The 218625-nt window shown below is 42.5% G+C and overlaps 7 protein-coding genes, 1 long non-coding RNA gene and 1 other non-coding gene across 30 annotated transcripts; 5 read left to right on the top strand and 4 right to left on the bottom strand.

Annotated features, from left to right (window-relative positions):
* The first annotated feature begins 451 nt into the window (after positions 1–451).
* Positions 452–12062, top strand: casd1 (CAS1 domain containing 1). The gene is made up of 18 exons (XM_035182385.2): positions 452–745; positions 1857–1953; positions 2257–2377; positions 3023–3067; positions 3179–3241; positions 3356–3400; positions 3515–3638; positions 4795–5009; positions 5118–5537; positions 5638–5727; positions 5813–5932; positions 6117–6273; positions 6450–6529; positions 6851–6952; positions 7083–7223; positions 7559–7636; positions 8844–8936; positions 9095–12062. The coding sequence occupies exons 1-18, from the start codon at positions 514–516 to the stop codon at positions 9362–9364; spliced, it is 2493 nt and encodes an 830-aa protein (XP_035038276.1). The 5' UTR covers positions 452–513; the 3' UTR covers positions 9365–12062.
* A 102-nt stretch (positions 12063–12164) lies between these two features.
* On the bottom strand, positions 12165–23786 carry sgce (sarcoglycan, epsilon). Of its 4 annotated transcripts, XM_035182386.2 has the most exons (13): positions 23594–23786; positions 22226–22333; positions 18959–19081; positions 18335–18492; positions 17888–17960; positions 16202–16400; positions 15505–15667; positions 14990–15204; positions 14485–14511; positions 13803–13991; positions 13393–13436; positions 12710–12747; positions 12165–12568 (listed from the first exon to the last, which is right to left on the bottom strand). In XM_035182386.2, the coding sequence occupies exons 1-13, from the start codon at positions 23637–23639 to the stop codon at positions 12518–12520; spliced, it is 1434 nt and encodes a 477-aa protein (XP_035038277.1). In that variant the 5' UTR covers positions 23640–23786; the 3' UTR covers positions 12165–12517. The 4 variants fall into 4 exon arrangements, with proteins under 4 accessions (XP_035038277.1, XP_035038280.1, XP_035038278.1 ...); XM_035182389.2 differs by lacking the exon at positions 22226–22333; XM_035182387.2 differs by lacking the exon at positions 14485–14511.
* ppp1r9a (protein phosphatase 1, regulatory subunit 9A) lies at positions 21605–75227 on the top strand. Of its 5 annotated transcripts, none has more exons than XM_035182380.2 (21): positions 21605–21887; positions 29553–31071; positions 43811–43943; positions 44701–44821; positions 49074–49178; positions 53803–53938; positions 57178–57330; positions 59047–59100; positions 60162–60391; positions 61651–61747; positions 63180–63315; positions 65178–65272; positions 66429–66591; positions 66708–66777; positions 66990–67046; positions 67550–67598; positions 69173–69217; positions 70554–70673; positions 71607–71630; positions 71936–72118; positions 72600–75227. In XM_035182380.2, exons 2-21 carry the CDS (start codon positions 29689–29691, stop codon positions 72780–72782), a joined length of 3537 nt encoding a protein of 1178 aa, XP_035038271.2. In that variant the 5' UTR covers positions 21605–21887; positions 29553–29688; the 3' UTR covers positions 72783–75227. The 5 variants fall into 5 exon arrangements, with proteins under 5 accessions (XP_035038271.2, XP_035038272.2, XP_035038270.2 ...); XM_035182379.2 differs by lacking the exon at positions 21605–21887 and adding an exon at positions 27877–28308; XM_035182381.2 differs by lacking the exons at positions 21605–21887; positions 71607–71630 and adding an exon at positions 27876–28308.
* Positions 37896–37977, top strand: trnas-cga. The gene has a single exon. It is a non-coding gene; the product is annotated as a tRNA-Ser (tRNA).
* A 670-nt stretch (positions 75228–75897) lies between the features above and the next one.
* On the top strand, positions 75898–80370 carry asb4 (ankyrin repeat and SOCS box containing 4). Of its 3 annotated transcripts, none has more exons than XR_004698733.2 (7): positions 75898–76273; positions 76966–77265; positions 77376–77618; positions 77719–77966; positions 78130–78243; positions 78332–78698; positions 78912–80370. XR_004698733.2 is itself a non-coding variant. In XM_035182235.2 (6 exons), exons 1-6 carry the CDS (start codon positions 75982–75984, stop codon positions 78518–78520), a joined length of 1386 nt encoding a protein of 461 aa, XP_035038126.2. In that variant the 5' UTR covers positions 75898–75981; the 3' UTR covers positions 78521–80370. The 3 variants fall into 3 exon arrangements, 1 of the variants encoding a protein (XP_035038126.2); XR_004698732.2 differs by having other exon boundaries at positions 78890–80369; XM_035182235.2 differs by having other exon boundaries at positions 78332–80370.
* A 1175-nt stretch (positions 80371–81545) lies between these two features.
* pdk4 (pyruvate dehydrogenase kinase, isozyme 4) lies at positions 81546–91323 on the bottom strand. 2 transcript variants are annotated; one of them, XM_035182237.2, is made up of 11 exons: positions 90972–91323; positions 89886–90027; positions 87984–88055; positions 86843–87027; positions 86332–86421; positions 85955–86032; positions 84840–84916; positions 84650–84748; positions 84325–84438; positions 83814–83927; positions 81546–83522 (listed from the first exon to the last, which is right to left on the bottom strand). In XM_035182237.2, the coding sequence occupies exons 1-11, from the start codon at positions 91087–91089 to the stop codon at positions 83379–83381; spliced, it is 1233 nt and encodes a 410-aa protein (XP_035038128.1). In that variant the 5' UTR covers positions 91090–91323; the 3' UTR covers positions 81546–83378. The 2 variants fall into 2 exon arrangements, with proteins under 2 accessions (XP_035038128.1, XP_035038127.1); XM_035182236.2 differs by having other exon boundaries at positions 90954–91323.
* Positions 91324–92526: 1203 nt separating this feature from the next.
* On the top strand, positions 92527–148931 carry LOC118125305 (cytoplasmic dynein 1 intermediate chain 1). Of its 11 annotated transcripts, none has more exons than XM_035183767.2 (18): positions 92527–92838; positions 94084–94217; positions 94489–94603; positions 96070–96210; positions 97338–97383; positions 98768–98827; positions 99151–99266; positions 116612–116707; positions 118562–118733; positions 119992–120091; positions 120561–120686; positions 132867–133013; positions 135056–135169; positions 135864–135997; positions 136466–136610; positions 141981–142121; positions 145417–145542; positions 148158–148931. In XM_035183767.2, the coding sequence occupies exons 2-18, from the start codon at positions 94098–94100 to the stop codon at positions 148266–148268; spliced, it is 2010 nt and encodes a 669-aa protein (XP_035039658.2). In that variant the 5' UTR covers positions 92527–92838; positions 94084–94097; the 3' UTR covers positions 148269–148931. The 11 variants fall into 11 exon arrangements, with proteins under 11 accessions (XP_035039658.2, XP_035039659.2, XP_035039662.2 ...); XM_035183768.2 differs by having other exon boundaries at positions 96070–96208; positions 97342–97383; XM_035183771.2 differs by having other exon boundaries at positions 94084–94205.
* A 323-nt stretch (positions 148932–149254) lies between these two features.
* LOC118124330 (calcium-binding mitochondrial carrier protein Aralar2) lies at positions 149255–197590 on the bottom strand. Of its 2 annotated transcripts, none has more exons than XM_047344061.1 (18): positions 197502–197590; positions 195927–195980; positions 195655–195797; positions 189330–189445; positions 185213–185352; positions 179743–179889; positions 177654–177792; positions 173583–173676; positions 172270–172354; positions 169717–169801; positions 168209–168367; positions 165722–165774; positions 165212–165292; positions 159767–159907; positions 155588–155726; positions 151863–152021; positions 150970–151060; positions 149255–150077 (listed from the first exon to the last, which is right to left on the bottom strand). In XM_047344061.1, exons 1-18 carry the CDS (start codon positions 197511–197513, stop codon positions 149885–149887), a joined length of 2031 nt encoding a protein of 676 aa, XP_047200017.1. In that variant the 5' UTR covers positions 197514–197590; the 3' UTR covers positions 149255–149884. The 2 variants fall into 2 exon arrangements, 1 of the variants encoding a protein (XP_047200017.1); XR_007034932.1 differs by having other exon boundaries at positions 149938–150077; positions 150970–151107.
* A 13692-nt stretch (positions 197591–211282) lies between these two features.
* LOC118125189 lies at positions 211283–214367 on the bottom strand. The gene is made up of 3 exons (XR_004698804.2): positions 214149–214367; positions 213572–213665; positions 211283–211483 (listed from the first exon to the last, which is right to left on the bottom strand). It is a non-coding gene; the product is annotated as an uncharacterized LOC118125189 (long non-coding RNA).
* Between the last annotated feature and the right edge of the window lie 4258 nt (positions 214368–218625).

Raw genomic sequence — 218625 nt, forward strand, 5'->3', positions numbered from 1 at the left:
TAACAGAAGTCCAACATATATCAACACGATGGTTGTGCATTGTGTAAGAACAGTTAGGAGGTTTAACACAGTGATCTACCTCAGATTTGTAAAATGTTGTAATAGTAATACAACAATATACTTTATTTATTATAATTATTATTAATAGTAGTAGTAGTAGTAGTAGTACAACAATGTTACAAAGTGTTTGTCATTCTCAGTCCACAAAGAAGAGTTTAAAACCAAAACATTCAGTCAGGAGCACAAATCTACTTTTAATTAAAAACAATAATAATATCAGCTGGACATATAACTTCATAAAGTCCAGCCCTGTTTGACTTATGTATTGTTTCTCTTCTGTTGTTTCTTACTTTCCTTTGCTTCTGTAACACTGAGGAAGTACAGATGTCATTTTAATCTTGTTTTTATTAAGATGACCCGATAGACGCACAGGGATCCGTCTGGTGAACGAAACATTAAACCCCGGGACCCTCTGACCCTCACGCCGCTCTGCACCTGCTGTGAGCGGCGGTGATGGAGGAGGCGGTGCCCGGGCAGGTGGAGCCGCTGCGCCGGGAGCAGCCGCCGCCGCCGCTACACTGCACAGCTGCTGGTTGTCATGGAGGAGCAAAGATGGCGGTCCTGGCCTACAGCCTGGGTAAACGCGAAATAAACCAACACTTCACCATCAAAAACGCCAAAGTCATCTCGCTGACGGTCGTGCTGCTGCTGCTGCTGTTCCACGCAGCCTCGCGGTACCATGGAGGTGAGTCTCCCCCCGTTTGTTCAACTTAGTGCGGACGCAGCCGCCGACCGCAGCTAATGCTAACGTTAGCCCCGCTAGCTGCCCTGCGCTCCTCGGTCCGCAGCCTCTGTCCCGTGCCGCTGGTGACACGTACGGACGCTGCGGCTCGTTGTAAAGCAGAGGGGACACCCCGCCGAGTCGATTCAACAGCAGCAGCAGCACTGACTTCTACCGTCGGTGCTGCTGCTGCTAACAGAATCAAGCTAACGCACCGCTTTTTATCTGTGTTTACATGCTCCGATCAGCACACGCCTGGTTACTGCTGGGAGAAGCCATGTGTCCGATGCTGGGACCAACAATAGACACAACAGTGTCATTAGCACCGGGAGGCCAGTGCTTATTTACATCGGCAGCTTTGGCCCGTCTGCTAACAGAAGAAATAAATGCTAAATATGAATGTAGCGTTAACTTTGCAGCAGCCTGGCGTCTGTGTCAGGTCTGTGACAAGTTTGCATTAGCCTGTCTGGTGGAGATTAGTTAGCTGCAGAGGCTTACTGCACTGGAGGCTCGTTTCAGGTGTTCAAAAGGTTGCATCTCCGTTTATGCACATTAAAAATCTGCACCCCCCCACAACACAGCGACGACACAAAGCCCAGATCAGGACTGAATTCTAGGCATGGCACACGTCCACCTCGCAGCTGGGTCGCAGAGTGTGTGCACGTCCATCATGAAAAGGGATCGGAACCAGAGACCTGTGTGCGCGCACTGGGAGCAGCTGCTCTGGCTGCCGATGACACTGAAAATGCCCCTCGTCTCTCGCCAGCCCGCTGATCCTCCATGTTCTCTGGTTTCTATGGGTTGATTCACTTGTGGGTGACTCTATTCATTTTGCACATAAATGAATAGCTGGCGAGATTTATCCTCGAGCTAAATTGCTGATGACTTCATCTCGTGCTACGGCCCCTAGCAGAGCCCCGCATTGTGCCCTGGTCCTTTGACAGCACTGAATGAAAAGCCAGGGCACCATTGAGACAGCAACTTTCAGTCATAGTTGCAGAGGAGCAGAGGCTGAAAGCGAGATGTGTGTCTTTGTCTGGTCTTACTGGTGGCTTCTCTGTGTCTTTGCCTGCAGGCGGAGACTCCTGCGAATGGCTTCTGTCTAGAGGACGCTACTTGGGGGAGAACGTATGGCAGCCTTATGGCTGCATGATGCACAAATACAAAAGCATGTGAGTCACACACACTGTTGCAAGGTTACTGTATAATGTACACAATATATTTGAGACTACGTGTGTAGCATTGATGGGTGAGGTGTGTTTGTGTGTGTGTATCTGTCAGTAAGGATGGATGAGTAACCCTTGAGCTAAATAACCAATTTAGAAGATATATCACATGGACAAACAGCGTGTAATAGGATCCCCTTTTAATGAAGTTACTACTGGAGACGAACCATCAGGCAGATGAGTGATTGCCATCTGCTGTGCAGATAAACAGTTTTCAGATTCCTCACCATACATTTTTTTGTCTTACAGTGAGGCCAAAACCTGCCTTGCTGAAAAGCGGGTGGCCTTTGTTGGAGATTCACGAATCAGGCAGCTATTTTACTCCTTCGTCAAAATTATAGACCCTGAAAGGAGAGAGGATGGAAACAAGGTAAATATGAGAAACGGCAGCATGTGAACCCTTCTTGTCTGTTAATCTTTCAGACGACAGACACAAAAAGGAGTAGGGTATCTATAGATCTACATATTTAAAGCACAGCTACATAAAAGCATTGGTGTACACATAGTCAGACATTGTTCCATTTTCTCCCGGCTTGTTCCAGCCTTGCAACTGCAGTGTGGCTGATCCATTAAATGTTCCAAATAAGAATATGTTAGGTAGAGCAGAGAGAGATGGAGCTGTCTGTATTAATCACAACAGCTTAGGAAACAGGGCTGCCGGTGTCTACAGTTAATACTTATTTTACTTGTACACTTTCCCAGTTCCCTCAAACATTTATTGACCAGGGGGGAAAACAACCCTCTTTCTCATTGGCTTTGCAATACTTTGCTTAAATGACACCATACCAAATGTAGGCCTGACTATTGTAGTGTACCATTTGCACTTCTGTAAATATAATGAGGCCCGTCAGACACAATTTTGATAGTACAATGGTTTGCAGAAAAATCCAGCACGGAGATACATGACAATATGCAGCAGTCACAGCTATTTCTGTCTGATCTTGTGCTGTTAAAGAGAAGAACAGTATCAGCCTAACAGACTTTCTCTGTGTCTGTCCCCATGTAATGTCTGAAGCATGAGGACATTTCCTTTGAAGAAGAGAGTTCTTCTGTGAATGTGGTGAGCTATTTCTGGATGTGTTTTTTTTTTTTCTCTCCTGTTCTCAGTCTGTAAAAACACAATCGCTATAAATCTTTTAAAAAAACATCCCCGTTCTTTTTTTGTGTTTAGGACTTCCTGTGGTATCCAGAAGCAAATAATTCAATGAAGGAGCGTTTGATATCATGGACACACGTGAGTTCTGTTATTTAAAAAGTGGGGAGGGGAGAGAGTTTCACAGACCTGAAATTGTCAGGGTGGGTTGGATATGGATTTGCTGGTAACTGCAGATTTACTCCTGTGTTGCAGGAAGCGTCAGTAAAGCCAGATGTTGTCATCCTTGGAGCCGCCACTGTAAGCTGTATAAATAAGTGCTTAGCAGAGCTTGCACATTTCTTGATAAACAAAATAAAGATGTTGGCTGAGTTGTGTCAATCTTAATTGTATCTATTTATGTGCCCACTGCAGTGGTCCATCAAGTTGCACAGCGGCAGCAGCGAGGCCCTGCAGCAGTACAAAGTCAACCTGACAGCCATCGCTGTGCATCTCGAGAGGCTGGCTGACCATGGAGAGGTCTACTGGGTGCTGCAAGGTAAGCAGTTCTTCCACACTCCCAAATCTGGTAGAAAACTCAAGATGGCAGCTTTTTATTGCTCTGTTTACACCCGGCATTTACATGCATCCTGGGCGATCTGATCACAAGTGGATCGCTCAAAGTGCAGTTGTGAAAGCAAAGCTGCCACACTTGTGTAGAGATCTGATTGCTCAAGCCAGATTTGGAGTCGGTCTGCACATTGACCACATCCTTTTAGCAATGTGTTTGCGACCTCATATTCAACGGATGTGGTCTGCATAAGAAGAAGTACCCATTCACCTTCTAAAATTGTTAAAGTTCTTTTTGTCCACGACATCTGAAAAGTACCTTTTATTATAATAAGGCCACAGAGATATATTAAGAAACATCTTGGGAAATTTAGCTTGAGACCCAGTCTGTGTTGCTTTGACTTCTTCCTCTTTAAATTCCCATCAGACTAGGAACAGGAAGTGCATTGCTGCCCCAAGGCAGTTAAAAGCAACAACACACTTGGTCTTTAAAACCAGAAGTGATTTACATGTTAATTTGCATACGAGCGGGGAAGTGAGACGTGATCATGCATCGCACGTGTGGAGATGCATTCTAATTCCAGGTGTGAACGAAAATCCTTAGAGCCGATCTGATCACCCCAGATTCTACTTAACACTAGACTGGCACGCAATAGAGCCCACACCTCTGTCAAGGACCAACAGTCATGGTAGATTCAATCAAGCTGCTCCAAATTTCATATCAGAGATATCAGATCCCTGAATATACCATATTTTGTAAAGATCCATTAGTTGTCCTTGCATAAATTAGTGAAAATGTCAAAAAATACCCACATCTCATCCTTCCACCGAGTTTTAATAAAATCAAGTTCTTGTTTAATCCTACTAACAAACAGACAAAGGGCAATGAAAACATAACATCCTTGCTGGATGTAATAAACAGAGCCTGTAATCATTCATCTTAGTCAGGGTGGTAAAACATTACTGCCTCTTCTCTTCACTACAATGATTCATCTCGTATGTGATTGCCGCATCATTTCAGTGTCTGTTCGTATTTTTTGATAATTTCACACATGTGAATCGCAGACCTTTATGAATATCAACTTCTCGTGTATGCACCTACTCATCTGAACCTTTCTTCACACCATCACACCACTGCCCTGTAGACCCAGTTAATGAGGAGGTGCTGAGTGAGAACAGGAAAATGATCACCAACCAACAGCTGGAGCTGTACAACGAGGCGGCGGCGGACGTGCTCAACAGCAGCAAGCGTAGCGGCAGGTCCCGGGTCAAGCTGTTGGCCGCGTCCCGTCAGGCAGCACTGGAAACCATCGGCCAGTCAGACGACGGCCTGCACCTGCCCGAAAGCACCAGGAATGTGGTAGGCAGGATATCATGTCATAATGTCACGCAGCACGGTTGTTTTTATTGTTAACTTTGAAGGCTGCTCACATCCTCCTCACACCATCCCGTGTAATTCTCCTGTCAGGGGGCCATGGTGCTCATAAACTCCATGTGCAACAAGCTACTGAGGCCAATCGACGGCTCCTGCTGCCAAACGTTACCACCCCCCAACTTCCTGCAGAAAATGGCGGCGTGTTTCTTCCTGGGCTCGGCCCTGGTCTTCCTGGTCCTCCACGTCCTTGGCAACAACCGCCACCGCCGACCTGTGCCCCCTGATGTGGAGAGCCTCGAGGAGAAGAAGCCAGCGACTGCAGCTGTCCCCTTCGGTCCAAAGGCGCCCTTCCACGCTCTCTGCAGGATGGGCCTCATTATGGGCTATTTTTACCTTTGTGACAGAGCAGATGTGTTCATGAAGGAGCAGAAGTTCTACACACACTCCAAGTTCTTCATTCCGCTCATCTATATATTTGTGTTGGGAGTGTTTTACAGCGAGAACAGCAAGGAGGTGAGACAGGAAGTGCTCAGTTTAATTAATGTAATGATGCACAAAGTTTATTTTGAGTTTCTGAATTCAAATCCGGTTCAAATATGTTTCTCTCGCACAGACCAAATTACTCAACCGGGAGCAAACAGAGGAGTGGAAGGGCTGGATGCAGCTCGTCATCCTCATCTATCACATATCTGGTGCCAGCGCTGTGAGTTATAAATATGTCTCCTCCACAAATATGTGGGAGAAAGCTGCTTTGAGGAGGTGTTTATTGATATTTGTGTGTGTTCCAGTTCATTCCAGTGTACATGCACGTGCGGGTGCTGGTGGCAGCGTACCTGTTTCAGACCGGCTATGGACACTTCTCCTTTTTCTGGCTGAAAGGAGACTTTGGACTGTATAGAGTGTGCCAGGTGAGGGTACAGTCAGTCACTCAGTTACACTTTAACCAGGAAATTATGACTCAACCCAGCCCATATGTTTGTACTTCAGGATGACGTACCACCATCTTATTGACGACAAAGCAAATGTAGCTGTTTGTTATCATTTTTACCAAGTGTCTTTATGTAATCCTGTAAATCATTTACCCCACGCCAGGTGCTTTTCCGTCTGAACTTCCTGGTCTTGGTGCTGTGTGTCGTAATGGACAGACCCTATCAGTTCTATTACTTCGTCCCATTGGTCACCTTCTGGTTTGTCATCATCTACGCTACGCTGGGCATGTGGCCCCAGATCCTGCAGAAGAAAGCCAACAGTAGGTGTCATGACTGATTCCAAATAAAGAAACTTTCACTGTATTTGTTTCACTCGCTTGCATCATAGTTCTCGAATATGTGAGTCAATACACACAATTATTCTACACAATAAATGTGATGCTTGTCACAAATGTCATCAGCAGGGTCACTAATGTCGGTCTTGTTTTCTGAACAGGCAGCGGGATATGGCACCTCGGGGTGTTGGCGAAGTTACTGGGCCTCCTGTTGTTCATAAGCTTCTTTGCATTTTCACAGGTGAAACAAAAATATCTTAACCTGATCAGTAAAGACTGTAATCTCACTTTAGTTCTGATTTGGTTAAACTTAAAATAATATTATGCTGCAGGTTTTATATTGATTTTATATGAACAATCCCGTGTGAGAGGCGTTTATGGTGACGTGTCAATATAACTTGTTTACAAAGCACAGTTTGAAAACAAGATTTTCAAATACAAGAATGCTGCATTTGATCATTGTTTTTGCCTAAATTATAAAAAAAATGGATGGATATACATACAAAATCGGAATGGGAACTACATTTAACGTCTGAACTATGCTCTCATGTTTTTGGTTCAGGGTTTCTTCGAGAGCATCTTCTCCATGTGGCCCATCTCCAATTTCTTTGAGCTGAACGGAAGTATCCACGAGTGGTGGTTCAGATGGAAGCTGGACCGATTTGTAAGTCAAACGTTTGAGCATCAACCCGTTCTGTCAAATGCAAGATGACATTAGAAGCTTCTTCAAGTGGCACAAAGTTTTTGGAACTTGTAGAACAGCCTTGTTTGAATGTGTTACTGTTCTTTTGCAGGCTGTGATCCACGGCATGTTATTCGCCTTCATCTATCTGGTGCTGCAGAAGCTTCAGGTGCTGTCCGAGGGAAAAGGAGATGCTCTGTTCCCTGGCAGGATCTCCAACCTGCTTCTCTTCCTCTCTGTCGTCTCCTTCATAGTAAGACTTCTCATCTTATTGTGAAAAAATTTGCCGCTTGCAACAGCAGCTTAGGAGAGGATTGTTACAGACTGAGGGGTTGATACTTGGGTAAATACCACACCTGGAAACTCAACCCCAACTGTCTGCTCTTTGCGTTATAAGAATGTTCTTACTTAAGAGTTTGCTCATCTGTTAGCTATGCAGAATGTAACACAAACTCAGTTTAGTGACCTGATCTATTCATCTCACATGGATAACTACGATCCTGTGCCTCATATGTTGCACTTCCTTGTGTTTGTTTAAACCGAAGATAAAGAACCTGTTACCCAACTGCTCCTCTTCCTCGTTTCTAGACTTACTCAATATGGGCCAGCAGCTGCAACACCAAAACCGAGTGCAATGAGATGCATCCTTACATCTCTGTGGTCCAGGTACAATAATTATCTTTTTTATGGCTCTCTGCCTGTAATAACTGTTGATCCTAATACTTTTGATTGTGTGTGTGTGTGTGTGTGTGTGTGTGTGTGTGTGTGTGTGTGTGTGTGTGTGTGTGTGTGTGTGTGTGTGTGTGTGTGTGTGTGTGTGTGTGTGTGTGTGTGTGTGTGTGTGTGTGTGTATATATAGTGTTTTATATTTGTGATTCTAGATGAGCTTCTAGATGAGCTTTTAGATGCCATGATCCAAACTGCATGACTGAATTTAGAATGTAATAACAAGGGAGTTCCCGGTTTTCTTAAGGCTGAAGATAGCACTGGTATATTTATAGTCGATCCCACTGGGGAACTGGGCTGAATATAAGGTCACCGACTGCATAGTTTAACTTTCTTTCACCCAAACCATGAGATTTGTTTGGGCCCTCTTTTGGGTTGGTCCTGTTTATACGTGACATCAGCATGCATCCTGGATCGTCCAGATAAACTGCCCAAGATGTTTCATTGTCAGAATACATTTCTGTGAACTGGAGGAATTAGATTTTCCCGGGACACATTCACATACAACCCACTGCTGAATATTGCCTGAGTGATTGGATCTCAATGCAGGTTGGGTGCATTTACGCATGTACTTTGAGCTGTTCACCTACAGGGTGGCCGCAGGTCCTTAAACATGATTAAATTGTCTAAAATCAGATTGGGTTGGATTGGATCACAGCCAAAGGTCACTACCAATATTCCTCTCAGCTGCCAGACGATTGGTTTATGCTTTCTAGTAGCCAGCATGCTAGTTTGTTTATGAACATGGGGAAATCCAAGGTTAATGATAAATTGCTTGAGAATGAAGAGCACTTGTGGTGGTTAAAGCCAGTGCGTGGACCTGCTATTGAAGCAAACTGTTCCTTTTAAACTTGGGACAATGGGGATAAAGGCAGTGGAGTCACTTGTGGTGTGTTTTCCATTGCCAGTTTGGTCTTAGATTTCATTTCAAGTGGTCATACAAAGTCTTAAATTGAGCTTGTTAGTCGCTGTAGACACCCTGCATGTTCAGACAGGTACAAAGAGGGCCTCTGTGACTGTATATCACACTAACTTGAGTGTGAATGACTCCTTTTACTTCAGCCCACAACAAATGATAAGAATCAGAACAGAACAGTCTGTCACAATACTTTGACTCTGAATGGTCTCTGTCTTCTGTTGTCCACAGATTCTGGCCTTCATTCTTATCAGGAACATTCCTGGCTACGCCCGATCTATATATAGCTCCTTCTTCGCATGGTTCGGAAAGATCTCCTTGGAGGTAAGATGGACGTTACAATACTTCAGAAACAACTCAGAGTCCTCACCGGCTCTGTGTGTGAGGTTGTGTGGCTCCCTGGAAGTAAACGATTTTAAAAGGAGGAAATGAGCACAAATTTCATGACCCACTATTCATCATGCATTGTTTGTCTCCCCCAGCTGTTCATATGCCAGTATCACATCTGGCTGGCGGCAGACACCAAGGGGATCTTAGTCCTGATTCCGGGGAACCCTTCACTCAACATCATGGTCAGCACCTTCATCTTTGTCTGTGTGGCTCATGAGATTTCCCTCATCACCAACGACCTGGCCCAGGTGGTCATCCCCAAAGACAGCGTGGCCCTGCTGAAGAGGCTGGGGGCCGTGGGGCTCCTCAGTCTGGTTGTGCTGCTGCTTGCCAGGGGCAGCCAGTCCACTCCTAGCCCCTGATGGGACTCCTTTGATGGAGAGGGCTTGGTAACCCGCTAAGCCCTCTGCTGAGACTGAGGTGAGGTACGGATGCAAGCCAGGAGCTGGCCCGGGGCTTGAGGCTACTGGTGGCCGCAGGAGACGGCGTCAGCAGCGGTAGCTCAAAGAACACGTGGGAGATCAGATTCTCACTGCTTGCCGTGTTTGAGCAGAATCTGTACTTTTTTTTTTACTGCTGTGAAAGTCGCACACTGAAGAAAAGAAAAAATGCCCAGAAAAAGGAGGGGACTGCTTCTTTTGAAGGGCAAAATCGCAAGAGAGAAAAAAAGAACAAAAAAAAAAAACGCTCCAAAAGTTTACATTCTCTGCATTCAACAGAAGAGCGGAGGAGGAATTTTTATTTGGAACAAAAACAGGTCCTCTCATTTCAAGACCCTTGTGCTTGCTGTGTGAATTTTTTGCAGCGTCGCTTCTATTCAGCCAAACAAAAAAAACAGGCTTCTTCTGTCACTTAACAGTACTTCCTGTCATTACTTCGATCTGGAAGGGGTCACCAGACACACACTCCGTCCACGTGGCAGTTGCAGCTGAAAGTGTTTTTTTTTTGTTTTTTTTGCTCAGGTGGATCCATAATCCACATATTCAGATATCTACACTTGTAGGATTCAAATGTTCCGTTGGGCTGCATTCACTGATCAGCAGTGCTTTGTACAGTATTTTCCAGTGACTTTTTAAAAAATAGTGTGAGATATCTAAATATGCAATATATGGACCAACAATATGGTTTGCGTGATCAAAAAAACAGTTGAGTAAAAAACAAAAATTGGAGTGAAATTGTGGATTTGTTGGAACCTCCCTCAACATATTTTTGCGATTGTTTTTGTGAGTTACTTTAAAAAAACGTTTGCCTTGTTCTGAAAGGTACTGTGGTCACCTGCTATAGCCCTGAAATTCTATGTGATATGTACAGTATTTAATGATTTAAATTAAGCTTATATTTTATACAATGGTTTTTTTTTTTGGGGCTTTGTTTTATTCTCACGCCCATGACTGCTTGTTTGTGCAGGAAGTATTACATTGATAATTTTCTACTGCCTCAGATACACACCACAGAGATTGAGCCTTTACAGTCCACTCCCCCATCGGTCCTATAAGCAGCTGACTTCAGAGTCTGTGTATATTTGTATGATAGAGTGAGATATTTATTTTCTACAGTCAGGCTTCATCAGTGTTTTTAGTCCTTCATTAAAAACATGCCTCATAGCTCTGTTGTAAAATGCTGGGTTGCACATATTGTACAATAGGGCTAAAAGCTGACTATTCACGCTCCCCTCTGCTGCCACAGCCGGTAAACTCTTTGGTCAGCGAACAAGCGATGTGTTGAGACGGAATGCCTTTCGAACATGCAGCTTTTGCTCAGTGGCTTATACACGCGGAACATCTCCAGATGTACGTGGTCACGTCTGCGATGTAGCCTGGGATCACAATCTTCCGTCACTTCGCACTTTGCATCGGGGCCACATCAACATTTTAAAAAATACAGAACTACTTTGTAATGCACTGACTGAGCTGAGGAGACGTATTACTGTAGGTCAAAGAGAAATCTTGTATATTTCGTCATCTGACAAATGGTCTATGTCGCTGCTTATTTATCTTCACAGACGTTTAGGAGATCGGCCCTTTCATTATAAGGCCTGCGTTCTTCTTCTCATCTCTGAGGGGGAAACGTTTAACAAGGTACCAGTGCAGATACGTCATGTACCCAAACCCATTTTTACTGGAGGAATCTGATGCTTAGCTAAGATGATTTGGCAGAAAAGAAAAGAGAATATTGTAAGACCCAAACTGTCTTGCATACGATTTTAGAGTTGCGTATTATAAAGCCCGACTGATACGGATTTTGGGGTAAAAAAGTTATGATATCGATGCATCGGCTGATACATATATTTAAAATAAACAATATACATTGCCAACGATTTAAAAAGTATCAAATATAAAAATATTTGTATTTTAGCCCTTGTTTTCATATATTTTAAAAATGCAATTCTGCACTGACAGTAACTATAAATACAAAAAAACAGAAATAGAATCAATTATAAAACACTAAACTAAATTGTATACATAAATGCACTTTTCTGCATTGTTTATTCTGTCAAATAAAAAATTCAAATTGCCACATACTGCCAAAAAAACCCAATACGTGTGTGTGAAGGGCTCATATCTGCTAATACGATCGGACAAGTGTTTTTATCGTCGGGCTCTAGATATTTTCATCTACCGTGTTGTAGTTAATGATCCCAGTGTCAAGTCGTTTTCTACACATTTATGTAGCTTCCCTTTATAAAGAAAAAATTGTCTCACAAACTGCAACTTTCAAGGCCGCTCCCACCATCCATCTGATTGTGTACAGGTTGTGTAGTTAGCCAAGCGCCAAGTCAATTTGTAATTTGTTTCACGTCCTTGTATAGATGAGACTGGCATTTCCATGCTGCAATTTCCTTTTTATGTGTAAAGTTTACTGACCTGTTCTCCCGTCTATAACCGATGAACAGCTATATATTTGGTAACTTTTTTCAGGCCTTCATGGATCTCTTTGGTCGTGTAAAAGCAACAACTATTTATACCCCAGTGCAGGGCCTGTTACATGTACATTCTTTTGTGATGTCTTTAAAAAAATGTGAAATATATCCACATTATTTATAAATGCCTTTATTCTGTTGTACATTGTTAATAATTATTTCATATAATGTGCTTTTTTGGCCTCCATGTCATTCAGACGTTACTGTTGTCCTGTTTATTAATGGTTTTTACATCCAGTAAAAACAATTTTGAAATATTTTATTGTCCTCATGTGACACATTACATATAACACATGACATGACCACATGTAAAACGCCCTCTCTTTCCTTTAAGAGGTCCATTGTGCAAAGCAAGTAAAAATACAAACACCGTGGTTTCAACATTTACACATATATCCCAAAATATTTTATAATCTTCATCATTAGCTAAGCTTTTATATTCTCTGTCACACTCTCACTCTTTAAGGTGTAAGTGCATGTGGATGATAAAACTTTGTAAAGACACTTCTGAGGCATGCAGATTGGCACAAGTGTTAGAAAAACACAAATATATAGATATGGAAACTACTGTAGCTCCGACACCGGTGTTTTCTGGTCACAAATTAAGGGCTTCGGCCACCTTTCTCTCCTCAGGAATACCATTTACCTAGAATAGACACAAAGAACCACACATGAAAAATATGATGAGATGTTAGACGTGTTTAGCAGAAGATCTGAAATAACCTCATGGATAAAAATAACTCACAAATCAGCAACATTAAGTGATAAACAGAGCAGCGGTACCCACCTCTAACCTTCGAAACGTTGACATGACATAACTATCTCCTTCGTTAGCAGTGAACAGAGAGAGCAGTGTGGTTAGTTGAGCATGCAGGCCACTACCATGCACACAGGAGGGCGCTAACACACCAACACCAGGGAAAAACGATTAGCTCTCAGTAAGCTGTGTCTAAATGAGTGAAGTCTGGGAATTTGTGTTGATTTTTTATTGTACCTTCGCCAAGGAGGTTATGTTCATAGTCGTGTGTCTGTCTAGATTACAAGACTTAAAGAAATGATTTCCATGAAATTTTGTAGAGGCGGGCTGGGCATAACCCGACCTCAGATTCAGGTGAACATTTAAGTTGTATTTTTTTACATTTTCACCAAATTCCCATGAAAAAAATAATTAGATCTTGATGAAAAGAATCAGGCATATTTAGGGAACTGTCATCTCTGAGTGTGTGTAATTTAACCGAATTTAAAGCGACTGTTGGGCCTTGGCGGAGGTACTGTATGCGCTCTACTCTAGATTTTACAGTGAATGATCTGTACATTGTGCTGACACCTACTTGTGCATACACCTCAACCATGTATCAGCATCTTAATTTATACAATTTTTTAACATCTAAATTGAGCAGTTTCACCACATATCACACATACAGGAACAGTGAGGCAGGCCGTTATATAAAGGCTGGAGGTAGAACTAACCTGATGGCCGCTGCTGTGGTATCGTAATCTGATTCTGCAGGTTCCTGGAATCACAAACAGTGATATTATGGCAAACACACATGAGCCTTTCATATCATGTGAAAACACTTTGTACTTAAACATTTTTCCAGTATCAAGCCCATTAGTAAAAATCATGGGACGGCTTGAAGCTCTTAAGCTGTGGTTGTATTTTTCTAAAGGCCTGACTCGCTCGCTGCAGCTTTAGCACTAAACATGGAACAGTTAGAGACCTGAAAACAAGATTAAACCATAAGGCTGTTGTTTCGACTCATATTTCCCCCTGTTGACGCCTGTAAGCCATACATCTGTGGGCCTGCTAATGAGCCCGAGTGGTCATTATGAGCGTGTGAATTTGTTTTTTCGCGTTTATGTGTAATCCCTGTACTCACGTCTGTGTCTGCATGAGGGGCATGCTGGTGGTCTCGTAGTTGTCGGGGTGGAGGGGCGGCACCACCTCGCCGCTGACCGGGTTGAAGACGGGCAGAGTGGAGAGCGGCCAGGAGATCTCGCGGTTCTTAGACATGCTCCGCAGCTCCTTGGTGGACTTCTGGATGGAGCTGTGGTGAACCAGCTGGATGCTGGGGAGGGCAGAGGCAGTGGAGCTCAGTCAGTGTGAGCGTGTGATGTTGTCGTGTGCGCGCTGGTGTTAATTTGTGTTGTCCCTTTTGCAATGCTTTATCTACAGAGCGATATTAAGACATTTTGTATGAGCCAGCGATTTGTGTCTGCCGCGGTGAGATATGCATGCTCCACAGAAATCACCCGCTGTCACCTATCTCTGTGTCTGACTCATGGTGCGAGATACTTTATGTTCTCAATCTTCAAGGCTCGGGACATTTGAAAAGCAATCACTGCTAACGGCGAGAACTCCTGTCGTCTGTTCATTAGATTTTTGAGCAGCCCACTGGATGAATGGATGTCAACACACAGATGAGCTGATGAATGGTTATGAGGAAGCAGTCAGTGACAACATAGACAACAAAACTGCGAAACCAAAAAGAGAGGAGGAGGAGGAGGGGGGGGCGGAAACAGCCAAAATAAAGAGAAACACATGAGAGGTAAAACACTTACTCTGGTGTTTGCATGTTTCTTTTTTCCCTAGAAACAAAACAAAATGGATGAATTAAATACTAATATTAATAGTTAAAGAGACAGCTACACACACGTGAATGGTATGATGAGTAAAGACTGTGTGGAAATGCTGATGGGGCGTGGAACATTGAGGCAATGAGGGGGCACGTCTCTCCCAGCCTGTAGATGATGGAGAATGATGAAAGGATTTTTAACGGATGGATGAGCATCGATGTCATGCCTTTCGCTTCGAAACATCAAGATGTGCATGACAACATTAACAAAAACCAATGACAGAAATGTATGGGCAACTTAATAATTGTGGCGGGCACAACTGGATGGTGATGACAAGCTGCAGTTCCAATCCAGATTGTTTTTTACTAACTGCCCTGCACTAACCTTTCTGTCTCACTGTCTTTCATGTCACTGCCACTGCTCTCCTCACATGTTTGTCTGGGTGTCTGGTGCAGTAGTTGCATAGAAATGTAAGACCAAGCACACTTACACCCCTTCACGCCGGCAGCACATAGTGTAGCCGAGGATGAAGAAGAGGACTACAGCCACGGCAAAGGGAACGGCCAGCGTGATGAGGAAGTCGTAGAAGTAGTCCCGGTTCTTCAAAGACTCAGAGGGGGGGTTGTACTCCCCAAATTCAGGCAGGATCCCTGTGCCTGGATCAGGACGGGTTATGTATACCGGGACTACTTTGTGGATGTCAACCTGGAGAAATAAGTATGAGCAAGCAAGTGATGTGATTAACCCAAGTACAATTTATTATATTTATCATTAAAGCTGGAATTGGTAATCCTGGAACTCATTTGATCCGAATGAAAAGATCGGCTGCGAGGGCCACAGACATTTCTTTAGAGATGACTTTATTTATTCACTGCTATCAGAACATGAAGATGATTTTATCAATTAAGCTAAAAAAGTGTTTCAGAAACAACTTACCAACGCTACATTTAATGTTACTTAAAAAAACAGAGTTTTTAAACCGTGTTGGTGCGAGAGAATCCTCACCAGAGAAATCTTACACCAGTCGATTTGAAACTGAGCTCTGAACTTCTTGTCGCAGCTGATGACCGGCTCCATCTCCTGACTGCAGCGCAGCTGGTTGTGTGGGCTCTCCACCTCCCGCAGGCACGACGAGAAGGGAACATCAGCTCCAACCATCACGTACACTCTAGGGAGAGGAAGAGGGGAGAGAAGACGGAGCATTCATCTACATGTTTGTGCCGAGGATAGTGATCGTCGGAGCGTTTCCTCTCCACCGAGTGTTCTCCTCGACGCTTTCATCTTCCAAATCGTCAGCATGAATCTTTGATGCATAACTTATGGCAGTTCATGTGGGCTATTCCCCTCTGAACTGAACCAACTGACAGTGTCTATCAGGGCTGACAGCCTCGTGTGTTCATCTAACTCAAAGCGATCTGAGCGTCCCCAAGGCGCCAATTAAATAAAATGTCAAGAGTGGTATGAGTGGGCTGGAAATGTTGGCAAATTGTTTGATTGAGGAAGGTGAAGAGGTCATTGATGAGGGGAATCTTAATGTGAGTTAGGCCTCATGATTTTTGCATTAAATCCCACACATTTTTTTATTTTTATATGAGCAAATGTGGAGGCAAGTAGATCCAAAACTTATATTGGAAAATAAAAACCATTATTTAAAAAAACATCCATCTACAACTACTTGAAATCAAGTCCAGTTCAACCTCACCCCTCTTTGAGGTTATTGATGGGCAGAGGCACGCGGCCGCCACGGTCCAGTGCCGAGGTGATGTTGATGGCGTTGAGTCGCTCGGGCTGCCATATGTTCTTCACAGCTCCGAGGAAGTCCCCCAGCACCTCACTGGCCAGCATTTCCTCCACATTCATGTTTTTGATGTAAAACTCGGCCTGGTAGGGCAGAGGGAACTCTGTGCACAGGAGATGAAAAGGAGGAACTTAGATTAAGGGCTGAAAACATTGAGAAGGAAATGAGGTGGGAGGGAAGAAGCTAAAATGATAGATTAGAGGATTACCGCACTGTAAAGACCAGAACGTGAAATCGCTCGGCTCGTTATGATTGTTCAATTATTTGAGCTAAGAATATTTAATGGCTTTGTAAACTTCACTCAATACTTAGTTTATGGAGGCCAGACAAGTTAAAAACAGGGTCTACAGAGGAAGTCTGCAGGGGTTTTCACAGAGACTGGGGTCTACTGATAATTTCTGTGGGGGTTTGTGTCCACATGCTAGACCTCCGCTCATCTCTCTTCAAGGGAGACATGATGTCTCAGAGGTAAAATGTAACATATTGTATAATGATGAAAGATAAAATGACCAGAACAAAATTTTGCTATTGAATTGGCCCAAACATTTTAAAATGCAGTGCCGTGATTTGCCCTAAAATTCTACGTTTTCTTAACCTTTTAATTTTTGTAGTGTGTCCATAAACCTGAAAAACGTGCGCTGATGCTGTGATGTTCTGCTGACGAAGACATCATTATTTCTTCATTACTGCTGCTTAGTTGACGCTGACTTCACCGGTCTGTCTAGCAGACGCTGGTGTGTCGGCTGGTGTGACTTGGCCTACTTCAGGGGCCAGATGGCACGTGACATCACAGCACAGGGAAAGTGATGTCACATTAGTGCCACAAACATCTGCTGTGCATTCATCCGACTCAGTTCATATTGTGCTGCGTGTACCGTGACTGGTCGACAAGCCAACGCGCAAAACACAGAGATGCACAGATGTGAGGTGAGGTCGCAAAGATGAACAGGAGCGGCTGTGTCCAAATAAATACGAAAAAACCATTACGCTTCAACACAGGACGTTGTTATTGACAGAAGCCACAACATAGACTGATTTATGATGGCTGACCTGAGGTGATACTTCACAAAAGGTCAGTATATTAATTAATGGAGATGTTTTATTTTAGAGGAATAATAAATATATTTGACTGTTGACAAAATATCACCCGAATGCAGTTTTCTTATTTGTAATTGCAGATGTTCAAATTTCTAAACACCATCTGCTTATGTAGATCATGTCACATGATAAAAACTTCTAGTGCAGCAACTAAATGCGCCTAAATATGCTGTTTACAAGGTCAAGAATTGACGTTTAAGCTCAACAAGTTTTCAGATCTAAACAAAAATACGAACACAGTTATACTGTGGCAAATCTCAAGAACCCATTGGTTAATCGACAAATAGACAAATGTATCAATAGATAAATGAACACATGCTACATTATAGCTCTTTTTTGATTACTGCTTGTTGACAGAAGTAATTAAAGACAACATTTTCTCTTCAGTGAAGTTCATTACTTCGAGGGCTGAACGTGCGCCCAGGATTTAATCAGTGAAGTTGCACAGTCTGATCTCTGTTTGCTCTAAGCTCTCCTACTGGCGCCTCTTACCTTCTGTACCCATGATGTTTATGACCAAGTTGTGCCGTGCTGTCTCGAAAGTGCGTCGGTTATAGGCGGTAATCTGCAACACACAAGGATGAAAGTTTAAGCCCAGATCAGTGCAGCTTATATGGCAGCAGCCCCCTGGACAAGTCTGAGCTTGATGCAGGACGCGGGCCCTGTACCCAGCTGAGACACCGTATAGAGGCACACGTGCACCTCTGGGAACGTTAAGCCTTTTGTGAAAATAATTTTTACAGTAGCTTATAGGCAGACAGAGAAAGCACAACACTGTCTTCCGTTTCGCTCACTGATCATTTCACACCCTGCCTTCATTTTCTTCAAACATTTTAGCACAGAAAGCATCCTTAGCACTTAGCATTCCTTATCCTGTCTTGACGTAATCAGCAGAAGCACAATTCACTGCCCTTTGAAAGCGGTCCAGCAGCCACCCACCTCTATGACAGTGGGCCTGCCAACATTGTTTGCAGTGGGCGATCCGTAGAGCACTCCGTCGCTGTGCGGCGTCCTCTGAATGTAACGCAGCCAGCCAGGCCTGTCTGGGTAACCCATCAAGTTGGTGTTGAAAGTGATCGGGTCATTGATGGCATCGCCTGCAGGGAAACAGACTCCATTTATAAAGTCATAATGACCCCTAAAGTTCACATTAACACATATATATTCTAACACTCACACACCGATAGAACATCATTTGGGGTTTACTATCTTGTCCAAGGGCACTTTGATATCGAGGAGCTGGGGATTGAACCATCGTCCTTATCATTAGGGGGCCTGCCTTGCCTCCTGAGTCACAGCAGGGGCAGTATTTTGGGGGGCACCCAGATGTTCCATTCTGGGTCACAACCAATTCAGTAACTTACATTTAGACCCATTAGCTGGATTGTGGAATTTCTGGCATGGGCAGCTCTGCATTTTCTACTGGTGAAATATGACTCACAATGTATTATGGTAATTATAAGAGTAAAATGTCTCAATGACATTTAGCTAATCAAATAGTTAGACAGAAATTTGTATCAATTACTACGACAAAGTCAAACTGGGGCTGTAATGAGGTTGTACCTGATTTGGGATAGGGAGGGAACTCTCCTTTAAAGTACTCTCTTTCCAGAACATGGACGAACAGGACTCCAGCGGATGGGTAGACGTTACGGTCTGCGTGAGCCCTCGACAAGATGGTGACCACTGAAATACAGAATTCAAATAAACAGAGAGAATTAGCTTCTGAGAGAAGAACAATTTCTACTGTGTGTTATTTGTCATTAATGGCCGGCAACCAGCACTAACTATAAAAGAACAGACAGTGGTATTAGAGGTGAAAAGGTTTGAGTCGCAGGTACTCGCTGAACTACTTCACACTTTGAGAATCACGATGATTGATCCGTCTACTTTTGAATTCTTGAGGTAAATAAAAGAGTTTTCATACACAGTCCAGTCACGGTCAGGCAAAGAAGGCAAACACTCATATTATTAGCGAGTGGAAACACTCAAATCTTGTCCACAGGATTACAAGCTGTTAAAACAATGAATCTCATTGGTGTGTGGCTGACATGCTGTGAGTTAGAACAGCAGTAATGAGCGTCATTTAGCCTGTGCTGAGTTGTTTTCACGCCCTCATCTCACTTTGTCTACATTATGCTCTCTTGCTAAGCCCCACTCCGTTTGAAACACAAACACTTAATCTTCATTTGCGAAGGGAGTCGCTTGGAAATCGGCAGCCCCTTGACAAAAGTGGATATACTGTAGAAGAGGGGCTCTCCCTCTTTTTTTTCTGCATCTCTCTCTTTTGCTAATTCACCCTTTTTTGCTCACTTGTGGTTTTTCCGCCTTGGAGCATTTTTGCGCAGCATTTCTCTCTTTTCACTGTTTTTTGACCCTTTTTCCCTCTCTCTACCTCAGTGGGTGGGCACTCCATTTTTATTAACCATGGGAGACTGTGTACAAGGAAGAAGAGGAGGAAGGAGGGAGGGAGACAAACACAATTTGAACTGTTCTCTCCCGCAGAAACACAACTCCAGGCGAAGCTTTAGGAAGAGGAAAGCTTTAAGCCTCTATGTGCATTCCCCTTTCCTTATTTAGACATTTATTTATCTCCCGATTCATCCTCAACCAAACATTTCTACATTATTATAATCAGATCCCTGCATCTGCACTGTAAGCCCTCTCTTTGAACAGAAGCTGATTTCTAAGGAGAATCTCTGCTGAAGAGAGTAATAGAGCAGGATTTACATTTTAATCCAGGACCATGAAAAGAGGAAGTCAGCATGTGATCTATTAGCAGAGTGCACAAAGGAGGTTAAGATTAGGTGACACAGTAAGCTCCAGATTAATAAGTGAGTCCAAATCTACAATGCCAAATTGCCTAACTGCAGTCTAAGTGACACTGAGGAGCTGTTGGAAGTTAAAAACTGTCCCATATGTGTGATAAACTGAGCCACATCTGTGGCCACTAAGAAGAGAGACGCTGGACAAGCCATATGTCCCATGTCCCCAAGGGCCGGCTCACAGCTAGATACAATCAATAGCATTTAACGGCCACTAAATACTCATAGAAATCCGAGATCCACTGCATCTCTCTCCAATGGCAGATTGAGAAGGTTCCACCTGACTAATCCACATGATAGCTTTTCTTGACGCCACCCGTGACATTAGGATCTAGGTTATTCAGAGATCGAGAATAAAACCTCATTCACTTTCTGCACCCCGCTTGGCGCCCTCTGTGATGACTCCAGTCGATCCGTGAATCCCGCTCTGAATGCAGACTCTCAGCTTCTATTAAGCGACCCGTTGGGCCTCATCAATTCTTCACCATGCACTCCCACAGTCCCAGTTCAAGGTCAAGCACCGGCTATTCTTTTCTTCTCAGAGGCCGACTGGATGCGGTGTAAACATTTGTGACACGTCCTCGGAGGAGACAGGCAGGACATACAAGCGAGCCCAGATGGCCTGGTCTTGCCTAATAGGCTGCGGAATAAGAAATGACCTGTGGGATTTGAGATGTGTTTTAGCCTATCAACATTAACGCTTTGATGACAGCAAACAATTAGGCCTGACACACACTTCTGGCCCTCTTCTGTTAGCCAGCCTAGCTAGCAGGTTACTACTAGACTGTGCCCCCCCCCACCCACCATTGATTCCTATAGAGCAGCCAGCATGAGTACAGATCACTGACTAAGCTACGTTGAGGCTCTGCTAATAGCATCAGATCTGATTATATGTGGCGAGCTGATGCCCTGCCAGGCCTTCTCGAGATGATGACCTGCAGCACTCTTAGTGTGCATAATACATCACCAATTAAAGGTTAATACAAAACTATCCGCTGTAAATTCATCTGTCGGCTCCAGCTGTAGGGCAAAAGCTGAGTCAGAGGTGCATTGTGCTGAACACAGTATGAGACTGTTGCGTAATAACTGTGCTCACAAACGTATAAGAGTATAAGTATTATCTATTAAATAGCTGTTGTAAGAGATTTAATTTCTGAAACCAACACAAACATCCATAAATATCACGCTATTTGACTAACAGAGCTTGAAGTGGGGCTGAAATTGCTAACTAGATTTATTGCTTTCCTGCGCCGACCTTGGACTGAGGTCTCAGGAGTGATGTTTTAGAAAAAACACCTTTGGCATCGTGGAGAGAATAAACCACCCTTGTCCCTTTAATGGCTCTAGGTAACTGAGGCCTGTAGCTAGTTGAGGCAGAGTCAGTCGGGGAGGGTTGTTCTTTAGATCTGTTTAACCAGTCTCATATATGCATGTTGTCAGGGTCAGGAGGAATGCATGTGCTTCTTTGGTGTTTGGTGGGGAAACACAGACAACAAGGATTGCTCTTGTTTGGGCCAAAGCTTTGGTTTGCTGCCAGTTGATGGGTCTGAGCCTCGCTCTTGTGAGCACAGACCTGGAAGTGAAAGTAGTTGGTGTCACAACAAGCAGAAGTCGATGACTAAGGAAAAGAGCTGGACACGAAGCAGCCGGGTAAATCTTCTATAAAGGTAATAAAATCACACATTTGTCAATTGAAGAGGTTATGTGTCACCACAATGTTGAATCGCTGCTGTAAAGTGTCAGTAAGTTATGTTAAACAGACTTTTGTTTCATAGTTAATGATTTAGGATAATTTCAAAATCTAGCAAGCGCAAGGTTTAGCCCAGATTTCAGCAAACTGCTATTACAACAAACATAAGTGGGCCAAGTCTGTGAAGCCGCCGACTATTGAAAACAATAATGCCAGTATTAATGGGGAACCAGTTGAGCGTGTCACTGTGTTATGACAGGCGGGAGGGGACAGCAGGTCAACAAATGAAGCGCACCACTGCACACACCCACTCACCGTCTCTGTACAAGGCTGTTCTCTGCTTCAAGCCCATGGATCGCTCCATGCTGGCATTTCTCTCAAGTAACGTGTCGTGTTTCGTGTCATTGGCACATGCAAAGTAAACTATTGGATCAATAAATCAAAAGCATGAGTGGAACAAGTGTGTCTGTCATAGGCATTCTGAACTATACATGAGTGTGTCAGCTTGTTTATCACAGCTAGCTAAAACCGGTGCTGTCTGATAACAGAGCTGACTTAAATCCTACCAGCACAAACTTTAAGAGGAGTGAAATAGAAAGTAGAAACTGACAAAAATGAAATAAAACCTTAAAATCTGAGAAAAATAAAAAATAGATAGGTATGACATAATAGGCAATGGAAATCATAAATGTTTTAATCCTCAATAAAAAATTTTTTGTATGGAATGGAAACACTGCTTCTCCATGTTTTGTTTTGTGGGTGGCATAAGAAACCTGTTACAGGCGTCCTGAGAGGCCTGAATGGTACGTTTACACTTAAAGATGAGATAAGATGAAAATGTATTGATCCTCACACTGGGGAAATTGAATGAATGACGTAGGCAAGAGAATAAAAACGATTTAAAGTATGTAAATTATATACACCTTTCACTGTGGTGGTTTGTATAGAAATGTTATGAAGTAAAGTGCAGTGGCACAGGGTGACGAAACCACCATTATCTTGGTGCTGGGAAAAAAAACAGGATTTATAGTCTGTAAAACTGTGGATTCAAGGACATGTAATAACCAAACTCTTCATGATCATATGATTAATTTCAGGGGCCCTGTGATAAACTGCTTTATTATTATTAGATAACTAATAAAGTTGTTATTTAAAATAGTTTTTGTTCACAAACAATGCACAAGTGTATAAGCTGCTATAACAATTAATATAATAATATAACTCTGATATTGTGTGTTATTGTTGTGTAAATCTATTCCCCAAGTGTAACTAAGCACAAAGTGAGCTGCTAATCTACTAATAAGCCCTTTATAGTATAAATTCTATGTGTCTATATATGTAAACAAAGGCCTGCTCCAGGGGAAATATGCTTTTTCCCCAAAAGGACATTAAAGCTAAAATGAACGACTAGCAAGGCAACATTAACCATTAGCATTCTGTTCTTCTCCATAGATTTAATACACAGCAGAGAGCACCGCGTTTAGCTTGAATGCTAACACACACTCCACCATAATAACGGTGCTGCTGTCAGTGGTTAGCCTTGTTTTCCATGTCTCCTCCTCCTCCTCGGAAAAAATGAGCTAACTGCGGGCTAACGGGCTAGCTAACTAGCATCAGGAAAAACCCAGAGCTAACGAGGGAACGAAAAAAGCCCGTGATTTCCCCCCACGAATCGATACGTACCCGCGGACAGCCACACCGCGACAGCTGCAGCCGACATGGTGCTCATCCCCCTCGTGGATCTCTCATGGAAGTGTGTTGTTTTATATGGTATTTATCTGAATCGCCACCGGGCTCTGACAGACATAGTAATAAGCATCCTGCAGCAGTCCTCCCCTCCGCCTCCCTCCTCCGCTGGACACAGAGACGCCTCTCATTGGCTGAACATCTGGATGGAAAAACATGGCTGTCTCGTAAAACTGAGGCAAAAAAATAAAAAAAATAATAATTATGTGAGATCACGTTCATGAGAGAAAATAGATTTGACTGGGATTTGATTCAGATCAAACTGAAGTAGTGAGCTCATGACCTTGTCTTCAACATGCAGATTTTATTGTCTCTCACATTTAGTCCACTTCACAACAAGATGCTTTTGACACAGGGTGGGTTTTTAATGGCATGTTAATCTAGTCTTTTTTCGAATTTGAATATTAATAATAATATGAATAACTTTACATATTGTATGTTATAGTTTTACTGCACCTTTTAAAACAGCCCTTGACAAAAAGGACAAAGAAAAGCAAGAATACAAGACATCTAAGATAAGACGCAAATGAATACAATGTCATTTCAAATCAAAGACAGGAAATTATACATAGCACAAATCGAAGATGGCCGATAATATGATTTAATAATAATGCCAAGAGAAAGAAACATAAGAGTAAGTAATACCCCACATATTGACTCGTGATGACAGAAAACACACACTCACACACAGGTTTACACAACTATCCTGATTAGGATTTACATTCAATGTGGACCAAACCAAAACTTTTTACCTATAACCTTAACAATGACCAGTTCATACCTCACACTAACCTTAACCTAACCACAATTCACACATGACCCCTAACCTTAACCATCACTGCTTAATACCGTCAACTGAACCTAATTCATCAGGCCATTGAAAGTGCGGAGCAGCTAATATGTCCTTTCTTTCCCAAAATGTCCTCATTCCGTAAGGTCTTGGCTCACAAGGATATAAGTACACACAGAAACAGACTTACAAACACACAATCACACACACACACACTGGGACATGACCTCCTGAGCCCAGCTGTAAGAGGACACAGACGTGTTTAAGAAGTGTGCTCCAATCTGCTCACACCCCCTGCAGAGACAGTGGCAGCAGACAGATGGTCGTGTTTTTTGGCCCCTTGGCTCCCACTCAGGCCTGCTAAAGGGCAGCTGGACTTTTAATGATTCACCCCTCACACTGATGTCACCCACCGCTAAGAGAGCACTCCTGCTCCTGCAGAAAAAGCATCCTAACTCTCACTATGATGAGCCGACAGTGGTCGCCAATTGGCTCTGGTTTGAGTGAATTTGTGTTTGATTCATTTCCTCCTCCGTGGTGATAAACACGATGCCATTCATCCTCTGCGCTCTACAGTGCGTGGCTGTTCTGTTCTCACACCCTCCCTCCTTCCCCTCAAGATTATTTTTAGGGTTGCTTAGCAACATCTTCACAGAGTCAGTATTTGGACCAGGTATCAATGCATCACAACAGTCACTAAAAGACCTATGCATGCACTAAGATGCAGGAAAATACAACATTTCTCTCTTGACAGGTGGGTAAGGTTAAAGCCAAATCAGTCAGTTTCATATTGATTTGAATTGATTTCACTCCAGTTCTGTTTCAGCGTTGTCGACACTAAGTTTTTGTTTACACTGTGCTGAATTTGCTTGTTTTTAATAGTGAATTGAGATGATGAAAGTCTCCTGTCTCCTACTTATTTCCTGCATCCACTCCCGGTTCTCTTAAGGGCTGTTAATGCATGTGAGGGTAAAACTTGTCACTGCTTATTTCAGTGCACCTGCAGTCCAGCACTGAAAAATCTAATTGACTTTGAGTACTGAATATGGCAACACGGCAAACCAAACCAACTGTGTGGAGCAAATAGTCAAACCATTGCTTTAAGTGGGTTCAGCATGAAATTAAATTATTACATAATCGTGTAAATTGCACAAATGCACAAATTCATAAATAACATTAATATAAGAGAAGCGCACAAATACAATTCAAGCGTAAAGAGGATTTTATATGCTCGATCTGATGAATCACATCTACTCTTTAAATGAATTATGATAAAACTTCCAACTTGATTCACACTTGCAACCTCTGCTTACGAAATAAATACGCAAGCAACGCTGCCGTGTATTATAACACGCCAGAACCAATTATACAACTCAGTCATCTTTGTTTAAATAATCACACATTCAGATGCTGACAAAGCTTCCTTTCTAGTGCTTCATCACATGGATTAAGTCCCGTGTTTTAGACGGTGTGTCTGTTGACTCCTGCGTGACCCAGGCAGCTTGAGTTTTTACGCTGTGATCTGCTTCATCATAACACGTTTGAAATATTAATGCACGGAGATTCATTTGGGAAAGAGACGGCAAATTTCAGAGTTTGTTTCATACTACTCTCATAATATGTATTTAATCAAGCAAGGCAAAAAAAAAAGGAGCTGTGTAAAAGTAAACATCCCAGAAGATGCTTTTGGGCACAGGAAAGATGACAAAAATATGAGAATAGACCAAGACACTCTCGCAGTGGAGAAATGAAAAGGCCTCTATTAGTGTGACTAATGCTTGGCCAGTATAAAGGCAATGCACTTACATGTTGCAGCAGTCTGGTCTTCATCAGGGCGACTAACCTGAAGTACAGGAAGAATATAGGCCTGTGAGATATCAGGGAGTGACGTCATAGGCTTATTATCACAATAGACAGACGTCCACAGAGGGACAGGGTGTCATAATGCCATCAGGACTTTTAATGACAAATACCCGATGACTAATCATTTCAGGCTGGTCATGTGAGCACCAATTCTTTGAAGGTTATGGCTTGCGAGGTAGTCCCTTGTTCTTGGGACACAACATGAGAAACTTTTGGGATTTTCTGCCTTCAGGCCATGGTATATCCAGGTCTAAATAAAGAAATCAATTATTCCCCCTACTATAACTAGGTTTGTTTTATAACTTGAATCATGAAGTGAAGTGTTCATGTGTTCTAGTCTTTGATGTTTATATTTTCTGTGCAGGCTCATTTGTTGTTGTTTTTTTCTACTGTCTAATTGTGGCTATTTTCGTCCGGCTCGAGTCACCTGCTCTGTCTATGGTGATGATGAACCTATGGGCCACTTCCTGATATCTCAGGTCTATCCTTGGTGGATGTATGCTATTCTAATTCATCTTTGCTATACAGTAGCCACACTTTAATTTTTCCACAGCAAGAGTGCCTTGGTTTATTTTCTTTTTTTATGTATTTAATCGTGTTGGGTTTGTAAGCCAACTTTATTAGCTATCATATTATTGCACTCTCCTTAAACAACTAAGTTAATGTGCAGCTGCTGCTACATATAGACTTATGTGATGGAGTAAGATAAGATAAGATAAGATAAGACTTTATTAATCACAAAGGAAATTCTTGTGCCAGCTTGCTATAGATTACTGTACAGTACAATACATAGTAGAAAATAATACAGTGAATAAAAACAATAAGGAATTAAATGTAAAATTTGTAACTCTAACCAGTGCATGAAAGTAAAAAAACAATTTTAAACTCTCTTAATTATGCAATATTCACTGTGCTATATTCACTCTGTCTGTGCAATACAATGGTTCATGTACAATCCATTCACTGTACATATTCTCACACTGCACATATTTTTCATGTTTTTACACTATATAATATATTCCATTCATATTTTTCTATATGTTTTTATATTCCTTACATTATTATTATCCTTACACTCAGGTATTGCATGTTACTTAATACTTACTGATGCCTATTTGTGACTCTTGCTGCTGTAATATTGCAAATTCCCCCCATTGTGGGACTTATAAAAGATTATCTTATCTTATCTTAAATGAGAGTAAGCTAAGCATACAATAAGTATGTTACATTAGACAGAGAAGCTAATACTAAACTAAGTAGAAATGAAATGATAAAGGTTAAAGATGTATTGATTTAATCTAGTCTGCTCTCAATATAAACTCCTCAAGCCCACCTGGTGGTCCTCACACCTCAGTTTGGCTGAACACCTAACCTGCTGAACATCCATCCACACAGCCAGGGTGACCTTTGACCCTCCAGCACCACACCCAGACCCGGGTGATGGACAGTGAGGTTGTGTACAGTGTGTGTGTGTGTGTGTGTGTGTGTGTGTGTGCTGGTATGCGTGCCCACACTGCAGCTCGCTGACGCCCCCCCCTCCGCTCGGCTCCGCGCAGCAGCTTATCGGACCAAACCATTGCCGCAGTCCAGGTCCTAACACCTGTCACATGAGCCTTTACATTTAGAGAAACCGGCGGCCACCGCAGCGTCCGAGCGCGTTTACCCCCCCGCACCGCACTCGCACACCGGACGCCGCCGGGTTTGCAGCCTCTGCCGGGGCGCAGCTTCCACCGAGGCGATCCGCTGAACTGCACCGACACCCCCATTGTGCGGCTGGCAGCATCACCCGCTGCCTTGCAATGGCGCTGTAGCGGCTCCGGTTGTGTCCAAGCGCTCCCGAAGCGGCGACTCCGTCCCCGGACTGTTTACCCGCGTGGGAGAGGGATGTTATCGTTCGGTAGAGGGGCCGTTGTTGTTTGTGCAGAGAGCATCCTCGCTCCCCTCCCGCTCGACACCGTGGATTACTGTTTATTTACATCGCGGAGCCGGAGCCATGGATGTAAGTCTGACTCTTTTGTTTTTTTTGCAACATTGAGGCAACATCGCTGTGTGTGTGTGTGTGGGGTTAACTCCGCCTTTTTCGCCAATCACCGATAAATCAATCAATCAATCAATCAATCATTTCCATTGATACTTTTGGTGGAAATGTGCACAAGGGGGACACATGTGGATGAATACGAGTTAGACAGCGTCGCGGGGGCTGGAGCCGAGCTGTCATGTTGTGTGCGGTGAGGCTGACGGCTCTGTCTGATCCCACTGACACAATGTTCAAACCCCCGAATTCATCTTTCACCTCTAACTTTACTCTGCACTCAGCGATATCCTCTGAGGCTGCACCAGTCCAAACAGATGATGTGGGTTTTTTTTTTTGTTGCACTAAGGCCATCGAGAGTCCAGCGTGGTGAATAATGAATTCTGAGCCAGGACATTTCAGGTTTCAGCCTCTGCTGCTGCTGCTGCTGCTGTATCCACACCACCCATGCGGAGGGTTTCAGCACAACTTGATGAATTCTCAGTGTCCCAGATGAATGTTTTATCCTTTTTTTCCTTCGCTTTATTGTGTCACATTTCATTTCCCTCTTTGTGAAGTGCATTTCCAAACAGTATTAAACATTAATGTCAGAAGGTATGGAATATTTAACTCCTACACCAGCCTGCAGCCCCGCTCTCTCCCTGTATTGTTGCAATGGTGGTCAGAGGGCAGAGGCACATAGTCTCATCATTTAATCCTCAAGTCTTTCAGTTAATGAAATGCTGCATCTTTTGGTGCATTTAACCACAGTATGTATGTGCAGTGAAGGTTGAAACCAGCATGCATTGCTTTGTCTCAGCACTGACATTTAAAAGTGACCACCATAATGTCAGTAGATGGTTTATAAGGCTGCGGGATGTGGCGCCGTTCACTATAGAAAAAGGAGAGATGGGGGTGAAGTGGGGAAAGGGAAGAAAACATCTACAGTACAACACAGTGAACACAGAGATCACATCTTTACACTAATGTGTACAGCGAGCATTGATGTGAGAAGGTAAACAGCGCAGCCCTGCTGAATAGACAACATCCCCAGAGAGCTTTTAGAGTCCAATAAGCTTTCATAACTTGTTCTCCTGCTCTTATGTCACTGAGCAGCATCTGTTATCAATTTGACCCCCATGTTTTTTTTGAATAGTTCTTTTGAACTCACATAACCATGCCGTGTTACAAAATGCTTCTATCTTAACAACATCTTTTCTTTATCGTTGCAGGTGTGAATTGGCCTAAAGGAAGTCGGATCTTGTCAGATTAAGCAGCGCTGCAGTAGGTCAAACTAAACCCCTCACTCCTATGTTCTAATGAGGCCACGGCAATGCTGACATCTCCTCGGAATCCAAAGACCTCATCATGCTGAAGACGGAGGCCTCGGGGGAGAGGACCTCCCTCCGGAGTGCCTCCCCCCACCGTAATGCCTACCGAACAGAGTTTCAGGCACTCAAGAAGGCCTTTGACCAGCCACGGATTGATGGAGCCTCAAGGCCCAAAGACCTCGAAAGGGTGAAACAACCAAGGGGTCGCCAATATGGCTCCCATGTCAGCCGCATCAAGGACATGTTCATGCAGATGGGCACAGAAAATATAGAAGTGAAGACAAGGGGTCGAGAGGATTCTTCACCACAAAAGATGGTCAAGCCCACCAACTTCATCAACAAGGCTGACGGATCTGTGATAAAACTCCAGCATTCCCAATCGACTGAACGGGTTGGAAGTGTTGGAGCAAGGTTCTCAGAAACCAGGAAGCTGTTTGAGCAGCAGTCCCGTGACCAGTCTCAATCACCAGTCTTTCCCTACGGACGTGATAAAAGAGGGTCCCATGAGAATCTTGATGATTGGCGAGGGCCAAGGTCCAACCGAGGCAGTACAGACTCTTTGGACTCACTTTGCTCCAGAGCAGAGGCATCGTCACCGACTGTCAGTCAACTCAGTGCTGTTTTTGAACATGCTGACCACCACAATCAGGGTGTGGCCTACAAAGGAGTCAGCAGACGAGCCCTCTACTCACCAGATGGATTCCAACGCCATGGAGGAGATCTCAGTGAGGATGATTCACGACAGTCTCCTGTTCGAGGAAACTATCGGAGCAGGACAGGGGGAAAGTTTCCCACATCGTTGTCCTCTGAGGACCTCCTCAGTCCCAGTCCTGAAGTGGAGACAGCGGAGCTGAAACCTGTTCCCAAAGAGGAGGAGTCTCAAGACAAAGCAGACAAGGTTGCAAGTACAGGTGGAGATAAACAGCGCCTTTCTGGGGCCACCACCAATGGAAGTCAAGTCAATGGTTCCTGTGAGGAAGAAGAGAAACCATCAGAAACAAGAAAACATACCGAGGATGTAGGGGTGTCCAAGGCTTCAAAACACGATGATCTTCAAAAAGATGATGCTGTGATTACTAACCAACCAGCCACTCCAGAGCCCCTGCCAAGAGCTGAAAGACAGGAGGATGGAGATGGGTCAATAGAAGACAAGCCCCCTGAATCTCCCAATGATCAAGTGGAAGAAACAGATGAGGAATACACTGGGACCGAGCGGGTGGTTTTTAATGCAGACGGGGACGCTTGTTACCAGGGATGGGGTGAAAGCTGTACGGATCCTGAGGATGACCTCTATGGAGACGACGAGGATATTGTCTACGACCCGGGCTCTGACCTGACAGAGATTGCTGGTCTGCCAGAGGAGAACAAAGAGGACATCCCTCCAAAGAGAAAGATTTGCTTCAGCACTGCTTCCATCATAGTAAGTCGAGTGATGCACAAAACTGTTGTGGAAGCCTAAACTGTGTAGACACACGGAACACAATCCAACATAAAAGCCTTTGTGCAGCTCTTATCAGAAGTAGGTTAAAACAACAGAGAGCTAATATTGTATTCAGACCTTCCTTTTTATTGGCTCATATTTATAGTTACCATGGAACAACTTGTGGTTAGCTTCCACATGTGTTTATGAGGTTATATGATTATGATAAAAGGATCTTACATCAGTAATCTTTATTGTCTTAAGACCTTTGTTCTGTGCTTATTTAACTGGTCCGTCCTTTTAATGTGTTCTGCCATACGGTAGATAAACGATCATACATTGTAGCTCTTGCTCTCTGATGCTCTGAAGTGGTTGTAGCTATTTTCTGTGATGCAGAGCCCGAGGGTCAAAGCTTTGCCCTCTGGGAAACTGACATGTTCACGGGCAGAACATCTGTGCATGTGTTAGTCATGCTGGTGCTGCACCCACACAGTTTTCACACAAGATACTGTGTTTGTTTTTCTCAAGCAGTCGCCTCACCGTATCTCTTAGATCAGGAAGCCATTTATTGAACTGTTTGATGAGGATGAGCTGTACGTTGCAGTGGCAGAGTCTATATGAATCTGAATGTACTGTATAAACAGTGTTTGTGTTTCGTAACCTTGCTATGGCCCCTATGCTCATGATAACTGCAGATGTTTAGCTACAGTTTACGTGTATTTTACCATTCGTCGTACGGGGGTTTTCACAAAGGTCACTGTTTCTGGTTATAATACCTAGTTCCCTTAAGTTCATTTCCCTGATAGCAAGTCAATCTTCTTTATTTTTTCAACCAGAAATAGCTCTAACCCTTATTCCTCAAATGCCTCGGAGTAGTTTCATACTGTTTTCAGTGCAGAGTTGGACACAAAGCAGCCAGTGTTGTTTGTGGATTGGGAAGATGGATTTGGGAAATATTTTTCAGCCATTATCCTTAAGCATGTGGAATCAGTAAGCCTAATGTTTGTAGTAGTAAGCAACATGATCTAGTTTGCTGTATTCCTTTTTTAAATCCTTTTTGTTTAATTTGACAGTGGAATCAATATTCTATTTCTGCGATTATAGCCTGTTGACGCACAATCTGTCGGAGTATATGTACACATAAGATCAGAGTACAGTTGGGATTTGGAGATTAAGTTGTATGTATGCAGGATTTGGAAGCAACACAAACATTCCTCAGGTTGAGGATCAATCCTCTTAACATGCTTTAACAAACCAGAACAATTAGCCCAGTTATTCTGAGGAGAAAACGCGATGTCGGCTTCACTAATTACCCTGCACTGTCTCAGCAGTGTGTGTCCTTCTGCTTCTTTCTCTTTTCCTCCCTCACTGGGACTCACCTCACATGCTCTCAAACGCAAGAACACACCTACGTGCAAGGATTTGTGAATTTCAAAATAAAATGTTAAAACTTTGATCAGCATGTTCTAGCATAAGTTAAATATAACAATCAATTGTAATACATTTAAAACATATTTACGAATCATAGTTTTGGTCACATTGTGAAAAATATCAAATTCAACTTTTTCTAAACTCTGAATCTGAGTGCTTGTTCGAACTTGTTGTCCCATTTAGGGTTGAATAGGCAACGAGTATGCTGCTCTGTTGTCTGTCGTTTCAAGGCTTCTGTTTTCTATGAAAAGGGCCGACGCTCGTTCATCATATGGAGAATTCTAAATGAGCACTGCCCCCGTCCCTTTACCCAGACGCACACGCACAATTAGACATGCACCCCTCCCACTTCATCACACGCCCCCCTCCTCTCAGTGCATGAGGAACAAACAGGGTTCTGTCTTTTGTTCGTCTATATTGTGAAAGAGACAAAGCTATTTTCTCAGCCCTCGGCCCCGCACGGGTCCAGCTTGACCCCTGTGGGAGGAGACTGCAGAGATGGCCTTGATAACCAAAAAAAAACGGCCATTTTCTAATCTAATACTTAATGTTCACTCCTCTTCATGCAATATTTCTTAGTCCTGCCCCATAAAGCGGATAAACCAATTCAACATCCCAGCTTTGAAGGCTTATTTCATTTAGAAATCATCATGGCACAGGGAGAAAATGATACACAACCAGCTTTGGGCAACATTTTGTAAACATGCACGCTGATGTAAGCTTTGAAAGAGTTACAGTTCCAAAGAAACATATATTTGTTTTGATGTTGCGGCGGTGTTGAGTTTAGAAATAGCCTTTTTACCAACGCTTGCAGTTGATGGAACTTTCAGTTTGTCTGGTGGTCCAATTCTTTGGTCCAGAATGAAATATCTCAACATATATTTGCTGGACTTGCATGAAATTGTTACAGGCATTCAGTGTCCCCAGAGGATTGATCTTGCAGACTTGTGATCACCTGGCTTTTCATAGTGCCACCATTGGGTTGGCAGTTTTGGCTTTAAGGGAATTATCTTCATAGCTATATAGATTCCTAGGGGATGGATGTAAATCTGTCACTATAGGTCAGAGTTCTAATACTATACTATATACTATACTGTGAAATATCTCAAAATGTAATAAAATGGACTGGCACAAATTCTTTTACCAACATCCAAAGTTCCCAGTTGATGAGTTTAGCGATTCTCCATCTTTCCTTTAGCGCTATACCACGAGGTTCACTCTCAGCAATTATTGAATATATTTCTAATAAATTATGGCTTATATATTTATGTTTTCCTGTCAAATTGTGTCATTTGTCAACCTAATGTTAAACTGATGACAATTTCATCAGCCTTAGCTGTACGTTCCGGTTAGTGCTAGCAAATATTAGCATGCTAACACACTAAACTAAGATCCTGCCATAGCAACAACAAACCAGCTAAACATCAACATATCAGCATTGTCATTGCAAGCATATTATAACATGGTGGCATTAGCATTTGGGTCAACGCTTTTCTGTGTCGTAGTACAGAGCCACAAGCTTAGTTTTACAACACACAGCAAGTTTCTTTTTGTTTTTTATTATTCATTACTTCCGCATCCTTTCACTCAACTGCACCATCCAAACTGACCCAGTGAGAATATGTGACGGCTGCGAGCGTCCATAGGCAAAGACAGCCTCCCTGCCCGAAGGCACTGACCTACAGAACAGAATCAGATCTACTGTAAGTTCATTCAAGCAACTGGTTTTATCCCTGATGTTACTACCCCTAGTCTGGTTGTCCAGTTTGTGACGTACAGTAGCGTGCAGTGGCAGCATGGAAGTAGATTCAGTCCTCTATCGTACTTTTGATGCATGTTCTGTGCAGCTGATATAACTTTTAGAATGCAATGTTTAATCTGAAGGCATCACAGGCATCACATCTCAGTTCGCTCAGGTTTTTGAAAATGTCTACCTTGATCGCACACTGATCCCAAATCCTTTGCACCATCTCTCACTTGTTGCCGATTTCTCTCCACGGGATGTGTTTTCTCTTTCTCTTTGCCGAGCCGCACCCCAGGAGTTTGACAGCAAGAGTCTTTTCCCTCTGCATGCAGTCTGCTGTGTCAGTCTCCCCTTGTTTTCCTCTGCGGCTCCCTCTACGTGGATGGCATTTACATCGTCCGTTTTATGATACGTTTTTGTGCCTGCGGAGCAAGTGTGTTTTCATCAGTCAGGCCACTGCGATATCTTAATGGAATTAAGCAGATGTGATGAGTGGAGTGCCGGTTAAACGGCCACCGAAGTGGCTGTGTAATCAGCCCCTCCACTCTGCATGCTGTCTGTTATTCTGGATCAAAGTGACTGGCGTTTTGTCCATTAGATTTAGCCGCTGCACTGTTAGTGGAACGCTGAATAGCATGGATCTGAGCTCCCAGCCATAATCAATATGATAGATGTGTGTTGCTTCCCTTTTCTGTGGCAATGGTTTTATAGCTGCAAGATTCTGGTCAGAAAAATGTATTGGCTGTTTTTTGCCTATTCTGCATCATACAAAGAAATAGTTGTGTTCATTCTTTTTACACAAATGTGGTATAAACATTTCTTGATGAATGTAGATTCAGATTGAACTCCCTGTATTTCAAAACAGAACACGGTGATATGAGGTCACTGACTTATTTTTCCTCTGAGTGATACTTTCATGCTTGCAGACATTTTGGCTGCAAAAAACAATCTTCTCGCATTTTCCATCTCTCTATGCCGGTTTGCATCTCACGCTGCACTACATCAAACCAATTCAGAGACTCATCTTGTACTTTGCTGGAGCATGAACTAACATAAAGACTAAAACCCTGATGCTTGCAAACAGAGACACTTCCAATTTACACTATCCTGGCGCCAGTCCTCAGACTCGCCAGGCATTAAGAGACGGTTATTTCTCTTAAGATTTGGGAGTTCATTTGCCTGCCCTTAATACAGTGCATGAAAGCAGAGGCGCTCTCTGGTCTCTCCTGATTACTGTGCACGACAGTCAACATCTGTGTGATTCCATCGTCCTTATCTGGGGTATCACCTAATACACTATTTTGCCTCACAAGCTGAAATTAGATGGCCTCAAGCCAGGAACCGTCTGACCATATTTTCCGATGGAACGGATTAGTCTACTTTAGGGCAGTCTGTCTTTTTCACTGATGATACATGTGCTATAGCGTTTCTGGAATTCTGGAACCAACACTGACATGGATTTGGTCAATGTCATTTGTAAGTAGTATTTAGGTCTGTAGCACCATTGCTAGAGCTTATGAACAGATATATCCTCTTCTATATGAAAAGAAAATCTCCCTCCACATGATCTTTGTTTTGCAAAATATATCCGTCCTGACGAGAACACAGAAACGAAAACAGTGTTGCAGTTGGTTTCCAATCATTCTCAATGGATGATCCCGTTCATAAATGACATTCAGCCATATTACCTGTGCTGCATAACTCTCTGTTTGTGTACATATTCCATTTGCTACATTGTCATTAATAATCCTTCTTCTTTGTGCCCTACATTCCTGTGTTTTCCCTCTGTGAGCAGAGTGAAGGTGGCTGTCAACCTCTTAGCTATGAAATCTCTCTATCTGGACATAATGGGGGGAACAGGATTTTGTGGGAGAGAGTTGCAACATCCTGCAACAGCAGCTCTGTGCATAACCGCTGAGAGTAAGACCAGCAGAAGCAGCGGCTGAGCGCAGTCAGAATGATTCGTGGGGTATTTCGGTTAAGCTTCTTTTTGGGGAGGCTAAACCGAAAATACTGTAGATTCCTTACAAATCATCTAGTGCTGTAGAAAAATGTGTTATGACTCAACATATTATTATGTAGATATTTGAGTGAAAAGCATAAACCGTTCAGCACTATTCTTTAGTATCATAAGAAAAATTAAACCAAATCTATCCAATAAAATTTCACGTTTTTGTGTGTCCAGCTATGAAATGAAATAAATGTAAATGTTCCTCACCCTAAGGATTTTTCCATCCTCTGGTACCTCTGACAGGCACAACTACTTCAAACTGGGCATGTGCGTATTTGTATTAGTCACTCCATTACTAATGCAGTGGTGTTTTTGTTTGCTTGTTTCGGTGCCACCTGATCCTCCCTGGGGAGATGCATTTTTAATGATCCAGGAAAGGCGAGACGTTCCTTGTGGTTTTTGAGGCTGCTCAGTTAGCACACAGGACTGGGCCGTGTCATGAATCATCAAGTTTTGGTTCCCTGCTAATGATATCATCTGTGCGCTGGCATTTTTTTATTGTAGTAGAATAAAAAAAACGGGACAGAACAAAGTCCCTGTGACACAATGTCCTCAGTGTTTGCTCAGCCAGTGCTGAAGAAAGCTCGGAGCGCTGCACTGTCACCATGTCCTGGTTTACTGTGAGTCAGGAACATGATTAAGATGAACTGTCTGAATATAAACGTAATCAGATCCAAAAAAAACAAACCTTCTGCTTTTTGTCGTGTGTATAGGAATCTGTGTCCGACTCACTGCATAATAACCACTGTGTGTGATCTGGAGACACACAGTGGTTATTATGCTGTGCAGAAATATGGTCCCACACTCTGCCTCGTCATTGTCGCAGCCTAATGAATTACGTAGCAGAGCAAGTGGGCATTAGAGCATCAGCACGGTAACAGGCAACATGTTGTTGTGTTGCTCGGGAGCCCGGCCTCCCACTCGCTGTATATGACAGAGGCATAACATAAAGCAGGCCATTGTCTGCAGTCATTCAGTTGCAGTTGTTTACTACTCTCCGCCGCTCCGTTTAAAGCTCCCGCTACACACACACACACACACACACACACACACACACACACACACACACACACACACACACTACACACACACACACACACACACCCACACACACACACACACACACACACACACACACACACACTCACATTCTCCATTCTCTTTCTGTGTATTTGGCCAATGATTTGGTTTGGTGGTGGGAGCCATGGCATCCAGTGCCACAAACGGTGGACTGAAATGCATTTTTGATTGGGAGAAAAAAAACCTGCCAGATATAAAATGCTGAATTCAGTTTCTTTACTTGTAATAACAACAGACAACACCTCCCTTGTTTGGTCCATACCTTCTGTCTTTGGGTTTAGTTTGAACCAACAAAGCAGGTGCGAAAGGATCCTTGGACCAACAGACCGAAACGTAGTCCTGACCAAAAGAGGTGGTCTTGGTCCGGATCAAACAAACCATTCGTTTGCATTGTGACATTTTTTTTCTGGAATTGGAAATTACAGAAAGAGACAATATTAAACAACAGAAGAAGAAATGCATGTGGTAGTAGCTCACAAAGACTACTTATTTCAAATGCACTTTATAACATGCTGACATCTACTAGCCAATTAATGTCAAATAGGTAGATCCAGCACTGTCACGGTGGCCGAGAGGTTAAGGCGTTGGACTCGAAATCCAATGGGGTTTCCCCGCACAGGTTCGAAACCTGTTCGTTATGTCATTTTACACTATTTCCCCCTGGGATCAATAAAGTATTTCTAATATAAGCTGTGAAAGCTTTGTCTCAGGGCTCGATTTCCTCATGGTTGAACTTATTTGTAAGTCGTTTGGATAAAAGCGTCAGCTAAATGAAATGAAATGTAATGTAATGTAATGTAGAACCAAAACTGACTGGATCAAATGTAAACTAACCAAGACACGAACCTTGTTTTGGACGATGGTCCGATCAGATTTACATTTCAAAGAAAATATCTTGGCAGAGTTTATCTTTCAAGGACGTCATCGTGTATGAACAGAGTGTGTGTCCGCTCTGTTTTCAGAAGCTCCATCTGGAGTTTGAAACGAAAATGCTGACTTGTAAGACCGTCATGTCAAAAGTCAGTGTCACTTCCTCAGACGAGGGGCGATGGTGCTGTACGTCAAGACGACAGAATGACGAACTGACTGACTGTTTAAATCCTGTACGTTCTCACTCCTCCTTATTTAGAGCCACGTACTGAATGTTACTGTCTGTGTCTCTCTTTTCTCACTCCGTCCTCTCTCCATCTCCTTCGTCACCTTCTTATCCGTCAATCTCGCTATGTTCTTGCCAGACATTAATTCATGTCCATCATCAGCAAGTGTCTCATCCCCTTCAGCGTCCAGACACTTTCCTCAGCACCTGTCAGCTCTCCGGCGTGTGTGGGTGGGTGACTACAGGTACAGCTAATGGAGCGGAAATGTGCTGAGCTATCACAGCAGAGCAAACTATGTTTCTCTGGGTCTGTGTGTGTGTGTGTGTGTGTGTGGGTTTGTGTACCAGGCTGTAGCTTATCCACTGCAGGGTTGGCTGGGCTCGTGCCACAGCAGCAGGAACATTTCTTCTGGGTCTCTCCTCTTGCCCTGGGCAGCATCAACTGTCTGGAATAACGTAAGCCAGGCGACGGCACTAGCACCGGCACGCCAAAGGCCCAGTTTAATACCATCAGAGGCGTTTGGCCAGGCATGGGCGCCGTGTTGCGACATCTCAGGCAAGAGCTCAAACAAGCCTGGAGCAAATTACTCCTGGCCTCGCCCGCTCCTTAGATTTGCTGCAGCTTTGTCTTTCTCAGCTTTTTTTTTTATCTCATTTTATTTTCTTTATTTCTCTCTTATTGCCTGTTTCACTCTTCAATGGCCTCAGTGTCTGCTGCTGCTCGAACCCATGAATCATATGAGTCATTCTGTTTCTCTCTCTCTCGCTCAGTTAATATTGCCTCCCAGCCTCTGGTAACTGGATTTTTAGTTACTTCCCTTCAGTTTTCCCATCATCTCAAAGGCCACATCTCTCCTCCTGTCCCCCCCGTCTGTCCTCCTCGTTGTCTCAGTCCACATTTTCCCTCACTCCATTCAATGGGCCCTCCTCAAGTACATTTTTTCCACTTTCACCTTTTTTCTTCCTCTGCATAATCCCTGTGTTCTGTTATCTTCCCCTTCCTTTCTCCTCCCCTGTAGCTTAGCAGGCCCTCGCCTAATCCTTGCTTGCCTGTTCCAAAGGGGGACCATCAGGCTGAGCCAACAGGTTTCCAGACAGAAAGACGAACATGATGCCGCTGAAGGGGTGTCATACGGGAGCAGAGCCAGTGGGGTGACTCTTGATTCAGCACAGCAGTTTGCCATGCAGGCATGCTTAAATCTGCAGGGTGGAACCTGCGGTGAACTTTCGATTGCCTTGGCAGTGGCACTCATACAAAGACTACTTTCATGCAAACTCCCATTGCCAACACTTAAATACCTGTTGTGTGTTTTCAGTATACACACTCACACACCTGGGTACAAACACGGAAAGAGAGAAAGGCACTTTAATCCACTCTGAGCTCTGATGAAGGCAGGCGAGGCATCTAATGTGGACAACCAAGCAGAACTGCTGTCTGCACTTAAGTGTGTGTGTGTGTGTGTGTGTGTGTGTGTGTGTGTGTGTGTGTGTGTGTGTGTGTGTGTGTGTGTGTGTGTGTGTGTGTGTGTGTGTGTCAGTGATTTGGTGTGGAGGTGGCGAGAAGAGATATTGGTTGATTCAGTGAGAAAAAGAAAGAGAAGATCTTGTCTTTATGAGACAACTTAGAGGCAGATGTGTGCCTGCATGTGTCCTCTATGTGTGTGTGTGATTGTGTTTGTTGGTATATCAGAAGTGACATTTCACTAACAGCAGCTGCAGTACAAGGAAGAGTGCATTTAAAGTTTGTTGTGATTCCCACATGCATTATTATTTTTATGTTAACCACTTGCAGAAGTTAGAAGCTGCTTTCAAACATGCACTGAAGACGTTTTCCTCAAATTATCCAGGGGCTGCATGTGAGAACTCAAATGTCCGTGTCAGTTGTTACCGACATCTCCCGAGTGAAATGTCCAGAAAATATCAAAGTGAGAATATAGCAGGAAAATGTGTGGAAAATTCACTGAGAGTGAGTGGGTGTGTATATGACATTTCTAACATGCGACCGACACAAAACTGAAAAGAGAAAACAAAGACATTAGGATGAAAAAGAGGTGCCATAGATTCGAGAGATTTTTGCGACGAGGGCCAACGCTGGTGTCGAACTGAATTCCGCAGTGGATTTGATACATGATGTCCTGTCTACTGCAACGCTCTACCCAGAAGCCACCCCTCGTCCCCCCCACCACCCCCTGGACCCAATTTCACAAACAATTTCCATAGTTCATGTCTGAAAACAGCTTTAGACTCGGATATGTGGATTATTTGTATGTTTATGCGATAAGACGTCGATTTCACACCATGAGTAAAGCAATTAAGGTTTGAATGGTCTGACATTGGTGTTTGCAGGGGATCAGTTTATTGGATTATGTGGGTCAGCACATTGATGCGTGTCATATTACACTTGGTGAGGCTGTCAGGTTTTGGTTTGTCTCTCGGGTGCGTCCCTACATGCAGGCAGCGTTGGGTGTTGGGTCAGCCCTGCAAAGATTTACGCCACGTTATCGTCTCCACATTGTGTGAAAAGCAAAGAACGACTATTTCTAAATAGCTGTTATTGGCTACATGTGTGATCAACAGCAGCACTAACTCGGCTCCAGCTGTCGGGCTTGTGTTTGCCAGCTTCATGCCTGGTCGTGCCGGGTTTCTGTTCCATCTCCCTGTGGGACGACAGGCAGCAGTATCCTGCCGTACTGCCAAGGTTAACCACAGTCAGACACACATTACTGTGCTGTCTCTCTCATTCTCTCTAGGTGTCTCTACCCTCTCTTAAGGTCAAAAAGTGCTTTTTTCTATAGTCGGAGAACAAGAGGATTTTGTACATCCTATCGCGGAAGAGAAAGATGAATGTTTCCTTCAGCTTAAAGTCAACCTGAATCAGTCTGCTCAGGTTGACCTTTACATTTCAGTATATGCTTTTCTACTGCTTAGTGCCAGGGACACCTTTGCGCTGGGATTTTGCTCTGGGAGAATTAATATCTGCCGAATAAATGCTTTCTGTTTGACAGTGCAATCTGTCCCCACGTGTCTCTTTCAATCTACTTCTGTCTATTTATTCTTTCATTCGTCACCTCCCTCCCACTTTAAGTCACCATTACTCCCTTGTTTATCCTTTGCCCTTTGCTGTTGTTCTCTCCCTCCGTCTTGATTTTGTTCCCCCTCCTGCCCTTTTCCAATCTTTCTCCTTCACTGCGCCTCCTCCAGTTTCCTCTTCGCCTGCCTTTGCTCACAGATCCACATTCATCTGTCCTCATCCCCCTTCCTGACCTCCCCTCTCCCTCTCTTTCTCTTTCACTCCCTCAAGTGACTGGCCACATGCTAATGTGTTTGTAGATAGGACACAGTGACTGAGAGAGGCCATTAGAGAGTGAACTGACTGCCAATGGCATCCAGGAAGTGCAGGGCAGTGCGAGTGCTGCCGTTAGCATTTGCCAACAGTATGTGAATGAGTGTGTATATTGTGCCGGTAACTGTGCGTGTGTGTGTGCGTGTGTGTGTGTATGTGTGTGTGTCTACTGATTGCTGAATGTCTTTAAACATTTCTTTTAATATTCATATGCACAACAATACATATTGTGTGTGTGTGTGTGTGTATGTATATGTGTTTTACTGATTGCTGAATGTCCGCGAGGCTTATATTTAATTCATGTTTCTATATTGCCATGCACAACTTTATATATTTTGTGTGTGTGCGTGTGTGTGTACGTCCAATCATTCATAATGCAGGGCTGTTGATCACACTGAATGATTGATGACAGCAAGGTCATGGATGGATCTCACGCAGGCTCGAACGGACCAAAGAATGAAAACTAACCCTGGCAGCATCACGCTACGTCAATGTGCCAAAGCTGTTTATGTACAACCAGCACACTGTTCATTCAGCAGAGCAGCAGTTACTGATTTACTCCAGTTCTCTGTATCTTTCTCATCTTCTGGTGAGGTATTAGTCAAACCCATGGCCCCCGTCATGGGCTTTAGCTCAACATGAAAATGCGTTGCTAACGGCATCGCCAGGCATTTTTCATGCATTTTTTAATGTTCTGAACTTGTTTGCCCTCATCATTGTTATCGTTCACAGTTCCAACATGATATAAGAATATGTGATAACAGATGCAGTGTTGATTTTCATATTTGTCGTGACCTGGCACAGCTAAGATCTCGCTACTCACATGCATACCAAGTGGCTTACATAAATCTGGCTCTGGGCAATAATCAATACATGTGATGTGACATGAAGCCTCATTGATCTCTGGTGAGAATATATTTCCTCTTTCAGTCAAATCAAAGAGGTCAGGGCACCGAGGAGCCGGTCGACAGCTGCTGACGCGCTCGGTGACACTGCATTAGGGCGGACAGGTCAAGATGTCATCCGCATCCTCGGCGCAACGTGCAACGGTTTATTTTTCTCATCTAGTGTCGTCGTGATGCATGTGATCAGAAACGAGTAGCATGCAAATAACTTTGATAATGATGGACGTCATCGAGTGTGATGTTCTCACCTTGAAATCCTTGTTTGTAGGAGACACGACCATGTGGCAAATGTCACTAGCTTTTCAGATTTTAATGCAGCTGCCATCAGTGTGGGTGTGCAGGGGTCTGTCTGAATCGGAGACATTCAGACAGCCGGGATGACTCTCTGAACATTCATGCATGTCTTTGGTATCCACGTAAAACACTCTGCACACCTTTACTCAGCACCAGCAGCTAGCGTTCCTGCAGCAGACCGCACTGCAATGTGACAGCAGCATGCACATTGGAGCCAGCTCATGCACAACACTCTCCTCCGCCCTCCTCGCTGCAGGGAGCAGTTTGAGCGCTCAGCTGGGGCGAGATGTGAAGTGACAGCTGACTCTTGCAGAGGAGCAGAGGTTCCTGTGAGGTCCTCGCAGCTTAGAGGGAGAGAAATGCATCTCTCTGTATCCTCCATCACCTCATTAGATTGGGCGGCATTGAAGTGTGTTGTGTTTTAACACTCTGATTAGCTTTGGCTTTGTTATAATGGCTTTTGGTTTTCCACAGGGTTGATAGATTGTTGTGCAGAGATCGGCTGGAAAATGATGCTTAGGTTCAAAACGTCAAAGCTCCGATTTAATCCAAATTTGGAGAGAAGCGGCATTACTCCGTCACCCACACAAAAATAACTGTTATTATCAAAACTATTTTGTGTTGTCACTTTGTATGAGTTGTAATTGTTGATCAGTGTAACTTGATTCATGCTAAATGAAAACATGTTCTTCTATTTAAGCCCTTAAGTTCCTCTGAAAAAGCTTAAGTAAAGACCCGCAGCCATCATGCTGTGGCTGTAACGGGTCCAATTTTTCTATATTTGGTTGTGTGCGCCCACTTCTGTGCCGTTAACCCCTTGTATTTGTTGTCCCAGGTGTTCAACACTTACTCCAATGAGGACTACGACCGGCGTAATGAGGAGGTGGATCCCGTGGCGTCCTCCGCTGAGTACGAGCTGGAGAAGAGGGTGGAGAAACTGGAACTCTTCCCTGTGGAGCTGGAGAAAGGTGGGGAAGACAAGCTAAGAATATTGTATCATGTCCATCATAGGCAGGAGAATGAATCACTTTACAAAAGGAATTACACACATTTTTTCATTTGATTCATTTGTGTATTTCTTAATAAATTCCTCCCGATTATGACTTTAATTTCAGGCTCTGCCTTTCACGATAAGACCGTATTTCTTTAAGAACCCCAAAACATGTATTTTACTGCTGTTTGCCATCATGTTGCAAAACAGCACTTCACTGCAAATCCCCTAATATCCCACTGAAAGACCCTGTAGTGCACAGTTTGTCCTACTTCTCTGAGCATGAGCTCCAATGAGGAGATGTGCTACTGCATCCCCTGCACTCGTCTTGTCCTGTTGAGCTTTTCCTGTGTTGAAATCCAACGCTGCCAGGGGCCTTAAAATAGAATAGAATGACTTTACGTTGCAAGATTTCACCATCCACTCCCTGTTATGTAATTCTAACAGGGAGTGAATAATTACTGCAGGACGGAGATGGAGAAATGCTACAATGAAAGGGAACTTCCCATCCAGCTCATTTCCTATTCATGTGAAGGCCACATGTGATAGTAAATGTATCTGCCTCTTCTCCATTAATAAATCAGTTGTTCTTCTTTGTGAGTTTCTTTTTTACTCATATCCACCTGACATCACTTCACTTGGAGCTGTTTTTTGGTTTCATCAAGTGGATCCAACCAAACCTTTTTAGGAATGTTGCAGCCTAAAATGCTTTGATTTCTTCTGTATGTGTCCAGATGACGACGGCCTGGGCATCAGTATCATCGGGATGGGCGTCGGTGCTGATGCCGGCCTGGAGAAACTGGGCATCTTCGTCAAGACCGTCATCGAGGGCGGAGCTGCTGAGAGGGACGGCAGGTGAGAGCCGCCGTCTGATTGGCTCTTACGTGCATTTGTGAGAGACGAGTCTGGAAACACCTGAAAGCTCAGTTTGTCCACATCTCAAGATCCACATATTACTTAAAGATATATTATCAATTAAAATCTCTAAAAACAACTAGACCTGTTATATATTTGTGTTCTGACATTATCATTCCCACAACTCCCATGATCCCACGCTGCTTGACACATCAAACTAGGTTGTTTGTTGTAGTTTAGATTGAGACCCCTGGTGGCCGGAGTTGCATGCTCTTCGTTAAATGCAGAAAAATAAACTATTAATCAGTTATTTAGTTTCTTCCAACCACATTAGCACACGTACGCACACCCAGTCACACTCTGTACCTGATTTAGTGGCAGGGGTTTGGATTAGAGCCATTGGGAGCAGAACAGTCTGGTACACAAGTCTGGTACACAAGTCTCACACAGGACCGTACGTGTGTGCGTGTGTGTGTGTGTGTGTGTGTGTGTGTGTGTGTGTGTGTGTGTGTGTGTGTGTGTGTGTGTGTGTGTGTGTGTGTGTGTGTGTGTGTGTGTGTGTCACGTTGCTTTAGATTGTGTTACGTCTCTTGTGTCAAATGCTGTGTCATTTATTTTGCAAGAATTAGTCTGCACAAAACGAGAGACATTAAAAGGCTTCTATTTAGACAGTGAGTCTCTCCCTGTCCCTGGGTGGTGTGTCTGTCTGTTGTGAGGGAGAAACTGTGTGTGTGTGTGTTGTGTGTCTTTATGCATTATAAAACGTTAACAGTGCAAAGTAAGCACTGAGCAGAGGTAGTGGAGGAAATGACAGCAGGTGAGCAGTGCTTCTCTGCCTCTAAACCCCCAGCATCTACCTATTAGTGTGTCTGTGTGGTTCATGTTCCCTCTAAACAGATTTTAAAAAATGATAGGCTCGTCCATTCAAAGCAGCATGAGAGCAGTAAGTGCCGTAAGCTCCCGGTACTCTATTGCACCGGGGTTGTTTGCAGTAGTAGGTGTGTTTTCTTTAAGGATTAATTTTCCTGTTATGCAGAAGCCAGGGCTGCCATTTTCACCATGAGAGTGAGAGATTAGTTTAAAATGCAGTGAGAGTGCAGGGACATGGGGAGTGGGGGGGGAAAAAAAGTAATGGCTTAAATTCAAAAGTGAGAAAATTTGATCCTGTTCTAAGATGACAGTTCCAAAAAGTCTCATTTCTCTCAGTGAGTGGGAGAAAGTATGAGAAGTTGAAAAGATCAGAGGGAAGGCTGGGCTAAAGCTCTAGTTGAATATGTGTCTACTAGTCGGTTCCAGGCTCATTTGTTAGAGCTGAACAAAGAGTTTAACTGTGTGTCGGTTCTCCACATGTAGCTAATAGCTCCTATGTTAATGATTAATGGATGAATGACTCAAAAGACAGAGGCCATATTAATATTATCATTATTATAACTTGAATTTATATAGCACCTTTTAAGGGACCCAAGGTCGTTTCACAAAACAAGATAAATATAAAACAAACAAACAAAATAAATAAATAACCTATAGTGTATCTGCAAGAGCAACTTTGAGCATGTTAGCATGCTAATGATCTCTGTTCTGCAGTACTGCCTCACAGTGATGCTAACTTAGCTGCAGATGCAGAGAAGTGTTGTTTGCTTTAAGCCTCCATACTATCTTTATAAACTGTGCATGTGTGCAATAACAAGACTGAAGAATATGCAATGAATATTCATAACTTTCATTCATTCTATAGTTTCATAACTATAGTTTCACAGTAATATTGCATAGATCCCTGTAGTAATCACATTTCCTTTAAGTGAGATCCTTTCTTCTCCATGTTTATCTTTTAGTAAATTATTGATCATTTATTTAAGCTATTCCTAAATTCTAGATAGTTCCAGTGTTTATACAATACAGGCAGTAATGCATAAAATATATTTACATTTCTGTTAAATAACCATAAAGTATGAATTGTTTTATTTGCATAAAAATATATTTGTGGTTTTAATCATCACCCCAGATGATTGTAGAAATCTGTCAAATGAAACAGTTATAGACTTTAGTGTATACATGATATTAACAACTTCTCTTCACAAGTCTGTGCAAGAATTATGGCACCCAAATATAACACAGCAAAATCCCTCTGAAATAGACAATGGTGCGTTTGTCCTAGTGTCGTCCTCAGTCTCATGCACTACGTGTTTTCAGGCTACTGTGAAAACCCCTCACATCGCATGTGATTTCAACAAATACTTCCCTCTCACAGCCTTTATAAAGTTTCTTCGTGTATTTGAGCTTCATATTGTGTCGAATATTGCAATACTCCCTCTACTATGAACAGAGTCATCATCCATTGTGAATCAGCAGCTGCAGTGTCTCTGTGTGTACTCTGTTGAGATGAGTTCGAGGTGTGGATGTGTGCTTGTGTGTTTTGATTTCTTGCTTTATCTTCCTCTGTTGTCACTGGTTTTTATTGTTGGCTTTGCTCGGCAGCTGTTAACCGGACTCGGCCGCACTAAACCAGATTAAGACGTTGGAAGGTCAGAAAGGCGTCTGAGCCGCTGACTGACAGACAACCAGCCCGCTCTCCGTCTACGTGTCAGACTGATGTGTCTCTATGACAGCTCTGGTTGACGTGTTGAGTGTCACAGTCCTATTAAACCAGTGACGGGCTGAGGAAGAACACTGGTTAGTGGAGGTGTGGATGCTGACATCAGAGAACATTGCTTGGTTTTGATTTGGACTTTGCAGGATCAGTCTTTTAAAAAAGAAAAAAGCTGTTTTTTGGGAATTGTGGATGTCTATTCGTTTTAGGAGCTTAACCCAGTCTAGGTACTGAGAGCAAGGATATCTCTGCCTCTGATGCACTGGCCACTCTTTAAATTAAATCTGTCTCTAGTGAGTAACTCAAGTTTATGGAAGTGTTATTCTGTATCAGTTGACTGCTTTAAGATTCCATAGAATAGGTTAAAATTCCACTGTAGTCCCATCATGTAATTGGGCTAGGTTAGGTTTTCATAGATTATTTCAATATTTATTGAATTGACATATTCAGAAACTGTAGAAAGCAGAAATTGTCTAAGATGAATGAAAGCAATAATGTCAAAGCAAGGGTTGGTAATCCTGGAAGGCTCCACTTTGAAAATATGTAACCAATTCCTCCCAGCCCCTCCCCATCGGCCCCACGTCAAAGCTACGCCCCCGAAACACACGAACGAGCTCTGCCTGACAACTGATAGAAGCCGACTTATCTGTGACTCGCCTGCTAACTTCTGACTATTGTCTCTCTCTTCCTGGCTGAAGATCCCAGTCTGAGGCATTAAGAGTTGGCAGGGTGCCCGCAGGCCGGCAGGTTGTTAAGTGACAGACAGATACGCCAGTCGTGTTTATTCCAGTCCTGCGAAGGCCACAGGCTTTTTTCTCTGTCTCCTTCAGACAACTTTATTTATTAAATAGTTCTCTGGACCCAGAGGATTTCAACAGATACAAAGACAAAAAGTGTTTCGGAAACATCTTACCGACCCTACTTTTCTATGCTTGTGAAGACGTTACTCATTATTATCAGTGTCATGAATCCTTATTCTCCAAAGCAGTTGTACTGGTTTGATTATGCCATGTATATATAATAGAATAAATATGTGATAATAAGAGAAGATGTTGAAAAAACTAGAGACCATATTTGTTTTAATCATGTGAAAAAAAAGTCATTCAAACCTCAAATTCAGAACCTTTTTTAATCTGGTTATTAAGCAGATTTAGAAAGAACATTTATTAAGAGCATCTATTTTAATTTTATTTGTTCACAATTCCTGTGTTATGAACAGAGGATCATGGGGAGTTTAATTTCAGGTCAAGAACTTATCCGCCCTCTCGTCATGTCATGGAGCAGAAATGCAGGCCGCGTCGAGGCTCAGGGCAAAAGGCGAGCTGTCCTCCGTGTCCTCGTTAGAACCTCCTCGTCCCTTTTGAGCCTCATCTCTTCTGTCTCTCGTTCAGGCAATAGTCTGGAGCCGTCGCACTGGAAATTCAGGACCAAAAGAGAGTCTGGCACTGTTGTTGTTTTTAAAATAATGTGAATATGCATGATAGGCCAGTTTGTTTGTCTCTTTGCCTCTTGTAGTAGTTTTCCTGCATCAGCCTCAGTGTGTTTAGATTGTCATTGATGTGGACTCGTCATTTTCAGATAAAAACAATGTGTGCCCATATATCACGATATCCTCTCAGCTCACATGTACTCACAGAATGATATTTTAATACGTCTCTGCTTCAGGATAAAGGTGAACGACCAGATCGTGGAGGTGGACGGGACCAGTCTGGTGGGCGTCACCCAGAGCTTCGCCGCCTCCGTACTCAGGAACACTTCAGGAGTGGTTCGGTAAGACACGCACACGCACACGCACACGCACACGCACACGCACACGCACACACACACACACAAACAATCTCATAAACCACATAAAAAGTGGAATTATTTAAACATAGACTTTTAAGAAATAGGACTAGAGTGATGCCAAACACCATTATGAAATATAATCTAATTAAATTATCAGAACTCAATGTACATAAAAAATATTAAAGCCCCCAAAAACAAACCATCATCGGAGTGTCACATATGATTCATATTAAAACGCAGTGTCTGAAAATGTCCTTTTAACCTCGATCTCGCCTTTCAGTTGTCACTGTTCAGTAGCGCTGCTTGTTGAAATCCTGAATGCTCCTCGTCCTGCTGTCATGGTGCTGAAGTCGCAAAAGCAGAGCCACTTAAGCAGCCGCGCTCAGTGCCGTTCTGTTTTGGCAAGAAGCTCCACTTCATTATCGTATCTGAGGAGATATGGGAACACAATATGTGACAAAAGTCTGCTACGTTTGACAGCCGAGCAGTTTCTGGCAGGGGTCCACACAGGGAGGTGGGGGTGCAGGGAACACACACACACACACACACACACACAGAAACACAGAAACACAAAGACACAGAAACACACACACACACAGAAGAAGGCTATGATTTGGAGAGCCCGTGCTGTCTTTGGCAGCTCTGTGAATCGTATGAGTCGTATCTTGGTTCAGTGTTGTCTGCTGTTGTCTGCTGCGTCCTCTGCTGAGTATCAGGGCTGCTTAAAGGGGGAAATATGGTCATATTATTTTGAGAATAAAGTTGTAACATTTCAAGAATAAAGTTAGAATACTATGAGAAATAAAAGTTGGAATATTACGAGAAAAGAAGTCATAATTTTCCGAGAATAAGTTGTAATTTTAGGCTATGTGTCATTTTAAGTGGAGGAAATTCAGTAGATCTGCATGTTGCCTGCATTAGAATGAGGAATGCGTTATGTATCAGCATGAGCCTCACGACAGCAAATTCATTATTTTTCTCAGAATTCCTCCTTTTTTGCACCTTCACATTCCCGTGAAGCCTCTTATTCCTTGTCATGTTTCTGCTGGAGTTAACCGTACACTGCTGTTAAATAATCGATAGGCCTTATATTTCCGTGGTTTACAGCCTCAGTCCTGTTCTGGTCACCACGTTCTCTGTGCAAAGACGTGTTCAACTGTATTAGAACAGACACATGCTGATTACTGAGCTAATATTGACAGTGGGGGTTCTCTACATACCAGGATGTGGCACTGTAGGTGAGGCAGCCTTGACACGGTTCAATCTGTCACCTGTCTACCTCTCTAGCATGTATACATGGATTCACATGAGCAGTGGGGAAATTTATCTTCATTTTAATATTTGAAATTTAACATATGAAAATACAACAATGGTTGTGATGATAATTGTTGCTTCCGCAGAATCCGCCGATCCATTTCTCTCTTCTCTCGTACTACTTCAATCTTCCTCCATCGTGGCTCACCCACTCACTCCTCCACCTCCTCCTCTTCCTCCTCTTCATCCTCCTCCTCCTTGGTAAATCCTTCCCTCTCTCTGTCTGATCACCAGAGATTTCATGCCCAACTGTCCTAGATTTGCCATTTTAGCTATATTTAACCCCGAATTCCAGCAGCAAATCATCCAGGAGCTCCGACTATAAAAAAACGAGGCGCTGCCACACAGATCACCTAAAGGGAAACACAAGAGAAATACTGTATGCGCTCTGGGTAATATAAGATGACATCATTTCACTTACCGAAGATAGTTCCTGGATTTTGGCCAACACGGCTTGATGCACCTTTATTGGCTATAAATGCACTCAAGCTAATATTCTAAAAAGGCCAAAGCTGACATGAATTTATAGCAGTTTTCACTTTATAAAATATTATTTTTCCCACAATACACCTGCTGCTAATTTTACTGTGACACACATAATCATTTGTTCTGATTATTTGCACCTAAATCCACAGCTTGTCTGTAGATAAGGCTGCTACTGTCTACTAGGATTTTCTTTTGCTCTCTTTAACAGGAAGTGTTAAAAACAGGGGAAATACAGAATAACACCATCCTTATCCTTTATTTAAAATTTCACAACCTAGAGAAAAAATGGTTATTACTCCAACCATGTCATATCTTTGAATAGCCTGTGCTGACATCCTCAAATACCTGTTGACCTGGTGAAGAGAACATGTGTCCCGTAGCTTTCCCTCCTTCCTTTATTTTTATTTTTATTTGCCAATCAGTAGCAAAAACCCCGCTCCTGCATCAAACTATAACTGTAACGCGAGCCCTTGTCTTTATTAGCGCTACTAAGTGAGATCAGCAGTGAAGGTTTCTACCGTTAGAGTCGAGGCAGCGCTGTGTGTGGCTGGGAGCCCCACTGGGACGCGGGGAGGAACTGAGACAGGCTCCCCATGCGTGCGGAGGAAGGCTGTTTCCAGGTCAGCTGCTCCTCAGACCTCCATGCTGTCCAAAGGCTTGTTCCACTACAGCACTTAACTTAGACAGGCCTCCTCTCTATCTCCTTCCCTTTTCCTTTCTTTTTACTCTCTCTCTCTCTCCGTCCTGCCCTTCAGTTGTTCCTTCACATGTAGATCAAACACGCCTCTCTGCTGGACCGTAAGGCCTCCTCTTCTTCCCCCTTCAGAAATATAAGAGAAAGAACGAGCTCTCGGGAGCTGAGTTCACTTGATTAGGTGCCGTCTCGAATCCACTCCCTCTCTCTTTCTGTCTGTCTCTGTCTCTCACTCTGACACACACATGCAGCTGATAGGAGCAGGCTCATACATAGACAGTCACAGGGCCCCCGCTGGGTTACATTTCCTGGACTAGGTCGGAGAAATTCTTTGCTTTAAATCAGAATTACGAGGAGAGAACTAGAATGGCGCTCAGTCGAGAGCATACACCCGCCAACAATCCTCCATATGATTGTCTACTTCTTATTAAATATTAAAGGGAAAGTGTCAGACTTTTTCCCTCAAGCTTTATTCATTATTTCACGAGAAAATGAAACTGAAAAATCCTTCATATTCATTTGGAAATACTGCAATTCTAAAAGAGTAAAAGATATGTCCAAATAATTGATACCTTCCTGCATTGACATTACCTCAGCTACTTATTGGTGGTAGTTATTAGTTCCTATTAGTTACCATAAAACAGCTGAAAAAACACTAACCCCTATGAAAATATTCTATTTGAATTATCCTCGGAATAGCAGTACCACTGTTGGTAGGGAAATTTCTGCAGTGGGAGGAGCACACAATTCTTTCAGATATATGATCATGACTCTATTTACAGAAAGATAGATAGATGAATAGATGGATGGATGGATAGATAGTTAGACAGACAGACAGACAGACAGACAGACAGACAGACAGACAGACAGACAGATAGATAGATATATTTCTCATTTCTATGTGAAATGTACTGTAGCAGTATCCCATGCATAACTACAGTAGTGAGGAGTCAGTAGCTCGCAGTCACAGTCTGTAGCTTTCTCCATTCAGTCCAATGCCTGGCTAATAACAGGCTGCCTGGCCGAGCCCGCTGTCTTCTCACATTATTATGTGTGTCCCGTCCCACAGCCCTGCCCTGATACGTCAGCAGTTATCGCTGCCGTTGCTATGTGGCTGTGGGCCACGGCTGCTGTCACACTGCTGTGGTCATTTCTCTGCACACGCACACACACACACACACACACACACACACACACACACACACACACACACACACACACACACACACACACACACACACACACACACACACACACACACACACACACACACACACACACACACACACACCACTACCACTAAGAGGGTCACAAGAAACTGGGGCAAAAATGTAGGAAATAACACGTCATGTTTTCATACAGTTCTATCAGATATGTAACTGAATGTCTAAAATCTATCCAAGCCTTAATGACTCATTATAAAAATATATCGTTTTTATTCATTTGAAGCTACTGTTCCATTTTTAAACATCTTCAGTGAATGACATTATCTGTTACTATAATAAAATAAGGTTTAGATAAATGTTTATTCTTAAACTAGGATTCATTAGAGACTACATTTCCCATAAGTCATTCAGTTTCCTCCAGCAGCACATACTGTGGGTTCCATTTCCCGAGTTGTGACGTCATTATTCCGACTGTGGTGTGTTCATGGACGATGTAAACAAGATATGTTGCATTTATGTGTTTAGATTATGTGTTTAGAGAATCTGTTTTTATATTTGAATATAAAATAAAGAGCGAAGAAAAAGGATCAGGCGTCACAGACATATAAATCATTTAAAATGTGCATTTTAGTCATCAAAATGTCTGTGTTCGCTAAAAAGTGGTGTTTGGCACTTGAGAGAGATGGATTTACCTTTTGCAAGTGACATAAGTTCAACATTTGACAAGTTCACATAGAAGCTACTATTTTGTATATATCAAAAAAATATCAAAAAAACCCTCCAAACTTGAGTCTAGACTTGAGTTTTGAGACGTATAGAGACATATAATGATAAACTTACAACATAATTGTTTAATCATGGAATCAGATCTCATGTAATTGTGTGTGTAAGTGTGTGTGTGCGCTAGAGTTGCCAAGTCTGTCTAAAACCGTGTATCTGGTTGCAGGTTTGTGATTGGCCGCGAGCTTCCAGGCCAGCAGAGTGAGGTGGCCAGTCTGATCCAGCAGACCCTGGAGCAGGAGAGGAGACAGAGAGAGCAGCTGGAGCAACAGTACGCCCAGTATGACGCTGACGATGACGAGGTAACGACCACACACGGCACTGACCTCGGTACAGGATGCTTCGCTGTGACAGAACCGTTCAAAAGATATGAGATTATTAACCTCATACACTAGAGAGGATGAAAGTATATAGGTAAGACGCCTGTCACCTAATCTGAAAGAACAGATTCTGTGAACTAAAGCTCATAATATCTGCTTTTATTTGAAGTTCTTATAGATGTCATGCCACTGAGAAAATGAGGCTTCTAGTTGTCACTTAATGTAAATCAAGTCCCTTTTCGTGACAGCTGAACTGAAGTTTTAGCTTATTAACTCCATAAAACTGACTGACAGGAGGCTCTGATGCTGGCGCACACACACACACACACACACACACACACACACACACACACACACACACACACACACACATATTAAGAGGATGGCATGTCAGTCCTGGAAACCATGATACTGCTGCTTACTCACAGCAAGTTTAATCCACCAGACACTGAGCTCATGGCCCTGCAACCCTTACTACGTGTGTGCGTGTGTGTGTGTGTGAGACATGCATGAACACACGCAATATATAATATACAGTAGTCATGTAAGGACGCACCACAGTAAAGTCAATCAGAGCCTCCTCACTCACACACACAGAGGACGAGCTGCACTCATGCGTAGCTCGACACTCACTCAGGCATCTCTTCCTCCTCTATCTCCATCAGCCATGTTGGAAGTCTTTCATTTCCTGGTGGATGGTGGATTGAGAGCTCTCATGCATAAGGAACTCTTCTCCCGGTCCCTGGAAGCTGATCCCACCACCACTCCCATAATCACGGCCACATACACATGTATCACTGACAGCTCTCATTACCGCTGCTACAGTGAGTCAAGGCTGGAATTGAACCATGGAGACACGCAGGATACCTCCATCATCTTCCTGTTGTCATCAAGTTCAAGTGCAAGTTGAGATTATGATCACCGCGCATCCCTGATCCCCACAAGGGCACATAAACAGAAGAGTGGTGGTTCGGTTGAAATTGTTTATCCATATATATGGATTATAAACGCCTGTAAAAACAAACTTCAACTCTTCCGCTGCGGAGCACCAAGGCGTCCATAACGGCATAACCGCCGAATGGGTAAATAGTTACAAAACCATTACAAAGATCTATGGAGCAATAAAAGAGTTCATCAATATTAATATCTCTATAAATATTATATCAAGTTCTCACCGGGTGGACGTGGAGGCAGGTTATTTCTCACTCTGCCTGGTTAGATGTGACAGACTGGGCCTCGAGTCCCGAGAGGAAAAGATCCTCCTTCAGTTAGCGTTACACATCGCACATGCGCCCACGCGTCCGCCCATGTGTGCGTTTGATCAGACACTTGCCCATCTGTCGGCAGTTAAATGTGAACGCACATATGAGAAGAGCATGGATACACAGTGTTTTATATAAGTTTTTCCTGACAGCCCCCCGAACAAAACAACCTGAAAATGTCTGAGTGAGCCCATGTGAGAATACAGCGGGAAAATGTCAGAAAAATTCACAGCGAGCGAGTGGACGTGTTGATGACGTTTCTAACACGAGACGGACGTGAAACTGGACGAATGCAAATAAAGAGGTGTCATAAACGTAGGAGACGCACACGAAGATGTCAAAGTGGAAAGGAAACAAGATTCGAGAGCTTTCGGTGATGAGAGCTGACGCCGGTGTTGATGTGCTGTAAACAAACACTCGTGCGTAATGTAATTCATACGTCGAGTGTTGCCTCCTGAACGGGTCTGACCCAGAAAATCTCCCGCTGCATTCTTCATAATGTGAAAGCCAAACTCTGGAAAATGTCCAGACCCTATTTCCCAGATAGTGTCTTCAAACAGCTTGTGTCAAAGAATCTCACAGCGGCTCCTTTGCTGTCTTCCTCCAGTGAAAGGAGCAGGAACAGCCTCTCAAACCAGCACTGGCTGTAAGTCATTATGCCAACATCACACTGGGATTAGACCTTTATTCATGGAGCAGCTCGTCACACACTGAACCCTCGAAACAACAGGACTTCTCCTCAGATCGTCCCCTTTCTCTCCTGATTCTTCATGCGTGTGGTGGGAGGTGATGCATTTATCTTATGCAAATTGGTGTTTGACTGCCCCGCGTGTTCCACAGTTAACTCCACCTTCCGTAAATGGGACCTCAATGCTTGATGCCGACGCCATGGCAACAAACAAGCCTATTATGTAAATGGCGCTCCACTGACGAATCAGGCCAGAGAGCTTTAATCTGGGCGGAAGATAGATGGAGGGACGTGCAGGGGAATGAGATGTGGAGAGGATGTAGGCCAAGATGATGAGAGAGATGAGACTCTGTGTGTGTGTGTGTGTGTGTGTGTGTGTGTGTGTGTGTGTGTGGGTGTGGGTGTGTGGGTGTGTACTACATATATGTCACAGATGAAGGCAGAGAGACAGATAACTACAGGAAGATACATTGTGGATGGATCAAGGCAGAGAGAAAGATCCAGAGACAAGTGCATAATAAATACTGCATACATTATAGTTTTATTTCCTTTTATATTTTATATATATATATATATATATATATTTATATGTAGATGATAAAATAAAGTGATAAAATATGATACATAATAAGATAATGAATCAAGCCATCATCTCGGAGTGGTCGGTCGTAATGATGAAAGTAAAATAAGATAACATCGCCTGATGCTCAGACGGAGACTGAGATGTTTTCATGTGGCTCCACTGGAAACATCAGACTCTGTTGGTCGTCAGCCAGAGAGTTAATCAACCATCAATTTAGAGCCGACGCCTAATGGCTGGTGCCAACATTCATTATGCAGTGTTTTCAGAGCCAGGGAACAGAAAGGCTGGCTTGAATACAGGCAGCCTAATGTCGTACATTAACGTCAAAGCCTGAAAAAATGTGGTGATTTTTATATCCGTCCGAAATCATTTCTATGGATCCTAAATTTAAAAGTTATTAGTTCTATTAGAGACACTTACACTAACCTTAATACTTTTGACCTGTTACCTCCTTGACTAATTTGCAATAATAATAAAAAGTGACACTGAGATTTTGCCAGTATAACTTATCTTGTGTTTAATTTTTATTGATGTGACACTTGCGGCTCACCAGGCTGTCAGACCAATTCATTTTTTTTGAAGTTTTAGGAAGTGGGGTAACTACTTGTTATATAAGCAGGAGCATTAAAATGGCATCACTCGCGTAAAAAAAAAGTAAGTGTATCTGACTTTGCGTTTCCTCTCACAGCAGACGGGAGAGTACGCCACGGACGATGAGGACACGGGAACAACGGTGGCAGACGGAGAGAAGAGCATCGAGGTGTTTGACTTGCCAGAGACAGAGGAAGTCTTGTCTCCGTCGGAGTTGGACGCCACTAAACTCTACCAGAAGTTCAGAGAGGTAAACTCAGATACTTCCTTGTCTGGGGTTTAATCCTGCCTCCTAATTATCCCCATGTAAAAAAAAAGGCTACGGCATTTTTCTGTTTGATCACTGCTTGCTTTGTGGAATAACTTGTAAATATATGCATGCACCCTCTAGAACAACGAAAGGCACATACTCAGCTCCCTCTGCTTTACTCAGCAGATTTATATTCTAAGATCCACTTGCCCTCCCTAATTCCTAATCTGGATGATTAGAGGTGTGAATACAAAAGCAAATTGTCTCCAGACCTTGGCAGCTCTTCACACAGCCCGCCTCTGAGAATAGAAACTTGTTGAACTTCTGCTGCCGCGGCGAACAAAGAACTCACCTCAAAATCAGGGCTTTAAAACCAAATAGGAATTCACTGGCTGTTCATTCGTTTATGCTTTTTAGTCCCCTGCAAAGCTGCTGGTATTGATTGAACAATCTGACACCGTTGGCACCATAACGCTTCAGCCTTTCTGACTGCCATACACACATTAAACAAATGGCTTCGGCTGCACTGCAGGCACCGCGGGGGAGATCGAGTGAGAGTAAATAATGCCAGGTCTCAGGATGAAGGCAGTAGTTCCATTTTCTCTGTACCTGCACCTCCTTCTCTCCATAATGTAGCTTTTACCTTTCTTGTTTAAAGGTCTCTCGTCTTGGCTGTTTCAGACACACTTAAAGAAAGACGGGCAGGCAGCAGGGGAATGAGCCTCAGAGTATAAATAGTTTTGTATTGCAAATATTTGACCAAATGTCGAATTCAGACTTTGACACTTTGACTCGTTGCTTAAGCTCCATAGCAGATTCAACAAAACCCAGATGAATGGCTCAACACTGATTCCAATTCAAGATGAGCAAAAATAGCAGATATGTTCCGCTTAGCTGTGAGGCAACAGTGAATATATAGTAGAATCATTCATTTTGATGTAGTTGTACAGATACAGGCTGTGTTGTGGGAGTAAGCAATAAAACAATATTGCTAATTATCACAGTATTATTTTCATCAATAGTGACATAAAAAAAAGTCCCCTATATATCGATATATTGCTTATATATAAGTATAACACAATTGATCGATTTGATCTCAGATTTGTAAAATGTTTTGCTGTTTATTTGTCATTCTCTGCTCATATAGAAGACTTTAAAACCACAACTCGACAGCTTGAACTTTTATTTGGTCACTTTTTGTGTCTCTTGTTCGGTATCCACTATCTACTTCAGTTCTATCTCTTCTTTTTTTATTTCTTTTCTTTCATTATTTCTCCTCATCTCTGTGACTGCTTAGCTTAACGTCCATCCATAACTCATCCGCTGCTCTCTCTCTTTCTCTACAGAAGATATGCAAAGACTTTTTGTCTTAATATTTTATGAAGACGTTTTAGACACTGCATTGGAAAAAAATGTGATTTTTTTGAAAAGATTTTCCTTTCTCGTTAATGTGGATGAATTTTTAGATTTATTTCTGCATTAAAATACTTTTTAAAAATGATTTAACAATTCATCCATCCACCATCACTCGCCCGTCTTCCTCTCTCCTCTGAGAGTTCGTGTCAGTGCTGGAGCTGGGAGGCTGTCAGGGGAGGACAGGGTCGGCCGCCTCCGTCCGTCACACTATATCGACAGCAGAGAGAGCCTGCGCGGCCGTGCATTAGATTATCTAACCGCCCTCTCTTTTCTCTCCCATCCTCTCTTTTCTCCCAACAGCTCCAGATCAAACACACAGTGACCGAGGCCGAGATCCAGAAGCTGAAAAACAAGGTAAGAGATTAAAAGTGTCAGGGCGTGGGCTGGTCGTGGGTGAGAATTACAGACGTTTGTCGGAGTTTAAGTGATTTGTAAAATGGATGTGAGACGAGTGTCGGGACGGCAGGGGAGCTGGGTTTCAAGCTTTAGGAGAAGAGGTTGTTCTTTAGGAGGAGGAAGCAGATTATTTTACAAAAACACTGCTATTTAGGAACGTTTCTGCTCAAGTAGTTGTCTGGGATATCTTTTAAAAAAAACATTCCAGCTTCCTGTGATTGGCAGCAATATTTTCCTTAGCAGTCGCATGAAAACAAAAGGCCTGGAAGTGTTTTTATATTTCGGTATTGTGTATTTAGATTTCTGGAAGATGTTCTTTTTTGAAACCTAATGTTACAAGAGTGTCTTAAGTTTTGTTTTTGTGTGTGTAGTCTGATATCTGTATGCACATGTGTGTATTTGTGTCTATATACACATCATCAGTGTGTAGTTTTCATGCTCTGTCAGATTTGATTAATATACAAATCAATGCAAAATGTGTGATGAGTCGATACGAGCTAACTAATGGGGGCCTAAAAACCTTTTTAGTGGTGGGTCCATTTTGAAAGCAAAATAAAGTATTGAATGTGAAAGAATTTGTGCTGAATACAAACCTTTCCTCACCTTTAACAGCACTGTCAATTAAAAAAATGTGGATTTATGGCTAAATAAAGTATTATGGCTACTCAAAGGATTTTGGGCTACGTGTTATTTTACAGGGAGAGTATCAGAGGATTAGCATGTAGCCTGCGTTAAAAGTTATTAGGTATACTTAAGTGTATTTAGTGGTTTTACAAATAACAAAATGCTTAATGTTTTGGCTCATCAGCACCACTTTATCATGACTTCAAAAATTTGCAGATATAAATATTTCTACTATTTTCTTGGTCTGAAGGACAAGTTATATGATTCAGTCAATTGGGAAAATTTCCTTTTTGAAAATCAAAGATAAAATCTAGTCCTTATATGACGTTAGTAAAACTTACAATCAAATGAAAAATTCCCTTATTGTAAGTAAAGTTGTTTTCGTCTGCCTCCAGTTGGCGTCAGTGGAGAGGGAAAAGCAGCGCTGGGAGAAGGAGAAGAGTCAGCTGAAGGCCAGCATCGACGAGAACAAGGAGAGGATGCTGAAACTGGAGAGCTACTGGATCGAGGCGCAGACCCTCTGCCACACCGTCAACGAGCACCTGAAGGAGGCGCAGGCCCAGTACCAGACTCTGGAGAAGAAGTACAACAAAGCCAAGAAACTCATCAAAGACTTCCAGCAGAAGTAAGTGAACCTGTGTTAGAGCTGTTCTTCCCCAGGCTGTGATCAGGGTGTGAAGGAGGAATACATTGTGACTATGACCTCCTGTAGATTGTAGAACATTTTTCTTTTTCATTTTAATCCAGTTTTAAAAATATACTACAGCTGGGTCTTCTGGGAAAGTGGCGTTTTGGACCCAACTGTACTTTCTGCACATATAAGGAACCCAGAGCGATGACATCATAAGACGCTCACTCTCTCGCTGTGAATTTTCCAGAAAAATGTTCTGCTGTTTTCTCACATGCTCACAACTTCTGGACATTTTATTAGGGGGCTGGAGAAAAAAAACATATTCAGTGCATTTCTGAAAGCAGCGTTATTAGATTATATATTGTCAGCTCCAACACCCTGTTGCCATAGTTTCCGGTGGCCTAATGCAGAAAGTCATAGCTTACCTACATCCTTCTTGTGGGAGGCACTATGTCTATTGTAACACTGACACTCACACCGTTTTCCAAAAATAGATGTTGCTTGAATACTGCCATCAAACATTCACATAAATATAAACATAATTTGAGATAAATTCCTGCATTCCTTCCACAGCCGCCCTCATTCTCCTCCGTGAACAGAAATAAATAATATTTCCTGTATTTCCATCTTATGAGGCAGATCATCTCTTTTTATAGCAGCAGTCTTCTCCCACTCCGGCAGTAAGAGCTGAGTTTCCACTCTGATGCTGTGCAGCTCCTCTGCTTTTCAGTGCGTTGATCTCTTTGGTCAGTCCCATCACAAACTCTCCCGCTCAGCTCCAGTCTGACTGCCTCTAATTGGCTGTGGTCCTGAGGGCCAGACGGATGCCAACTAATGAAACAAACTCTGCTCGCTGATCTTCAGTAGAGAACAGAGCGGTAGAGGAGAGACAGCAAACTCCCAGACCAAGGGTAAAGCAGGCATGAGGGAACAGCAGCGTTTATTATTCTCAGGAGATGTGTGTGTGTGTGTGTGTGTGTGTGTGTGTGTGTGTGTGTGTGTGTGTGTGTGTGTGTGTGTGTGTGTGTGTGTGTGTGTGTGTGTGTGTGTGTGTGTGTGTGTGTGTGTGTGTGTGAGAGTGTCTTCACTAGACATCCTATAACAGCCTCAGCTCCCTTGTCACCACATCTGTGCAAAGGGGCAGGCTCAGTCACACATGGCGACAGATGCACACACACACTTAAATGTGTCCTGTGTGTTTCCTATCTTAACAAACAGCCACTCAGCACAGTACAATCTCTTTTTCCCTCCAGGGAGGTGGAGCTTATCCAGAAGGAGGATACAGAGAGGAGGCGGCTGGAGGAGGCGGAGAAAGCTCATCTGGCTGAGATCCAGGGGCTGCAAGTGAGGGTAAATCATCTCTTGTTCTTAATCTTATTCTGTCCATCTCTCATCATCTCTGCTCTAATTGTGTATCTCTCTGTGCTCTGTTGTTCTGTCTGTGCATGAAAGATTCAGCACATTGTCCTCAGAAATCCCTCAAGTGAAAATAAACCAATAAATAGAGGCCCACTGGTATGGATTCTGGGGAGGCCGATGTTCATACTGATAAGGGGGAAAAACGTTCCAATACACATATATCCAATCAAATTTGCACTGATTTCTAAGATGACATTATCAAATAACAAAGAAATGTAATTTAGGCTTGATGTCTAACCGATTTTTATCAGTCAACCGATAAACTCTATGAATACATAGAATCTGTAGGCATGGGACAAGAAGCCCTCTGGTTTCTAGTTTGACCAATCACGTTTGAACAGGCTTTGGTTGCCCAGCAGGTAAACAGACCAGGTGGAGAGCGAAAGAGGCGGAACACGTTGACCAAAATGCATCGGCTATACGATTTTTAATTCATCAGCATTTATTTGCAGATAGCTGTTAATAGAGATTAGCCAAAATGTCATCTGGACCACTTCCACCTACAAGTATCCCTGTTTGTGTGAAGCAACATGTGACTCTTGTGATAAAAGAAACTACAACAGTGTACAGCAAACGGAAGATGGAGTCTTGGCCCAGATATCCGCTCTCTACCCAGGGAGCCCCTAAATATTGACCGTTTCCCCCTGAGGCGAATTCATTGTCAAGCGATAGCCGATGAGCTCTGAGATTTGTCGACCAATGACTAAGTTGGGTTTTTACTAATGAACAATGCAGTTTTCTCTGAGCTTGATTAAAGACTGTAACAAGATTGTTGGGTTTAGCAGATCCCACTGGTGAAATGTAAGAAATTCAATAACGATCAGCAGCAGCACGCCATTAGCTGTCTGTGCTTTTTCTGCCACCTTTATATAAAGAAGTGTTCTCCTCCCTGGACAGTGACAGCAGAGGGACTCGGAGTCTAGGAGCCTGTGGTCAGTTTGGTTATTGTAAATTGATTTTTTGCTCTCGTGCTCTTAAAACGTGACAGTTTTGTGCTCTGGTCTCAGGTCGAGCTTCCACAGTTGAATTTGCCGTCAACTTGACTGTCCCCCTTTTATTATCCTGCCCACTGAGCACTCACTCTCCTATCTGCACTGTCATGCAGGGGGAGTGACACAGGCCGGAGAGGTGGAAAAAAACAGCAAGACAGAGGAGTTGTGCTTTAACTAAACTGACAAACTTTTAAAATGTGCAGTTGATGTTTTAAAATGATTTTGCCAACTCCTGTTAGAATGTTGGGAATTCAATGAAAACATGCACTCCTCATCATGTAGGCCATTCTCCTCAGCGCTTTAAAGCAGCCGTTTTGACAGGTAAACGCCCCGCGGCTGATTAACATCGACCGCTTCCTCTCCCGCTGCAGATTGCAACATTAGAGTCGGAGCTGATGCAGCTGATGAAGCAGAACGGCATCCAGGTCAACAACAACAACAGCAACAGCGCTGAGAGGCTCAACGCGCAGCAACACAGCCCCGTGCGAGCTGCAGCACAACTCAGAGGTGTGTCCGTGAGGATCAGTGTTGGGATGTCTTTGATATAAAGGAACGGTGTGGCATTGTTGGAAATAATGTTTATTCAGTGTCTTGCTGAGAGACAGATGAGAGGATCGGTACCACTTTACTATTTGTTCATTCAATACAATAACTTAGCTTAGCACAATGACTAGAAATGGGTGCAAACAGCTAGCTCGTTGTGAGTGGGTTTTTTTTGTATTCTCTATTCCGCGATGGCTGCTGTTTGCACTGTTTTAAATGTATTTAAGTTTTCTGGGGAATAAACAATCAACCATAACCATAGACTGTATTGAAAGATGGACGTTGCATCTTTACTTCCTCCAATTGTACAAAAATGAAGCCAAAATATCCTAGGTACAGGTGCGGCCATCTTGAGTCTGCACAGTAGCAGGGATTGAGCTGTGGTATCGAGGTCCCGCCTATACACAGGCTCGGCCAATCGTGAGTCAGTCTCAGCTGTCAATCATGATGTTTCACTCCATTTATAGAGCATCAAATCACAAATTTAAACCAAACCTCCTGGAAGAATGAACACTCGAACAAACATCGGTGCGATAAGAACTGACTAAACTGACAGAAACCATCTTTGAAAAAAAATGTCATGTGTACTTTGACTTTTGAGTTTGGTCCATGTCCCATCTGCTAACATAGAGGAGGCAGGGTTTATGACCTATACTGCAGCCAGGCAACAGCTTATAGCTCCCTGGCTTCAGCTTCATATTAAAGGGACAGATATGAAAAAGTTATCGATCTTTTAATCAAACTTTTGGCAAGAAAGCGAATGAACGTGACCCTGAACACTTCAAACCATTAATTTAATGAATAGAGTGACTTCTCAAATAGGAGAGTAAACATGACTTCTTGCCTGTCCTCCAGTTTATGTCTGAGAATGTGCTCATGCACAAACGTTTGGTTTCCCAAAAGCCCTGATTGCTTAAATAAACTATTAACTTAAACAACTTCTCCCGAGAGAAGTTGTTTGTCCTCAACAACTCTGCCATAACCTTTATTTAGCCTCCACAGTTTATTGACGCATTTTGCCCTATGAAGGACACTGCAAAGATAGGATGTCTTGTTCGGCTATAAACAAACACACACACACACACACACACACACACACACACACACACACACACACACACACACACACACACACACACACACACACACACAAACTATAATTCAGACATCGAGTTCAATCCCCTCTTTTTTTATGTACTGTACATCCTCTCACCTCTGACCCTAGTCAGACTCTGCACCTCTGCATTTACAAAATAAACAAGTAATCCCCTGTTCGAGCACATCTGCCCGACTCTGTTGTTTGTGTGTGGCACGTCTGATACTGTACAGTGCAGGCGGGGTAACAACACAGTGATTGGATCTGCACTGATCCGGATGACGCAGCCCATTATGCAATATTAAAAAAGATGGGGGCGCGCGTGACTGGTGGATGATATAAAGGAGACAGTGTATGTGGGAGGTGAGCCCCCATATCTGCTGAGGTTATCGTTTTAAAAAGATTCAGTCTGTCTCATCTGACAGCGTTTCCCCGAACAGTCAAGACTGAGCAGACACTTGATAACTGCCAGCTCACTTAAAAAAGATGATAGTTTAATTGAGTCTATGTATTTTTAATGGAGTTATTTAATGGGGGGTGTCGACACTGGGACCAGGCCAAATAAAGTGCCTCAAAGACTGAAACAAAATCATGCACAGGGTAGGATTTTTAAAAATGATTTTTTTCAATCACAGTTGTTTTTTCTCTCTCTGTGTGTTGTGTTGTGTTGTGTTGTGTGTGTGTGTGTGTGTGTGTGTGTGTGTGTGTGTGTGTGTGTGTGTGAATCTAGACCTGAGGGAGGGCTCTCCTCACTGCTCACCCAGCAAAAAGAAGAACTACAGAGTGACAGCTACCCGTGACAGCATAAGCTCTACAGAGGGAGAGGTTTGCATTCAAATACGCACACACGCACAAACTCACACAAACACACACACACACACACACACCCACACACACCCACTGGAGCTTTACTCTAATCGTAACCATAGTTACATCTAGCCTTACCTTAACCTTAACCGAAACCTAACATTCATCTTAATTCATTCAACCCATTAATGGGTGAATTTAGATTTTTTGGGTGAATTATACTTTAACCTAAAAACATGTCTTCACCATAAAATCGAATAATTTACATACATACTTGCTTTTTGTCCCCATAAGGGAGACAGTCCCCCATAATGTGACTGTATAAACAGATCCCCACAACATAAGTATACCTGGACCACACACACACACACACACACACACACACACACACACACACACACACACACACACACACACACACACACACACACACACACACACACACACACACACACACACACACACACACACTTGCACAAATGACCCTTGCTCAGTGAAGCTTAAATTTACATATTTGAAACAACAGCTTCAACAACGACATCCAGATGTGATGTGGATCGATGTGATGTTTAATCAAAACGAGCTCCATTACTCTCATTAGACTACACTTACATTTAACATTCCTTTGATTTCACCACAGGATGTCTAATTGGTGTGTGTGTATGTCTCTCAGCGTGTTTGTGTGTCTTCAACCCCTGTCCATTCCACTTTAGTCTTTTAATGGGTTAATTGGTGAGTGCTGCTCAGCCGCACTAATTGCGTCTGCGGTGCTGTCACTACTTGTTGTCTCTCCCTGTGTTATAATAAGGGCCACTGTCGTTTTTTTTCCCGGATGAAAGGATACTGCCGTCCCTTAACTCGGCCAGAGCAGGAGTGAGTCCAGATTGGTTTGAGAACAGGATCAGAATTGGCAGGAACACGAGAAGCTTCCAGGGAGAGAGAAAAAGGAGGACAAGGAATTAGAGAATTAGAAACAGTGAAAGTATGTCAAGTGACTTCTCCCAGATTAGTCTGCGGTGCCGGCTGTTCAGATCAAATTTACTTTAATTGGACTTCATTCTTCTTTTTCGCGGGACTTCTTTGAAACCTCTCTTATGCATTTCATTCATTTTCATCCTTCACGATTCTCTTTCTCTGCCTTTCCTCATCTTCTGCCGTTTGCATCTGTCCCCAGGTATCAGAGGGACGTGGCAGTCCAGCACACAGTCGCTCTGGTTCGATTCGTAGTGGGACGTCTTGTGATGGAGGAGCGGTGGTCCTCAGGGGTCCCGGCAGTGCAGAAAGCTCCCCCAGGCGAACACTGCACTCCTCCTCCACCACAGGAATAATCCAGGATGGTGAGTACATAGATGCACTTGCTGTCTATTTATGTAAACTGCATTTCTGTCATTATCATATATCTATAATAGCTATAATTGTGTAAGCCCATTGATCTCAGTGTTTGTGATCCCAGGTTCTCGGTCTCCTGCGTTGTCGAGCCCATCTCACAGTCTGGAGGAGCACAGACAGGCTCTGGACCCTGGGTAAGACCACACACACTGGAACGCCATGTTATCCTTCTGCATTAATCATTTTAAATGTATTCAGCAATGAGTAAGATTTGATAAATGTGAGACACAACCGGGCAGGTCTCCAAGCAAACGTTATCAAAAGTCCGTGGGTGACCAAGCACTTAAAAGATTGAATGTTGTTTAACATTTTATAACATTCAAAGTCAAACTATCTTTTCACTCAGGTCCCTCAGGAAAACCAAAGTGAAGGACAGAGACCCCAGAGCCTCACCTGGAAACAGGTAAATGAGTTACTGTGACCTTTTTATAAGACAGTGTTCTGGAGCAGTTCTCGATGTTTGGATGTACCTGGTGTCATTGACCACATTTACAATAGTCTGAATAAGACACTGCCATGGAAACAGTATTTTCGGAATACCTTAACGCGAATGAGCTCATATTTGGAATAAGTTATAATCAAATTAAGACATGTGGAGTATTCCGACCTTTTTAATCGCGTTGTAATGTCCTATCTGAGTTTTCACAGCATTTTGCGACATAGACATATGACAGTAACCAGCTGCTTGAGGACACGTGTCCTCGGTTTGAGTGTAAAAAAGTCAGAATAAGCTCAATAGTTGGAATAAATAATCAATTATTGCTGTTTCAGGAGCTGTTTAATAAAGTGTGGTACAGTAATCATCAACCACTGACCTCTACTTCCCCCTCTCTCCCTCTCCCTCCCTCTCCCTCCCTCCCTCTCTCTCTCTCTCCCTCTCTCTCCCCCCCTCTCCCTCCCTCTCAGCTCCACAGAGCCATCAGTCGAGGACAGTCCAGAGAAACTCAAGGCCAAGGTACAAGAAGTTTGGCAGCTGGTACTTTTAGCAAATAATGATTGACTTGACAGATTCTTGACAGTGAGGACATTAAAGGGGACATAGCATGCAAATTCCACTTTGTTAGTGCTTCTACAGGTTAATGTGGGTATCTGGCATGTCTACCAACCCAAAATCCTGGGGAAAAACACTGCGCGTTTTGTTATAGTTCCTCTAAGTCAGAAACGTCATGCTTGAGCGACTCGATTGCGCTTCCTGGGTATTGTGTCGTAACAAGGAACTGGAAGTCTCCCTACATGGTCTTGGCCCCCCCGTCCCCACACTCGTTACTTCCGGTTTACACCGGAGGCTGCGAGGCAGCGCAGCGCCGCTCCCAAGCACGCAGCCGGGCTGTTCACACGGGACGAGCATTTCTCCGCTGGTCAGCCCGCGATTCACTCACATGTGGCATTTGTCTGGATCGCTGGGACTGGGAGGCTGCAGCAGCTGCTCGGGAGCGACCGCCTCCGCGTGCGTGAGCTGGAATTTGTGTCAGCGCCACACAGCCCTGCTGTGTGGAGGACTTCCGCAGTGTTCAGCGCTACTGTAACCCCGAACCCCGACATTCAACGGGTACAACAACAAGCGGAGAAAGCAGAATCGCGGGCTGACTATATATACAGTCTATGGGGCTGACCAGCGGAGAAATGCTCGTTCCGCGTGAACAGCCAGGCGGTTGCGCGCTGAGAACGGCGCTGCGCTGCTCGCAGCGGTCTTCCACACTGCCAGCTGTGTGGAAGACTTCCGCAGTGTTCAGCTCTACTGTATGCCGGGTTACAGTAGTTCCGCCGGGTTACAGTAGTTACGCCGGGGTACACCGGACGCGGAAGCGCCGCTGCGAGGCAGCGCAGCGCCGTTCTCCAGCACGCAGCCGCCTGGCTGTTCACACGGGACGAGCATTTCTCCGCTGGTCAGCCCCATAGACTGTATATATAAGGTCAGCCCGCGATTCTGCTTTCTCCGCTTGTTGTTGTACCCGTTGAATGTCGGGGTTCGGGGTAAATGATGGTCTTCATAGCCCCCCACCTCTCTTTCTCTCTGTCTGTCTGCTTGTGTGCTTGTAGTGGATGGGCAGAGGGGACATTTAATTATGTGATTGGGAAAATTAAAACTCCAGGACAACAAGGGAATACAAAGTATGGGATGCATATTTGATAATTTATATCATATAAAATATGTAATTTATATCGTTTAAAATCATGGGGGAGAGGGGGAGGGGGAGCTGGCTCATTAGCATTTAAAGGAACAGGCACTCAAAACAGGTCGCTCTGTGGAGGGCTGTTTTAGACAGGGTAAAAGGGTGCTGTTTTATATGATCCTTGTGGTATTTTGACCAAAGTATGTTACAGACATTTCATTAAGACCCCAAGGAACCATATCAACTTGTGGTAAAATGGGCATGCTATGTCCCCTTTAAAAGACACTTTTCTCAGCTCTATGTGATGTAAAGTCACAGCAGGCATATTATCAGACTCATATATTCATACTTAAATATACTGTAAGTTCTACTTTGCCGTTCCACTTTGACGCATTGTGTTATTTCTGTTGAACAGAACTCCCTTACATGGCCCCACTTCTTCTCCTATTCATATTACTTGGTATTGTATTCTTTTGTGTTTTGTTCAATTATACTTCATTCTACTGAAATGGGTGTTGTTACTCTCAGAGGGAAACAGGGTTTAGTAGAAAATGAAATGCATAATTGCATGATTAATTGTAACAAAGATGATTAGTCTGACATGATCCTAAACATCATTTCTAATCTCCGTAATGCCCATTTTCAAAATCGCATGTTTTTTGGATGAAGTATTAAAAGATTAAAATCTTCCCTAGTGCTCCCAGTGCAAATCAGTTTCATTATGCCTCTCAAATAAGTTATATTTCGTACTAATTCAATAAGATTACAGTTATTAATGGAGGGCATCTGTTGCAGTGTATGAACTTGCATGAAACCTTTTTCTAACCCTGTGAAATATCAAATGTCGTCGCCTCAGGATTGAAATGGAGATTATTTTTGATCCAGTCCCTTCTTTTCCTCCCAAAGGAACTCTGAGCACAAGATGAACACACATCAGAAGATAAATCAATGCACAATTTATGCACATTAATAATAACATGGAAGGTTTTAAGCAAGGAATCAGCCCAGAAAGCTTAAAGTCTGAACATGTAAGATTAGTCTTTTACCTCAGATGGTACAGAGGCTCAAAGAACCCCCACAAACTACAGTGTAAAACTAAATGGGATGATTGCTTTAAACTCAAAATCTTGTGTAAATACAATTTTATGTTGCTTCCTGGACTGAGGGGACACTGTATATTCCACGTGGAGAAAACGAGGAACAAAACAAGTCACAGGAAAATATCGCCCTATTTATAAGTCAGAAAGAGATGTTTTGACCTTTATCTCACAAAGAGACATTTTTGTGTGTCTCACTCTTTCCTCCTCCTGATATCAGCAGCTTGTCTCCTGCTGTTTAAGCACGGATCTTAATGTAATCCCTGTATGTCCACACTGTCCCACACTCATTAGGACAAAGAGACCGATTTTGGGAGTTGGATATCATCCAGCTACATCATCTCTTACCACCAGTTTGAGCTGTGATGGAGCAGCTTAGGTGCACAGCCCCTGTCTTCTTGCACTCTGTCTATTTTTCATTCCGGTTCATGCACAGAGGAAAAGCCCTTAATTTTCTTGTTTAATTCACTCCACATTCAGCCTCTCTGTGTAGGAAATAGATTTAATAACACCCACTTTGATTTAAATTTACAGCATCATCACACTAATGCAACATCGTGTCATTTTTTAATCAATAGCACTTAACAGAAACATCAATAAGAGAGAAGCACTCTGAACTAAATTCAGGCCCAGAGATGGCTGCGTCTCACGATGAGGCTTGTAAGTGTGTTGTTGATTTTATTTTTTTTCATTTTTCAGGGACCCACTTTGAATGATGATCAGAGCGTCAGCAGCAGCAGCTCGGTGGAGATCAGCGGTCTGCTGGGTGAAGCCAAGATGTCAGGACGCTCGCACACACTGGCGCTGTCCTCAGACGAGGTACACGCACAATCTTACGATATTTTTGATAAGGTGCATTAACAACTTGCAGATGCAGAATCAACGTACGAATGAAAAGTACAAACCCTAAATAAAATCTTTCTGTCGGTACTGAAAGTCCCATTCCAGGAGCTCATTACAAAAGTAGCAGTGGTGAACCTTTGCCTCCCGTTCTTAATTGGCCAAGTATGTGTTCACATACACATTTTGACCCCGGTTTAACATTGCTCTCAGTGTACTTACACATAGATAGACACACATCTAAAAAAAGAGGACAACAAAAACTCAACAAACAAGTTAAAGAATGGTACAGGAGTAAAGAGTAGAGGCAGTGCAAAGATGCATTAAAGTTATAATAATAACTTACGTTGTAGCACTAACGGGCCATGATGTCATCAGGCCGGGACTTTTGTCTTACATGTCTAGTTTGGACTCGATTTTACCAAATATGTCCGAGATACAGAACCTCGTGTTTTGATGGCGTGTAATCAAACTTTGACGCCACGCCACGGTCACACCGTGTGACGAAAAATCGATCTTTGAGGTAGTTTTCATCTCCTAATAATTCACCTTTTGACTCAAAGCACCTAGCTTTGTAAAAATGTAGTCATGTACATGCAAATAAAAACATAGAATTTGCTTCCACCATGTGTTTGTATTCATATGAGGTAGAAGAAATCTGGAAAGTCGTTTTTTAATTATGTCAGTTCCCTAATTTATCATTTTTATAGATACTTCTGACAGAAAAAAAACCATCATCAGCTGCTTTTCTCACATTCTTCTTACAGATGACAAGATGCTGAATGATGAATGCAGCAGTTTATGCTCATTGTATTCAAATGTTATTGGCTGCTGCGGTGGAAGACATTTTCTTGCTGCTCTGTTAACAACACAATCATTTTTTTCTGTTGTTTTCTATGCTGCCACGTTCAGAGTCTGGATATGATAGATGATGAGGTGAGACTGAGGCTGCCGGCCTACAGAGGACGTTTGACTTGTATTTGTGTTTCGAGTAGATGCCATTTGTCTGTGTTTCATTTCCGCATAATAGCATTTTTTGTGTCCCACAGAATTAGTATGTCATTCTTTTTAATATACAGAATACATTTCCCACTGTATTTCCGCTTTTTCATGGTAATATTTAATTTCATCTCAACTCATCATTCATCTAGTTTTCTGTTAAAGATACTTTTAGTGCCTGGACATATAATCTGTATTGAATAGTAACAGTTTTTTTCCCGTCTTTCTTTATCTGTGTTCAGATCCTGGACGAGGGACAGTTGTCAAAGCAGCATCAGTGGCAGAGCCACAGTTTTACAGAGTGGACTTCCCAGCAAGTGGCCCGCTGGCTCTTGGGCCTCAACTTAGAACACCATATCCCAGAATTCACTGCCAAAAACATAGACGGAGAACAGCTGCTACAGCTAGATAGCACTGAGCTAAAGGTCGGTTAAAACTTTGTGTAGTTATACATATATTGTAGTCACATACAGATACAGTAGAGCCTGTAGATATAGTGTAGTATTGTAGTAATGTATTGTATACATGTAATTGCAGTGTGCAGAAATCACAAATTTAGAAACAGAGAATGTAGAAATAGAGCTGCCATTATATATTTGTTTTTGAGGGCAAATGAGTATTGACAAATCTATTTTTAAACTGAAATATTCTAATTAGAACACATATCTACCACGATTCTTAAAAAGATGTACGATCATTATGTTATGTGTTTATTTTAACTGAATATTAACTTTAACTTTGAATTAACGTTATTACTGAATATTGCAGATATATTGTGTATTGTTTTTGACTCTCAAATGTCAATATTGGTATCAGCTTAAAAAATCTAGTATCCCTCAGGTTATTTTGTGACGTAAACAGACGAACCAAAGACACAGGATGCTTAAGCATGCTCTTTTGTTTCAGGCCCTTGGAGTCACTTCTTCGCAGGACCGTTCCCTGATCAAGAAAAAGATCAAAGACCTTAAAATTTTGATGGAGAAGGCCAAGAGGAACCACGAGAAGCTGGAGAAACAACGCGAGAAGCTACGCAAGAGAGAGCTGGAGCAGCAGCAGAAAGATGCGTTCGAAGAAAGCCCGGCAGAGTGAATCAAGCTCACCTTTACCACAGCGCTGCAACTAGTAGCATCGAGGAACAGAAAGTCAGTGGGCCCCACATATGAACCCTGAGGGACGCCTGCTTAGTAGTTCAATAGTTGTCAGTGCTGGATCTCCACCACAAAAATGTCAGATTGTTGAGTGACTTCTTCACCGAGCAATTTAAACCAAAATGAACAGTTGGACAATAGGATGCTGCCCCTCCTTTCCTTCGCTTTACACCCACCCTGTGTGTTTAGCCATTTAAGAACTCACTCAGTTCTATTTATTTTGCTGTTTATGGCTTGTAAATTGGAATTATTTATCGCATCCAGAGTGAATCTGTGTTAAGTCTGTTTCATCCTCATCCCTTATCGTTCTCAGAGCCATCATAAAACCTTTAGACACAGCGACCATGTACATATACAATGACGTATACAGATAAAAATCTGTCTGATGTGCCATTTTGATAGACTTGTGTATATACTGTTCATATACATTGAATCTATTGCTTTGAAGCACACACAGGTCAGTGTGTGTGCATGGAATATACAAGGCAGTTCACATCTCCCACCACCAGGTGTCCACATGCTGCTTACTGTCACTTCTGACAAAGATGACACTAAAACTTTCCAACAGGAACTGAACTGGAAACTGGAAAAACTCTCTCGGTATCTACGAGAACACTGGAAGTGCAAACACTGTAAATGCAAACCACTGCACTAGCTTGTACAGTGCTCCTTACAGTATACATGTACCATAACAATAGCAGTTCTCTATGTAAAAATGGCAACAACATGCTGTACTCATTGGACTGGTTCTAATGGAGACTTCAGGTACAAAGTAATGGTGAAACTCGTAACCTACCAATCCGAACCGTAAAAACAAAAGACAAAACAAGAGAAGAAAAGACGAGAAAAAGAATCATACTGCTTATACGCGTAATGTTGCTTTGACTCTGCTTATAACCTGCTTCTGACCACTTTTTATATCCTCTCAATAACAAACATAATACCCCGTCGCTGCCTTTAGAAATTCTAGTGACGTAGAATTGTCAGAATTCTGACCGCTTCTGTGTGAGTGTTGAGACACATACAGTAGATTACATCCATCTCTGATTGTTATTTTATTCTTTCAGAAGAATCACAGGTCACGTTTACCATGCAAATGACTCTGGAATATTCTTAATAATATTTAAGAATGCTGCCATACACGTGGTTTATCTCTGTGACCACTGACGAATGCAGGACGTGCAGAAATTGTCTTAAAGTTAACCTGATAGTTCTGATGTTACACTGGAAATTGCAGCTGACAGATGCAATATAGTTTGAATTTTCTTATGAAACCGCTTCGGTAAGACTTATAACACTTTTTGATTTTACTAGTTAGATGAAAAATATACCTTTTTGAAATTGATTTTGACCTGTGTACTTTATGCAGCTCTTGTTTTTAGGATTATCACCGAGAGACGTGTCCCTGTGTTACTTCTTTATCATTCCCAGGAATCATTAGGTTTACAGTAATTATAGAGACGCCAGTGTCACCGTGATGAGACACGAAGGCAGCTTTGAGTTTTGCTCCCTTCTGTCTGTAAGGGCCCTGCCTGGTGAACTGTTAACAGGTTAAGAACATGAGGAAGATTTGGGGTTACAGATCTGTTAATTTATTTATTTCTGTATTTAACGAAGCAACTGACTATTGTTTATGATAACTTATACAAAATAAGAGTATTATTAACACCTAATAATGATTTATCCAGAATTGTATGATTACTTCCTTTTTTGCCAAAACCTAATTAAAGCTGTTCATTAGAAATGTTTTAGATTTAAATGGTTGTTATGGAACGACCGCAAGAAGCAAGAAGAAACAGTGATTCTCTCCCATTGTGCTTGTGGTTTTTCCTCTAATACAACCATAGTGCTGCTCCAGTACTACTCCCAATTAAACTGCTCACGGTGTATTCTTATGAAATATTTTGTAACACTTGAACCTCTCTGTGAATACCCCCCTCACTCCTTTTTGACTCTTTTGTATGTATAGTAAAAACACAGAGCAATATGCTGTAAGAATCCTAAAGACGCCTTGTTTTCTATCGTGTGCGGACGCCGTTTGTCCGAGGGCTGAGGAGGCATGAAAGCTCTGACCTGAGCCCACGTGTGTTCCATATCTTTTACTTTATGCGCTTGAACCGAACTCAACGTGATGAAACCCAACGTGTGGACGAGACCCTGGTGCTCCTCGCAGTGTTTTCAGCCATGATGCCTGGAAGGGTTTTTGTCTTCACGTGCGTAGAGAGCAAGCGATAATCAGACTGCTACAGCCATGCTGACTCTCCTCCTCCTCCTCCTCCTCCTCCTCTTTTATTTTTCATTACCTTGATCTCTCTTTTTTTTCTCGTTCTGAAAAGTTTGAAAGGGCAGCTACCTGTCACACTGAATAAAATGTGCAGTCACTGTCCATAGCCTCCTCTTGTTTCTTTTGTTTTCTGTTATCTTTCCTGAGGCTGTGTCTACATAGTTTTAACTGGTCACTTGCCAGCCAGGGACAAACTCCCACACAGCCCCACAGGGTGTAAAATATCCATCCATCTATCCATTTATCTATCTATCCATCAATTCATCTATCCATCCATACAGTCATCCATCCATCTGTCTGTCTATCCATTCATCTATCCATCCATCAATTCATCTATCCATCCATCCATCTATCATTCATCTATCTGTCTATCTATCCCATCTTTCTTTGCTTTTCTTTTCTTTCCTTGGCTTATCTTTTCTTTTCTTTTCTTTCTTTCTTTCTTTTATTGGCTTATCTTTTCTTTTGTTGTTTGTTTATTTCTTTCTTTCTCAAATAGCCAAACATAAAGTATAGATCCAGTTCAGTCATATTAAAATGGTTTAATAGAATAAAAGAGAAGTTTTCCTCTCTGAAACTTTTTTTCATGTCCCTTCCGTGTTCACATGACCTGTTATATTAACCATGCGATCATGATCCACCATGCATGAGGCCTTTCTCTCAGCAGAGTGACTGACCTGCAGCCAGCCACAGTCAGCTGTAGCTCTCCCGTCTCTCCCTCCCTTCCTCCTTTCTATTTATATTCTGCTACATTTCGCTCTAGGACTATTTTCTCCCTCTGACGCCCACCCCCCCGACTTCATTTTTGTCCTCCTTCCTCATACGCCTCCAATAGCTGGGCCTTCCCAGTGTGGGTATGCTTAATTCTTTCATTATCACCATTTGTACATTCATTTTTGATTTACTACATGCCGTGTGGAGAACAGTAGTGTGTGAGCCGGCTGGTGTGGCAGTGCGAGGCCCTCAGCTCATGGAGGAGTTCAGTCCCAGGCAACTTGCTGTCAAGCAGCTAAAGCTAAAGTTCCTGGAGGCTCTGCAGACCAATAATGCCCAGGAGGTCCTGCAGATCCTGCACACTGGGAAGATAGACATTGACACGGTGCTGGAGGTGGAGGACCCCAGCATGGTCCTGGCCTCATACAAACAAGGTAAGCAGGAAGTAGGATGAGGGACAACCCCTAACCCTGGTTTAAGGTTGTAACCAGTTTGTGTGCTTGTCATTCTTTACTGAATGCATGGGCCCAGAGGGATAAACATGACAACTTAGATTAGATGGATATCTGCAATAAAGTACATGTTCATATTTGATAACACATTTTCAACAAGAGTGACACTGAGTAGAGCACGCACCTCCTTGTGTGAATGTTTAGTTCTAATAATAGAAATATAAAAGACAGAAGAAAATCCTTCTGACAAACAAACAAATAAACAGTCTCAGTGAACATGTAACCTCCTTTGTGGAGGATGAAAGCTAAAGTTGATTAAATTAAATTCATTTCAATTTCATTTGTATGGTGCCAAGTCACAGCATGCACTATCTCAAGGCATTTTACATAAAATCGACATAACAAAAACACAGGAGGTTGTCAACACTTTCTGACTACTTCTGCACTGCATCCACTAGGTGGTGCTAAACCCACAGAGATCCTAAGGCTGGGTATGACCACAGTCTAAGAAGTACTGTTTACACTATTTAATTTTAAAAGTCTTTACATTTAAAAGAAAGATATGAAGTAACATAAAGACTAAGATATAAATCTGTGTAAGTCAGAAATAATCATCAGCACCTTTAGCCTTTACTGTCACTATGAATCCCTGCTGCTTGTCCACTTCACTGCAGGTTATTGGCTCCCAGGCTACAAACTGGAGACCTCCTGGGCGATGGGTATTCATGTGTGTGTGATGTACAACGCTGTGGAAACTGCACTAGTGCTCCTTCAGGAGGGTGCGGCCATTAACCGGATGCCCAATGGGAAGACGCCGCTGCATGTGGCCTGCGAGGTCTCCAACGCCGAGTGTACGGATTTACTTTTGGCTCACAGGGCAAAGGTCAACAGCCTGTCGCTGAGTGGGCACACCCCACTGCACTACTGCATCACCAGTGAGTCTGTGGACTGTGCCAAGCAGCTCATCTTCAAAGGTCAGGAGGGGAGGATGCATAGGTAGATGGATGTGTGACTTGAATTGCAAATACAGGATATATAAAGGACAAATCAACAAAATAATCCTAATTTATTTTCCCCCATGGAGGTGCAAAAGTCAACATGCCCAGCTACAACAACGATGAGGTCACACCGTTACACACAGCAGCCAGGTTCGGTGTTCCAGAGCTGGTGGCTCTTTATTTGGCCCACGGAGCATCTGTGGATGCAGTCAACTCTTTGCAGGAGACTGCTTTGATTACTGCGGCCTTCTGGACTTTTGATACCAAAGAACAAACCTACAGCGAAGATCACCATTTAGTCTGTCGTCTCCTGCTGGACCACCAAGCAGGTGCGAGGTTCTGGATCCAGAACTGTGCATGATGTTTGACTCATGTTTTTGTGTGCGTCGTAAATCTTTGTTTCCCCGAAACGTTTATTTTCTGCTGCAGATCCCAACCTCCAAGAAGAAGACCATAAAACAGCTCTTCACAAAGCAGCCTGGAACTGTGATCACGTCCTGATGCAGATGCTGCTGGAGGCCGGAGCAGACACAAGAGTCATGGACATCAACGGCTGCGCCCCCATTCAGTATCTCCTCAAAGTGACCGACGTCAGGCCGATGGCCATACATGAGCTCTGCTATCAGCTGCTGCTCAACCATAACGCAGCCAGGATCTACCCACAACAGTTCCACAAGGTATGGACCGAGGTTCCTAAATGATATCAAACAAGAATGGCCCTCAAAGTCCCAACAGTGGCTTTGATTTCAATTAGAGACACAGCATCTAAGATATTTTATATGCTGATAGCAGACGCTCGTCATTTGTGCACAATGTCTTGTTGTGTATTGTTTTGTGCAGGTGCTGCAGTCCTGTTACGATTACCCTGGAGTATTAGAAATTATGGTCAACTCTTACGAACATTTAAAACCCACAAAGAAGTGGAGAGCTGCCATTCCTGATGACTGCTACCAGGTAACACAGGGTGGTATTATGGATAGTATATTTGTATAAGTGCAGAGCAGTGAAAAAGCTTACAATCATCTTAATTCCTCTGCCTTAGCGACATAAAGACTTCTACGACTCTCTGTTTGCCGTTTGCACCAACACGCCACGCAGCCTGCGCCACCTCACCAGATGTGCCATCAGAGCCAGCCTGGGCGGCCTCTGCCACAGGGGTGTCGCACAGCTTCCTCTGCCACGTCCCATGAAGAAATACTTATTATTAGACCCCGAGGGGATACTGTACTGATGGAGAGACTTGTATTTCCATATTGGCTGCTTTAATATGTCGCTTGAATCCCATGGGCTTTTTGACTGGAACGCGAGAAACCCCCTGTTCCATGAAATTGAAAAAGGAACTCAAACTTTCAACAAATCACAAATCAACTGACTGTTTAACCTCATACACAGAGGAGTTTGAGCTACAGGTGAGAAAATGGCAATTTATTGATGATTATAATAATAATGTGATTGACAAGTAAGGATATCTGCCTGCCTGGCCACATGGAACTGCCACACTTTTCATGACTTGTGTCTTTCTTGAACTATTTCTATATTTAAACCTCTGTATAGACCTTATTTGTGTCATTGTTTTTCTTCTAATTATCCACATGTGCAGTGTTGTCAACTCTCTACTACAGCACAGCTTCATACTTCAGAGGATCCAGATCTGCCTGGCAACCGGCCCTGATGCTCATTCTCACCTTCATGCTCTCGTGATTCTCCAGAACAGAACAAACACTCGACAACAGCGCTCCACGAGTGCTTGTTTTTCCGGTGGACTGCACATGTAGCTGCAAATACGGACCGATACCAATTTTCCATCTCCAGTCAATAATGTAATGTAAATCTTACAGCTTTCCAGAAGTACCATACATAACTAGAAGGGCCCTTGCGGAGTGAATACCTCTGCCAAGGCTGATTGGCCACATTATCACCATATTACCTACTATATTACACCAAAGGAATATTTGTTACTGTACAAGAACAATTATGTCATGAGGAATTCATGATCAAATCTGCTCCAGAGGTTAATGGGTTCTTCTTCCTTGGCTTATACCCAACTGTTCCACAAAGTTTCAAGAAAATTGGTTCAGTAGTTTTTGCTTAATCCTGTTGAAAAAGAGACAAACAGGCATACAGGTGGGTCTGACTTCCAGTTTTTTTCTACTTTAATTCAGTACTTGCTTCTTGTATATTACAGAGCACATTTGCAGTAGGAAGGGACTTGCTGGTAGGAAACTTTCAAATCCCAACATTAAATAACTTAAAGTAAAGTTGCTGTATGGTTCTTCTGTCATATTAATCCAAAGGCAAACACGTCCTTAGTCTTATGTAAACCTACAGTGTTAGTTAGTTAGTTACCATACTGTGGGTGTGTCGACGTATTTGTGTTACTGCACTGACTTGGTATGTTGTGTTACTGTGTCACAGCATGTGCACAGTTGTACATGAATGAATGCTGACAGAGGATCAGGTTCAAGGCTGGTGACCTTAAAGTGAACCGTCTGTAAAGTCAGACAGGTGCTGCACGCATTGGCCCATGAGCTCAGGCAGCGAAACTGTGGTTCCAACATCTACTCTTAACTGTAAATTAGCAAAAGAGTAAATACTCAGAGCGGTTAATGAATGCTCGTTAAATTGTTTGCTGTGTCTTAAAATATTTTTTTCACATTTTAATAAAAGCCTGGAGCAAAATAAAATGATCCAAATGAAGTCTCTATTGTTGCTGTGCTGGCTTTTGTGTGTGTGTGTGTTCGTGTGTGTGTGTGTGTGTGTGTGAGCAGACATACTCCAGCGCAGAAACATTGTCTGGATGACTAAAGGGTCAGAACTGACTCTCTGGAATCTTAAAATAAACCACTAAGTGTCAGAGAGTTGTCAGGACTAGAATGACACTCAGTGGATCCAACATGGCCCAACAGTCACTTTAAATTCAATCAAGCTGCAGCAAATTTCCAACACTCAATATCTGTTCCCTAAATGTGCCAAATAAAAAAAAATAATAATCTAACCCTGTCAATTATTTTCGGAGAAATTGGTGAAATTGTCTAGAAGTACTGCCCAGCGGTTGTACGGTTCCGGACATATTATTTTCCCATTGATATGAAGTCATTGTGACCTTTGCCTCAGATCACTGAAATCGAATCAGCTTCTAAGAACTTCCCTAAAGACTTGAGATAAAATGTTGAAGAGTCCAAAAACAGGTGTTGTGACCACCCAAATCTAATCAGTTAATTTGTAAACAGGAAAAGTGAACATTTGTACTCTCAAGATAACGTGTTTACAAGGCAATAAAGGGTTTAGTGAGATCACTGAGACCTTGACCTTTGACCAATAAAATCCAATCACTTCATCCTTGAGTTGTACTGGATATTTAGTTTATAGAAATTCCCTCAAGGCATTCTTGACATATTGCGTTAACAAGACCAAAGACGTGCCAAATTTGAAAGGATTCTCTCAAGACGTTCCTCAGATAATGCATTCACAAGGCAAACTAGGGATTTGTAAGGTTACAATGGCCTTGGCCTTTGACCACTAAATTCCTATCACTTAATCAGCGAGTCCACCTGAATATTTGTACCAAATTTGAAGAAATTCAATCAAGGTATTCTTTAGATATTGTGTTCACAAGCTTGGTATAGACGGCCAGACAACCTAAAAACATAATGCCTCTGTCCACTGGCTGCCACTGACACTGGGGCATAAAAAAAAAAAACCTTTCTCACAACGTTAAAGTAAGAAAGAAAGTGAAAGAAAAATCTCTTTGTCCAGATCTGTGCCACAATTTAATGAGTTCTTTCTTGGCCAATGTCCCTTCCTTCCAACAAGTTTCGGGAAAATCCGTTCAGTGGTTTTTGTGTAATCCTGCTGACAAATGAACATTTGGACAGAGGTGAAAACATAACCTCCTTGGCAGGGGAAGAGGAGGGGGTTCCTTCTTTATTCGACACTGACACGGCAGTGTTACTTTTTATACTTTTTATTCTGCTGCCTTTCAGACTGAGCCTAAATAATGCTGTCCTTGTGTTGCTGTCATGCCGATACAACCTCAGTGAGCTGGAAAAGAAAGAGACAGAAGCAGAATAGAGCACAACATGTGGCCACACTAATGAAGGGGCAAAACAGAGCAGGACGGCCTGTTCTCATCCCCCAATGGCAGCCGGCCACGAAAAGCCAACGGCCTGTGTCAGCGACGGTGGCAGACAAACAGAGCAAAGTTTCCTAAAACAATCTGGGGAGGGAGAAGAGTGAGCGGAGGACACGCCACACGGTGCCGTTTACGTAACCCACTGGAAACTCTTTAATTTCTACAGCTCGCACTTCTGTGACACTCATGAATCCTGACATCTTTCATGTTGCATAAATCAAACAGAGAAGAAAATACAGTCAACACACAGACAATTAACTCTAAATGCTGAAAAACAACAAAGTACACGTCTGAAATAAAACAGGAGCAACCACAATGGACAAACTGCCGATTTTTATTTTCTACATTCACTGGTCCTTTTAGTGATGAAACCTTAAATTCCATCACCGTAAGTGAGAGTTAAAAATACTTAAATTTGAAAACATTACATTCTCAAAGAAACGATTAAAATTAACTATGCAAAGGCTAAACTGAGAAATGCTTATGACTGGTACGTATTAGAGAAACAAACTGTGACATTCTTCAATCTACTCATGCATCAACTGCTCATCCTCTGAGAGTTGAGTGAAATACTTGTTACAGATAACTCAATACAGCTTCAATTTAACCTGGTCTGAGAATCAGTCCGTGTTCCTATAGGTCTCTGCTACACTGAATTCATTTAAATACAGATAACATGCCGCACTAATCTGAGCACGACAGCGTACAGTGCGTCCTATGACAGTTTTCTGTAGTGCAACATTTAGCATTGAAACCCTCTGACGTGCAGCAAATCACTTAAATATACAAAATGAGCGTCATTAAAAAAAACACTTGGGCCAATATCATCAAATTACCAAGATTCCCTGTGTTATTCTAGAAAGTTACTCTTGGAGACATTGAAGATTTTCCTGTGTTTTGGTTCCGACAGTGATTAACACATCAGTTTCCACGCAGGAAACTCATGTGAAAATTCAACTATTCCCATTTCACCTACTCATATCAACTTTAAATATGCTGCTATTCTTTGTTTTGACAAGTCTCCTTTTCTCTGTGTGACTCAACCATCCATGCGTTTTTTTCAATATTTACAATAATTTAACTTTTTAAAATGGCCTTGCATGGGTCCAAGGCTAAGGCACCTGTGTTTATGTTTCTATCGAACAAGCTAATACTTTGACTTTGAGTTTAAGGTCAAAGTGATCAAAGCAAAAATAATGTCAAGCCTCATCACATCACAGCACACGTAACAGATTCTATGTATTTCTCTTATTGTGTTTCTGGACTGCTCCTCTTGTGTAAGAGCTGAAGATGAAATGCAGAAGTTGTTGTTGTGAGAAAAGGACTGACACGGCCACAGGAGGAGCAGACTTCGCTCTCTTTGTCTGTACGCTGGACTTTCATTAACGCGATTAACTGGGCTTTGTCAAGGCACTGATGCACATTTAACCTACAGCGAAAACACAACTTAACCCAGTAATCTACATTGACCCAAGAACTGTACCAGTCTAAAGAGTGTGAACATGAACAAAAGGACATCAACACCAACAGCTAACCTGCTTTTTTCAACACAGTGAATACTTGTTATTATGGCTAAAAACAAAACAAAACAAAGTGTAGTAAGTGAAGCAAAAGCAGATTAATACTTGACTTGTTCCTTCAGCATTAGAGTTGCCTGTAATTGTCATATAATGGGGTTTAATGTGGCGAGCTTTAGCTGGGTTAAATTGTCTGGGGGCTGAGAGAAATAGCTCAGCTCAGGTATTTCACTGCATTTATCTGATTCTTGGGAAATGTTCTCCTTGTAGGGTTCGGAAAGGAATCCAGATTTCATGTGCACAGGTCCACGTCCAGCAGCTCGCTCACAGCCCTCGATGCTTTCTTTCACCTAAAGTACAAGTTTATCCACTTCTTCATTTAACTATTCATACGTCCATACTTTTCTTTACTGTCTTTACTTTCGTCCCGCAGTCCGCCATCACCAAGTCCTCTCGTGCTTGCCCAGTTTCCTTGGCTCCTTGCTGGGCATGCACCAGTCATCGGCCTCTATGCTGGTCTGGTAGTGCCGTAAGGCCGACTTGTTAAAAACAGGAAGTCTCTCCACCGACTCTGAGGACAAGGCCTGGTGATGCAGAACAGAAGTGATGATTATCATTCAATCTGGATAATTATCACACCCGTTTGCATGAATGAGAGTCTCATCTTAGATTTTTTTTTGATGGGACTTTCTCCAAAGTTCTGTGCTTGATTAAATCTGCTTTTCTTTTCTTGATTAAATTATTTTTCACTTAGTTACTCTCCATCAGCCACCACTCAATCAATCCAGTTTGTGTAGTTAACAATACGTTCTTATGTGAACTTTGGCTTTAAGTAATTCTTGACATTGTGTGTGTGGAGGCTACGATGTTCTCACCTTTAAGTATATGACAGCTGATGTGCCGTAGCCCTCCATAGAGTACAGCTGCAGGTCTCCCTGGAAATACTTGGCATACAGGCGGGAGATGGGCAGACCATAACCAAAACCAGCCTGGAGGAAAAATAACAGGGTTGCAGTATTTTTAGGGATTAGCATATAAAAGACCAGCTGCTAGAGACTAATTCACACTTTCCCCTTTCACAATACTGATCCCCATACCTGTACTTTACACTTTGGTCAATACAGAATGCAGATCTGATACTAATGCATAAAACAAATTCATAGAAAGTACTGTAAACTCATCTGTAATATCTCTCAGTTGTGTAAAGTTGTTAAAATTACATTTTATCATTCGAACTCTGATTTGGCTCAGATTTGTGGCTTTTGTCGGCGAGTTCCGACATTTGTCAGCAAGTGGAAAATCAGGCAAAAACCATGTAGTGTGAAACTAGGCTTAGATAATCATCAACGCTGACGACTGAACAATGTGCAACAGGCTCAGTCTCACCAGAGGTGCGTTACGAGAGTTGTCTTCATGGACGGGACTGGGAGCCGTGGAGTACATGTAGCTGAAGAGATGTTCAATCTTCCTCAGCGGAACTCCGCCTCCTCTGTCTGACATCTAAAAATAAAGAGGACAACGATCCGCTTTGTGTGTCAAGTCATCACAACTGGTTTTATTTACAGTACATAATGGGCCTGCATACGGGGGAGGTGAAGGCAGAAGAATTTGTGTAGAGAATGGAACTACAACATGAAGTACTTTAATCAGAGGAATGTTTTGTACAGTACAGAAATCCAGCTCTGTTCTAACTCCCTGTGTCCTCACCGACCTTGATAGTGAGGTCCTCAGCACCCAGTGAAACCCGTACTTTGATCCGTGGCAACGTGGGACTCATCTCGTGGGTCTCGACTGTGGCTCTCATGGCGTTCTGGTAGAAAACATGGATTACAAAATAAGTCAGCAGACACGCGGTGGAAAAGTAGCGCAGGTCTAGTTTTCAGGTTTGTTTGTCACTTTACCTTGAAGAGCTCAAACAGCATGTGGTAGAGATGGGACGGCACGTAGACAATGTGCAGAGGCTGGCCAGGGTTTTCAGCTGTGAACCATTTCATTATTATAATTACTATTATCATAAGAATACAATGACACTTTTATCGGTTAATGTGCTAAAACTAAACCTTTAGAAAACTAGCAAATAGATGTTTTACATAAGTACATATTGGCTCGGCTTATCAGCTGAAAAACAAAGAACAAAGTGTAATGAAAAGCATCAGAGTGGCAATGCACAACCACTCTGCTCACTGTATAAACTCCAAAAAGACAACGCTAACTCTTTCATATTCTGATTTCATTATGTCATCTTTAATACCATAAGATAAAAAATGACATAGTCTATATAAATAAGCTGTACATCATGTCTCTAGTTTTACTTTGAGTAAAACTTTTAGAGTAAAACTAGAGACAACCCTAAAGTTAATGCATTACTACACTAAAGAACATCATTTATAAAAAATGTAGCTTCAAAATGATGTCATTATCCTACATATAATTATAAATCATTATCCAATTATTATAAGTATTTAGTCCAATAGGAAGCAGAGATACCTCGAAAAATGCATTTAGCCCGATTTTGCAAGATCCACTGAAATCTCTCTTGCTCAAGTATTTGCAGAGATAACTTGGAAAAAGTGTTTTTTCCAGACCATATATTTGTTGACCTTGACCTTTATATTCAGTGAAAATCCGTCCACAGGCTTTTAAGTTATTAGGAGAACACCCTGCTTCTGGCTATGCTGGCACACAGGGTACATATATGTAAACATGTTTAAATATATAGTGTGCAATTACAGCTGCAGGGTAAGCATGACCAAATCCTTCAATCTCTTTCTGTTTTGGTCGCTTTCTCTGCGCTATAACCTGTGAGGGTCGAGGAATGTCTAATGCTGATGCTGGCTCTTGGCAGGAACGACTGACGGAAAACAGACCCAGCAGGCCTCAGTTTAAACAACACTCATTCATCTCAGAGAGTTCAGTTGAATTCTAGCAGAGCACCAGTGAATATTTCCTCTCACACGGATCCTTAGAGCAGAGAACCGAGAAGGATTCAACAAACACACGGATAAAAAAAACATACCGTTGATTTCTTTGACCTCCATATCAGGCGAGGTCAAGTAATACTGCTCGCACAGCATCTTTGAAGTCTCATAGGCATCTGCAGAGGGACACAGAGCAAACTGTGGTCACATTACAGCCTGGAAAATTCTATAACTCGTGGTGAACGGGAAATAAATCAAGGAGACGTTCAGTTTTCTGCCTTTTAGTGAAGCAGTTAACACATTTACAGACACAAGACTATAACAGCCACATACATCATAATAACCACTTACTCTAAAGACATTAGATAATACTGGAAAAGGGTCAAAGAGTCATGAATCTGCACGAACAGTTAGGGATGGAAAGGAGATAAGAAATACAGTGTGTGTGTGTGTGTGTGTGAGAAAGATGACTCACCTTTTACTACCTCCACGACATCACAGGTGGGGTCGATGCTGCCGATATGTTTGGGATGGGCCGGGTTCACACTGCCGTTGAAGATTAATGCTAAACAGCAGAACAAAAGACACACATTCAAAAAAACAACCAACACAACAAATAGACGCAATGCAGAGCCAACTTTTCTACAAGGTGCATACAAAGCAAAGTGGGGACTTTGCATAGGGGAATATTAACAGTAGTTGACATAATTGACTAAATCTCCTCTTCTCTTGGCAGCAATGTCAGATGCATTTGGTGCAAAAGCATTGCTGCAGGCGGAGTGTTGATGTTGATGTCTTTTATACATCAACTCTTAAACTAATTGGTTAAACCTAATTAGTAATACGATTTAAATTAAACGGCGACACAAACTGTAACAGAGTCCCTTCTGTTTTCACCACGCTGTAATTTAATGACGCGATCTGTGAGTGTTGGCAACTGTATTGATTAACTCACAGTCAATCACCAAGTGCTATACAGTACTGACTGTGCTGGTTTATGAGCATGCGTATGGAGATGCGGCTCATGTAGAAGCGGTCCAGGAAGTACTGGACGTTCTGGTTGGTGACGGGGTCCACACCGAACGCCTCCTTGTACTCCACCACACCCTGGGCCATGGTGGGCACCACGTTGTTGTGCCGGTTCCGGATGTGCACCAAGGTCTGTGTGAAGCTGAGGGCAAAGAGGATGATGGTGATGATGGACATGTGATTATCGACGTGCAAGGCATTGAGCACACACGTCTGCTAAACATAGCTCAATGTTGTACATTTACAGACCAAGAACACAGGAGAGGAAACCCTTATTCAGCAATGATTTCTGTCCAGTTAGGGCACAGTCACACAAACAGTACGTGAATGAAGCAGTTCGCTTGAACCCGTTCGCTTCCAAATTGTGGGAGGGGGCTTAGGATAAAACCTTTGCTTCCTGTGGTGAAGCAAATCTGCTGCGTGGCTTTGCGTGAAGTTCAACTTTGATGAACTTTGACCCTCGACATTTGTGTATGTATGTGAGACTTCAGACTACAACTTACTAAGTCCTTTTCATCAAGGATTTTGTATTGCAACAATAGATTTCAACACTAATATCAGCCAACATGCACACACAAGCCCACCAAGAATGTACCAATATCCAGCGTCTTGCATTTGAATCAAAGCTGATCCCAGCAATTTGATAACTGACTCGTGATACTTTGCATGAAACTATTTATCTAATTATTATCTACTGTTTACTCTGATCTTGGACAATCTGGAATGTCAAAGCAGCCAAACAGACACATTTGTACAGGCAAATGTTCCACTTATACCAATACTTGAATCAACTGTTTTCAGATCAAGTTTAAACAAATGGCACCAGATGCAAAAAAGTCTACACCCTGGAAGTAAATATTGACATACAGGCATTAGAATGATGAATTACTCTTAAATCAACCTTAACCATATAATTGGATGCATGGTTCCTCTTTGTGTTGAAACATGTTGGACTTTGCAGAAACTGCGCAGCTTTAATTAATGTGTGGGTGGCCTTCAGCTGCTTTACAACAAGGTGTGTGAACGGGACAGATGTGTGTGAACGGGACAGCTGTTTTCATAACAGACAGTATGATATAGGAAGTGTCCTTAACTTACTTTGTCAGGACGCTCTTATCATCTGGATCTTTCTCCAAAAAGTCGACAAGCTCCAGCAAGCTCTGTGAATACCTGGTGGGCACACAGAAATACACTGAAACACTCTGTGGTTTATGGACTGAAGATCTGAATGAGAAAAAGCTCCAAACAAATATATAGGGATTTCAATGATCAGAAACTTTAATATCACACTGACTTCCTTTGATTTACTAGACTAGAACAACTGTATAATTAGAGCATAAAGCATTTTCACGTGCTTCAAGACCCAGTCCCCCCCTTTGGTTCATCGTAGGTTGTAGCTCACTGAGTCACGCTCTCGCCTGTGAAACTGGGTGAAAGGTGAACAGCAGTGTGGCTTTGCTTTCACGCTGCTGAGTGTGTCCCTCAGCTGACCTTCAGCTCTCAGTTTTGTATCAAGGCCCGGCCATGCAAGGTAACACGTACATCTTGTCACGGACTATTATGAGACTTCTATTCTCGGGAGTTTTCCAGGGAAACATCTCAGTGTCACCACTCTTTCTCCTCTCCTCTCGTGAACAACATCAACAAGAGAGAGATCGAGTCTTTGGCAGGAAATGAAGAAATGTAAATACTTTAGTGGTGGAGGACTAACACAGACACTACTCTGGCTCATGAAAAGAGAATGATCTGGGTTAAAATACCCAGTAACACAGCTCCATTTTTTGGCTTTTGAGAAAAGCTGTTGAGCTCTTCAAACAAATAGACTGCATTACTAAACAACCCTCACTTATACTTTGCTTTTTCAGGGCTTCTGCAGGTTTAAACAAGTTAAATTTAAGACTTTTTTAAAATTAATACATTTTTAGATCTATGTCAAGTACTGAGTCCAACAGAGCTAGCATTCAATGAGCGTCAACACACTTAAGACCTAACTAAGCATTTATAATATTTTAACATATTTAAGACTTTTAAAAAGCCTAAAAATTCCGCTAAACTCCAGACTTTTAAAAACCCTGCAGAAACTCTGTTTTTTAAAAGGGGCAACTTGAAGTAAAAGAAAGGAGAGTACGGTTGAATCCAATACACAGAGAGAAACACACTCCTGTACTTGATCTTTACAGCCTTTAGATAATGTACATTCTGAACCTTGAACTGTATCTGTGTGTGTATATGTGTACTCGGGTTCGTATATGCTGGTTTAGCTCGACCTGTGTGAGGGTTGTGACCACAAACAAATACAGGTGGATCTCGGTGATGCTGGCAGACACCAAGTTGCATACATTCTTCAAAACTCGGAATCTGTGCTGTATATTCCTGTTATAATGTAAGATGTAAAACGTACACATAGTTGTATTATAAGTTACACAGGCCTATTAAATAAAAAAAGTAATGGGAATATCAAATAGGGACCAGTAGAGTGGCCGGTTCATCAGCCTTATCTTACAATAATAACAAAACAAGATCATAAAGCACGTTCAGTGGCATTGAGCTTGTGAGTGCACAGAGGGCAGGTGGGTGAGGGAGGAGGAGAGAGTGACCTCACACAACCCCAGACAACATCAACAGCCACGCGTTCATCCCATCAGATAAGTAGGTGACACGCTGAGGTCACCAAAGCTGAGGGAGACGAATGCATACAGAGCGAATGCACAGTCTGGAACCCAGACACTGGTTTATCAGGACCTTTCCTGTGCTGAAACATGGACCAGTCCCTGTAAGACCTTGTGTAACCTGGTAACTTTGAAAATAAATGACATCAGACGCACAGCGGGACTCCCTCGCTCTACAGTTGGTGCCCTTAAGTTCCTCGCCCTTCATTTGACTCTGCCGCTGTAACAGTTGTCTGTCAACTGAGATTGAGGGATTCCCAGACTTTAGAGAGTCTGACTGTGGCACAACAGATTAAATAGAAAGAGGTGCGGCGCAGGCTTGTGACCCTACCAGCTGGTGAGGAGCTTAAGGGATGGAGTGCCGAGGAGCTTGTCTGGGAGGAAATCAATTTCCTTCATGATGTTGGCCAGTCGGACGGGAAGCTCCTGGCGCAGGAACACGAAGGAGGTCTTCTCGCATGCATTGGCCGAGCCTTTGGTCACATGAGGGACAGAGGCAGGGGGGGGAAACAAAATAGCCTTAGCAAGCATTCAACTCTGACCTCAATGTGTCAACAAGGACACTAAAATAAACACAGCAAGGTCATGAAAGCATTGACATCAGAAGAATTAAAGGGGTTGGGCTTTGCAGGAATCTGTTGTGCGAAGTGGTGGACATATCTACATTTTTGATATTTTTGCTGATATAGCAGTAACATGAGAGGTTGCTTGTGTAAAATGCATGAATCAGCGTGAGTTTGAGCGGTTGATCAAAAATTCAAGGTTAAATTTCAACTTCCGTATGCGTCTACAAGATCTGAGAAACATCTCCACACTCCATGAACATGTATCTTGTCTGGTTGTCTGTCATTGACCTGTGTAGTGCGCGGTCAGCTGTCACCACACACACAAAGAAAATAAGGTCAGTTGTGCAACAGCCACGTGAGGGTGCGGAGGGGGGGGAAGACAACACTGCTTTCAGACATGCACTGAACTCTGAGTAAACTCCTGACATTCTCCAGAGCCGAGGCTGAAGTTGGACTAGATTATCCCAGAGAGGCTAAATATTCATTAAAACACTGTTTCGGATTTGTGAAACCTTTATTCTATTTGTGAAAATGGTATAAAGGGAGATTTCACTGTTGTTGTTTTTTTCGCAAATAGACCACATTGGACCAGGTCTCTGTTTAAAAAGCACTTCACTTATACTTATACTAATCTGAATAAGATCATCCCAGAGACCTCCGGAAGATATCCGCAAAATTGGGTCCGGACTGGATGCATTTACCACATACACAATCTAACAAGCGTTTACATCAACTCAGAAATGTACAGAGAGATCTAACAACTCCGGATAATGTCCAACTGAGCCCATGGGAGAACACAGCAGGAGATCGTCCGGAGGGCGATATTCACTTACCCTGATAAGTTTGCTTACCGAAGTCCAGGAACTGCTTCATGGACAGGGGCGAAGGGGAGAACTTGGAGAACTTCTCCACTTGCTTCGGAATTCCAGCCACGGAGGCGTTTTTCAGCAGAAACTGAGCAAACTTCATTTTGTCCTCCGCTTCCTCTGCTTGTGACTGTGACTCAGTTCTTTGTGCAGCTCCAGTTTCGGCGCAGTTTTAAAGCCAAAGTTCGTCGTCACGCACAGAAACACTTTGAACAAACATCTTGACGTGAAGTTAGTGTCTCTCCTCCTCCTCTCATGCTGCCAACTTGTTGCGTGTCCTCCGATCACAACTTTACATCAAGCCGCTATGTCTCTGTTTGTGTCTCTGGACGAGGGGAAGGAGGAGTAAGGGGAGTCAATTGCAGCCAATGAGCGGGGAGATTGGCCTGGCTGTGGGCGGGTCAGAGTCCTCGCTCACTCTTGTTGGTTCCGGACCACGTTGGAAAACAACTGAATGGTTTGTTACAGCGCCCCCTACAGACAGACTTCCGCAAATGCACATATTTGAATATTGGGTCCTTGAATTTATCTCTTTCACCAAAACCATGAATAAGGAAAATGCAATGGAATTAATCCACTATATAAAATAATATGATTTAGAAAACAAGCCCAAGCCCTTTTATTTATTTATTTGTATTTATGAATCATTTCAATATTTTAGTGTCATGGCTATTTTGTCTCTTGCTTATTTCTCTGTACAGCTTCACATTATTTGTTGGATAGTATCTTCATTTAAGTGTCATATTCTTTGTACATTAGAAAACTGTGCAATAATAATATTAAAGGTCCCATGTCTGGAGTTGTTAAGTCGTAGCAGCGTTCGTGTGCTTTGAAATATGAATGTCGAAAGAACATGGACACTGTAGAAATGTGTTGTATATATACGTGTTTAGATTGTTTAAACTACACATTAATACCTTTGTCCTATATTTAATAGCAAAGTAAATGTGACAGGCTTTTACATAGTTTAAAATATATCAAAAAAACACATCTTTAAGCTAATATTATTGATTTTAGAACTAATATTTAGGACTCAAATTATGTTCATCACTTTATAAATATTACTAACTCCTTTATCTACTTACTGCCATTTTGTGTTAGTATTACTTTCTCTGTCTCATGTAACATGATTATTTTATCTAATTTCTCGTGTCTATTGACATTTACTATTAAGCAATGTTTTTAATTACTCGGTATACACTTTATATTTGTATTCAATTTACAATATATGTATACTTTTATATTTTAAGAGTGAATTTGGATTTTTATTCACTGTATTCTATTCGATTCTATATTGTTCTGTCACTGTGATCTTGGAACAAGCTAGAACAATAATTTTCTTCGGGATTTATAAAGTGTCATCTTATCTTATTTTATATTACCTTAACTTATTTCGTATCATCTCATCTTATCTTATCTTATCTTATCTTATCTTATCTTATCTTAGTTATGGGGACTCCAGCTGCACTTCCTCTAACGCCCAGAAGATGGCAGCGTTGCAGCACCTATGAGTGGTCCTCAGTATGAGGAAGAGGAGCATGAGGAGGAGGAGGAGGAGGAGGAGGAGGAGACCAAACCCCTCCTCTCCTCCTCATCAGCATCCTCCTGCTCCTCCTCGGGATGTATCGGTGTGCTGCTGCACCTGTCTCCTCCGCTGTCTGGTCGTTAGTCGCTGAGATGCTGTGATTTTTATCCGCCGTCATCATCAGCCACGCGGGGAAGGTAGAGCCGACCTGTGCGGAGGATCCAGTGTGGAGGTCTGTAGCCGGAGGATGTGGTGATTCCTTCTGTTGCATCAGTGAGACAGCATCTTTACACGGGTGACACATCATTATCAGCCCGAGTGGACCAGGTAGGAGACGTTCACAGCCCGGTTCACTGTTATTACTGAAATTCAATATCACCTGTCTATTGTCAGGTAACGTTCTTTGTTACAGTGTTTATAACGAGGCCTTGAACGCAACGCTGCATATAGAAACGCTGTCTAATGTTTAGCTAACGTTAGCTTGTTATTTGTAGCTAGCTAACATCACTCACTTAAAGGTTTGTTTGTCTTCCTGTGTGGATATTTATCAACGTAACGTGTGTATGTGTCTGTCCCTTCATTACTTTAATATTAGAGGACACAACATCTTTCAAACCTTTTGTTGTTGTCCTTTATATTTGTTCCAAATAGCTTTTGTAGACGTTTTTTAAACCTCCAGCTTTCAAATGTGCTATTTGTATATATGTGTGATCATGTGACACTGGCCTAATATCCAGCAATTACTCTGCTATTAATAGGTACCCAACCTATTTAGACTTATTTAGACCTCCTGATTCAAGAGACCAATCATAAGGCCATAATCTGTATATTTTCCTACTGGGTATAATGGCACCCAAGTGCTTTTGAAGTGTCACCAGTGTTTTAATGCACAAAACCGGTTCGGGGAGGTCTTTGAGAAGTGGCTTCCTAAATATAGCCCCCATACTCTGGAAAATGAGGAATAAGATGAGACGAGCTAAAATAAGATCAAGTGAGTTAGAGCAGAATTCATCTCGAAGGAAAATGCTTGGACCAGGTCTTGCTTCAAAGTTACAATAACAAAGAAAACCTTCATATAATAGTATCAAAAAATAAGTGATCTATCTAAATATCAGGTGCATTGAGGAGTAAGAGTGGACCCCTGCCTAAATATATAACAATACAGGTAATATAAGTTACAAAAATATAAATATGAAAGATTATACTAAAGCTAGGTTAAAGCCGGAATAGAAAAGGTATTATTGGAAATGACACATGAGAAGTATGTATATCACATTATTACAAAATATAACTAATAATGTAGAAGTGTCACTCTTATATACAAATACATTTCAGTTCAGTAGGACCTAGTATTGACGGCTGTTTCATCAATATCGAGTCGTTATTGGTTGCTGATCCTAGGTTATGGATCTACTCTGTACGGATGTTTAGCGGCCACACCCAGTGGGTTCTCTGAAGAATCCCTTGGGCCCACTGGATGAGCCGATACTCCTCCAATGCCACGTCCTGTTAAAATGAAACCAAAGATTATATTGTGACTGTCCCACTCCTGTTCAATCCTCTCGCTTGAAGCCCCCCAGGACACCATGTCGGACAAAAGTGACCTAAAAGCCGAGCTCGAGCGCAAGAAGCAGCGCCTCGCCCAAATCAGGGAGGAAAAAAAGAGAAAGGAGGAGGAGAGGAAGAAGAAAGAGGTAAGGAAGAAAGTGAGTACATTCCCACGACTGCCACTCATACTGTCTCACCCTCTAGTGTGTGCTGTTTGTGTGTTGGATTGCCGTGACACATACATGGCCGAGGGTGTGTGTGTCCATGCGTGCATACAAACATCCATATGTGTGCATAAGGTTAGTGTTAGAGGTTTTAATTGAAATGTGCATTCGCATGTTTTCACTCACTCTTCAACTCATGATGGCTGAGCTGTGACTGTGTAATTCAAGGTGTATAAACTTACATTGGTCTCTGTGTCCTGTGCAGGCTGAGAGCCAGCAGAAGGCAGAGGTGACCCCAGAGGATTCAGACTTGGATCGTAAGCGCAGGGAGACTGAGGCCCTCCTACAGAGCATCGGTATATCGCCAGAGCCTCCACTAGGTACATGATACTCCTATGCACTGAACAATAAATCAATCCTCCTCTTGTGATTATGATGGGTTTAATAAACAACAACACCTAAGCTGCTTTCAGACATGGACTGAAGTCTGGACAGTTTCCTGAAATCTTCTGGAAGGGTTGTATGTGAGAACGCTAATGTCTAAGTCAATTGCTCTGGACACAACTTTTCCTGCCAGCCCCTGAGTAAAATGCCCTGAAAACAAGTGAGCCCATGTGAGAATACAGCAGGAAAAGATCAGAAAAATCCACACGGAGCAGGTGGGTGTGGTGACGACAATTTTAACACACATCAGACGCAAAACTGGAAGAATTTATGTATCTCAGGACTGAAAAGAGGAGGCATACATGTAGACAGACAGAGATGTCAACTGGGAAAGACAATAAGATTAAAGAGCGTTTGATGATAAGGGCTGACGCCGGTGTTAACAAAAACAATGTAATTCCCTCAGCAGTATTTAAACATCATGTCCTGCCTCCTGCATTCTCCACCTGGGCGCCACCTCTCACCGGAACTATTCTGGACAGTTTCCTGTTGTTGTGAACACATCTGACCCTGCTGCATTCTTCACATGTTAAAGGCAAACTCATGCAATGTCCAGACCCAATAATCGAGTTAATGTCTGAAAACAGCTCTAGAGCAATACCTACGCTGATGGTTCAAAAATTGCACAATTACTTTATTAATTACAACCAAAAAGCTTCTGAAAAACAGTTTAAAGATCAGACTGTAAATACACATAAAATCATATTGCAGACAGGAGGCACACAGCATCTTGCTGTATGCATCATACGGTTAAAATGATCTGTCCCGTTCTGCCTTAATGAAATTATCAGAAAACTAAAGATGTCATCATCTCTGTTTTCACAAATCTCATTTATATAGAAATTCTGCTTTTATTTAATTCATATATTTTTTTTATTTTTACAAAAATATTTACTGTGTTAGTATTAGTTTCTTTTTTATTTTAAGTTGATTTAATTATTTGTTGTAGATAATGTGATTGGACTGCGTTGAACATTTTTCATTACAACTTTGATTTGTCATTTTTTTAGCAACCTCCTCTTTATCGTACTTTTCTGTTCCACTGTATACATTGAGTGTTTTATATGTCGTAATGAGGTATTTGAACATAAATGCTGTTTCAATGTGTGCTGCTCAAAAACGTCTACCCTGCATATTTCAGTTCCTCTAAACATTTGGAAGCACTGTTCTCTAGTGGTGTGACATTGTAACAACACCCTCAACACCTCAGCGTTGACTATTGCAGAATCGACCTGATAGAAGTTATTAATAATTTAACTTTAAACAGAGCTGATAAATAATAAACACAAAACCAACAATGCATTTGATGCCCTTCCCCCCCTCTCCTTTCTTTTAAACATTTATTATATTTGTCCATCATTTCTTTTACTTTGTTGCTTCCCATCCCATTTTGTTTCAACAGTCCATTCTTTGCAGCCTTTAATGTTAGACTCATGTTGCTTTCATTATTTAGTCCCGACCCCTGTGTCCCCCTCAAAATCATTGAGCACGCCCAGCGAGACGGGGAGCCAGGACTCAGCTGATGGAGGCGCGGCCGGCAGGTAGGTCAAAATCTTGGTGCATGAGTTTCATCCATCTCCATTCCGCAAATTAGTAAATAAGATTAATATACAATATAGTAAAATAAGTTGTTTTTTGGGGTCTGGATTAAGATTTTATTTTTATTTACAAAGTCAGGAAAGATATTTGGAAAATCTCCTGCTTTATTTTGTAAAAAAGCAAAACAATCCACACATAGATTTAAATAAAATAAGACATTTTGAAACTGTATTATAGGATTTGCTCTTTCTCTTATACCAGGCTTTGAGAGGTTATCAATAAACAGTATGAAATTGTGGCCTAAATATGATGATGAAACTAAATAGGTTTTTGTCTGTGAATTTTTCACGTATATATTCTGTCTCTTTACTTGTCATGTGCACAACAGGTTTAGGTAAGAACGAGTGTCACTGTTAGTTGTGGTGCATCGTTTGCTTTTGAATGTGGTTTCTGTCATTTGTCGTGACACCCAGTGTTTTGATGACCGCTGTGCAGTTTTCTGCCTCTCATAGCTCGTCCTGAGAAATTCGCAGTGTGTCTCAGCTGTAGATATTCTTGCAAAGTAGATGTTGGAACGAAAATACTGACAAAGGCAAATTACAGTTTCCAGGTACTTCCAAGTAAGCAACACTGTCAGAAAGCAGCCTCTGTGGGCCAGTTATTGGAGTATGTTGAGCTGAAATGTAAGCTTCTTCCTTTCAGTCACTGCACCGTAGGTTTCTTCCACAGTGCTTACAACACACTCATAACACAGCAGACTATTTATCTTCAGGTTCTGTTCATGGCCGCTTTGGCGAATTAAACCTGCCGCAGAGAAGAGAGTGGTCATCAAGCACTTGCCATTTGCTTTTGAATGATTCGCTGACTGTATATGTCAATGTGTGAGGGAGTGGTGCCCTCAGGGGTCATTAGTGATGTGTTGTTCTGGTATGACCATGGGTGGAATTGGGGATGAAGAGAGTTCCCAGCAAAAATAAGATCTGGCACGTGAGAGTTTTTGTTTCTTTTAGCTTTCATCAATTCGATTTTTACAAATTGGACAGATTTTTCCCCCCCAAATCCACCCTGGACGATGGCATGCCCTTTTGAGCTCCTCCATTTGTGGCTGTGTATGTGTGTGTGTGTCCCTTCTTAGGTCAGGGTTCTCTAAAAACAAGTCCCAAGCACTGATCGCAAGGTAAGCCTTTTCATGTCAAACCCAGGAATCCCCCCTCCCCTGCTTTTCCCTGGCTGAGGCCATCCTCGTGTGAACACAACAGCACCCAAGTGTTGGCAGTGGTCACCCCGATGTGCCTCCATCATGATTTACAAGTTTAAATCGGTGCAGGGCATCTCTAACTTCCATTTCTCCTGTCTCCGCTGGTGACTTCCTGTCCTGAAACCTTTGCTGTCTCCCTTAATACCAGCTCCAAATGTCCCTGTTCACATTAATGGAGCCACAGAGGTGATTGCAGCTGCCACAGAGTTGACAATCAGCTGCTTAAAGTGTCATCTCTGTTAGTGTAAAACACTCTTTTCTGTCAGGCTAAAGAAACGCCTTTCCACTCTCACCTGCTATTGTGTGGCGCGAGTGGAAGGCCTAATGGTTGTGTTCACCGGCTCTAAAACACAAAAAGTGAAGTGGGGTTGTGTCATCCTCTGACAAGTGGTAGATTACAACCATCTTGACATAAAATCCAGTGACATAAAATCCAGTTTCAGTTGCTTTTGAAATTCACTGTAAGTAAATAAATCCTACCTCCCCAATATAATGAAATAAGCTGCACTGCTGAACGACCTCGCTCATCAAATGAATGGACTCACACAAAACTCATCGATCACGCATGGCATGCGTATTGTCATCTGTGCCGAGAAGGCTGAACCTTCACATACTGATTTATTTTGATTATCATATGCTGAAGGTTACATGTGTGATATATGTTCAGCTTTGGGAGTGAGATGTAAAATCATGGATTTTCATGTATTACTTGGCACAATTTTGCACATCAAACACCAAGACACTAAATATAATCTAGCATGTGTGAATATGAGTAAAAAATAGATACAATTTCACTCATATTTTTTAGTTCTTAGAATAAATAGATATTCCTGCTTTTAATTAAGTAATTTGATCATCATTCAGCTTTTCCAATGGCACGATTTAAACGATTTTGACATTCTCCCACACAACAACGTATTTTCTTTTGTCCATAAATATGTGGGTATTTCCAAATTATCATAAATTCCTGGCAGAAGATCAAGAAATCTATAACCAGAGGTCAGTAGAGATCTAGAATAAATAGAAAAACATTGATGTATAAGGAAATCTCCCTAATGTACAGCCCTCCCATGCGATATCCACCTAAATAAACATTTTCCATGTACAGTGCCATCTTTGCATGAAGTTCAATGGGAATTCACATTTTTAGATAAGTGGTGTGTGGGTGATCATGTGTGTGTGCATGCTCATGGTAACATATGTTTTGGTAATATGTGCTATTGGTGTGTGTGTGTGTGTTAGACAATGTGTAACGTTTGTAAACATGCATGTCCTCTCTTGCCCCCTCTGTTGGTGACATCAGGACGCTGCAGTGGGACACAGACCCCTCTGTGCTGCAGCTGCAGGCGGATTCTGAGCTCGGGTACATCCTCCTCCTGTCCTCCTACATCCTGGCAAAAATGACACTGCAACACCTATATTCAATAGAACATTGATTTGAATTTATTTGTACATGTAAAGGACAAATGTAAATGTGAATAGATTTAAAACACAAAACCTTACGAACCACGTATGCGACACAATGCTCTGGAAATTGAACACGTTGTTACGACAGACATTAGTCTACACATTGTTTAGAGTTGTAAACCTTGCACAAATGAAAATGCACTGTAGTTTCAAAAGGACAACTTGAGTTTAAGCTCAGTGTGGCCCTGCTAATGATGACATCTTGTTTCTGTTACCCAGACGGAGGATGCAGAAGCTGGGGGCCTCCAAGATCACACAGGTAGACTTCCTTCCCAAAGAGATGGTCTCTTACAGCAAAGAGACGCAGACGCCGCTCGCCGCCCACCTGTCTGAAGGTGAATATTTTGCGTGTGTGCGTATGGGAATGAGTGACTTTCGAAAACATTCTTCTGACGCGAAGGTTATGAGAGGCAACAGAGGGTTTCACGTTGCAGTGATCGTCGTGGTTGTGCGGTTGAATTTGATACCCCGTCGGTTTGCTAGTTCACGGCCCACAAACCTGGAATTATTTAAAGATCTTACAGAGAGAGAAAGTAAGAGGGAGAGCGAGAGCGTAGTCGACAAGTGTCCGCCTGTCAGTTTATGTGTCTTCAATCACAGAACATCTTGCTTTTGACTCCTGCTCACAAGTGGAAACAGGCTGACAGATGAAAGTCCCCCAAAGTGATTTTTGATGGATGCTGCAGAATCACTGTCTGTTTGTGTGTGAAATATCTACACGCAGAAGTATATACTGTATTTATCTCCTCCACAGATGTTGGGTTTTCATCCGTATCTGTTTGTTTGTTAATTGTCAGCAGGTTTTACGTGAAAAGCACTGAACCGACTTGTACCGAATTCAGTGGAGGGATGGAGCATGGGTCAGGAGGGTGGGTGGTGGCCATCAAGGTAAAGGGGACGATCAAGACAAATTTAAGTCAATATCCTCAACATTGAGAGATAAGGTCATATCTAAAGCAAAATGTTGTCACTTTTATAGAAAAATATGTATCGAAAAAAATAAGGAAATATTTACGATTATGTACAATTTGGGGCAAAAAACACGACAGGGCTTCTTATTTCTTTTCTTTATTTTCCCTTTTATTTCCCTATGATAAGAGTGTAACAGATATGTGTAGTACTATAAGGCCGTGGTGAGGTATAGGTACTGAGTGCTATCCTTGTTGTGTAAAAATGCGTATATATTCAAAAGTGGAACTTTAAAAATGTTCAGTTTTGCTTATATATGTTCCTATTATGTATAACCAAAGAATCTTAAAATTGACATATACAGAAGAGCTGTCTAATGAATTTATAAAATGTTCATTCTTTAGTCATGATTTGCTGTGAATATATGGAACACAAGAAGAAAAAGAAAATAAGTGTATGCATGTGCATGTTTGTGGGTAGCTACATGTGTGTTTCGGGCATGTGAGGTTATGTGTGAAAATGTATTTGTGCATATTTGTGCCTCTTCAAGTAGGCGTGCACATATGTACTGAGCAGCAGTTACTAAACACGTGTGGTCAGTGCACTGGATTTGGCACATTGTTGGCGGTTGCATATTCAAGGGCTATAGATTTGAGTATTTTTCTATTGGAAGAGAAAGAAAGTGGAGATTTTGAAAGATGGCCGCTGCAGCTGTTTCATGAAACTCAACCTGCTGTTGTTGCAGATACAGATATTCCATTCAGAAATGTCATTGTCATGTGTAGGATTGCACAAACAAATACTACTCCACCTATACTCTACACTGACTGATATATATATATATATATATATTTATATTGTATAAATACACACTTGCATATATAAACACATGCACTCACATACACACACACTTCTGGTTGCCAAGACAGCTGGGAGCCATGTGACTCCAAAGGGGTTGTACTTCCTGCTTCCTGTCATTATAATAGATGGTCTGGTGTGGATTCCACCGCCCTCATCCACCGGCAACCATCACACACACGCACACGCACACACACGCACACACACACACACACACACACACACACACACACACACACACACACACACACACACACACACACACACACACACACACACACACACACACACACACACACAGTCTCTCCTGATCAGCATCCAAACGGTCCGCCTCAACTCCCCCCATTTCCTTGACAGACTCAGGAATAGATCATTTATTCAACAAGTGCACAGGCACTGACTCACATACATGTGCTGGGAGACATACACACATGTGTCTAACACATATACACAACCAGAATCAGGTCTTTCTGCCAAGTTTAAATGTACACACGAGGACTACTGTTGTCAGATGCTGTCAGTGCACCTACACAGGGAATCAAAACAATAACCACACACACACACACACAAAGAAACAATACACAACTGTTACACACTAAACAAGGCAAATGGGTAACGAGATAAAGACCAGAAATGAAACTGCCAAGCAAATAAACAGACGGCAGTTAATGTATTCAGGTCAAGTAGTCTGTGTAAGTGTACAAACAAGTATACACACTGTGACTGGTGAATGCCTGTAGCAAAGCAAAGTCCATTTATTCGGATTTCAGCCCCCAACAGCATGTTCAGGAGGTCTCTCTCTCTCTCTCTCTTTCTCTCTCTCCGTGTGTGTGTGTGTGTGTGTGTGTGTGTGGGAATGAGAACATCTGGAAGCCAGAGCCGAGCTGCGGTGGTCTACAGGGAGGTGACCCTGGCCTTAGGAGACCCTCCCTGTGCAGAATGCCACAAAGCTTGTGTGTCTGGAGAGAGAAGAAAGGAGGCTGCTGGTGTAGCACCTGCCTGCACTTCTGGTTGTGTGTTTGTTCAGGCCAGTTCCTGTTGCTGATCACTGAACCCTACATGCACACAACAACACAATATCTCATGCTCAGGTTGCATGTGTAATTAGTCAGGCTTTGACTCGAAATCTCAATTGAATCTTGAAGTTTGAACAGCTAAGTGTTACGTTTTTATTTATAACTGTAAGTTAATGTGAAACGCCAAACCTAAAGTGGAGTCATGATGAGTTGTGAAATGATTCATGCTCAATAAAATGCTTTTCAGCCCAACAGTAAGGTTGGACACCTGGGTAACCGCAGAAGTAAAATGAAGTGTGTTTGAGCGTTAAAAGCAGGAATGTGTGTGTGTGTGTGTGTGTGTGTGTGCGTGTGTGTGTGCTTATCTTCATCTCTAGCCCCCCAAAAGTGAGATAAAAGCATTTAAATGCTACCAGGTGGCTGGCTAGCTTAAAGGTCACAAACCCTGCCTCCTCCTTGTTACTGGATGGGACATGGACCAATAAACACACCAAAAAAAATATTACTCAAAAAAGGTTTCTGTCATTTTAGGGGATTCCTATGACGCTGATGTTTGATCAAGTGTTCAGTTTTCTGGTTAGTTTGGATTTATTTAGTTATGTAAAGATATGAAAACAGGATGAAACTTCATGATTGACAGCTGAGAGTGTGTTGGCAGGACCATTTCTTTTTTATTGATGATTTCTTTTTGCTTTAAGATATTTTGCTTTTTCATCTTTAACTTCCTTTTTAAAATTCGTTCCTCCTCTGCTTCATCACTCTTTCTCTGTCCTCAGGGTTCGACTCGGACCAAACTGTTCTGCATAGCTCGCAATTAATGCTACCTCTGTGTGATGTAGAAACATATATTCTACAGAGAGAGAGGAAAGAGTGGGATGAAAAGGGGGAGAAACCCAGCTGGCTTCATGGGAGGACTGGACGGAACAGTCAATCTGTTGACTTAATGATGGTGGTGTGTCCCAGGGGTGTGTAAAGCTCTATGGAGAGACCTCTTGTTGTTTGAGTGTGTATATGTTCCTTTGAGTGTGTCTGTGTGTGTGTGTGTGTGTTTTTTTTTAGGGATAACTTCATCAGTGACACTGAATATTTCTCAGACAGCAGATTGATGCTGATGCTGACCTCTGCCCTGTAGACACCCGATCCAAGGGGAAGGGTGTGGACAAAAATTTGGAAATCACTTTTAGGTTCAGGTCGGGTTTGGTCACGTTAGCTAGGCGATCTGCCTGTAATCAGTGAAAACGTCAGGTTCTGGTCGGGCTCGATTACTTTTTTCTCAGGTTTGGTCAGGTTCGGACAGAAAATTGTGGCCCGAGCCCCCCTACTGCCCAGTCAGACTGAAAGTGTGGTCATCATAAAAAGGCCACTGGCCAAATGATGCTTTTCATTTTGCAGATGTTTACTGTGACTTGGATTTTTGTTATCTCCATCAAATGCTATTAAGCCCTAGATTTATGAGATGATCCCTCATGTGAGAGTAATATGATGCAGTGTGGGAGAAATGTGGGAGACTCACATTAAAACTGTCATATTGTCATTGTGAAAGGAAGAGTAAGTGACGTCTCATCACTTTAAATAATTGATGGATGACTCAGCGATTCTCTCATAACTCTTTCTCCTAGTGAACTTCTGACCTCCCCAGTTCTCATGTCTGTCCTTATGCCCAGGGTGGCCGACTGTGTGTGTGTGTGTGTGTGTGTGTGTGTGTGTGTGTGTGTGTGTGTGTGTGTGTGTGTGTGTGTGTGTGTGTGTGTGTGTGTGTGTGTGTGTGTGTGTGTGTGTGTGTGTGTGTGTGTGTGACGTCAGTAAGCTCTAAAAGAGAGCGTGTGTGTCTGTGTGTGTGCATCTTCAATGAATGTAGCTTTATTAAAGTGCATTGATTTTGTGTCTTTGTGAACACGTGTCTGTCCTTGTACACAAGTGTTTGTGTTTTAAAGATCCCATTCAGTGTGTGTATGTGTGTGTGTGTGTGTGTTTGTGTGACTCTCATTTAAACTAGTTAATGATACTGCTTTTCATTTCCGTGACTAATTTGCGTCCCTATAATCGCAATGTGTAGCTTGTCTATGCATGTTCTTCTCCCATTGGCTGTTTACTGATCTGTCTGTCCTGAGTGTCCATTGTGTGAGGCAATCAGATTAAGGCCCAGTCACGGTCGGCTCCAGCTATTTACTGCCATCCTAATGGGTATGAATGGACATGCTTGTCGTGAGGGACGGACGCTGTGTCTGCGGACATAGCAGGGATATAAAGTAAGCTCTAATGTGGTGTGTGATAGTAACCTAACCCACTGAGGTCAAACAAAGTGTGTGTCTAGTGGTCGGTGTTTCATGCGTCTATCTTGTGTTTTACTGGGCTGACATGAACTCGAGAAAGAGAAGTGGCTGTTATTTCAAACTGACTATTTCTTTTTCATCCAAAACAGATTTTAATCCAAATGAAGTCAAATTTTTGTCAGTTGATCGTTTTAGCTTTAATCTGCCAAGTAACGGTCCTTATATTTCTAAAACAAGTATTTGTAAATGCAGCAAAGGTTAAGTTCTGACAGGCATTGTTGCAGTGTGAAGGGTGGATGCTTTTTGTGGCCTCATTTAAGAGAGACACAGTACACTGCACTTTTATGGCTACAGTAATTCTCAAATTAGATTCGTATTACCCTGTGAGCTGACTCAAGCAGAAGCAGGGTGTTGTTTTTAAACCTCAAGGTCAAGGTCGACAAAAATACGGTCCGAAAACACATTTTCCATGTTATAGCCACGAATAATAAAGCTAGAGAGACAATCCAAAGCTTATATTGATCATATAAATTATTCCCCATCATATGTTGTCATATGATGAAGTCCCCTCATGAAGAAGTCACAAAGAATTCTGAACATGACATAATTTTTAGTTGTTTGTGACAAAATTTTTTGTAAAAAACTTTTTTAAGGTGATATTAAGTCAGTGTTGTCTTTATTATCTCAATGTGCTGCTCCTGGACGGCCAAAATCAATTAATTAAAGAAGATGCAAAAAAGAAAACATTTCTTATATTTCTATTATTATAAAACAAAGTACTTATTGTAGAAATATGTTAAAATCATGTTCTTTAAAATGGAAAAAACTAGAACCTATATTTAAACAGTTGGTGTCATTCCACTAAGGCTATTTTAGAATGTTCTAATACCATCATTCATGTCGTAAAGATTTCTGGTAAAGCCCAAAAATTTGGGCCAGACCAAGTTTTTGGCCTTCAACTCTGTAATGACAGTCTTACTTGTGTAACATGCTAAATGAAAAAAATATGCTGTATTTTGTTCTTCATTACTTTTTTCTATTTTAGAAAGTATCACTACTGAACACAGTGAAAAGTGAAGTGTTTCAGACTCAATTCTCGTCAAATACTACAGAAGAACTAGAGCCACGTTTCAGACACTGTTCATGGGGGAGCAGGTGGTGACATGTCACATAGTTTCTTTAAAGTGTGGACAATCTTTCTGTCTCCCTCCCTGTTACTGTTACTGTGGACCAGCCAGTCACACTTGGCCATGTACAGAGTCAGTATCAGTGCTCGAACAAACCCACCCTTACTTTACTGATCTCAATCTGAAGATAACTATCTGTGCGTGTGTGCCTGCGCCTACTTGAGATGTTGGCAAGATCAGGAAAGGTCAAGGGGATTGTAGCCATTTTGTGCGTGTGCTTGTGCACATCCACATGTGTGCAGGTTGGCATGGGTGTAGTAAATTGGTTTTCGCTCAGTGGAGCCTTGAAAGAGCCATAATGGGCCTCAGTGGAAAGGTAGCAAAAGAAATGGAGAGAAGCAAAGGAGAAGGAGAGAAAGTAAAAAGGTGAGGAACATGTGCACCTTAGGAAAAAAACAGAGGAATGGAGGAGAAAGAGGAGAGACGGCCCACCGATGTTGCAGCAGTTCTGATATTGCCGCTGTAATTGTTCACAGTGAACCACAAGTAGGCCTTCACAAATACAACTTTGTGTGTGTTTGTGTATAAATTGATGCTGCAACTTTGGAAAACCCCTTTGTGAGGGTTAAAAGTTCACAGGGTCAAGAGTGTGCGGGTGAATTCTCTCTGCGTCTAAATGCAAAACTATGTGCATAACTCTATCTCTCTCTCCCCCTGTAGTATTTTCCGACTCATTAGTTTTCAAGGTCTGCACACTCTGAGTATATAGTTGGTCAGTAATTCACTTAAGTATATTTACTGCAATAAGAGGCTTTCTTTTTGACTTGTGGTGGACTGGTAATGGCCTCTAATTGCAAGAGAAAACCCATTTCCAAGCACTAATCTGAAAAAGACACACAGTCTTTCAAATGCACACACACATACACACATAAGCAAACAGATTCATAAATGTAAACGCACGAGTGCAGAATAACATACATGGGAGTAAACAAGCATACACGCATCCTCAGAAATATACACATGTGAACCTGCAAACGTGGTTACGCACACATATACACACACGCACGCACGTCACCTGAACTTTACACAATCCCATAATGGAGCAGTTAAGAAACAAAGCTGAAAATTTGTGAAATGATCCTGACCATTGGCAGCACATTGGTCCAATTAGAGTGTTTACTTTGGTGTTTTTTCCCCCTTTAATTATTAAATGTGATTCAGCAGGTCACTTGTACAAAAATGTCCTTTTAGATTTAATCCAATTGAAGTAGATTTAAAATTGGCACCAAAAATATCGCAATCCTTTCATGTCTGAAATTCATCTCTACTTGAGTTTAATGGGTTTAAAGCAGGAGGTTATAGAATGTTTGGTGTCACACATATGAGTTTGTCTGATGTTCTGCGTAACAGACGAACACGTTTCTACCTAATTTTGCATTTGTATCGAGAGTTCATTTATCTGATGTGCTATCAGAAAAATCTGAAAAATCAGATTTGGAAAATTCATGTGAACGCCACCTCAAACCGGAACAGCAACTCAGTAAGTTAGTGAAAATGTTGTTGCTGAGTTGCTGACGTCATCACTTATAAACCAATTAACCCAATTTTACATTCAGCTCTTAATCGTAGCTTTTAACGTTAACTTGTTAAATGTTTTGAATGATTTACGTCTGTCACACCTGATTATTTTTCTGTTGTCATTTTTATTATGCAAACATTGTAAAGAGGTGTCAAGGTGTTGTTTAAATGCTCTGAAATCATATATACAAAACATTTTGTTTACAGCCTCCATGTAAACAAAATGTTTGGGACCTTCCGAGGAGCTTGTTGCACATTGAGATGTTGAGAAAAAGACCCATTGACATGACATTCAACCATATTGTCTGTCCTAGTCAGCACAGTCCCTATAAAACCTGTTACTTATTATATCCTTTGACATTTTGCTAACGCAAAAAAATCCAATCAATTTTTTGCTATTTTCTTTTTTTCTGAATATAATATTATATTAAAATTTCTCAATATATACACACATCAACCATACACCAAACATAAAACACATACACCAAATATACAACACATACATTTACTCCACAAATCAAACAAATAAGCCTAAATGTCAGAATGTTCATAACCCATCAACTTAAATAGAATATGTTGAATATAAATAAACATATATGTACTCTAATCCTAAGCATTTTTTTCAACATTCTCAGAAACACAAAGACACAAACAAACATTCAAAACACTTTTTTCTTATTGTTATTCATGACATAGTTGTGTAATGTGAGGCTTGTTTACAGTTAGACCTGAATGTAGCTGATATGTTTTGTCTGGTTTCTCCTACTCCAGAGCTTGGAGAAGGAAAGAATTACCGTTAACAAGACACTCACAACTCCTGAAGCCGAGGTCCTTTAAGTTCTCTCAGCCAATTTACCCCGTGTCCGTCTGTCTTTGGCATTTTCTACAATCCACTGAAGCAACGAGGCATTCATATAAAACCGTGAATGTAACACACTCCTGGTCTGTATGAAACCGACATGACTGAGGGGTTTTGCGGGCAGAGTCTTCAAGGTCCTGAAGGGAGGAATGTGGTTGCATGAGTGTGTGTTTCTCATGGCGAGGTACTTATACGTTGCTTTATGTGTCTGTGTATGTGCATATATATATACGATGTGTGCGTAGCCACATATGGAAGTGCTTGCCTCGTACATTGTTGTTGTTCCAGCACAGGCGGGTAAAACAGGACCGAAGGTGTGTGTGTGTCTGTGTGTGTGTGTGTGTGTGTGTGCGTTGTTAGAGGCTAAATCCATGTAGAGAATAACTATAGTGAGTGTACCTAGAAGACCTTGAACAAAATGTACTCAGTTGTTTTGCTGTAAATTCCTATGTTGAAAGTAGATATAAGAATTATCTTTTAATGTTTCTGGTGACTTTTGGGTCCATTAATACTGTGCCACACATGCTATACATACATGTTACACACACTTTCTTCTGCTTCATGTCAGATTTAGGCTTTGCCATTAGGTTCTCCCCTCATCTGTTCCCTGCAGATACACATAATCGGCCAGCGCTTATCACTTTCTCGCTTCATAAAACGTCTCAGAGCTCAGTTTCACCGTCATCAAACTCTAAAGGGCGCAGCCCTCTCTCCCGTTTCACTCCCCAAAATTGATGCAGCGTCCCAAGCGGTTTCTGTCAAAAACCGTCCGTGGCAGCCGAAGCCCAGAGAAGTTCTTGATATTAGAGAAAAATAATGTCTTTCGCAGTGTGTAAGGTATTCCAAATGAGTCACAGATGATTGCAATTTTCCCCTATGACCACCGTATAATAAGGTACATGAGCCCTTTCTTCATCTCCCTCTCCCTGGCTTTCTTTCTCTCTTTGGCAAAATGACCATCATCCAGAGTAATATTTGCCATCTGAAGATTGCTTGAGATGAGTAGGAATACAGTTTCACGTGTTGCTTTCTTTCTTTTTAACTCTACCGCCTGTTTTCTTTCTTTTTTTTCCCTCTTCTCACTTGTGTTTTGTTGAACTTGACTTTTTGACATGTGCGCCCCACCCTCTCCCCCCTTGTTGCATTTTTTATGTGTGTGTAAAACAACAGTGGGGCATGAACCTTTCCCTGGGTGGTCTCCCTTGTACTCCGAGATCCTTTCGACTCTCCAGGGGTTTTCATTTGAGAGGGTAGCGGTTCACTGCCACAGTTAGCCTGCAGCTCATAGCCCTGCTTCACTTCAGCCGTTTCGGTCTGATGGCTATTAACCATTTCAATGCTTGCTTGTGTACTTTTACCTGCAGTTTAACAATGACACCCTGAGGAATTGTTTTTTTTAAATACAGACATTTTATTTACAAAATCACTAACTTTATTTGTCAGGTAAAAGTAAATATTTAATCTTCTAACAAGGCAATTTGTTTTTTAGTCATAGTGGAAACTCTCCACGCTTCAAAATCAACTAACTCTATTCAAGTTGCAAATGATTCTGACCTATTTCGACATCATCAAGTTTACAGCTTGACAGTTGATTGAAGGGAAATTTGATCATTATGCTGGTTTTCTGCTTCGCAGCAGTGTTGACTGCTATTCTGCAACTCTCCAGCAGGGAGCACTCTTAGCACATATACTTGATTATATACTTGATGGCTCTCTCAGTCTTACAATGAGGTTGACAGATTTGCTATTAGAAATAAGTATCAAATGAAATTACATTACAGTCATAATTTTTCCAAATAATCAAACTTATGCACAAACATATCTCAGAAGAAATCTTAATTTGATTGACAACATTTTACAGGATTTAAAACAAGTCTTTTCTTTCACTAATTGAGCTCCTTTTCCTGAGAATATGCTGTTGTTTATTTATTGGATGTGCTGCTGAGGTGCTGTGGAAGCAGTTGTATATTTTAGTACAATTCAGAAATATTCAACCCCCAAGCATCAACGTCTAACAGGCCTATAAAAGCTGTTTGTCCCATGTGTCCGTGCGTCCCTCGTTAAAACAAAATGAAACACCATCGTCATCCAAGTGGCAAACACAAACCACCAATCGCCATCCGAGCCACACACACAGATGAGAACATTGTTGTTTCTGAGTGACACAAATTCCTGCTCAGATGATGCGTAGAAAAGCGAATTGATGCTGTATAAGAATTTTAGATTTTATGTAAGACTTTCTTTCTGTCGGTCCGTCTCTCGTTCTCTCCCTCTGACTGGGTATTTGACAGTTTGGAAAGTTTGAAGTCATGGTTTTTAATCAGGGCCTTGCGGCCAGGCTCAGCGCGGCGTGGCATGGCATGATGGCTCACTTTAAAGATGTGGGTCTGGGTCGGGGCCAAGCCTGGGTGGCACGGCTCGAGGAGAGGGGGGTGGGTGAGAGAGAAAGAGACTGAAGGGGAGAAAGATATGGGCAGTGAATCTACTCTCGCTGCACCCACAGCACAGAGCAAGGCTTGCCGCACACCCCCAAAGGCCTGAATGGGCTGCATTAATGACAGCTGATTATGTGTGGGCATGCGTCTGCACAAGGTGTGGACCCGGCTGTGCACAAACACATACACACTGTTTGATCAGTGTGGTGAAGAGATGAATTAATCTAAATCATCCTGCGGTTTTTAACCTCACCGCTTTCACATCAGGTCGCGCTGCTAATGTGTGTGTATACTTTTACCCCTACTGTGGCAATCATGACTTGATGAACCATGCTGAATTTTAAATATTATTTCCTATTAAACCAAATGGAAAAAAAGGAATAAAATTAACAAACTGAAGTTAAAGTAGGGCTTGGTGATGTGGCCAAAATTGTTGATCAGTCGATATTGATACTTATTATGGTAAATTTCAAAAGTTTATTTGTTGCAAGTTATAAGACTGATTTCAGACACTTATTTTTGTGCAGAAAATGACTTTTTTTTAAGTTAAAACATTCAAAACAATGATATGTGTTATACCCCTCACCGTGCTGGTGCAATGCATAATTAATTTGTGTTATTGCTATTGAAGAAAATGATATCGTGTTAATTTTATCTTTTATCATTCAACCTTAAATAACAGGTTTCAGAGGATTATTTGTGCAGGACATTTTAAGCATTTTCACTTTGCTCTCGAAACTAAATAAATTATAAAATATATTATTTTTCAAGCAATTTAAGCTTTCGGATAAAGTCTGTTCAACTTTAGAGCAAAGCTTCGTCTAACCCATCAATTTGCTGTCCAGTCTGACTCACAGATGTAAGTGTTCCTCTGTGTTTAGAAAGATTTTAAGTTTTAACTGAGACATCAATATTAACAGACTATAGAGACCTGTGTAAATTGCTCAGGACAGTTCACTAGGACACTTGTCAGTGGGTAAAAGGCATGCAAAAAGTATGACTGGCTTAACTATCAAAAGAGGGATGAATGAAGTGTTTATTTTAATCTCTGGGTTTTTACTCAAATGACCTGTGAGCTTGTTCCAGATGTGTGAAAACAGGAATTTCCTGCCTTAATGAACAAGGATTGTGAAGAGTTATGCTTTGTATGTGCAGCGATCTTCTGTTTAGAGATGACACCATTTTTTAGATCTACATCCCACATAATGAAATGTTCATGTTTGTGTGCCAAAAATAACGCCCGGTGTGACGAGAAATTTCCTACAGGCCTATCAGATCACATTTTATTTATTTTAAGATTGCGTCATTTTATTTCTGACCGACATCATTTATCAATCATGTAAAATCATTGTGCTTTTATCATTTTCTTTTTTCTTTTTGGTAATTGGATAACAAGGATAACATTACTGGAGGTGGGACGAATAAAAGTGAGAGAATTCCCCTGATGCCTCAGGTCATTTGTAACATATGCAGAGGTGAAGTGAATGTAGTGGGAGTATGTGTGTTGTGTCTCTCTGTGACAAAAAGAGTTGGGTTTGTGTGAGTGTGAGTGTGAGTGTGAGTGTGTGTGTGTGTGTGTGTGTGTGTGTGTCGTGCCAGGCCCACATTAGAGGAGCCTTTCAAGTCTTGTCGATCTCCTCCTACTCCTCTGCATAGTGCTTGTGTTGTGGTCTGCTCAACAGTCATCCTCCCAGAACCCCTGCGAACTCTGTCTAAGTGTGTGTGTGTGTGTGTGTGTTTATGTGTGCCCATATATGATATTGTAGGGTTATTCCCAGTGCGTGGGATCCCCCAATATCCTGCCGGATCTCTCTGTTGTGTCCCACTCACAGATTTTTCGACGCCTCCCCTCTCTCTTATCAATGTCTCTCTGTCTTTATGATTAATATCATAGAAATCTATAGAAAATTATGAGCACTGTCAACTTTGATTGGGTGTGACTCAGTTGAGCAGTCACCTCCACACCGATAAGATAAATCTGCAGCTCCGCTCCTGTGATGCAGACGATGACAAACCTGGTCTCATCCCTCCGTCTACACACACACACCCTCAGCTCTTTGATAACCACGCCAACTTCTCTGCAACACATTTCAGCACACTCGCGCTCACTGTGGGTTGCGTTCAGAATAAAGGGTTCGCAAACTGCTTTGATCTTTAACAAACAGAGCACATGGTAACGCATTATTGTCGTGACACACACACACACACCTCATTGTCCTTTAGGCGAAGGGAAGCAGAAGATAGTGTACGTCTTTTATATGCTGTCAGTGTCTTTAAAACTCTTTCCTCCACATGCTCGATAGTAGCTGCCTACTGTGAATTAATACAAGATAATGAAAGTCTCAGCAGTGCATCAGTCTTCATTAAAACTGTTTTCTTTATTTCAGAAACACATCAGCACATTACTCTCACCTGAACTCTTTCCCTCTACTCGTGGTCCATAAGGGAAACAACGATGCTCCTACTGGCCCAGAAAACATGATTATAAAGTGTTAATAAGCTTCAATACAGTCGACAGTTGCATTTTAATAACAAGCTAACTCCTTGTCTGTGTGAGAAGTTAAGAGTGATGGGTAGGTGCAGATAAAGGTTTCAGAGAATCAGGTCAACGTAAAAGCATGTATAAGAGGACTGATTTTGTTTAATGTTTGAATTCGATAAATATATATATATATAAGTCAATCTACAGAACGATCACACATTTCTTAGTATAACATAGTTTTACTGTTGATATACAGTATACTTTTCATTCCATGACATATGAAGGAATCAACTCTGTATTTGATACAATTAACTATATGATCTGTTATGCATTATAATTCATAAAATTGAAGCAAAATTAATTGACTAGAAAATCAGGCTAATTAAGCAATTATATCACTTAATCATTCATGAACATTTTACACAAAAAAAGACAAAGACTCACTGGCTCCATCTTCAATGATGTAAAAATCCCTTCAAAACTGTAAAAATCCTTAATTACTCATTGTGTTAATTTTCAATTATGAGGTGCTTGGAGTCGTTCATTTTGATATACAACTATAATTTATATAATACAATTCATATCAACAGAAGTTTATATCTATTTAGTATTTACCTGCTCAGATTTGTTTCTCTCCTGATTCCAATTCCTCCATTATGGTTATCTAACAGCCAATCTGACACCGGTTCTCTAGTGAAACCCCTCAGCTTCCTTTGGCCTGGGTTGTGTCGAACACAACATGGCTGCACATGGAAAGGAACTGTCTGAACAAGTGGGAAACCCGATTGTGAGACTTCATTAAGATGAGAGAGGGTGGTCGATTGCTGAACATGAGCTGAAGCACATTTCCAGCGGTGGTTAAGAACCGTTCTGCCAGTGACAGAAGTATGGTCTTAATTGCACTAAAAATGGACTCAAGTGCTTCTGTCTCATTGACTGATCAAGCATTGTGAAGGACATTGCATCAAGTCAAGCTCTACACTCTGTATCCAGGAGGAAAACCATTTTAAAATCACAAAATTACAAGATTTAACTCTTTGCCAGAGAGCATGAAAAGAGGCCTGATGTATATTTGCAGCACTTTCTTTGGAAATGAAACCAGAATAAAAGAGTTTTAATCAGATGGTGTTTGACACGGACCCGATCAGGACCACCACAGTGACTGCACTGTGCCGATTGACTAACATGGAGGTGGGACTTTGCTGCTATGAGTCTGCCTGAGTGAAAAACATGTAGTGGAGGTGACAAAATGACTGAAAGTTTGTAGACTCAAATACTAAATGAAAAGACGACTCCCAGTCTCATGATACAATACATTTTGAATTAACTGGTGACTCATCAATGTAGGAAACGTGGTTGGTTACAACAACAGTGCGTTCATGACAACGGGCGCATTTCAAAGAAAGCTGCGACCAGCATGACCACAAGTCTAACTATAAACAGTGACATTTAGACATGTGGATATGCCTCAGATTGTGTGTGTGCATTTACACACACCTTTACACCTCGGTGCGTGTGTGTGTGTGTACGGTGTGTTTGTACCTCCACACTGTGAGTGTGTGTCTGCATACCTGCCAGGATGTGCTGAATTGACTGGGCCTGGTCAGCGTGAGGTAGCAGCCAGGGGAAGATTGAGGCAGCCAGATGCGGTGGCCCCGGGCTACCAAGGATATCATTACCCCGGGCGTGTAGCCGGCCAAAACAGCAGCCCCCAAGTCGCGTTTCATCAAGGTGGACCCCCCGTCTGTGGCGAGGGGGAGGAGACCGGTTAACCTGTTGTCCTGCAGCGAGAAGCGGTATTAAGCAGCAGGTGGAAAGAGAAAGCTTCCCGTGACTGGAATGAGGTGGAAACAGGATAGTGTGCAGTCAGAAAGTGAACCCGCAGACAAGCAGTGACACACACTCAAACTGTGGAAGATTGTCTCTTTTGAATTCCCTTCCCTGCTTCTTTTGCAGCTCGACAGGAAACCCTGCAGTGCCTCTGTGTGTGTTTGCATGCACGTTTTGCATAAAGTTTTGTTCTCTTACCCATAAGCCCCATTTTCCAGTATCATTTACCGCATTGTACAGTCGTTTGGGCTTTACTTTGAGCACACACTGAAAAGCATCTCTGAAAAGTTCCATTCAAAGCAGATTGCTGGGATATTTTTGGTGCGTGACTGACAGAACAACTTGATGCATGGCCACTGGCAGCAACATCAGCAGTATCTCCGTACGGGAATTGGACCGTCTCCCCTTAGTGAGGTAACCCATAGGCCATGAATCACGCTGCCTTGCTCCATAGTCCTGTGGTCCCGGGGGCTGACAGTTTGACCGCTCCTCAATGTGGTCTCTCTCTCTCCTCTGCTTACGCTCCTCCCATCCTCATCACCACACATTCCAACCACCGGACTGGTCACGTAAGGTCATGAAAGCAGAATAGAGCCGAATAGAATAGAAGTGTCTAATGCACGTTTGTTAGTGGAACTCCATTTGCTTTTTCACATCTTTGCAGATTACCAACCAGCGTTTGTTGAGGGGAGTAATGACTGATAGATGACAAAAACCTCTGTCAAGGAGATTGTAATTGAAATGAACACAGGGGGAGAGACAAAGGGCTCCAAAGAAGGGTTTTCCTGTGTGTTTCTGTCTGCAGCTTGTCTGTTTTGGCAGCTCCGACATGGAGCTCGTCTGGCAGCCTGCCCGTCTGGTCCTCTCCGGTCTCTTGGTGGGTCACTGGTGTTTGGATCACTGCAGTTGGCTGTTAACCACCGACTTGGACTGAGCCCTGCCGCCATGTGTTTGATTTAGCTTAGTCATTTATTATATACACACAGTACGAAAATGAAAGTCGTATATCAAAAAAGGTTTGCTTGGAAGTGAAAAACAAAAGAAAACACAAAGGCAGGATGAGAGAAGGAGGTACTGGGAAGCCTAAAATGATGAAGTCAAATAATGCGACGATATTCATAATAAATTCACTGAAGTGTTCAACCAATTATAATCATATTTGTTGCTTTTAAAGAGCAGCTTAAGCGAGTACAAGTGATAAATGGACAGTTCATCCGGTGCAAGAGAGGCTCTTGAGAGAGTGGTTTTAACAGTGCCCCAGGCCATACTCCAACTGAGTTAAACACACCCTGACGTGTGTGCTTGTGTGTGTGAGAGCGAGACATGACACGTCTGAGGGTGTGATGTAGTCACTTCCTCTCACTGGACTGAGCGACTGTTGTCAGCTTGACCCTGCGCCAGTTAACCCCTCACCACCCCTGGCACTGCGGGTGAGGGCCCCGGGTGTGTGTCTGTGTGTGTGAGAGAAACAGATCGTATGTGTGTGTGTGTACAGCATGTGTGTTGGCAGACCACAGGTGTCTGGTCACGGTGTCAGGGTGTTAAGAGGTCTTCGGAGAGGCCCCTGACTCTCAGCATCTGTTTCGGAGGGAGGGGAGCGGCAGAAAAGAGGAGGAGAGGTTGGCGAGGGTTACCAACACACACCCTGAGGGGTGTTGGGGGCAGTAGCTGACAAGCAGGTGCCTATGTTGACAATAACCCTTCATACTTGAACCCCAAGCGCACAGCGCACACACTTCCAATAAATCCTGGAAAGTGGAGTGTAATTGCAGAGCCTGATTGGAGGAAATCCAAAGGGAATCCCCCTTTTACACACACATCACTGGATCTCTTTGCTTGGGGTCAAAGGTGAGAGAAATAGGAGAACGCATACAACTCCGACTTTTCCCTCGGACTGTGTGTGTCTTTGTGTGCGTCTCGTTTGCGTGCATGATGAGTGCAGTATCCCCACACATGGGGACCATGTGAACACATGCTTCAGCTACAACATGGAAATGGGCCCCGGCTTGTTTCCTGTGATACCTCTTCTCCCAAGTCAACGTATATTTAATGTACATTAGCAACTTTGATGGAAAATCTGCTGCTTTTGTGCTTCATATTGTTTTTGTAAATATGTGTGCGTGTGTGTGGGTGTGTGTGTTGGTAAATGAAACCCATTTGGACTGAATGTTTGTTAGTCAGGTGTACCATGTCTGGCAATGATTATTTTGGTAAGAAGGGGGGGGCGGCACACAGCAGGAGGTTGAGGTAAATTGGAACAGCTGTTGATTAACATGAGTGCTTTCTCTCTGTCGTTTTTTTTCCTACTCTCAGTAGAGGAGGAGGAGGAAGATGAGGAGATGATGGAGGCAAAGCCAGGCCCCGAGTCAGAGCAGCAGGATGAAGACGACAACAGAGAAAACAAAGAAGGTACGAGGACGGACGGATGATGGAAATGTAAAAACTGTGGAGGTCAGACTTCTGTCAACCACTTCAGGAATTATGTCACTAATATTCCCGTCTCATAAACTAACTTGATATATGAGGCAGTTCATGCCTCAGGTACTGCTATCTACTGGATATAAAGATTGCTTCACTTCCTCCTGCTTTCCAGAAATGAAGCTAAAATATATTGAGCCAGGTAGCAAGGTCCTCGACAGAAACAATCTGTGAAAAAGTTATTTTTAACATGTACTTTAACTGTTTAGTTTGATCCATGTCCAATCAACTAACCTGGAGTAGGCTGTATTTATAACCTGTACTGCAGGTAGGCACCACGTGGCAATTGAGACGCTTTGGCTTCACTTTATGGTATCTTTCATGTTCTCCATCTTTATATATAGTCTATGGTCACTACAGGGATCCCCATTCATCATTCTTAAGTCCTCACTCGTTGCTGTCACGAAACACGGGGACTCGTGTGTCACACCCTCTCCCAGTCAGTGGGTGTATCAGACGGAAGGGTGGCGATATGTTGCGCCGGGGGTTAAGACGGGGCCAGCATATCAGCTCCGTGGCATGTGAGGGTCAGCGCTGATTAAAAACCTGTCACTTGACCACTCCCCCCAACTGCACTTCAAAGTGGAGAGGAAAAGAAAGAGCGTGTGTGTGTGTATAAATATGCGTATGTGGAGGGTTCATGTGGTAAATAATAAAGACAGAGTTGAGTGATGATAGATATATTCATATTCAGCCACACAAACACATCCGTGACTCTGTCTGAATCACACACACACGCACACGCACACACACACACAGTGATGTATATACACACATTCACTCATAAACACACAGTCATCCATCTCCTCTCCATCCGGGCCTATTAGAAGGTCTGGCCTTTGATCTCTGCCACTCGATTCACTGGGTCTTTTCTGACAACTCGTAAGAAATACAAAGGGATGGGGGGGATCAAAGTCAAGAGGCAGGGTAAAGGTCAAAATATGTGTGTGTCTGTGCATGTTTGTGTGTGTAAAAAAAGATTCCGTGTGCGCTTGGGGACAGTGACTTCAAAAAGGGGACGGCGTGCTGTGCAGCCATTACGTTCAAAGGGAGGCGGGTCGCTCAGAGGGCTTTGTTTTTCTCTTGTTTATGAAGTTCTTACTGTTGTTTTTTATTAGGAAAGGTGCATTAGGAACTGTTTGTAGTTTATTATGTCCTGGACGTGATTCTGGTTTTGATAGAGATGAAGTGAATGTTAATCTGACATCAGGGACGGAGGAAATACTGTGTGACAGTACTGCATCTGTGGGCTTGTAAATGATCATATAAGGGTAGTTTTCAGTAGGATGTTTGTCCTATTACAGTTAGAAGCAGACGGTAACACAGTCCAGAGTCTGTTTAATTATTAAACTTTATATGTAGTGGTTCATTTTTTGGGAATGCCTAGAAATGATGTGATACCTTGTAACTTCGTGAAATATATGAAATTTAGGAAACAGAAAAGCTAATTATTAAAAAAACAACTCAAAATTGGATATTTAAAAAAAGAAGCAATCACAGGCATTGTTATTTTTGAATTAATATTGTCATGACAGTGCTTTACATAGGCTCTTCCACAAAAGAGGAAACCTGGTGATATACTGAAATAACAATAAGTTGAGCTAAGACAGGTCAATTGTTAAGTTAGTAAAACAAAAAATGTATCTACCAATATTTTGGTGATTTTTTAAACTTTTAGATGTATTGATTTTAAACTAAGGGGAAAGATTTAAGTTTTCTCTCTGTATCTTATTAATATAAATCCCTCACATGCTCATGCGTTCATGTTCATCTTCCCTCCATCAGGCACATTTTCGGTGCTGAGGGAGCTGACAGAGGAAGAGCGGCAGCAGATCCTTCACTCCTCTGAGTTTCAGAGTTTCTTTGACTGCAGCATCCGAGTGATGGAGAGAGCTCTGGCCGAAGACAGCGACATCTTCTTTGACTACAGCGGCCGAGACCCGGAGGACAAAGAGGGGTGAGGAGGCGGGGAGGAGGAGGCGGGAGGGGACAGGAGGAGGGAGGATGTGTTTGGATGTGTAAGCACATGTGAGTGTTTACTCGCATGCTGCGAACTGAGAAAATGCACTGAGACTGACTCATGCCCACTGTTTCACTCCAGGGGCCTCGAGGCTCCTTTGTTCTTCAAAATGAATGTCTTCTTGCTGATGTCACACTCTCCGGGGGTTAAAACCTCCTGTGAACTGACAACCATCACATCCTGAAGAGCATTGTCCTCTTGCCATCCGAAGGGTTGTCTCCATGTTATCCATGTGGCGGTTGAAGTTGTGAGTCATAAGTGCAAAGCTGGTTCAGTATCCACAGAAGAAGGCTTTTTTTACTTACTTACCTCAACCTTGACCGCTGCAGCCACAGAGAAGCATCAAGCCTGTGGTCAAATAGAGATTATGTCTAAAACAGGCCATGACCCAGCGCTTAACTTCAGTGCCCTTCTTTTCTTTTTTTTCTTTCTTCTTTTCTGGTAACTTCTCCCTTTCTGGGGTGCCACACAAAAACTGCGGTGGTAGTGGTACTACTACTACTGTGACCACTGACACAGAACTCTTTACTTTTCAAGTTAACACATATGTTTAGGTTCCACACTAGTGATACAAATCCAGTCAGAAAACTCAGTTCCTCAGAGCAGATTCTACTTTTCTGAAACATGCAATTTGTTGTGCTGAAAGGAAAGACATTTTTAAAGAGGTATTTAAGCAAATTAGTAATCCATGTTTATAAAGTTGGGAGACTCACAAGGGACAGATGAAAAAAGAATGGACAAAATCAGCAGTAGAAGTCAAAAAGCTACTTCAGCAACAACAGTATACAGGCTGAGAAGTTCTTGCTGAGTAAACTGAACTTGATGTGTAAAATGTGTGGAGTGTCCCTTTAAAATAAGTTTCTAGTTCCAGTCTTTTGTAAAAAAAGTAAAATAATGTCATAGTATGATTTGTAATTCCTTAAGGTTTACTGCTGGCTAATCTAAGGGAGCACCGCTAAAGGTTTTGATCCCTGAGATCCCTGAAACTGAAAAAAGTTGATCCTGCTTATTTACCGTGTCACGTAGATTAAAGCCGTGATCACAAAAGACCACCACTGACTGAAGATCTTTTTTCTAGGCAGATAACTATGTACATACTTTGACAAGTGTCTGTTGTGGGACTAGAACAAATCTGTTTTCTCCAGGTCTGCTCAAGAAGTAACCTTTGACCCTTTTCTCTGCTCTCTGCCTCCAGAGACTCTGGCAGTGGCTCCAGTCTCTCTTTCAGTCGACTCTTCTACGATGAACACTGGTCGAAACATCGCGTCGTCACCTGTCTCGACTGGTCCCCTCAGGTAAAGCCTGCAGCCTTTTGTGCGTTACTTTGAATCCTAGACTGTAAATAAAGATGGACGACATGACGGCGCCACTGAGGTGAGGACAAATCATCTCGAACACCCCCTGGTGGCTGGCTGCAGTATAGATCCCAAACCCTGGCTCCTCCATGGTAACAATGTTAGAGTACTTGGTTTTAATCAGTTATTTGATCCTATAAAACATGGTGAGATGTCATGATTGACAGCTGAGACTGACTCGCGATTGCCTGAGCACATGTAACGGTGGGAATCTGATACCACAGCTTCACGCTATGATCACCAGACACACATCGTCCATCTTTGTTTACAGTATAAGTGTAACTCTACCACGATGTAAAAGCAGACAAGCAAGTTTAAAATCTCTGAAACTGAGGAGAATGGGAGCAGCTCTATCATGAACTTGTTTGCATTTATTAACATCCACCTCTTTCTTTTGTCTCTCCCTCAGTATCCAGAGTTGATGGTTGCCTCCTACAACAATAATGAAGATGCTCCTCATGAACCAGACGGTGTTGCCCTGGTGTGGAACATCAAATTTAAGAAATCCACACCTGAGTACATCTTTCACTGTCAGGTACTTATCCAACTTCCCTCACATTTCCAATTTCTGTATAATTTAACGGGAATGGCCTGTTTCTGTGAGCAGGAAGTTTGCCATTTTTGTCCCTTTAGATGTGGTGAATTGTGAGAATGTAACTGCCACAGAGCTTCAGTACATGGAACAAAGCGTCCAGTAATCTACAGCTCTCCTTCTCTTTTCTGCTCTATAATGGCAGAACCTTTGTGAGTGAAAATAATGCACGAAAAAAGCGGAAATCCTCCACATGCATTAATTTGACCCTCCTAGATTGGATTATTTCTGATCACTGCCTCTGGAGACCAGTTGTAATGGAAGAAACTGAGGTTTTGGTGGGAAACAAACTCATTGACAAGTGTGACGCAAATAGTAAGTGACACTTCGAAAACGGCAGAAGGAAGGAGGGAGAGAGGGGGAGAGAGAGGATTGAAGGACTGGGTGTGAGGGCTCCACCGCTCCCAGGAGACAGGCGAGGCCCTATAGAGACGTCTTGGTAGTAAAATGATGTGGCCTACCGCTTCCTAATCCGAGGCTGCCACATGTGTGTGTGTGTGTGTGTGTGTGTGAGCCCACCCACATTGATGCTGCATCTAATGTCAGAAGTGCTGCTTCCCAAAAAAGTGAACTTCATGCAAACCACCATAGATATGAAAATACACCTGTAGTCGTATAAATGTCACAAGCAATTTGATCACCGTAGCGGCGTCAGACATTCACCCACATACTCGCACATTCAAGCTTCGTTCACACAGAGGAAGTAGATTTCTTCTCTTTTTTTCTTAAATGCACAGAGAACCACATATTCCTGCAGACCACACGCTGCGTGCAAATATTTCGATCTAAAGCTCGCCATACAAATACAGCTCCATAATGGATTTTTAAAGGCCTCCATTCTTTCACTGCACCATAATTTATGCTGCTGCTGAAATCCATGTGGTCTCGGGTATATATTACAGCCATGTATCTTGTAGCTGAAGGATTCAGTAGTTTTTCCATGTGGTTGTCTGACAGAATCTGTGCAGTAAAATCTGACTTTATTAACAGTTTCTGAGCATGCTGATATGTGAACTGTCAGTGTTAAAGCAGCTGATAAAATGCTCATCAATAAAGTGGGGCTTCAAATGTATACAAGTGTTAGTGCACATACACTGATGAGAGGATGATGGATGACATTTCATTTTGTAACAGAATGGCGCATTGTCGTTGTAGTTTGTTTTGAAGTCCTGACACACACAAACCACCTCTATACGAACACAGTCGATTTTGTTCCAAGTGAGTGTTTACTGGAAGGTTGTGCGTCGGATGAATTGATATCAGATGGAGAAACGAAAGAAGAAAGACTGAAAGAAAACAGAAACACTCAAGTGCCCCGCTTTCCCACCCAAACATGTTAGTCAGCGAGTTAGTGCGGCCTGGGAATGTGCCACGGTCTTTTCACGAAGGGAGAAAGAGAAGTAAACGACAGAAAAACAGGAACATAAAAAAGAAAAGACGTTGAGAGCCGGCTGCGAAAAGACAAGGGGTAAACAGACGAGGATAAGATGTGGATAAGATAATGAGATGTGAAAAGAGAAAGAGGAGGTTGCATGTCATTGGGCATCAGCCCCGCCTCCTCCTGTCGCTGCTGGACTTGGATGAAAGGAACGTAGGAGTGGTTAGATGAGAGGAGAGAGGACTTTCCTTTGCAAACAGAGTTGCGGCTCTCTAGTTAGCCGCAGATCAAATGGCTCTTAATGTGCGAGCATGTTCTAACTTTTAAAGTTTTGGGGGACGCTGGGGGGCCTCTTCCTCTACTGTCTATTTTTATTTTCACCCACCACCTCCCATCCTTATCTACACTTGCTGTAAATATGCAGTACATGCAAGTTGCATCCGCCACCGTGAAACCCACTGGTTTGTTAACTGACATTTTAAAGCTGAGTTTGGCATTTTTTGTCCAGCACCGTTTTGTTTTTTTGAAACCAGTAGTAACCATATTTGGAGGAGCGGTGGGTGGGCCTGACTGACATTCGACCTACACCTGCGACTTGCACCCATTGGACAGCACTAGCTGTCAATCAGACCACATCCATAGCCCAATGTATATCAAGCTTTATCGTCTTTTTCAGAGGTTCACAAACTTTTCAGCCCATGACCCCAAAAATATCCATGTTAGAGACTTACAACCCCCATTACACAAAAGAATCACTTGTTGCAGTGTTTCCTGACAGATTACGGTTAAAATATGCTATTTTGAATTGCTTATACATTGTGTTTGATTTCTGGAAATCATCATGTGACCCCCTTTCTGTGTCTCGCGACCCCTCAGGTGGTCCCAACCCCTAGTTTGGGAACCACTGGTCTATTTGACTCTAAAGAGGGCAGTAATTTACAAAATGAACATCATGCTGTATTGGAGAAGACTTCAACCTCGCGATTGAGACCATGAACTATATTATAGTTGTATACTATTTCTATAGAAACTGACAGGTTTCATATACAGTCTATGGGTACACGCATACAAACGTTTTCATGGGTTGGGTCGGTAGGCCCCAGGAGACCTTCTTAGTTTATCCAGACTTGCCCACAGAAGCAGCTTTCATCTGGTGGCTAGATAGGTACATGGGTTGACCACTGCATGAGTGTGCGCACGTGTTTGTGTGTGTATTGTGCACATGAGTAAAGACTGTGGTGTGTGTGTTTGAAAGAGAAAGGGAGTACAGATACAGAAGAATGATAGTGCTGGGCCGGTATTGGAGGGTTGGGGTTTGTGGTTGAGGTCTGGTTCAGCGGGGGCTTGATTGTATAAGGCTATGGCTTCTAGGAGGCTTCATGTTACAGACGGGGTTTTGGTGAGGTCAAGCTTCAGTATTTTCTTGACTGGGTGTTGGTGTGTTGTTGGCTGAATGGGCTCAGCAACTGTCATTGTTCCTTAACTTCACCAGGGTTTTAATGGTCTTGGTCAAACAGGAGACATTGTTCTTGTCGGGATGAGACGATCTTAGTTATTTTCAGTGTAGTTTTATTTGTTAGAGCAATTTCTGAATTTGTATTTTGACACAGAATAATGCAGATTAGATACTATGAGAGAATTGTTGTGTGTTTCCACTAGGCACTAGAAAATTATTTCTTAAAGAACAATTAGTAGCTTTTCACTTTCCCGAAGCGTCGTTCTTGACATGGTGGTGGAAAGTAAATCATTTAAAAACTGGCATTGGTTTGATTTTTTGGAGGAATGTCAGAGTCACTTTAGGCAAATGCAGTCTGGGAATTGTGCTCAAATATTTTTGGCATTCTGCCGTTGTGTTGTAACATTGCATTCTAATGCAATAATCAGGGAGACACCGCTTGACAAATCTAATTTCCATATGAAATAAACAGAAAATAAACAGAAAGTTCACAGCTAGGTATTAATTTTTGTCTTTCCTTTCTATTTAGCTCTTATTTATTTTTACTTTACACTTCTCTATCTTCTTTATCCAATTTCTAATTTAACTCCATAATTCTGCATGACACAAAATATTAAGTGTACTTTAAATGGTTATCTAACAGTGGTTTGCATTTATCCAGTTTTACCTACAGTAAAACCTATTTCATCAAGTTATAACATATCTTTTGAGGATGTTTTATTATTTGCTGGTTTATGCCATGAAATGAACCATAGAAATACAATGAGATATAGGGGCCCTAATGAATAAACTGTGTCTGATATTAAACAGTATCCAGTGTATGAAGACAGAATTTACAATCCCCTTAAGGGTTGGAGGCAGTTTCATGACCCTCACTTCAGGAGCCATTGATCTGTAATGTAGTGGAGGAAGTGTGTGATCCATCACTGAGTGGGTTGGGTTTGTACTTCAGTAAAGGGGCTACTGCTGCTGTGCCTTCCCCACATCACGGCCGTCCCGGCAGTTGAACCCATCATCGCCCCGTCCCAGTTGGGTCCAATCTTGTAACTTCACACCAGCCTCTCAAGTGGGCAAAGTCCGACCACATTAAAGGGCCTGTTTGACTTAAAACCTCTGCTGAAACCCCCAAACCACACGCCTCTCTGCAGCAACCCCTGCCGCTACTGTCATATCCCATTGGACTCAGTCATATTTGTATTAATATCTCGCTGCCGAGCGTCGCTCCAAAGGCCTTTGGCACTTTCAGAAAGGTTGAGTAAGAGAAGCGGAGCAGCCAGGGAGGAGAGGGAGTGAGTGGGAGAGAACAGACAGAGAGAGAGAGTATGAACGAGAAGCAGTTGCATTATTTACAAGCTTTATCCGAGATGGAACCCATGTGAAGCAGCATTGTGTCCAAAAGCTTAGCAGAGAAATCCTCCAAGTGCTCACTGAGCAGATGGTTAAGACTGTAAGACTGTATTTGATTTGTGGCATATGACACAGATGTAGCTACTGGTGAGGAACATTCAGGGCTCTATTTCTACAATCCTGTAAGTACATGGTCTCAAAGTCATGGAGCAAGTGCATTTTGCCTACAAGGTTTCATTGTCAGGTGCAATGTTTCAAAAGGTTTGTCATTCTCCTGATTATTCATTGGTGTTTTATCATAAAATGCAATAAACTAGAGTGTCATCCCCCATTCCTTTAAAAGCCAGGTGTGGTTGCACATTGGTGGATTGCTGTTATTGGCAGATTAGCCAGGTAGCAAGAAGCTTCTCTGCAGAGGAAACACTTCTGCTCATGTGCAAAGTGAAAGTGCACAAGCAAACCATCTCAAGCAACCATAGGATTCCAAACACACACGGTTGTGCACATTTTGCACACCAGCAATGTGCAGGCACATATTTCTATCTTGTTAATGTGTCCTTAAAATAACAGTGAAATCCTGCGTCACTGACTTCAGACCAGGTTTATATTTGTCAGTCGTGCTGCAGCTTTCTGCTGCCTCAACATAGCGATGTGCCAACAACATGCGCCTGACCACAACTCTCTCAAGACCCACACGCCCATGGGTACTCAGAGTGCCTTCGTATTTAACCATGTGGCTGCCGGATGGGACAATGACAACTGTGTATTTCAGAGACTAGCAAAGACTCTTGTGTTGAGCGTTGTGCGACTTTGCACCTTGTGTAAGATAGAGGCCGCAGAGTGTTGAATTTTGTCGTGAACTGGATTCATTTGTCCAACTTTTACTTTGCTGATTGACATCACTTTATGTGTAAATTGCCATGTAATGAAATAGAGAAACACAAACTTAATTGGTTATATCATGTATTAATAGGTTGCAGCACAAGCAGACAGTTCCTCCCAGGCTGCCATAGTTACAAGTGTCTGTACATCATGGGGTTGTTAGTGAGAAGAGCTTTGAAAAACTTCCCGAGAGACATAAATTACAAACTAAATTTGCTCTTGAAATATTCACTATGGAGAACTTTAGACTGTTTTCAAAAAAGTTCTTTTGAAAAAAATGGAATGATTAAGTTACTGAAACAGAATTTGTATCAGAGAAGAATTGAACAGAGATCTGGGTGGTTGAGTTGAACAAGCATTATATTTATAAAAATGAATCCAACATTAAAGCCGCAAACCAGCAAAAGTGAAAATATGAGCCGAGCAAACAAACAAGATATGGAAAGTAAAGGGAGAGGAGCTGCAGAAGGGAGAGAGGGAGAGAGCGAGAGAGGGAGAAAGGCCTGTTTGTGCTCCGAGAACCTCCTCCTCCTCGTGCTTTCACTCCGGCAAACCCTCATTCTTTGCTCGGTGAAATGGAGACTGGGCTTGGTATTTCTCTCTCCTTGCCAGAAACCGCAGAGTGACAAAATCTGTGGGGTGTCATAAACGAGCAAAGCCGGGGGGAGAGAGGGAGGAGAAAGGTGGTTGCCGGGGTGGGCCGAGGAGGGAGAAGGGATGCAAGAGAAAGACAGTGGGATCCATCTGGTCCTGATAAGGCGAGAGTGGAAAACACATGTGTGCGGTGAGAGCGAAGTGGGGGGAAGACGGGATGGAGCATGGATCTACTTTGGGACGATATACTGTCAGTTGTGCCCTATCAGCCCCCCCACCTCCCTCGCCTCCCCCCCTTTTTCTTCTCACCACAGCACTCCTCCTCCGTCTCTACCTTCCCGAGTCGACTCGAGCAACAGTTTGGTGCCCGAGGAAAAGAACGAGAGACAGAGAGGAGGAGGCAACAAAGGAGGGAGTGTTCCCCTCTCTCTTCGACTCTGTCATTCCTTCAAATCTCCCTAATCCCTCGCTGGGTGCCATCTTTCATCACTGCCTACCATGTGTGTATTATCCTCTACAGAACACTTCCCATTAATATAATAAGGGCTGCCAGAAGCACTTAGCCTTGTGAGCCTGTGTGAGATATGGTAGATGATACCTTGTGTGGGTGAGTTTCTCCCACACACACACACACAGCAGCAGCAGCAGACCTTGCCCGAGGAAAGAAATGAAACCCACTGTTCTGACTGCGAAAGTGTCTCCCCTGAAAACTTTCACAATTCATCTCGGGCCACATATACCAAAGTGACTGTCGCCGCCGCGTTTTCTTCCGGGAGCCGTCAACCCCCCCATCACCTCCACATCCTCTTCGTCTGGGCTGGCAGGAGATGACTTGGCAGGTGTCTGACCCGCGCTGCATGTGAGATGAGAACCATGCACAGAACCACTCTGCGTTTTTGGAAATGAAAAGTCGGGCTCAGTGGTGTGTCAGCCCCGATATGGAGATGCAATCATAGCGGGAGTAGCGCAGACAGGAGAGTTGTTGAGGTGTTATTTAGACAGATGTGGTGCGTGTATGACTGGTATGTCCAGGCTTATGAATGTGAAATGAAGAGGAGCTGCAGGGGAGAGGGAGGTGCGTATGTGGCTGCATCTGATTTGAGGGAAAAGTTCCACATCATGGGAAGTAGACTATTGTAAGATGCTCATATATACAGAGTTACATGAGAAGACCTGTGCCACTCCTGTGTCTGCTGCTCTACAGCTAACAACCAGCTACGTAGCTCTGTCCAAAACATTTGTGTTGTACCAGCTCCATGAACCAGTGGAGTGTCCACTGGCCTGTCAGCTGTTCAGGCTGTTACACATTTACTATACAGTCACGTAACTCTTGGCTAGGAAGTCCATCCATCCATCCATCCATCCATCCATCCATCCATCCATCCATCTTTCCATCCATCCATCCTTCCATCCTTCTGCCCATCTGTCCATCCATCCATCCATCCATCCTTCTGTCCTTCTGTCAATCCATCAATCCATCAGTCCTTCATTCATTCATTTAACACTCTTATTTCTTCTTTATTTTGGCAGTCTGTACGCTGCACTTTTTCTACACCATGTTGCGTTTTGTGTACGTCCTTATTGATTTTTGTTTTTTCTTTGAATCATTCAAAATGCAACACAGGCAAAGCGAGATGAAGAGCTTCTTCGTTTCTGGCACGTTCATGAGGTCCAACATGGCGCACTGGGAAACAAAACAAAGGCCGACTCTTCTACTGACAATGGGAAAGGAGTCAATCGTCTTTATTTAGAGGGTTTACCCAGGAGTAAAAAAACTGCATATACCTGCTAATTTCCATTGTAAAAGAGCTGTTAGTGTATTCAAACTATTCACTCAATTCTGATTGATATCCCTTACAAACACAATGGTTTATACCATTGTGTTTGCTCTCTGAAATTGCCTGTATTTGGGGCAATGATGGCTGGTGCCTCATGCATGAATGAATAAAAAGTCGAGGGAAAGACATGAACATAACCCGGCTTCCTATAATTCAGCTCTAAATTCAGTCCATAATTTCCTACATGACATCTAAACTGAGAACCCGTCAAACAGTTCCCCCAGAGCTTAACTCATAAACTTCCTCATAGTGCGGGACAAATTGATTATATTTCAGCGCCTAATGACATACAGTGGATTTAAGAGGTCTAACTCCAAAGCATATGTGCAGATTTGACATGTGATTAGAAGCATTTAGAGAGAATGGCTTTTATTCTGAGTCCAAGTCGTGGCTGGCAGGCGCCTCCAACTGCACGGTCGGGACAAAGTTGGGCTAATTTTCAGTAGCTCTCTCACTAAGCCTGACAGTACATGAGGGAATGATGGCGTAAACTGTGGTTTCTTAAAAAACGCGACTCAGAGTTTAGTCAGGATTTAAAGATGCACAGTGATAAGATCAGGGGTTAAACTAACATATGGAGCAAATAGAGGGGTCTCTTGATTCAGCTTATTTCTCATGTGACATGTTTAGGGTGAGAACCGGTGGAAATAATCGAGACGGTCCGGATGTTTTCTGTTTTTGTGTTTATATGCTTGTGGATTTGTATGTTTCCTATAAATCTTTGATGGTGTTAATGGTAAAAGTAGAGCCATGATAGATACAGGTTTCTGTTGTGAGTTTAAAGATAACAGTCTGTGATATTTAAAACTCAAAAAAAGAAATAGTCTCATGGTTACTATCACTTCAGGCAAACAGATCAGCCTTTACTGATCAGCATTGGTGATAAAATGCTCTTTCGAAAATAACTTTTCACGTGCCGGCTCCTGGCTACATCTATTTTGTCTGTTTGGAACAATCTGATTCACAGACTTAACTTAACCCAACAGAGAAACACAAACTGCCTGTCATAAGTGTGTAAGTGTGTGTGTGTGACGGGATGTTTAATTTATTATTCTTTGTCTGCTTTCCTGAGTCCAGTGTCCTCCAGGTTTAGTGTCTGCTTTCTGATGACTGATAAATGGTTTCAGCGGTGAGCTGTACCTAGTTAGTACTTCTGTTCATGTGGGTTTTTGTGAACTTGGATGACAGGGAGGGCAGGACTTGGGTTTTATTAGCCCACTGATGGAGTCTGGGGGAGCCGACCTCAGACAGGAGCCTGTCAGACGACCACAGAGGGCAAAGATCGTCCCAAAATTCGGAGATTTTCAAAGTCATCAGGTTCACTGCAGAGTCGACCACATGGATTTGAGTGTGTGAAGTTTTATTGTCTTTCAGTACTTCTTGGACTAGTCCCAAAATCAATAGGTCAGGATAGTTTATATTTATGTCCTTTTACACAGTTACAGTTGTGTGAGGTTCATAGATTATTTTAATACACTTAAAAGTGACTTTAATATACATATTCCATATAGAATACCCCGGAAAAGGCGACTATAGATCCAACAATTGTAGAAATTCCTGGTGAGACCATCAGATCTTGTGCACTAACACATGCTAATAAGCCCAAAAGGCTTGATCCCTTTTTATCTGACAGTGTAAATAAACATTTCGGAGAGTGCCTCCCCTGTGGCTGACGAGCGACTTTATTTTTACCCCCAGAGTTCAGTTTATTTTGAGTCTTGACATTTGAAGCGACTCCGTTCGTCTGGAAGCCGTGACTCCTCAGGAGAAACACAAAAAAGGAAAAAAGAAAGAGAGAGAGAGAGAGAGTGCAGTGTTTTCTTTCCCTCTGGTTTGTTTTCCAGTCTCCTTTCAAAATTAACTGGGGTTTGGAGTTGGCTGCTTCCCACATGGTGTGGTGGTGGGGATGGAGTGAGAGAGAGAGAGGGAGGGAGGGAGAGAAGTGAAAAAAGAAATGAAAAATAAGACAAATGTTTTACTGTGGTAGATTTTTAGATTCTCTCAGTCTCCATCAGAGCTTCATATCTAACCACTGAGAGCCATGACAAATGTTGAGTGTTACAGTTATTTTGAAATGATGATGCCTCCTTTCCACAGTTCGTTTGTCTCTTGATTTCTTGATTTACTTTTAGAAGTTTGTAATATATATCTGAACAACTTTGACATTATGAGACGCTGGACTGAAAACGTTATCAAGGGACGTTGTTAATGACGTTAAATTCAACACAAGAGTTGGTTTGACCTTTAAGTGAACAACTTCTGAAATAAGAAACAACTCTGTTCCTCTCACAAGTAAATCATTTGTATCATTTCAGTCTATTAGAGGTGAACCTTTCCACTGTCTTTCCTCGGCCTCTTTGCTTGACAACGTAGGTAAATCAATAGAAATCTGCCCGGACCTCAGAAAATACATTGAATTGTGAACCTCCACAACTCTGTTTCATCCATGGGAGAAATTTGTGTTGTGGACGAGCTTTGCTGCAGGAAGGACTGGTGCACGCTAGGAGTACTCAGTAGTTGTTACTACTTTATTACTCATGAGTCAGGCTACACTCATCTTCAAAACTTGGCCTTCATTCACTTTGACAACATCTGTCCACAGACAGACGTACAAACACCTGGCAAAAACACCTCAGTGGCAGTTCATGCTAACCATCACATTTACCTTGATGACACACAAACGGGGTCTCATACACACACACACACACACACACACACACTCACACACTCACACACACACCAACTAGGTGAAAACAACACCATCCTCACTGTCACAGCTGGCAACAAATTGTATGGAAACTTCTGACCCACTGTGAATATGATGAAAGAAATAAAAGCTGAAATCAAGTATTCCATCCGCTGTTACTGTGACATTTCACATTCTCAAAATAAAGTAGTGATCCTAACTGAACTGAGACGGAGAATGTTGATGAGGATTAAGTCGAAATATGAAGTTAGAGCAAGGTTAATGCTAAAATCTGAGATGTTGATCTACATTTGGTCACCATTATTGATTTTTTTACTCCTGAGTCATAATTGAAAATGGTTATTAAAGTGGTCATTAAGTTTATGAAAGATCAATCTCGGAGCCCATCAGGCATCATCTCAAGAAGAATGAGCCTCTGGGGGCAACGGACAATATTTGGGGCTGCCAGTGTAGACAGGAGACTCCATCTTCTGTTCGCTGTACACTGTCAACAGTCTGACTAGTTTCTAGTTATCACATCAGACGAATACGTCTCAATACTTTTTCTAGTTGTTTTAGGTCCACAACACATTTGGGCTAATCTCTATTAACAGTTATCTGCATATAAGCTGCTCCCCGATGCATTTCGATCATTGTGTTCCAGCTCTTTTGCTCCCCACACCGGTTGATCGGTCCAACTAGAAGGTTCCTGGGCCCAAATCTTGTCCCTCACCTTCAGATTCTGTATGTTCACATGTAGAATCTGTTCATAGAGATTAATCAAATATAAATGTGTTACCAGTTCTAATTGAATTCTGAAATTCGTGTTCACTGTAGCGTGACTGTCTATTTAACAGCCTATTACAACTGTTAGCGTCATTAAGCTTTATAACATTTGAAATAAATCTCACGTCGTCATCGCCTTGTTAATGCACTGATTTATTGGGAGGATTCAGATAATAAATGACAAGATTGTCTCCAGACGCAGTCTCAGAGCTGTTGTCATAACAACACAATGTGTGACATATCGTTTTCAGGAACATTAAACCTGTCAACGAAATCTACGAGCGCATCAGGCAACCATCCTTTTTGCGAAATCCTCCCTGCATGTTGTTCTAGTTTTACTGTCTTTAATTGTGATTTGTGTCTCGGAGCTTCTTGTTGACTGCTCTCTTGGCCCCGTCGAGCCTGTAAATTAACTCAATATGCTGCTTTACCAGATGGATGGATGGAGGGAGGGGTAAATTTGTCAATGCACAACTCCACTCGCCCTCCTGTCGCCGCACGTAGCTGAAACTTTTTCTCATAACTCCTCAGCACTGATGCTCCGGTGGCTCTGGGTCAGGAGAGGCGAGCCGATGCACACAGGAGCCCATATGGGACAAGCAGCGAAGAGGAACCAAAACTCAATAAACACGGTCACTGGGGAGGGAGGGAGTTCAAGGGTGCGCTTGTCATGATGGAGGCTACAGTGAGCGCTCCAGTGGCTGCTGGGGTTTTGATGCTGTAATGTGAAACGGCTGCGGTAAAGAAGACTACAATTCCCCTCTTTGTCTGGTCTCCGCCCCAGCATCAGCCCTCTCCCCTCTCCTCGGCGGACCCTCTCCGTAGCCAACCTCATCATCTCCTTCTCTCCGTCTATCTCCCCCCATGTCTGCCACCCATCACGACGCCTTGATCACCCGTTCTCGCTCACGCTCCGTCTAGCATTACCGTCCTCGCTTCATATACTGTAGTTCTTTGCTCTTTTCTCACCGTCTCCTGTTTTATCTTGACGTCTTATCTGAGCAAACTATTCCTCTACTCACCATCTTCCTCCTTCTGTCAGTTCCTGATAAAAGGTTTTTTTTCCTTAAACTTTCCAATAAAATAACCTCACACCACAGTAAGATTCAGTGGATCGCTCATCCTCTCCCCCTCTCTCTTCCTCTCTCTTCCTCAGTCTCCAGTGGTGTCTGTGGGCTTCGCCAGGTTTCATCCCAACCTGGTGGTGGGGGGGACGTACTCGGGGCAGATTGTGCTGTGGGACAACCGCAGTCACCGCCGGACGCCTGTGCAGAGGACTCCCCTGTCTGCTGCTGCACATACAGTAAGGCTGGATCCCTGTATGACTTTTCATCAAGACCCATGAATAACTGGCTCGACAATTGGTGAATATTGGTGAAAATGTCAAGAATAAACTTGCAATGCAAAAGAAAGTGAAAAAAAAAATGACCCTTCGAACGAATCCGCAGTTTCGTGGAAAACAGTTCATTAGTTTTTGCGTAATCCAAACAAACAAACTAAAAAAAGTACGGGGGGCAAAACACAACCTCCTTGGTGGAAGTAACAACGTAAAGCATTATGATATAACACAGATATTATATTTAGATATAGAATATTGGTATTGTTGACTAATACTACACATTAATAGACCTGTGTGTAAAAGTTATTTATTATTAAGTCTATGTCTACAGCCTGCATGTTGCTTTTTCTTCTGAAACAAATAGAAGTTAATCTTCAGAAAATCAATCAATCAACAAGTTTGAATATCTATTGAGAGTTTGTTTGTGAAGCAGAAATGTCAAACTTTTTCCTCTTTTAGCTCCCAACTGGAAGATGATCTGCTTGTCCCTGTTTTTATCAGTGTTTCTCAGACAAAACGAGCAGTTTAAAAACATGAACATGTGGAAATTGTATTTCCGGTAGTGGAAAATATTTTCTGGCATTTTATTGGCTAATTAATTAATTTACAACAATTAAAATTAATTGTAAGTTGCAGCTCAAGCTGCAGCTGATTTGAAATGCTAAGCTCTGACCTTTATGAAAAATAACTCCCTGGTGTGCTCTAATTATTTGCATTAAAAGTGATTTTGTAGCAACACGACTAAGGAGAGTTAAAGCTCCTGACACCTTGGTTACGGATTGATTTTAACAATGTGATTAGATATTCATGACTCTGGGAAAAGATGTCCCACGGTATGGTGGGTAGGTGGTAGGTATTAAAAGATTTATATTCAAAAAAGATTGTTAATCTTTATCAGAATTGCGTGTGGGTGTGTGTGTGTAAGCTCATGTAAAGGTGTCTCTTTTGAAATAACCACAACTTTGCCAAAAAAACAATTACATATAGTGTTTATATTTGACCCCAGCTTTGCTCTTTAAAAGAAGCTGATAAAGAAAATGTTTTTTAGGGGATTTAAATATATGAAGGCTTTACAGAAATGAATCCTGAATAATGAATGCAAAACTTTTAATGTATTCAATAAATCAGAATTAGAGTAAGCAACAAGTTTTCAGGATAAAATATTATCATGAATGAACTCTGAAGCTTTGAGACTCAATATTATTACAATGGACTCAACCCCCCCACACACACACACACACACACAAGGATCATGGGAGCAGTCATACTTCAGATGAACAGCTCAGTCCAGACCCTTGACAAATTACTGACCAACAAACTATCAATATCCTAAAATCTCTAGCTGTTTGTAATTACAGATCACACACACACACACACACACACACACACACACACACACACACACACACACACACACACACACACACACACTCCGGATGACACACAGTGTCTGTGGACAGTAATGAGGCTGCCGGGCTCGTCCTCTCCTCTCTCAGTGAGTCCAGACAGCTAACATGGTCCTGATTGCTGAATGGATTCTTTGTTCAGCCCAGTACACAAATCAATTACTACCCAGTAATGACATAATGGTTTCACACACTCCTGTGGATGTGGACAACGGTGCGTGTCCCAGACGTGCAGTCATTTGAAAGGACGACTGCACAGTGGCATGTGAGGTGTCTGTTTACTAATGACGTCATGTGCTTAAAGGTAAAATAATTTTATTAATATTAGCAGATGAAATTATTAATTAATTTTCTTTTCCTGACAGCCTGGAATCATCAAAATATTTATTTCGCAAGACACCGAATGTGCGGAGAAATGTTTATGCCTCTAATCAAACTGATAATTATGATTGTGATCAGAGTATGGAAGCGTTTCAGGAGGAATTGTTGTAATCATATGTGAGTCAGATGACGTTTAAATTACAGGAGCAATGCCACAAGTTCCCATTCATATCATCAATGTGTGTATCTGTTTGTGTGTGTTCGCGTGTGTTTGTGTAGCACCCGGTGTACTGCATAAACGTGGTCGGCACCCAGAATGCCAACAACCTGATCACAGTGTCCACGGACGGCAGGATGTGCTCCTGGAGTCTGGACATGTTGTCGCAGCCACAGGTACACACAACACAACACAACACAACACAACACAACACACAGTCCACTCACACAGTATCTACTCACCCCTATGCAGATGGAGGGCTGGGTGAAGTGTTTGAGTCCGCACAACACTTTAGGAGTTTCAGGGGTAGACAGCGTTGCAGCCAAATCCAATTCAATTGAAGTCAATGGTGACCGATTCTTCAAACGTAACAGGAATAAAACATAAAAGGCCTCCATACTGCTCCTGTGGTGTCATCCAAGTGTCCGCAAGCCCCGACATTCAAACTTGACTCGAAACTGTGTCATTTACACCATGTTTTTAGCCTAAATGTCCTCTGATATCCTCCTCTGAAGTCGTGTTCACGTGTGGATCATCAACAATTTATCTTTTTTTTTTAACGTTTGAAGACGTTGTTGCCAATTACTTCAATTGTATTGGATTTGGCTGCAACGCTGTTTACCGGTGAAACTCAGAAAAAGTGTTGTGTGGACTCAAACACTTCACCCGCCCCTCCATCCGCATAGTGGTGAGTAGATAATGTGTGAATTTTCATTTTTGGGTGAACTATCCCTGTAATTATCATAAATGTCTGAAAGACTCAAAAACTGATAAATCATACCTGCAATTCCACATGTACACTATTTGCTCTAATTGTTGATGTATTGTGTGTGTGTGTGTGTGTGTGTGTGTGTGTGTGTGTGTGTGTAGGAGACCATGGAACTGGTGTACAATAAATCCAAACCGGTGGCGGTGACAGGCATGGCCTTCCCCACGGGAGACGTTAACAACTATGTGGTGGGGAGTGAGGAGGGCACAGTTTACACTGCATCCAGACACGGCAGGTTGGTGCACACGTGCACGCGCGCACACACATGCACGCACACGCACACACACACACAGGAACACGTGCACTCAAACAGAGTCACACATATATTTGTATAGTGAGTGTTTACTGGTGCTTTAAGTCTTTATTTCATTTTGTTAATTTTCATGATCTAGAGTTACAGTATTACATAAAAATAAACATTAAGGGAGCCGAGGCATGTTGAGGTTTTTCTAAAGCAATTATATAACTGTGTGGATTTTGCTTTGCACTGAAACATTTGGACTCAGATTAAATGGTTTCACTTGACAGAATGTTTTCCTTGTTTCAAGGAAAATATATTTAATTCAAAGAGTCAATCATTTTAACTCAATCAAACTAAATGTATGTGCTGTAGATGTGTTTTTCCAGTGGCACACAAACCCTTTCATTGTGATAAAGATAATGATTAAGTCGTGAGTTTTACACTCGTGTCGTCCCTCTATAGTAAGGCAGGTATCTGTGAGATGTTCGAGGGCCACCAGGGGCCCGTGACGGGCGTCAGCTGTCACAGCGCAGTGGGCACGGTTGACTTCTCCCACCTCTTCATCACATCGTCATTCGACTGGACTGTCAAACTCTGGAGCACCAAGGTATTATATATGTGTGTGTGTGTGTGTGTGTGTGTGTGTGTGTGTGTGTGTGTGTGTGTGTGTGTGTGTGTGTGTGTGTGTGTGTGTGTGTGTGTGTGTGTGTTTGTGAAAGAGAGGATGTGTGGGGGGTTGATTGTGGACTTAGGGGGATGAAGCTGAGTACAGCAGGTGAGCAACTTTTTAAAAATCAGTCTCTAACTACGTGTGTGACTGTGTGTGGAAATTTTGTTGGTGAGTTCTATTACTGGGTATATGGATATTGTGTGTGTGTGTGTGTGTGTGTGTGTGTGTGTGTGTGTGTGTGTGTGTGTGTGCGTGCAATGAAGTGATCCAATAGCAAACTAGAAGGCACACAGTAGAGTACATAACTCCACAAAGGACCAACAGTCCCCTTATGAAAGCACATTTCATTTCTTTAGATCCAGATTTTTATTTGGATCTGCACCAAATTGCACAGGCTCATAATTATCAGTCCCCTAAACATGCCGGATTTTTTTCATCAAGATCCTTGAATTATCCTTAAAAAGTCTTATTCCTGAATTTAAAAGAAAGTGAAACTAAATTCCTGGGGTCACCCTCTGATCCAGATCCACACCGAAACTGAATGGGGGTCTTCCCTGACACTTACATCACCTTTCTAGGTTCGTCCAGTAGTTTTTGCGTAATCATGCTAAATAACAGACAACCAAATAAAGAGGTAACAACACATTGTGTGTCTGTTGTGTTGAAATCTTGTAAATCCCCTGAATCAGAGCATCAGACTAAACAGTTCTGACACGGAGTCAGTGACAAGCTGAACTCTTTGCTGCAGACCACATCGCTGTGGATCACTGGTTCATTTGACCTGAGTTTAACCTGTCAGGCAGTTTGGTCTCAGGCTCTTCCATCAGAAAGACACACTAATAAATGCTGTAGTTTTATAGATGGTAGGAAAACAGGTTTACTGTCAATACGTAGACTGGATGTCTTTGTGACACTGGAGGAAGGTTTGCCTGTGAAGTCGACCTCAGGATAAAAATGACCAACATAGTTAATTTTGTCTTCACAGTAAAAGTAGGAATAACTGTCATTGCCACTTCGAAAGAATAAATCTGACATGAGCGAGATTTTATTAAAAAAATAATTTGTTCTGTTATAACATTACATTTATTTACTAATTGGTATTTGTGTGTGTGTGTGTGTGTGTTCACACACTACGTGCATAGTTGGGTCGGTGCTGGCAGCTTCCTGCAGGTACACTCAGTGGGTTTGACTCTGACAGGGGGTCTTCCTCCTCTCGCTGGTTTGGTTTGACCTCGTCCACTCAGGACATTTGTTCTTTTAAACAGATGCAATGAATTTCAATGTGGCTGCATTATAGTGGCAAACAGTCACTGTTCCAGTCAGTGAGTGATAGAGAAGAGAAAAATTAGGATTAGGATCATGTGAGACACTGTGTTGTTCCATTCAAGTTATGAACAGAGTTAAAAACATGATTTTGTTAATAAAGCAGAGAACTAGAGATTGATGAAAGAAGGAGGAAGGATGGAAAGAAATCAGTAGAATTGTTGTTTAAATTGTCATTTACTTACTTGTCGAGTGCCTGGAAGGGTGCGTTTGATTTATTGTTCCCATCTCTGCCAAATTTGTGGACAGCCACACTATTCAAGAAGGACAGAAATCAACAACAACAACAATATAAATAGTTTGATGATGTAAAAATGTAACTAACTAATTTCTTTTTAACCCTCAGTGTTGAAATTCAGGCTTGTTATGATTATTAAATGATGAAATTATGGGAAAATAAAGAGTAATTTTCATTTTCTGGCTGCCGGACTCGTGGAAATAAACAAGGTGCCAGTAATGCTCTGATCTAGTGGCCAAGTGGGCCAGTGGTGAGAAAGAAGCTGCCACTGGACACTGTACAGTTTTCATACTTGGCTGTGACAGGCAGCAAAGATGAATTTTCTGCCTTTGCTTTGCATGCAGTTGCTCCATAAGTCATGTGCGAAGGGTCCCGTGACACATATTAAAACATTTCTGTGGATTTTCATTAGAGGAGCGTGTTATTATTCAGGATCTGGGAATTCCCTTTCCTTTGAGGGGCACCGCAGGAATGCGTCTGTCTCTTATCCCACATAACCCATGTTTGTATGTGGCCAGGCGGAATACCTGCGTGTATGTACAGTATGTGCGTGTGTATGTGTAAACACAGACACACCGCACACGCCTCACGTACACCTTGAGCAAGCTGCCGTTGCTTACCTAAGATTCCCTCGAGGTTTGCCTTCAACCCACCAATCACAGCGATCCCCAACTGCTGTAACACACACACACACACACACGCTCGCTGTGGATTCACACACAAGCGTTTGCCCCCGCAGTTCAAAAAGGCCGTCGCACAGAAGTCTGCTGATGTTTTTACACTCAGCGGTGCAAATACTGTGGTTAGTAAAAACATTTGGAGTCAGCCAGAGTGTGAAGACGTCGTGACAGCCGGGAGTGGGGGCTCATAATTGTGCAGAACTTGAACCGTCTTGCTCTCTTGACCCTCAAACCAGCGTCTGCGAAGTGATTGGACGGAGCATAATCATTCCACACTCGAGTTAATTGAATGGCTGCGTCACTGTCGGTTCAGGTGATTGTTTATGAGCGTGGATAATCGTTTCAGACGAGCGTGTGTAGATCCTTTGGGAAAAGAGGTGTGTTTGTAAGTCACAGCTTCAGAAACGTTTTATCACAATTTCTAATTCTAGGACAACGTCTCAGTCCTCACAGTGTGTGGTTATTAAATCTGCTACGAAGCTAACGCGGTGCCTGTGACGCACATGCAGCTGAGACGGTTCCACTCCTGCTGCTCCTGCAGGCGAGAGATGGTTTGGAACCTTCTGGAAAAACGAGTGATGAGAGATTTTCTGTCACACTCACAACCTCTGTAACGTTTGGAATTTAGAGAGAGCAAAAACGTATGTGTTAAAGATTGTTGCACTGGATTCCAAACCTTTTAATTAAGTAAAAGTACAAATAAACATTTCTACTTGAGTAAAAGTATTTGCTTTTAAATTTACTTACGGTATTAAAAGTAAAAGTATTTACCAAGTATTGCCTATTTCCTAATTCACAACATTATTAACTGTGCTTACTGTTTGATTTAATATAAAAATAGCACAGACTGTTATATATGCCTAATGTTTCCTGCCCGCTCTGATTGGATCAGTGGATCAATTTCCTTCTTGTTATTGATTACATTTGTAAAAATGTAGTGGAGTAGAAAGTTCATATATTTGCTGATATACGTGTAAAGTACCTGAAAATAAATCTAATTAAGTACAGATACATGAAGAATGTACCCAAGTACAGTATTGAAGTAAATGTGCCTCACCCTAGTGCTGGATTGTAATTTATTTATTTATAGTTTGTAATTGAAACATTTTTTGCATCAATATCCTGAGAATGAACACTTCACCGACCTAGAGACGTGGCGGACCAATCAAACGTCATGTCAACAAATCGCCATCCTACTTTGATGGTGACGACCAGTTTCCTGTGCATCAGCGATGGTTTTCCAGTTCAAACGAGCCAGAAAATCGCCGGCTTCACAGCTCAGGGAAGATAATTACAAGCAGTTACTTCACACGCGGCGCCACAAGGATTAAACTCCTTCATTTTGAGATTAACTTTAAGACTTGTTGCTGCAGATTATTTACCTAAATCACGTCATTTAAGAACGGTAGATTATGGACAGATGACAGTAAAACAGTAGTTTACATTTTGAGCAGTCGGTGGAAAGGAAGAGGACGTTATTCACCTTATGTAAACTCCTACGTTATCTATTATTTTGACTTAAAACCGAGCACTGACGCATTTCACATCTTTAGCTCGAAATGACACACAGAAGGAAGGTAGACTATCAAAATAAACGGCTGTTTAACGGATAACAAGTTGACGTGAAACACTGTGGAGTCAGAGGGGCGAAGTCAAACTGAAATGGGACTAAAACAAGGGGAGAGTGAAGTGTGTGTGTGTGTGTGTGGGGGGGGGTTGACATAAACAGAGATCACTCAGCTGATCGAATGTAGAGACATTAGGGTGGAGAAAAATGACCTCTGGTGTCACCTCGTCAGCTGGAAAACAGGTTCAATCGAGGCTTGAAATTGGCATGGCTCTGTTTGTGTGTGTGTGTGTGTGTGTGTGTGTGTGTGTGTGTGTGTGCGTGCGTGCGTGTGCGTGCAGCACTACCTATCTGCAGGTCTCTCAGACCTTCGGAACAACCGCGGAGCGAGAGAGCAAAGGTGAAGGAGGAAAAAAAAGAAAGAGAGAGACAACATTCCTTCATTTGCTTTTCCAGCCAACCTGTCTCCTGTCCTCCACCCCTCCCTCTCTACCTGTCAGGAATGCAGTTAGTGAGCCTGTGGAATCCTAACTGGGTCTGAGGGATGGGGATGCACACGCACACAGACACACACACGACACACACACACACATATGCATATTGGGCTGTTTTCCCATTATAAATAATAATGTGAACATCATTTTAAAACACTTACTCTAATTTGTTCCTAATAACCTCGGATCATGAGATAAATTGACCAAATAATTAATATTAATGAAATATTTAAATTTCCTTTGAGTTTATATATATATATATATATTTATTTTTTATCATCCTCCTGTTTTTGGTCTCCATAACTTCAGACTGATAAATTGTCTAGATTAATATAATCGGCCGACATCATATTATCACACATCACTATTAGTGTTTCTTTTTGCCAATGAGTAATAAAAAGTTAGAGTTAGTCCAGAGATCACTGACAAGTGTATTTTCTAATTCTTTTAAAAATTGATATTGGTTTAGACCTAAAAAAATGCAGTGTTGGTCGGGCCATACACGCACACACGCACACGCACACGCACACACACACACACACACACACATCCTTTTCGCAGAGCCCCTTCCTCCGTGTCCATTGTCCACCCCTCCTTTTCCTCCCGTTTCCCATCTCTTCTCATCCTCTCTCTCTCTCTCTCTCTCTCTCTCTCTCTCCCTCCCTCCCTCTCTCTCTCAGACAGCTGTTGTGTTGAGGTTACAGTACACCTTGTGGAGGGGCCCTCCCTTTCATCTCTCCCAGCGGTTTTATGGCGCTGTGTGAATGTGCGAGGCTTTTTAATTAGGCTCTGCACCCAGACAGGCCCCAAGGCTGAGGCAGCGCCACTCTGTCTGAAGCTCGCTCACTCCCTCGCTCCATTCCTTCCTTCTCTCTCCTTCTCTCTCTCGCTCTGTCTTTCTTTTCTTTCTAGTGTGCCACCTACTGTAATCCTCAATTCTCTCTATTTTTCTCTCCACTGCTTGTTATCTTACACAGATTATAACTTCTTTTTTCTCTGTTTCAGCAAAACAAGCCTCTGTACTCGTTTGAGGACAACGCAGACTACGTGTATGATGTCATGTGGTCACCTGTGCACCCCGCCATCTTCGCCGCCGTGGATGGCATGGGTCGCTTGGACCTGTGGAACCTCAACAATGACACTGAGGTAGGTGTAGGTGTGTGTGTGAGTGTACCTGTGGTTGGCTATTGGTCATTATGAGTGTTTTGTTTTTGTGAGTTGATGTGTGTGTGTGTGTGTGTGTGTGTGTTTGGTGTCCTCAGGGCCTGTTACTGGGCCTCAGCCTCAGCCCCGAACCGCACAACCAAACACCCTCCCATTAGCCCCACCCCCCGCCGCCAACCCTTCCACATCCCTTCCTCACACACACACACACACACACACACGATATTCAAGATTCCCCTGTGGGCGTTTCCCACAGACCTCGCTTTAAATCACGCTCTGTGACAGCTCCTCATCCCGGCTCCCAGCCAATCCTGCGAACATTCCTGCAACCTCTGTCCAACGTTCAGGCAACCTCAGGACCCTACCTCCCCCGTCCCGTCGTCCCTCCCTCACTGCGTCCCATCAGTGAAGCGCACAGATGTGCAGGAGACCACGAGCCCCAGCCCTCAGTCCGCAGTCCCAGGCTAGAGATGGAAATAATCAAAGGAGAAAGTTCAGGACAGAGGTTGAGAACCTCAGAGCTGTGGGGCAACATTTATTTTAAGATGAGAGCCTTTATGGCCAGTAAATAACAGATCATCGTATTCTTCAGTTTGTGTGGAGGATGTTAAATAGTAAATAAAAACATAAATAAAACATATCAACACTCTATCTGAGATCAGATACATATACCATGTAAAAAAATCCTGACCCATACTGCATTCCTCCACTAGGTTTTGTAGATCCGCCCTGTAGTGTTTGCATAAACTGCGTGAAACATACAAACCAACAAGCAAAAAGGACAGGGTGAAGGTGAGGGGCAAAATAAAGGTGTCTGATTTTATTCAAAATAAATAAAACCTTTTTTGTGAGGACTGATTTATTCAAGTAAACACAGATTCACTCTGTCCACTATTAGACAGGATTAAGTCTTTGATTTAACTTCTAGAAATCATGTCTCCTTCTGTAGTGTATTGATTTGAAGCATGAGCTTCATATTTAGGGAAAACACTTTATTGGCCAAGGACAGATGAGTAGATCAAAAACTCGAATTGAGTCTTGAAACATATTTCTCTGATCTAAATGCAGTGAAAGGAAAAGTTTCTGTCTTGTATTTTATTTTTTATTTTAACAAACAGGAACATGATTGTGTTGATTAAAGAAAATAAGACAGATCTTGCTAGTTTTCCCCCTTATTTTCAGTCTTTATGCTAAGCTAAGCTAAGCAGCTTCACATGTAACCACACGAACATGAATGTGGACTCAGTCGTCTCTCGACTCTCAGCAGGAGAGCAGATATAATGAACATCTCAAAATGTCGAACTGTTCCTTTAAGAGGAAAAGTTGCATTACAGTGAAGATTCAGCCGTGAGTCTGTGAATGACACTTTACTCCAACTCTCGTGGAGGAGGAGGAGGTACCAGACCTTTGATCACTCAGGTGAAAGTAGGGATAAAAGCATCCTCCATCCCCCTCCGCTCTTGGTTTCCATGGAGACAACACCCAAGGTGCCTTCAGCCCTAATACATGTCTGCATCTCTACACATGTTCTCCTCCCTCTCTCACAGATGCTCTTTTGCTCTCGCTCGCCTCATGCTCCCGCAGCCCCCTTCGCACTGTACACAAATTGATCAGCGGAGATTTTGAGGGTGAAATCACTTCCATTGTCTCGTCTAATCTCTTTTCTTCTTGTTTTAACCCCATCGCGCTCAGTCGCTGATCCCATCACCAGCGCTGTGTCGTCCCTCTGTGCCACAGATGGCAATTTTCCCATGCTTCCCTCAACAGCGGCCTTTTCACTGACAGAGGAAGAGTTCATTATCCACGGCCTAACTCGGCTAACAATGCGCTTTATGAGAAACATTTGCTCAGACACACACACACACACACACACACACACACAAACGGATGTACCAAACACACACGCACACACATAAACATAAACACACATCCAGTCACACACAGGCAGTCTAATAGCAACAGACTTCCATTGTTGACATCATATTAAAAACACACAGTCATAATGACATTAACGGAGCAGTGCAGCGCGCCTGGTTCTCATTTCCACCAACACACACTCACGATAACACACACACACACACACGCACGCACAGGCAATACACATACAGTAGGGATCCATTGGAGCGGAGCAGTGGAAGCTAGCAGACTAATGGCAGCCAGTCTGTGGTTAGCGCTGCTTTAAATACGCAGGAGCTCGGCGTGTGAGGCGAGCTGATGCCAGGGCCTCTGTCTCCACTGGTGACATGTGTCAGACTCGCCTGCCACATGTCAGGAACAGTTTATGGAAACGCTGCAGATGGCTTTAGGTTTTTCAAGGTGCAACACGAGCGCCGCTGTTTACTGAAAAGAGCTCCGGGCTCGGCCACAACAGCAAACACGAAGCCAGTTATTATGTTCCATACAGTAAATATAGTCGCGCGTTGAAGGAGAAGTTGTGAATTTGACGGCCATGTTTGTTTGACTTCTGCCCTTTTTTAGGTCGTAAATTTGTTCTGTCAGTTACACTGTAATAGAATCATTTCCCAACAAACTTAAAGGAGAATAGTTTAAACAACATTTAGGTCATTAAATAAAAAGTCACTGGGACTGAGACATGTAAGTGTAGATGGGTTTTTTTTCCCCAGTGCATTTTGCTTGGGGGAGGTGGTTGTTTTTAGATGCAACTGTTTTGAAACTAACCCACAAATTCACTCATTCACTCTTGGCAAACTGCAGAGATCATAAATAAAATCTAAAATACCAAACATACTGGACGAGCAGCTGTAAACAAGAAGAGAAAACTACAGCCGGGACAGCGGCTGCCTGCAGGGGGCAGACTGGAGCTGACATCGCTTTGAGTTGTTGGGAAATTTCATAACGGTTTATGCGCCTTCAGAAAGATTCACACAGTGTTTATACTTATTTACTTAAGTGACGTTACACAGTGTGATGCAGCTTATGAAAGTGAAGAAAGAATATACTTAACTTATACTTGTAATAACCACTCAATACTTGTAATAACCACAACCCTAACTTAATGTTGATATCTAAATACCACAGTATTTAAGGCCCCCACCAAATTGAGATGATTCAAGCATATACTATATAAAAAAATCGATGTACATTTCTCACGATCACTTGCTCCATGTTGATCATCTGTGAATCAATCTGAAGCAGGAGTAAAATTGATGAGATTTTCTAATCTTACAACCTCCCCAGTTTTCAACACGTTCATGTATATTGTGCAGTTTTGTCCATGACATGTTTTGATTGAGATATTTTCTGTTTGTTGAACCAGGTACCGACAGCTAGCGTGACCATTGAAGGCGCGTCGGCCCTCAACAGGGTCCGCTGGGCCTCAGGAGGGAGGGAGGTGGCTGTGGGCGACTCAGAGGGACGAGTGTGGATCTACGATACTGGAGAGGTACAGATGATGATGATGATGATGATGATGATGATGATGATGATGATGATGATGATAACCATGAACACTTATTAAATTCACAGTAAAGCAGAAACATACCTATGTCTCTGAGCAGAATCTTTTTATGGTATCCAAAAAAAGAGCAGAGTGAGCGCTCCTTGCTTTAAAGGTACAGATTAATCATTTCAGAATAATAAGTGTGACATTTGAAATAGTGCTGAACTCACAATTAAACATTTTAAATCCTGGGTGCATGAGTGAAGTACAGAGATCACAATTTATTGTAGTTTCAGTAGAATGACAGATTTTAGTCGCTGAAATTGGAATTCGTGTTCTCGCTAAACATCAGTTACATCTCCTCCCCTTCTCCTGATTTTACCAAAATAAAGTTGTATGAGAAACATGCAGCGAATAGAGAAATCATGTACGTTACAGTGACTGAATCAGGTTTTTATATATTCCTGCACTTGCTGAGTTTACATAACACGAACTGTACTTAAGTGTTTTCATGTATATGTGGTCGACTGCGTTTGTTGAACCACGTGAACTGAAAGAGTAGAAATAAGTGCATTTTTAACTGCAAAACCTCCACATGCACCACAACCAACCATTTTAGGTCTTGTCGGCCTGTATGTTTACCCAACTGACAGCATTGCCATGGACGTATGGGATTTTTTTTTCCTCTCTCTGTAAAACGGCCTCCACATGACTTTGCCATCACCACAAAGGCGGCCAACCTCCCTGCCGGAGCCCGTTACGCTCTCTCATGGTCGGAGGGCTCTGGTTAGGATCCCCATGTGAGGGGAACGTCGGCCTAGCCGCTCGGCTAATTTTAGTTTCTTGGAGAGAGGCTCAGCTGAGCCGGTGGCCTCCACGCTGGGTGGATGGTAGCGGAGAGTCAGAAGTGAAGCGGGGTTGAAAGGTTTTATGGCTCCAAAAGAGGGCGTGTGTTTGTGGCGGTGGCGATGGGGGTATTTTCTTCACTGCTAACCCCCGCTACGGAGCTAAAACTAGGAACAGCGTGTGCGAGGAAAAAAAAAAAGAGATGCCTGCAATTCCATCCAGGAAAATTTAAAATACATACTTTTATTTCAGTATTATTTACTCAGTACACATTAGATTTAGGTCATTTATGAGGTGGGAGCAGGAGTGTTTTGATTAGACCTTGGGCTTCAGATCAGATCAGGGTCGTCTGATGACATGAAAATGTTCCGGACCTGCAGCGTTTCTTTCACATTGGAGCCTCTGGTCTGTTAAAACGCTGCTGGTGCTGACGTCGCTCAGGCACCGTGCAGACCATGTTCTGGCAGAGCCCCCTGCTGCGGTCGGCCCAGCTCTGTGGGGGGTTGGAGGGGAGTGGGAGGGAGTGTGGGGGGGGTTCCAAAATGGCTGCCTCCTCCCTCCTCCTGGTTCCTGTTTAATTACAGCCTGGCCATGCAGAGCGGTTGCAGACAGCCTGGGTGGCGGCCGCGGCTTCTGTCCCACTCCCTCTGACTCCCATAGCGCTCGGCTCCAACGAGAGACACTTAGAGCAACGACGCTCAGTCTGACAAGTCCTTCATTAGCGCTTTGGTCTCTGCAGCTCAGACTGTTCAGCCATGCTAGCAGCTCGGCTCCAGGGATGGTGGTGTCGCTCTGTGGAGCCTCACCACCGATGCCAAACTCTGCACAGCAGTTAATGACACTAAGCAGTAAGATTTTACAAGTCTGGGAAATGATCATAGCGTCAACTAGTTTCTCTGTTGTTAAAGTTACAAAATCATCAACCAGGAATGTGCATTTGCATGAGTTTGACTGGACACATTGCATTGTGGGAGGAGTGGAGTCTGGTACAGCCCTCCCATTATTGTTGATATCCATTTATTGTCTCCTGTGACATTAATAACTAGAATGTGACTCAGTAGCATTTCTCCACCAAGACCCACCAGTCCTCTTGTGAAATTTAAATTCACTAGATCCAGATGTTTATTTGGATCTGCACCAAAAATTATATTCTGGAAAATCTGAAAATGTCAGAAACTAAATGTTAAAGAAAATTATTTAAAAACTATTCCTAGATCCGGCCCTTTGTCCCTATCGATGTCCCATCTTTCTACCAAGTTTCATATAGATATAAAGTCTTTGCGTTATCCTGCTGATAAACAGACTGAATAACTAGAAAGGCACAACATTTACAAGAACATAATCTTTTATTTGGATCTGCCCCCAAATTGAACACACTCAAATACCTTCTTTTTTTTAATCAACATCCATAAATTATTCTCTGGGAAACAAAGAGGATGTTGAATAACATCTTGCATCTTTAAGAGAAAAAATCCTGGATCCTTCCCCTGAGCGAGATCCAAACCAAAATTTGGTGGATTCCTCCCTGATCCGTTCTGCACCCTTCCAGTTTTGTGGGAATCCTTCTTTTAGTTTTTGTTTAATCTTGCTGATAAACAAACAAACATAACCTCCTTGGCATCATGAATACAACCGTCTTCTTAGCATCTTCAGTGGTGATTCTCTGACAACAAGCAGTGACAGTGGTTCTATAACCAAACAATCATCCAGGTGTGATGTTTGCATCCAGTGCTTGATGCCACTTACCTGTGTTCCTGTGCTGCTTCTTCCAGCTGTCCGTGGCCCACCCAGACGACTGGGGCCGCTTCGCCCGCACCCTGATGGAGATCCGGGCCAACCGGGCCGACGGCGAGGAGGAGGGTCCTGTGGAGCTGGCTTCATAGGAGAGCACTCAGACCAAAGCGCAGCCAATCAGAGACCCGGTGTGCTTCTCTTGGTGTCACTGTAGCATGTGCTTCTCACTCCGTTTTATCATGTTTCTCCACCTTTGTGTTCATGTTCCCGTCCGCTGTATTGTTGCATTTGCTCTCCTGTAAATGCAAACTGTCTCTAATGGGTAAACTGTTGATCTCCACACTTATTTATTTGTTTGACCACTCAATGTGACGTGTGGCTTGAGGCCGGTGAGCCTGCAGTATTTACGAAGTGGCCGTCTTATAGCCTTACGGAGATGTGTGTACTGTAACGACGCTTTGCACTAAAATAAAGCAGGGTCCATAGACTAGTCATGTATTGTTTACAAAATGTCACGTTCACGTCCTGTTGTTCTTCTCTCTCTCTCGCTCTCTCTCTGTATCGAGCCTGCATGCGACACATTCCTGAAATATTCCAGATGCGTGAGTACGGAGTTAGCCTGGAGGCGTTTTCACACGTTGTGGCTGCTTTGTGTCAGAAACGGAATCGCGTGTGGTTCGAGCACTTTTTTCTCCTTTGTTCTGATTAAGACGTAAATTCTTTCATGAACTGTGACGGTTGACAAAAGGTGCAGTGTGTTGTAACGCAGAGTGCTCGCTGTGAATGTTCACCATTAAAGCAAAGCTGAGGTACTCATGTCTTTCTTTCTAATCATAAAAGATGAACAACGTATCTCCACCTCCTCCCACTATCCAGAAACGAAGCCAAAATATCCCTGGTGCGAACGCCATCTTGGGGCGATGATGTCATTTGGAGACGGATTCTGCCCATCTTGTCCCATCCACTAACTGGGTTTATGACCTATACTGGAACCAGCCAACAGGGGGCGATCAAGGCACTTTGGCTTCACTTTTTGGAGCCATCATGTCGTCCGTCTTTATAAACGGTCCAGGGCTCAAACAATGTGAATGAAAACACCGGCACATGTTCAGTTTACCAATATAAGTTTGTCTTTACTCACATGTTGCTGCCATACATACAGTAAGGCACGTTTATTATTACTCACCATATGTAACTCTACTTTCTCTGCACAGTTTGAGATACTCCTGACACACTCCAGAGGTGCAGATGGTGCCAGCTCTCTCTCTCTCTCTGATATTTACACATCTGTACACGTTTAGACCTGAAACCAAACATCTCACAACAGTAAACATTGTGTACATTACACTGTCTTTACATTCAAGTACTTTTTGGTAAAATTCTTCAAGATACATCGGATCAAATGTGCAACTCAGGACCAGAAGAGCCGTATAGATATGAAAATATGTCTCTGGATATCTCGTATATACACAAGTGCCACATGTATGACTAAATGTGTTTTTAGCTATGTGATCGTATGAGGAATGTGCTTTTGTGTGGAAAGCAACAACAGGAAGACACTGGAAAGAGCTGCAAGTGTTTGTAGTTATTGATACTGTTGTCCAAAGCAGTTAAGTTATATTTAAACTATATATATATACAGGATATTTAACATCTATCAATTTAAATATATATTTGTGAGAAAACGATAAATAACTTTAAATTAGTAACTTAAAATACTATGAACCCCAAGCCCCCCACTCATTGACTGACAAAGTGAGCAAACTCAAGGGGCATTTGCTGCTGCTGCTTCTGCTGCTGCCGCCGCCGCCACCGTGTAGCGTGGGAGATGGAGTCCAAACTTGCTTTCAATGCCAGCGAACGTGGCCACGGCCAACCTGAAGCCTCCGATGTGGTCAGGGGCTGGCGCCGGCAGGCTGATCCGAGACTTCGGGGTGGGCTCCAGGCCAGCCGGCTTTCTGCTGTGGGGAGTGAGGAGGTGGGGTAGAGGGGTGCGGAGGAAGAAGCCAGGGGAACAGTGAAACAGGCAATGAGTAAAAACTGTTCCAACAACATACGTCCAAGAGGTAATTTGAACCAAACAGGCGAAAGTGAGTCTACAGACGGGAGTTTTATTGTCGTTATTATTAAATCTCAAATTACATTGATCCCATTAAATAAACGTCTTAATAGAAAATCAAAAGTGGAAGATTTGTCCCTTCGAGCTGTAGTGAATTCTCTGAATGTTCTGATCCGCTGCCAACATGTCACGGACACATGAAGTCGCCCCAAACCGCTGCACTGAATATTCACTGGATCTGCAGTTGATTTGGTTTCACTCTGAGGCTTCTGGGAGAAACAGGCAGCTTCATGTAAAAGCAATGAGCCGTCCAGCCCGTACATGCGTGTGCAGCCCAGCTGTCTGTTAATGGGAGCATTTTCTTTGTCATTATTTTGAAAAGTGCACCGCCTCTTGTTCCCCCACCGCTCCTCTTAAACTGGAGAGAACCGGAGGATTATTCCTGAGAGTGACCTATTTCCAGGAGGAGAAGGAGCTTGTTTCAGTCCCAGAAGTGGCAAGAGCACATGCACAAGTCAAATGGGAGCTGTCGGCCCTGATCACGGGGCGGTAAAAACCCAAATTTGAGAAAATTGTCACATCCAGAGTCTCTGAGTGAGGGCTTCGGTCTGTCAGCTCATGTGCTCGGAAATTATTTTTGGTCTCGTGGCATTTCTTTTTCCCCTGGCGAGAGAGAGAGGAGGGGAGGCCGCCACCGACCGCAGAGAAGAACCCTGCTGCTCAAGGAGGTTTAATAACCAGATGAACTGATGAACATGTCGTGTGAGTGAAGCAGAGAGAGAGAGACTCACTGTCCCCCGAAGTCGATGTAGAGCCAGCGCTGCAGGAGCTCATAGGTCACCAGAGTCACTCCGAACTGAGGCGAGGACCGACACACTCGGGCTGCCGGAGCAAGTGAGAGATGACTTGAACCAAGTTCACATCGTAATCTACACAAGTACATGATCGAGGGCTCAGTTTCACAAGTGGCCAAATTAAATCAGAGGCTCTTCAACCAAATTAAATATATATATATATATATATTTAAATATTGAATTATTTTCTTCATTTTCAGTATTTACATTTAAATAAGTTAACCAGATGAATTATGATTCAACTGGTTATTGCACTTACCATAATAATGGTATTATAAAACATTAGATTGTGCTAACGACTCTAACAGGATAAGCAGGATAGACTGTTGGATGGTTGGATGATGGATAGTTCATCCCTCTCACACGGGATGATAAAGCACTACTATTCATTACTGATTTAAAAACTAATGCAACTTAACATTATTATCACTTAAATAAAACCAAACAAAAAACAACATCAGGTACAAGGTTAAATGTTTTTCTATAGACCTTGACTAAATTTCGTGGGAATCAGTTTTCCGTAATCCTGTTAACAAACAAACAAACAAACAAACAAACAAACGCAGATGAAAACATAACCTCGTTGGCGGAGGTAATGATATTTTTGTGAAATAAAATCGCGGCTTTATCTTGGACTGATGTTCAATCCTCGCATCTTTTTAGAAGAATATTACCCATAAATATACAGATAACATCTTTCCTTCTTTCCGAATAAGTTAGAAAAGTGTTTAAAGAAAAAATATTTAAAGAGATTCTAGTGAGAAAATCTGGAACTAAAACTTTAAAAGTCCCATTCACTGCAGCTCTTCTTTTTGACTTCATGACTGTACCTCCAGCTCCTTTCCAGAACGCGTGGGGCCCCTCTTCTCGGAGGATCTTCCAGAAGCAGTCCACCAGGCCGCTGTAGGTGGTCTGACCGGCACGTGCCGCCACCTGTAGCCTGGTCTTGATCACGTCGGCGGGGGTCACCAGAGAGGCCGCGGGCATGCCTGGAAAGAAACAAAAATACAAGAGCTGTTGAGTCGCGTGATTTTTTTTTTCTTTTCTTAACAGTCGCATGTGTTTGATTCTAAATAGTGCACATATTTAAAATCAGCCCCAACCAAATGAGATGATTTGTGTGAAGCAGCCATCAGCGACTGGCTGAGATCTTGCACATCGTCCTAACAGCGTCTGATAGAGTGGTTTCACCGTCCTTTGTTCCCTCTTTTAAAACACCTAATCTTCCAGCTTGACCGTCTTGCTGCAAGTCGGCTGCATACATACACTGTACACAAGTGGGGGCCAATTTCCATCAGTTCACCATCAACCAATCCATATCACCAGCAGGGCCATTATTTAATCTCTTCCTTTTTCCTTCCTCTCCTCCCTCTCCCACCCTTCTTACAGCTGTTTGAAAGGGGCCAGACAATGGACGGTAATGACGGCAATGCACACTGTGCCACACGCACCACCGAAAGTGACTGGCTGACTAAACCCCCACCCCCGACCCCACACCACCACACACACACTAACACACACACACACACACACACACTCCAGCCACTTCAGCCATGAATGTGCTCAATCATTGATGGCTTGGTCATTACCATCAACTGCCCTCTTGACAATTTGCACTGACTTCTTGGTATTTGTAATGGCAAAACGAGCTATTCAGCGAGCCTGATCAACTCAGCGTTAGGTTGCACCCAGAGGAGACTGACCACCTGCCCTGAGCTGAGCAGAGGAGACGAGAGGAGAGGAGAGGAGACGGGAGGAGACAAGAGGAGACGAGAGGAGACGAGAGGAGACGAGAGGAGACGAGGACATGTGGAGCAGAACTATTAATGGAAACAAATGATCGGAAGATGTAGAAACTCTGACCTTATTGAAAATTGCAAATTTGAACTGCAGAATAATGGCCGAGTGGTGAACTTCATTAAAACCCAATAATTCTGTCTTTATAACTGATGTAAGGAAAAGGTGCCTTTAAAGGTCCAGTGTGTAAGATTTAGGTGAAAGGGATCTATTGGCAGAAATTGAATATAAAATAATACTAATGATGTTTTCACTAGTGTATAATCATCTAAATGGTACGTATTGTTCTTTTCTTTACTCTAGAATGGGCTCTTTATATTTAAATACTTTATATTTACATCTGGAGCGGGTCCTCTCTACGGAGGCCGCCATGTTTTTTGCCCAAACTGGACAAACTAAACACGTTTTTAGTTTTTTGACAACTGAAGGCTACCACAGGTTCTCTTTCATGTTTGGAAGGGGAGGGTGAGGTGAGGGGTGTTCAGCTGCAACATTCAACTTCACCACTAGATGCTACTAAATTCTACACACTGAACCTTAAACATTGACAGAAAATTGAGGATCAAAATGTTTGGCAATTTTGCTTGAAAAGTAAAAAAAATATTACTTTAATCTAGTTAAAATAATGGGTTGACCAAAATAGAAGAAATCATTCTCATCTATATTCATTCTTCAGTCTTCCTCAGAACCCACAGATAATACGACCAAAAGCTCCCCCCCCACTACTCACATTCGCCAATAAAGAGCTAATGCCACTCGGAGATGTCCAACACTGTTCTTCACAGAGCAGAGTAATGCCTCGCTAAATAATGCTGTGCAAACTGAGCGTGTAATTCAATTTCCTGCGCTGCCTGTAAAAGACTAATTGCCAGAATGCTGCAACCGCTGATAAATATATACGTGACAGAGGGATGATAAACGTGTCGCAGAAACGAAAAAAATAAAGAAATCATGAGGCTCCTTGCTGCTCGGAGTCTCTGGGCCATGGCTGCCAGTCCTGTGGTGAGAAACCGGAGTAAAAATGGAGGAGGGACGCTGGATTTATGAGTTTTTCCGTGTTGTGCCGTGCGCCTTTGCGTCAAGAGGCGAGTGCTGCTGACACATCTCGGAGGACTCAAAACAAATATTGAGTCTTTCATGCAAATGTTGTAAAGCTTCTTGACTTGGCCAGAGAGCATTGAGCTGTTATAAGTGTTTTCTTAAGGATAAATCCAATATTAAGACTCGGCTTTGGATGGATCATATTTTCATGCAGGGGATAAAGTTGTTAAGTCATTGGATGTTTTGGTCTCCTTGCTCACGGCACCAAACTAAAGCTTACACAGATCGGACTGTACACATGCATGCAGTGTGAACATGTATAAAGTATGCACGAGCATGTTTGTGCAGGGGTGTGTGCTTTCTTTACATGCGTGTGTGTATGTGCATGTACAATATATTAGGGTTGGAAAGCCTCCCTGCCGGCCTGCTTGGCAAGCATGTGAGGCGCTTCCCTGCAGTGGAGCTCCGAAACCCCAGTCCCCAATCACCGAGCAGCGCTCTAATTAGCAGCTACCGCCATGGAGCCTGCGGTCAGAGGCTGCCTGGCTTTCAAACTCCGGGCTCCGCTACTGTTACTGCAGGCGTGTGGAGGTCTGAGGAGAAAGCACAGGGGGACCTGCTTTGCAGACTTTGCACACAACTTGTCAGCGCCAGAGATTTTATTTAATTAAGTCCGAGGCTCTGCACATTGTGTCAGCGACTGGAGCTGACTTTTGTGGCTCAATGTGGATTTTCAGATATATATAAAAATAATGTCATGGGGACACTGTACAAGGCAAAGTTATTAAAATGAAACATGGGTTTATATAGACTCTAAACCAGCTACAGAGAATAGCATTGTCAAACAACTGCACTTGGCATCATGAGATATTTTAAAACAACCAGCAATATTTTCTCTCCTCATTCTAATACTGTTTGATTATCGATGCTCTTTTTTCCACAGATTTTAAATCTATTTTCCACACTACAGAGAGTCCAGGGAGTGCTGTGCCACTTCAACTGAAACGGTGACTCTCAGTGAGAAAATGAAAGTTACTCATCGTAGAAACATCACATTTTATAATAACATAGATTGTATTTCATTTAGGCAAAACATGATGCATCTCATAGAGTCAGTAACAGCCCAAGTGCATCTATTTTCCTCATGGACAAAGAGAAGTCATCCTACAATTTGATATTATTGTCTTAATCTGACAAAGCCATAAATATTTTCAAACTGTTTCAGGTTCGATGCTACCTGCAAGAATCAAATTATAATTAGTATATGCTCCTATAGCCTCCTTGCATAGAACAGCCTGTAGTACAGAAATGTATTATGTTTACTTGTCGTTCCGGGTCTAAAGATTACCAGAATAAAAAACAAGGAATATTTACTTTTAATATTTTAAAAGAAAAAACACAGTGAGTAATTTTCCTGCTTTCATTTCTTCTTATTATTGTGTGTACTCACAATTATGTGTTCATACATAAACTGTGTGTACATACATATGCGAAAACTACTGAACTGATTTCCATAATGTTTTGTGGAGGAGGAAAAAGCCTATGAAGTTTGTAAGTGGATCTTGTAAACAGGCGAATCCAGGAAATCTTTTAACATGGTGAGTTGGGGTGGTAGCCTGGGAGGAGCTCTCTGACCACTTCTTTTTAAGGATAGCATGAATTTGCCCGTCCCTTTGCCAGCTAGCATGGAGCGGCAGTGAAGATGAAAGCTTTTTACCTGCCAGAGCTCCAGCAAACAGCATCTTGGCTGGCCCTATCCTCCCGTCCTCCTCAGTGAGGTAAGCCTTGAGGTGAGCGTAAGAGGGGAAGTAGATGGCCGAGAAGGGGATGTCCCTCAGAAAACAGGCCTTGGAACCCTGGAGACAGAGAAGCAGAGGTATATCAGGCCATTTTATTTGATTTAGAGGTGAAGTCTCAAAAAACAAAGCAGAGAAACAGTCATGGAGCTTCGGGGATTCAAAACCTTGATTCTGGCTCTGGGCTCTGAAGTTGTTTATTTTTCTAATGTGAAACATCGACATCAGAAACCAGATATTCAAGCATTAACTATTTCCAAAAGGCTGCTGGATGGATCTTATATAACAGAGTGAAATATTGACCAGAACATGCAACAGAAATCACGTCTCTCCATAAGCAAACACTGAGTGTCCTCAGCTGCAGGTGAGGAGGGACAGGAGACGGCTCCGAAAGCAGAGCAGACAGGAAAAGAGTGTGAAAAGCAGAGGAAGACAGACTGGCTGACGAAGATGGCTCCTCGTCTGCCACAGTAAACAACACTATATCATCAAGCCTATTGAGTTTCCTGCTGTATTTCAAGCCTGTTGGCGCGCTGCCACCGTCTTGATACAGCGACTACAGTCAACAGAAAGCGTTTAATGAGCTGGACAGGGTCTCGTTTTGGACAGGCTTCATTTAACTCCTAAGGATAATCCTTTGGTTCCTCTGTGTACACACACACACACACACACCCACACACACACAGAGAGAGAGAGAGGATTGGCAGATACCTGGGCTATCTCTTTCTCTTTCTCTCTCTCTCTCTCCACTGGCACTTCTTGTCTGCCTGTCCCTCCTGCTCACTGACTGGGGCCCGAGCAGCTGCTGAAAGCTGGGAGATTCTATCGAGGTGGGACAGACGAGCAAGCATCACAGCGACTGAGACTAGAGGCACTTGCAGAGCAGCTCCATAGAGTATTGGAAAATGAAATTATTTTGTTGAGTAAGAATCTGCAATGTTCTTCTACATGCAAGTGAAGTTCATGTACGCTGACTTTTAAACATCATCTGGATCCATATTCGTACAATGACAGTTTCCACCCTGCAAGGAATGGTGGCGCTAGTGCGTTAGCCACCCTACCATCCGGTAGCTCCACCAGCAGAGGGTGAGCGTCAGGATAATTACCCTGACAAAGGCAGCTCTGTGCCTGGGTGCAGCCCCTCCGGAGCCAGCCCGTCTGGGGCTTGCAGGCTGGAGCTCGTCTCCTCCCCACCTCCCCGCCACCACCAACACCGCTACTGCTTTCTCAATGCACTTTGTCTCCTCTCTGCACATAGACCGGCAGATGAATGCAACGAAGCGTGTGCATGAGCGTGCACGCACTGACACACACACACACACTCCTACATAGTCATAAATAGCTGTGAGTGAGCACACAAACACACCGACACAGGAACAGGTAGGCAGGTAGACGGAGACAAGAGGAGGCTCCACATTCTTTTACAGCCTCGTTAACAGAAGCAGGAGCTTTACATGGAATTTGTCTGTGCCGACCAGTGGACATGTTAACACAACCTACACAGATACACCAGGAAAAAACAATCAATCGATAAGTGTTCAATGTCAAAATCAATAAACAGACTATTCAAATTGAAGTCCTGAGTAAGGACGGCTTCATCGAAAAACTTTTTACTACTTGGAAATTTGACAAAACAAGTGTCATCACCTAACTTAAAGCAAAACGGGTCAAATTAACACAACCGCAGGTACGAGTGTGACATTTTCACAGTTGATTGTGTTTACAATCGGAGCAGAATCTCTCCTGCCAAGTTCCATCAGCACTTATTTTTGTAATTTAATTAGACGTGCTCGGTTTCACCCTGAGGGCTGACGTCTAGCCCGTTAAGCCGCTAATATTAGTGGTAGCCACTGATTCCTACAGCTCTTCGGTCTTAAGTGGTACAAATACTTTTTTTAAACACTGTGGCTGTGCACCGCACTGGTAAAAACAGACCGATGTTAGGAGTCATAATATTTATGAGGGAAATTATTATGAAAATACCGGAAATAGGCTTTAAAAACGAGACAACACAACAATATTGCCATATTAGTTTGACACTGTAATCTTTCACGCTTGCTTTACTATGTGTTGGTGCATAATATCACACAGGCCTAATATGTTCAAACAGTGCACTGTAATTTTTATCCCTGTGCCATTGAAAAATACCAATTATGGCAATTAAGGTTAAATACAGCTTTTAGCATAAATTGTGCCTTTTCTCGTTCTTGAAGAGAAGACCGCGTGGAACTGTTGATTTAAATGATGGCTGATATGGGGTAAGGTAATATGTTTAATTGTGCAATAGTTACAAAATAAATCACATATGATTTAGTCACAACAGCAATGAGAAATAATGGAGTGTTGTAAAGTTGATAAAAATACAATAGAATGGAGACTGGACATCTAGATTTGATATGCTGATTAATGTAACTTGAATTTATTGTTATATCGAATAAATATATAATATTAGATATATAATAACAATCTGTGTTTCTTAGCTTTCATTTAAAGAAAAAAACTGGGGCTCTCCAGAGTACAGGGTAATTTCTTTTATCATTATTTTGGTCAATGTTCAATATCCTCTCACTGACATTTCACGTCTTATATTTTAACTGCTGATACATCATCAAGCAGCGGACCAGGGGCGAGAGAGCCTTCTCCATAGCTGCCCTCTCTCTTAGGAACGCTCTCTCCAAGCTAATAAGAAACTGCACTGATTTCGTCGGTTGTGGCTCAGGAGGTAGAGCTGGTTGTCCACTAACCAGAAAGTCTGTGATTAGATACCAGTCCGTGTTGCAAAGTGCCCTGGGGCAAAACACTGAACCGCAATTTCCTCCTAATGGCTGTTCAGGCAGTGTGTGCGTGATGTAGAGAAAGTACCGCACATAGATGCATGGAATGAATGTGTGTGAATGGGTGAATGGCTATTATAATAATTATTATCATTATTATTATTATTAGTAGTAGTAGTAGTATTTTGTTTTCTGGGACAGGAATAAAATGCTCCCAAATTAGTTGAAATACATGAAGAAGTGTGTTTGTCTGTGTTGAGGCCAACATGCTGCTCATCCATTTAAACCAGTGTATATTTAATAATTTTCAATAACACATCAGAGCTCCTGACATATAGGATCCTAAATGTCCACCTGACACAGCTCAGCCGTGTCAGCTAATCTGTGTAAATTTCATTTAGCAATTTAAATATTTGACCCTAGGAACTACAACAGAACTAAAGAGAGCGTATACAACCCGTCCCGTTAAATTCAACGGTCAATCAACTCCAGGAAAATGGTGACCCAATCTCACACTGTTAAAGAAAGTGAAAACATTTGGTTCCTCCCTGACCCGTATGCTACATCCACTCACCGAGTTTCCTGAAAATCCGTTAAGTTGTTTTCTACGGGCAGCTGTGTGAGCCATGACAGTGCACACACTACAGGGGAATCCTACAACAGTTAGTGGCCAAAGTTGAACCAAAGTGAACACTGAGCTCCAAAACATGTGTGTGTACAGTGGGATTCTGGGATTCTTGACGGGCGGCAACTGTTGTGGCAGTGACAAAACATTTTTCAGGGCACTTTCAGTCTGTGAACGACTGTGACAGCAGAGTGATGACAGAAAATAGGGTATTCCATTTAGGAACATGGAGTCCCTTTCCCTCTGCGACTCAACAGTTATAATTTTACAACAGAGAAAATTGCAGGAATAGTTTATTTTGTGCATCTCTGAATTGCCCCAATTACATAACTCTACTCTCTGATTTCACAAGGACGTAAGCAAAAAATCTCAAGCACAGCAGAAAATATAGTGGACAAAGGTACAACGGTCCAAAATTGTATATAAAATTGTTTGATTTAAAATCCAGCTGAACACACAGCATCATAGACTCTCTCTAACTTCCCCGTTATTGAATAACGGTTTTAAAAAAAAATATATAGATTACATGTAATTTGATGCATCCAGATCACACCAAACTAAATGACACGTTCCAGTCCTGTAGGTATACGTGGATCAGACATAGGGTCAAACAGCCAGCGGATATTACAACACTGTGTAACACTGCCCCAGTTGCTTTGTGTGTGTGATGATCTTTACGTGACCTGAACAATGTTTCCCACCTTGTAAAGTCCGAAAAAGCCGAGGTCCCTGATGACGGACAGGGCCCTGACCCTTGGCCCCGTGGTGATCTCTCCTGCCACCTGCAGACGAATCTTCACTATCTCCAGAGGGTTGGTGAAGATCACCTGAGAGCCTCCGGCCTGAAGGAACACAAAGACAGAAAGAAAGAACTCAACAGAATGAAGGATTGGATAACGATGAACTCTCTGCTGCAAATTACACCCACTTTGAATGTTAATATTGTCTTTTGTATTTCAATGTGACATTTGGTGCTTTCCACTGAAAATTAGTGTTTTTTTCATCCACATTAAAAAAACATTATGACACCATCAGGCGAGAAACAGTTTCTGTTACCGAGCTTGTACACAATGGCAGCGAGTGATCTAATTTAACAATAGTGCTGCCTCAGCAACCAGCTGCAGAACAAACATGTGGAGAGGAGGAGAGTCCAGGAGTGTGCCGGGAAATCCAGCTGATGCAGCCGGGTCTGTCAGCTGTTTGTCTTCCTCACCCGGACCCAGCGGGGACTCTCCCACTTCCCCTTTGCCTCTCTAACCTCTCACTTTGGGCCCTTGTGCAAACCTGTACTTGTGGAGGGAGGGCAACAAGACTGCAGCAAGTTCAGGCCGGTTTGTTCGCCTTGCAGGTCGGCAGAGCTTTTAAGTATAAGAGGGAGCTGCTGTGGTAGAGCTGAGGCGAGACAACTGGTTTAATGACGGCATTTACAGAATGCTTCTATAGATACTGAGAGATGTTTAAGCCGATTGTTGTTTTTTTATTTATTTGCAAAGTTAACTTCTTCCAACTCCTTTACCGTCACTGTTTGTCTCTTTCTGTTCCTCTTGTTGCCGTTTAACCATTGTCCCTCTCTCTCTCTCCCCGTCACTTTCATTCTTTGACCTCTGCTCAAACAATCTCCCTGATCTTTTCTAATATTGTCTCTCTCCCGCTGCGGTTGCTAGTGGTTACTGTAGCTGCACACTGAAGGGCGGAACATCGCAATTAGATAGCAATCGGTTGCCATGGCGCCACTTCTGTCTTAAATAGGCCTAGTCTGTTTGTTGTTGTTTCTCTCCTTTTCTCCCCCCTCCTTTACTCGGCCCTTTATGAATGATGGATTGTGCTTGTTGCCTCTTGCCTTTCGGCGAAGGCATCAGAGAGGAGAAGGAGAAGGGAGAGGCAGAGATCATAATCGTCTCATTGAAGGTGTGTGCAGCCGCTTTTTTTTCTGCAGCTGAGAGTGTAGTGGGCTACAGCTTTCCTTCCAGATCCAGGCACAGGCAGTGAATAGCAGGAGGGCTTCTGCTCTGAAGCTGCTTCATCTCACAGCTAACCCTTTATGACTTGTTTTATGGAAATAACCTAGCTGATTACATGCTGCCTAATAGCGTGAGCATTAAGAGGCTATTGGCTCCAGCCACTAGCAGTGTTGTCTTATTCAATTGGATTGTAATGAGACTGGAGATGGAGATGTTGTTAACTCAAGGACCACAAACAACAACATTGTTCAGACAGATGAGGCGACAATTAGGCGTGACAACAAGAGATAAGAGGGGAGTGACAAAGCAGGGCTTTTCTTTGTGCACGTCACCGTCCTGTGTTACGACTGTGGAAAATAACTTAGAATGTCCAGTGCAGGGGCCGGAGATGATTAGAACAGAGAGAATCAAACGAATAAACAGAAAGAGAGCTAATGAGAGAGGGAAAGATAGTGAGACAGAAACAGAGAGAGGAGTAGTCAAAACAAGAGAAGTGAGGGAAGGTCGAGGTTGAGGCAGAGAGGTTGAGGGTTGTGATTATGGAGCGATAGCGTTGGCGGATTCCCAGGTAATTACAAGGCAAAGTGAACCTTAGAAACCTGGGACGTCAGCACCTTATACATGCATCATAGCTCCTGGCCATTTGTGTGTGCGTGTACTAGTTTTTGTTACCTCTTTAGGACCTTTTCCAATATAATTACTGACCTTGTCCGGACCAGTAGACCTCATGAGGACCGAAGCCTGGTCCTATGAGGCAAAACATCATTTCTGAGGTCCTGGCTAAGGTTAAAGGTATAAGATGTGAATTGTGGTTGGGTTAAGATTAGGGTTTGGCATGAATTGGTAATGATATGGTTAATGTTCGGGATAGGCCGTCCACAATGAATGGAAGAAAATGCAAAGTGCTAATAAGGATACCTGCTTGTGTGTGTGTGTGTGTGTGTGTGTGTGTGTGTGTGTGTGTGTGTGTGTGTGTACTTAAACCAACTGTGAAAACTGTCATACATCTACAATGGAAATGAAAAGTGTTACTGTCTCCTGACTCGAGAGTCTCACTCCCGCTCCACCTCCTCCTCCTCCTCCTCCTCTCGGCAGCGACCCATTAAGTATTTTGTGTAACTCAAGTCGTGAAACGCAGGCCAGTAAACTGCCAGATAAGCATCCAGCCAGCTCAGTCAACGGAGCATGCCATTCTTACCAAATAATCATTAGAAACTGGCAACCCGCGCTGGAGCTTAATGGTGCTGAGCCTCGGGTTTAGAGAGAGGGAAGAGGAGGGAGGAAAGGGAAGGTGAGAAAAGGAGCATATTGAAGAGGGAAGAGAAGAATAGACGGAGGTAAAATGATAAGAGATAAGAAAAGTAAGGACATAAGAGGAGGTGAAAGAGAAATAGAAGAAGTATGACACATGCTTCATTACTAGTCCCTCTCTCTTTCTTTCTTCTGCTTAATGTAGCGTGGATCATCCGAGGCTGACACTGTGGTCCAAACCAACACTTTCACAGCTACCAAACGATATAAACAGATTGCATGTGCTGTGGCTGGAGCCTCGCTATAAAACGGGGTTCAGGAGGGTTCGTCTTCTCTGTGTGCGAGTGTGAATGTGTGTGTGTGTGTGTGTGTGTGTGTGTGTGTGTGTGTGTGTGTGTGTGTGTGTACGTGTGTAAGATAAAGTGGCAGGCAGAGTGCAGTGCCAGCACTAACACCGGGGCCTCAGCCAGGATGAAAGGAGCTGTCACGACGGCTCACGGAGGAAAAGAGGAAAAATCCATCCGTCCGCACTCCTCTCCTCTACGTTTATCCTCTCCCTCCGCCTCTGTTATGGTTCTGCTTCTGAATCCATATGGCTTGTATAAAATATAAAGGCAACCACTACGTTTCACACCCAGTACAGTGGAGAACATCTCCTCAGTATATTTGCTTTCCTGGCGTTTCGTTGCGTTTCTCCTTCACAAAATAAAATCACTCCAAAATTTAAACTGCAGCAAATGTAACATGTTAAAGCGTTTCTTAAACATATTCCCAGAACAAATAAGGTCAATTGAATGTGCCTGAGTGCAGCTAAACCCATAATGACTTGTGTATCCTGAAATACTTTGCTTTAGTGATCGGCATCAAAAGAGGGTTGAGTGAAAGACCTTCTTTCATTTGCTCAGCCTTGGAGGACTCACGGTTTGTGCGTGTGTGTGTGTGTGTGTGTGTGTGTGTGTGTGTGTGTGTGTGTGTGTGTGTGTGTGTGTGTGTGTGTGTGTGTGTGTACGCATGGATTGTGGGTAGAATGTGACAGCCCAGTGATCATAACCTCTGATGGGAGGGGGGTAGGTAACAGACTGGGAGATCTCAGGTAGCAGCTGCTGTCAATCTTCGTCTCCTGCCTGCAAGCGTGTGTGCATGTGCGTGTGTGTGTGTGTGTGTGTGTGTGTGTGTGTGTGTGTGTTGTGTGTGTGTGCATGTGCACCTGTGTGCTCTTCTGTTTGTCATACATGCACACAAGCATGTACAGCATGTACACTTGCTGTTTCATGTGTGATCTCTACACGTTCCATCAACAAGCGGCGACTGCCTGCCTCCGAACAGGTCCGTGTCTGTCCACTCAGCTGTCAGAGGGGCGGCACTCAGAAAACAGGTAAACATAGTTAAGAGATGTGTGCTGCCTTAGTACTGTACACACTGTCAGTGTATTGCACGGCATCGTTTCTGCACGGTGCACTTTGAAGAGCCAGAATGATGGAGCGGGACAGAGACGCTCCATGTTTGGATTTTTGACTGTGGAAAAAAAAAGGGGAACACAGAAATATGTATCGTTGGCTGGATTTGAGTAGAACGCTGCAGACATGATGAACATGTGGGGACACATTCACACTGTCAGAGAACTGAGAGCTGAGTGAATTTGAAGGGGGAAACTGAGAGGAACTTTTATCTCAGTGAAGAGAAGTGATTGTTACTGTCTGATCAAACCAAATCCCAAGGATTGACTAATTCAGAATTCGAGATGAAACCAAAATGATCATGGTTATCATTAGACGCGATATAAAATATGCAACATTAACATTGAGGAAGGAAGGCTTTGGCTCTCTAAAGAAGTCTTTTCAGAATATCATGATGATAGCAAATTAAATAGTTTTCCAATGTTCAGTTTCCCCTGACAGCAAAGTAGATTAACCGGCTCCAGACTGGAGTTCAACGAGAGAGAGAACCTCAGACAAATACAGACAATGATGTCACATAGTTACGCTGGAAAATCCAACAGAAGCAGGAAATAAACTGGTTTATACCGCATAGTTTTCTCTACCAGTTGATCCTGGAGAGTATCAACCAAACCACCACGGCCATTTAGGATTAAAATGGAACAACTAACCATTGGGAAGCTTATCACAATATGCTGTGAAACCAGAAACTGTTTAAACCACACAAAGATGTCATAATGACATAGTCTAAATGTTTTTCATGACATTTCTTCACATTTATTACCTTAATGTTCCTACAAAATCAGCTGTGTCACGTAAAAACAGAAGTGGCTCCCAGTAAGAGGCGTAAAGTCCTTTTCTAAACCAGTCCTCTTACTTTATTGAGCATTAACTTTATCGTAAAACAGCTTCAATGATTAAGCGGAGCAGTTTCTCTGGTTGCTCAGACCTCACATTAGCCGGAGCTGATATAGGCGCCAATTTATGTCCCTGCCAGTGGGTCCTGTAAACAGTTGAATGCCCGACCCCCACGTTCCAAAATAAACCTTACGCAAAAACTGTAGCCTGCATGAAGTGTTGCCATATGGATTTGGAAAAAAGTAGTCAAATGCATTTCAGCACCTTAGGAAATTAACAGTGACGACCATCACGCACCCACACACATGTGTTCGTGCCCATGGCGCTGAGAGTCAGTAAGCTGTGAAGTAACCTTCAGCTTAGTGGACAGCTCCACTCGATCTCACAAGACATGAATAAAACACACGAGTGGAGATCATAGCACACGCAGGTGCTTGGCTTTCTCTGTGGGTGCGAGATCAGCACATATGCCTACATGTACCGTGCATGTATGAACTGTTTCACTGGGCTTTATTTTACATTTCAAAATCAAACCATGTCCTTTCTGCCAAAAGATGCTCCAGTTTTGTGAGTCGTCCGGATAAAAAAAATCTCCTGCATCCAATACTAAACCATCAGAAATGTCCAAAAAAAGACTCACACATCCACCAGCCAGGATCTCAGAAGCCAGAGGGACGGTGCCGTCCTTCTGTCTGGTCTTTCCTCGCACAAAGTCATTCACCTGGAAACACAAAATGATAGTTTCATACAAAGCTGCCATTCCTTAAGCTGGTACAGTGCAGTGAAACCTCACATGAATATAGAGTGAATACACTACAAACTATATTACTTTATATTCTTTGAAACCTGATATGTAGAAAATCCATAGCACAAATATTAACACCAACATCTCATTATTGACCTAATTAACTTTGGACTAAAAGACAAGTGGAGATTATAAATGAATGGCATTAGCAAGCTTTTCAAAACGATGCCTGAGGCACAGGTAACATGCAAAGAAGGGAAGGAAGGTCACTGTCTGGGCGTTAAGTGCACACAACCAACTATACATGTTAGATGCCTAGAATCACATGATATAAAATCTATCTGAAAGATAGAACCTCATGGATCTGTCTGTGTCTATGTGCATGTGTGTAACGCAGCGACTTACTGTTAGCTTTATGGCTTTCTCGGGCGCCACACCCAGTAGCTGTGGTACCAGACCTATCATTAGAGCAGCCGAGATGATTAGAAAAAAGAGTGCTGTGGTACCCTCCCACACCACACACACACACACACACACACACACACACACACACACACACACACACACACACACATACATATACTGTACATACACCACTTCCACACACTCCACATGAAGCGTGGCTTCCTGCTGCATGCGTCTGACCCTGCAGGATCCCCCCAGACACTAATGAAATCTATTGATGTGGAGTGCGGGGACATCAGAGTGGTGGCAAGAAGAGAGAGAGAGAAAGAGAGAGAGAGAGAGAGGAAGAAGGGGTAAAGAGAGGATGAAGAAAGAGAAACTGCTTCCCAGAATAGGAAAAAAGGGCAGAGTATAAAACAAACCAACCAAAAGTTTACACAGACCTCAATTACAACCCAGAGCTGGATAAAAATAAACAAAATAATCACAACAGAGCACAATGAAACTTGGCCCCCTACCCAGACACACGTGCAGACACACATGCGTGCAGACACACACACACACACACACACACACACACACACACACACACACACACACACACACACACACACAAACCATAACCCTTAAACTTAAATAATTTTTTAAACATTAAAAGAATTTATTCAACACATAATAATTAGAATAAGCGCCAACAAAAAAATCATCCCCATTACAAAAACTTGAAACATGATCCTGTTTCTTCTTGTGCTGTTTTGTTTATTCCTGCATCCCACATCAAGCACCAGTAATTGTGCCAATTTCGAGCAGATGATTTAACATTCCTCCCTGAGCAGATATTTTCTAAAAGTTAAGCTACTTTAAACTAATATTACGTAACTTCAGTTTGGCTGTCAGGATACCTGTCTGGCAGACATGTCTGTCTCTGTGTCTGTGAAGCCCTTCCACCATTGATGGCCTTTGTGTTTCCCACAGAAAGTCATGCATTCAAGTTTCCTCTCAGGAGCCCAGTGCTGTCAATCAAAATCATGGGATTTTTTAAAAAGGGCCCTCCGCTGTTCCAGGGAACCATTTTTCAATCCTCCTTCAGTCCTACCCCAACAATACCCACACAGACACACTAACTCCAGTGTCTGAAGACAGGGCAGGTAGTCATTAGTGATGCCGTGCGCTGGTATGTGCATACCTGCATGCCCAAGTTGTCGCCTGTGCATGCCTGTCTTTTTATGTGTTTGTGTGAGTGTGTAGGGTCTAGACGTGCAGCATCACTAAGTCGTGACACAGGCATAAGGTATGTGGCCTTGCGTGTGACATTCATTGTCCCACTCCGAAAAGTGCCCGGCCAGTTCGTAATCACTTCAAAGGAGGCAGGTCAGCAGGTGAAGTCACACCGCCCCCCTGTCCACCCTACGCTTCTCTTCTCATCTCCTCCCGTTTCCCTTCTCTTTCATTGTCCACACTACACGTCTCCTCCTTAGTCTCTTACATCTCAGCTCCTTTAAAAAAAACAAAAAAACCTCTTTCATAGATTTGACTGCCCGTGACTTGATTTCCTGAAAGCTGTGTGTACACAGATCGGATGGTGGCCAATTTATTATCAGTTTGACTCAATAACATGTACTGTATGTTAAACCTACACTTGTAATGATTTCTAGTATAACCATGATCCCAGAGATACTGTATTTGCCGCGTTTTTAACAGTAAATGTATCACAAAGAACGAGTATTGTAGGAGAAGTGCATCAAAGACATTTATCTACAACCATGACTGAAGGTTAGACATACAATATGTAACCTTGGCTGATAGGGGTCTCTCAATCAAAATAATAACAAAGACCGAGACTGATGATGTTGTTAATCAGTGTGGGATCATGGGAGTTGTTGTCTTCACCGCCACTGCCAATGAAAATCTACCTGACGTGACTCAGGCGTAGGTCATCTTCACAGATAGGGTAATGTATTTAAGTTTTATTCACGTTATGCAGAAAATGACCAATACAAACAGTGGGAGGAATAAACAGCCAGCTGGCTAACTGGCTTGTTGTGTGTTGTTACTTCGTTATGTGTTGTTTGCCCTGTAAGTTATAGCAGAGACAGACTAAGCCACGAGTAAGATGACCAAAATTCAATAAATTCAATAAAATATGGGTTAAAACATTGTTGGAAACATTTTAGATGATGTAAGAACACAAGTCAACTATATATTTAACGTATAGTTCTATGGGATAAATATCATACCATATTCTGAAACTGAAAAAAAAAGGCTTTAAAAGCTTGAATTTTAAGAAAAAGGCTTTTGAATGATTGAAACTAAGTGTTGAAGCCTTGCATGGTGTTTTGATGAGAAAAACAAAATCAAAAACTGAGTTTTCCAATTTGTCACTTTTCTCCCAGAGCATTTTTTTTCAGTTTCGGAATATTTTTAGCCCATGATATTTAATATTTTTAAATATACTGTTTTTTAAAAATTGTATTCATGCATACCCACCCCTGTAAAGTCCAAATAAGCCCTCATAGCGCACCACCTTCCGGAAGCAGTCGAAGCTGCTCTTGTACATGAGCTCTCCCACCAGGGAGCCGCTGCTCCGCTGGTTCTGCATGCGCGTCTTCACCAGATCGATGGGGTACACCGCTGTGGCACCCACAGCTACAGAGAACAAAACAAAAGCTTTATTTAGATGCCACATGTTAGCAGGGGGTTATCTTTTTATTTCAACACACACATTTTCACTAAAGTATTTATGACCGTGCCACCATTGCCTTCACCAGCATCCACATCCCGCCATTGTGTTTACATCTTTGTGTTTTACACTCAAAGGCAACAGAAATAGAACAATGAGAAGAGCGGGAGTGAAGAAAAGGTCACATGATATTTGGTGATTATTACTTTAAGCTACATTTTTTTTATTGAAAATATGTTAAACAAACTATTAGGTTAAGTGCAGCTACAGATGTAGATGAAAATAAAATTATTCAGGGTAATGGCGACATTAAGCTTCCTGGTGGCACAAGTGGCACATGTGACTCAAGAGAAGTCACCACAATTGTTTTATAATTGTTCATCTTTTCAAAAGCTCAGACGTAATTCATGAATAATCCAGGCCTATTCTGAGAGCCATTGTCAAGCTTATTGTAAGACTGCAACAGGAGAAAAACACTTGCTTGACATCAGAATCTTAACGTCTTAACATTGTATACATGTATAATGAAAGAAAGTGAGCAAAACAGGTAGATATATAAAACGATTTGGAGTAGGTGAATTCTCACACATGCACACAAAATGTTAAACTGCTGGCATTACTAGATACCACCCGAGATAAGTCTTTTTGTAATTTGGGTGAACTGACCCTTAAAGAGGAAGAAGCGGTAGAGGAGGAGGAAGGGGAAGTCTGTGAGGACAATGTTAAGAATGATGTTTTGAGTTGCAGTGATTTCGGCCTGTGAGACGGACGCAAACAAAAAGAGCCGACCCTGGGCGACAGACTTAATTAGAGAGAGGCCGAGAGAAAAAGAGATGGCGGCCCTGTACCTCCTTATTAAGCTGTCTCCCTTGGGATAGAAGGAGGAGGAGAAGGGAGGAATGAAGGAAGGGAGGAGTAGAAGAAAAACAGCGGGGAGTCTGGAGCCAAACACAAGAACTGGGCACCTCCCTTCACCCCCCCTCCCACCTTCACCTTCCTCCTTGTGATCACTCACACAGGTACAAAAGAATCAACAAAAGAAGGTTTTCCCATGGCACGCAGAGAGGTGGGACAGGACGGAGCGAGATGGAGGGAGAGGGAGCACTTCTCTTTAAGCAGGGGAGCGACCGTTGTTCATGTAAGCAAGGGAAGGGGCAATAGAGGAGCCATTGTCCTCTCCCTTACCCTTTTCTTATGAGGACAGCAGAGTGCGGGGGTAGGCAGGTAGGCAGGTAGGCAGGTAGGTGGATAGATGGATGGGTGGATGGGCGGTGGGTTGAAGGTATGCGGGGAGACAATGGGATATGACTCTTACCCCCTGCAAATGAGCCGAGGGTGAACCTGTAGGCCGACTCTGCCACCTGGACCAGGACAGGGCGGGAGCCATCACTGCCCAACTGCTGCTCACAGTCGAAGAGACGCACAGTTAGACAGAGACACATGCCAGCAGACAGGACACTGGTTCATTTCTCTATAACATTCCACGTATACGTCAAAACCATTCCTCATAAAACAGTGAATGCCACACATCCAATTCCACCATCCTGCAAGATAAATTACAGGTTAGGAAATCATTCGTCAAACGTGCCGCCTCATGTTAAACACATTAAAGTCACAGAATACTGAAAGATCTTTGTACGTAGTCAACAAATCCAGTATTTAAATATGATATACAATATGAAAGATAGTAGATAAAATCCAGACTGCAGTTAATTGATTGATTTTTTTAATAATTCAATTTTTAGACTGTGAAATGTCAGAAAATTGATTATTATTGTCAGTGCATTGCTATAGAAACAGAAACACAGTGAATCTTCTCTTTTAACAATCTGCAACGAAACACATTAAACGATTAACAAATAATGAATTGTCAAAATCATCAAAAGAGTTTTTGTTGATAGATTCGTGTGATAAGTGTTTGGTTAACTCACTGTTGATAGCAATGTAAAGTCCAGCAAAAGTGATCAGGTGATGATTCAGGGTTAGAAATACAGACGATTCCATAGTGTTGGAATAAAACATGAAGAACTATGAACCATGAACTAATATCTGCTGAAGCAGCCTGATCAACTTTTTGTGTAACTTCTTTGCTCTTTTAAAAGTATAATAAACTATTTTTATACATTATTGTCCAAAAGTTAATTTCTAAATCACAAAATAACATAAATTGGTTTTATTGTACTGTATACAATTAACATTACATTACAAGTGAACACACTCCCTCATTACATTTAATTTGGATTTACTACTTCATCTATTCCTTGTTAATACATTGCCCATGTCCACCTGAAGTTGGGACATATAGAGATATGTCTGTATTATCTTTTGACATAATTTTATTTTTGCTGCTTAACTTTGTATTGCTCCCCTGGGTTGACATAAATCTGTGTAACTGCATCTGGACTATATTAGCCTGAAATACCATTTGTCAAATACAATTAGAATCAGAGTAATCTGAGAGCAGAGGATCGCTCATAACCGGCATTAGTCACACGCACCCTCCTCCACCTGAAGTACCTGTTGCCTTGTCTGGTCTGACCAGCCCTGGCCTGTCCACCCTGGGGAGAGAGGGGGCGGTGGAGTGTAGTATGTGTGTGTGTGGGATGGGAGTCTCTAGAACAGGTCCACCTGTCAGAGAACCATACACCCCCACCCCCCATCCCTTCAATTCATCCTCAGATCTTGCTTCCTGCCCAAAACGTCCTCTCTACACAAGCTCCTCCACTTCTCCCATCCTGCTCCGCTCTGTCTGCCTGAGGACTGATGAAACTTGGCAATACTAACTGTCAGGATGTTTGAGGGAGAGAGAGGGAACAAGTTAACAGGATATAAAGAGAGAAAAGGCGAAACCGGCAAACATGTAGAGAGAAGAGAGAGGGAGAGAGAGCAAGAGGGAGATGTAGATCAAAAAGGAAATGGAGAGAACAAGCGAAAGATGAGGAGAAGAGAGCTCCAGCATGCTGACGGCCAGCCCCTGAGGCCAAACCACAAGGGCCTAAAGTGGCTCATTGTGGTAGGACTGGCGTCTGTGTAGTGCTGGGCCCCTTTGCTTGCTCCCCTTTGGCCCCAGCCTGATCCAGCATGGCCTGGCTAAGCCTTCTCTGTAGCACTGGAACCCACTAGGCAACCCAGCTCTGACCAAACAGCCTGAGAAAGAAAACAGTCCTCTGCTCATCTGTCTGGCTCTCCCTACATCCTTCTTCCTCTCCTTGGTTACAAATTACTCTTGTTAGCTGCTCTGAAATCATTTCACGTCTATTATTTGCAACTTGAAGCATGTTTGACTCTCAGTGGGTATCAAGGATGGCGTTGTTTGTCTACATTTTCATGGATTTGTGAATTTTGGGTGAATGTTTTTTGTAAGACAGAAACCACATGTGGGGATTAGGTCTCAAGAGGGTTCAAGGCTGTGATACTTGGATGCAACTTGGTCTGAACCTTGGTATGAACTTTTGAAAATGCGCAGGGCTGATGAGAACTGGTTGACCGGCTACTTTGAGGGAAACTTTCCATTTTATACCTTATAAAATTAGTTTTTCTGTATCTGTGGGCCCTCAACAATACACATACAAGGTGTAGAGACAAAAATATGACAATTTCCAAAGATATGCAAGCCACAAACAGGCAGACAGAGATATGTGGAATAGATTGACTCTAAAACTATGTCTCTGTGAATTATTACAAAAATTAAACTGATGTTTTGATTTTGGGGGGTGAATAACCTGTGAAGGTAATATCACTTTCTTCAATTATTAATCTTAGTGATGTGCTGGGTGACATGTAGACCTAGAGAACGTATCGGGATGGGAAAGAGTTGCCAAGGTGGAAGAGGAAACCAAGCACATCAACAAGTCTTCATATTCCCTACCTGTCTCTGGACCTCTGCCAAGTTGTAGGGCAGGGCGCCTTCCTCCAGCGGAGCGATCTTCTCAATGTCCACTAAACCAACACGTCTGGTGGGGAGAGAGAGAGAGCGAGAGAGAGAATGAGGATCGAGAGAGAGAGGTTTCAAGTAACTTTCCAGTGTTGTAAAAACTCTCAGAGGATTATAATATTTCATCCATGCATCACCAAGTTCATGACCTTTGCGAGAACAATCTGTCAGGGTGAAGTTTCTCAAACTTTAAAGGTACTTACTGCCATCGTTCCATGTGAAAATATTGTGGCATTCAATAATTCAGATCTGTGCTTGGCATGGCCGATATATAGGAACTGAAAACTCCCATTCCTTTATCCCTTCATCCAAGTATAACAAAGACATTCAACCTTTGGATAGAAAACTGTTGCCTTATTGCCTCTTTCCATTGCATCTCTACGACGGTCCCAGTTTTCCCAGGCTGAGGGAACGGGGAACGCCAAATCCCCTTTCCCCTCCACCCCTCTCCTCTGAATATTGGGGCTATTATCTCTCGCATCTCCAATCAAGGGGAGTGGAGAGGGCTATTAAAGTATCCCGTTGCCCAGAAATAATAATCAGGTGGTGTCTCAGGCCGGGGTTAGAAATTATGAGAGCACTGGCCGGGCCGCAAGGCAGACGCAGAGGAAGTGGGGGAATGTGAGACATATACAGTTGTTTTGTGCCATGGATTATAGGGGCTAGAATTGCCCCTTTTTTAAGGTAAATTGGATATTGGATTGGGTTTGGACTGAAAGAGGATTCTCTGCCACTGATGTAGTCATGATCTGGTTCTTTTGATGCATTGCAGAGAAGTTTGAAAACCAAGACAACTCTCTGAGGTACAGACCCTCGGGGTAAAGGTGCGCGTTTGGGGGGCAACCGTTGGTGAGACTGACTAGCTGACGCAAAAAAAGTAAAGTATGAAATCTTTAGATGCTATCCCTCCATTACTGACGAACACAGTTACATTTTTCCGAACTTAAGTATACGTCTCAATTTAACATACATTGAATGTCTCGGATCAACATTACTAATGATTATTTCCTCAGAGATCATATTATCCAACCCATCACTAGATTAAACATAGAAAAGCAGGTTACATCCAAAATACTGTCACATCAAAATTGAGGGAGTGATTCAAAATTGTGTGTATGTGGGATTGATGGAAAGCAGATTAGAAATCGTGTGTGTGTGTGTGTGTGTGTGTGTGTGTGTGTGTGTGTGTGTGTGTGTGTGTGTGTGTGTGTGTGTGTGTGTGTGGTGTTTGTTTGTGTCAGTCTTACCCACGGGGCTCTGACAGGTCTGCCAGCTGGAAGAGGATTTCAACCTCCATAGGTGTCACCTGGCCGAACCTCTGAGCTGCCACGATGAACTCCTCTACGAAAAACCAAAGATTTCATTTGTATTTCAATGATGAGCACAACGCCTGCAGATATAAAGTATTTACAAGTGTTACATATATGCAAAATCAAGTAAAAAACTGGGTAACACAGTGATTTATAACCAGTGCCACACAGTGAAAACATCCTATATCTGTGTCAGTGTTACAGTCGCAGAAAACTAAGCAGATGTATCAGTGGAGACATTTATTCCTCTGCACATCCTAATCAACCCGGAGGATCTGGAGGTTTTCCCAGGCCAGATCTGGCCTTGGTCAAATATACATTAATTCTTCCAGGACTCATGATCAGACCTTAGCCGGCTTGTTTTAATGCAAAGGAGCTGGGATACGCTTCCAACTTTTAAATACTGTAGGTGAGAGTTTCAACATGAACTGAGGGGAACATTGCTGAGAGCCTTATATTGACAGCTCCGAGCTGGCTGCAAACTCACTGATCACAAGCTGGAGGTTGTAACCTGATGAAGCCAACAGAACTACATCATCAGCATACAGCAATCATGATGTCACCAAAATCAATATTCTAAACTCTCAGGATAGAGAACGAGGAACAGCCCTGATGGATCCAAAACACCAGATGCAAACATTCTTGCCTTGATGGCGAGCAACTGCTCAGCTGCCATATTTAATGCCAAAAGGTATAAGGAAAGCGTGCGCATCCAAACTTGATTAACAATAGGTGCTGGACAGAAGTGATGAAAACCAGAAGACGAGATATGTCTGCACACCAGTTGATGCTGCCACAAACTTTTTTTTATTGTACCTCCAAGGTAGGTATCGTAAGGGAGAATCAACGGGTGTGTGGACATTTCTTTTTAATTTCTCGCCATATTTCATGGCAGCAGTGAACAGGGGGTCCACTGTTTCACACCCAGGACAGCATCTACACTGCTCCTCCTGAATTTAAAGAGATAGTTCACCGACAATGAAAATTCACTCGTTATCTACTTACCACTATGCCGATGGAGGGGTGGGTGAAGTGTTCGAGTCCACAATTGTTTTCGGTGAACTATCCCTTTAAGGTCGAGTGGTTGGATAGTTCAATAATGAACCCTGGATTCCTGGGTTGGACTGAATGTTGCATCATGTTGCTCCTTTTAGTCGACTGTGATATAGAAACCATTAACAGCAGCTGTTTTAAGAGTGTTGAAGCTTTAAGGTGGAATTTTTTCCTCAGGTTCTGTCACTCGTCAATACCTCCCTCTGTAACATGGTTGTGACTTACAAGTGAGATGTGTCAAAGCATGTTAAATTCATCATAAGAAAATTTACAGAAAACAGAGTTATGGATTTCATGAGTTCTTTGTGGCAGCTTTAGAATGCCGTAACCTAAAACCTGCTCTATTGTTGGTGGAATAAAGAACAGGTTGACTGTAGGCTGGCTTACAGTGCAGGAGTCAGCATTGTTTGACCTGCTTTATTCAAAGAGCAGCAGGCTGGAGTTGTGACAGTCGCCCTACACTGGAGCCATTCACCCCGCCGAGGCTCAGCTTACCCCTGAGGCATGCTCTCTGTCTCATTCTCTCTCTCACACACTCTCACACACACATATCCATGGGTACATGCAGGTAATGCTCAGAAGCATCTCAGAGAGCATAGTCACACAAGAATACACACACTCGCAGACACACACATACCTACACACTCAGACATAGACAGAGAGTTCTGTCTGGGGAAATCACAGATCACAATGCTGATAACCTGTCTATCTCTAGCCTGTAGTCACCACACAGACACACACACACAGACACACAGACGCACACAGACACACAGACACACACACACACAAACACACTATTTTCACTTTATTCTACTACAGAAAATATACTTATCAAATAACTGAAACAAGCATCGGGTTTCAACTCTATCTCTAACCCTAATGTCTGATATGACATGGCTGGTAGCATGCAGTATAGCTTGTCTATGTTTGGTCCAGGCAGCTTCATGCAGGTGCAAACTGTGCACCATTGAACAAGCTCCATTCTCACCACGTTGTCAGATACCGTGTTCTCAGCACATAACTCCACTCAACACAAAACTGAGTACAGCCGAGGCTGATCGGAACATTATAGGCTTTGCAGGTTTTTGACCAAAAACTAAAGTACAGGACCCTGGACAGCTAGAAATGTTGGAACTTATGTTGGCACGAGATGAACGGTCATGCGATCACCAAAGTGATTCAAATGGATTGTTGGGGTGCCCACTCTACCAGGTGAGCTAGCTTGAGCCCCCCTGCAGCGGCCGAAGGTTCGGTTTCAACACGGCCCTTTGTTGCATGTCTTCCCCACTCTTTGTCCGCACTAATGCTGTCCTATCAATAGAGGCTAAAATGCCCAAAAAGACATCTTAAAAAAAAAAAAAATCAATAAAAGATTTAACAACTGACTTGCACTGCCATCCCTGAAGCTATAAACTACTAGCAAGGGTAAAACTTACTGATACACAAACCACCTGAAAACGGTCAAAGAACCCTACAAGCAAAAACATGATTAATTACATCTACATTTACAGATAAACAGAAGTGAATCGGTCTCACATATCGTGAGTTCTGGCCCCAACTACACATGCTCCATCAGCACAACTGATCTTAACCTGTTACAAAGATGTGCCTTCTGGTCACTGCTCGCTCAATAAAAAGTGTGTACTATAAAGGCCTCCAGTACATGCATGCACACAAACACTTACACACTTGTGCACTCACTTCTGCGTAGGCGTTGAGCACTGTAACGGCATCCCCAAGGCAAAACAGTGGCCTTGTTGCACACATGGAACCCATCAGGATTATTACGCATGTGTGCATGCTTGGCTGTGTTAATGTATTTGGATGCTTGAGTGTATGTGAGAAATGCTGGGGAAGCGTGTGATACAAAATAGGAATACAATTGTTACATACAGGGGTGTGACAGAGTGTATTTGTAGGCCATTAGTAGTACATGGAGCAGAGTCCCAGAGGAGACCTTAATGACTTGGGCAGTGGAGGGTGAATGGGTGGTGGCTGCGGAGGTCTGGCTGGCTACGGGCCACCACTGGTCGAGCCAAGCCCAGCCTTGGTGTGGCCATGGTGGGAACAGCCCGGCAGCGCATGGGCTCTTGGTCTGGGTCAGTTATGGTCCACACCCCTGATAAGGCTTCAGATAGCATCATAAGGCTACACTAGTAGCCCTAGGCCAAGGGGAGAGAGGTCAGAATGGTTTCTTAAAGACGACCAACCTCAGGAGAAAGTGTTAGGGAGAAAGAGACAATGATGGAGAGAGCCAACTAGGATCATTCCTACGTACTGAGGAGAGGAATGAGAGACAACAAGTGGGGCAAGCAAGTGAGCGAGATAAGGATTTAAAGAAACTAACGATGGGAGAAAGAGAAACACTTTAAATCCATCAATGCATAACAAAATAATACATTTTCCCTGCAATAATTCAGATGATGAAGTACTGAAGAAGCACTGAAGCTTCACTTGATCTACAGGATGTAAAACAGCTTCAAAAGTGAGCACATCGTTCTGACCAATCAGATGTTCCTTAGTTTTTTGAAGAATCATTATCAACCAAAGACAACCAAAGACATACAAAGTGGTCCGCAGATCAGTGCCAGGATGTCTAATAGACAAGACAGGCACCATCAGGGATTGTGGGAATGCAGTACGTGTGCTGGGTTGGATCCAGCCTGCCCATTTAAATGCCAGCGGGAAGGAAGAAAACCACACAAAAACAAAGTTTCCACCCTCATTTCAGCACACACACAAACACAAACACACATGTAAGTACATTATCTGGAAAATACTTTCAGTATCGCCCGGAGTCCAGTATTAGTGAACACGTTTACATTGCATGCTCATATTTGTTTTATGAGTGCTTGTCCTGTATTCTGTGCATCCTCTTGCACTGCACACATGTAGAAAACATCACTGCATGTGTGTACATTCTTATATACTCATACGTGAGTTTTTGTAATTTACCTTTGGTGACTTCAACATCTCTGCGGTGGCCAGCCAGGGTGCTGTAGATCTTCCTGATCAGCTCCATGTTGTTGAGCAGCGAGTTGAAGCCATTAAAGTAGGAGAAGCTGACGTGATGAGATGTGCTGCCTCCTGTAACCTGGATGAGGAAGAAGAGGAGCAGTTTAACAGGCAAATGGGTAGCATATATATACATATATATATATCCATAAACACAGTTGTGGTGCAAGTAGAATAAATGATTGAGGGATGTACTCTATCTAGATTGTAATGGAGGAAAAAACTAAAAAAAGAAAAAGACATGTCAACATTGACACCAGCAAACCACCAGTAAACGTGCTTCCACCGCTGCTTTTTCCATCACAAGTTGCATCGTCTCAGGGAGTTTAATTAACTGTCTTTATGAGGTGAAGGAAGTGGTAAAAGAACAGAAAATAGACAAAAGGTAAGAGATTAAAAATAGACGCTGGGCTCTCGAGGACATTCCAGACTGCCCACAGACTCTTTTATGAGAACCAGGATCCCATCTTTATCAGGCCAGGTTCCTAAACTCTGAGCGATGCAACTCTAACCACTGCTTGTATAGTTATGTGTGTGTTCAAGTATGTTCCCTGAATGTTGGGAAGTTAAGGCCAGAGTATCAGATGAGCCTTGGGGGCTTTGCTGTTGATTTCAATTGGAAATGTTGAGCTTCCTTTCACTAGATGGCACTGTTTGCTTTACAGACACATGCAGGAGGGTTGCCTTCGTTTTTTTCTGTGATTGCAACATGGGAGGGAAGCTCTGTCTTGGGTGAAATTGCCCTAACAGAGAGATACTTCTGTATCTGTTCATATCTATGAGACTATAGACATGGATCTTCCTACAAAATCCAACAAAGTCTTTCATAGTGGGGGAGAGGTGAAGAATATTTTGGGGGAAAGAGTGTGGCGCTGATTATTTGGTTGTTTGTTTGGTGAGTGAATTAAAGGTTAACATTTCACTGTTTGTGTTGCTGCCATGATACCGCCTTTCATGTATCTGCAGTGATTTTTTGATATACGTGTGTGTGCACGTGTGTGTGAGAGAGTTTACTAACTGCACACCAAGATGTCTGGTCGGTGAGGTAAACACAGTGGAGAAAATGACAGAGTCTACAAGGTGTTTATGAAATGGGGCAAGACATGGACACAGACACGCGACGCACACACACACACACACGTGCAGCGAAAAAACACTAACACACACAAAGAGAAGACAAGACACAAAAAAGAGACAAACATCTCAGAGTTCAAAACAAATAGAGTACACATGCACAGCCGCTCACGCACAAACACACAGGCCAAGATGATGGACTGTAAAGCTCCAGTCTCCATCTATCTCTGTCTCTATCTCCCCATTCAGGCGGCCTGCTTGGCTTTGACAGTGCCAGAGAGGTTAGACTTAATGACATGTTGGGAGAGAGACAGAGACATGGGGGAGGGAGGGAGAGAGAGAAAAAAAAATGAAAGGAGGAGAGAAGAGAGAGAGAGAGAGGGCGGATGAGAGGCGACAGAAAAAAAGGTAAGAGAGGCAGCGGACGACATGAGAGAAAGACAGCTGGAGGGAAAGCCACGGTGTTTGGTTGTGGGAGTGTGAAAGAAAGAAGCGAACGCAGGGAAGAGAAAAGAAAAGAAAAGAAAGGAGGGAGAAGGAAGAAAACAGTCCAGCCTCTTTGCAGTCATGTCAGGCTTGATATCTGAATTTAACAATGAAATCGGTCGCAAATATAGATGCATGCAAAGGTGCTCTTTATGAAACATTGTTTAATTTGGGCATTATCTCGTATTTATTCGGTCAAAGATTTTGTAGATAATTCACTGTATATCAATATCGACCAAAGAGTTAAAAATACATTCTCCTGTATCATGGACCAGGATATTTAGAACTAATATGTGATATTAAATGATTAGAGTTTTAAAGTGTCCTAAATAAAGTGCAATTTGTATGAGTGTATCATGATAAGACATCACACCTATGACCACAATTTTAAACCAGTCTGACTTTTTGGCTCAGTGAAACAAATAGATATGAGAGACACCACAGAGCCGAACAAAAAAAAAAAACCCACCGCCACAAGGCATTCCTCCACGAAGGGCGTGAGCATGTGTGGCCGGATGGTGACCATGATGTCGCTGAAGTCAAGGGCTGAGATGGAGCCGCTGTGGGCTTGGTCCCGCTGGATAAAAGCCTGTCGCGCGTGTTCCAGCTGCATCTCCTGTGAGGAGGGAGAGGAGAGAAGAAAGGAGGGCGAGTCGAGGTGTTAGATCATACAGTAAAATGAATATTATTGCACACACATGTGGGTCATACACCTCTTTATGTTGCCTTCATAAATTAAAATCCACATAAGCTCACACACATAAACACATATGTATAAAAACACATGCATTTACTTTGATGGGCCCCCTGGTACCGTCCCCCCTCCTTCTTGTTCAGTTACGTGGAGCCAGAGTTTGGCCGGGCTTCAGCCTCGTCTCCTCGCCCCTACAGTGGTTTGCCTACTGTGAGGCGTCACTTGGGCTTTTCACACCATCCCCAAATCCCTATTAAGGCCATTTGAGGGAGAAACACACACACACACACACACACACACACACACACACACACACACACACACACACACACACACACACACACACACACACACACACACACACACACACACACACACACACACACACAGGAAAAAAACGGCTAATCACCCAACTGCTCACTTTGTCGCTCTTCTTGCACACGCGTACACACAAAGGTCCACGGGGACAACAGCAGGCTGTGGTGGGGACGGATCCCACAAGGCCTTTGAAATTAGCAGCCATTATCGGTACCTGCAACCACAAGTCTACAGAGAGAGGCAGTAAACAAACCGCTGCCACTGAGGCTCTCTCTGTCTTACAGCGAGACACTCTGTCACAGCAAAAGACAGGGTTATCAGAACAATAATAATCCACACAGTCATTGAGAAACACGGCCGTGAGTATTAAGGACAGCGAGCTCTGACCGGTTGATTCGGCTGTTGACTCACCTGAAGTGAATTATGGCCTTTAGGTCAAGAAAGCAACACGGCAAAGAAAATCACCAGGGTATTGTGTTTTTATGTACAACGCTTGTGACGAACGGCAACACAATACAAAGGCCTTGATGACTCACTCTTCAGTACATTTCAGTTTCATACATGTTAACTCGACTGAAACAGTCGTGTAACAAAGGGCTGTCAAAGGGCTGTCATTTCCAACATACACAAAGAGCTGAAATGATTAGCTGATCGACAGGAAATTGATCTGCAACAATTTCCATATTCAAATGATCTTTTTAATCATTTTTTCAGTAGAAAAAAATTCATGAAATTTGATTTGGATTTGTAGGTTTTCTTTTATTCTCATATTTTTTCATTTTATTTAAATATACTGAATTGAATATCTTTGGGTTTCAAACTGTTTATTGAAGTAAATCTGAATATGTCAACTTGTCTGATGAGGAATTTTTACAGACATTTTTCACAATTTCTCACATTGTTTCTCATTTTAAAGACTAAATGATTAATTGATTAATTGATAAATAATTAGTAGATTTATTATTAATGAAGTGTGTATGTGCATTAACATAAAAAAATTCTGTAAAAAAAGAACCATCCTTCTAAATTAAGCCGATTTATTATACACAGCCCCATAAATATCCTAAATAAATCCAATAGGAACACATTGAAAACTTAGTGTAAATGCTGAATCATGTCACGGGAACTTTTTTAAATATCATTTATTAGTATCGGCTGGTAAGGATTTTGTACAATAAGTTTTCAGTTCAAAATAAATGATCATCATTTTATCCAAGAAGTCTGGACATTATTTTTACAAGCCGCATGTGTGGGACAAAAACCACAGTTTAATCTTGAACATGCATGACATTATTCAAATGATTGATTCAGATGTTATTGTCATAAATGCAACTCAAAAAAGGGGTATTACTACAACACAAAAAACCCTATGAGACTATGACTTATTGTTGTGCTGAATTTGAGTGATATTCCACTGACAGCATAACTGATCGAACTCTAAATTCACGGCGCCCAGGAGAGATGACTGGGGAAGAGTGACATTTACACAAAGCTGAATGGAGACCGGAGGGGAGTAAGAATAGACATTGCAACAAAAGAGCCAGATTTGCGAAAACAGCAAATGTAGCAGTCATGTGTCAGTATCACCTATGAGCACAGCGGGGGGCTCCAGAGAGTGTATGAGCGAGTGGAAGGCAAGGAAACGAAGAGGGACTGACACACGTAAACACTTCCAAAGTAAATAAGGTGAGATATTTTGGTGTCAGCATCCTGAGTGTCGTGACTCAGTTCTCCGGTCGGTTGTGAGTAGGTCAAAGCACTTTGGCAAGAAATAAACTGGGAAGAGGGGAAAAAGGAGGAGGAGGAGAACTGAATATCTAAAGTCAAAACAAAAAGAAAAAGAAAGGTGAAGATATTATTTGTGTTGCCTGTGTGCAGTGTGCAAAACAAGGGTGAACATTCATCTGTGTGTTTGCATCCACCGGTAAATGAAGAAAATGAAAAATTAGATCCCATTTTTTGGGGACAAGTCAAAAGTCTGAAAAGCCACTCGGCAACCACACAGATCAACAAAACAACTGTGGTCCGGGGGATGGAGCAGTTTATAGTCTCAGCCTCTTAAAACTTTAACTTGTTGCAACTGTATGAGTGTTTCAGGGATATGGTTTTTATTTGGGAGGAGAGTGAGGCAGGAGACTTAAAGCTGGGGGCTTAAGACAGCCAACGAGAGACCGCTGAGGCATTTGCAGTCGCTTTAATTGTCCTTGGACGAGAATAAAAACACATGACAGGCCACCTCTGTTTGTTTTCAATGGCTGCAATTCTCTTCCCCTTTTCTCTTCAAGACTCAAACAACAGATTCGAGCGGAGCAAGACCGTCGCTCTCTTTTCCAATCTCTGCTTCTCATCAGCGCGGGGCTAAAGTTATTATAAGGAGAAGCTTAAGCACAACTGCCCATTTACATGTGTGCCACTGAGCCCTCGACACAGTGATGGTAAGGGCTGCCCACTGATTCTTGGGGGAGTCAAACATATAATTGGGACTTTTAAAATCCCAGCAATGCCAACAATTTGCTTCTTTTTTTTTTTTGAGTACTTAGGAAAGAAGTGGGACATGTGGTGTCCCCTCCATGTAATTCAAGCCCCTTACTTGCCAGTATTTATAATATGGGCTTAAGTGTGCCACTGTGTGCCACTTCTCTGGACATCGGTAAAACCACTGCCAGAGACAACACCACGCTGACAATGCGGAGCCGAGCCTTGGCCAGCTTCCACACACGAGACGAGAAAAATGCATGTAATTGGTGAGAATCTCTGGCTTCCATCAAGGCAGTAATTGGCCAGAGAGAGCCCTTGTGAGAAATATGCGGTGCAAACGTTTTCCCCGATAATCCCATCTTGTGAGCATCTGGCAGCGGCGTGGTTACAATGGTAGAAAAAACACAATAAACACATGCATGTATGGCAGGAAGAGGAGGATATAAAGGATGGGAACATTCCTGGAGGGGAAAGAAGTTGGGTGATAGGAAATTACAAAAATAAGTGAGAAATATTCAGAAAATGATGTGTGGGTTGGTTTGAACAACTATTTGAGAACTTCTATAGCTGCACAGTGCAGTTTTCTTCAAGGCTGACATTTACAAATGCTTAACAAGGGTATCATAACACCATTGTGTGGTAGTGCAGTCATAAAGTATGTGGTAATTGGACAGGTTTAAATTCTGCTTCAGGAAATGATTCTGTGACTATCCTAATTGCCTTGTCATCAATCACTTTACTCACTGATAACACGCTATAGGAGTGAACTGCCAAAAACTGAATTTTACTTGTACCTAAGTACTTTAATTGCAGCAAGTCATTAATGTGACTTAATTTATTAGAGCCCACAACATCATTAAACCTATCAAGTTTAATATTTTACGATGTAAAAGTAAAGATATAAAGTTAGTAAAAGATAGAATGCAAAAACAAACTCTCTGTGGAACATCGCTCACCTACAAAGAGAGGCGTCACGTCAAAAATGTATAATAACTTCTGCCATTTATTAAGGCATGAATCAAAAAGCTATGAAAAATGATCAAATGCAGAGAGCGTAAGCAGGAAATGTGCATTTCATAGTTGAGCAATGAGAGCGGCTGGCTGCTGGCCTGCCGCTGTGAAGAGCTGGAAACCACGGAGTGACTGACTGAGAGAGAACTGGGCACGCTGTCAATGCAAAGTACAGCATCTACTGGCCACAACGCCACACAATTACACTCGTGCACGCGCAAACACACACACACACACACAAAGGATAAAAAGAAGCACATACAAACACTGACACAAACACAGTTGCATAAGGCTTTTATGCCGCTGCTCACACATCCGGAAGAGCAGATATGTAAGACACAGTCATATATAGATCCACACATATTTATAGGCACACACACAAGGACACACATACATATTACAATATCCCAATATCCATGCGCTGCTGCCCACTGTGTGTAAGCCATCTGGTCTAAGTTAAGTGTAATATAAAAAGCTCATTCAAATACATGGTGAGTGTGGATGCAAACTTGGCACAGCTCTGGCTCTCTCACCCACCCCCCCTCCACCACCTCTCCCTGGCTTGGGCATGATTTAAGTCTAGACATCATATTGGAAAATGGCTCACACGCCACAAACACACAAAGAATATTCCAAGCGATACTATTTATGGAGGTAGGACTTTTTGTCTCTGTACCTGCTCGAGAATAGGTGGAGCAGGGTTATGATTAGGTGTACGTCAGCTAATGAAAGACAAATGCAGAACATTTCCAGAATATATATAACCTCAGTGTTTCATTAATGAGTAATGTGGACAATATGGAGGGCTGTGTTTTTAGAGAGATAGAAAAGCAGTGTGTATGCACATTTGTCTGCCCGAGCTGAGATAAGTATCTAACAATACAGATGCGTGTAAGAGCCAGTTAAATATGTGAGGATAAAGCAATGTGTACTGGCACATAAACTGGTTGGTTCAGATTTATTGACTGTCACTGATTGTCAGTCAGACAGATGGAACAGAGAAAGGCCAAGGACAGAAACGCAGAAGGACAAAGAGGAAACACAAGAATGTGATTTCATGTCCGCAGAGTTGGAAAATAATAACACGAGAGAGTCAGGTGGGCCAAATAGCCAAAAATTATGTAAAAATTTAAATGTTCATGTCAGGTCATTATTTCTTTTCAGTTTAAAAGGACATTTTGGTCCGAAGTGAAGGTTTTGGTTTTAAACTCTTCTTTATGAGCAGAGAATGACAAACACTTGCTAAACAGCAAAACATTTTACTAATCTGAAGTAGAACCTATGTGTAAACCTCCTCTATGTGCTTTCACAATACATTAGCAATACAATTGATATAAACTGGACTTCTGTTATATTGCTCTTGATGAAAATCATACCGTGATAATTACTGATATTGTTTTATCGCCCCAGCTCTACAGGTAAACAGCACAAAACCTACCAGGAGGAACTGGGTGAACTCTCCGTAGCCGAGCTGCTTGTCCCTCTGCGTTCCAAAGTGCAGCTCTATGAACTCACAGTCCCAGTTGAAGGGGATGTGCTGGTGGATGCTGGTCTGGCTGAAGACCTGCTTCACATCCTCTGCAGGGGAGATACAAAAAAAAAGAGAGACAAGCATCTGCTTTAATAAATGATAACAGGAGCAACAGCTATGAAGCAGCATTTCCAACAACTGCACTGCACAGGAAGAAGTCGGATCTTCTATACAGTTAATGTAGCAACACAAATGTTATATTACTGCTAAATGTGCAGTACTATTATCAGCCAAATGTCCTTAAAAGTACATTTATGTAATGTATAAACATGTGATTGTTATTTTGTTACATTACATAATGGCTTTATTACTTATACATTAATGCTGAAGTAGGGTCTACTGATTTAATTTGACTGGCTGGAGCAAATTTTTACATTTTATATTGTTTCTCATATTGTATCATCCTATAATTATGGTGGAAGGATGCGTCAGGGATGAACCCATTCAATTTTAGTGTGGATCCAGATTTTTTTTCTTTCTTTCTCTTTGCGAGACAGGGTGTTTTTAAACATTTTCATTGATTTCTCAGAGGATAATTTATGGATCTTGATGAAAAAAAAATGCATGAGTGTGTGCAATTTGACATTTGGAATTTCTATTAGCTAAGTAACTGTTGTAGTAGTAACTGTGTCAAATGAACATCGTGGCTTTAAAGTAGAATATTCCCCTCTGAAATAGAGTAGAAATATAAAGTATAACTGGAAGCACTGAGGTAAAAGCACATCATAAACAATACAGTGAATGAGCTTTCCACCAATGATTTCCTGTGTTAAAATACAGAAAATGTAACCATTATTGAATAGTTTTGTTTACCCAATAAACCCCACTTTTAAAGCAAATTACTTTACATTGACTATGCATAAAACTTTCACCACAATTAAAAAACTTCTTCCTGTACGTTTAACCTTTCATAACAATCATCAAGTTTTAAGTTTGCCCGTATTAAGACCTCAAATCTCTTGGTACAAAGTCTTGTGAGTCAGGTCTTAATAAATTGCATGTGTTTCCTATCTTGTGGTTAACATTAGCAATTATTTGATTTTGGTGGGGGGGGGAGATGTGATTATTTCTGACAAATGTCAACATCAATCTCCAGAACACGATTCCACCCTGAGGGAAATGTTCTCGACTCTAAATCTTGAATGAAAGCGTCTTGAGTGACACATGGCCGAACTTGTTTGAGCCGAGCGCGGCTCTGCATTCAGGAGGAGAAGTCGTTCCTTCTCACTCGTGTTCCTCTGCCTGAACCCTCTAAGCCTCTGCAGCCAGTGGAGTGGAGAGACACTGAACATGAGTCCTAAATTACAGCCTTACTAAAGAAACAAAAACAAACCGATAGAGTGACCTGTTTCTTATTACCAAACAAGCCGCGCTGAATGAGTGCAGAAAGGAAAAGGAGGAAAGAAACAACTTTTTTATCAAGACAGACAGGGAGGGAAGGAGGGAGAGAGAGAAAGGTGATATTTACCTCAGCTCAGAGTTACCTTCAGAAGAAAGACAGCTCGGCTATTGTTTTTTTTACACTTTAATGAGGCAATAAATATACAGCCTTTAACTCTTTAAGGGAGAGGCCGGTCCACAGCCTGCCGTTTATATCATCAGCTTTTATAGACCTGTCAACACTCAGTCCTCTTTCAGTTTTTTCTTTTTCTTTTTCTTTTTTGTCTTTTCAGGCGGAGACACAACTGCATTTCATATGTCATGTTACGTTTTTTTATGAACTCAGCATTCCACCAAATTATGCATTTCGTTTTTTAAGTGCTAAAAACTCACAGCGCTGAGCCGCCTGTGCTTAACTGAAATTACTCTGGTTATTATCAAATTAAAATGGCTTTACAGAAAAATTAAATAAAAAGAAATCAGAGCACAGACATTTATTGCATGGGCGAACAAACTGGTCTTTTGACGCAACCTACGCTGCAGCGATGTTTTTAATAGGTCATAAAGAGGCGAGTTCTTTATGTTCTTTAATCTAATGAACGGCAAATAGAAATAAAGAGAAAGGAGGGGAAAAAGGGCGAATTCTGTAATGTATCACAATAAAGCAACTTTGACAAGTCTATAATCTCAGTCACAAGTTATTTGCTTTTCGTGAAATGGTATCCCGATGTAAGTGGCAGACACTGCAGTCAGTGTTTGTGCATGGCGTGATGTGTGTTATGTTTCTCATGCAATTTTCCACTTGTGTGCGAGTCTCATAGAGCACAGGCATTGGGATATTCATTAACCTTTCGGAGACGCAGAAAAACAGCGGACCTTTTAATTGCCACCAAGACAACGTCACTCTAATTGATCCTTTTAAATATGAAAATTTACATATGTGCATACATAATCAGCAATGATCTTGCACCCTGTCGACAGCAACAATTAAAATGAAATTCACTTACTCTTCCCTGTTTGCGAGCGGGACGTGTGCGCTGCATTTCAAATCAAGCCTAATGTGCTGACGCCTCGCACACCTACAGAAGGCTGGCATTTGACTTGTTTAAATCAATTAGGCAAATGTGAAATAAGCAACGAGTACACATGTCTTTGCCTTTCACTTTAGAGCTTCCAGGCATGAGAGTAATGGTGCCAATCATGTAACACACACACACACACACACACACACACACACACACACAACACACACACACACACACACACACACACACACACACCACACACACACACACACAAACAGGTAGAGCTACCCACCCACCTCCTCCACAAGCCCTCTCCAAATCCAAACCTTAACCTTACCTTCTTTACAGACAAGTTACAGTATTTTTGTTTGTGGATGCGACCATGACAGAGACGACGAGCAGAGTTCAGACCCCCACACAAATAAAAGAGGACGTTGCATGCAAACTTCTTCAGTGGCACTTTTAAGAGGAACACTCTGTGCTCTGTTTGGACTGGATAGGCTAAAAAAACGACTCAGTTAAATGTCAAATTTGTAATTTTATGTTTACATAATACCATTAGTCCCACTGCATCCTGATTTAGGTTCTCTAGTTAGTATCAATTAAAGTGACCGAGAAACACATTAAAACCCTGAATATAAGAACTGGCAGAGAGATTAGTTTTTTATGAAATAATCAAAAAGAACACGGATATCACCCTAACATGGTTTCCCCAATGATTTACAAGAGGAGATGGAGTAATCCTAATTTTTGAAAATAAATGAAATAAAAAATAACTCCCAGAAGAGTGAGGACATAACTAGAATGGCACTCAGATCCATGAATTATTCCCTCCATAAATGGCCCTAAGAATGTGTAAAAAGTGTAATCTCGATGTGAATATGCAGAATCTGTAGGCGAGGGACAAGATTTTGGGGCTGGAATTCTTCTGGTTTCTCTTTCTAGTTTGACCAAGCACATTTGAGCAGGCTTTGGTGGCACGCAGGTAGACAGTCTGTGTAGAGAGCAATAGCCCTCTCCAACTCCAACCCCAACCTCGACCTTTTTATTTATCTGCATTCGTATGCGGATTACTGTTGATAGAGAACAGACAAAATGTCGTCTGGACTTCCAACACCTCAGTAGTATCTAAGTAAGTAGGAAGTATCGCTGTTTGTGTGGAGAAATGTTCCATTAAGACTGTAAATCGTGAACGGAGAACGGAAGGAGGAGTCTTCGCCCAGATATCCTCTGTCTACACCGGAAGACCCAAAATATTAGCAATTGCCCCCAGAGGCTAATTCATCATCACATGGAAATTTCTGACCCTTTGTGTGGATCCAGCCCAAAAATGAATGGGTTCTTTCTTGGCCCAAATCCCATCAAGTTTTGCGTAAATCAATTTCCTAGTTTTTGCATAAACCCAAGAAAAAGAAATGCACAGAGGAGCAATATTTTAAAGTGAGGGGTAAAATTCTCAGATCATTAGTTTCTGAGGTTTGTATTTCTTAAGGATGATATCTCTTTTAAGGTGCATCACAGCACCTGTAGTATAATACACGCGAACAGTTGAGTTGCACACAAGGAACATTGTTAATGGTATTCACTAATTCAATAAATCAGAGGCAGGAGTTACTCACCAAAAGTGGTCGCTCCATTGCCCGCTTTATCAAACAGCAGGAAGGCGACCATGAAGAGGGAGTCCGGGGCAAACAGCACCGACTCAAACGCTACGAACTCCTGAAAGGAGATCAACCTGAAATAAGAGAGGAGGGCAGAGAGAAAGAGGATACGTAGGACCGTTAAAGACTGTAAAATACTGTCATTTAATTTATTACTGTGGTATTCTGTTTCACGTTTCCTGTATAAATACTTAATCAGTTACACATGTCAGGTGCAGAGTCACTGATCTTCATTTAACAGTACATAGTAAAGACTTGAACCTAGAATAAAATGAAATATTAAATTTTAAAAACAAGTAGTTTTAACACTGCATTAAACTAAAACACTAGTACACTTAGACAACCTATCAATCTGCGCTACATGTAATTCAAGCTTCCTTTTAGTCGGTAGTCTGCTCTTCCATATGTACTGTCATAAATTCATCGAGTGTGACAGCGAGAAAAGAAAACATTTTAAAGAGCTCAGTGTGTGTTCCCGGTTTGAGCTGGCAGCTGGTATAGAGAGGGCCAACTTTACAACAGCAAGGGGGAAAAAATGATTAAATATGAAGTTTCATATTTCAGTGTGCCATTTTAAACAAGTAGACAGGCAAGGAGGGAGTTGGGAGTCATAAATTACTGTATAATTCAATTCAGCATCAACAGGACACAATATTAGGTTAATGTGTGAAAAGTCAACAGAAGGCAAGGTGGGAAAAAAAGTAGGGTTTCCAGTTTAATGGTATACCGGGGTACAATTCCTCACTGTTAGTTGTACCGTTTCACCCTTGAATTACAATGGTGATTTGATTAATACTGTCAAACATCAACCAAAGTTGACAAGTCTATAAGACACAGGTGCAGCAAGAACAGCATAAAAACGTGTTTGAAGATGCGGCAGGCGGTGTCTATTTCAGTTGTCTAAGTGGACTAAGTCGGAGGTTTGCTTTAAAGGCGCAGGTGGACCAGGCAGGTGGGAGCCTGGAACAGCAGGAGAGCTGGTCGCACTCTGGCCATAGCTAGCATCTGCTAGCATCCACTCTTGCCAACTTGTCTGATATTTTGTCCTGACTCTCCAACATTTGGGGTCAACGTCTGCATTTAACGTAATGAGTTGTCAACCTTCTCTCCTCCAGTTCCGCTGCATGTGTCTGTGCAGCGTGAGGTTTTTTCTTTGGATTCTTTCCAGACTATGCTAGAGACAAAACTGTAGTTGGAACCAGATTATTTCTTTCTTCTGCTGAGTTTTCCAGTGTGATTAGGTGACATCATTATTTGTGTTTATCTGAAATCGACTCTACTCTACATTAGCATTATCACAATATACCTGAGATGACTTCTCTAGCAAGCTAAAGCCTTCAATGTTAATGTTGCACATTTGATATGGTAGTATATTATTTTAAATTTTCCACGCATGTGTTGAACATTTTCAGCACATTGTAGCAACACCATTATAATACTGTTTTGGTCACTATAATCGTGATACAACACTTTGACACCGTTTCCATCTCCAAACACAATTCGTGAGTTTACAGATCAGTTTTCTCTTTGAACCACTTAATCTTTTTCCAAGGTTATCTGTGTTGTGTTATTGTGTCCTGTCTCCCTATAGTCACACAAGTGCCCACTGGCATCATCAACAAGAAAAAAAGAAAAATAACAACAACAATCATAAACATCACTATTGTGTGAACCCACTGAGCGCTCCCTTGGGAGAGTCCTGCTGTGGGGATCTGGACCACGCACTCTCGCCTTTATTTAGGTCCTGGATCGCAGTCGCAACAAGTCCATTATGAATCTCACAAATGGATCTGATAATTACAGGAGGGGGTCAGTGCTAATGAGTAGTCCCCGAGCATCCATTTATTAAACCTATTTCAATTTCCAATGGGGGAGTGTGTAGAGGAAGGGGGTGGTTGCAATGATTACAGTTTCCTTGTTGCTTTAATTAATTATGCTACTGATGACATTTCGAGATGTTTGTTTGGACGAGGACCGTGTTGGGTTTGGACGTGGGTGCTTATGTGCATCTTTATACTTGCATGTAGAGAAAATACTGCATATGTGAAACTGACAGAGCTGTGCCATGAAAAAAAGTATTGGTTATGAAATAATACCAAGAAACGGGACGTAATTGCTGAGCACTGTTCAGATTACTGGCTTTTCAATGTCGACTGCAAAGACGTTACTCCTCCCTTCAAACGTTCAAGAAAAAGAAACAAACAAGAAAACAGGAATAGAAGTGAGCTTAAAGTTTGCTACCGTGGCATCGGTGTTTTAAATAGAAGACTAATTGTTTTATTAACAATGCAGCTAGTTATTAAGAGCAGGCTCAACAGCAAGGAGGTGAGAGGGGGCACAAAGACACAGCTGTGACTGTGGATGAACTGTTAAAAACAAGGCCAATGCCATTGCTGCTGGAGTATTATCAAACTCTCCAATAATGACCATTCCTTTGTGACACATGTACAGTTCACTCAGAGATTTTACCCCAGATAGGCTAATAGAGGAGTTGAATCAGGCAAATGCAGCAAAAGTCTCAGCAGCAGTTTCCCAGACAGAACCAAGCGGATTTCTTTCTTTTTTTTCCCTTTACATTCATCAATTGACATGCACACTGGTCATCCCGTCTGTGTTTTCCCAGACATGGATAATCAGCATATTAGTGTAACTGAGCGGGCTGTTGATCATGGAAGGGGGGGATTGGACCACGGTTTAGAGCGGAGGACTCCAGACAAGATCCAGGGGGCATCTCTATAACACACACACACACACACACACACACACACACACACACACACACACACACACACACACACACACACACACACACACACACACACACACACACACACACACACACACACACACACACACACACACACACACGAGAAACATTCCACATTACTCGCAAGCATTTAACACACAGCTCCGTAGCCGGGGATGAAGCTTATGATGGTTGATTAGCAGCGCCATGACGGCTGCGAAATGATTACCACGGGAGGGGAGGGGGGGGAGAAGCCATCGTTTTTGCTATGCGGGCCCATCCCCGACGAGACGCTCAATAATCAAATCAAACCGACAGCATCTCCCAACCATCAACTGCCGTGGCATGTGTCCAGGGCTGCCCAATCCGTGTACGCAGCCCGAGATGAACTTCTAGGAGACGAGGCTAATGTGATACTGTGGCGTGGCGTCTCCTCAGCATACTGTGCGCTTACGTAATTCCGCAGGACTTTGTTAAATCTTTAAACAGACACAGACATATCCCTGACATGCATCAAGACATAAACAAAGGCTTGATTCCAGCATGTGTTTCCTCAGATGACAGCTGAATGATGCTTCTGTTACGATGCCAATACAACGCCATCTAAACTGCCTCCGAGACTTCTGTCCCAACTCCATCCTCCATTCCTTCTGTTTTTGTTTGTTTTTTTACTATCTCTGTCACCCGGCTTTTATCTCTCTCTCTCTCTCTCTTCCCAGCAGGCATCTAAATACGCTCCCCTGAATCAAAAGCCGGGCTCTGAGACATTGTTTACATGCAACATAAATGCATGTTGCTTTGGCCCGGCTGATAGAAAAGACATGTCTCCTTTGTTGAAAGTGAGGGAGAGGGGCCTGGATGTGACTTCAATAATCCCCCTGTCGCTGGCGTCTTGGAATTGTTACCGACAGCCTTCCACCCGCCCAGAGCGTGCTCGTACATAGACACACACACACACACACACACACACACACACACACACACACACACACACACAAACACACACGCACACACACACACACACGCACACCCAGGTGAGTGCAAGATGCCGGGATCTGTTCGGTTTGTAAAAGTGGACACCCACCAGCCTCGAGTCCAGAATGCCCACAGCAGCTTGCAGACTGCTATTTTCCCAGCATGCCCCCTTAACAAAGTTTTTTTTTTCTTCCAAGAGTCCATGGGTAAAAGTGTTTTCACACTTGAACAGATGCTTCTATCAAAATATCACAGGGGAGAAGGAATAGAGAAGCAGAAAGATAGGCAGTGTGAAACAAAATGGAGGGAAAAGCAGAGTGCATTAAGGTACGTGAGAGTGAAGACAAGAGGCCAGGGGAGAGCATGTTAAGAAAGTGAAAAGTGAACAAGAGAGGAAATAAATAAGTGGAGTAAAAGAGGAAAATCTTAACACCGTGTTGTAATACACAAAATATTTTATCCCTGAATAACTCTGCACCCTCCACAGCCCCGACTCTCTTTCTTTCTTTCTTTCTCTCTCTCTTTATGTATTTATTTATCTATCCATCAAGTCTGTTTCTCTGTCTCACTGGAGGCAGCGAGAATAAGAGGCAGAAAAGTGATTTCCACCTAACAGATTGTTACGACTGTCACTATATCCCCCTGATTTACACAGTCATGGGAGAGGGAGTCAGACAAATGCATTTTCACTGTTTACACCCTGGCATCTAAGTAAATCTTCTATCACACGGATGCAGTCCAACAGAAAAAGAACCCCATGCGACCCCCTGTTATATCTATTACCCCTGACTCGTCTCGTTGAAATGGAGCCATACCTGGCAAGAAAAAGAGCAGCAGGCGTACAAGCTTCAAATATATTACGCTCATATCGCAAAACAAACACTTATTGTTCACAAACATATTTGCATGAGATCGAGTGAGGCGGATGGAAAATGCAGCCAATTAAGTGGTTTGTTTTTTTCTTGCTTCCTTTTCTTTTCATGAGTTTCGCATGGCTCGGCCCTTGAAAAACAATGCGTTCGTGGTTGTTTTTCTACATCTATTGGCTTTGTGTTCACAGGTCCACGGAATAATCACCTGCACTCGTTTCCTCGTCTTATCACTTACATTATCCATCAAAGTTCAGGAAAAAATGACCCATTAAAGTCTGGGTATCATAAGGCCTTTACAGCATCAACTGTAAAAAAAAAATCAAATCACATCTAAACAAAGGTCTAAACATTATTTGGGAGAACAGGGATAAAAAAAATACAATTTTTTCCTGTTTTGCCCCCATATCATTTCTATTCCCCTCCACAAAACCAAAATGAGGTTTAGATACAAAGCCTGGGCCATGGGTTCCTAATAGATTTACCCTGATGCCACGGCCACCATTTATCCTGCTCCAGAGCTGCACAATGCAACGGAGTGCTCCTGAATAGCATGGGCAATTACAGTGCATGTGTGTGTGTTTTTATGTGTGTGTGTGTGTGTGTGTGTGTGCGTGCGTGTGCCTTGCTCTCTCTTTTTCCAATTCCAAAACCCCCACTACTCCCTCTCGCTGTTCTCTGCACACACACTACACACACACACACACACACCTTAGAGCAGATGTAATAACATGAAACTACGCAGCCTGTGCACTTTGCTCTTTGAAGAAGCCCAGGTGGTTACCATGGCAATGCATTTTTTTTTTTCTTTTTGACTTACCCTCACATTTTATTACCCATCATTATGTATCATTAAATACATACATATTAATGTTTAAAAAAAAACAGGGGTGATGGGGATGGGGGGAGGAGTAAGTGTGAAACTGGGGGTGTATCTACAAAGAAGGAAACACCTGAAAGGGGCCTTCAGTGGTTTGATGTCTCTGCTACATAATTCAGGTATGAACATCCCTCTGTGCATTTTTTGCACCAAAGGATTAAATTGGAGGTTTGTTTGTAAAATGCAAAATAACACTAGAGAGGTATTCATGCGTGATCAAAGCGATACATAATGCAAAGCTTTGATAAGAGTCTGTCACAGGCTAACTTCATCGTTGGCTTCAGATTAATGAGAGGGGAGAAGTTTGTTGCATAAAGAGAGAATCAGCCGAGAGTGAGATCAGCAAATTCTGTCCGAAATATTTTTAAAACAGTGGTTATGTCAAACCTCACAAGACGTTCTTTGGTTGGTTCCCTAATTTTATCATTTTGTAAAAAAACCCACAGCTATTTTTGTCAGATTTAGTGAGAAATCAGTTATCATCCTCACTTGTGATGCCCTGTTCACACTAATAAAGATGTTTTTTTGCGCTTCTTGAGATTTTTACTTGTTTGTTTTTGCTTGTTTGAGCATTTGTTGTCATTTTTTGTGTTCTAATTGGACGACTTCAGATATAATGTAATAAAGGTCATGTGGCCAGAGATTTTTATTTTTTAACGGAGGAAAGATGATGATAGCGCAGACAAGGACTTACAATAGCAGGGTTATGTGGACAAGGATTATGTGACAATTCAAAGTGAATCAGCATCTTAATTTATATGAAGTATCACATCAAAATCTTTTACATTAAAAGTGAAATGTGTGAACACCAACCCATCTTTCTTCTGGTCCACCACTCCTGCGAGCAGCTTTGTGGCCTCTTCCGACAGCCGGGTGTCTGTGTGGGCGTGGAGGAAACGGCCCACAAAGTCCTGCGGCGACATGAAGTGCTCATCGTTCTTCTTTACACTGGCGTACTATAAAAGAGAAGAGGACAGACGCTGAGCTTTAGAATTTTATTCCCAAAAAAACAAGTTTAACAATGACTGAAAAGCTTCTTTGGCAAGAAGCAAACAAAAAAGAACAATATATAAGGGAAATCCAACCTTTTCAAAAATGGCTTTCAGCTCAGTGGGGTCGGCCCTCCTAGGCAGAACTGCCTGCAAAACAGAAAGTGAATACGTTGTGAATACAACTTTCATCGACACTGAGTGAACACAATGGCTCGCCATGTATCAATACCACACTCGTCACCCTGTTCTCTGCGACCCTCAAAAACAAAGTGTGCCTGCATGTGAACCGGTCAGAAGTGGTGGCCAGTTAAAGCTATGGTTGGTCATCCCGGAAAAGCCAGCAAGAGCAGGCTACACTTTGAAAACATACAGCTGATACATCCCACCCCCTCACAGAAGCCGTCTTGTGAATGCTACACCCCCCAAAACACATGAACGTGCACTGTCTGACAACTGCTAGAAGCCGACTTCTCCGTGACTCACTTTATAACTTCTGGCTAGCATCGCTGCTTCAGCAAAGTACGTCCCCCCCGGCTGAAGACACCGGTCGTGTGCAGGCAGGCAGGTCGACCAATCATTACATTTGATCAGAATGAAATGATTGGTCGTGTGTGTGACACAGACACCAGCTTTATTTACTGATACCTATCAGGGCGTGAAGAGGATTTCCACAAATATGATAAAGACATCAACAACAACTTAACAACCCTACCTTTACTAATATCAGGGAATACAAAAATCATTCTGCAATTCAAAAGCAAAACGCTACTATATAACTGTGATTAAATATTATAAACTCAAACTAAACTTGTAAAGCTTGCTACTGTATCCCTTTGTGGCAAGTTCTAGTCACTGAAGGAGTCAGTGAATATCAAAACGTCTGGAATAGTATAAGCTGTGGATGTGTTTCTTATGTTTTCTCTCAAAACTAGATCTTGTGAGGCAGAAATCTGTTTGGCTGATCGGCTCGTGACCCCTCTGATTCCCCCCGTGGCCCTTAGAGGCTCCTCAAACCTCTGGTTGGGAACCACTGCACAGAGGTGGTGCTGTTGGGATATTATATAAAAACCATTAAACAAAGCAGCTGGAAAGAAGGTGTTCAATCGTCCACAAACAATAAAAGCTGATGGGAGAGTGTAAATTAAAGCGGTGTCTGAACATACTGGCTGTAAACAAACCTCCTGGAAGCTCCTGGCACCTGCAGGTGGTTTATGACAGGATGCCACGACATGTAGCATGATGCTAACCAAGGTTACAGGTGGCTACAAACCGGTGAAGAGGAGGAGGAGGAGGAGAAGCGGCCTGGGAGGAGCAGGGTGGATGAAGAGCAGCAGAGGCATCACTGCTGCACCACACAGCATTATTTTAAACAGCAGCTCAGGCACTTTGACTTTAACACCGTGAGAGAAAAGTAGGTGAGGTAGCTAACAGGCTACAGTAAAGCCTCAGAGTCATTGCTGGGAATGAGCAGTGGAAACCTCTAGCACCTCCTCTTAACAAGCTAACCGGCAGACAGGGAGCAGGGCGGGCAGCTGCGGAGGAGACAGTCCCGGGACATGAGCTACACGTCCCCGGCGAGGAGGCAGCCCCCTCCCGGGAGAGGACAGAGGGATGTGCGTGTGCGTGTGTGTGTGTGTGAGGTAAAGTGAAAACTCCTCAGCTGCTTACCTGAGCTGCCATTGTTCAACGGACTCACTGTCAGACCGTCCCGTCCACTTCCTCCTGCGTGACAACGTTACCATGGAGATCACGCGCCGCTGCAGAGAGGAGGAGGAAAGAGGATCAGCTGTGCACGTGGTGCGGAGCACGAGAGGTCATCTGGTCTGTGTGCGTGTGCGTGTGATCTATTTCCGTGACTTGTGTTAAACTTTCTCCCTAAACAACCATATAATATTAAGTGTGCAAGAACAATCAACAATGGTGGCAGATTATCAAAGGGGGATTCATTTCTGGTTAAAAGAGGATGGTATCCCCCAAACAAATCACCTACTGGCTACAGGCCCAAGGTGTTGGCCCCTGACTAAGATGCATTGCTCCGTAGGTAATTGGTGAAAATGTAAAAAAAAAATAAAACAACGTTCCACATCACAATGTTAAAGGAAGTGATAAAAAAAATAATTATTCTCGATCCACCCCTTTGTGCCAAAGGTTTTTTCTTGGCCGATGTTCCACCCTTCCAGTTTGTTGCGTAAATCCTGCTGACATACAAACAAACTAGAATGGCAGAGCACGTCCCCTTTAATTTGGTCAAGCTGCAACAAATTGCAAACACACAAATATGACTCCCCTAAATATGACAGATTTTTTAAATCAAGATCCATGAATGGATTCCTGTGAAAATTTCAAAAGTTTCGTCAAAATCTGTTCTAGTTTTTGTGTAATCTTGCTGAAAAACAAAAGGACAAACCAACAAACAAATGGACAGGGACGACATCATATCCTCTGTGGTGGAGTTATAGGTTGCTCTGGTGTTACATGAATGTGCCCAGGGGCCCATGCTCTCATAATCTGCCTATTCTGGATCACGTTAACCACTGGACCACTTCCATTTTTGAAAATCTGCTATCATGGTCAACAGTGTATGTGCTGACTTGATTATAGCTCCTTTGACATTACTGTGAAATGGTTTCCTTTCTCCATCATCATCAAAGTTCTTTTCAAAGTTTTTCTCTGCAATATTCATGCTGGGCCTGAGAATACGTACGGTTATATGTCATTTGTGTGGATTGATTCGTATGCACATCGAGTCTCTAATGTACTAAGGAACATAGGTCTGTAGACACGAGTATAAAAGCCTTAGTTCTTTCCTCACTTTTCACTTTTCCAGCCCATCTGTGCTTTGTGCCAGGAGGAAAAAAAAGGTGCAGAGAGAATTTCATGACTACAAAAGCGAAGGTTAACATTACTCACAGCATAAAAACAATTTAAAAGGGAGCAAAAGGGCTCTAATGGCCCGACAGTCTTCAAAGAAAATGTATTTTGCACTCAGAATAATTCATAGCTTTTTGCTGGTGGCTTTTCAGCTTCCCGGAGACCCAGCATGAACCACTGTATTTTTCCCAGCAGGCTCTCTGCTCCTCGCAAAATGGCCTTCGCCGGGGCATACCTCACATCCCCTCCAAATATTGACAGCACCGAGTCCATCGCTTATTGGAAAAATGGCTGTAAGTAATGTTTTATCAGCAGATGCAATCTCCACACCTGTATTTTCTCCTGTCACATAACAATATTTGACGATATTAATGATTTGATCCCGTGACATTTTATTTCCCATCACTGTCAATCTGCCCGAAAACAACTCACTTACCTGTGGCATTTAGTGTGGGAAGCCAGCAGCAGCATTCGCTTGGCTCTTTTGAATTATTCATGAACTGCAAAATTTACTTGAGGCAGATAAACTACAGTGTGTTGCGACTTTGACATGAAACTCTTGACTGTTTACATGAAAAATCCTTCAAAATGTACACCGGGAGAGGATTTTGCTCGTCACGCGCCTGGAGCGGCACTTAAGCCTCTATTTTTAGCAATCAAACTAACAGTGATGCTGTCGGTCGCCACAATAAGTGGGTAATAATGATAAACCTGCCGACCTTTGAACTTCCACGGCCTGAGGCGTCTCCTGCCGCGTCCCCAAGGGCCCACGCGTCCTGACAGTTTGAGCAACGAGTGGCGGGCGGCTGTCTCAATCGGCCTCCTCCTATTTTTAAACGCAAACGCTAAACACAGCGCTTCCAAAATGGGCCCGAGCTCTAAACAAATGATTAATAGGGCACTTAGGGTCGCCCCGCTGACCAGCATGTCCCTATTAACAGCCAATAATGGAGGCCCTCCAGGTCAAAGGTTTAAAGACTTTCTAATAAAAGTAACACAGACATGGGGATGTGTTTTGCAGGAGAAAAAGTTGTGTCTCAGTTTGAAATGCTGACAAGTTAATAATCCCTTCTCAAATGGCCCTACTGCAGTAAAATGGCCAGTTTGTTCTTACTTTTATTGCTATCATCTGTCACTCACTCACATCTTTCTCTTTTTTTTTTTCTCGCCTCTTCTTAAGGGGACTCAAAGAGCTAAAGCAGCTCCTAATGTTCTCGTTTGGGCTTTGTTCTCTTTTTCTTTTTGGGTTGAATGTGATTTCTTATTGTATTTTTTAGGAAGGAAAAGCTTAATGGATTCCCAAAAAGACGTATTCATGACATGGTAATGAGATTCAAATTTGAAAGACATTTTTGACCTGAAAAAAGGAGGAGGTCGCTTGTGGCAGTGGCTTTGTCCTGTTTTCCACTGCTCGGGAATACTTCCACTTTCACTGTCAACTGACGCAAAGCCAGAAAATATCTGAGAAATATATATATATCTATCACTTTGTAATTTTAAATGATAAATCTGGTGATATGCTGTTGTTGATTTGGAGTCAATCCTGTGTACACCCTCCTGCTGCCACAAATACTGCTGTTGGAAATAATATGTTACAAAAAGTCCTCTTCCTCCTGTTTGGGTAAAAAAAAAAAAGACATTGTAGTTTTAGTGCTCTGAGCTGTTTTGGGGGGAAAATGTTTTTAATCAAATTCAATTTTTGAACATTTTGAGTTTGTTGCCATGAGTGCCTCGGGTAAAGCAGGGATGTCAGGAAGTTCAGATATTGATTACCACTTTGTTACCGCTGACACACCAACAAACAGGAAAGGGCAAAAACATAACCTCTTTGTTTGTTTGTCAGCAGGATTCCGCAAAAACAAACGAATGGATTTCTATTCAACTTGGTGGAGGGATGGGACATCGGCCAAAGGCCATGGCACTGTTTTTTAAGAAATAGTTGAAAATAAGATGAAAAACAAAGTCAAATACTACAGAACTCAAAGTTTCATCATATCCACCCTTAGACAAAGAGGCAAAATTACTTTTTATGACCCCATATTATTGACTTTAATGTGTTTAACTCAGTGGGCACACATATTAGAGTATATTAAGTATCTAAAAGTGGAGATTAATGGGTATTTTTCTTTCAGATTAGCTCTATGTCCCGAGTTAGGAGGCCCTTAATATCGATGCTTCTAAGCATTTTTTAGATTTTAGATTTAGAATTTTCACAATTTCAGCTGATTCAGACCTGTCATGTATGAGAAGTTAGATGTCTCGCTCAAAGACACATCAGCAGGACACTTGGCTGCTGACCGACGCAGTGGCTTCGAACTTGCAACCACTTGATTAAAACCACTTTTCTTTCCCTCTAATCAGAGATTAACAATCCCCATTGTGCAACAACCAAACCCTCACACTTGCCAAAACAAACATTTTCAATAACGTAGGAGAGTCACCAAAACCACACAGTAGGCAGACTGCCCGGACGGTGTGGGATGACTGAAGACAAATCTGTTTAGCATAAAAGACAAATTATTGAAATTAATATAAAGAAATTATGGTAGAAAGCAGAGAGGTGGAGCCGTTCTAATGAAGTCACCGTTCTCTCGTCTAATATCCTGTACTCACAAGGCACATTTTGACATTTTGTTGTGCTAATACACAGAGGCTATTAAGTCCTCTCTTTATAGGGAGCATATCTGCAAAACAGCGTTCTAGTCTCTGCAGCCTGTCTACAGACAAAACAATGCCTCTTATAGTCCACTTCCATTTCTCCAATCAGTCGGTTGTCAAACACTATCCTTAGTCATCATACATAATATGCACTGCATTAAAGTGGCATTCTTGTAAACACCATATCTGTAATAGAGTGTGACAAGCTGCCTTTGTTTACACCATAATAACTGGGTGTTTGAATAACTTCTCAACGACTTTAAGTAACCAGCCAGACTCACTCTGCTTCCATTCAGCCGTGCGCTTTGATAACCCGGGCTGACGTTTGGCACAGAGTGGACCGCGCGTTATATACCAACCAGTGTCGAGCTGAAGGGGGGACGCCACTTCAGTCGCTTCACCTGCGGTCCCGGGACATGGGAGGGCATTTCCTGTGCACACACACATTTCGGATGCTGTGTATATCCGCTTGTCTCATTATGCAGATGTCGACGTGGGCATCCATAAATATGTGAGACAGTCACACACACACACACGCACGCACACACGCACACACACACATTATTTGAAGCACCAACTTTGCTTCCTCTGCACACCCTCCCTCTTTTCCATCTGCCGTGAAACCCTCCTAAACCTCAAGGCGGCCTGTCTCCCCCGTAGCTTCTGGATGAATCTGTTTAGTATCTTTCAGTTCAGATGAAGCGCTACACTAACCATGCTTAAGGGCATCTGGGATGGGCGGCGGGCCTGGCGGAGCAGGGGGTCTGGGGGGATGTGGGCTTTTGAGATGGTCCAGACAGGCCAGCTCTTCTCTTTCACAACAACAAGGACCCACACTGAAGCATGCTCATACCCTGCAACCAGAGAGGGCACAGGGGTCCTCCAGCCTGCCTGGGTTGGGATAAATGAACCCAGATGCCCCCGCTAACGCAGAGCGACCAGGCTGAGGAAATGAGGGCGGGGAATAGGTGGCAGAAACAGAAAAAGAGGAGGCTTAACTCTTTTTATTCCCCTTCTTCTTCCCCTGGTTGAGGCAGTTGTCGGTCAGATTCCTGCGCTTTCTCATAACCACTGATCACAGAGGCCTCATGTCGACGGAGTATTGTGGGAACTGATCAAGGGGGGTTGTGTTTGAAGGAGAACGTGAACAGCAGCAAATCTTTAAGTCCTTTCCTGTTCCTCTTCCTGTCAAGCTGCCACCTGGCCTGAGAGTGAAGGAGGGATCCAGAGGAAAGGATGGTTGTGTTTGTCTAAATGACTTAATTGAAGTTCAAGTTGGTGCAGGAAGTTTTAGACTGTAACACGGATTGTGTGGTTAAATGTGTTTGAATGACTTATTCTATAGATGTGGGTTTAGACTTTGATCCCTGCACTGCACCTTATCTAAGACACTGAGCCCCTTTAAAACCAGTGTTGATTTCATACCTCGGTTTTGTACAGATCAAACAAACACAAAATAAGTATCTGCCAAAATGTCAAACTATTAAGAAGACAAGACAATGTTTGTCTGTTGTCACTCACGTAACGTATGAATTCTGCTGATGTTTATTTAATTTTTTACAGCGCATCTACACTGGCGTCGACCCTTTTCGCATGTCGTTGTCTTTCCAAGGTGACATCTTCTTCTCTGTATTCTACTTTTCTGACAATCCTTTCCCATCCTGAGATATCTGTATTCTTCCAGTTTTGCATCCTTCGCGTGTTAGAAACATTATCAACAAAGCCCTCTAGCAGGAATTGTTCCAGAAAATGTCCGGAGCAACTGACCCAGACATTTGTTTTCCACATACAGCCCCTGCGGAAACTGTCCGAACTTCAGCGCATGTATAAAAGCAGCTCAAGTCTTATCAATGGTTCACCTGCAAAGTTCACTCAGAAGTGGGTGGTGTAAAACTGAAAAGAAAAAAAAAAACTATCTGCATAAAAACACCAGAATGCAGATGCATTTATTTTCCTATTTACTATCTTTTTTTGAAATAGCGCTTCAAAGCTCTTTCTCCGCTGCAGACTGTGGTACGTTTCTCACCAGGGACCTCAGGAGTAACCTGTGTCACTACCAATCTGCCAGGCTCTCCTGATGCCATCCAGATGCCCCATCCTGAAACACACACCGGCCTCTTTGTTTGCACCACTTGAGGTTTTTGGAGCCCCCTTTTTTTTTTTTTCACCACACTGGACATGCACTAACACATATACAGATGCACACACAGTCGCATCGATTCACGAGTATACAGACACACACTTTCAAACCGACACAGATGTTGGGATACTCCGCAAGGCTCACCCACACGCCCACGCTCACAAACCAGCCCCTGTCTGAGCTAGATGCAGAACTGGGAAATAAACGACAAATTTCCTATTTCGTTTCGCTAAGTCTCGCCTGTTTTAGCTCACTCCTAACCTACCTTGCCACGTCGGAAGACCAGGAGTTAAATTAGAGAGGACTACATTTCCTGAAGTGAAATGACTGTCAACTCAGCTTTGCGCCCTCATCTCAGAAGAGTGCAAGAGAAATAACTCAGACCTTCCATTCGGTTTTTCCCAGCTGAACAGCAAACAGCCTTTGAACTATCAAAGGCGGCAGCAGAACTCAAAATTAACTATGAAATAAAACTCAAGTTCTTTTAGTCTGTGTTTGATCTCAGAAATGTTGTAGTGAGATAGCAGTGTGTAGCTCCTGTATTTGTCAGCATGGCCATTAGGAAGTGCTGACATCCATCTGATTAGGATGACGAAACACCAAGCACCTGTGCGAGTGTGTGTGTGTGTCCTTGCTTTACAAAAATGTCATTCACATCTCCTCTGCTGTGTAAGTGTAGTGTGTAAGTGCTTGTATTGATGTGTTGTCTGTGCATGTGTAGTTACACTTTGCATGTGGGTGTTCTTGTACATTTGAGTGAAAGTGAGTCTGTTGCATTTTTGTTCTCGCACATCTGTGTGTGTATGTGTGTGTGTGTTTGTGTGCGTGTGTGTGTGTGGATGACAGGGTGCATGCCTGCGTGGTGTGCTGGCCGGCTGTCCTGCCTTGAGGGGAGATAAATGGCTGAGTGTTGTTGTTGTCCAGAGAGCAGACACTCAGACAGCCGCTCACACATGATTAATTGTTTCCTTGTTGGGACTGGGACCAGTTGACTGTGTCTGGGCCAAGGCCTCCCACCCAGACGTGCGTGTGTGTGAGGGAGCGAGAAAGACAGTAACGAAAGGCAAAGACAGTAAAAGAGAGAGGGAGAAAATATTGCGTCCCCTTTTATGAGTTTGTCTGTCATTGCGCTCTCTTTTCTAACATGTGCTATTGTTTTGAACCCGGCCACACAGTGAAGTGGTGACGTTCTCGGTTGGACGCAGTGAAGATGATCGATGTGAATTAGGGGAGGGAATTTGTACTGCAAGCTTTTTTTTAATGTTCACTTGAATTGAATTGTACAATGTTAAAGGTCTTTAATGGACTTTTTCCTGCAATTGTTTCCCTCCCTCGCGTGGTTATGATGCAGATACCAAAGCGTTTAATTAACCGTGTTCTAATTACTTGATCCAAGTGAAGGAAACTCTAGCTATCGCCTTGGATCATGCAGGTTGCACATTGATTTCTCATAGGTCAATACTGCTCAGGTTGATCTACAGTGATGCTGGGTTTCATGGAATTGCATGAGTGAGCCTGATGATTGATTAATTACAATTATCAGAGGCCTGATAATTCACCAGAGATGATAACACCATCAAGCATGCTTTACTGCTCGGACGGAAAAAGCCTCTCCGGTGTCTAAATGGTCCCCCCTGTTAATTTCTCTTCCTTCACTGTCCAATGCTTTTAAGTGCAGCAGGACAGGTGGGTGGCTGATCCAGTGTGTTCAAATATCGGAGGCTTGGGAGTGGATGAGGGGGTAAAAAATCGGGGAGTGAGAGTAGACAACAAACTCCCTAATTGCCAGGTATCTTGGGCATACGGGAAGGAAACGCAGCAGGGGGTGTTGTTGCCACAGACGTCACAGTTAAAAACACGCTGCCATCCTCGCAGGGCCGTTCGGCTCGGTTGCACATTGTGGTTTAATGATAGCGTGGAGATGACTCACATGCAGCACTGATTCACTTTACATTAGACCCTTAATCACAGCAGCTATTACCCCCCACCCCCCCATTGTGTTGGTAAAAGTACTGGACTCCACAAAGACTGTGTGTTAAATAGATGCAAAACATTTACTCAGTGAGAGTTTCTACCTCAGACAGGTTTGTGGTTTAATTGGTGTGTTCATGGAAGAATAAAGCACATCATATGTTTTTTTCCCCAACTCACGTTTCCATCGTCTCCAACACTTTTTGGAGCCGGAGTATACGCAGTGACAATCAGGGATGGTTGCCGCAGTAGCGACTGGTCAATCAAGTCAATCTCAGCTGTCAATCCTGATGTCTCATCCGTTATCATAGGATCAAATAACTAATTAAAACCAAACCAACCAAAAATGAACATACACCAGTGTTTGGTCCATATCCCATCGGCTAAAATCGAGGAGGTGGGATGTGTGACCTTTACTGCAGCCGGCCCCCAGGAGGCGATTTGGCTTCACTTTTGAGGTGTAGACATATTGTCCATCTTTATAGACAAGTGTAATTTAGCTAAAACTAGTTATTTAACGTTTAATACTTAACTTAAGACATTTTAATATGTATTTCAGTGTAACTTGACCATCTCAAATCTTATATTATAAACAAGCATGTACCTTATTTTCTGTGCATTTTTTTTTTTTTGCTTTTGGGAAATTATACTTATCTGTCGAAGACCTGCAGGATGGTTCGTGTCATAAACAGCCCGGCTGAAACAGGGCACTCGTAATCCGTCCTGACGTCAAACCACAATCGTGTTTTCATAGTGGCTCAAGCACCGGGGATAGCGTTAAACTGAAACATACCCATCTGTTTCTTTCTGTGTGCCAACATGTCAGATCGGTTTAAATTTCAGGCAGGTTTAAGTGACAGTGAGGCCGCTGCGTGATCCCATACCGTCTGAACTACCCAGTGTCATGTTCACATGCTCAGAGGAGTTTATCCTCATTTTCAGCTGGGATTTGATGACGCCAGAAAAACACGGAAATTTCAGTGCAAAGCATGAAATATAATATGAATATTGTATCCGTTAGTTGTGTAACTAGGTGGGGTAAAACCTTTTCCATTTTATGTATTTATGTTACCCTTCAACCACAAGTATGACATTTTGGGTCAGAGTATGGAGCTTGGTGCTCAGTGTGGAGCCGTGTTTAGGTTTCTACAGATCAAAGAGAGTACTGTCAGTTTATGCTATTTTCTGGATTTTGGAGATTGAAATGACGTGTGTAGAATCTACATTGACAAAGCGTACACACAGGGAAGCCTTCATCACACAAGTAAAGAAAGGTTCAGAAACAGCTTAACATCTTGGTTATCATGCTCATTCCCCAACTGATGGAGAGATTGTAGAATGATACAACTCTCATATCTGTCCAGTAAGTATGAAGCTAAAGCTAGCAGCCAGTTTACTAAGCTAAGCATTGGAACTGGGGGGAAGCAGCAAGCATGGCTCTTGTCAAAATGACTGTTTGCTTCCTACAAAAACTTACTTGAAAGAATGACAATGGACAACGTCGCAGAAGGTCATGTGCCAACCTACTTTTTGGCTGCAACCACTGTATATAAAGATGGACGACATGACCACACCCCCAAACTTGAAGCCAAAATGTCTCAATTGCCACCTATATGTCATACATTTCTCCTCCATGTTAATTAATGGGATAGGGAAAAAACTAAAAAGTACACATCAAATATTTTCTCGAATAAGATAGTGGGAGGAAGTAGAGACACGACGTCCATCTTTATATTACATTACATATCATTTAGCTGACGCTTTTATTCAAAGTGACTTACAATAAGTGCATTCAGCCACGAGGGTACAAACCCAGAACAGCAAGAATCAAGTAAGTACAATTTGCTTCAAAAAAGCCAAACTACTAGTGCAACTAAACGTAATAATCTTTTGGGGGATTTTGTCTTTATACACAGTCTCTGTCTGGACCCCAGCGTTTATGCTAAGCTAAGCTAAATTAAGCAAACCGTCAGATGGCAGTTTCCCACAATGACCTGTTATCTTCTGACTCATTACAATATTTTCATGCAACTGTCCTGAGAGAATATCTATAAGCAAAGAAACAAACTATACAATGCATTATTCCTTACATTTATTTTGCACATCAGCACAATGTTCTTGCTCTTTTCTATACAAATACTTTATATAAAAAAGGTTCAAATGTTATTTCACTGTGCACATGACATGATTTGTATAATTTTTCCATTGGTTTCTTCTGATCACAAAGAAAAGGGGGGAACCCATTGAGGACAACACAGGATCAATTTGATGAGGATGAATGGGGTTGAAAAACTAGCCTGTGGTCAATCCACACTGGTTAATTGAGGCAGTTAGGGGAGAACAGACTTAAAAGCCCCAGTCCTCCTTGACACTGATGGCTGTCCTATAAGGGGACCTCAGGTCTTTTGATAGGGCACTCGACAGCGTCCTTTGGGGCTGTTTCACCTACCACAATAAACAGGCAGCCCTTTGTCACCGGGAGCAGGGGGGTCTGGAGGGGTGCTCCTCGTTATTATTTTCTAAAGTAATTATACCTTATTATCTGTGTTTACTTTAGCGGGGGTGCTAGTGTGCAGGTGTGGGCCATTCGGCGGTGGGGTTGGCAGTCTCACTGGTGAACGCACCCCTGAGTGTCTTTTTTTTTTTTTTTTAAACTCTCTCCCCTCCATCTTTACTTGGAGGTTTTGGGGGGGCTTTGGTGGTAGTATTGTAGCCCCTCTGCTAATTTCAGCCCAACAAAAGAAACGTGCAATTAGGGCTATTATAGTAGCAGCTGCATGCTTCCTAGCTGTGCAGTGACAGCTTCATCTTCACCCCGGCTCAGCGGTGAAGGGAATGGAGAGGGGAGACGCAGAGAGAGCAGGGGCCTGCAGCGGCGGGGAGAGAGCTGGAACGGTCACAGTAGCCTCCAGTGTGTGCAGAATAGAGCGGAATATGCTGCCTGGGAGGCTGGTGTGTTTCTTCAGTGGAGACACAGCAGGGACTCTCGCCCACAGGCTCGTGGGGCTTGAGAACAATGGATCTGCCATCTCCCAACATGAAGTATTATGAAATGGTGCTCGCCGCAGTTCCATTGACTGCTTTGCCGCACCGAGTCATGTGGTCTTCGAGCTGTGTGGGTATAAAAGAAAACGATTTGCAAATAAGAATATGATTTTCAAGGAATCCGGACTTTCAGAAAGAGTCAGTTTACAGAATTTGCTGCACTCTGTTGTTGCCATGAAAATAATCTGGGGAAAGTGTGACGCGTGTCTTGGATTTCTGTCGGAAGACTAAAACTTCCTATTGCTAACAAAAGGACACGGAACTGCCATTTAAAAAAAGAATAATCCACTGTCTAAATGGTTTCATAAGATTTTAAAATATACACAATTTTTTATCGTTCTCCCTCAATTGAGGGGGTCGATACATGTCGAGCTGAATCATGTGGGTCACAAAGGAACGACAAAAATGCTCGGCCAAATTGAAGTCATCGCTAGATGGGTTCAAAGAACGAGCGGAGACACTGAAAAGGCTGGCGATCGTGTGGGGCTGAACACTGAGGGCCCATCGAGGCCCTCGCGGCGTCAAACACAAGGGACCAATCTTACGCTTTCAGCACAAACAAAATGGTCACAGGTCCTCCTCTGTTGCTCTCACTTACCGATTCTCTCACTTCACTGACTTCGCAACCCTTAGAATAATCATCTGGCCCAGGGCCCCTGGTTCCAGGGACATAAATAGGCCTTAGTGTCCCATATGGATGAGTCAGATCAGATCACTTATTTCCTGCGGCGCTGGCGAAATGTTTATTTTCTTTATTGACACATATCAGTGGGAGCCGGAGCATCGTCTCTCAAACGCAATCTGGGCCGTGCACTCAGGAGAGCTGTTGGGCTGTAATATGCAGTTGATTGGGATAATAACCAGTAGTAAACAGGGATTCTGTGTTATCCCAGAAGAGATCGAGAGACTGTCAGATGCTTGTCAGCGTGCTTTCAGTTGCCAACAGTTAAACGCAAGGCTTGGGCAAACAGATTTCCACTTCTTACTTTTCCAGCCTTTAATGCCAAAATCTGAGCGCAACACTTTGAAGTGCCGAAGAACTCTTTCCAAGTACTAACACGTGCAAAGCAGCAAACAGTGAACAAGCACCACAAGGGGAGAGCACAAGAATCTGGAATGAAAGGCCACACACAGGCACAACGCAGCGATGGAAACATATCCTAACATAAAAGATCAGCCTCATAAGAAGCAATACTTACATAAAACCCATATTGTATTCAAATTCCACTGTATAATTGTTAGAATTTGCCGTGATTCATATGACCCATTATTTTTTGTGTTATAGATTATATTTTTAATGTTAACTTGGGGTGTTCCGGTGTTCAGGAAGCACAGTCAGTTCTTAGCTAAGTTTGTAGAATTATTATATTAAGGAAACTAGTAAATAAATGGAAAAAGTATTTTTTTTATCTCATAATTTTAATGATTTGTGTTAAATGAATAAAGTAAACCAGTTTAGTTTGAATAATCGTGCTGGTTTCTCATGCAGATCATCTCGTTTCTGGTATTTTGCTGAATTAAGTTTTAATTTTATGAATGCTGTCTTTTTTTATGGTTTCATACTTTTATATACAAACACTTCTATCTAGAAAACCCTTATTTCCATTTGAAAAACAGGTTAAATGTCTCCTTCTCTTGCTTCTTCATGAGATGCGTAACTTTAACAGTGTATGAACACTTATGTGAAGCGAACACCTCGTGACATTTAGGCTTTAATGTATTTTGCATATAAAACTAGACAAATTTGATAAATTTAACAAATATATAAACGTATTAATTTGATGAAAGTTGCACAAAATGGAAATAATTATTGTGCTTGATTACTGTGCTTAAATCGATGTATTTAAGTTACTTTCCTCTTCTACGGGAGGAAGATATATGTTGTTTTCAGGCTGGAAACTGCTTTCATAGCATTGGTCTTACTGGCATCCATTTCACCTCATTAGGACCCTGGGACTGAGAGTCGACAAAACACTGAGAGAAATCATTTTGCCGGGGGAGTGTGGAGGGGATAAATTGGCCTCTGGTTCAGTACGAGAGTCCCCGCTGTGCCAAGCGGAAGAGAAGGGCCTGGCTGGCAGTAGGGGCAGGCCCAGGCAAGGCAGGCTGGGAGACCGCATGCTGAGACCCCCTCCCTGCCTCTGACAAACACGGCAGTGGATAATCTCTCCTTCAGGGACTCGGCCCAGCACTGTGGGGCTGAGAGGAAAGGGGGATGTCATACAGCACAGGGCAAAGGAGCTGCCTTGTGTGTAGCATGCATCACAAGTACTTAGACACACTTGTTTGCATTGTGCACACTTCCACTGCGCACGTCTAACATACATCTTCTTTACGGCTTGTGTATACTTTTTGTCTTCCTCTCACGTGGAGACATCGCATTGACAGATTCAATAAAAGGAAGCATACGTAAATACACAGTTGCTTCAAAATATTAGCTCTTGAACTTGAGCAATATCGTGCAAAATTCATGTAATCCAAAATAAATGCTCAACGTGACCCAGGTTCATAAGACGTCCATTTGCAGGAAGGCTGTTTTGACTCAGCAGCTCTTAACAAAGACAGTAAATTGCAGATATCGCAGCCAAACCCTGAGGAGTCTTCCATACAGAAATAGTAAATGCAAAGTTTTAGATTTAGAAAAAAACAGCTTCAATAAGAGCTGGATAACAGAAAAGCTCAAATAAACTATAAATTTATCATGTGTAAAAATCATAGTCTAAACATCTGCAGTATTGTTGGTCAGTTAAACAATCAAATGAACTTTAATCTCCAAACTGTTTATTTTTATCCATATTTCTTACAAAAAAGAAACAAATTCACGTCGTCAAATATCTTCCGGTGATGTGTGGTCTACCGGTTCTATTCAAACAGAAATGTCCATATCCACTGTCATCGTATACATAGAGGCCACGTCAGCCGCTATGATGTCTCCATTTTGTAACCATGTTTTTCCAGCTCGGCTCTGCGGGGAGGAAAAAGAAAAATAGAAAAATCAAGTCAGTAGAGATGATTACAGGTGGGTGGCTGAAGCATAAGTACCCTCTATTGATTGTGAGAACCATTAAGAGATGGGAGTGAAAAAATACATATAAATATTGCATAATGTGTGCAGCTATGGATTCGATGATTACATATATATGGGAGCTGTATGCCCTTTAACAATAATGATATCTTTAAGAAATAACTTAATAGCACATCTGTCATAATTGGCCTAAATAAAACAATAGCATATTACTGTCTGGAGTGTACTCCAATAAAAACAGACCAGCCACTTTCCTATTAAGTTATTGATTATTCAATAAGAGTGAGAGTTAAACCTTTAAAGCAGAACAGATCCTATGATGAAACTTTGATATATAAAAAGGCAAGTAAAGGGTGTGATTTCCTCTGTATTTGTCTTAAAATCAGGATCTCGTCTTCATCCAAGTTAAAAACAAATAATTAATTTTAACCATTAACACAAAGATCGTTGAGTTGTCCTTGTCCGTAATGAATATATTATTCAAACATGAACAGTGTAGGTTGAAAAATGTATTCGAACCCCTCGATTTATGATATACAAAAGCCTTAATATTAATATTAATAGTGAGTTCAGCCAATGCTCAGTAAGGTTAAAAACAACCTAAAAGCTTAAAATTCACCAGAGCAGGTCAACATCAACATCCATGAGTCGATCATTTGTAAATCCTGCTGCATGGTTACATGATGGAAGCTGCTGCTCTCCTTAACTAACTTTATTGAGGCCTGAAGTTTGCCGAAGAAACCTCAACACTCCACGACACTTCAGGAGCATTCTTTTCTTACCGATGAAACAAAGGCTGAATTGTCCAGGAAAACAGAAGCTCTACGTATGGAGTAAAAAGGGCACTTTATACCAACATGACAACAGCATCATGACAGGGAAGTAGCCCTGAATAGCTCAACACCATGAAGAGGAAAATAATTCCAAAGTTTATAATTGAATGATACAGAAAGTCAGTCGATATTCAAAACGTTGTTGGCTCCTCCTTCTGTCATTTTGTGATTCTAAATACTAATATTTATTGAATAAGTAGTAACAATCCTTACATTCTAGTGTGCGCTACAATTCATTATTGTATTTACCAGCTGACACCAAGGAGAAGCACTGCTGCGCACAGAGATCATCGCCTTTTATTAAATTTACATCAAGTTTACTTTTATTGGCCCAGTCAGAGAACAGACCTTCACCCAGTAGAGACGCTGTGGAATGTTCACATCAGACATCTTAAAAATATGATTGAACTGTTCTGAAGGAAGAACCGTTCTGAACATTGTGCACTTCTGATCCACAACGACAGAAAGTACTTGTTTGATCTTACAGCTGCTAAATAAGGTTCTGGTCAGTTATTTACTCCAGGGGTTCACTTATTTTTGTCCCATTAGCATTATGAAGCTTTCAGGAATAGATTTAATAAATCATAGAAGATTATAATTCTGCATTATAAGCATATTGTGGTTGTCCATTCTTCCGATTTAGAGAAATTTCCCATAAAAATGTGTAGAAAATTGGGATGAAAATATAGGGATTATTGTGTTAATCTGCAATAATTGGTTTCTATTAAATAAGTAAGCATTTGTGCAGTCTTATATGCGATATATTCACTACATTTACCAATTTGAAGGATGTAAAGGAAAAATTAGTTAAATTTATTGTTATTTTGCTGCCTCTGACGGCTGCTGAAAATATTAATAATACAAAAATGAAATCTCACAATAAAGATGATTAAAAAGTATATACTGATGTGAATATTCCTTCAACTGCAAAATAATGAAAAAATAATACTCAAGCCGTGTCCAAGTGTTTCGTTTGTCATAGGAAAAAAGTTGTGGACTGGAGGCCTGAGCAAAACAGCTCATGATCAGTGAGTAATTTGACTTGAGCACATCTATATATAAACACAATCTCTTGCTTGTTATTCCTCACTCACACATTCTTGTTAAGGCTCATTTAAAAATTAAAGCTTGACAGAACAACTACGATTGAGACACGCCAACGTGGTTAATCGATCTGTAGCTTTCCTCCGCTTACCTCAGCTGGTTTGAGAAATCATCTTCTACGTTGTCATCGTCCCAGTTGTCTTCCCAAACATGAGCATCCTCATCTTCATCCAGCCCCGTCCAATCTGTGGAGAGCAGGCAGAGGGAACAACGTCATCACACTACACAAACAAATCCTCTTTTAAAACATTAGTATGAGATTCTCAAACACGGCACAAGAATCTTAAACAATACAGATGACGAAGTCTTCTTAATCTGTGTTTACCTGAGCGGCTAACACCTCAGACTGTTAGCTATGCTACCACCATGCTAGGTAGCTAGCAGCCGTTAGCAAGACAAACGAAAGAACATACGCAGGGGAAAAGGCGAGGACGAACTAAAGACTATTTAAACACAATTACTGACATTTACGTCAATGGAGCCTCGTACTATCAATACATCCATATGGTTAAAGCAGCGGACTATGGCTACCCATAAATTCGCTAGCTAATGCTAACGCTAACACGGCCCTGGCTAGCTGAGTCACTGCCGCGGGGCCCTGCTCTGAAAACTACGTCAGTTCGATCACAGCACGTAAAACAAGACACAGTGACATGTGTGCTATTTACCCTCTGCTGGGAACTCTTCAAACTCATCGTCCTCCTCCAGTAAACCCAGGTCCACGGTCTGCTTCTTCTCCGACATGTTAGCGCTGCTGTCTGTCTGTCTGTCTGTCTGTCTCTGTGTGTGTGTGTGTGTGTGTGTTGCTGTTGTTGGTGAATGAATGGCTCCCTCCTACCTTACGCCTGCTACGTCAGAGATGTTCGAGCATGTGGAGGTTGCGTAAACTGCGCAAGAGCAGCAGCAGCAGCAGAAACCAGCGCTCTGTCCGAGGCACGATGAGGCAAATGTCTACGGTGGCCGAGAGAGATCAACACATGCAAATAGAGGGGAAACAAATTAATAAAACAACTTCATCAAAGCAACGACACATGCGCTGCAGAAAGTCTCAACACGAGCCAACTCCGAAAATAGCAACATCAGTTTGACAACACATGCGCAGCAAAAAAAAGAAATTCACCAGTGTCTGTGCAATTATCCAACCACTTTGAAATAACGTGCAATTTTGTATGGCTTAGTTTGTCTTTAGGCCTTAAAGGTCCAGTGTGTTATGTTTAGCTGAGAGGGATCTATTGACAGAAATTGAATATAAAATAATCCTAGTGATGTTTTCACAAGTGTGTTTCATCTAAATTATACAAATTGTTGTTTTATTTACCCTAGAATGGGCCCTTTATATTAATATACTTTATATTAATATATTTATATGTCTTTTTGTGTTTGCACATGGAGCTGGGAGAGACGCAATTTCGTTCTGCTGTGCATTTCTTGTTGTATGGTCTGAGTGACAATAAAGTTTACCTTGACTTTTTAAAAACACATAGAGACATTAGTTCCCGTGTTTCCAAAAACTACATTAGTCATTTAGTGTCGATCCAGTTACGGCCCTTATAATAAAACATTTTTGTGTCAGTTAATTGAAGCTTGTCTCTTTCTTGCCTCCCCTGCAGAGGATGTGAAGCAGGTCTTCATCCAGAAGACAAGCCACCAGCACATCCCCTTCAACTGGGACTGTGAGTTCATTCGACTGCACTTTGGAACGCAGAGGGACAAGCAGCTCAGCTAAGGAGAGTTCCCCCAGTTCCTCCTGGTAGGCTTTGTGCTGTTTACCTGTAGAGCTGGGGCGATATAAATATCAATATAACAAAAGTCCAACATAAATATCAATGTATTTCTTATGCATTGTGCAAGCACAGTGAGGAGGGAAGACAAGTTTAAAAAACCACAACCTTCACTCTGGAGAAAAAAGAATGAGGGAAAGTTTGATTTCCCGCATAAATGTGGTTGTAACTTTAACATGAGCCATAAAAAAGCATTATGAGGACGAAAATATAACCTGGAGTCCATGGCGTTGTGTAGATTTGGGGTATTTGTATGACTGTTGATGTACCTTTTTGTTTTACATGAAGGCATTTTCAAAAAACTATGCAGACCAGACCCTGATCAGTGCAGTGCTTTACAGATAAAACCAGAACTACTGTAAAGCATGTGTTTGCTTGTTTCCCAGTTTTCAGCACGGTTGGTTTTCAATAACAGTGGTTTGACATTGGAAGAGTGGAGCAATGCTTAGAAAACACTTGCGAAATATTTTGGATAACAGAGCACTCTTTCTCTCTGCCTCTCCGAATTTCTCTCCCGTTTGTTTCCCCCTTTCCCGGACACAGTCTCTCTCTCTCTTTCTCTCTCTCTCTCTCTCTCTCTCTGTGACACCACCACAAAAGCCCCATCGCTTTCCTCAAAACATATGCACTAAAGTCAGGCAAATTTCGCCAAAGATTTTTCATTTAGGAGCAAATGCACAACGCAACCCATGTGGCCTGCTCGAATAATGAAGCGTTAGCCACAGCTTAGGATGTATTTTAGATAAATGAGAGTGCACTTCTACCACAAAACCACTCGCACCACAATGAAAATTGCTCTGCAGCTGTCATACATTGACAGACGGAGCAAACCTCAACTTAGGCCCTGCATACTTATTCTATTTTCAAATTATTTTGTAATCGCCCTAAGCCTCCACACATGACAATGCCACAACATTTGCAGGAAAGAGGAACAAGACTTGGAGGGAGAGAGAGGGCAGGAAGTAAATACCACTGTGTTTAAATGGCCTGATTCCATTTGGATGTAGAAACATGCACAACAATTGGTTTTAATCAAAAGAGGATCCTTCACCCAAATTAGAATCAAATGAACCAATCAAAAAAAGGAAGAGGTGACATGCTATGCATCTGCTCACATTTAACATCAGTGGTGGAGGAAGTACTCAAACGTTTTGCTTAAGTACAAGTAAATACACAAAAATGTACCTAAGTAAAAGTATCACATGAAATTTTATACATGTTTAAAGTAAGTACTTAATTTTAAATGTACTTTAAATATCATTATTATTATAAGTAAAAGTATACTTAATGAGTGTGGCCTATGCTACATTGTTGACTTTGTCAAGAATAATACAGACTCCTAATATTAATAAAGAATGCTGCAGATGATGCTACTGAAAACATTTACATTTTCACATCATTTAATTATATATAGTGGAGTAAAAGTCAAGTTAAGTACATGAAAAATGTACTCAAGTGTAGTAACAAAGTAAATGTGCTGCATGATATTGCCATTGCTTTACATAAGCGTGTTCTATAACTGAGTTGCTTGATTGAAACATGCCTGGCAACAGAGTATAATAGCAACCCTATTTATAAAAACAGTGGATTAAAATTAATATTTTTCATGTTGGAAAAAGTTTATAATATAAAAAGATTCAGCAGTTGATAGCATGAGATTATGGAATATCTGCTTAACAACTAGAGACGATCAGTCAGGTTAAATAACATGATATATTACAACTTAAAATAGGAGAAAGACCTTTATAGGAGACTAACGTTGAAGTGTTGACCGTGATCAAAGTTAATGAGACTACAAGCTATAATGGCAGGAGGAGAGGCTATTTCACTCACATGTCCTGTTATGGGTGAACTTTATGAATGATGGATTGTCTTGCTTTGAGCTGCCCCCCCGCCACCCCCACCTGAGGTATAGCTGCTCTTGGTGCCCGCATCACTCAGTGTCAGGTGCAGGTGAAGCCCTGGGAAGCCGCTGCACTGTCCACCCAGCATACCTGAGACTGCAGTTACATTGAGCCTGGCGCCTGGAGTCTCCCTGCTCAGGGAAAAATAGGAGGAGGCGGGAGGGTGGGGTTTGGGGAGATACGACATGGCCGACGCAGACAGACTCCACCGCAACTTGTGTCTAAGTAGCAGCATCACATTTCTGTCCTTTCACAAAGCCCTCTGGGAAAAGGACGGGTTGGCAGCCGCTGTAAGTGCAGTGAGAGAGACAGACAGGGGACGCAGAGGACGACTCCAGCAGAAGCCTGCCTGGCCAGTCTGACAGGGCCCCCCCCCCAACACACACACACACCTGCATCCATCCTGTCCCTCTCTGTGCACTGCCTGAGGGCCATATCACGAGCCATGTGGTTGTAGCATGTGTGTGTGTGTGTGTGTGTGTGTGTGTGTGTGTGTGTGTGTGTGTGTGTGTGTGTGTGTGTGTGTGTGTGTGTGTGTGTGTGTGTGTGTGTGTGTGTGTGTGTGTGTGTGTGTCACACCAAATAATCCAGATCACCTCCCAAAGATAACAGACTAGACCTCTCCTTCCACATAGAAACACAGAGAAAGTGACAGTGAAAGACAGCTGTCTCTGCTGTGTCGTCTAGCCGTGTATACTCGTTATACCTGTGGTCACTTTGTCTAAACAACTACCCCCTCCTTTGCTGCCATTACTGCCGTAAAACGGAGCCTTCCATTCAAACCTGAGCGTGTGCTTTCAGTTTGCGTTTAATTTCGTCCTACGAGCTGTGAAGTTCCAAGACAAGAGGGCATCGAGATATTTGAGCTCAAAGAAAATGCCCTCAGACGTAAAAAGAAAGTGATCATCGTGGATTAAAGGAGCTTAACTGGACAATTAATGAGGCAAATCCAAGAGAAAACATGTAAGCTTTGCTCCTAGGGAATCTGCGGAGAGAGTGATATGCTTCCAGGATATGTCTGTCAAGATCCTGTATTAAATTTAATCCCAGCCAGTCAGTAAGTCTACTCCATTGTGTGTTGTGTGGAAACCTGGCCTCTCTTTTCATACAAATCCTTACATCCAGAAGAGAACACTGGATATTGATTATTCTATGGAGAAATTTTAAATCCTTTAAGTATGAGACGAATAAAAAAGTTGCTCATGTTTGTTTTGCTTTACAAATCCATTTTTTCCGGGGCTCTCACTCATTGAGACGTCTGTCAGGACGAATTTAAGTTTCATATTTTCCTCCCTGTCCGTCTTGAAAAGCTCTGTCATCTTGGGCTTGAGGTACAGTTTGCCAAGAGGCTAATGGCCCTTTATGACAGTACAATCTGATGCCTGTCCCGGCTAGCCCCCAGGTAATCCTGTCCACCTCGGCGGCTTAGCCCTGCTCGGGCTTAAGTTGCATATTTTGTT

Source organism: Hippoglossus stenolepis, chromosome 17 (genome assembly GCF_022539355.2).
Source record: "Hippoglossus stenolepis isolate QCI-W04-F060 chromosome 17, HSTE1.2, whole genome shotgun sequence".
Classification (NCBI taxonomy): Eukaryota; Metazoa; Chordata; class Actinopteri; order Pleuronectiformes; family Pleuronectidae; genus Hippoglossus; species Hippoglossus stenolepis.

Coding starts and splice junctions, on each gene's coding strand:
- LOC118124330 (XM_047344061.1), bottom strand. Junction 177,793..179,742: donor TGGAGGAATGCCTTGTGGCG/GTGGGTTTTTTT, acceptor TTCCTCATCCAG/GTTACAGGAGGCAGCACATC. Junction 169,802..172,269: donor TGGCAGAGGTCCAGAGACAG/GTAGGGAATATG, acceptor GACTGTGAGCAG/CAGTTGGGCAGTGATGGCTC.
- pdk4 (XM_035182236.2), bottom strand. CDS start 91,089: ATGAAGTTTGCTCAGTTTCTGCTGAAAAACGCCTCCGTGGCTGGAATT. Junction 87,028..87,983: donor GATAAGAGCGTCCTGACAAA/GTAAGTTAAGGA, acceptor CTTTGCCCTCAG/CTTCACACAGACCTTGGTGC. Junction 84,749..84,839: donor TGCTGTTTGAGCTCTTCAAG/GTAAAGTGACAA, acceptor GTTTTCTACCAG/AACGCCATGAGAGCCACAGT.
- asb4 (XM_035182235.2), top strand. CDS start 75,982: ATGCTTAATTCTTTCATTATCACCATTTGTACATTCATTTTTGATTTA. Junction 76,274..76,965: donor CCTGGCCTCATACAAACAAG/GTAAGCAGGAAG, acceptor ACTTCACTGCAG/GTTATTGGCTCCCAGGCTAC. Junction 78,244..78,331: donor TTCCTGATGACTGCTACCAG/GTAACACAGGGT, acceptor CCTCTGCCTTAG/CGACATAAAGACTTCTACGA.
- sgce (XM_035182386.2), bottom strand. CDS start 23,639: ATGAGCACCATGTCGGCTGCAGCTGTCGCGGTGTGGCTGTCCGCGG. Junction 14,512..14,989: donor TGCTGCCGGCGTGAAGGGGT/GTAAGTGTGCTT, acceptor TTTTGTTTCTAG/GGAAAAAAGAAACATGCAAA. Junction 12,569..12,709: donor CAACGTTTCGAAGGTTAGAG/GTGGGTACCGCT, acceptor TGTCTATTCTAG/GTAAATGGTATTCCTGAGGA.
- LOC118125305 (XM_035183767.2), top strand. CDS start 94,098: ATGTCGGACAAAAGTGACCTAAAAGCCGAGCTCGAGCGCAAGAAGCAG. Junction 98,828..99,150: donor CAGGCGGATTCTGAGCTCGG/GTACATCCTCCT, acceptor TCTGTTACCCAG/ACGGAGGATGCAGAAGCTGG. Junction 135,170..135,863: donor ACATGTTGTCGCAGCCACAG/GTACACACAACA, acceptor GTGTGTGTGTAG/GAGACCATGGAACTGGTGTA.
- ppp1r9a (XM_035182380.2), top strand. CDS start 29,689: ATGCTGAAGACGGAGGCCTCGGGGGAGAGGACCTCCCTCCGGAGTGCC. Junction 43,944..44,700: donor CCCTGTGGAGCTGGAGAAAG/GTGGGGAAGACA, acceptor GTATGTGTCCAG/ATGACGACGGCCTGGGCATC. Junction 65,273..66,428: donor TAAGCTCTACAGAGGGAGAG/GTTTGCATTCAA, acceptor ATCTGTCCCCAG/GTATCAGAGGGACGTGGCAG.
- casd1 (XM_035182385.2), top strand. CDS start 514: ATGGAGGAGGCGGTGCCCGGGCAGGTGGAGCCGCTGCGCCGGGAGCAG. Junction 6,530..6,850: donor GCTTCTTTGCATTTTCACAG/GTGAAACAAAAA, acceptor TTTTTGGTTCAG/GGTTTCTTCGAGAGCATCTT. Junction 6,953..7,082: donor GATGGAAGCTGGACCGATTT/GTAAGTCAAACG, acceptor GTTCTTTTGCAG/GCTGTGATCCACGGCATGTT.